We start from the raw sequence: 288358 nt of genomic DNA on the forward strand, positions 1-288358 counted from the left end.
GAAAGACTGTTTTCACATAAGCCATCCAAAATTCTCTGTGGTGCCCAGTGTCTGAGTGGGACTGACTATTGACTCAGGAGGTTTATTTTTTTTTAATTGATTTGTATTCCATATTAAAACTGTATGTAACTTCGTATATTGGTAATAGCAGCTAGTCACAAAAATCTTGCGGAGTATATTAGATTTAAGATGTTTTTCCTCCTTGACAAAACAAGTAGAATCTCCCACAATTTAATATTTAAATTCATAATTTTCCTCTAACATTTTAGATGCCAGGTGCTAGTCAGATTAAATCCATCCTTCCTTCCCATCCTGCCTAGCCGTAATGGTGGAAATTTTATTGCTTTGTAAGAGCAAAAGAAACCTTTCTAGAATGCTATCACAAAAACTGCTAATCAGAAGCCAAATGAATGAAAAACTGAAAGGAACTACATTTGCTGAATGTGCCTTTTTGCTTGGTGCACACCTACCTAATATATTACTTCCAGAGAGCAGAGAAAATGTTAGAGGGCTCTATTCTTTGTTTTCTAAATTCAGCAGGCCTCTACTGATACATTCAACCTTAGTAGCTTACCTGTAAGAAAAAGGAAAGGGAGTATGAGAATGGAGACCTAGCAAATTGAAGGAGTGAGCTAGGAGTTCTTTTTCAAGGCCAGAGAAGGATCCACAATTTCTTTTAGGTGGATTTAAAAACGAAACACACCAACAAGCAATGTTAGAGATAGTATAATTTTATTTATTTTTTATTTATTTTTTGCGGGGGGGCAAAAAGCTTAAAGTTAACCTGCCTTGAACACTAATTTAGTCAATGGTTACTCTGGAGGATTCCATTTGTCAGGTTCACAGGGTAGGTTTTATTTGTTGTTAGTTTAAAAGTACAAATGCAAAATAAAGTACAAAGTTGTTCTGATCTGCTGCAAATAATGAGCCTTCTACCTAAAGTTATACAGACTTCAGAGAAAAAAGTTCAAAATCCTAAGAGATTTCTAAGGAAATTATCTATTTCTTCATTAACATAGCCTGAGAAAAGTATGAAGGCTGAAATTAAACATTTTTCCCTGGCATGGAGATAGAGAAAATGAGATATAGCACAACAAATAAAACTTAGCACAAATTCTTCCTTAAATAGATGACTTCCTGAAGCAATCAGTGGTCTGCTTCCGTTTCTTGGGCTTCTCCGTTTTCCTAGAGATTTCCAACATTAATCTGAGGCTATTGGGATCAATGAGAACTTTGATTTTTTAATTCATCTTTTCTCTTCTTCAAATATTGAGCCTCTTCTTCATCAGCAGAGGGAGATGCTTGGTTGATGTTGACTCTGTACATGACAAGGAATTGCCTCTTGCTCATGGGGACATGGATTTTTGAGTCTGAGAGTTTTTATATATATATACACCACAGCTACTCATCCTCTACATGCTAAGCAACTAGAAATACAGTTGATTTAAACAAACCCCTTTCTGCAGTTCAGCCATGCTTTGCTTGGATACAGTGATGGTTTGATGTTCTGTACAAAACATACTTACCCCAACCTCTGATTTGTGGCTTCCTCAATTCTTTATGGAAGGTGATATTATGGTTTTACTATTTTCCTGAGCTAGAAGGGGAATGTAAATTCTTGTTGAGTATAACTGACTTTTTAAAATGAGACAAAGACAAGTCCATCCTTTCAATATTGCATGAATAATGTCCAACTTTTCACCATTCTGCTGAAAACCTGGTTTTTTTAAAAAGTGTAGGTGGAAGGCAGAAAGCAACAGAGAAGGACTTTCTCCCCACAGAAGACATAGCCAATTGAAGCTGAGATGATTGGTTTAAAGGAACTGAAGTGTAACACACAAATTGGGCAATACAGCTTGAGCTGGTGCAGAATGGAAATCACTATTTTTTATAGACAGCCAAGGGAAAAAAACATGGTGTCAAAGCTCCAACTAATGAACTCAAGCACCTGAGACTGGGCTCCTTCTCAAAAGTCTTCTTTAAGAATGCATCATATCAGCACAACTTCAATGGAAAGCCAAATCTAAACCTTTCTCACCATTCAGTATAATTAAACTAGGAAATAACCCCATCCCCAGGTGTCACAGGTCATAATTAATTTAATTGTCTGGATCTTCAGGCATTCCTTTCCCAACCTTATTTGTTGCCAGTGGAGATGACCTTGATTCTTACGAGAAAGCTCTTTGTGGTGTCTAGTAATGCATTTCAAACTCCTTTCCCCCTCCCCTCCTGTGTGGCAACTGAGGAACAGAGAGATGGCTGGGGCCAGGTTCAGTTCAAAGTTGACACATGAGTAGAGGTTATATTCATTGCTGGCTGGAGGTGAGTTGAAGTCAATTTCTTGAGTTTCTGCTCAGGAGAAATGATGGTGGCTCCTGCTCATACTGGGGAACTTTTGGATGTATGGATCTGCAATCCAGTAAGCATTCACAACATTTTCTTTAAAATCCTTCCAATGTGAATGCTTTTTTACTTTGTCGTCATCCTTTCGGTCTTCTCACATAGTTGTTAGTTAAAAACAATTATGCTGTTAAGACAGTGTTATGGCATCCTGCATTATAAATGCGGTACCATTTGGGAAAGGCAGAAAAAAACTATTTACTTTGTAGCAATTGTGCACACATCTTACACGAAACATAATGTAGTTTATTTACTTTTGGCTTGGAATGTTCTATGAACTCATTCGTTGTGTGCAAACTATAATTTATGGGGGTAGGGGGAGATGTTTATGGTTTGTCATTGTGTCTGACCTTTTAGTCCATAGTGGTTTATTTAACAAGCCATGTTTAAATGAGCTGTGGTTTAACATGTTGCAGAACCCTCCTGGCATGGAATTCTGGGTTTAAAAAGCAGTAGAAAAATAGGGACATTTGACAAAGGAAAAAGAGAGAGATTTAAGACAGCATGTAAGGCTAAAAAAGCAAGGAGAGTACAATTGGTCCTGTGACTGCTTTGAAATTATATGACTAAAGTACACTGTTTATATTAAGCTGGAAATTGCTGTTTGTTTACTCAAAGAGTCAGATGGAATAAAGGCCAGACTCAAAACTGACCTAACTGTTCAGCTGGCTAAAGGAAAAACTATAAAGAGCAATGACTTTAAATAAAAAATAGAAATATAACCCAGCATGCTCATTTGGGACTGACCAAAAGGTCATTAGAGGCAAGACAGCTATCCCATTCCAGTGATAGGAAACATCTACATTTATAATGTTGGATTTAAACTATGAGCTTGTTCAAAATAAATGACATGAAATATGGAGAGAAAAACAGTCCATTTCATAAACTCCGTCTCGTTTTTATAAAAGTGGCTGGAAAGGGTAACTTGATAGTTTTTTAATTGGTGAGGAGGATAAAATAATAAAAGCATTCCAGTGGTTTCAATAAATATCTTTCCCTAAGACTTTTGGAGCATAGGTGATTACATATCGTTCTTGTGGTTATGTTATTTTTCACTCTCTGGAAGGTCATTAGAGCATTCATTATTTTGTAAAGATATTCTATGGAGAACGTGCTATACAAAATAATATTTGAAGTTGAGGTGACTAAGGAAACACAACTGGACCTCCAGTTTATAGCTTATGAATTATAGGTTCAAGTATATTGAGAGGCAGGGAAATAACTTACAGCTTCAGCTTCAGAGATCCTCCTCTCTTGCTTGGGAGAGCAGATCCCTGCAGGTGCAAATAGCAAAACGGACCAACATTGAGTAGTTCCTGCTCCTGTCTTTAACAGGAAGCATGAATGTTTACAGATTCAATGAAGGCTAATCACTGAACTTCCTAGTCAAAGATGAAAACATTTTGGTCAAATTTTACCGTCCTTTTGGGAGACCAGAGTGGAGGGGGGAGGGGGGGAGAGAGATGCAAAAACATTTGCATTGGCCTGAAATGAAAGCACATACCTCACACGCTTGTAACTAATCCCAAAAGGAGAGAGAGGGGGGAAAAAAAGAACAACCCCAAACTTCATTTTCTTGGCTTTGAACATTTTGAAACAGGAAGCCATTTGCTGGTGGAATTCATGCTTAGCTGGTCCAAGAGCCACCCGTTCTTATTACACTGGGGCTATAAAAAAATCAAGGTAAAAAAAGCATCAGCAGTTCTTTTTCTGTCTCATTTTGATCTTTGCTCCTTTTCTGCCAATTTTGTTTCACAAATTTTGCATTTGAAAACGGATTCCCATGCTTTTATGCTCAGATTTCGTTTTATTTACTCAGCTGTAGATTCATTTCAATCGGTAGCTCTTCTTCTCACCTGGCTTGATTTCTAAACAAAATGAAGGAAGTTGCAAGATGTATTTGTGCGGTTGCTAAGCCAATAGTAATCTGGGCAAAAATGAAGTTACCCTGGAAATGATATTAAAAAATTTATAGACTTTCTCCTTTTCAGGATATTTCAGGCTGTTATGTCTCCTCTTGGAAATTCAAACGAACAAACACAAAGCAGCCGTTTCACAATCAAATCAAACTGAAGGAAAATAACAAGATAACGGCTGCCAGAAACTGTTAGGACTCCCCTTCAAAATTCAAACAAACAGAGATCTCTTTGCAGTAACGTCCTCATTCAAAATAGTCATTTTGTTTCTGGCAAAAGGCACCAGCTCAGCTGTGTCCTTTTATACCCATTAAGGCAACGTGCTAATTAACTGGCTTGCCCTTCAGATTAACGTTTCCTAGTTCTGACGTCAATCCACGATCTAACAGTCATCAGATTCAAAACTCCTAACAGGTCCGATCCTTCCAATCACAACACCAGGCTATACTTAAAACAGGGGTGGGCAGACTATGCAACTTTCCCAGTATCTTAAACCATAAAATGTCCAAATGTTGGCAGTGAATTTGGGTTTTAGAGGATGTTTTGTAAGATAGGAATAGTAGCAATTGACTCAGAGAGCCCAAACAGCCAAGCGGGCTAATTTAAGACTCTTGGTGACACTAACCTTCCCCCAACCCCAAAACTGTCTGGGGAAAAAATGGCCACATTGCTTTTGGTATCACTGCTGCATTATTGAATGTCTTCCTTCAAGCTAAAATATAAGATTCAGTGGCAAGAGTAACCTTCAAACTTCTAGATTATGATTTGGAATGCTTTATACTAAATGCTGCATCTGATTAATAATTACATTTCACATCTTAACTATAATCACTTTTGTTTTTTTATTATTATTAATTTATTAAATTGTACGCCACCCATGTTGCTGGAGGAGATTCTAGGCGGCTTACAGACATACTTAGGTTTTTGAACTGAAGCTACTAAGTGTTTTAAGTTTAAAGAGCATTGCATTTTCAAATTACATAATGAATCATTATTTTTATTAACAGATATATTTTCAGTGTTGAGTAACTGATCCCTGGCACCTGCTTGGACCCTGCAATTTTCTTGGCAAGATTTCAAAAGCGGCTTGACAATGCTTCCTTCCTAGAGCTAAAAGACAGGGACTGGCCCAAGGACACCTAACTAGCTGTGTGCTTGCCAACTTGACTCTCAGCAGATCTCAACAATTATAGCCAATTAGCACAACATCATGATCTAAATAATATCACAATATATTGCCATCAGTTAGATTTTGATAGATGCTAGTGATATCTCCTTAAGCAATTGAAAGTGGCAACAGTAATAATAATTTATTAAACTTGATTCCCAATGATTCTAAGTCAAACAAGAAATTACAAAAAAGTCAATTAAAAAATAAATGATGAAAGATGGCAAATGTGACAGGCCAGAGGGAATGAAGTATATGTGGGAGAAGGGTGTCTTGATTTAATCTAGGGAAAGATATTTTACTCATCATAGAAGTATAAACAGGACATGACAAGGTTAATGGAAACTAGTAACATTCTAATGAAGTAGAATATGCTATAGATTTTGTGTTAGTAAAGGTAATATAATCCTACAAAAACTCAATCATGTTTTATTTCAACTACTTACACATTTAAAGCTGATGCACACAGGTAAGGTCCTCACCTTACGATCATAATTAATCCCAATATTATGGTCATAAGGGTTATACCCATTTTTATGATAGTCATTAAGCAAAATGCTATGGTTGTTAAATAAATCCATTTTATCCAATGGACATTTTGGGAGTAAATGTCAGAGAAATTGGAAATAAATGTCAGAAACCAGCAAAAAACATCACAAATTGGGTCACATGAGCACTGGATGCTACAAATGGCAATAAATATAAGCTGGTTGACAAGTGTTCAAACTACTGTATAATCATGTAATCACAAGAGATGTATAGCCAATGTAATTCTGAAAATAAGTCTTAAGTAGCTCTGTGGGTTGTATTGTAACTTTGAATAATAGTTAAGCAACAGTCTTAAGTTACCAAAAAATGTTCAGATTAATTCAATATTTATAAGCTATATTTTTTCATCCAATTAATAAATTAGATGTTGGGAAACTAAATTGAATCTTCTGCACTTACCAGTTAAAACATAAGAAAACCCCTCACACACACACAATATAGTGAGTTCTTGCTACTTTACTGCCAACAATTCAATCTGTAGGAATTCATCCCACCCTCCCACACTGAAGAGGGAATAAAGATCTCTTTGGTCTGTCAAAACCTTTGCAAAACAGTTTTGAATTATGACCTTTTTCTTACAAATGATAAAAAACAGGTCACATCATGGCTAATTCAAAGGGTAAGAATTAACCACTGGGAGTAAACATTTTGAACCAGTAATTTAATGCAGGATATATGGTACAGCAGATGCTGTTTGGGGTCCGGGCTATGGACTCCTGCAATAAAATCCAAGATGTGGTAAAATGATCGCCTTATCCTGCTGCCAGAATCTGCATACACACAGAGACACAGATAGATATTTTGTTAATAGAAACAGACATTAATATACTTGGAGTGAAGAGCTTTTCTTTACAATGCCTTTGATTATCATTTTATTTTATTTTATGCTTTCCTCCAAATATTTAGGATCAGATGCATTATTGGGAGAGATCTAACTGGGGTTAGATCCCTCCCAATAATGGTTTGTTTTAAATAAGGTTTGTTTTAAATAAGAAACTCAAAGAATCCCTTCTGTTTTGATTTATATTATTGCTCTAGCAGTGAAGTTTTTCCTCTAAATTTTGCCTTTTATAGATTCATGGTTAATTCTGAAATTCAAGTCACCCTTCAGCTGTTCATATGTGTGTGTGTGTGTGTGTGCTAGTTAGTTAGTTAATTTCCCACCTTTAAATAACTCAAGGTACACCCAATAGACTTTCTCCTCCATTTTCTCCATAACAACAATCCTATGAGGTGAATTGGGATGAGAGAAACTAACTGGTTCAAAGACACTCTTTCATTTCTAAGACAGGTCTAAAACTCATAGATTCCTGACTTCTAGCCAGGTGCTAGAAATATAATAGAGACACTTAGAAAAAAGAAGCAAATTCACAGATAGGTGGGATATACCTGGCTTGGTAATGGCACCTTTACATTTTTTGCATTTTTCAGATTGAATAAAAATTAAAGATGAGTCAGCAGCATGACATGCCTACCAAAAAAAAAGACATGAGTAATTTTAAAATGCATCAATAGAAATACAGTTTCCAGATCATGAGAAGGAATACTTATATTCTACTTCAAATTGTTTATAACTTGAGGTTTGTGTCCAATTCTAAGTGTTTTATTTTTTAAAACTTCTAAATAAAGTTGAATAAGTGTGGAGAAAGGTGATTATAATAATTAAAAGACTAAAATCTCTTGTGAGGAAAAATATGGAAAGTGAGCAGGTTTAGTCTTTGGTGCAAGGTGAGGGGTGAGGAGGATAGGATAACATTTTTCAAATACCCGAAGCTGTGTCAATGAAGATTTGTTTTCTATTATCTCAGAATATAAAATGTAAAATAATAACTTTAAATTTCAAGAAAGCAGAGTCAATTTCAATATTAGGATGCTTCTTAATTGTAAGAGCTGATCAAGAATGGAACTATTATTAAAAGAGGTGATTGGTTCCCCCATCACTGGATATGTCTGAGGAGGAGATTACTTTAAAGTGGATTTCTGTGCGAAGTAAACTGAGAAGTTTGGCTTCATTAACCTAGCTGGACCTGTCCACTTCTTTGAGTTTATGATAGGAATTGAGACAAAACAGAATTCCCAATCTCACAGAAAATATATTTTCAGGTGAGTTGAACCCTTTTCCACTGATACAGCAAGATAGAGCTTATAAATATCTGCATATCCTTTTTAGGTGGATGAACAAGGTTTCAGTTCAGCTGACCAAAGTTCCTTAAAAGTCACACTTTATCCATCAGCTCAATTCTATTTTCCCTTTTAAACACATCTTGAAATCCCAGTTCTTCTGCAATGCTGTTTTTGGATCATATGAAGTCTTCTCTAAGCCATCTGGAGTATTAGGAGTGTGTGAATTGGCCAAGAGTTGATTTGAAATCAATATTTGAGTTTTGAAGGCAAACAGGTTCCATACGAATGTGCAAGATGAGATGCAAAAACAACATTCCACTCATAATTCAATCTGATAAAAGATTTGACTGTAGCTATTGTAGAGAAGCAGCTGCTTTGGCAGAGATGATGAAAATACAGTAGCAAGAATGGTAGATCCTTTAGACCAAAGCATTTCAAGCTTTTTCAGGCAGTGAAACCTGTTTAAAAAAAAATTATGAAGCTTCGATCAAGAGACTTAATTAAACTCTAGTAATAGAAAACTGGCTGTATTTGAGAAAATCCCCCCATCTCTCATGGAGCCCCTTCAAGTTCTCACATAACCCTGTGGTTCTGAAGAACCTAGTTTGAAAATTCTGCTTAAGAGAACTTTCAGATTGCAACACTGATCTGAATGTTTTAAGAGTTTCATCACACTAATTCTTTGGAATGTTGCCCTTGGAACTCCTGTAAAGGAGAAATAGCAGAGATAAAAGATATAAATAAACTGATCTGAACCAATTCAGAAAGGATCCTACTCTGAAACCAAAGTAAAACATTAAAAACTAATTAAACTAAGTTCTTACCAAAGATCAATTCAATCAGTTTAATCCATTTTTTAATGATTAATCTCCATTTGGTCTTCTAGGTTGCTAAGAAAGCCATTTCTGGGAATGATGTTTTGTGTGCTATTTATGTGCAATAGTTTTTATTTGAGAAGTTTAAGAAGTACACATTATCCCTTTTTATAATATAGAATTATACATAAAAATTATACTTGAAGCCTAAAGGCAAGCATACTGTCTTAGATCTACAGTGGAGAAAATCTACCACTAATGTATGGAAGCCAGTAGAGTGACTTTGAGCCAGTCACTCTCTCAGCCCAACTCACCTCCTAGGATTGTTGTGGTAGGAAAAAGAGGAGGAAAAAGGAGTATTGATATATTTACCATTTTGAATTATTTATAAACATAATAAAGGCAGGAAATAAATAAATAATAAAAGAGAATAAATTATTTTATTTTCAGTGGTTTCCTCTAACTTATTAAGATCATTTTAAACTCCCCCCCCCCTGTTGTTTAGCTCTCTTGTCTACTTTTGTCTCATCTGCAAATTTGATAAGCATCCCCTCCACCACTTCATCCAGATCACTAGCAAAATACTGAGAAATTCTTGTTTCAGGATATAATTGTGACACCTCTATCACCCTACCTCCAATACCTCTTCCTTCAATTTAACAAGGAAAAAATTTAGTACACCTTTCAAATCATCCAGGAGCCATGGTGGCACAGTGGTTAGAATACAGTATTGCCCGCTTACCCTGCCCATAGCCAGGAGTTTGATCCTGACCAGTTCAAGGTTGCTAAGTGCTGTGGCTATTGCTAAGAGCTCGGGTGGCACAATGGTTAGAATGCAATACTGCAGACTAATTCTGTTGACTGCCAATTGCCTGCAGTTTGGCAGTTTGATTCTCACTTGCTCAAGGTTGACTCAGTCTTCCATCCTTCTGAGGTCGGTAAAATGAGAGCCCAGATGGTTGGGGGCAAAATGCTGACTCTGTAAAACCACTTAGAGAGGACTGTAAAGCACTGTGAAGCCTAAGTGCTATTACTATTGCTAATAAATCCAGAACTAAAGGAATGGGCCATGCAGGAGGTGAAAGATACAGGTGGTAAATAGGACTCATGATAGTCGTAGTCCCATTACTAAAGAGATATCTTATTGATATCCTGGCTGAGAGGAAACAAGTCTTTGAATTAAGGTCACAAGGTAATTAAGTCATGGACAAAGCTCTCTACATGCGTTAGCCATGCACATGGGCATGCCCTTTGTTCCCTGATAAGACAGAATTTTGAGGAAAACTGACTTCTTTGGTATGATTGGCCTAAACGGAATGGAATGCGAATTTCAGGTTAAATGAACAAAATTCACGTTTTTTTTTATTCTTGCTGAGGAGAAAATGGAAAATGTGCTATAATTTGCTCAACCAAATTATTTTGTCCAAGGGTATCTCTCATATCTCTTTCACATTCACAATACGTGCAAATATGAGAAACTCCCTCATCTAATTGGAATTATGCCATGAATCCAATACCCCTGAAACTATGCAAAAGCCTGGAGCAATACCTGAATTAAATTCAGATGAAAAAATTGAAAACAAAACATATTGAGATTCTTTCGGGGGGTCGGGGGGGTGAAATGCTTCTTCTATAAGATTTTGTCCACATTTTTGGTCTCCAAGGAAATTAGCCTGTTACCTTGGAGGTTGTTTCCTTTTGAAGCACCAGAGTAGGTGAGAGGCTGTTTAACTTGGCAGCCATGAACAGTTAAACGCTAGTCTGATGAATGCAGGCCTTTCAGAGCCATTAGCCCTGGCCTGCAGGAATAAACATTCCTTTGGAAAAAAAAATTTAAAAGAGTGGAGAGGGGCCTGTTGCACAGATTTTGAAAAGTATTAGAATTTAAAGTATTCCAATATTTCTAGAATCTTAAGGCTATTATACAATATAATAGTATATGTAGTGTGTGTGTGTATATATATATATATGTATATGTAGACAGAGAGAGAGAGAGAGAGAGAACTGTCACCCTCTCTTAGCCCTAAGCTGCAGGGTAAAAAATGTCTCTATCTATCAATGTTTGCAGGACCCATGAACTTCTATGAAGAGGTTTTTGTCCTGCAGCAGAATGTGATTAAATGTCTGGTTCTACTAACTATAGATACAGTAGCAGTTGCATAAACTGTGGACAAGCGAAGAAGGACAAAAGGAAGCTGGAATCTATTCTGTTTGTTTGTTTTGTTTTGTGGAGTCCTTGGTGCTCTCTGAGCTTGGTTGTTTTCTTGCAGATGTTTCATTACCCAAACTAGGTAACCTCATCAATGCTAATCTAGCACTGGTGACATTACCTAGTTTGGGTAATAAAATGTCTCATTTCAACCCCGAGCTACAAATATTTTCCTTTATTGTTTTATTTTGTTCGTTTGTATAGAAAGGTGGATACAGAGAATATTTATTGGAAATGGTGATAAAGGAACTGTAGATGAGCATAGAGATAAACTTGAAGATAAAATGAGAAAATGGCTATGTAAACACTGGGTTTAGGGAATAGTTATTTAAGAACCTGAAAAAAAGGAGATTGCGAAAGAAACTCAAGGTTATCCCACTTCGATTCTCTTTATTATGAGAATGGGCAAAGAGAAATTCTGTTTTCAGAGTTCCAGCAGTCCAGTGAAGTCTGTTTCCTGACTGGTCTACCATGAAAGCCTGAGATGAATAATCTGAATCCAGAAAAATTTCTTATAGTGAAGGAATTAGAAAGAATAGAGTGCAGAAAAGATATAAATAAATTACACTGCCTCCATAACCTTTCTAACCCTGTTTCTAGGCTCATGGGAATTTTTTTTATGTTTCATTAGGTAAATACTATGGGCAAAATTCTCAAAATATTTATCAAAGTGCTGTTATTGTTCTTTATTCCTGTAAATGAAGTAGAGGTTGTAAAACTAGATTTTAATTGTTTTTTTTTTCTTTTCTTTAGCAAACTAGAATTTGATCCATGCTGTATCAATCATTTGGTTTCTAAATGATTCAGCCATTCCTGTAATGTCACAGTAGTTCATTTGGGTGGGTCTTGGATAAAATTACAAAACAAGAAAAGTACAAAAAGCAAAATGCCACAATTTTTGCTTTAATTTTCCAAATGGGAATACGTCCACCCTGTACATCAGAAATTTTTGGGACAAAATATTTACAAGCAAAAATGCATGTAAATTTTTCCTACTTTTACAAGCAGGAAAAGCTCTGCGAAACACAAATATGGATGGAATTTAAATTCTCTAAAACTCAAAGCTTAATAGTGTTATTGGGATGTGCTTAAATAACACTAAGCCTGAGACTTCTATGAGTAGAAGCGTATCAGTGGTATGTGCTACAGTTTAAGGCCAATCCAAAAGAACAGAGGAAAATCCATACTGAGTGAAAGTCTATCTATCTCAGCCCCTTCCAAGAACCCAGTTTTTAGCGGTGTCTAGCAGTTTTTTCTAAAAAATACAAAAACATTGCAAACTGGTCATGAAGAACCCATTTGTCTTGCTATTGTGCTTATAAATTCCCCAGAAGAATCTGTACCACTCCCTACCAGTAAAGACTTGAGAAGTTCTTTAGGCTGGAGGCACATAAAAGAAGGTCCTTTACTGTACCACATAAATTTACTGTACCGCTTCTGACTATGGAGTATCTTCAAAGGGGTCTCTCTTGTTGATTGAATTGGACAGTTTTATAGTGGAAGAGGTAGATATTCATATGTAGGACTTCAATAGTCAGCACCAACACCTTAAATTGTGGCAGATAGCCAGCAATCCTTGTCCTTACATTGGTCAACATCCTAGCAACCTCTTTTGCCACCAATTGCAGCTTTTGTATACATTTTAAGAATTATAGTGTAGTATATGTTACAATAGTCAAAATGGTTGCAATTAAGACATGGATATATATTGTCAAATCTGATCAGTGAAGGAGGGATCACAACTGGAGCACTAGCCATAAGGATATGGTAACAATTGGTTTTTGTAGAGTTAGATGGTAGCGAGCAACAATCCCAATTCTGTCACATAGAGCAGAAGGATAGCATGCTTCTATAGTACTGAAAGCTGTCAAAAGGTCCAGGAAAACTATTAGGTTCATACCTGTCCCATCTAATTGCCAACATAGGTCATTAACCAACATGATCAAGGCAGATTTAGTACCATCTCCTAGATTAAACCCCACTCATCTAGATAATCAGTTGCATCCAAATCCATTTGGAGTTGTATGAGGTTGCCATGTTCTCACTAGCCCAACTCAAAAATTGAATTTTTGAGGGAGGTCTACAGAGAGCTTTTTCAGGAAAGGTCATAAATGCTTCCTTGAACAAAGAGGGAATGCTTCCCACACTCAAGGAGGCATTGAGTCCCCTCCAACTTAACCACTGACCAATTTAATCACCCAAGAGGGTCAAAGGTCAAGTAAGTAGGTGATGGTTCTCATCTTTCCAATTACCATCCTCATCCTTATGGGGGAGCGGATCAAGGCAGAAATATAACCTTTTATATCAACTTTAATGGGATGGAGGATTCTAGTGTCTTAAACTTTTTAATTTGGAATATAGTCTAGTCCCCTTAATTGTATGTCCCCTTGTATTGATACTATACTAATCTTAGTCAAAAGGCTGAGAAGTTTACGATAATGGTAATATCTTATATCAACATGGACCAAACACTCTGGCCATTTCAAAGGCACCCAAGATGCTTTCTTATTTGATGGAATCCATGATAGAAGTAAAGCCTATAATCAAAGCTCAAGATTTCTTTTAAAGTAGATACTTCTGGAATATCTCAAACAATGGACTGAAGAACTGTAGTCTCTGATAATGTCCTATCAATGGATGCATGTCCTTAAAAATGTTAAAATGATATCTATAGTTTTGAAATTAAAGTTCATTCATCAAAACATTCTATTTAAAATTTTACAGAGTCCAGAAAGAATGTATTTGTAAGGATAAGCATCAGATTTTCTTTGATGGAAGTGTAAAGGAATCGAGGGCTCATTGACCCATATGATATGGTCATGGTTTATCTGGTACCTTTTTGGAATAATGTTCTGATGCATACAGATTTATGGGAAAATCTTTAAATGTTAAATATGTTAATGTGATGTTGAATTATATACCAAAATTTTGCAATCTGAATGCTCACCATATTAACAAATATAGTAATCAGTTACATATGTGTTTACTACAAAGTAACTCTCAAAGTAGTTCAGCCAGAAATAAGATATTTAGGAGGACATACTGTAAATAAATACTATAACAAGAGAGCTGAGATTGTAGCTGTTCAATCCCAATTGTAGTTAAAACTAGATCACGTTATTACCTCAGATGCTCAATGTTCAGTCCCAATTGTAGTTAAAACTAGATCACGTTATTACCTCAGATGCTAACAGAGAAGGAGTGTACTAAAGCACCAGGTAAGAAACTATGAGTTCTAGTCCTGCCTTAGGCATGAAAGCCAGCTGGGTGATTTTGAGTCAGTCACTCTCTCTCACCTCAACCCGCCTTACAGGTATTGTTGTGAGAAAATGGGGGGGGGGGAGTATGCTAGATAATTTGCTTCCTTGAATTATTTATAAAAATAATAAAAGTGGGGTAAACAAAAGATGTAAGATTGTCCACAACACTATATACCTTACCCATCTTTCCAGGACCAATCAGCACTTTGAGTTTGTTCATTCATAGTTTTATTCAGTGGTGGGATTCAATTTTTTTTACTATTGGTTCTGTGGGCATGGCTTAATGGGCTTGGCTTGGCTTGGTGGGCATAGAAGGGGAAGGATACTGTAAAATCTCCATTCTCTTCCCACCCCACTAACCTGCTTTTCAGCTCTGTTCTCCTGTACAGGACAACAAAAGAAGACCCAGCCAATCAGCTGGGACTCAGGAGGCAGAGAATAGATGAGGGCGGGGCCAGTCAGAGGTGATATTTGCCGGTTCTCCAAACTACTCAAAATTTGCACTACTTGTTCTCCAGAACTGGTCAGAACCTGCTGAATACCACCTCTGTTTTTATTGTTTATTTGTCTAATAACCCAGTGTTTTGTATGTAGTTATTCTGAAGTGTTTTTGACACCTTAAAAGCATCTACTATTAGAAAGCTAAGGATAAATATGTAAGCAATATTATTTGAAGTAGTTGTTTTGCATGCAAACTAAATAAAGGCTGTTGCATAAATCTGAACTTTATTTTCAAGATAAAGGCTATGGAAGCTATTAAACGGTGTTTAAACATCTCTGTAGTCATAATACTGGGGTTTTGTTTTTATTTTCCAGAAAGTATATTTGATTTTAAAGCAATATCTTCCAATAATAACATAACTGACTGGGAAACTGATTTGTGGTTACTTGTAAGTGAAATCCATGAAAAGGAACAGATATTTAAATATTCTGATAATTCTCTTACAGTAACTCAGCAATTAATAAGCTAATAGAAAATTTGAGCCTTAAGAATTTGTTTTGAGAAAATAAAGGACTGCTGACTTCTTTTCCTAGACAACAAATAAGACAAGGAAAACAAACAAAATGTCTGAAAAGAGCAGCAGGTGGCTTTTCAGTAAAAGCTATTAAAAATGGAAGTTAAACTTAATAAATTAAATTTACTTTTCTTTGCTAAGGTTTCCTACTCCATAACACTTCCTTTCAGGAGATGAATGGTTTCAACCACTATCCTCTGAAAACACCTGTGCAACTGGTTTCTTGGATTTTCTTGTTGGCACCGAACTGGATAAATTCTCTATAGTTGAATATTATACACACACTCACTCACTCACACACACACACAAACACACACTTTTCTCTCTCTCTCCCTGACTCCCTCTCTCCCTCCCCCATGCCTCTCTCTCCTTACTTCCATAGACACCTTCTCACAGCATAGTGTCTACTGTTTGTGTACTTGGAATCTATGCTGGCATCTCTACTCAGGCAATGCTTTAACAAATTAGCATTTTCTCTGAAAGTGGCTTGTATGATGTTTAAGCAAAGCTCACAGCTAAGAGCAGATGATGGTACTGAATCCTTACCTAATAATTCATTATTGTTGTTGTGGCTGCTGCTACTTCAGTTCACAGAGCAGATATGAATGAAGGTAGGGTTTTGATCTTCATTTCCTGCACAGATGTTTCTCTTTCATCTCCTCAACCAGTTCTGAGTTTGCCAGCATAAAGGTTACCATATTTTTTTAAAAAAATACAAAAAGTTCTTTTACTCCACTTTTGTTCTGACCATCTTTTCTCTGGTGAAAAGACTGTGTTATATAGATACTATTGGTTCTCTCACATCAGTTCTAATGAAATGGAATGTCTCATGATTGGCATACTATTTTTGTTGATAATATAGCCACCATTAAACCTCATCTTCCTATCCCTGGTCCTTGGGAAGGACCCGATAGTTAGATAAAAAGGCCAAAAATAGTTAAAGCATTTGGCTGACTGTGACAAACCATAATAAATTGGCAAGAAGAACACTTTGGAAAAGTGGGTCTTCACTATCACACTTTCCCCCCAGCTGAGGTGAAAAGATCCCCTTAAGAGTCATGAGCATTATTTTTTAGCAAGCAGATGGTTAAAGTAGTATGGTGCAACATAATGTAATTTAAATTCTATAGTATCCAGTGGATACCTAATGATTCATGGGCATAACCATGTGTCAGTAGCAAATGTAACAAGACATGTTGATGTTGAATGACAACACGAGCAATATGAACTTACATAATGATGTCATAAATAGTTGACACAAGCATACATGTTGCATGATTTTCAGGAAGACATAATTGCATTCATGTTATCATTGTCCATCTTGCTTGCCTCAACTACTGTATGTGTCTCCAATTGCCTTAGCCCAAAAATCAATCTAAACCAAGTGTTGGTTTTAACTACCATAACGCTCCAGAAAAATATTTTTCTTCTATAGGAAATAAATAGTCCATATTACACCAATTAGTCATGTAACAGAAATTAATAATTCAAGTCAAAAAACACCAAGGGCCTAAAAATCAGTAATTAAGTACCAGCTGGGTTTCACAAAAGGTGAAGAGGATTTCCATGTATGTTCAAGTCATCTTTTTGAATAAAAGAGGGGGGGAAATTTTAATATATGCCACATCACTCAAGTGTATCCCAGCCTTTTGATTTAAGGGAAGGAGAAAGAACTATGAAAATCTCATCACTGGATTTAGTTTCAGCAGCCAAAAGCTAAAAATAGGCATACTTTCTTATGGAAAGGTATACAAAGTTGAAGAGCAAAAACAGGCAACTTAAGATGAACTTCTCCAAGTCAGTCTGAATTTGGTGCCAAACGTACAGGGCAGCCTGATAGTTAAGAGGCCTCTTGTGCCATTTTTAGAACTTGAAAGGGGCTGATGACCAAGCACCCCATGCTGGGAAGCAACCATGGAAAAATAACCTGATCTGTAATGAACAAGCAGTCTAATAATTTTAACTGTTCTTTGAGGTTTCTTTTATGTTATTTTGCATAATGACTCTAGCAGACTCTTTCATCAGAATCCTCATTGCAATATGTAACAATGAATAGCCTGTGCAGTTATATGAAAACAGCGCACTATGATCTGAAGTCCTCCTATCTGATACAGTTTTGTGGGAAATTCAGAAAAGTCTCATCTCCATATATGGATGTTTCTGCCAGATGTTCCAAAACAAGGACATTTCTCTATTTGTTTTTTGATAGCTCCACTTTTCTAAGAGGAAAATTGCTTTACCTCTGAAAATTTGAACACATTTTATCTAATGCTGGTGCACAATCTCCTGAGTTAGTTGTTAAACTTTTGTTAATATCTCTTCTTTAATTCTTGCTGCTTCTTGCTTAGCATATCTTGAAACTGCAATGACAAAAGAAGAAAATAGAATGTTATCAGATATACTTGTGTTAATGTGCAATTATTTTACTAATCCTTTCTCCAGGACACAAATTTGCAATATCTGGATATGTTACTCGATTAAACACTGACATAATCTGGGGCACGCAAATGTGAATTGTCTAAGTTAAATTTCACCTTCTACCTTTATGACAGATGCTCCATGCTGGGGGTTAGTATTCTTCTTGTACTCTCACAACCCAGATTTAAGAAGTACTAAAGGATCCATATCAATGATTAAAAACCCCAATATGTTTCCTGACTAGCAGATTGATTGATTGATTTCAGGTACAATATCACATTATCAAACAGCAAAATAAAAATACAGTACAATGTAAACAAGATGGTTTCTTACCGATGCATGCATAGCGCGTATAGCATGTATCCATTGAGATGGTTTCATCTAGAATAACTTTATTGTCACTTTGAATGTACACTAATTGGCATAAATTAAAATGAAATTTCATTGCATACAGCTCTCAAAAGGTCACCACTTCCAGTATACACTACATAACCATGACAGAATAAACAGACAAACAAATACAAAATTATGCATATACCCACATATATTATATGACACAGAGAAACAACACAATCTACATCGATACTGCCCCAAGGCCTCAGAAAACACCATCAAGGCCTTTAAGGTCTCCAGGACACCTTTTGAAGGCAGACACATTGTTCTCAGAAAGAATTTTGTTCCAGAGAACAAGTATTATATCAGAGAAGGCATATTTCCAGAATAGTGATAGATAGCATTGTTCAATCAAAGGGATCTGGAGTACACCAATTCTGCCAACTGATATCATCCAGGCAAAAATTATGAGAGATAGGTGGTTCCACAAAAACCTGGCCTCATGCCATGCTGAAGATGTTTTTCTTTTTAAAAACATGCTTTTAAAAAAACTTGGTAAAAGAATCTGTATGAATAGATTAATCTGTGACTTTCATGAGACACATTAGAAACATGTTTGCTTACTTAATTTAGTATGGTTTTGACTATGCCATCAGCAGATTTTTGCAGATTATAATTTTTCCATTGCATTTGTATGCCAAAACACATTTTAAATTCTTTTGTATTTTGTCTAGGGGGACAAAAGAAAAATAAAGCATGCCAATGGCTCATGGTCATTCTTCAACTATTGTTATTTGTGGTTTTAAAAAAAGTGGGGGGAGGGGGGAGAGACTGTTATTATTGCAGAAAAAGAACTTCTTGCTCAAGTTTTCCATATTCAAGTTTTTGGGAATCTCCTAAATTTTTAATTAGAATTGGGGTAAAGTGATCCAACAGAAACAAGAGCTACATATAAACAAAGAAATAATGTTTAGATAAATAGGACCTTCAAAATACTGGAGGGGAAGTTTTTGTAGGTGCAGATGAGCATTCCTGAAAGCAGGAATTTGACCTGAGCAATGATTAATAAAGCAGGATTGATGTTGGTAACATAAACAGCTTTATTTAAAGAAATTAAAATAAGAACAGAGATAGACAATTATCTAGCTAACCAAATGGCAGGGAATAAGACCTCCATGCATTCCTACTCAGGAACAATGGCAAAAGAGAATAACCTGAGATTAGCAGGACACAGGGAAGAGGTGGTGTAAATCCTTACATAACTTTGTCTCTCTCTACTGCACCGCCTACTCTGATCTTGTCAAAATATAAATCTAAAATTTCATTATTCAGACGGCATTGATTCATATAATACCATGGGATTTTCTAATAGCCCCAAATAAGTGTATTATGTATAGCAAGTTCAATGTGAAAGCTCACAATTTATGGGCATATTGGAATGCATAGGAAGGTCTTTCTGGAAAAACAACAAAAACAACACAACCTTACCTATTGCCGGCAATGGAGTCACTTGATGACTGTGGCGTTCATTTAATGACTGCAGCATTTGCTTTACAATTACCACCTTCACTGGATGAACACCACACATACACAAAAAGTAACACTGGATGTAACATGACTGATGATCATAATTCCAGACCCAATTATGGTCATAAGTCAAGGGGTACCTGTATCTTCAGTCTTCCACTGAGTAAGAGAAAACATTATTTTTCCTGTCAAAAGTTGTTGCCAATTGCGCTTGATTCCAGCCAAGATTTTTCTCCTTGAATGTAACATTTAGGATGACTAGAATATGAATAATGTACTTTCCTACAGAACTTGAAAACGTACTTAAAAAGGCTCCTGGCTCTCTCCCTTTATGCAACAAACCATTGCTAGCTTGTTTTATTTTCCCCTATTCAGATTTAGAAAACTGCCTGCTCAGTAAAATAATGAGAACTTCATCTTTGTTATATTTCACCTATATCAGATTTTCAAGAAAGTTTTCCTTTTCCATCTAAATGCAGCAGACAGATGTGTTTCAAGATACAAAGGATTAAAACTCCAAAAAAAAAATATCCACAGTATTTTTTTTCCAGATGTTACAACTGTTGAATAAAACCTAAATTGTTTCCATTTTGGAAGAACAAATAACACAGCAGTTTGATTTTGTAAACTTATCTATCCCGGGCAACGTTTTTGTGATTTGGAACAGGTTGTAGAGAGAAAAGAACTGAGCAACATGAATGCCATTTCTTACATGCTATTTGATTTAATCTGTGATTGTTTGAGGTACTTGTTCACATGGAGCCTTTTCCCTATATAATATGGATATATAGGAAAAAATTAACTATTGATACTGGCTAACCCTTGTAAGAATTGAAGGGTCCTTGGTGCTCTCTGAACCTGGTTGTTTTCTGCATGTGTTTCATTACTCAAACTATGTAACACCATCAGTGCTTCTAAGAACTTCTAAAAGCAGATGTAAATACCTTAGAGCTATTTCCAAAATAGGTTGGTCCATTTCTGCTTTCAAAGTCTCTGATATCACAGGAGACTGTTCTTCTTTTGGGTCATTTAATGTTTATTTTTATTCTTTATTGACCACGTGTGATTGAACACACAAGGAATTTGTCTCAAGTGCATAAGCTCTCAGTGTACATACAAGCAACAAAGTAATATCCTTTCTCCCCTGGAGATGAACATGATTACATTACATATCTGATATTAACACAGTTGAGAAAGTCTAGAAATATTTCACAAGAAGAGTTCTCCACTCCTCTACTCGTTGCAGAATACCTTATGCCACCAGACTCGAAATTCTAGACCTAGAAAACCTAGAACCATGCCGCCTTCGGTCCGATCTAAGTATAGTATATAAAATCATACATTGCAATGTCCTACCTGTCAATGCATACTTCAGCTTTAACCATAATAATACAAGAGCACACAATAGATACAAACTCAGGGTAAATCGCATCAAACTTGATTGCAGGAAATACGACTTCAGCAACAGAGTGGTCAATGTCTGGAATACTCTACCTGACTCTGTGGTTTCTTCCCCAAATCCCAAAAATTTTAACCTTAGACTGTCTACTATTGACCTTGCCCCTTTCCTAAGAGGTCTGTAGGGAGCGTGCTTAAGTGCACCAACATGCCTACCGTCCCTGTCCTATTGTTTCTTATATGTATCTATTTCATGAATTCATAACTATGTATATACTTATACCTATTATCTTGTAAGCGATAAATAAATAAATAAATAAAATGGGTTAAAGGATATGGTGGGATTCCTACCTAAATTCCTCTATAGCTGAAAGCTAGAGAGGCCAAGGTTTGACTCTGAGTAGGGAAATGCCTGGCTCTCTGTTAGCGTATGTGTTTAAGCAAAGGATATAAAGAGTTTCAATCAGAAAGTACATGCAGTAAATATGTACAGCACCCTATTTTCTTTCAGTGTGAAGAACATTACGTGAAGTGCAGATAAATGTGAATGAAAAAATTCATAAACCGCCAGTGATTTTTAGGTGTCCTGATTCCCTGGATAAATAAGAACAAGTTGTGCTGAAGTATTATAAAGAACCTCTTCATAATCTTCTCATATATGACCCGACCTATTTAGGATATTATTGGAAGAATAATATTGTTTTAGATAAATCACTCCCATTCTTCGCTCAAGTGAACAGGAAATGCCTTCATATATCATTATATTTCAGGTACAATAAGCAATATAGTACAAGTTCATAAACAATATATTACAAATCTTTGTTTGTCTTCTAGATGGCTCATATTGCCTGCACATCTTTTCATTCCCCAAACAGTTGTTATATGGAGACATGTTTAGTGCTTTTTTTAGTCTCTAAGTTGTAAAGGCTACCTGATAACTTCTTTGAACAGAAATGCCCATTTCTTAGGAAAGAATTAAGGTAAGAATTCAGAGAAAAGAAACACAAAGACTTGTGGCTTTAGGTAGTCATGACACAACAACCCACATAAATGACCTTTGAACAATAACTTCATTGCATGACTTTATCCCAGCTATAATGTCAGCTGCCATCAGGCAAATGTTGGAAAAGTGCTGGAGAATATTACTAGTTACTTCCTTCTGTGTACTGTTGGATGAACAGTTGGTGGAAAAAACATAGATCTTTGTATTTTTACAGGTACTGTACATGATAAGTGCAGCGAGATTATTTTTATGCACAGAGATGAAAAGATTTGACAACTCCTGCAATGGAAAAATGTTTGGTGAAGGCAAGGGAACCTGCTGAGTTGGCCAAACTGACCTGTCTGATTAGAGAAAAGACAATATGTATTTTTATTGCTGACAGGAAACTCATTATGGGCTCTTTGTCTACAATATTAAAAAATGGATGATTAAATAGAATTGATTAGAAGAGAGGCGTGGTCCATAACTGTACTTTTAAATGTGGTAAAAGAAGATCAAAAGTCACTTCTTTATCTTTTTCTTTCATTTCTATTTTCTTATAGGTTTAATTTTTATTTTCTTTGTGCAATTTAGTTTTCTATTTTATTTCTTCCTTTTTTCTCCTTCCTTTATTTTAGTTTGTAGAAATTTCTATTCATTCTTTAATAAAATTGTATTTATTAATCATATTAAAAAAGAGAGAACACTAACAGTTACTATGATACACAGTAAAGCAAAGCATTACACATGGAGCTTGTTTATAACCCATCTTATTTAAATTTATGTCTGTATTTAATACAGGGGAAATATTGGCAATGATTAACATTTTACAAGACCTTTGAAAAGGTTGCTCTTACTTCAGCTGTCTCTGGACATTTTTTTCAAGGAATAAAAAGAATTATATGTATTAAAAACAAACATTTTGAAACTTTAATCTGCAAGCCAAATGATAATTTGTTTCTGCTTTCTTTTTTGTTATATAATATTATGCAATTCTGACGTGTTGAGGTTAATATAAAAACCAGCAAGACATTAGGATTAATTATTCCAGTTCTGAGAGCGATACGTAGTATTGTACAAATATATCTGTTCATTTTACTGCCATTCCTCTCTTGTAACTTTTATTTAACAGAACATATTAAAGGCTCTGATAATAACACAGTGAAAATAATAGCCACTGATACCTGCTGATATTCTTATACAACGTACAAGGAGCAGGTTTTGTTTCAGAACTGTACTATACCTCTCAAACATTCATAGTATACATCTTTTGTCTCACTTAAGATCTTCCCCCTTTAAAAAAAATCTTCACACTAAGGTAATTCAAATCATGAAGTTGAAAGGGGTTGATAGATGCAAAAATCCAAATTCAAATCCAAATTCAAATGCCCTAGATCCAGAAAGATTCCTGTACAGCTCTGCTTAAAATCTTCCCATGAAAGGGAAGCCCACTACTTTTTTTTGATAACTGGATCTAATGATGATTTCTTTTTTCTCCAGTTAGGTGATAAGGACAACATTTTCTTTCCTCCGGTTGCCTGGGACTTCACCAAGGCACTCAAAGATAATAACACAATGCCATGATTTTATATTCAAAATCTCATGTTTAATCAGACAACCACATAATTTTCTTGGGGAAAATATAGAAATGGTTTGCATTGCAGGTGCCACCTTTTAAATTTTTCAACAACACAATTTAGTTTACAGTTCCATCCATTTCTTTTTGGATGATCCTTATTCAAATATCAAACACACCAATTTGCCCTGGCTTTCCATCCTAGAGATGTTTACCTATATCTTCCAGTCCAAACTGGACCCAACATAATTTCCTGCATCTAATTTTATCAAATAGCAGACTAGAAACTGTTATGTCTTGGGAACCGGTTGGGGTTCCAACCGGGTCCGCTCTTTACGCAGGATCACCAACCGTTCCTATTGGCTGGCGCCGTTTGACAGCCAGCTATATAAAGCCGGCTGTCAAGCCAAGCCAGCCGTTGTTCGCACGCTAGTCTGCCCGTTGGCTGGCAGACGCGACAACCACCGTTCCTTTAATAAACATTGTTAACCACATGCCCTGGTCTAGCCTCTCCTTTCCTTCAAACTACAACACTGGCGACGAGGATGGGATCGGAAGGCTAGTCAGGAGCATTTTCTCAAGGAACGGAAGCCGCAGCCGTTTTGCTTACCGAGCATCGGACTCAGAAGCCTGTCATCGGGAAAGTGAAAGTGATAGAGCCGCTCAGGTTAGATCTGCCGCGGTTAGCGAAGGCCGGGTGCTGTCAGTAAGAGTCGCAAAGGTTAGAGCACCACAGATAGTGAAAGTCGGGCGCTGAAGCCGCAGCCGCCCACGCACGCAGAAAAAGGGCGCGAAAATTCTAACGGCTGTCACTGAGCTGCAGCCACTAGAGCAAGCTATGGCGCTGAGAGCCTCAGCCGCCTCGATTACAAAAAGGGCGCGAATTACTATAGCGGTCACTAACAGAAGCCACCAAGCAAAATTGCGAGCGCCTCAGCCGCCACACACACACACAAAAAAAAAAGGGGGCTCGAATTTTAAAGCGCTGTCGGTACAGCACCGCAGCCACAGCCGCCTAACGCTCGCAAAAGAGCGCGAAAATTCAAGCGCCTCAGGAAAGCCGAAGTCACAGAGTGAGACTAGGGCACTGTAGCCACAGCCGCCAACGCTCTCAGGCAGCATCAATCCAAGACCACGAGCACCCAGTGAGGCAGACCAGTCTACCAAGAGACTGAGGGGTCCAAAATGAATGTCAATTCAGTATTCCCCCCTTTCAAACCTGATGAGGAAAAGTGGGATTCGTATAAGAATCGCTTCAACCACTTTATCGATGCCATTGGACTGGGTGAAGCTTCGGAGCAGAGGAAGAAATCCTACTTCCTCAGCTACTGTGGGGCTGTAGTCTACGACACCGCCACAGCACTCCTGGCACCACGAGAAATCGGGAATGTCCCATGGGCAGAGTTGGTGGAAACGCTATCCAACCACTACTCACCAAAACCGTCTCAGATTGCTAGGCGCTTCACCTTTAGGATGAGGAAGCAAGCCGAGGGGGAATCCATAAATCAATATATGGCAGCCCTGAGGACAGCAGCTCTACAATGTGAGTTCAAGAACTATTTGGACGACATGCTGCTCGACCAACTCGTCTGTGGGGTGAGGGATCTAAAACTCCAGAGGCGATTGCTGGCTAGAAGAGACCTAAACCTCCCCCAGGCAGTTGAAGAAGCCTTAGCTGCCGAACTTGCAGCACAGTCCGCAGCTGAGATCCAGGGCACCGCTCCCAGGCCCAGCACGTCCTCCGTTCACTCTGAAGAAGCGGTAAGTGAGGATGGCCCTGCAGAATACTCCGATGTGCATCGCCTCAAACCGATGAGACAGCCGCAGGTAGGAGCGAGGCCAAGAAACAACAGTGGCCCAAAACAAACTCTTTTATGCCTGACCTGTGGAGGTTCCCATTCCCGGGCATCATGCAGGTTCAAAACGCCACCTGCCACAACTGCCACAAGAAAGGTCACCTCGCAAGAGTCTGCCAGGCAGCGCGCACCTCTCCACAAAGATTTCTTTCCTCTCCTGTTCCCCGAAGGCAAGTAGAAAACTGCCATACTTGCTACCAAGCCAACCACACACTTTACACCCCCAATAAAATTACACTTTCTGTCTTACTAGAAGGTAATCCCTGCCGCATGGAGGTAGACACGGGGTCAGCGCTCTCAATCATATCTTGGGACACGCTTAAGAAGATCCAGCCCAGACTGACGAAGAACCAGCTTCAAAAGTGCCATCTCACCTTGAGAGACTACCAAGGAAAGAACATCCCCGTCCTCGGGAAAGGCAAGTTTTTCGTGAAATTCCAAACCTTTAAAGGCCATTTGCCTTTAGTGGTTGTTAATGGTGCCCTCCCTAGTCTTTTGGGGTTGGATTGGTTCCCCTCTCTCGGCCTTAGTATAAAAGGAGTCCATGCTGTCTCAACTTCTGATGTTGACTCCTTATTTACAGACTACTCTGACGTTTTTAGTAGTGAGTTAGGCTGCTATAAGGGCACTCCCATCTCCTTCTCAGTAGACCCACAGGCAGTCCCCGTCGCTTAAAACCACGTAGAGTACCTTTCGCCATCCGCCCCAAATTGGACGCGAACTAGACAAACTACTAAAACAAGGGGTGATAGAACCCACAGATTTTCGCTAAGTGGGAGACCCCCATAGTCACCCCGCTAAAAAAGAGGTAATCTAAGAATTTGTGCTGACTACAAGACGTCAATCAACCGTTATCTACAGGTTAGCGCATATCCAGTCCCAGTCATTCAGCACCTGTTACACACATTCGAACCTGGCACCATTTTCGCCAAACTGGACATGTCACAGGCATACCAACAGTTCCCGTGGATAACCAAACAGCTGACTTACAGACCATAGTTACACACAGAGGGGCATTCAGATGTAAGCGTCTCCAGTTTGGCGTAAGTGTAGCCCCAGGTATTTTCCAATCACTGATGGAGCGAATCCTCCAAGGTCTCCCGGCGTAGTGCCATATTTCGATGACATCTTAGTCTCAGCCAGGGACAGACCCCAACTCATCCAGAGAGTCAGGGCAGTATTAGAGAAGTTCAGGCAGCATGGCCTCAAACTAAAACGGAGAAGTGTACCATCGCCACTAAACAGGTGGACTTTCTAGGATACAGGCTAGACGCCTCAGGCATCCACCCGGTGGAATCGAAAGTCAAGGCCATCCACGAGGCACCCACGCCTACCAACAAAACCGAGTTACAAGCCTTCCTGGGGTTATTGAACTTCTACGCTTCATTTCTCCCACACAAGGCGTCAGTTGCTGAGCCATTGCACAGACTCTTAGACAAAAACACACCATGGCACTGGGGACCCAAAGAAAACCAAGCATTTGTGGCAGTCAAATCTCTACTCACCTCTGAGGCTGTCTTAATACAATTTGACCAACGCCTTCCATTGGTCCTAGCCGCAGACGCATCCCCTTTTGGGATAGGAGCTGTCTTAAGTCACAGGCTCCCCAATGGCTCCGAGGCACCAATTGCCTTCTTTTCAAGAACCCTCTCAGCGACTGAGCGTAATTACAGCCAGGTTGATAAGGACGCCTTGGCTGCAGTAGCAGCAGTCAAAAAATTCCACGAATTTCTATTCGGGCACCAATTCGAACTTATTACTGATCACAAGCCGCTTTTAGGATTATTATCAGGGGAAAAGCAAACCCCACAGATATTGTCGCCCAGAATGACCAGATGGACCTTATTCCTGGCGGCTTACTCGTACAAACTGGTATATCGTCCCGGTAAAAATCTAAACCACGCTGATGCCCTCAGCCACTGCCCCTTGCCAGCCCAAGTCGAGGACCCAGCTCCTGTGCATGCCATTTTTGATGTAAACGAACTCAAGCTGCCAGTGACTGCAGACGACATCGCGTCACATTCCAAGAAGGACAGAACAATCGCCCAGGTTCTGGACTGGGTAGGGAGGGGGTGGCCAGAAACGAACTATTCAGTTGATTTCGCCCCATTTAAAACTCGCCAGCTAGAGCTCTCTAAGTTGCAGGGATGCCTGTTGTGGGGTACCAGAGTGGTCATACCAACCACCCTTCGCATACCCGTCCCTGAAGATGCTGCACGAGGGCCATCCAGGAATCGTGCGGATGAAGGCGTTGGCTCGGTTACGTCTGGTGGCCCGGGATGGACGATCAGATCGCCAAGTGGGTAAGCTCGTGTCGACCCTGTCAGGAATCTAGGGCAGCCCGCCAACCGCCACACACCACAAAAGTGGGAAAGTGCCAATGCCCCGTGGTCACGGCTTCACATCGACCTGGCCGGGCCAATGCACGGCAAGACCTTCTTGGTGGCCGTGGATGCATATTCAAAATGGATAGATGTGGCCTTACTTCCCACGACCACCACCCAGGCAGTTGTTAAAGCCCTGACTCGCCTTTTCGTAACTCACGGACTCCCTGACACACTGGTCTCCGATAATGGCCCCCAGTTCACCTCGAACGAGTTTAGCAGGTATGTCACCAATCTGGGCATCAGACACGTCTTCACGGCCCCTTTCCACCCCGCCAGCAACGGGTTGGCTGAACGGGCAGTCAGATCAGCCAAGGAGGCGTTAGCCAGGTTCGGCCAAGTGGATTGGCATTCTAAACTGTCTCATTTCCTCCTAAGCCAGCATACCACACCGTGCACAGTTACGAACAAATCCCCGGCTGAGCTGCTGATGGGGAGACGCCTGAGGACTACCTTAGATAGGCTGCACCCCCACTACTGTCCAGACACCCCTTTGGGGTCTGACAGTCTGGCCAGGAATTTTGCAGTTCAGGACCTAGTGTTTGCTAGGAACTACGCGGGGGACCCACTGTGGGTGGCCGGGAAGGTCGTGGCTGTCACAGGTCCGAGATCTTATCGGGTCCAACTTGAAGACGGTCGTGTGTGGCGAAGGCACCTGGACCAGCTGCGGAGACGACGGAGCAGCCTGACCGGCCCAGACCCGTCCCCACCAGATGAGCCGCGGGCTCCACACCAAGGTCCAGCTGAGGATCCCCAGAGTGACCAACCTTCTCCAACGGAGCAGAGGGAGCAGGCAGTAGACCGGGACTGCCAGCCGGGAGCGCCACTGTTTATCCCCAGCAAAGGCAGAGACTTTTCCCTGGCTCCAGTTCCTGCACCGAGCCCTGTTCGCCCCCCTACGTACCCTGACCAGGGGTCCGCGAACTTGTCTTCGCCCAATGACTCTCCTGAGTTACGTCGCTCTGGTCGCCAACACAGACCACCGGCGTATCTCAAAGACTATGTGTGTTCCCATCTAGGGGGAAGGGGTGTTATGTCTTGGGAACCGGTTGGGGTTCCAACCGGGTCCGCTCTTTACGCAGGATCACCAACCGTTCCTATTGGCTGGCGCCGTTTGACAGCCGGCTATATAAAGCCGGCTGTCAAGCCAAGCCAGCCGTTGTTCGCACGCTAGTCTGCCCGTTGGCTGGCAGACGCGACAACCACCGTTCCTTTAATAAACATTGTTAACCGCATGCCCTGGTCTAGCCTCTCCTTTCCTTCAAACTACAACAGAAACTATCCCCCGCTCTCTCTCACACACACACACAACTATCATTCTCATAATGTCCCAGCAGTATTCTAATGTCTTCCATGTACAAAAATTTTGTCTTGGCTTATGAAACGAATACAATGTGGATAAAGAAAACCATGGAGAAATGAATGTAATCATAGACTTATTTTCAGAGAACTGAATTATCTATTTTAATGCTGAAACCAAACCACAAACACATTTACAGTATATACAAACAAATAATGAAATCCATACATAAACATGAACATTAAGAAGAGAAAATACATCCCTGCATGACAATGTCACACCCATGGATAATACAGTATAATGTATTACCATAGCATAATGTTTACTGAATTGGACTAAATAGATGGCAGGTATCAGACGCTTCCTAACATTTTTGGACATTCCTCTAAGAGGAAACTTCTATTGTAGAAAAAATAGCTTAGAAATCATCATTTTTAAAACCCAATAATTATTTATTTATTTATTTATTTTAGTTTGGTTTGTCAAGCATGTATGAGAAAACACATATAAGTGTGAACATAGCATATAACATATAAGTATAAACAGGTATAAGTATATACATAATAAATGAGTATGAATAAATGGGAACAGTAGGACAGGGATAGTAGGGCATGCTGGTGTGCTCATGCATGCCCCCTTACAGATCTCTTAGGAATGGGGTAAACAGTTTAAGGTTAAAGTTTTGGGAGTTTGAGCAGTGGTGGGATTCAAAAATTTTTACTACTGCTTGGTGGGTGTGATGTGCCTTGGTGGGCATGGCTTGGTGGGCATGGCAGGGGAAGGATACTGTAAAATCTCCATTCCCAGCCCACTCCAGGGGAAGGATACTGTAAAATTCCTATTCTGTCCCCACCCCACCAACCTGCTTTCCAGCTCCTTTCTCCTGTGCAGTGTCCTGCACAAGAGTAAGAAGACCCTATTAGCTGGGACTTAGGAGGCAGAAAATAGATGGGGGTGGGGCCATCCAGAGGTGGTATTCCAAACTACTCAAAATTTCCGCTACTGGTTCTCCAGAACTGGTCAGAACCTGCTGAATACCACCTCTGGGTTTGAAGATGTAACAACAGAGTCAGGTAGTGAGTTCCAGGCATTGTCCACTCTGTTGCTGAAGTCGTATTTTCTGCAATCGAGTTTGGAGCAGTTTACTTTGAGTTTGTATCTATTGTTTGCCTGTGTGCTATTGTAGTTGACACTGACGTAGTCATTGACAGGTAGGATGTTGTAGTAGACAATTTTGCATACTAAGCTTAGGTCAGACCATAGGCGACCTAGTTCTAAATTGTCTAGGTCCAAAATTTCAAGCCTGGTGGCATAAGTTATTCTATTGCAAGCTGAGGAGTGGAGTACTAGTCTCTTATCCAGCTTGAGGTTATTTTAAAATTATATCTAGATTTCTGTACTGCAGTGATTAAACATTTTTTTCATTTCCTAATTAAAACTTTTTTTTAGCTTTTCATTTGTTGATGTCCTCCGATTATATCCATATCCTAAGTGCAGAATAAAAATGAAAGTAAAAAAAAAACAATCACGGGAAATTATTTCTTTGTCACTTTTCTCTTGGCAAAAATCATTTCCTGATCTATTATAACCTTGGGGAAAAAAATCAGATTCTTAACACAATCATGATAAGACTCTTATTCTTGGGTCAGATGTAAATACCAAGTCATTATTGCTTTTAGATACTTCCAGAATGTTCCTTTTCCTTATTATTCTATATTTTATATATAATTATAGGTTTTATACCACTAAAGTAATAAAATATACATTTCCATCTTATTGATCAGAATTGGAAACTTTGCAAAACTTTAAGCAGAATTTTAATTGGCATTGCTAAAAAGCATTTCATAAGAATGTGTTCCTATAAATCCAGACTGCTTAGCATTCCTGTCCATAAAACTTTCACTGACAAATTCTGGATATTTGGCATTTTTGATAATCTCTTGATTATTTTACTTTTTCATTGGGAGTTGAAGGCTTTGAAAAGTTGGTTATCTGTAGGATATTGAGTATTTAAAATTAGATGTGAGATTTCCCTTTGATAGAAGGCTTTCATTGGAAGTCCAGGCATGCCTTTCTATTCTGAAGCACTGAGAAATTAGGGTCTTAGACTTCACCAAGGGTTTCAACTTTTTTTGAGTTTTTGTTAAAAAAAAAGTATTTTGGTTTGGTTTGCTTTTTTTAAAAAAGCAGAGAAACAAGAAGTAAAGTTCTTATTGGACTTTACCACTTTTTTTAAAAAAGCATAGATATTATTCATACAGACAGCGACTTTACTGTAGTGGTTAAGGTATCAGGATAGAAACTGGGAGACTGTGAGTTCTAGTCCTACCTTATTGTTTTTTAAAATATTATAAGCTCCCTAGCATTGCTCTTATGAGATGGCAATATAAATGAAATAAAATCAAATAAATAAACTATTTTTCCTAGATTGTCAGTCCTTGAGAGCCAGTTTGGTATAGTGGTTAGGGTATTAGCCTAGAAACCAGAAGATGGTGAGTTCTAGTCATGAAAGCTTGATGGGTAACTTTGGGCCAGTCACTCTCTCAACCCAACTCACCTCACAGGATTACTGTTATGGGGAAAATAAGAGGATGAGGGAGTATTAGATATGTTCAGTGCCTTGATTTACTTATGTAAAGTAATAAAGGTGAGATAAAATCTAATAAATAATAAGTAACATTCAGTACCGTATGTACCAGCTTCAGAAAATAAAACGAAGAGCCTGACTTATCCCAAATAACAAAATGCCATAGTAAGTAATGCTACAATGGAAAAGGACCATCTGAAATATTTTGACTTGGGATTTTCATTCCATTGGTTCTCAACCTTGGTGATTTGAAGATAGATGGACTTCAACTCCCAGAATTCCCCAGCCAGTCATGCAAAATTATTTGCACTAAACACCTGATGGATGTGTGGGGCAGCGGTTCCTTCCATGCAGGGGCAAAATATTATACATATCATATATTCAGTGGTAAACATGCCCAGAGAACACCTGAAGCAGTTACCTCAAAATTTTTGATTTCTTGCTTGCCCCAAATCTTCCACCAGCAAAAAGACGCAGCCTAATATATGCTCCCTCTTGTGGTCTTATTTTTTTTTCCCCAGGTATAAACACACCATCACATATTGCTGTTTGTTATAAAAAAGGAAAGTCTCCAAAGCTTTTATAGCTCTCTCATAATTTTTTTTCTTTATAAGGCCTTCAGAAAGCTTCATCTAAAGGCAGCCATGACCTTCTAAAGTATCCGTAGGGCACAGTTTTCTACTGCAGTGTTACAAATTCATCAGAGCGTTTAAAATGCCCAAGGGGGTAGCTTTGCCAGGCCATTTTAAGTAAAGATGTGTTCAATCCATTACATTTTCCTCCCCACCATCACTCACTCTGGCTGTGAGCTCTACACCCATTGCTTCTTAGGACAAATGAATCAGCAAAACACAACTGTTCCTCGTTTTTCTGGTTTATGACATTCAGATACCCTTTCCCTGCAAGGTGATGACCAGGTGCAATTGACAAAAATAGGAAAAATGGCACCAGCAGGATGCCTTTTTCAGTGCTTAATTGTGAGATCCCTGCTAATTAATATTTGTAAACATGAGTTGTACTAGGATGGTGTAATGATTATGATCTTGGACTACTATCAGACATATCCAAGTTCATTCTGCCCTCTGCCACAGGAAGTCACTGGACACCAAGCCCATCACTCTCTCGCTACATTTTTTTGGAGAAAATATGCAGGTTGAAATTTTTAGAGATGGCAATAGCACTTAGACTGATATACCGCTTCATAGTGCTTTACTCTCCAAGAGTCACCATATTGCCCCAACAATCTGGATCCTCATTTTTTTCTACCTCGGAAGGATAGAAGGCTGAGTTAACCTTGAGCCAATGAGAACTGAACTCCTGGCAGTCAGCAGAATTAGCCGGCAATACTGCATTCTAATCACTGCACCAACACAGCTCTTATGTAAATCTAACAAATAAATAACATTAAGGATCAAATTTGAGACCTTGTAGGAGAAGCAAATGTAGCACCAAGCCACAAATCTTCCATCCTTAGTTAACATTGCAGACAAAGAAATTCTACTTTTTTGCTTGTCAGCTGGTCTAACTGGAGTGACCAAAGCAAAAATGTACCGACATTGGCAACCTATGGGAAAAATGTCAAGAGTCAAAAAAACATACATAGTCTTTAAATCATCTCAAGGAATGTGCATGAACTTTGTTCCTGCCTGTACTTTCAACATCATGTCAGATAATACAAGCTTATCAGTGCCATTCAATACACATATTATTCTGAAGAACAATAAAACCACTAAAAATAGAAGCAGGAGTTCGGTATTTTCTACATTGCTCAGATAGTAGGGATTTTTAAATGAAGTTGCAAAATGTGCATAATTCAAAAGGGGTCTTGCATATTAATCTGAAATCTCAATCAGACTGATAAATATAAGGTAACCAAACTTATTGTATTGGTGCTACTTGGCTAAGCAGCTGAACTTATCAATGGAAAGCTAACAACCCAGGTTTGAGACCTGAGCACTGTGCCACATGGGGGGGAAACTCCTGTTTCTTCTCCAGGTCCTCCCCACTTAACAGTTCAAAAACATGCGAAAGTGAGTAGATTGATAGGTATCACTTCTTTGGCATATAGCCATGCTGGCCACATGATAATGGAAAATGTCTTCAGAAATGCTGGCTCCCTTGGCCAAGAAATGGAGATAAGCACTGTGCCCTAGTTCACCGTGCCTCATTTACTACAAAATTAGATTGCCTTCAGAGTGCATTGGATTAGAATGAATAAGACAGTGACACACAACAGTGATATAGATTCCTTTTCATTTCTTGTTTGGAGTAAGCTGCTAAAACTGCTTACTATTTATTTAATTTATATGCCACCCTTCTCACTATCCAAAGCGACTCTGGGTGGCTTACATGCAGTCCTCATGGAACTCTAATTTAAGAGTTATAGTTTGAGCTTCTGAAATGTATTTAGAGATTCATGAATGATTCTAAAATTCCCAAGCAACCTGTTGTAATAATATAATGGAAATAGGACGTGTTAAGTTTGAGCAATGAGAGGCTGAACCAGAGCATGAGTGCAACAGTACTTTATTTACAAATAAAGGGCTGACCGTGCTTGCCAAGCCTGGAACTGGCTCGCAGCAATCAGCAGCCAGTTGGACCCCGCAGCCTGCTTTTATAGCTGGTTGCTGGGGAGAACTGACCAATGGGAATGGGGGAAATAACGCCCACACAAGTGAGTGGACCTGAGTGAGAACTCCTTGAGTCCTCAGGACATAACACCCCTTCCCCCAGATGCGAACACGCATAGTCCTTGAGGTAGATGGGGGTTTGTGTTGGCGCCCGGAGCGGCGCAACTCGGGAACATTGTCTGACTGTTCGGTATCAGTCTGTGACGGTTGAGCTGGCATAGTGTCGCCAACACTCTCTGGACTGGGCATCCTCGGAAACCACCGGGTTGGTTTCTGGAGTCAAACTCTCGTGGGTTGGATCCGGTTGATCAACTCTCTGGGCGCTGTTGTCCGGGTTTGGGCTGACCGGAACGACCGCTGGCGCAGACTGGTCACTGGGTGCGATGTGGCTGGGTGGCGGATGGGACGGTTCCCCTTCGACTGGAGACTCAGGATTCTTGTTTGCGAGGTTGCTGAGGCGCCTTCTGAGTTGGTCTATGTGTCTCCTCCAGACGCGACCATCCTCCAGCCTGACTCTATATGATCTCGGCCCGGTGACGGCGATGACTTCGCCCGGAATCCAAAGTGGGTCCCCAGCGAAATTCCTTGCGAATATCGGCTCCTGTAACATAAAATGTCTAACCCCGAAGTGGAAGCGAGGGGAGAGTCAGGGCAGTATTGTGGGTGCAGTCTATCTAATACAGTCCTCAGACGCCGGCCCATCAGAAGTTCCGCTGGGGACTTATTGGTGACTGCACAGGGGTTGAGTGCTGGCTCATCAGGAACCGTGAGAGTTTGTGGTGCCAGTCATCTCTGCCAAACCTAGCGAGGGCCTCTTTAGTGGTCCTGACGGCCCTTTCAGCCAACCCATTACTCGCAGGGTGAAATGGGGCTGTTAAAATGTGGCGAATGCCTAGGTTGGCTGCAAAACGGCTGAATTCTACTGATGCGAACTGTGGGCCATTATCGGAGACCAAGGAGTCGGGTAGTCCATGGGTAACGAACAGGCGCGTTAACACGTTGGTGATTGCCAGTGTGGTGGTCGTGGATAGCTGCGCCACGTCTATCCACTTGGAATAAGCGTCCACGACCACTAGGAACATCTTTCCATGCACGGGCCGGCCAGATCGATATGGATTCTAGACCAAGGGCGCTGGCGCTCTCCCATCTGGTAGGGGTGGCGATGGGGGAGCAGGACGGGATTCCTGGCAAATGCTGCAGGAACTTACCCAATTGACAATGTCCTCGTCTGAGACCCGGCCACCACACGTAGCTGCGTGCCAACGCCTTCATTCTCACAATGCCGGGTGTCCTCGTGCAACGCCTCCAGGACTCGGGTACGCAGCGAGGTCGGAATGATCACTCGAGTGCCCCACAGTAGACAACCCTGCAAACTGGACAGCTCCTGCATGCGAGTCTTAAAGGGTGCGAATTTGTTATCAACATTGCCTCCCGGCCACCCCCTCCTCACCCAGTCGAGCACCTGGGCGAGCGCTTGGTCTGCCTTGGTTTTGGCGGCGATGTCAAGGGCGGTGATGGGCAGGTCCAACTGGGTGATTTCAAAAATGGCATTGACAGGAGCTGGGTCTTCAGCCGGAGCGGGTAAGGGGCAGCGACTGAGTGCGTCAGCGTGGGATAGAGTTTTGCCCGGGCGGTGGATAAGTTTGTATGAGTAGGCCGCTAGAAAAAGTGTCCACCGTGTCATCCGAGGGGAGAGGACTTGAGGTGTCTGTTTGTCGCCGGCCAGTAGGCCCAGGAGGGGCTTATGGTCGGTGACCAGTTCAAAGAAGTGGCCAAAAGGAATTCGTGAAACTTTTTCACGGCTGCAACAGCTGCTAGGGCTTCCTTGTCTATTTGGCTGTAATTTCGCTCCGTGGCCGAGAGCGTCCTGGAGAAAAAGCGATGGGGGCCTCGGCGCCATTGGCGAAGTCGGTGACTAAGGACCGCCCCAATTCCAAAAGGGGATGCGTCTGCTGCCAGTACTAAAGGAAGGTTGGGGTCGAATTGGATGAGCACTGCCTCTGACGTAAGTAGTGATTTGACGGCGTTAAACGCCTGGTCTTCTTTGTGCCCCCAGTGCCACGGTGACTTTTGTCTAGTAATCTGTGTAGGGGCTCGCTACTGAGGCTTTATGGGGCAAAAAGGATGCATAAAAGTTTAGGAGTCCCAAGAAAGCTTGTAGCTCCGTTTTGGAGGTCGGTGTGGGAGCTTCGTGGATCGCCCTGACCTTGGACTCCAGGGGGTGAATGCCAGAGGCGTCAATTTTATAACCCAGAAAGTCCACCTGTCTAGTGGCAATGGCGCATTTTTCTTTTTTTTAACTTGAGGCCATGCTGTCTGAACCTCTCTAACACTGCTCGCACTCTCTGGAAGAGTTGGGGTCTGTCCCTGGCCGAGACCAAGATGTCGTCGAAGTAGGGTACTACACCAGGAGGCCCTGTAAAATCCGCTCCATGAGGGATTGAAAAATACCCGGGCAACACTTACGCCAAATTGGAGACGCTTGCATCGGAAGGCACCCTGTGAGTGACGATGGTCTGAAGTTCCGCTGTTTGGTTATCAACAGGGAACTGTTGATATGCTTGAGACATGTCCAATTTAGCAAAAATACTGCCCGGTTCGAATGTATGCAATAAGTGCTGAATGACGGGCACGGGATAGGCGCTAACTTGTAAATATTTATTGATTGTTGTCTTGTAGTCCGAGCAAATTCTCAGGCTACCATCTTTTTTGAGGGTGTGACAATGGGCGTCTCCCACTTGGCGAAATCTGTTGGCTCAATGACCCCTTGTTTTAGTAGTTTATCCAATTCAGCGTCTAGTTTTGGTCGAATAGCAAATGGAACTCTACGTGGTTTTAATCTGATTGGGACTGCCTGGGGGTCAACGGTGAACGAGATGGGGGTTCCATTATAACACCCCAGCTCCTCGCTGAACACATCTGCGTAGTCAGCGAATAAGGAGTCAGTGTCTGAGGTTGAGACAGTATGGACTCCTGTTAACCCTAGGCCGAGGTGGGGAAACCAATCGAGCCCCAATAAGGTGGGTAGATTGCCGTTAACTACCACTAGAGGTAGGTGGCCTTTAAAAGCTCTAAAACTGACAAAGAACTTGCCTCTGCCGATCACGGGAATGGCCTTCCCTGGTAGTCCTTCAGACCGAACTGGCATCTCTGAAGCCGGGTAGTAGATAGGCTGGGGTGGAGTCTCTTGAGGGTGTTCCACGAGATTATTGAGAGCGCTGACCCTGTGTCAACCTCCATGTGGCACGGTTTACCTTCTAGGGAAACGGAGAGAGAAATTTTACTAACAGAGTGGCAAGTACGCCTGGCAAGGCGGTGCGTGCAACAGTTTAATACTTGCCTCTGTGGTCCCGAGTGCGAGGACGGGGGTCTTTGTGCAGCGCTTTGGGGGCTTGGCAGACTCTCGCAATGTGCCCCTCTTATGGCAGTTGTTGCAAACGGCTCCTTTAAACTTGCAGGTGGCCCTTTGATGTGATCCCCACAGGCTAGGCACAGGGTGATGTGCTTGGGTGGACCGGTGTATTCTTGTTTGGCCCCTACCTGCGACCGTCTATCATTGGTGAGGCGATGGACATCGTTCTCATCGTTGTGGCCTTCCTCCACTTCCACCTCTTCGGAATGGACTGGGAACGCTGCTAGCTCGGCTGCTAGGGCCTCCTCTTACCGCTTGCGCGAGGTTGAGGTCTTTTTAGCTAGCAGTCGCCTCTGTAGGTTGAGATCCTTGACCCCACAAACCAATTGATCGAGGAGCATGTCCTCCAGGTATGTTCCAAACCCGCAGTGCAGGGCTGCTGTTCTGAGGCGGCCATATATTGGTTGATGGTCTCCTTACTTGATTGCTTCCTCATTCGGAACGTGAACCTCCTGGCGATTTGTGAAGGTCTGGGAGCGTAGTGGTTTGTGAGGATCTCAAGTAACTTCCGGACCACGGAACGTTTTTAATTCTCTCGGCGCCACGAGTGCTGCAGCGGTATCAGAACGGTGGCTCCGCAGTAGATTAGGAAATAGGATTTTTCCGATGCTCTCCCGCATCCGACAGGCCGACCGCATCGATGTAATGATTGAAACGGTTCTTATACGATTCCCACTTCTCTTCGTCTGGTTTAAACGCCGGGAATACTGGATTGGAACTCATGGTGCTGGAACGGCTGGGCTACCTGCGGGAGAAATCTCTCTGGGACTACTAACGCTCGTGAGTTACAAGTGATATCAGCTCTGGAGAGGTTTTTTTGCTACCCTCTCTTTCTCTCTCTCTGGGTTACCACGTTGGCTGCTAGCCGTTGGAGGTGTCTTGATTCGCGCCAAAAAGTGGGCGTTAGTGACTCTCTACAGCGCTGTGCTGTGATTCCTACTGGCCCGAAATTCAAATGACACCCGTTTGAATTTCGCGCCAAATGCAGAGCGGCTGCGGCTCGCAGCGCTTCACTTTCCCGTAGCGAGGCTAACAAGCGGCTACAGACGCTTCTAACTATTTGACTCAGACCGCTTTCTCTGGCTGCGGATCTGCGTTTGCTCTTTTTGATCGCTCGTTTCGCTAGCTGACCGCTCTCTCTGGCTGCGGATCAGCGTTTCCCTTGTTGCCAGCCGATCGCTCTCTCTGGGCTGTAGATCGGTGGCTAGTGACTCAGCGGTTGCAAGGTGCTTCTGGTAGCCATCCCATCCTCGTCGCCAGTGTTAAGTTTGAGCAATGAGAGGCTGAACCAGAGCATGAGTGCAACAGTACTTTATTTACAAATAAAGGGCTGACCGTGCTTGCCAAGCCTGGAACTGGCTCGCAGCAATCAGCAGCCAGTTGGACCCCGCAGCCTGCTTTTATAGCTGGCTGCTGGGGAGAACTGACCAATGGGAATGGGGGGAAATAACGCCCACACAAGTGAGTGGACCTGAGTGAGAACTCCTTGAGTCCTCAGGACATAACAGGACGCATAGGTTTTCCTAGTACTAGAAGATGTGGGGAGGGAGGGGGAGGTTCCTTAATCTTGAAAGGAAAGTTCAACACCTAGTTGACCACGAAGGTCTAACTCAGAAAGGAGGGCAGAATAATGAAGAACATATTGGGCTCTGCTATACAAGATGTAGGTGTTAGGATTCCGGCAGTTACCCCCATTTAAATCATGAGTCTCGAGCCAAACTTCCAAAAGTTAAAAAAGAATTAATTGGGAGTTAACATGCCGGCACTGTTTGAGTGTAGTCGACTCTGAGACACATAATTCATTGTCACCCTTGACCCTGGTTTCCCACCCTTCCCCTGTGTGTAATGTAATTCATATTCTCCAATGGAACACATCCATAGCCAAGAGTCATCCATCATACTCTCCAGTTAGAATTTTGCATGGCAGAAACTTCTGTCACCTAGTTACTATCTTTGAAAACATTTATGGAATGCAGCTTTGGTTTTGCAAGCTGCTGCACTGCTCCCCCACCCCTCTTCCTGTTGGCAACTCTAAAAGACCAGATAAATATTTTATGAGTTGACAATAGGATTTTTTTGGCCTCTTTCACTCAATGGATGGAGGACTTGATTGTTCTTGCCTCCTATGAGCGGATTGTATGTAGACATAGACTTTGTATGGACAAATGCAATGAAGTACAGAATTCATTTATACAAAACACAGTAGGTTAACAAAAAGAGAGCATAATAGTTATATATAAATGTATTAGAAATGTATATGTAATTGAGTATGTTCTTGAATTAAACAACTATTCTATATATATATAGAATTGTAATTATTCACAGCTGAAATAATACACAGATAGACCTCGACTGAGAACCATTCATTGTTTGAAGTTACGATGGCACTGAAAAAAGTGACTTATGATCAGTCTTGCATTTACGGCCGTTTCAGCGTCTCCCTGGTCATGTGATTGACATTTGGATGCTTGGCAACCGGCATTATTGACAAAAGTTGCAGCATCCTGGGATCACGTGACCACCATTTGTGAACTTCTCAGCCAGCTTCTGACAAGCAAAGCAAATGGGAAAACTGGATTTGCTCAATGACTACATGATTCTACTCACTTAATAGTTGTAATGATTTAATAACTGTGGCCATAAAGGTCATAAAATTGGGCACAAACCAAAGCAGAAATCCTAGTCCCAATTGTGATTGTAAATCAAAACTTTTCTGTATGTTACTTTTTTCTATTTCCTTTGTTGTGGTTCTTTTTTTCCCACTTTTTTTTTCCCATTTTCTATGGGGGGTTTTTTGTGTGTCTTTTTTTGCCAATGTTTTTATCTTTATCTTTGTGTTTTGGAGTTTTTTCCATTTCTTAACGGTCTCTATTTTAAAAGCAACTCAAAAAAAAAAAAGAAGTGGGATTTATTTAGCTGGGAAGGGAGAAAAGAAACTAAACAAGCAGATGAACAAGCAGTATAAACCATCTGTGTATAAATAGGAGTAAAATTAAAACCATGATCCAGTTTTCTAAAAAAGAAAAAAAAACACCTAATATATTTGCAGAGTTTTAGGTGACTGCAAGCCCTTGGTTGGCTGTCCGGTGACACCAGAAGATCAAAATATAGCCTGCTGTAGCTCTTATGAAAAAGAGAGAGAGAGAGAGATGGGAAAAGAGGGAGGAGGGAGAGGGAAGGGGGGAGAGAGAGGGAGAATGAGGGGAAAAGAGAGGGAGAAGGAGAAGGGGGATGGGGAGGAAGATGGAGAGAGAGAGAGAGAGAACGAAAGAGAGAGAGAGAGAAATGAGTGACAGGACAGAAACAAATGTAGAAACAATTCTGGCAATGCCTTTATACTCCAGTTTGCCTTGGGCAATTATATAAATATGAAATACACACAGATACACACACACATACACGCGTACATACAGAGTATCCGTTCTTCTTAAATGGCATCCTACCAGGCTGACAGCAAGACGAAAATTAGAGCCCCTTTCCAAAGCTCAGATGAGAGGTTCTAGGATAGCTGATGGGATCAGCTGTATTTAGAAGCTCAGAGTGAGAAACAGTTGAGTGTAGCGGTTAAGGCAGCAAGCTAGAAAATGGGAGGCTGTGTGTTCTAGTCCTACCTTAGGCACAAAGCCAGCCAGGTGACCTTGGGCCAGTCACTTTAGGCAAGGGGAAAAAAATAGACTACTTGTTTATGAAATCATCAAAAGTCAACACTTCAGACACTTGGCAACTGGCATGTATTTATGACTGATGCTATTCCCCAGGGTCATCTGATCACCTTTTGCTAATTTCTGACAAGCAAAGTCAATGGGGAAGCCAGACTCACTTAACAACTGTTACTAACTTGACAATTGCAGTAATTCACTTCACAAGAAAGGTGGCAAAAGGGTCATAAAATGGAGAAAAACTCACATAAAAGGGAGCAAAATTGACTTAATAACTGTCTTCCTTAGTAACAGAAATTTTGGGCTCAAATTGTGGTCATAATTTGAGGACTACTTGTAAAAGGAACCCCCCCCCCAAAAAAAGATCATCAAATTACACTAGTCAATTAAGTTTTAGAAGTAAACACATCTGCAGATACAAGCAAATTTCAGACCCAAATTAAGGCTGTTTTATTTATGCTTCACTTCTTCTAACTCAGAAGCAGAAGAGAAAGCTGTGCTCCATTTAGGCATTTTAAGTAAATACTTGTTTAATGTCTGATTAAACAGGCTTCCACAGAAAAGCGAGATAATATTTATTAAACATTTGGGGGAAACAATCTGGCCCGCGTTTAGAGAAGGAAACTCATGTCCGTTATATCACCTGAGGCACACTAGACGTGTCGGCAGTGCAACGTATGAGCCCCTCAAGATGACAAATGGCTCAGGCCAGCGATGTCCATATATGGCTACACACTTCCTATGAGCTGACAGCCTTGTAAAAGCATTGCGTACAGTATTTGGATCAGGTTCACATTCTTCGGGCGTGTTCCTCTAGGAGCCAGCATTTGATTTCCTCTTTGAGGGCTGGCTCAGACCTCCAGTGGCTCTCATAAGAAAATAGTCATGACTGAAGGTTGAAAGTGTGCAAAATTCTTTCTTTAAGTACACAAACACTCCGAGTCTAGCCATTTTCCTGCAGCCCTGCCAGGGGTTGGGTGTTTTTTCTTCCCCTCTTTCCCGTATGTCTGCTACTTGATCAAGCGACTTCTTTAGGGAAGAAGGTATGAGTTCAAAAAAGGAGAAGGATAAACATAAAAGAAAGAATGCCACAGATCCACACCTGTGAGGGTTTTTTTAAAAAAATAAGTCTTACCACTCATTGAAACTAATGTCGGCACACACATTCCACATATAGCTGTATAAATAAAACTGTGTTACTGTTGTAGTGAATTCCTAATTGGGTCAGAAAAAAATATATATACTGTCTGAAAAAGAACTGCTGTACCTGCACAAAAGTAGAGGAGTCCATATGAACAATCAGATATTCATGATAGCTCATCGTTCTTAAAATGATTGAATACCTTTTGTTCATAAGTCCTGGCAAAGAAAAGCTAGTGACAATAATTACCACACATTTAATTTTAGCATGACCACATCGGCCCAACATGGATTTGATGAGTCATTCCTCAAGAGTGTACAGAGCAATAAAATTACAATCCACAGGATTAAAATACTAGATACGTTGTGCAATTCATGAAACACAAAGAGAATGAAGTCCAAAATTGTTCTCAAAACCAAATTGAAATTGGCTTTCTTTCTGACGAGTAAGTAGATATACTTAGATTGAGGACTCACAGTTAGATCACTTGAGAGAGATAAGCCATCTGGAAACTTATTTATTGATTTATTTTATTTTGTCAAGCTATTATAAGATAACAGGTGTAAGTATAAACATAGTTATGAATACATGAAATGGATACATATAAGAAAAATAAAAAGAAACAATAGGATAGGGATGGTAGGCATGTTGGTGCGCTTATGCACACTCTCTTGACTAATTCATCTGCAGCACTGTGGACCATGAGTGAATTTGGGTATGTGATAGTACCAGCTAGTATTCCATGTGACTTCAGATAGACAGCTGGCCATGGATCACAGATTTGTCAAAAAAAGGAAAGTTTGCTGTATATTAAAAACATCTTTCTGTTCACTTCTTATATGGAAGTAGCAGAGGTGGTATTCAGCAGGTTCTGACCAGTTCTGGAGAACCGGTAGTGGAAATTTTGAGTAGTTCAGACAACCGGCAAATACCACCTCTCTCTGGAGCTTTTACAGTATCCTTGCCCTGCCATGCCCACCAAGTCATGCCCACAGAACCAGTAGTAAAAAAATTTGAATCTTACCACTGGGAAGTAGGAGTTGGCTTAGTCAGGAAAAACATAAAAGTATGTTGATTGTAGTGGGAATGGGGCACTTTATTTTATTTCTTTTATTTTATTTGTTTGTCAAGCATGTACAAGATAACAAATATAAGTATGAACATAAACAAGAACAAAGGAAATAAATACAGATAAATGGGGACAGAAAGACAGGGATGGTAGGCATGCTGGAGCACTTATGCACGCCCCCTTTAAGGACCTCTTAGGAATGGGGTGAGGTCCACGGTAGACAGTTTGAGGTTGAAGCTGTGAGGGGTTGAGACTGTAACCACGGAATTGGGTAGGGCGTTCTGGGCGTTGACCACTCTGTTGCTGGTAAAACAAGAACAGACAAAATGAATGTAAACTGAAGACAAAAGAAAGTGATCAATAGGAGTGAGATATTTTGGTCATTCAGAGAGAAAGAATGAGAATCAAACTGAAAAACAAATATATACAGAACAGAGAACAATAGAGTTGGAAGGGACCTTGGAGGACTTCTAGCCTAAGCCCCTGTTCAAGCAGGACACCCTATACCAAATGCCTGTCCAGTCTCTTCTTAAATACCTCCAGTGATGGAGCACACCCACAACTTACAGAGGGGCAAAGGCGTTCCATTGATTAATTGTTCTCACTGTCAGGAAATTTCTCCTTAATTCTAGGTTGGATCTCTCTTTGAAAAGATTCCATCTGTTACTTCTTGATCTGCCCTTAAAGACTACTATCATATCATCTGCCCTTGATGTGCCCTTAAAGACTACTATTATATCTCTGCGTGGGACTAGATATATGAAGAAAGAGTGAATGAGTAGAAACAAATGGAAGATTGAGAAGATTAAGAAGATTGTAATTGGATTTTGTTAATGAAATCCCCAGGAAGGAAGAGGCGAGAAGTTTAATGAACAGAGAGCCCTATATCAAGTAGAGTATGGCTCCAGTGAAATCAAGAATAAGATACGTAAATAAGATTTTATGTGTTTAGTCCTTTGACTGATTATGGACTTTAAGTTTAAAATTACTTGAGAAGAGATATTTTTAAGTTCTTTTTTTGTGTGTGGGGAAAGGAGGCTTTTGAAAGTTCTGTGTGCTAAATGTAAATGATAAATTCACTGGATCTTAAAAAGTGTCATATTTATTAGCAGAATATCACATGAGTGTCCAGTGGTTAGCATTCATATGCTAGGCTCCTCAGTTATCTTTAAGTATAGTTGTTGTGAGTTTTATGGTTTAGTGTTGTGCAAACCTAATCCATTCAATTAGTTTATAAAACTGGATAAACTTAGATGTTTGCTTTTCCCTTTCTCTTTTTCTTCTTTTGCCAATTTCTATACCTTTTTCTTTGTGTAAAAAGGCAATATAACATAATTAACCAAAAAAAAAATTCCCCTTTCTCTTCTCTTTTAAAGGTTTGCTCAGGACATATATTCAAATTTGACTGATTTTGTGATAACTAAGGATGAACAGCTGTATTTGTGATGCTCATGATGAATATGGCTTTAACTGGAAGACTTCCGAGGAAAAATGTTGGGAAACTTGAACTGGGGGTTGTAGCTGCACTCTAGCAAAATGGGCCAATTCATATGTAATACTATCCTGTATCCAGATGAAACTCCCACATAGTTCATTAAAGCATTATATAGCAAAGGGCAACCTCACAGCCTCTAGAACAGGGCTGTCAAACTTGCAGCCCACGTGCTGGTTGGCACACTGGCCACGCCCATGCCCAGTTTAGCGAAAGGGGAAAAAGTCACAATATATCACATGACTACACCATGACAATGCGATTTTGACACCTCTGCTCTAGAACTTTTGATCTCAACAATCCTTTGCCATTTTGTATGATAGCTGGACCTGATGGGAAATGGACTGATATATTGGGAGGGTAGAGGGTTGGTTATCTATCACCAGTGTACCGTATTTAACCCAACATTTCAGTTATCAAACTCAAGTGTGTCCGAACTTGGCAACTTTAAGATTTGTTGACATCAACTCCCAGAATTCCTCAGTCAGCATGAATATAAAAATATAGCAGTTATTTGATCAGCAGTTAATGATTTCATCCATCTACTTCAAGGCAAGCGGTCAAACAATTAAAATTACTTCATCATTTGTCAATGCTCATTTTGTCTTCCCCTCCAGGTTTGGCTCATGGTTACAAGCATTTTAAATTGCATTGCTTCCGGTGTCCTCAATTCAGTCACTTTCTGATTCAGTGACATGTATAATATAAACTATCCTTCCCTCTGCAACTATTTTCTACCATATTTGGGAATTTTAAAGCATCACTCTATTTACCTGGTTGCGTTTTCATTTTCTTAAGCATGTTGTACATAGTTTGGTGTGTCCATTATTGACTCAGAAGTGGCTAAATGAAGCCTTTTCTTGTAGGCATCCAAGTAAATAGAGGTTTTGGAAAGACTCATGAATTTAAAAATGTGTATTACCATAGTAGCTTTTTACTAGCTTTTTACAAAAGAGGACTTTTTCCATTAAGGAGAACTCATAGGAAAAAAAAATCATTGTGGTGTCGGAAAGAAGCTATGCTTGTATTATGTTTCAATTAAAAAAAAAAGAGGTGGCAAGTGGCAAGTTTAATTCATTGCAAACTTCTCCCAGGAAGGCCACTTTGAATGGAAATAATGGCAAACAGCACCGATATTACAGGGCAGCATCTTTTAAAAGGCCTGAATAGCAATCCTATATTCTGTACCTCGAAATTCTCTATTGAGCCATGTAATAAATAAGGTAGTCCTCAACTTACGACCACAATTGAGCCCAAAATTTGTGTTGCTAAGCAAGACAGTTGTTAAGTGAGTTTTTCCCCCTTTTACAATCTTAAATTATTAAATTAGTAACGCAGTTGTTAAGTGAATCTGGCTTCCCCATTGACTTTGCTTGTCAGAAGGTCACAAAAGGTGATCACATAAGACCCTGGGACATTGCAACCATCATAAATACAAGTCGGTTGCCAAGCATCCAAATTCTGATCACGTGACCTTGGGCATGCTGCAATGGTTGTTTGTGTGATAAGTTGTAACCTTTGAATCAGTGGTGGGATTCAAATTGTTTTACTACCGGTTCTGTGGGCGTGGTTTGATGGGCGTGACAGGGGAAGGATACCGTAAAATCTCCAGTCAGAGGTGGTTTTTTCCGGTTCTCCGAACTACTCAAAATTTCCACTACAGTTTCTCCAGAACTGGTCAGAACTTGCTGAATGCCACCTCTGCTTTGAATGGTCCCTAAATGAAGTGTTGCAAATCAAGGACTACCTGTATGCATTTGCAAGCCACCTTTCTCCACAAAAATGCCTTGTCTTTACAGTAAAAGCTCCCTGAGCTCAACCTGTCCAGCACTCTCTCACCAACAGCTTAAGAAAATCATACTTGCTAATTGGATCCAGGCCCCATTTCAAGCTGAAGGAGCCAAGAGCTAATTGGAACGCTCTAATTCTTTGGAAGAGCCTTCTGATGAAATCCACATTTCTAAGATCAGAAGGCAAAGCAGCTTTCCTGGGTATTGGATCAAATTGTAGGCCCAGCCCAAATCTGAGGTGGGGGGAAGGGGGGGTGGCAAGCCTTTGGCAGCAGATTTGAATCTCGTTAAAGGGCAACTTCATTGTTAGTTATTACTGTGTTTTTACTGCCAGGTATGGAGAAATGCAGTTGTGGGATTTTCTGCCTCATTTGCCAAAATAACTTGGCTGGCTTTCGATGGAACTATATTTCCCGAATTGTAGGCGGGGATGGCTTTGTAGGCCAATTTGATCATCAGCCAATTTTTTTTTTAAAGAGACCTGTGTTGTTATAATTCTGTCTTCTCTTCTACCAAGACCCAGGGTTTTGCAAGCAAACTGCTCTTCCCTTGGGCAACTTGGTGTCCGATTCGGAGAAGAGAAAGTAAAAACCAGGGTAGAGCGATAGGGAACATTGTTTTCGAACTCAAGAGCATGTAGAAGAGCCCTACCCTATTTAAACATAAGACAATCTCTCTGACTGGCCCCAGGCAAGTGGTGTCTGCAGACGTTCAGGCCACACCAGGACAAAGGATGTACCCAGAGGTCTGGCTTGCAACCACTCTGATGCAAAAGCATTGCCTTAAAGCAGGTGCACTTAATATTCACTTCCCAGGCCCCTCCCCAATTAGCTACTTAATTGTTCTTTTTACTGAGGGAGAAAGGAAAGTATTACCACATATATGGGAAATTAGGCAAATGAACTGCATTTCATTAGTTAGACTGAAATGAAATATAACCGAAATCAAATGTGGAAGAGTTCCACATTTGGCCCACTTGCAGCTCTCGCAATTTTTCAAGGATGTTCCAAGTTTTCCACGTAAAAACTAACTGCAAGCTTTTGCCTGAAGAAAGATTAACATTGTCCTTAAAGGCCCTGGGGACACATTTTCAACTCAGAATGATAACTAAATTAAGAGACTTATTCATTTCTGGGTGGAATTTAAAGATCAGGTCTTTACTTATAAAGTCCTATGTGCCTTGCATTGAAATACTGTTATATGTGTCCTGTGGGTGTGTGGGTGGGTGCGGGGGGGTGAGGGGGGGAGAAAGAGAGAGATGTATATACACCACCACACACACACACACACACACACACACACACACACACACACTGCATCACCCTTTAATGGTCTCCCAAATGGATGAGAAGGAGGAATCTCTGAGGAGATTCTTCAGAGTTGCAGTCCCCCATCTTATGGAATATCTCTGGTTCCCTCATGGCTGCTCTTTCGGAAGTTGATAAAACAAAAATTATTCCAGAGTGGGGGGGAATGGCGACCTCCATGCCTATGTATTGTGGCATATTTTTCTTTTATCTTGATTTTAGTTGTTTTTAATGATGTGTTATGCATTTTTTATTAAGCTACTATAAGTTTATTTCTAGGTCCAAGACAATAAAGACAATAAACAAATGAATAAACAAACTGCGAAGAGTATTTATCTCTATTTTTTTTTCAATGTATAAGCCACTATAATAGTTCAAGTGACTCTAGGCCAGGAGTGCCAAACTCGGGGTGACACGTTGTCGTCACGTGACATATCGCAACTTTTCCCCACTTCGCTAAACCACAGGCATGGCTAGCACGTAACGCATCCGGACTGCGGGCCGTGAGTTTCACACCCCTGCTCTAGGCAGTGCATAAGGCTAAAACAACAAGACAAGGAGAAAAGCAGTAATAAAAGAAACAATTCACTATAGTAACCTGTCAAGAAAGGAGTAATGGGTTCATCCCATTCCAATTCCAGTGCATTTTACATCTGTGCTTATACCTACAATCACCAGTAGCAAAGAATAGTTTGCTAGTTGATTACCCAACACCAAAACATCCCTGAGTGTCTTCCAAAAGTTAAAAACAACCTTATATAGCTATCATCTTACAACCATTTGCTTAGCAACTATTCTATTAAAAAGGTGACTTGCAACCAGTCCTTGCACTTACAATCATTTGCTGCATACCCAAAGTCATGTGATCAAAATTTGGGACACTTGGCAACTGATATGTATTTGTGAAGATTGTAGCATCCCAGGATCACATGACTGCCATTTGTGGCCTTCCCAGCCAGCTACTGACAAGCAAAGTCAGTTTGGGAAGCCAGATTTGCTTCCTAACTACATGATTCACTTACGGCAGGAGAGGAAATCACTCCGTGCTTTTGAGTTTGCAGTGATTCATTTAGCAACGATAACAAAGGTTGTAAAATTAGACACAATTCACTTAATAACCACATTGGTTGGCAACCAAAATCCTGGTCCCAATTGTAGCCATAAGTTGAGGAAAACCTGTATTGGTTACATTCGTAAAAGCAGGAATTCACTTCTAAGCTATCCACTCACTGCAACTTTCAGATGGGGGGCTATGGTTATCACTTTTTGGACTCAACTGAAACCCCAGCTGTGAGCTGCTTAAGGGAAACAGGTCGTTTTTTTCTCCCTCCCTGGACTGTTGCAAGTGTGGTAGGTTGTGGATCATGCCTGGCAAAACCCCTCTGAGGAAGGGAGACTAGTAGGTAAAAAGAGAGGCAGACAGGCAGAGAGATATAATGCCTTGTTTCAATAAATCGTATCGCCTTTTTTAAAAAGCTGTGGAACCATTGAGGGAAGGCAACACGTTTAAGGAGCAAAAAATTGGTAGGGTGTGTTGCTTACGAAGGATGAGTTCATACACAGCGGGAAAAGCAGAGTGCATCTTTAACGTGCCAAGTATTTTAGAGCATGTTCCCTCCCCCTAGTTCTCTCTCTCTCTCTCTCTCTCTCTCTCAACAGAAAGTAGTTATTAGGGAAAATATTCCAGTATGATTCAGTGGCCTAATCCTGCAAACGAAGCATTGTACAATACACAATTCTGGATGATCATATAGTAAAAAATGCCCCAAATAACCTTCTTTCCACAGAAAAGTGTTTGAGGTGGCTGATAGGAGGGAGGGAAAGTGTTAGTTATGTATCAGAAGTCTGCAAAGAAATTAGGAGGAAGCTTTTCACTGTTGTTATTTCTAGAATCTTATGCCTTGGGTCTTTTAGTCTTAATAAGAAAAAGAGAAAGAAAATAAAGAGTTCCCAGCTTTGCTCCTAGCAACCATCAGGGCTACCAACTAACCACCGCTTCTTTTCCCCTTCTCCCTCTTGAATTCTCTGTACTCACTCATGGCAGGAAAGGAATCAAGTAGCACTAGATATTGACGGTGGTGAGCACAAAAAACAAGGTTTTATCTCCATCCATTAAAGCAAATGGAGGAGTGTCATTTACTTCACCAGGAAGGAAGTATACAAGCAGCGATTCTAAACCCCGTTTATGGTCTCCCAAGCAGTATTGTTAAGAGCCTGTGGGATATGAGGAGAGAGGTCTGCAATCCAATTGGTGTAACTATTCTTTAAAGTGTTTGATGAATGTTAGAGAATGGACAAGATATAGAGCACATAAACTCATTATCCATTGTAGAGGCCTAACCAACTTTAGCTTGCAATACTTTCCAATGATTCAGTTGCCTAGTCTGTCTTTTTTTTTCTGTTTATGTGTGTGTGTGAGAGAGAGAGGGGGGGAGGGGGGAGTGTGAGTATAATAAATATTGCACAGAAATATTTTAAAAACTCCCTTCTCCTCCTTATGGGTGGTGTGTATCTTCCTCAATCTCAAGTCCTCAATCTCGAGTGTGTATATATATATATACATATGGTATTCAGCTTTGTTCGGGTATTTTCCCACATCATTATAGTTGTGCTTTTAAAGTTGTAGCAACATTTCGGCAGAACCTCATCTGCCATCATCAGGCTTCTGTATTGTGTTTGTCTGTGAGTCAGACTTTTATATATAATGTGTGTGTATGTAAATATATATATTCCAAATAGAGAGGCACATCTTTTAATATTCAGAGCTTTGGTAGTGCATTGGTTAGAAAGCAGCATTGCAGGTTAACTGCATTCCCACTGCCAGGAGTTTGATCCTACTGGCTCAAAGTTGATTCAGCCTTCCATCCTTCCGAGGTTGGTAAAATGAGGGCCCAGACTGTTAGGGACAATATGCTGACTCTGCTTAGGGAGGGCTGTAAAGCACTATGAAGTGGTATATAAATCTAAGTACTATTGTTATTGCTATATAAAAATTGTTGATGGATATGAATCTCATTCATCACTCCACTGGGAAGCTCTTTCTCCACATAAAGTTTGTAGTGAGAGCTATTAGAGAAGCAATTGCCTTCAAGTCAAACAGGACAATATACAGGATTATTAGATCCAAGATTGGATTATTAAATCATTTTACCATATAGGGGAATCTCCTTTTTTTTTTAAAAAAAAGTGTTTTTAGTATATTGACAACCATTTAAGGAGCAGGAAATCTTGTAGTTGGACTTGTATTATAATCTTGTGGAGTATAATGGAAAAAGTTGAAGGTGATGTTTTATAATATATTCATTTGTTTTACATTTTTCCATTAACCTGGAAAAGAACTCCAATTCCCACTGATCTCACAGACATCTTTTTGGGAATCCTATGAGGTTGAGGGATGTCCTCCTTTTTAAAATGCCTCTTCAGAATGGATAATTGTTCACATGAAATCTCTTGGTCTTTAACAGAGCTCCTAAGGCTTTTCAAGAAATCATTTAACTCCTTTCACTTTCTCCCTGAAATGTGTGATTTTAGTGGATTTTAATGCCTTTTGAAAGTTAGACTGATCGATGCCAGTGGTGGACAGGCTGAGTTTCTGAGGAATGCCGATTCGGTCTTTTGGGGGAGTGGGGGGTGGGGAGAGAGAATAAAGATTCCAAAGGAGACATATTTTTAACTTCTATAAATCAGGATTGCGGTGATAGGAAGAATCTAAGCTGGAAGGAAAGCTCGCTCTCTCCTCCTGCCTGCCCCCCCGCCCGCCTTCCCCAGTGAAAATACAGCGCCTTTTTTGTGCGCTGAAGTGCGCCAGCTTTTTTCAGACAGGAGGAATGCGGAGTGTCAAGGGGTCAGGATCAATCCGGTGTGACTTGACGAGGCAGGAAGGTGGAGAGGAATGCGAGGAATGTCGCTGTTTGTGTGGGACTCCATTCAGCCGATTGGCGAGTCCCGGACGCCTCAAGAGTATAAAAGCAGCGCCGCTGCCTGCTGGAGACTCAGACCCACCATCGCTCTCTTTCTAAAAGCAGAGAGGGAAAGAGAAAAGAAAGCGGCACTTTTCCTCACCCCACCTCGAGCCGATCGAAAGAAGATCTGCCCTCGCCGGCATATTTAAAACCAAAAGGGATCCTCAGCTGGACCAGGCGATCCGCTCGGCTCCCAAAGCAGCCAGCGATTCTTTCCCAGCTCCCCGTGCCGAAAAGTTGCGAGAAAAAAAGGAAGATGGGAGCCCGCCCCCTCGCCTGGGTTTTCCTCGCCGCTCTGCTTAGCTGGGTAAGTGTTATTTTCTGAGGCTGGTCGTCTTGTCTGCCTGCCTGTCTCCTTTTTCCTTACTCACCGGGCCCACCTGCTGGAGCGTTGTTTGACACCCCCCCCCGTCTCTATCTTCCTCTGTCTCTCCAGGAAGCGGCCGGCCAAGAGTGCAGCACGAAGTGCCAGTGCTCCTCCTCGCCCCCCGAGTGCCCTCCCGGAGTCAGCCTGGTCCTGGACGGCTGTGGTTGCTGCCGCGTTTGCGCCAAGCAGCTGGGCGACCTTTGCACCGAGCGGGATCCCTGCGATCCTCACAAAGGGCTCTTCTGCGATTTCGGCTCCCCGGACAACCGCAAGATCGGAGTATGCACTGGTGAGTAGTTCGTTGTTGCCTTTTGTTTCGTTCAGCTTGCCGGCGCTCTCTTCGGGACGAGCAGAGTGGGAAATGCTGGGAAAGGGGTGACTTTCCCCCCACCCCCAGGGCAGTGTTTCTCGAGCTCATCAGTTTTCAGATGAGTGGACTTCAACTCCCAGAATTTCCCTAGTTAGGGAAGCCTGCCGGTCTTAAAAGTTTGCTGAAATCGACAAACACTGTTTTGGGGCTATGCAAAGCCACGCCAATTCTGAGAGCTTTCTTTTTCCTTTTTACGGTTCTAGTATATTTCGTTTTTTTTAAAAGGGGGAATTCCGATTGGACAGTTTTCTCCCGGAGGCTTCTAGGAATGTTTAGGACTACAATTCCCAGAATTCTAGTTATGCTTTCTGAGAATCTGATATACAGTAATTGGTACAGTAATTCGTACACATCTGGTGACTTCCATCAAAACGGGGTCTCCAAACTTGGCAACTTTTAAGACTTGTGGACTTCAACTCCCAGACTTTCTCCGCTAGCAAGAAGGATTCTGGGAGTTGAAGTCCACAAGGATTCTGGGAGTTGAAGTCCACAAGTCTTATAGGACAGGGGTCTCCAACCTTGGCAACTTTAAGACTTGTGGACTTCAACTCCCAGAATTCCTCAGCCAGCTGGCTGAGGAATTCTGGGAGTTGAAGTCCACAAGTCTTAAAGTTGCCAAGGTTGGAGACCCCTGTTCTAGGGGGGGGTCTTCCAATCTTGGCAGCTTTATTAGAATAGAAAAAGTATAAAAGTTGGAATAGAACATCTTGCCCTAGTTTAGGAGGTTTGATTCAGGAGGGAAAGTTTACACTTCTAGACTTGCCTGTTATTAAAGGCAGAGGAGCTGAACATAAACAAAACTGAAAGTCAGTCCTGTTTAGCCCATCTCTTGTATAGTTCTGGATTTCCTGATATCTCCATTGCTACTGACCAGGCATTGAGTATTTATGAGTGAATCCCACTTTCTCTCTGCAGCAAAGGATGGTGCTCCATGTATATTTGGAGGTATGGTGTATCGGAGTGGCGAGTCCTTCCAGAGTAGCTGCAAATACCAGTGCACCTGCCTGGATGGAGCTGTAGGCTGTGTGCCTCTCTGCAGCATGGATGTTCGTCTGCCCAGTCCTGACTGCCCATACCCACGCAGAGTGAAGCTCCCAGGGAAATGTTGTGAGGAATGGGTGTGTGATGAGCCCAAGGACAAAGAACGCACTGCAGTTGGACCTGCTCTGGCCGGTGAGCTGACTTTCCTTCATTTTGGCTTGTGGTTACTGTACTACAATTTCACAGATAACTTTTGCCATTCTGTTTGTCATAGCCACATTGATTCCTGAAGTCCAATTTAAGCTAACTATTCCCCTATGCTTTTCAGCTTACAGACTAGAAGATACCTATGGACCTGACCCATCCCTGATGCGTGCAAATTGTTTGGTCCAGACCACTGAATGGAGTGCCTGCTCAAAAACTTGTGGAATGGGAATCTCAACCAGAGTCACCAATGACAATGCCCACTGCAGGCTGGAGAAGCAAAGCAGACTTTGCATGGTGAGACCATGCGAAGCAGATCTTGAGGAGAGCATCAAGGTAAATAATTGACCATTTCTGCTGCTTGCTTCTGTAAAAATGTTTATCAGAATGTTATCCTCCTTGTTGAAAATTAATTTATATTAGAGAATTTCCAAAATTATGAAAATTCAAGAAATAGGACTGCAAAAAAATGTTGATTTTCCTCAGAGTACTGAATTCCTCTTCTTCCTGCCTACCTGTTCCCTGTAGCATAGCCCACATTAGGTTGATCTAGAGAACTTCCTCTTGTAGGATTATATCTCTATGTGTAATTTTCCAAATTATGCTCTCTAAGCCTTGTTAATGCTGTAATTCCTTTTTTTTGTGTATCGGTATCATTAGTTAAGTGTAAATGTAAATAATCAATGAACAAAATTACTTATAGTGCAGCTCTGGATATCTACTGATCCATTTATAAAATGCAAGATGTCTTATTCCCAAGAAAAGTAAAATGGAATTGCAGTTTTAGCCCTATTTCTGTGGTTGTCTTTAAAAACTGCAACATGAAACAGGGTTTCTATGAATAGTAATAAAACTTTCAAGGGAACCAGGTGTGAACAATCCTTTAAAAGTTTACTGTGGAAAATTGGACTTATAAAGGATACAAACAAGGCAAATTTAAGTATGAGACAATATGAGTTTGAGTTTATATATGAGACATATATAAGACTGGCAAAAATATACCTATAGATTGGATGCTATATTTAACCAAACATAGAAGCAATTGATATCAATATTAAAGGTAAAGACAATGGTTTCCCCTGTCCAGTCATGTCCAACTGTACTGGGCTTCAACTATGACTGGATCAGAGGCAGACAACTAATGCCTTTCAAGAATTTCAGGCTGTGTTATCCATAATTTTTTTGGTCATTAGCCCATGCTTATTGGAATTGATGAAGTCCAAAACATCTGGAGATCCCCTGGTTGATCTCTAGTCCAGAATCTACCCCAAAAGTTAAGAAATTAAGGAAAATGTAAATGTTGGAAATGTTGCGTATGCTGGTGAACTGAATGGGAGCACTGTTTATCTGATGTATCAATATAAGGATTTTTTTTTTCCCAACAGAAAGGTAAAAAATGCATCCGCACACCAAAGATCTCTAAGCCTATCCAGTTTGAGCTGTCTGGCTGTACCAGTGTAAAGACCTACCGAGCCAAATTTTGTGGTGTCTGCACCGATGGGCGTTGTTGCACCCCCCACAGAACAGCCACTCTCCCTGTGGAATTCAAATGTCCTGATGGTGAAGTCATCAAGAAGAGCATGATGTTTATCAAGACTTGTGCCTGCCACTATAACTGTCCTGGAGACAATGATATCTTTGAATCCATCTACTACCGGAAGATGTATGGAGACATGGCATAAAGCCCCATGAGAGACTTTTTTTTTTAACTTGACCCTCGACTTGAACTGATAATTGACATCTCATTTTGTTAAACGTGATTCTATAGCACAAGTGATTTAAATGTTTGATTTTTTTTTTTAAATGACAAGATTATTCCATCTGGCCTTTAAGGTCAAATTATCTACTGACTCCAAACGTTGGTTTGAAGGAAGAATAATAATAATAACATGAATATAATGATGATAATGATGAAGAATAGTGAGAGATGACACTTAATTCGTGTCTCAGAGTATATTTGGGGAGAGGGATGAATAGAGATTAATTAAGGGACACAGGCAGCCTTGAGAAACATTTTCAAAATGTGGCGACATGTGTCCTAGTTAATTGTGCAATCAAAAGAAAAAAAGACCCCTTAGCAAAGTTATTGGCACTGGTTTTGGTGACAGTAACAGCTGGACCGGACATTTTTATCCAGCAGGTGCTAAGTAATTATATTATTTGAAAATGGCAATAAGTCTGCCTTTGAAACTCTGATTCAGAGGATTTGTTCAAAAAGAATCAGAATTTGACTGGAAAGCTTGTGGCAATAATTTGCTTGTCACAGACAACATTTTTTTCAAAATGTTGTAGTGTAATAGTGTAAATGCTGTATATGTTTATGTGTGTGTGTTTATGTGTGTTTGTATGTGTGTGTATGTGTATATATATATATATTGTACAGTTATCTAACTTAATTTAAAGCTGTGTTGCCTTTTTCGTTAATGCTTTGATACATCAGTGTTAGCCTCTCATTTTTATGATTCAAAGCTTGTCTGATCCACTGCATTCATTCAACTCATAAAATAGAGTCTGTAAGGGTAGTTTCGTTGAACTAGTAGTGGGGAAAAATTAACTAAACTGGTGCTTTGATGAAGAAGATACACCAGTGTCCTATCCAAACATTTCACCAAACTAATGACAAAGGGAGGAAAGTACATTTCTCTCTATCTGTATTCCCTGAAACAAAATGAGTGCTCTCAAATCTTTCCACCTGAGAACAGTTTGTTACTTATTGAGAAGTGTGACCAAAAGTTACATGTTTGCACCTTTTTAGAAGAAAAACAAAATAAAGTATTTTATTTTTTTATATAAACTGAATTGTACTGACTTTGATTTTGTTGAGTCTAAAAGTTTTGGGATATGGTGTATGTTTGCACACCACTTCTCAGTTGGTGCTCCACTGAATATTTCTGTAGACTGGAATGACTGAGTCATATCTGAGCAGGAGGATGTTTTGATAGAATGACTCCCCGTACAAGCTTGCAGTCAGAACACGGCATGGTCCGCTACTAAAAATAAGCATCACCTCGCCAACATGGCTGTGAAAAGGATAAGGAAACTGTAGCCTCACAGATGTTTTTTCCAATACAACACTCAGCATATTATGCAATTCATCGGTTGCAAGGGTTGTAATTCACAACTTGCAGGTCTATTTGAACTGAAAGTTAAGTTGCTTTACAAACAAAATCATTTACGAAAAAAAATCATCCTGAAGCTTGTCTGGGTGGCAAAATTCATGCACTCCATCTCCATAACATATTTCTTAATCTCCATGGATGAAATCAACTTCTTGCCTCATGATAAATGTAAAGAGTTTGTGCTCTAGAATACAAATGCATCAGATACACAAAAGTATTTCAACTTTCTCTATTTTCAGAGTAGAAAACTACCAATAAACTAGTTATCACCTTCATCTAGGATTCTTTCCAGATGTTACTTTAATTGAAGCCAATTTAAATGGCAATTTCACTTTACCCAAGTATAACCTTTTTACATTTAATAGAGCTTATTTCTAAATAACCATGAATAAACGGTACTGTTTCTCATATTTACTTTGCTAGAACTAATATTGTCATAGTCAAGGTTGATTAAATTGCAATTCTTTGCAGACAGATTTTGTGCAATATTTCCCTCAGGCTCTTAAGTGAACATGTTAACAGAAAGTGATGGCTTTTTTGCCCTACAATGGACTAAACTTTATAATTTTCAGTTTGCAGTGCCTTGAGTCCTAGCTGGTAGAATTCATGAGCATCTAGGGGTCTTAGAAGTATTAGAAGAATCAACTTTGGCTGGTGAAGAACTACCAAAGAAAGTCAGGTAGATCAAACTCTCAGTCAAGTGCATTGAAAGCCCATAGCCTTTAAAGAAAACATACTGTATGGCTTATTTTGCTGCAGCAATTCTACATGAGAAACAGAAATATCCTCTGTTCCTTCATACTACTCATATCGGGCTATGGAATTTCACTTTCTTGGAGGAAGGTGATATATTTAGCCCACCAGGATCTTTAACTGAGTTCCACTCAATTTTCTATTCCTTGATAATTAAGTTTTCCTTGAAAAGCAATGTTCAGGGACAATTCATAGACCACTGATTGTGGTGAAATCTCATTGCTTTATTGATGTGGTCCCAAGAAGCAGACTTACTATAAGGATCTGCAGCTCATTAAAGCTGCTGAAGAAATTATTTAAGAGGCCAAAGACTATATCTTTCAGACAGCCACTAGAGGATGAAATTGAGAATAGGAAGATGTGGTCTGTAAATTGCTAAATTTTCAGACCTTCAGTGCATTATTTATCCAAAGTCTGATTTGTACGTCATTGTGGTTGAAGTAAATGATATGGGTCATATTTACATGGGAAATGCCTGCAATTTTTAAGGAAGGAAATGTCTCATTTAGTCCCAGTAAAAAATAAAGAGTACATTGTCATCACCTGTTGACTACAGAGTAGGCATTGACCTTATAATTTTTCCAGTCTGGAGTGAAAATAGTTGGAAAAGGTTCATGGAAGATGGTGGGGAGAGAGCATATGGTATCAAAGAATGAATCCAATGCACGTGAAACAAATGCCATAAATCTGTGTTCTCTGCTTCTTTTTATAAAGTTCCAAGATTTTACTATCCTCTCAATAAGCTACAAGTGATTTTTTAAATAAAAAGAATCAATGTACATTGATCAAATTAATACTATTTAAAATATAAGTATAGTGCACTAAAGTAAAATAATTATAGAATTTCCCCCCTATTGTTTACATTTATTAGTGCTTAATAAACATGGTGTTGTCTGGGTATTTAATTTGTTTAACAATACAGATTATATTCTTAATCTCCACCCCTTTTTTCCACCCACTGGTAAAACAAATTCCATGTTTGATGATATTCTAGTATCTTTTTCTGTTTATTTTTCAATGTGTCTATCCATTTCTGCGCAATCTATTGAAATTTTTATAGATGTAATTTTGAAAATGATATAATGATTGCAGTGATAGTTAAAACTGAAATCTTCCATGCAACTCACATGAACTTGCAGCAATTGTCAGAGAAAAATCATGGAAATCAAGACAGTGTTATACTTTATTTGGACATGGGTTCCATTTGCTAAATCACTGAGAACATTGTGTGATTCTGCACTAAAGATATGCCATTGATAAATTGATGCAAATAAATAAATCAGCTACCACATATCAGCAACCCCAATCAGCAACATCAATACCTAGCATTTTTTCTGCAGGTGCAGGGTTCACTTTTCAGATCAATAAGCGGCATCTTGTACGATCAAAAGTAGCATCCAGGTCTAACTGGGTATTTTTCATGTCTGCATTTATTGTTTCTTGTCATTTTGGCTTCAGCCTTCCACATAGGTGTTTGGAATCACCTACCACATGTACTCACAGATAAGTCCAACCCAATTTTCAACTTACCTACAAGTATATGTGGTATATAAATAACACTTCAGTGCAAACAGGTAGCTATTTCCTTGACTTTCTTTTATTTTCTCTTCAATGCTGTGTCAGTGAGGGAAGAAAGCTAACCATTTTGTTACCATACTTCAACACAGAGTAGTTTAGAGATGCTGTTTCATATGCTATGAGATCTTGGGAACAAGTAGTTGAAACATTCAGTGAACTAATTTATTTAGTTGTTTGTATATCAAGTCATTTGTAATCTTGGTTTAGACCAATGACGGTGAACCAAAAGTGACATGCAGTATCATGGGGAACACTTAAACAAGGGAACACTTAAAGGGAACACTTAACAATACAAAGTAACTTCAAGTCAATCACACTTCTGTGAAATCAGACTGTCCACTTAGGTAGCAACACTGATTGACAATCAATTTCACATGCTGTTGTGCAAATGGAATAGGCAACAGGTGGAAAGCATAGGCAGTTAGCAAGACATTCCCAATAAAGGAGTGGTTCTGCAGGTGGTGACCACGGACCAGTTCTCAGTTCCTATGCTTTCTGGCTGATGATTTGGTCACTTTTGAATGTTGGCAGTGCTTTCACTCTAGTGGTAGCATGAGATGGAGTCTACAACCCACACAAGTGGCTTAGGTAGTGCAGCTCATCCAGGATGGCACATCAATGCGAGCTGTGGCAAGAAGGTTTGCTGTGTCTGTTAGCGTAGTGTCCAGAGCATGGAGGCACTACCAGGGAACAGGCCAGTACATCAGGAGATGTGGAGGAGGCCGTAGGAGGGCAACAACCCAGCATCAGGACTTCTACCTCCACCTTTGTGCAAGGAGGGACAAGAGGAGCATTGCCAGAGCCCTGTAAAATGACCTCCAGCAGGCCACAAATGTGCATGTGGCTGCTCAAACGGTCAGAAACAGACTCCATGAGGGTAGTATGAGGGCCCAACATCCACAGGTGTGGGTTGTGCCTACAGCCCAACACCGTGCAGGACGTTTGGCATTTGTACACCAAGATTGGCAAATTCTCCACTGGTGCCCTGTGCTCTTCACAGATGAAAGCAGGTTCACACTGAGCACATGTGACAGATGTGACAGGGTCTGGAGACACCATGGAGAACTTTCTGCTGCCAGCAACATCCTCCAGCATGACCAGTTTGGCAGTGGGTCAGTAATGGTGTGGGGTGGCATTTCTTTAGGGGGCCGCACAGCCCTCCATGTGCTCGCCAGAGGTAGCCTGACTGCCATTAGGTACCAAGATGAGATCCTCAGACCCCTTGTGAGACCATATGCTGGTGTGGTTGGCCCTGGGTTCCTCCTAATGCACGACAATGCTAGACCTCAATGCAAGACCGCTGGAGTGTGTCAGCAGTTCCTGCAAGTTGAAGGCATTGATGCTATGGACTGGCCCACTCGTTCCCCAGACCTGAATCCAATTGAGCACATCTGGGACATCATGTCTTGCTCCATCCACCAACGCCACGTTGTATCACAGACTGTCCAGGAGTTGGGGGATGCTTTAGTCCAGGTGTGGGAAGAGATTCCTCAGGAGACCATCCGCCACCTCATCAGGAGCATGCCCAAAAGTTGTAGGGAGGTCATACAGGCACATGGAGGCCACACACACTACTGAGCCTCATTTTGACTTGTTTTAAGGACATTACATCAAAGTTGGATCAGCCTGTAGTGTTTTTTTCCACTTTAACTTTGAATGTAACTCCAAATCCAGACCTCCATGGGTTGCTAAATTTGATTTCCATTGATAATTTTTGTGTGATTTTGTTGCCATCACATTCAACTATGTAATGAACAAAGTATTTAATAAGAATATTTCATTCATTCAGATCTAGGATGTCTTATTTTTGTGTTCCCTTTATTTTTTTGAGCAGTGTATATTGGTTAAGAAATGTTATTATTTTGCTTTTACGAGAGAGGTGGTTCCTGCTTGTTTCAAAGAGATGTTGCCATTCTTTTCACTTGATTCAAGACATTAGTTTGAAAGCTCTAACACTAATGTTCTGGAATGAATCTCTTTAATTATTAAAATGCACAAACAAGACCCTTCTTGGTCTGTTTGTCAGGAAAATGTTTTCCTTCTTGGCTCCTGGATTTCCTTGTTCCTTTTGGATTCATGCTTGGTTTCCTTTTTTTTTTTGAATTTTAGAAAAATTACAACATATATTTTAAAATTTTGTTTTTTGAACTATTTTTTATAATGTAATTGATCTATTAAGCCAGCTTTACTGTTGGTCTAGATATAGAAATATGGTAGAGAGAAGGAGTGAAAGAGAAATGATAGATGGGCAGCATTTATAGGAAATTGACAGAATGCAAGTAAGATATCCTTCCAACTTCCTTTTATTTAAGAATGGCTAGTACAAGACAACCCAGAGATATTACAGCTGAGATACAGTTTGATCCTGGATATTCTTAGTACATGTTCAATCACTATCTCTTACATCACACTTACTATCTACCATTCCCAGGATATCAGCCAGGCAGCTGTCCACAGTCTAAACACAATTCCAAGACTGGAAAATTGTTTTGTCCTATGTTAGTTTACAAAAAGCTGAGATCAATACAGCTACACTCCAGCTTCCTGGAATAGAAGCTGGGACACTGAAGCAACAGGTATTTTTTATTCAGTTCCAAGTTGCAAGAATTATAACCTTTTCATTCAAATCTACCATGACTGTTTAACAGCAAACTCAATATGGTGATTCATATAGGTTTTCTAGCCAGATATAAAAGGCTCCAAAGAAATACTGTTCGAGATATCTGCTTCCCTATCTTTTGTTGCAGAGTCATCTGCCTAAAACTGTGTCATGCTCAGACACTTCCACCAGTTACTTTCAGTTGAGTTACAGTACAGATGTACAGTACAGAATCTGTAATAGCAAAATAACACCTACAAAAGAAATAAGGGAAGAGAAGGGGAGGGAGGGAACAGGAGTGGGGAGGGGAGGAGAGGGGGAGGAGAGGAAGAGAAGGAGGAGGAGGAGGAAGAGGAGGAAGAAGAGGGAGGGAAGGAACAAAGGAAAGAAGGAAGGAAAGAAGAAAGAAAGGGAGAAGAGAGAGGGAGAAAAAGAGAGAGAAAAAGAAAAGGAAGAAGAAAGAAAGAAGAAAGAAAGAAAGAAAGAAAGAAAGAAGAGAAAGAAAGAAAGAAAGAAAGAAAGAAAGAAAGAAAGAAAGAAAGAAAGAAAGAAAGAAAGAAAGAAAGAAAGAAAGAAAGAAAGAAAGAAAGAAAGAAAGAAAGACTTTAATGCATGCTCTAGAAATAGCCAACCCCAGTTAAGGAATCAGCATTCCTTCCTGTCTAGATTTTTCCCTAAACACAATGTTATAAATCACTTCAGCTATTAACTATAATTCAGAAGGCATAAAAAAGGGGGGCAACCACATTTTTCTACCCCATCTAATATACAAGCTTTGCTTTCATTAGGGAAAGGCTTGGTTGTGGCTTTCTTTAAATTACCCTATGTTTTATGTTCTACATACATGGAAAAAATTACTAAGGTGGCTGTCTGGCCACTCAACCCCTCCAAAATGGGGGGGGGGGGGCCAAAGAACAAGAGGAATTTGAGAACTGAAAGAGTTTGTTTAATTCTTTAGAGCTTTTTTCCATTCTTTTTCTCCTGATCTCTGCATGTCTTCATATGCCCTTAAATGGAAGTACCCCAAATGCCACAGGCAAACAAGAGTGTTCAGCCTGACACGAACCAGGAAATGCCGAGGGTTTCTTTAAGCGATCCTCTTCTTCATTCACCCTGACACCAAAACAATCCAAGACAGGTTTGTCTGGGAAACATCTTTAGGTTTGCACAGCATTCCTTTTAACACAGGCGTGCTTTTGCAAAAGTTAAATGCTATCAATCTACATGCAAAACAGTAACGTCTTGTTTTCTCTGTGCAGCTCACTGAACCTGACACTACAGCAGGGCAAATAAATAGTTTACCCAGTGAACCAGTGCAAAAGAAACAAAGATATCTGAAACGGCTCCAGTTATATGCAAAGCAGCCATTTTGGCCTGGATCCCAGCTTCCTTTGCAGAGGTTGGCTTACTGTCACATGCTTGCTCGTTCTTTTTTTTTTTCAATTGAAGAAAAAAGGAAGGGAGAAAAGTTGGAAGTGGAGCCTTCAGGGATGATATGGGAAAAGCTCCCATTTCATCCCCTCACCATGTATGTGGGGTAAATGAAAAGAAAAGTAAAGCATAACTTCTGGGGTGCCTGGAACATCTTTATTTCCATAGAATTTAGGCCGCCATCTCTCTATCCAAAGTCAGAAGAGAGAATAGAGGACAGCCACCTGTCAGCCTTACCAGGCAAAACCAGATAGGTAACATGACCAGATAAGTTAATTCTACTTCATTGTAAAAACTAGAGTAACAGAATCTTGCAACTCTGAAAGTACAAATCTCTTATGGTCACCTTTACAGCCTAAAAAATTATAATAGGCCTTCTTCTGAGCCTCTTGCTTTCCCCAGCATGAAGCTGTGGGCTCTTCTCTCTCTTATCTGACCATTCCCTAGTCAGCATCTCTTTGCCCCATTTCTGAAGGTTATTCTTACAAACTATTATTCTCACAGGCCTAAAATGAGAAAATATACAGTAGTCACACTAAATACAGTAGTTTCTTCTTTTTCTATAAAGGACAGAGGTGTTCAAACCTCCTTTCCATCTCTAAACACTAGATGGCAGCAAAGAGAAGCAAATCACCTTTTTCATACCATCTAGTGCAAAGCTGTCAAACTTGTGGCTGGCGCCACCCCTGCTCAGTTTAGCAAAGGCGGGGGAGTCCCAATAGGTCACGTGACGCCACCATGATGACACGAGTTTCAAACCCCTGATCTACTGGTTGTCCAGAATTGTGGAGGCCTGATCTGGTAACCCTAAATAAACTCTCTCTTCTGACTTATTATAGCAAGGGCTGATTCAGGGTGCTTATTGCAGGCCTCTGATCCTAAATTTACACTGGGTCTTGGTCTAGTTATCTGGACCAAGCCTTTATGTAATGTGTTGTAGGACAGCTATCCTAATACATTTGGAACATATAAATTCCTGTGCTAGGGCTACCAGATCTGGACTGCAAAAATATTGGGAGGGAAATGCATCAAAGTCTACACAATCTTATGTGTTAGACTGGCATAATATCTTTTCTCCAGGAACATAAACAGCATATATAGACATCCCTCTGCTTCAGATTTAGCCTTATCATAGTTGTCTGAAACAGGTTGGAAGACGAGGCAATCACAGCAGGTTCTGACCAGTTCTGGAGAACTGGTAGCGGAAATTGTGAGTAGTTCAGAACACCACCTCGCCCCCATCTATTCCCTGGCCCCACCCCCATCTATTCTCTGCCTCCTGAGTGCCAGACAGAGGGGGTATTCAGCAGGTTCTGACCAGTTCTGGAGAACCGGTAGCGGAAATTTTGAGTAGTTTGGAGAACCGGCAAATATCACTTCTGATTGGATATTTTACAGTATCCTTCCCCTGCCATGCCCACCAAGCCACACCCACCAAATCATGCCCATGGAACTAGTAGTAAAAAAATTTGAATCCTACCACTGAATCATAGGCCAAAGTTGCCCAATGAGCTGCACTAGATTTGAAAGCGGGGTGTCTCTCGTTTTCTGCCACACATCCCATCTTGTAAGAGTCTTCACCAAGCAACAAACTCCTTCCCCATCATTTGTCCTTGCTGTCAGTAAACTTTAAATGCACCCAAAAAAATAGAGCCGCTTTGCATCTTTCTTGGTGAGATGGCAAGAACATACTGTAGCAACAAGCTTTCTTCCAGCTGGAGAACAAAGGATAGGAAAAACACAAAAGCTCGGACACAACATCCAGTTGCAAGGCAGAAGTACAAAGCAAATGCTGATTTGTCAGGATAGGTCAGAAGCCAGAGGCTCCTCTATTTTGTGATGTGACTACCACTAGTTTTTGCTACCCAGTACAGGGGTGACACTGGCAGCAGAAGATGGCCCATACATGATAAAACTCCTAGGCCAGGGCTCCCCAAACTTGGCAACTTTAAGACTTGTGGACTTCAAGTCCCAGAATTCTCCAGCCAGCTGCTAAGTTACCAAGTTGGGGGTGTTCTATCGCCAGAACAAAGTAGACTGGAGACCGGAGTTGAAATCAGCTCTTTATTTACAGTCAGTAAAATTCAACTAAACTCAAGCCGCGGCAGCCTCTTTTATAGCAGCTGCTCGCAGCTCGCAACCAATGGCATTATTTTAAACCTCCCGCCGTTTAGGTGGCCAATCATAATGCGTTGTTAACCACCAATCACTAGGCGGTAGTGGTTGTCCAATCGGAACGTAGTATTACAAGTATGTAAATGTCTATATACAACAGGGGGAACCCTGGCCTAGGCCAACATCTTAAACATTACATCAAATTGCATAAGTACAGCAAATCCAATTTTACACCCTACATTATAATAGAAAAAGAAAATTCCATGGACAGTGGAAGCTATGTTCTTTTCTAAAACTCAAAACTTTTGGCTGGCTCAAACTTACTTCATTCTGTCTTTTACATCTGTCTTTAATTGGTAGCTTTCAGGTCTCCAGGAAACAGTACAAAACAATCTATTAAATCTGCCTGTCTTAAATTTGAAGCAGAGAATTGTAGAATCATAAAGCTGGAAATAACTTCAGTGGTCATCTAATCTAACCCTTTCCAAAGCAGATAATTAATAACCCCCAACCGCTGTCTAAAAGCTTATAATAAAAGACTACCATGTTCAGAAGGAGAGAGATTCTTTCAAGTGCCATAGTTTTAGATGGGTGTAGAAACCTTTTTATTTTGAGAGTGGGGTCAGTTTGGATTATTAAGATGATTTTGAAAGTAATTGTTGCATTACACGGATGCATATGTTCTTCATGGCTATATATCATCCTTCCAGACAGCTGAGGAGAATGTGCCACAGTAAAGGCCTCCAAGTTTTTAGGTACCTTGAGATTAGTTAAGTATGTCATTTGGAGGCAGAACATCTGTTGGATTCAGTATCCAGTATTTGGAATCCATTAAGATACCACAAATTATGAACATTTCACTTGTAGAGACTCTCAAATGCCACTATATACCTGCAGCACTCAAATTATTTACAGCCAAGCCATTAACACAATTTCTCTATGGTGTCCAGTTAAGCCCCCTCTCCAGTTTTGCACCAGTAGAACTTGTACAATCAAAATGTCTAAGACTGGCCCTTCAGGTCCCAAAATGTGTCTCTTATGCTACCCTGACTGACCTCATGAAAGTGGAGGCTAGAGTGTGGGTGACCATACTCAATTATCGGTTTGCTCAGATTATCTCCCCCCACAGATGTGCCTCATTAATTATGAGGGATAATTTTCAGTCCATAGAGAAACAGGCAATGGCAACTAAAATATCATCCTTGAGCTTCTCTCCAGGTGTCTATGGAAATTCTCAGTCATCCAAGTCATAGTTATCCCAAAGGTGTTTTTTCAGGAGGCAACTGGACTTTCCTATTTTTCATTTTGCTTCTCATCCAAGGAGTTTATTCAGCTCTGACTAGATGGTGGGGAATGAAAAAAAATGCAGATTACAGGAACCATTTGTGCTTCAGTTTGAGATGCAGACAACACAGACTCATCCCCAACAGCCTGCGTGAACGGACACAGGGCAGAAAACATCCTGCAGCCAAGAAGGCTCCATACACATTTGATTATTCAGATGACCTTGAGGACACGGATAAACCTCCAAGTGGCCTCTATGACTCTCTAAAAGAATGCAAATGCTGTCTGCAAGGAGTATAAATCCTTCCATTCCCCACCATCCAGTCACAGCTGAAGAAGCTTCTTGGATGAGAAGCGAAACGTCTTCATAGGAAAACAAGAAAGTCCAGTCACCTCCTGAAAAAGCACTTTTGGGATTTCTCTCCAGGTCTTCCATTAAGCATGGGATGTGATCAGGCCAAAGCACTAATTAAACAATGTGCAGTAGACACCGAATATCAGTTGGATTTAGCCAGGACCCCAGCCTTTATTGCCAGTGAATCCAATTGGTATTCTGCCTCCCAAATGACATACTTAACTAATCTTGAGGTACCTAAAAGCTGGCAGGCCTTTACTGTGGCACATTGTTATGCCTTCTCCTAGCTGTCTGGAAAGATTATACAGGAAGACTCATTGTCCAGAGATACAACACCCCTGTGACTCTGGACACACAGAAACAACAAAGCATGGGTTTCTCTGCCAGTATTACAGACAAATCTGTACTAGCCTCATTTCACCATTACCACACCAAAGGATGCACAGAACAACTCTATACCTTCCTGAATAAGTGTTTAATTTTTAATGAGGGGGTCTGGTGGGCAGGAAAAAAAATGTTCATTTTTAAAATAAATATATGAAATAATGCTATTTTAGTTTGTATTGAGTTAGAATTGTAAGTATTATATTACAAAAATGGGTTAGGAGGAATCATTTGAATTATGCAACACTCATTAAATGAATAAGTGAAAACATGGTTAGGAGAGAGAGAGAGAGAGAGAGAGAGGTGGATTTTCACACCTGACACTTTACATTTTGACACCTGTGTCAGAGCAGCAACTCTTGCTCAAATCAAGTTTATCTTATTCTATTTTCTCTTTCTGGCAGTAAAATGCATTAATACATCTATTATTCAATTCTTATGACTATTTGTGCTAGCTCCCAGTGGAAAATGGTGATTATAGACATATATCAGTCACTTTCTGCTCCAGGTCAAGTATACTAGTCTTTGTTTGCTATAAGGCCCATTTGTGTAAATATCATTCTTGAGCTTCTCTCCGGGTGTCTATGTGCACCCGGTGGTAAAACTCAAATTTGTAGCTTGGTGATTCAAGGGTTCAGAGTAAATAATATTTTGGGATCAGCATCTGACAGCTCTCAGATAATGAGTACTGAGTCTGTTGAGTGATCATTATATGCTCATTTATTCTTGTAGGGGAAGATTGAAGTTAGGAAAGGGAATATAACAGAGTACCCTGAAAGTGGGCAAGATTGACCAGCTGATTGGATTCCAAGAGGAACATATCATGTGCTGCCATGTTTTTATGTCCAAATTCCAGAATAAAAGTTGAACACTCGCAGTTATGGGTGCCAAAGTCCATGTTTTAGTAGTTCATACCATGCAGTCTTGTTCAATATTGGTAATTCAAAAACTGCCTTTCTTTTTGTGTTCCTTCTTCCAGGTAGCTTATCATAAAAAATACTTTAAATGATTAGGGCAGTCTGACCCCATGTGGTGGAGTTGAAGAATGTTTGCAAACTATTATAAAACATATAAAATGAAATCTTAGTTTCAGAAAGTTAAGATCATCTTTATCATCAACCAGAACTTCAGAGATCAACATATACTAACACCACCCTCCCTGGCAGTGATTCTGTCTTGCTAAATACTTTAATTTCTCACAGAGTAAAGAATCAAAAGTGAGTCAGGCTTTAAAACAATCCTTAAGCTTTTCAGAGAAACAGTAAAGGTTTAGACTAGATAACAAAGGGTAACGCAAGGAGAGTTTTGCATGCAACCATCTGTCTGCATCTGATTATATTTTTCTTAGTTTTGTGACCAAATAGTTAATATTACTTCTGTTTTTCTTTAAATTATTAAGTGTTTGTCGTAATGGCAATGAATTCCCATCTTCCCTGGATTTTTCCTCTGAGAACCTGACAGGGTCACTCTCACTATATTGCAATTCTTGTCAAAACTATGTGCAATACTTAAACTTGATACCATCATCAGCCATTCTCCTTTTGTTTTTTTATCAATCCAATTCTATTGTCCTTTTCCTATTATTTGGAACCACGTATAAGTAGGTGTAAGAACTGAAATAGCGTGCATTCCAGCTAAACACAGTGTGGGGTGGGATAATTTCTGGCTACCATAATATTCTTAGACTCCCATGAAATGCATTTTATTCCAAAAGAATAGACTCTCAACTTGCTCATTATCTTAGATAACTACTTCAATTGTTACAGAGATTATCCCTGAAAGAAGAAGCTACTACAGTATTGTAACTGCTTGCTTGTTTTCCTCCCTTATTCTTAAAGGGACAGATAGCAGCATGAAACTCTTATTCCTTTCGGTATACCATTCATCATTGGTGAATTCAAATAAAAACATTTTCAGACTTCCAAAAAATTGGACTTAATCATTGTTATCAGTAAAAAGAAAAAGAAAAGAAGAAAACCTATCTGTTAGACAGTATTTACTTATAATTTTTCTACTCCCTCAAAAAGGCATTTTGTAATTTCAATTATATACATTTGAAGAAAGAAGGTACCATTATCTTCCTACTAGACTTAATCTTATGGGACAAAAAGGAATTCCAATAGAAGAGAATTTGAACCCCTATAACTCAGGTTTGAGCCCTTGGCACTCTTTGAACTTGGATGTTTATACTAAACTATTTATTACATTTAGTTCCTATTGACACAATATCATTCCATGAATCCCGCTAGTATAAACCTCATCCAGATATTATCTTCCACATGCTAATCCTCACTTACACAAAACGAGAGCCAGAAGTAGTGTGTTTCAATCAGAGGTGGTATTCAGCGGATTCTGACTAGTTCTGGAGAACTGGTAATGAAAATTTTGAGTAGTTTGGAGAACTGGCAAATACCACCCCTGACTGGCCCTGCCCCCATCTATTTTCTGTCTCCCAAGTCCCAGCTGATCGGCTGAGTCTTTTTTTGTTGTCCTGCACAGGAGAGCGGAGCTGAAAAGCAGGTTAGTCGGGTGGGGAGGGAATGGGATTTTACAGTAGCCTTCCCCAAGGAGTGGGGAGGGAATGGGATTTTACAATATCCTACCTCTGGAGTGGGGTGGGAATGGCAATTTTATAGTATTCTTCCCTTGCCATGCCCACCAAGCCACATCCACCAAGCCAAGCCAAGCCCCCCAAGCCAATCCCATAGAACTGATAGTAAAACATTTGAATCCCACCAGTGGCTTCAATGGTGGTAATTCCTCCACATGGTAATTCAATCTGTCATTACATTGTGGTCCTTCTATCAATTATTAAAAATGGAGCTTTTTAAGAAAGCGTTAGTTATGTGAACCAACATAATTTATTATTTCACTGTTTATGTTAGTACTATTCTGTTTTATTGTACAATGTGTGCTTGATATTTATGTGTTGATAGAAGTTGTAAAATGTGAAGTGTCCCTCAGACAGCAGTGAGATTAATCCAATCAACAAATCAATCAATTCTGCATTCACTTAGTATTCAGCCACAGAACATACACAAATCTTGCTCATGCCTGTTCAGACGTATGAATGGCTAATCAAATAAAGCAGTGGTCTCCAACTTTTCTGGCTTTGTGGAACAGGTATGGTGGTGGCAGCAAGGGCAGAGGGAAAGGGATGGTTTCACACATGTGTTCCCATTGCTTAAGCAAATGGAGCTTTGCACGCTCATGCTTACTCACTGCTTGCATAGATCAGTTCCTAACGGGCCACAGACTGGCACTGGTCTGCAGACTGGGAGTTGGGGATCTCTGAAACAGTATCTGGGAACAAGGTGGCAGTATCAAAAACATAACATGAACATGTAAGTATTGCACTAACACAATACAACTATCTTTTATGTTTTCAGGAACATGTGGTCCACAATATATGAGAGCTGTAATCCTATAACCATGCCACTGAAAGTAAATCCCATTAATCTTAAAAGAACTTCTGAAATGATATGTATGATATTCCCCCCCAAAAATAAGAATATCCATTAAATTATATTCTATTTATTAAACAGAGTGAAAAAAAGGTCAGACAATGACAATTAAAAAAAACTTCGTATATTACTTATAACTTTTGAAATATATATGCCAGTTGGGTTCACTTGTAGTTAATTTGCTCCTGCCTCTGTGTAAAACAAAAACAACAACTCAGGCAGAATAAAGTAACTTGAGAACACTTTTTATACTGTTGAAATCATTGTTGAAATCTGTTGGTTTTTACCCCATTTGATCTGTTGTGTTGATGTTACAGACAGGCTTTTACAACAGTATAGACATTTCTATCACATTGAAGAGAATAATAAGGCTGAAAGCTATTTGTCTCTGATATAGGCAGTCCATTAAATGTCCCTGAGATACAAAATGTGGCACAGTTTGTTTCTTGTTCCCATTTTGCTCCAGTATCTTCTGAAAATATTCCAGCATGTTTACGAAGCTGTGATCTTGTTCCTCTTTCTTTTTGGTACAGAAATGCAACAAAATTAGATTCTGGCTTTGTCAAAACTTGGCAAATATGTTTTCAGCTGTAAAATATCAGTCACGGGCTGCTTTTGTTCATGATAAAAACTAAGTCCTGTAAGAAGTTCCACATCTCTAACTCGTGCAACATGAAATCTCATTCTCTCTTCAACCCATAAGGATTCGGGCTTGCCAACCTATCGGAAAAAAGAAACAAGGATTTTATTTTATTTTTATTTTATTTGGTTTGTCAATTGCTTACAAGACAATAGGTATAAGAAAAACCATAGTTATGAATGCATGGATACATGTAAGAAAAATAAAAGCAACAATAGGACAGAGACGGTAATTCTAGTTCATGTTGCAGACATTCTAAGATATTTAAACATTCAATGGAAAGGTGAATCTAATAGTACTTATTTTCAACAGCTCATGAACTATTGACCATAAGGGGGCAGTAGAGCTTAGCTAGAGAATTAAGAGCCTGTTCGGTATCATTTCTTTGTCTATCCTTCTGTCTCTTTTTTTAAAAAAAATAGATAAATGATTCAGGACATGTCCACTTGCCTATATTCCCAGGAACTTATGCAAAGAGAATATGACTTTTGACTCTCTTGTTTCTAGAACATAATTAGCTGGATACTAGAATTTGCCTATTCCTATAATGTATTTCCTAATGAATTAAACTCACCTTATTGATCATTATTCATGTCATATTCCAACTCTCATGTATGCTCAAATGCACACAAAGGAGCATCAGCCTCGATCAAAGGATTTACCTTCTCCCTGTAGTAATATGACTACTTTTTATAACTATACAGTCCTAATACAGCATGCAATTTAGCCTTCTTTCCCTTAACAGCGTGAACTGAACAGTCACGGAATTATAATGTTGAAAGAGGCCAATTTAATTCATTGATCCAATCCCTGCTCAATGTAGGAGCCCAAATTAAAGCAGCAGGACAGATGGCTATCCTGCTATTGTTTGAAAACAGTCAGTGGAAGGGAGCTTGCCATTTTTCCTGGCAATTGCTTCCGCTGTTAAATACTTAATGTTATTTGGAAACAGTTCCTGATGATCAGCTAGAAATTATTTCCTTAAAGCCATTATTCTGTGTATTGCACTCTATGACATGACCTTAGATGCTTTAAACTTGTTACTATATGCGATGTTATCTAGTACCATCAGGTACCACCATCTAGTCTTTCTTCCCAGGAATAAACATACCCGGTTCTTTTAGTCTCATCTGTCGCATTGTTGATTCTTATTCCATTTATTAAAAAAATCATAATTCCAATATCTTTTTTCAAATAGAATTCTTTATTGGCCAAGTGTGATTGGACACACAAGGAATTTGTCTTGGTGCAAATGCTCTCAGTGTACATAAAAGATACGTTCGTCAAGAGTCAAGAATCATAAGGTACTTTGTAAATAGTTGGACAGTGTTAAGGTAATTATTTGTTTAGCAGAGTGATGGACGGGAAAAAAACTGTCCTTGTGTCTAGTTGTTCTGATGTGCAGTGTTCTATAGCATCGTTTTGAAGGTAGGAGTTGACACAATTTATGTCCTGGATGTGAGGGGTCTGTAAATATTTTCACAGCCCTCTTTTTGACTCATGCAGTATACAGGTCCTCGATGGAAGGCAGGTGTGTGTTAATTGTTTTTTCTGCAGTCCTACTTATCTTCTGAAGTCTGTGTCTGTCCTGTTGGGTTGCAGAACCAAACCAGACAGTTTTAGAGGTGCAGATGACAGACACAATAATACCTCTGTAGAGCTGGATCAGCAGCTCCTTGGGCAGTACAGGTAGTCCTCAACTTACGATCACAACTGAGCCCAAAATTTCTGTTGCTATGCAAGACAGTTTAAATTACAGTTGAAACTCGAACAATTAGAATATCATGCAAAAGTTCATTTATTTCAGTAATGCAACTTAAAAGGTGAAACTAATATATGAGATAGACTCATTACATGCAAAGGAAGATAGTTCAAGCTGTGATTTGTCATAATTGAGATGATTATGGCTTACAGCTCATGAGAACCCCAAATCCACAATCTCAGAAAATTAGATTACGTGCAATCAATAAAACAAGGTTTGTACATAAAACAACATCGGATCTCTGAAAAGTATAAGCATGCATATGTACTCAGTACTTGGTTTGGGCCCCTTTTGCAGCAATTACTGCCTCAATGTGGCGTGGCATGGAAGCTATCAGCCTATGGCACAGCTGAGGTGTTATGGAAGACCAGGATACTTCAATAGCGGCCTCCAGCTCTTCTGCATTGTTCGGTCTCATGTCTCTCATCTTTCTCTTAGCAATGTCCCATAGATTCTCTATGGGGTTCAGGTCAGGCGAATTTGCTGGCCAATCAAGCACAATAATCCCACGGTCATTGAACCAGGTTTTGGTGCTTTTGGCAGTGTGGGCAGGTGCCAAGTCCTACCGGAAAATGAAGTCAGCACCCCCATAAAGCTCATCTGTGGAAGGAAGCATGAAGTGCTCCAAAATCTCCTGGTAGACGGCTGCGTTGACCCTGGACTTAATGAAGCACAATGGACCAACACCAGCAGATGACATGGCTCCCCAAATCAACACTCACTGGACTTCAAGCATTTTGCTGTGTGTGCCTCTCCATTCTTCCTCCAGACTCTGGGTCCTTGGTTTGCAAATGAGATGCAAAAGTTGCCCTCATCAGAAAAGAGGATAGGTCTGGTTTTTTTTAGCCCAGGTAAGATGCTTCTGATGTTTGCTGTTCAGGAGCGGCTTGACAAGAAGTATACGACATTTGAAGCCCATGTCCAGGATCCATCTCTGTGTGGTGGCTCTTGATGCACTGACTCCAGCCTCAGTCCACTCCTTGTGAAAGTCCCCAGCACTGTTGAATGGCCTTTTCCTGACAATTCTCTCCAGGCTGCGGTCATCCCTGCTGCTTGTGCACCTTTTTCTTCCATACTTTTTCCTTCCACATAACTTTCTATTAATGTGCTTTGATACAGCACTTTGGGAACATCCAGCTTCTTTTGCAATTACCTTTTGAGGCTTTCCCTCCTTATGGAGGGTGACAATGATGGTTTTCTGCACAACTGTCAGATCAGCAGTCTTTCCCATGATTGTGCTTCCTACTGAACCTGACTGAGAGACCATTTAAAGGCTCAGGAAGCCTTTGCAGGAGTTTCGGCTTAATTAGCTGATTAGAGTGGGACACTTTGAGCCTAGAATATTGAACCTTTTCACAATATTCTAATTTTCTGAGATTGTGGATTTGGGGTTTTCATGAGCTGTAAGCCATAATCATCTCAATTATGACAAATCACGGCTTGAAGTACCTTGCTTTGCATGTAATGAGTCTACCTCATATATTAGTTTCACCTTTTAAGTTGCATTACTGAAATAAAGGAACTTTTGCACAATATTCTAGTTTTTCGAGTTTCACCTGTAAGTGGGTTTTGCCCCATTTTATGACATTTCTTGCCACCGATTGTTAACTGAATATCTGCAGTTACTAAGCTAGTAACGTGGTTGTTAAGTGAATATGGATTCCCCATTGACTTTGCTTGTCTGAAGGTTGCAAAAGGTCATCATAGGCCACAAGACTAGAGTTGGTATTCAGCAGGTTCTGACCAGTTCTGGAAAACTGGTAGTGGAAATTTTGAGTAGTTCAGAGAACCGGCAAATACCACTTCTGACTGGAGATTTTACAGTATCCTTCCCCTGCCACGCCCACCAAGCCACACCCACAGAACCGGTAGTAAAAAAAAAAATGAATCCCACCACTGCACAGGACCCTGCCTACATCCATCATGAACGCAGGTAGTCCTCAAGGTACGGACCCAGTTGAGCCCAAAATTGGTGTTGCTATTTGTGAAATCTTTGTGAAGTGAGTTTGCCCCATTTTACAACTTTCCTTGCCATGGTAGTTAAGTGAATCATTGCATTTGTTCAGTTAGTAACATGGTTGTTAAGCAAATCTGGATTCCCCATTGACTTGGCTTGTCTGAAGATCTCCAAAAGTGAATCCCATGACTCCAGGACGCTGCAACCGTCATGATCACGTGACCATGGGGATGCTGCAATGGTTGTAAGTGTGAAAAATGATCATAAGTCACTTTTTTCAGTGCCATTGTAACTTTGAACCATCACTAAATGAATTGTTATAAGTCGAGGTCTACCTGTTTTCAACTCATAAAATATTTCTATGGTCTTTTTCGAGTTGCCAACAGAAAGGGAAAGGGAGCAGTGCAGCAGCTTGCAAAACTGATTGGACTGCCATTTGTCAGAAATGGTGTTGGGTCTCCCTCTTGGGTGGGGGGGTTGGACTAGATGACCTATAAGGTCCCTTCCAACTCTGATTATCTTTTATATGTTACCTGTCATTAAACTGAAACTACATTCCACAAATGTTTTCAAAGATAGTAACTAGGTAACTAAGTTTCTGCCGCGTAAAATTCTAATTGGAGAGCATGATTGATTATTCTTGGCTATGGATGAGTCCCACTGGAGAATATGAATTAAGATACATCCAGGGGTGGAAGGAAAACCAGGGTCAAGGGTGACAGTGGATTATTTGTCCCAGAGTCGGCTACACCTAAGCAGTGCCGGCATGTTAACTCCCAATAAATCCTTTTTAAGTTTTGGAAGTTTGGCTTGAGACTCATGGGGGTAACTGCCGGAATCCTGACACCTGTATGAACTGGTTGCCAAGCAACTGAATTTTGATCGCGTGGACATGGGAATGGTACAACAGCGTAAGTGGGGGAAACGGTCATAAATCATTTCTTTCAGTGGCATTGTAATGGTCACCGAATGAACTGTGGTAAAGCGAGGACCTCCTATGTACACCTATTTAATTACTGAATAATAAAATCAATTAAGTGAGTCACTTTGGTGTAGTGATTTAGGCACTAGTCTTGTAACTGGGAGATGTGAGTTCTCGTCCCACCTTGGAGAGAAAACCAGCTGGGGGTCTTGGGGTCTTTCAGTCCTAGGAAGCAGGCAAACCACTTCCTAACAACCTGCCAACAGAACTTGTCCTTGTAGTTTCCAGAAATCAAGATGGACTCGAAGAGAACACCCCGCCCCCCCAAAAAAAAATCTGCATTGTAGACCAGGATTTGAATTATTTTTCTCCTGTGTTTCTTTTCCCTTTAATTTTATTATTTTCAACTCACTTTTCTACCCAAGATCTCTCCAAGATCCAAGATTTTGAATATTTTTTATTTGTCCTAGAGTATTAATTATCCACCCCAATTATCAATTTCACATTTGATATGTATTTACTTTACCCTTATTTCCATGATTACTACTAGCAACCTGAATATTAAACTTCAGAAAAATCATGACCAACATCTCTATATGAGATCCATTCGGGGAAAAAAACAATGATTATCTAAGGGCAAAAAGTAATTTTGGTGGTAATTTCACTATTATTTATAAGACTCCTGTGACATACTCAGATCAGCCATAATTAGGACTGTGTTAATGTTGCGTTAAAGTTTATGCCAGGGTTAGAAATGAGGCCTTTTACTTTAAAAGCTAAACATCTTTCCTATTTCAAAACTTTTCCCATATATTTCTCACATGTTCAAGTCTCTGTCCACACTCATTATGAAAACTAGAAACTTGCGCTTCAAAAAAAAAAAAAAAACCCAGCCCTTTTTGTGCATTTTTATCTTTCATATATTAAAATGTTGTACTCACTGTGCAACTTTCACTGTTCTCTTCTCTATGAGGTATAATGTAAGATATCACATCAAGGGATCCTTCACATTGCAAAGGTGTCTGGGAAGCATTTTTACAACTTGTCAAGGTAATGAAGTAATGAGTAGGAATCAGGACCGCTAAATTAGTGGAGTGCCTGAAATTTAATTTTAAAAAAGAAAAGAAAAAAAAAGCAACATTTTCTTGTTAGCTGTACTGAGCATACTCCACACACCAAAAAAATATACAACTTTTTGGTTAAACCAAAACTGTAGCTTTAAGTGATCTACTATTCCAGTAGATATAAGCCAGGGGCATCACACTTGCAGTGTCACGTTTTTGTCACGTGACGTATCGTGATTTTTTTTTTCCCCTTTTGCTAAAACGGATAGGCATGGCTACCACGTGATACGTCTAGCCCATGGGCCACAAGCTTGAAACCCCTAATATAACCCATCAGGATATATCAAGCGTAAGCTAATTTACACTTGAAGTAATGCAGCCTCTTAGAGGGAGCAGATTTCCCTTGCTAAACCAATTCCACAAGCTATGAGTGGAATTATTTCCAGGTACACTTAAAAAACTGATTATAAACCTTTAAAACTATATGTAATGAGGCCAGGCTATTGGTATGAGAATTTTTTTCCCCTTTCAATCAGTCTGGGTTTCACAATCTCCAAGTGGATTTATTTTCTCAAATCACACTATTGAAATTAGAGGTGATAGAAACATAAATCATGAGCTTCTCTATTTCCTGTTCCAAATTGCAAATATCATTTTAACGATGCTCAAATTATGTTTTCAAAATGTACTTGAAATGTATTTCTCTTTTTTTAAATCTTATAATTACTACTAAAATGGTGATGGACATTCTTTACTGAAAAGTGGAGTATACTTTTAATACAGCAATGAATAAGATACCTCCACATGATTTAAGGCATTCATCCAAATGATAGAAGCAGCATTGCACCGTTGCAACACAAGCTCTACTGGATTCATGGTTATGCGTGGATGTCATGATGTGCATGCAAAAGGGATGACAAGACACTGCTTTCATTATTTGTTTTTCCTTTGATATCCTTCCCCTCTTTCCCCACAGATGCCTCTGATAAGGGCTGCCCACAACACTGTTAGAATGTTAATGTATATTCCTTGATACCACCTTGAATCAATACTCTTTGATTATTGTGAACAGTGAAATGGTTTCACCCACCGGCTTTTAAATACCATATCAAAAAACCTTTCATACTCTTTGCAATAAAATATGTATTAAAATACTTATTTGAATGTAATTTTCTTTTTTTAAAAAAAAAAAAGCCATAGTTTAACACATGTTAAAATCCAATACAGTGGATTTTAGCATATGGAAGAAGCCATAGAAGGATTGATAGACTCAGTATAAATTGTTAATTCTCTTATGTCATCAGGACATACATTCTGTTAAGTCAGAAAAATACATTTTAAAGGAGATTTGTTCCCATAAATTAAAGCGGTTATTTCAATACATAGTCTCTCAAACACAAAAAAGCTAAAACAGATATCTGCCTACCTTTTTATTTCCTCTGGTGTATCATATATGCCGTCATAGTCATAATCAAATATAGGACCTGTGATCACATTTACACCATTCCTGGCTGCAGCATAGGATGGCAGTAGGACAGTATTAAAATATTTCCAAATCACTGAAAGAACAAGGGAGAATATCACTAAGAAAACGTCATGATCTGACGAGAACCAAGCCCCTCAGTGACACTAGTTTTTTGTTCTGTGACCATGGGCTGCCTTTATTTTACTAATTTATCAAAACAGTGTGAATTTCATAACTATTTTCAAGTATGTTGAAACTACACAGTCCTCCCCAATATTTTGAACTTGGCATACTGGAGGTTTGGAGCTTGGGATATGAGCTTCCAAGACCAAGAGATATTTATGAATAAATTTAAGTTTGATGCGCATTGTCGGGACGTCCAATATAAATCAAACAATGACATTTGCTTTGACCATCTTTTTTTATAATTCTTGAATGGACTGACACTCTTTGCAGAGGTGATCTACAATCCAGAAATTCTCCTAATCTTTAGAATTAGATATTCAGTAGAAAATATTTCTTTCACTATAAACACTTTCCATCATGGTTTTACATAAAGACTATCTTGGCTATTTTGAGTATCATCCTTGGAGCCTAGATAATCAAAGAAGCATAGTGTTCAATCTATGGCCATAGGATTATTCATATCTGGATTAGAGAAGTGAAAACAATTCTTGATAGATCTATTTACAAGTCCTTTTGAGCTCAATGAGTTTACTCCCAAGTAAATAGAGAGATTATTTTAGCCTTCCAATTTTAGAAGTGTCTTGCTTGCATGTCCAAAGAAGCTATATAAAGGAACAGAAGATTCATTTCTGTTTTGAGACGTTAAACCATGGTATGATCATTTGAAGTAGACTGCAGACATACAGAACCAAGAAAGTAGGCATTCAGGAAATTGTTATGAATCTGAAGAATTATAGTACAATGTAGAACACCACCATCATTCATTGAACATTACTACATGTATATTATTGCAGACACAATCACAAGAGTATAACTTTAGATAATTATATTTTATTAGCTTTTATTTTTCCCATAAAAAGAAGCAAAAGCCCATAATAATTAGCCTTTACCTTGAAAAGCAGAATACATTGGTGCTATGTTGCTTGAGAGAAGTCCTTCATAATAATTTTTTTTATCTTCTTTAATCAAATCTAGAAACATAAAAATATATAAGCAAGTATTTAACTGGTATATATCAACATATCAAATGACTTACAAACCTTTCTAGCTTTTGAAATAAATACATGGTACCAAACATTTAAGTCCAAATATGTTCAAGACTCAGACAGATGTGTTTGCTTATTGGTTTATTTATGTGCTATATTTATTTTAATGTATAGGCCACCCAATACCTAAACAACAATGGGTGCCTTAAGATATTGTATATTGTTACTAAATATTCTTAAGTCAGCACACCAGTACAAAGGTATTTCCAAGGGTGAGCTACATCTCCCAGAATGACCAACTAACATGGCTATTGGCCTGCTGACTGGACAATATAAATCTTGTAGTAGTCCCAACATAGTTAAGGGATATCAAATTTTGGGAAGCACTGTGTTCACCAAAGAGACCATTCCAAAATTTCCCAGGAATGTTGACAAGCACAATGAACTCAGACAGGAACAAAAGGCAATTCCTATTTAAAAATCAACATCAGCTTCAGACAAGAGGATGCCACCTAATTTGGGGATTGTGTTTATGATAAGGAAACATCCAATTCATAATTTACTTGTAAAATACAAAAAAAAACAAAACCAAAATTTAAATATTAAAATAAATGTATATATTAAGATGGCTGGATTTCCAGAAGCAAATATGGAACACTTCCAATTATTTTTTGCATACTAAGCCTTTCTGAATTAGTGGTTTCCAACTTCATTTAGCCACTGTTACACAATATACCCATGATGGTGGACCTATGGCATGCGTGCCGGAAGTAGCATACAGAGCCACTTCTGGTGGCATGTGAGAGGTCGCCTGAAGAGCCCCACTGCGCATGTGCGCACCCCCTGCCCGCCAGCTGATTGTCAGGTATCTGCCATGCATGCGCGGAGAGAGACGCATGTGTGGGAACGCGTGCACATGTGCAGAAGCATGCGGTGTGGGAGGGTCGTGTGTGCATGCACGGGGGGGCAGGAGAGTCGCACACTCATTGCATCAAGGGTGCAGGTACATGAGCGCACCTTTGGCACACAGGAAAAGGTTAGCCTTCACTGCAATATACAGTATTGTATCAAAGCTCATTCTGTGAGAAATTAAGCATTTTAATATTGATGTACCACTCACAGCTGTATATTTATTTATTTAAAATGCTGGTTCTTTTGTAGTTTGAATTTAAAAGATAAAGGTTGTTTTGTACCTTCTATCTGCCAATCATAATTCTACAACACTTTTTTCATATTTAATAATATTTTGTATAAATATCAATTACAGATTTTCTAAATTGGCTATGGCTTACATCCAAAATTTAATCCTTACATATAAAAGAGCATTTTAAGAAACAGAAACAAGAAGTTTTATTTTGGCTATTAATTAATCTCTGCCATGGCTCATCTCAAATAAACTAACTAGGATTGTACCTGGTTATTACTTTAATGGGAACCCAGCAAATCTATAAACTAAATTAACTAGCTAAACAATATTCAGAAGAAGAAATAAGAGAGGAAATGGAATTACTTGGAGGAAAAAGAAATCCATAGTTAAGCTGAGGGTGCTTTTCATAAAATGAGCAAATCTGACTGCTATTTAAAGAAATACGATGATCCGTGTAGAAGCAGCTTCTGGTGGCACTTCCAGAGGTGTTCCAGCTGTCCTAATTAACAAAATAAAACAAGAGTACTAGTGGTTATGTATATGTATTGTATATAAAGAAGACAAAATATCTCCCTGTTCTTTTTCATAAGATACAATAAACCAGCTATATTATGAAAGAGTGTTTTGTTTCAGCTCTGTTAAGTCTATACAGAATGTACCTCAGTCTAAGTTTTGATGCTTAAAAAGAGGATTTCTAAAGACCACTCTATTCACAGGATTTATCATTTTATAAATCCTTTATATCTTCCAAAATCAAGAATAGACTGATGTAGCCCTATGTTCAAATTGCTGTGCGCATAGGCCTTTACTTAGCAAAAGATTGGGTAGCAATATTTATGATTTTAGGATGCAATGAGACATGCCAACTGCATGGTCTTTAACAAATTCTATTTCTAATATACTCAGAGATTCATTGTGTGTGTGTACATTGGTATAGGCTGTGTATTTATCTGAATGCAAAGGAGAAAATGGACATCTTAACTAAGCATGTATTTTGCCAGAATTATCCAGCTTTTTCCTAACCAGGAAAAGATGCAGCTTCTTTAAAGGGTTCCTGAGATGTGCTGCCTGTGCAGTCACACATACTTCCAATTACTGAACATTGGAAATATACATTACTCAAGTATTGTTATTCAAGTATCCCTGCACTGCATGCATGCATTCATTCATACACTGAGAAATTATATTTAAAAAGTAATGGATCAATCCATCTGCCTAGCAACGTAATAGCTTTCCCAAAACGTAATAAATTTCCCCAAAATCCTGTGTATATATCCTAAATATAGTACTGTATATAAAATCATACATTGCAATGTCCTACCTGCAAATGAATACTTCAGCTTCAATCATAACAACAGAGCAGACAACAGACACAAACTCAAGGTAAACCGCACCAAACTTGACTGCAGAAAATACGACTTCAGCAACAGAGTGGTCAATGTTTGGAATACTCTACCTGACTCTGTGGTTTCTTCCCCAAACCCCAAAAACTTTAACCATAGACTGTCTACTATTGACCTCACCCCCTTCCTAAGAAGCCTCATAAGCGCACCAATCATGCTACCGTCCCTGTCCTATTGTTTCTTTTTATTTTTCTTATAAGTATCTATCTCATGTATTCAAAGCTATGTTTATTCTTATACGTGTATTTTGTAAACGATGGACAAATCAAATAAATAAAAATAAAATGAATAAACCAAATTACAAATTTCTTGTTAAGAAAACTAGCAAAGGACAGCTCAAGATAAATAATGGTCCTGACTTGGCTGGAGAATGATGCAAATTCAGAACAAAAAAATTCCACAGTACATCTGTGAAGAAGCAGCTGGGTTTTAGTTTCTGGTTATATGACTCAGAGAAAAGAATATGCTGAATGCTTATCTTGTATTTTCACTGCAGAAATACATGGAAATATGTGGCCATAGTAAAGAGAAAAAAAAAGAAAAAAATCAGAAAAATATATTTTTTGTATTTTATTTAAACCATTGCTGAAAACATGCACTATTTAAAAATGATTTATCACCATAGTCTTTGTTCCCCACTTAAATGAAACCCACATCTGGCTTGCCACATTGTTTTTTTCCTGCTACTCATGCTTTATGTCTTTTTTTCTTCAAATGAAAACGGAATTACCCACATACTTACATGCTTGTTAACAGAATAGCTACTCCACAAAGGCATCTTGATGGTCTGGCTAAATCCACTTACGTAACGATGGTTATGAAGAAGGCAAAATTTCTGCTTCTTTTGAAGTACATGGGGCCTCCCAAATGGCAAGTTGTATTTTTCTATCTTCTTTACTACAGAAGGTAAAAAGGCAAACTAGGTCTGCTATTATATAGTAACTTCCCAGTCAAAGCAGTTTTCTGCCTAAGTTATCCATTTCCAAAAGCAGTTATACTACTTACTTTCCGAAGTAGTAAGATCTACCTGTGGTTGAATCAGTGGGAAACCCTATATGTAAAGGAAAGCAAAAGATGAAGTCATTTTTAATGCAGCATCAGACAGAAGAAACAAATAAAAAAATTATATCAAAAAAAGATCTATGGCAAATTACAAAATGATTGATAAATTGACACAATGGTGATACTGAGTTGCTTTGGATAGTGAGATGGAAGGCATATAAATGATATGGAAGGTAGAGATATAGATATGAGATGAAAACACACACACACACACACGGGAGAGTATGAGTTCTAGTCCTGCCATAGCCATGAAAGCCAGTTCGGTATTCTTGCGTCAGTCACTCTCTCTCAGCCCAATCCACCTTACAAGTTTTTTGTTTTTGTGGGGCCATCTCGAGTTATTTGTAAAAATAAGATTATATAGATGATTGATAGATGATAGATAGATAGATGACAGATGATAGATAGATACATAATGATTGAGATAACGATTGAGATAGACAGATGAGAGAGAGAGACAGACAGAATCTTAAATGAATTGTATCCAAATTTGTCCTTATATACCGCCTTGAAAATGGGAAACATTTTTAATTAAATATCATCAAAAATTCTAATTGCTATCCCTGAAGATCAATTGTTGTTTATCTAAGTCCTTACCAAAGATTTACACGAGCAGCTATGGCCGTCAGTGGAGGTCCTCTGCCCCACCGAAGGGCATGGAGAAGGGCTGCTTTCTTCTTTGGGATGCTTGGGAATATAACTGGCTCTCTTCAGAAGGTGGTTGAGGCTTCCATGAGTTCCATTGTTAGGGGCTGGCGTTAAATCAAGAAGATCTAAAATGGTTGAGAAAACCGTGTTGAAGGTATGCTTTACATCACAGTTTAAACAAAAATCTTACAATAAACATGCTACGGACATAGACGGTGACTACTTATCTATGTGCTAAATGTAATAGCAGGTCATGCCAGCTATTCCATAAAACTATAAGTATAAATAAAGCATGCTATTTTTAAAAAAACCCTAAGTACAAATATATGTTATTAAAACATAATATAAAAATAAACAGGAAGAGTTCAACACATAGATCAAAACTAGAGATGGGTAGTTTTACAGAATCAAAAGAGAAGTTTTTAAAGGAAAAGGAAGAAAGTTAGATAGGGACCAAATTCTACTTCTAGCATTAATGGAAACTGACACTGGCACTGAAACGATCTTTCGGTTTTTCAGGATGATAAACATAACCAAAATAAGCACAGGTAGTCCTTGAATTACAACAGTTTGTTTAGTGACTGTTCGAAATTACAACAACACTGAAAAAAGTGACTTATGACCATTTTTCACACATAGGACCATTTCAGCATCCCTGTTGTCAGATGCTTGACAACGGATTCACATTTATGATGGTGGCAGTGTCCCAGGGTCATGTAATCCCCTTTTGCAACTTTCTGACAAGCAAAGTCAATGGGCAAACCAGGTTCACTTAACAACCATATTACTAACTTAACAAATGCAGTGATTCACTTAGTAACTGTGGCAAGAAAGGTCGTAAAATGGGTAAAACTCACTTAATAAATTTCTCACTTAGCAACATACATTTTACACTCAATTCTGGTCATAAGTCGAAGACTACCAGTAGGTAAAGGGGGAGCAAGCCAATTTATCATACCACACATTAAATTGTAGATTTCAATATTTTCAAAGGGATCAACTTCTGTTTGAAACTTGAATCCAGGTCCAAATCCAATAAAAAGTGCCTACAATAAAAACAACAGATTTATTTACTTCATTTATTCAATTTATATAGCCACTTAACTCAACCATGTGACTCTGGCTGAAATTGGAATATCCAGTTAGTCTTTAGCTGGAAAATTGCTGAATTCCCCAAAGCAGTTTATTAAAAATTTGCTTTCAGAAGAAAAGAATGATAAAATCTATCTTTAAAAGACAGCTGTCTCCCTTCTTAATAGATTTATGTAAATAGAAAATCCAGATAAAAGCAAAGTTTGATATAGTTTGATAAAGTTTGACAGCAGATTCCCACAATAGATTTCCATAATGGTCTACTAGGGCTACTTTTATTTCTTTGAACAATTAGAATATATACCAAATCATACATATTTCTGTGCAAATGTTAGTGGAATTGTAGGTTAAATGCTTCCATTTTCTGTCAGTATTTAGAATACATCTGCGCTGAGCCAATTACAGTGAGCTGCAAGCAGTTTCATTCTAAGGAATGAAGTTCATCAACTCTTTTGGAATTTTTTTTTCTTATTTTCTCCTAAAAACATCTGGGATTTTTTTCCAACTACTGTGAATATTCTACTGCAAAAATTTGCATGTTTTCTCTTTCAGTAATATAAAGCAGCAAAGTTCATCCAGCAAAGCTATTTAGCTACTTCCCCCACCCCACCCCCACCCCCCAAAAAACCAACAATATATTTTTACATTTCATCACAGCTGCTCAAAATATAGCATCAAATGCAAAATGAAGAGGCTTACCATCTGGGTACAAGCTGATTCATTCAGCAGCACAGTGACTATTTCTAACTTAAACATTATGGAAACTTGCAAATTTGGTATCAGCTACTGAATTACTTTCATCCCACAATATCTCATTGGCAGCTTACAAAAGGAGCAGGTCTTGCAATTTAAGAGAAATTAAATATTGCAGCCCTCTTTTCATTTTATTAAAGTAAGCTAAAGGTCTTGAGATTTCCACACCAAAATTAGTAAAATGTATTTTTTTATTATGAAATTTATTTGCCATTCATCTCATGTCAAACAACTCGGGGCATCTTATAGCATAAAAACGTTAAAATCAACAGATATAAAATAACGAAGCAGTTAAAAATAATGTAAGTTTTGAGCCCTTCCTGACTCTAAATCTGAACTTATACCTTTGATGGCTTCTAAATTGTCAAGCAATAAGTACTGGACTCAAAGAAGGCTAAATTTTTTTATTCATTTACTTGTATCTTGCCTTTGTTATTTTTACACATCCAACACAACTTTTTCCTCCTATTTTCCCCACAACAACAACATTGTGAGGTGGGCTGGGCTCAGAGAACTTGACTGGCCCAAAGTCACCCAGCTTTCAGGCTAATGTCAGACTAGAACTCACAATCTCCCACTTCCTAGCCTGATACCTTAATTGCTAAACTGAACCAAACTGGCTCTCTATAATATTCCCTATTATTTATACAAGGGCCTGAAGACCCTAATTCACTTTTTATACCTCAGCAAATATTACAAAGGATTTTCTGATAGTAAGAATGAAGGTTTTAAACACTGGCAGAATGGCCACCTGTCGGGCATAGTTTAGTCAATTTCTCCACAGAGCAAGGGGTTGTATTGGATGGACTATAAGACCCATTTCAACTCAACATCAATATCATTTTACCTGATGTTTTCTAAAGTATAAAGTTACTGTAAGTTCATAGGCAGCTCCCAATAAAAGATCTATTGAAAGGGGACTTAATTTTCTTTCTTGAGGGAGGAAAATGCCTTGAAAGGTTGGAACAGAGGTCTCCAAACTTGGCAACTTTAAGATTTGTGGACTTTAACTTCCAGAATTCTCCAGCTGGAGAATTCTGGGAGTTGAAGTCCATAAGTCTTAAAGTTGCCAAGTTTGAGAAGCCCTGAGTTGGAGGAAAGAAGAACAAAGAGAGTATGTGGTCTCTTGCTAAATTACGATCCCATATGAAGTTGAAAGAAATAAAAGTAGGTTTGGCCTGAGAGAAAAATATGGAAATCTGACAGTAGAATCCCTGGTTAAAGAAGCCCAAAACAGCCCAGGTTTGTTAAAAAGTTTGGAATCTTGGTCTTTACCTGCATGTTTGCAAATACATTGTCTGATCCATGAAATCCACCAGTGCAATATTTGAGCTCAGACTGTATCCTGAAAAACATAGGGATTTCTCCATAACAAATAAGCCTGACAGGATCAATTAAAATACAATCTCTTCTTGGCTTTTCTTTTCCACATTGAGTCTTCTTGACACAATGTAAGCCCATTCTCTTCTTTGGTTGCTCTTATTATAGAATGCTCTTTCTTAGGTCTGTTTGATAGTTTTCTACCCTTAGGGAGATTCATGCCAAACTCCTTCAAGAACTAGTTATTGGCCTGTGTACTTCTCTGAGTGATTATTTATTAAACCATACATACAGTAGTTCCTAGTTGGAAGATTTTGGAGCTTACATAATTGTCTGGCAGCTGCTCTGTCCCACCCTACATATATACCTTCCTTGCTACTAGTAGAACTCTTGCAACATCTCTTCAGTTCCTAAGACCAACACTGCAAATAAAGACACCTGAAGTCAAACAAGGTAGGACAGAAGATTGTCTGAAATCACAGATGATCAAATAACTTCACTTAAGATAAATACCTAGTTCTTCTTCATTGTGGTCTCTGTTGTTCACAGATAACAAGCTGAAGAAAAACCCAATTCCCATAAGATGACTAAGATGAGGACAACTGTTCCAAAAGCTGCAATTCTTAATGAGTAGAAACCAGTCTGTAATGCTTGATCAAGGTAGAAGTGTGAGACCATACGAGCCCCTGGTATAACATTAGCATGGTAATATATACCTCTTATGGAATGAAATGCAAGCTAGAAGTGAAAGATAAGGCAGCAACAGAAACAATTTACTCCCACTTAAGCGAAATAAATGGAAATGAAAACAAAAACCAAGAGCTTACCGGGCAAGCTGCCACTGCTGGTCCATATAAAAATGTACAGATTCAATCCGGTTATTATTGGCATAGTGAAATCGCTTGGGAAGCATCTGCTTCAGGTACGCCTTGAAATGCTGCTCTGGGACCAAACACTGTAATGTAGAAATCACAGTAGATGGTCATATCCAACACAATGAGAAATATCTTGCTCTTTTTTCTCCACCTTGTTAAAATCCACCTTCACAAATCTGCTTTGGATAGTACTCAGCCACGTATGGAGATTTAACAGGTAGAGAAATCAGCAATGACATTCCTCTCTTTGATTAGAGATAAATTTACATATGTTTATTAAGATTATACTTTCTTTTCTTCCAACAGATGGCCCACAAGGAGCAGGTAATACATAAATGACATTGTTAAAGCACAATTAGCTATAAGCAAACATTTATTCAAATAAAAAATGATAGCCATAATAAATAACCAATTTCTCCTTCCATATTAAGCATCCGAAATCTGCTTGTACATCTTGCCTAAAATAAACATGCTAGGTCTGTACCTTTTTGAAAATATAATTTTAACAAGATAAAAACAATACAAATATTAAAAAGGAAAAGAAAATTAGGAAGCGTCATGAAAAACTAAGGAAAAAATAAAAATAAAATATAAAGAAGCATACTTCAATTTTTTGGCAGCTTTTTATAAATGCATTTCCCTCTCTCTCTGTTTAAGGTTACATCATCTGGGCCTGTACTCTTATGGGAAAACATTTTAAGTCAAATGAAGCGTAAAAGACAAAGTTCATAGCTTGTTTTAACTTGATTTGAAGCACAAGTTATTATGATCTGAGCTCTTCAGGTACTGCTAATACTGTAACATCCTGTGCAATAGGACAGGACTCTTCGGTGATTTTTCTCTGAAACTTTCTGTAATGCCATGCAAGAAAATTGAAAACATATTGGTATTTTCCAAAATCTCATTAAATTGGACCTTCTAATTCAAAATGTCATATGAGAATGAAAAGAATTGCAGGATTTGGGGATCTTGCAAAATTTCAGCCATGTAATATTTTAAGGTATTTCTGCAAATACTACTTTGATTATTGTGCTATAGCTATAGTGGAATCCACAGGTATTTTTGTATTCAAAAATAATATTCAAAATTATAGCTTACCAATCACAATTTTTAGATTTAAAAATCACACTAAGACAAACCAAATCACATTATCACTTAAAATGATGGGTTGGAACATAGTCAAAGTGTTTAAAAAAACACTTTGTAATTCTATCCAGAATTACTTTTTATACCAAATACTGATTCTTGTTTATTTTTTTATTTTCCATCTCAGAAGAAGGAATATAATAATAGCAATATAATAATATACCAAGGGGATGCAATCCCCATATCTTGCTGATACGTCTAAAGGAGGGAATCTGAATGAATTGATTAATTCTATAAATGATGGGGGAAATGCAGCTAATGTAGTTTGCTAGCTTGGTCAACTATAGTAAATCTAATCAATAAAATAAAATAAGAATCATGATTTGGAGAAGATGTCAGTACTTACTGTAAGGTTTCTGACTAGGCCTTCATAATCAACTAGAAGAGTTAGATGAGATAATTAGTTGCCTATAAGTTAAAAGAAAAATAAAGAACATCCAATTAAGTAGTGGTAGCCGAAACACTACATCACATTTCATTTTGTTTATCAGCTAATTAAAATATTTTTCTCTGCCGCAGCCGTTAGAAATAAATCTTTACATATATCAGAGCACAATATAACACATCAGTATAGATAATGCTAAAATAGCTTTCTTAAAGTGCCCCATATTGAATTAATATATATATATTAATATTGAATTAATATTCAATATTCATACATGAGATTTCTGAATGGTCAATGTAATAAAATAAAATAAAACAAGGCAAGCTAAATATAATGTGAAGCTAAAGGACACAATGTTTTTCCTAAGTTTTTTTTAATGCTGATGGCCTCTTCCAGACTGGTTTGCCTGCACATATTGTTGCATAATGAGGCAAACTGGAAGGTGCAGGAGTGCTGCGCAAATGCAAATAGCACGGCGCTCCTGCACCTTCCAGCCATCTCCATCGCCGTTTCAACCTGCCTGTGCTGCCAGCCCCCTGCTTTGGGGAGACATTTCTCTGCAGCCCACCAACGTTTCTCATGGACCACCCATGGGCCGTGGCCCACTGGTTGGTGACCGCTGCTCTGGAAGACTAATCCTTCATTGCAAATCCCCAACCTCTATGAAGCATTGCCTACTGGTAGTAAAGAAATGTGGGAATCTGGTATTTGACACTGAATATTTAAGTTCTGCCTCTAAACTTCTTGGTTTGCTAAGGACAAAGATCAGCTATCAATACCTATTATATTGGCAAATCATAATTACAATATTTCTATTTGCTTTGATTTGTGATCTTAAGAGATGTTCAGTATTAGTTTTTATCAGAAGGTCTATGTCAAAGTTTTCAAAAATTTACATCGTAACACCTTTAGTGTCTCAGAAATTTTTTTACAGCACCATAGGCTTAAAGATCACCCAAAACTCTTCAGAAATGGATGTGACAAAAATTGTAAACATCCTATGGCATCCTATGCCCTATATGAATACTGATAGAAAGGAGTATTTAAATTTTTGCCATTGTTATTTTAAAAGATAAACATCATGACTTTTTTTCAGGTGCAAATAAAGGGTGGAATCCAGTGGTGGGATTCAATTTATTTTACTTCTGGTTCTGTAGGCGAGGCTTAGTGGGTGTGGCAGGGGAAGGATTCTGTAAAATCTCCAGTCAGAGGCGGTATTTGCCGGTTCTCTGAACTGCTCAAAATTTCCGCTACCGGTTCTTCAGAACTGGTTGGAATGCTGAATACCACCTCTGGTGGAATCCAGTGTTGTTTATCTTTTGAAAGAAAGAAACTGTCCCCCCACCCAAAATATATATGTAGCTAAATTATTTTTGAAGTTCTCCAAAACAACAGAGAATTGGCCACTCTCACTTTTGTGAGTCAGGTTATCAGGAAAAGTTCAACCAGCAAATAAAAACATTTAATTTGACCCTACAGCTTCATATGAGACCAACATTTACACACTAAAACAAACAATACAAAACAAGCAAGTAATTCAAATTGGTCTAGTAGTTACATACAAGAGAAATACTCATCTGGAGAATTTTGGGGTCTTAAGCGAGCTGCAGGACCAGGTACCACAAACAGATCTTTAACATTGCTCAAATATGCATCCAAGTAGACAGTTTTTTGGCAGTTAGCTTCCTCCATTCCTTGCCAGAAAAATATAAAGTTTTATGCTCATTTATAAATATGGACATATTTTACTATGCACTGAGAAAAAGTAGCTCTCAGGTATAATTCCTAGCAAGAAATTAACTCTAAGACTTGTTTGTTCACATAAATGAATATAAAGTATTTCTACTTTCCATATTGTTTCCAACTTCTTTATATGAAAGTCCCAATGACTGAACAAAAGTTACCTGTTTAGAACCCACTTAAACAAGTGGTCTTTATAAACAATGAACATCCCAGGCTCTAGATTAGGGGTGGGGAATTATGGCCTTTTTATGACCCAGCATTTATACATGGGGCAGGCAGGATGTCACATGGTTAGCCTTAGTCAGAAAATCTAGAACATTCATTTCCTTCCTAACTTACTGATGCTCAATCTATGGACAACATCCTCTGAAGCTGTACTTCATATATAACTAAAATAGGTCATCTGTATCTCACATTAGCACTTATATTTGCACCAAGCATTGTTGGTTTGGCACATGGCTTCAATTAAACTATGATGATAATTTCTGTAATCAATAATCCAGCTGGGTTAGAATTAAGTCAGTAGTGAATTCAAATTCAAAATTTGCTCCTAAACTAGTCTACATTTATTTAGAAGTTTTTTTAATATTGCCAAACTACTGCAAAATTATCTTTTCTTTAAAAACTATAGTTCAAAAGACATTTCAAAAATGTTTTAAGTATCCTAAAATCTATATGTTTTAACAAGACTTACCATGGTCAGAAATAAGAATAATATTAATGCAGTTGTGAAGGTTCATTTGCTTAAGCCCATCCATCAACAACCCAACCACTTTGTCTACTCTCTCTAATGCAAGAATGACCTGCAAATCAAAAGTGAAGAGAAGCAAAACAAATAAGTTAACCTACATTTATTATATATATATATATATATATATATATATATATATATATATATATATATATATATATATATATATATATATATATATATCATTCTGCTGTCAATAGAAAGCACCTGTCAGTAATATAGAGTAAGGAATTGGTTATCCATTAGTCTCCCTTGCTCTGCAACACTTATCAATTTTTAATTCTGCTTGATATAGTTTGGAGAGCTCTTTAATGGAGCAACATAGCTGACTGATATTTTCCATCAGCAGCAGAAGATCATTTAGATATCCTTCATGATGACTACTGACACAAGTAAAATTAATTGTGATATAGACCTCTGGCTAAGATGAGCAATTCCAGCAATGATCATTCTTTGACTGCATAGCTGAGCTGTGCAGGATTGCTGTTCAGTCACCCTTGTAATTGAATTAAGAGATACAAAGAGTCTTCCATAATAAAACTAAACAAACAAAGCCTTGTAGACTACTATTGCAGAAAACACTCCAAATTTCCAGAACACTTAACCAAGAGGAGTATCACAAATGCAAGAGAAGGAGCAAGAACGTCTAAAAACTAAGGTTTCCTTCCCCAAAGCACTTTTTCAAGCCATGTGACAAGAAACAGATGTTATTATTTGTCATTTATTAAATATACATCCCACTTTTGTACCTATGCAATGCCCATGGCAACTTACAGTGATTAAAAATACAAATGATAAAATATAGGAATAAAAACAATGACATTAAAACAAAAGCAACATTAAAATCAATATCATTAGAAACAATTCAGTTAGCAATTGTAAGTTTGGGGAAAGAGATATGTTTTAATTATTTTACTAACTATTAGAAAAGTGATAGCCAAACACTATCACTTTTCTAATAGTTAGTAATCACTTAAGACAGAGGTCTCCAAACTTGGCTACTTTAAGACTTGTGGACTTCAACTCCCAGAATTCTCCAGCCAGCTGGCTGGAGAATTCTGGGAGTTGAAGTCCACAAGTCATAAAGTTGTCAAGTTTGGAGACCTCTGACTTAAGAGAAAGTCATTTTTACATACTAGATAGCCATATTTCTAACAGCAAGGGACATCTTCAAAAGGGTCCACCTGGCTCCAGGCAGTATAATGTTCAACTTTTCCCCCCTCCATATTTAGGGATAGGCATTGGCTTTCCCCTATAAAAATTAACTTTTACTTAAATGTTTAATGCATAAAGTTGATCCAAGAAGTATTAAAGTGATCTCTTTTTAAAGTTCCAGGCTATCATCCAATCCAACCCAATGTACATACATATAATCCCCTTTTATCTATTTGGGTCACTTACTTTTTAAACACTTCTTAACTTTTAATCCTGTCAGTGTTAATGTCTTTAGAATGTCTGAGTCTAACTGTTTAATAGGACTGTAAATCTGAAATGTTCTTTAATAATTATGTTTAACGACCTTGTCCATGGTCTCCATTAAATGCATTCTGCATCAAGATCTTTCATAGTTGTTTTCAAGTTTTATATGTCCTCACATTGTACTCAAAGAGCTCTGCATCATTTTTATAATAAATTAATAATTAAAGCAGTGTTTTATTTTAAATGAGGGGATCAAATTGCCCCTTAATTAGATATTTTTAATGTTCTTGTCCTTAATCTACTATAGAACTTAATTTAAAAGAAATGTCATTATAACATCCAGTTACTTACTTCACTGCTGATTGGCCCATATCTGTGTCCTGAGGAATCTGGTTCTTCTAAATACAGAGTGTAAAAGTGTGGTCTATATCAAACAGCATTAAAATTTAATATTTTACATATAAATTAAAAGAAAAGAGAAAATATTTAAATTCAGTAGATTTCATTAGAAACAAGTTCATTAATAACAAATCTTGGGATGGTTTATATAAAAATGTACATTATAGTACACATATAGATAACACATATGGATAAAGCACAATGACCAGGAGGCTGGGTCCTAAATCAAGCAACCTCTCACTAAATGGCCTTTAAGCAAATCATACTGTCTCAAATTCAAGCCACAATATGAATAGTAGTAGTAATAAGAATATCAATATATTAAAATACAGTATGTATGAGTGTTACAAGGATTTAAAGTATGTACATGAAGCATTCTGAACAGCTGAAAACACTGTTCAAATGTTACCTGTACTGAAACCTCAGTTTAAAGGACTTCAATTCAACAGATTTCAGATTCAATAGATAAAATTTCCACTGCAATTATGACATTATGTTATATGACATTCTGTCCAGGAAAACAGACAAAGGAGAATAATAGACACTCCTTTCATGGAACTGAACCATTAACATGAAGTAACCACTATGTATTATATTACTCCACATTCATACTTTGTTACAGTATAAGCTTTTATGAGCCCTTTAAAACAATTTGAAACAAAGTTTACAACATCCATAAGACAAGCCAAATAGTGACAATTCAGTATAGCAGTTACTATTTGCCTTTCAGTTATTGTATACATTGCTTTGAGATAGCAATTTACTTGCCTTTCTTCTTCTGGTAATTGTAGCCATCTAAGAAATGTTATTACTCTTTCTTCAAATGGTATTGATCTAAAGAGAAAATGTCAACAAAACACAGAGACATGTGGCATTTCCCTTGGGGCAGCTGTCATTGATTTATTAAATTTGGACATAAAGATCCAGCATATTCTAAACATCCAATCGATCATTAAAGATCAGGATTGGAACATTGTAACAATTATTACTTAGGTGCTTTGAATCAGGCAAGTTTTATGAATCCCCAAATTAACCCAGACAGTTCATTTGGAGCTACCACATCTGCACTGCAAAAATGTGGGCAGTCACTAGATGGCAGTAACTCTCCGATCATCTGAATATTGTACCCAGCAGGTTTTAGCTAAGAGATTCAGAAAAGATTAAGCCATGGTTGGTTTGAAATAAGACCATCATTCAGAAAAGAATAAGAAGATATGTGCCATATCATGGTCAGTTACTTGAGGCTTTCTTTGCCTACTATTTTTGATTAGAAGAAATATTTTCATGCATATCTTTGAAAATTAATTGGATTATTATGAAAATGTTCAGAATGTTTTAAAGATCAAAATTTTCTAAAACAAGTGGGCCTTTTAAAGTGCAGGAATATCTGCTTAGCATTTTCAGAGACTTATGCTTGGAAATGCATATTTAGGACAAGCACACATATATAATTCTATACATTCTATAATTACACCAATCTTGTATGAATGCTCTGTAACTTTACAAGCAAATACAACGTTAATTCTAGTGAATCTATTAATGAGGTTAAAATAAATTCATAAACCATAAAAAGTATGTCCTTTTTTAATGGGACCTCTGGAATCAATAAAACTTGTTCCTCTATTCACAAATTCTCACCTATTGTATAATTTGTACAAGTTTGGAAAACTTCCATTGACATCAACATCTGAGCCAGGCCAGAAAAATGAAGCAGATTTTAGTCCCTGATACATTGCAGTCAGCCAAATCTGTACAAAAAGAATTTTAAAATGTTATTCGTGAATTGTTTCTGTTCCTTTTGAAGCGGTATTTGGAAAATAATTTGCTGCTTTAAAAGAATTCCAGGGATTTTTGCTTGTCAGTTTCCACCCACTCACCCAAACTTTCTATGTTGTTGTCAAAAGAAACACAATTGCCCCTAACATTATGCCAGTCTTGTCTTATTGAATCTTTCACTGATTGCTTATGTTTATAGCATTTTATTTTCCAAGGTATTCATAAGAAGATGGGAAGATGTCTATGTTTATGATAGTGCCTTTGCTAAGTCTTTCACAAGATCTGCTATTCTGTTTCTTCTAAGGAGATAAATGCTTTATTTATTTATATAATCTGCAAGAATAACTCAATATTTCAACATTCATCTGATCAAGCCTTTTCTATTCTACAATATACCATATTGGCATTGAGCACTCTTGATCTTCTGTTTAACAAAGAACTGCTTCACTTCAGCCTGTCTCCTGAAAAGCCATGATTCCCTTTTCAAAAGTAAGTGGATGGTGAAACTAATGGAGTTGACAGACATGGCAAAATTGATTAAATGCTTTGATTAAAGAAAATATTTTATCTAGATTTGTTTCTACTTGGTAATCACTCTTGGATTTTTTTTTTGATTGAACCTGAAACAAATGAGATTTTAATTTGGTTTTTGATGGTTAGATATATTTATGATGATTGAGGTATTGTTTAATATAATGCATTCTAGTTCAAAGTGTCATTAATTTATATGTGTCAGAGTGCACAGTGTGACTAGGTGAGATAACCCAGGAGCAAATACAGCACACATTTGTATTTACATGTAGTGGTTTTATCCCTACAAAAGCATATATACATACAAGTACTTTGATAGAGGCCTTGAACAATCAGCAATCAGTAATCAGCTACGCCATGGAAGCACACATGGAGAGACAGATATGCCCTCACAAGGTCTCTCTTATATTATAGCCTCTTATAGTGGTAGCAGTCAAATAACCCTGCTGACTTATTGATACCATTACCTCATCATTGCAGCATTACAACCTTACACCAGCTGGTCAACTATTAAATCATCATTATGTTTTCCTCAGTATGAAAGAAAGTTAAACATTACTTTTTTCTACAGCTTTTTGTTATTGTTGCTGTTTCTTGTACTCCCTAATTTTGTATATTTCTTCTTGTTGTTGTTACCATTTTCCACAACTCCCCCCCCCTTATTTTTTTGTATTTTATATATTTTTGGAAATTTAATGTTTTGAGAAAAAATAGTCTTTTCCTCCTTTCTTTGTTCTGTTTCAAAAGAACATGGCAAATTCATCCACTATAAATTTAAAATTGCCTCCTTCTGCTGCACAGGGCATCTGGCCAGACATCACCAATATAACTTTCAATCCACGGTAGCTTGTAGAATCCTTAATGCCCTTGCCACTTTTCTCCCTCCCATCCAATCAGTTTCCAATCCTTCCTTCCTTTCATTTTCCAGCTGTCCTATATTAATACCTCTCACAAACTATTTCTTCTCCCTTGTTTGCCTCACTAATTTGTTCCCCTTGTCTAATATTTCTCTCCTTTCCTGCTTTTCCTCTCTGTGTCACTAGCTCTTTTTCTACTTGAGAGCTGCAAAAGCTTTGAGAAAAACAACAACGTCATGAGCAAAGCCAAGCCATAAATGAGATTTGAGGATAATGACAGCAATCTGGCAATAACAGTACCAAAAACAACAGTTATACCAGCCCGTTGTAGAAATAATTGATCACATTTCTTTTAATGATCAGGAGGAAGTGGAACACGTGAAGAAAGCTTATATAATATAATATAATATAGAGCAATCATACATTTTTCATGAAGACTCTGGGAAGGAAAGAAAAAAGAAAGAAAAAATAGGCCTTTGTATTAGTAAAAAAACAACAACAAGATTCTGCCATTTATCTTGGAGTGTAGGAGGAAGTTTCCATTTGCTCTAGGTCAGGGGTCTTCAAACTTGGCAACTTCAAGATTTGTGGACTTCAACTGCCAGAATTCTGGAAGTTGAAGTCCACAAGTCTTAAAGTTGCCAAGTTTGGAGACCTCTGCTCTAGGTTATGGTGCTGGTCTAGAAACCAGGAGACTGTGAGTTCTAGTTCCCCCTTAGGCATGAAAACTGGCTGGATGACTTTGAACCAGACACCTTCCCAGGACAAGGGGGGTTGTTGTTGTGGGGAAAATATTGTGTGTGTGTGTGTGTTCTCTCCTTGAGTTATTTATAAAAATAATGAAGATGGGATATAAATACAGTAATATTTTAAGAAGTAAAATAAAATTATCATAATTTGTGCATGTATTCAGTATCCTGAGAATAAAAATACATCAAAGTACCAGGACAGGATGAACCGAACTGCAGGTGTGGCCTATTACACAAAGACAGTTGAGGAATAAAAGAAACAAGGAGTACAAGTAAAGAACAAATGAGATAAGAAGAGAAAAATCTTTCATGTTTCAAAACCTTTCATTGCAACAATCAGCACAAACAAAAGGTAAACCTGCTTTTTGTCTATCAAAACCTTACGCAAGTCAATAAAAGAAGGAAAAAAGAAAAATACCCACTACCTGAAATTCTCTCAACTTCCCTTACTAGAGATATAATTTAGGGCACCATGAGACCTCCTATTATAAACATTTCATCTATTGTATTTATAATTCTGTAGGTAAAATGTGTACAGTTCTATGTAATCAATGCAGCATGCACAGTAAAATGAATTGCAGCTTTTCCGCCTTTTATGGTCTGAATTTCTGATCTTAACAATGTAGTTTATTTGAAAATTGATCAGTGTTTTTCATACACATAAGTACCCCATGTCAAACACATTATTGCCTCCCATTTTTCAAAGAAAAAAAGACCACCTTAACCCTACATCTTCAACAACGTTTATGCCTAGTGCATTGTCTCTCCTTCACGAACCTTCAGTGTTTACCATTCTCTACACTGAACTGGAAATGTCTCCACAAAAAATCACACTTAGCCTATTGTCTTCTGACCTGCCTGATCATTTCTTTTCAAAGTTTCCATGGAATGGAAGAACCAACAGTTGAGTCTGTTATTAGTCCTGTCCCCATTTTTCAATTCTAAATCCATGTGTGGATGAAACTCACTCTACCCATTTCTGCTCATTAATCTTGCAGCTCCATTTTCTGTGATCATGTTTATGTTAATATGATTAAACATTGTAATTTAAAACAAATTGAGCTGAATCTAGACTTGACTAAATGGGGTGCTACTTTCTATGGTTAAACAAATCTAAGTCCAGTAAATGTTTCTCACATGAGAAATTTTCTGATTCCTCTCCATCTCCAAATAAATCAGTTCTTTTTTTTTTTTTTTGCTCCAGGTATCTCAAACTTTCAATAGCAGGAGCATCAGTAGAAGCAGAAATGTGACAGCTCTGCAACTTCTTTCTTCCAGCAAAAGTAAAACTTCATCAAGGGCAAGTCCCACCTGAGGTATAAATTACCAAATAGCTTGTTTTTCTTTCACCTGCTATCTTTATTATTATTATTAATATGTTATTATTTATCTGAGGAACAGGCAGATAACTTTGGTTTTATCTTTAACTTTCTCTTTCTCTCGTTTCTCATGTTTCCCGTAGTTAGTCCCACGCAGCTCATGTTGCTTCTCCATGCAACAAAATTACACAATGATTTTCTTTAGTAGAATGAACAGGCAGAAGGCTAGCAGAGCCTACGCCTGAACACCAATTAGCAGTCAGAAAACACAATGAAAACGCCTTAATTTTGTAACACATTGGCAGACTTAACCATTATCTCAACAGGGAAATTGTGAGCATCCTAGACTAAACTAAATCCAAAAATGTTATGGAATTCCTGGAAGTTTGGCATTTAGACAAATTAGCATCAACAGAGATATAGATTACACACCATTAAAAAGAACAATAAGAAGCATTAAAAAAGAAAAGAGGAGAGGAGAGGAGAGGAGAGGAGAGAGAGGAGAGGAGGAGAGGAGAGGGAGAGGGAGAGAGAGAGAAGAGAAGAGAGAGAAGAAGAGAGAGAAGAGAAGAGAAGAGAGAGAGAAGAAGAAGAGAAGAGAAGAGAAGAGAAGAAATACAAGATAATATTTAATAATTGGTGGTGGGTTGTCAGTGGATGGTCAAAGTCTGCTTATTTTTCAGACACTATAACAACATTTAGCTACATTCAAAGACGCTATATTGGACTGATCCAATTACAGCAATTGCACATAAAAGGAATTGGTGCTTCCCGGGTATTTTATCAAATGAGCTATTATGAGATGGGTCTGTGAGTCCTTACAAAAGGTACAATATTGTGGGATGTGAGGTGCATTAAGTATCTTTTGATAATTAATAACACATTGTATTCAGAATTGATACTTACTGGCTGTCCTTGATACCACTGTGGATTAGACTTCTCAGCATTTTTGAGTGTGAAAGTAGCATTTCTCTTTGGATCATACATTTTGTTATCCACTAGCCCATGGGATTCTGGATACAGACCCTGGGAGTAAGATTTGAATTAATATGCATCAACAATGATGACATAGCAACAATTATAGATCTCAAACTATACACAGTAGCAGACAGTAACACTTAGAGATCATCAAGTTTGATTCTCTCCAGCTTAGCACTACCATAATAGATTTTAAACAAAGTTTGCTAAAAGAAACTCTGCATGTCTTTGTTAATCTTCCCTCACAATTCCATAGTAATTTGGAAAGATTCTAGACACCTTTTATTTCACGTGGGGCAATTGCAAGGCCAGGGGTGGGATTCAACCGGTGTTACTACCGGTTCGGTGATTACATTTTGCTGCATGCGCATGTGATACAACTAAAGCTGTGCCACCCGGACAGCTGATAAGGGCAGGTAAGAGCCCAGGTGGTTAGGTGGGCCAAAGAGCAGCAGACACAGAACGAGTTCTGTGTCTGCTGCTCGTCAGAGTTACCGGTTCTATAGATCTGGGCAGAACCGGTAGCATCGCACCCCTGTGCAAGGCCCAAGAAAAGTTAAAACATTAAGGCTTAATAACATTTTAAAGAGAAAAGATTGGGTTTAGAGTGAAAAGAGGCACAAAGAATATGTCAGGCAAACAAAAACTGGGATGATATCTACACTGGAAACATGGAATTAAGGAGTGGGAGAAAGTTATGGAAGTTACTCCTTGGTTATTACTCCTAATATAATGAAACAGAATTTTTACAAGTCTGATATGCCTTTGAAGAGATGTGAAAATCAAGAACTTCAACATACTCTTACCGTAGCAATGCTGTAATGATTAGGAAATGTTTTTGATGGATATACTGGCCTTAGGCTGCGAGTATATGTCCCACATTTTCCTGTCAGGGACAAAAAATGCAATTCCATGTTTATAAATAATGCACTTCTTCATATCAAATATTCAGAATGATTTAGAATAATATGGCATTTCCCATATGTTTTTTGCAGCAGCAAAAATAAATGTTATTACACTGTTCCAAATGAAACGCAAAATGCCCATCATTCTCACTATCTTCACATATTTTAGATACTACTAGAAGTTTCAAATAGAGAACTTAGATTGAATTACTATATCACTAAATTACAGATGGAAAATATTTATTGTTCTTCTGTGTCAGACTTCCAAAATAAATAGGTTTCAAATATATTCAAGTGTTTTCTTTCTCTGCCATCCCCCTGTTCATATACTTCATAATTAATCTTTCGTTAGAGTATCAACATTTCCATAATTGGAAATGTAATCATTATACAATTATAACAGTTAAGAAAAGAATTGCTGAATTCAAGTAGGACTTGAGCAAACTCATTCTTGGGTCTTGGATCACTTCTGCCCAAGTCTTATTTGGAGTTTACAAAGGATATGAAGAGCTATGAAAGGGAACACCCCTTAATACTTTATTATTATTATTATTATTATTATTATTATCTCTGCTTGCTTTTGCACAGATACAGTAGGTACTCACTTAATTTACTAATAACAGGAAGAAGTTTGCCCCACGTTTGCAAATATTCAGCTCGGAATCCATCCAAAGAAAATAGTAACACTGGAGGTTTTGTAAATCTGAGTTGGAAACATTAGGACAGTTAAGGTAAGCTCATTATTCATTTATTTTCTATATGCTATAGATTAAAGGCCACTTCCTCCATTTGACCCTAAGCATGTGGCAGAAGAAAGGAAGAAAGGAAAACCACATCAAAACTTGCTATTCATCTACATCTGCTGCCTTCAGCCTGAGGCTGATGCCCTCTAAAACCTGAACCTCAGCTGCCATAACAATGGGAGAAGTGGTGGGATTCAAAAAGTGTTACTACTGGTCCTGTGAGTGTGGCTTGGTGGGCATGGCTTGGTGGGTGTGGCTTGGTGGGCGTGGCAGGGAAAGGTTACTCAAAAATCCCATTCCTTCCCCATCCCACTAACCTGCTTTCCAGCTCAGTTTTCCTGTGCAGGGCAAAAATGAAGACCCAGCCAATCAGCTGGGACTCGGGAGGCAGAGCATAGATGGGAGCGGGGCCAGTAAGAGGTGGTTTTTGCCGGTTCTCCAAACTACTCAAAATTTGCACTACTGGTTCTCTAGAAGTGGTTAGAATCTGCCAAATACCTCCTCTGAATGGGAGCCGCAGGAGATAAGAGCCACATTTTTTATAACACTAAGCTGGGAAAGCTACAGTAATACAGGCTTTGCCAATCTACACAACATTCTACCTGAGAGGGAGGAAGTAAGTAAGTTTCTTTATGAAGAGCAAATATCTTTCACCAGATCCTCCCCACAAACATGGACAGTGGGGAAAGAATACGCTGTAGCGGCAATTACGGGGATAAAAAATATAATGTGAATTAGTGCACATGCAAATAGGGCTTTATATAGATATGTATATGGAGGTAAATCAGGCAAGGACAGGTAGTCCTTGGTTAACAATGGCAACTGGGACTGGAATTTCCATCACTAAATAACATGGTCACAATGTACAACATCACATGACTGCACCATTTAGTGGCAGCAATTCTGGCCCTTCCGGTTGCCATTATTAAGTGGGCCACATGACATTAAGTGTGACATCATCACATGGTCACCAATTGCAACATCCTGCTGGTTTTCCCACTGTCTTTGCTTGTGAGAAGCTGGCAATGAAAGTAGCAAAGAGCAATCATGTGATCACAGGATGTGCTGCGATGTCACAATTGTGAGCTGGTTGCCAAGTGCCTGGATTGCAATCATGCGAGTGTCATGACACTGTGTCAGCCAGACCTTTTGAAGACCACTTGTTAAGTTCAAACAATTGCTGAACGAGTGGTCATTAAATGATGACCACCAGTGAATAGAAATAAATATTAACAGTCATATATTTTTTTAAAAATGAATTTTTTTTAAAGATTTAGTTTTGGGATAAACTATTTTTTCATCGAGGTTCTTGCAAGAGACATTTTGATACCACGCCCTCTCTCCTGATTTTTAGAAAGTTGCAAAATCCACCTTAAATTTTCTTACCCTTCTGGACACTGGTTTTCACTGATGTCTTCGCATTTCTCTTCAAGCCAACTTGTCTTTCCTTTTTTTTAAAAAAAAAAAAAAAGTTCACATTATTTTGTTTTTCAAAAGAGTAAAACTGATTCGATAGTTTATTAATTGGGTAGTTAGGAAAATATTACATTTATTTTATTTTTTAACCTCCTATTAATTTTACATATATCATGAGATTTCCAAATCTTGTTTTTTAATCGCAAGCCAAATGGAGCTCTAAAGTTATTCTTGGATCTCTTTAATATCACTATGGTTACCGTTGACATCTACAATAAAAAAGGTCATTTGGTGTAGACATTTGTACTTGTTTGTTTTTAAGGAAAAAACTATAATATTTAAAATGGTCATCTCAAATTGATGGTCTCCGTTGCTTGTTAATGCAGAAACGCTTAACAGGTGCAGGCTTTCGAATGTACTCCACCCACTGACCCTCTAATAGAAAAATGCTGCCAAGCCACTATCTTTTCCTTAGCCCAGTTCCGATCTGAGACAGAACATAAGAAAACTAACTGGAGAATGAGATACAAGAGAGCAAACACGAGAGGTAAAAGGACTCAGCTCCCATTTCCTAAATTCCACATCTGATGTCCCATGCAAATGCTTCTCCTTCCTCTTCCTCTGCTAGGAAAGAATGGGAGCATGGCTGACTATACTGAAGCTTGCCATGTTCTTAGAAAAGAAGGTCAAAATATATGGTACAAATGGTTGTATAAAAAGGAAGTAAAGATGTCTCGTGAAACTGATTAAACAAACAACAAGGGAAAATGGAAATAAGGATAAATGTATATATAGCTATGTATATATGTAAAGTAATATAATTAAATAAGTATTGTATTATAATTGTAATGATAACATAACAAAAAGGATTTAAGAAATAAGTTATAGATTCACTTGTAACAAATGACTTTAATTGACACTAATAGAAATGTACACTACTATGAAAATGTTGCAAAAATGTGAGAACATGTTTCTCTTTTTTAAAAATATATCTCTTTTTTGAAACTTTCAATAAACATTATCTTTTAAAAAAGAAAAGAAGGTCAAGACTGTGAAAATTATTTAAATCAGGGGTGTCAAACTCAATTTCATTGAGGGCCACATCAGGGTTGTGTTTGACCTCAGGGTGCCAGGGTAGGCATGGCCAGGGTGGGCGTGGCCATCTCAACATCACTCATGTTGGGGGCACCTGTGAAGGCCCGAATGCTCTGCCAGCAAAAATGGACTCCCAATGGCCAATTTTTGCTGGCAGAGGCACCACAGGCCGGTCCTTTGCTGTTTCTAGGATGGCTCCATGGACCAGATCTCAGCACCCTATGGGCTGGATCTGGCCCCCAGGCCTTGAGTTTGACAACCCTGATTTAAACAATTCCCTTGATTTAAAGGAGCTTTGGACTGAAGATTTAGGTTAATTTCTGGACTTAGAATGAATGTCAAATGACAAATTGATATTCCACAGAGAACGTACACATCCTTGAGAAGCACTCACATCTTCTTAAGGCAAGCTGTTCCACTGGTTAATTATTCTCATTGTGAGGAAGTTTGTCCTTAATTCCAGGTTGCTTCTCTCCTTGATTAGTTTTCATCCATTGTTTCTTGCCTTGCTCTCTGGTGCTTTGGATAATAAGTTGACCCCCTCCTCTTTGTGGCAGCCTTTGGAATACTGGACTGCTGCTATCATGTCCCCCCTCTAGTCACTAGGCAAGCCAAACCCAAATTCTGCAACTGTCCGAGGACAAACTTACTATGTATGAACTATCAGAGCAGATGCCTATTATATATGGAGTCAACGGCTAAACATTATCCTTTAGCTTAAAAACCAAATGCTTGCTATACCACATAAAATGAGAACCCAGTTAGCTCCCACTGAAGTCACCCAGTCTTTTGTCACACTGTAACCAAATTATCCCAATAATTTCAATAGATTCTTAATTTAAATAGACTCTGGCCTGTGCTTTCTTTTAAAAAAATGTTTAAAGCAGTCTTTTAAATCATACTTCTTGACCTAGAAACTAATACAAAATCCTTGAAAAAGTAAAAAAATAAAATAAACAGTAAGTAGGATAAACAGTCCAGTGCACTGCTGCTATTGGAAGAAAGAAGTAAACAGGGAGTTTTACCTTGGCAAACAGAGTAATAATTGACACAACAATTATTATTTTTCACACAATCATCCGAGCAAGAACAATGATATTCTGGCCGGTTCTTCTCACCACATCTAAATTTGGTACAGGTCCATATCTGAACTGTAACAGAGAGACACTCTTTGAAATTAAACATGTCTGGGCTGGCTACAAGGCTACAAACAAAAAAGGAAACTTTTCTTTTTGTACTTTCTGAGCTCAAGGAAATATAGAGCAAGGATCTCATGTGTAAAGCCACCAGTCTGAGAGAAGACCTAATGCCGTCATTAAGTTATCCAACCAATTCAAATTCCTAACATTCCTACCTAATTATTTCTCCTTCTCCCCGATCCATGCACTCTCTCAATATTTTAAACATTGAGTAGAGACCTGGAATTCATGGGTTCTAAACATCTAAAACAGACCTTCGAATCATTTTGGACTGATCTGCGCTTTTGGAATCTGGAGAGCATATCACTGTCACTGTCACAAAATAGTTTGCATGAGGTCCTCTCTTCAGAAAATAATGGCCATAGTGGGTATGGGCAGCATTTAAATATTGAATTTACCAAAAGAGAAATTGGTAAGAAAAATCCATTTATCCCCCTATAGCCCTCATCTTCATTCTGATTTCTACCGGGAATATAAAAATCAGGCAAAATATGATAAAATATTTTAGTTCACTTAGGTTTTCCATCAGTTCTGACTGAATTTATTCAACTGAAACATATAGAAATATACACAGTTGAAACAGATAGAAATAATGATTGAAATCCAGAACTGGTTGAAATACTGAGCTGGAATGAAATGAAATGTAATAAAAAAAAACTAAAAAAAAAAACCACTTACTAGGTTCTGTACAAGCTTCCTGAAAATCTAAACAGCAGTTTCCAAGTTCAACACATTCCTTGTCACAGCGGCAGGTTCCAAATGTTCTTTCATAGCAACGACCCTTGCAGGTTTTCACTGAAAGTTTTAATATATACTCAAAGTTACAGATTGAACACAACGTTCTATTTCAGGGTGGTTTAGCATCCACATGCATGAAAGTATGGATATCCCTTTTAGTAACTCCCGTTTTGTTTATCCCTTAACCAAAAAAATAGGCCTTCTCAGTCTAAAAAAGAATAAAAATGCTATTGAATCTGTCTTTGAATATAGATCTGGAAGCAGCATTGGAAGCATGCACATTGTCTAAATTTCAACATCAATAAATGGAGACCATATAGACCAGGGATGTCAAACTTAAGGCCTGAGGGATGGATCCAGCCCATGGGGTGCTTAGATCTGGCCCATGGAGCAGCCCTGGAAACAGTGAAGGACCGTCCCACGGAGCCTCTGCCAGTGAAAATGGAGCTCACGAGGGCCTGGGTGGTCCTCCCAAGCTCAGTTGTCAGTGGCAGAGGATTGCAGGAGGCTGTTGCAGTCAAAAACAAGAGCTCGGGAGCCCATTTTCACTGGCAGAGCACTCAGACCACCACAGGTACCCCCGACACAAGTGACGTTGAACTGGCCATGCCCCCCTGGCCCTCCCAAGGTCAAGCACAACCCTGATGTGTCCCTCAATGAAATCGAGTTTGACACCCCTCATATAGACCTAATAGATCTAAACTTGCCTATTCTCCCCAAAAGGATTAATTGAAGTCTTGTCTTGATTGGTTTGAGTACAGCTTCATTTACTCATTCCTTCTGAATTGTGGGTGGAGGAGGTTTAAACTAAAATAAGTTTTGCAAGATTAAAATACAGGAGAGGAAAACTTTGGAAAACTTTGATGCTGGTTTAGCAATAGCTCTTCCTTGACTCCATTCAAGACTATATACCTAGTCATATGTGCAAAATAATCCCATCCATGTGACTTGGGTGTTGTGGGATTTATTTCAAGGAAGTATACATAAACATGTAATTGAAGGTTGTGATCCTAACATATTTGCCAATGACTTGCATAAGATCTTAACCTCATTTGATTAATTAACTAAGGCTCTCGTTAATTAAATGGTAGTTTAGATGAAAATATTACTAACAGCATTCATAATTTGTATTGTACTGAGTTCCTAATGGAAAAGTTTTGACAGCTAGGCACATTCGTGTTAAACCAGAGGAAGCCCAGTGAAAAATTCAAGGCCCTAAATTACTTTGCACATTCCTGAATTATCCTTATAAATTCTTGTTTTTATGTAGGTGTTTCAAGAAGTACCATAGTATGTACCTTATTCTGGATCTGGTTCAGCTGACAAGCCATTACTCAGTATGTACAGAGGACCAGTGTGCAACGCTATGAATGTAATCTTTCGGGATATGGAGATATTTTTAAAACTCATAAATTTATTCTTTCTATTAGCATTTTTACTACTTACCATCTCTTGTACAGCTAGGTTTCAGTCCAAATATACATCCTAAGATAATTGTAAGTACAATGACGCATAATACCTAGAACAGAAAAGAAAGTTTTCTCAAAAAAGAAAATCTACTACACTAATTATATTCATTAGAACTCAATAAAGCAATGGGTTGATTGGCTGGTAAAAAGATAGCCCATTTTTAAAGAGTAAAGTCACTGCAACACATAAGTTTACCAAATGTTTATTGCTACAGCTCTGGAAAGATGACATTGTAGTGCCCATGCAGTATAGTATGGCGTTCTTTAAGATTGTCTATCAAACAAGAATTTGCATAGTAATACATTTCACAGTTATTTGTTTGTTTTTGCTTTAAAGTTCTTTAAAAGTATTCTTTCCTCTTTGTTTTACTTTCAATAATTCATAAAGAAATTCTAAAGAAAATAATAACCATTATTTTGGTTATTGGTTATAACAATCATATTCTAATAACCATTTTTTCTCATCCCGCTCAGTGGTGGGATTCAAATTTTTTTACTAACAGTTCTGTGGCTTGGTGGGCATGGCAGGGGAAGGATACTGTAAAATCTCCAGTCAGAGGTGGTATTTGCCGGTTCTCTGAACTACTCAAAATTTCTGCTACCGGTTCTCCAGAACTGGTCAGAACCTGCTGAATACGACCTCTGATCCTGCTATTTTCAAAACTCTTTTTCAACTACAGCTTGATTGTTTCCAAAGGGAATTAAGAAAAAAGACAGTTTGGTTGAACTAAATGTTTTTTAAAAGGCTGCACATTATAAATTGTGAGGTGTTTCTTGTGTGGTTCAGCTGTTCTATTCATGAGTAAGCCACAAGACTTCCATCATGTAGTCATTTCCTGAAATCAGCTGTCCTGGCTTCAGGTGGATGATCTCTCAGTCTCTTTTATTTGGAAAAGTTTCTCCAGACAAAAATGTTCATTGGCTTCTGTTCACTATTGCGGCATTGTTTCTACTTCTTTGGGAACATCTAGTCTGCTATGGAATTTCACTGGAAGCCCAACTATATTGGACTTAAAGGAAGGCCAATGATGGATTTCTCCAGTGTATTTAGATCAGTGTTTCTTAACCTTCACCATTTTAAGATGTGTGGACTTCAATTCCCAGAATTCTTCAGTCATCATGCTGGCTATGGAATTCTAGGAGTTGAAGTCCACACATAATGGCAAGGTTCAGAAACACTAATTTAGAGGATTGTGTGATGCATAAGGCTGGCCTAGAAAATACTAGCGAATTATACTTCCAAATGGCAGAGGTCAGACAAACATTTGCACTTTGAAATCCTGTTTCTAAGCTTTCCTTTCCAAATAAAGGAATGATCAAGTCGTTAGAATGATGTCATGCTTGTCCTATAAATAAGACATCTTTTTTTTCTTCAAGTACACTTTATTAAATATATCAGTTTAATATAGTTTTTGAATCTGTTTTTTCTTCATGTTTTATGTTGAGGAAGACAGATTATCCGGTATTACCTTACAGTAATTTCTAGTATTCCTAAAAGCTATCATTCAAAGCTAAAAGAAGAAACAGATTTTCTGTCATTGGGTACAAAGAGGTTATTCTGAAGGGCGCCAAATATTGAAGGGGAATACTACTTTATTTGAATAATAAAGAGGTGATTTTTTTTCCTATGAAAGAAGAATTATAAGTAATAAAATCTTATGGTAGAAGAATGATAAGAAATAAAATCTTCCAAAAAGCATAAGCAGAAAATAAAAATACTGGGTCCTTTCCGGCTTCCCCATGTGGATAGTGCCATATTACAGATGGGTATATATTGTTTTGCCCCAGTGAAAACTCGAGAGGGAATCATTGTGGTTAGAAAAGAAACAAATGAACCTTTTCTGCAGTCAGGAAGTCTTGTGGAAAAGACCTTGTTCCTGTGGAACTGCACTGATTTATGTTCAACAGCAAACCACACACGGGCAAGTTCACAGCACCACAAACCTCAGAACATTTCAAAAATATTCTCATGTTTACAGCAAGTTGATCAGTAAAGGGCAAATGTTAAATGATATGGCTAAATGTCAAAGAGGAGGTAAAATCTAATTAATAGACAAGGTTAAGGCAAATAGATTTCAAAAAACAACTTTTCTGGGCTATGCAATTTAATACGGGACTTATGACCACAGATGAACCCCAAGATTTCTGTTGCTAAACAAGGCGGTTGTTACTCCCATTTTATGACCTTTTTTGTCACGGTTGTCAAGAAAACTATTGCAGTTGTTAAGTAAATCACATGATTATTAAGCGAATTTGGCTTTGCACACGGATGTTGATGGTTGGAAGCCAGCTGAGAAGGTTACAAATGTTGATCACATGACCCAAGGACACTGCAACTACAATAAATACATTTGCCAGTTGCTAAGTGGCTGAATTTTGATCACATGTGTGAAAAATGGTCATAAGTCACTTTTTTCAGTGCTATTGTAACTTTGAATGGTCATTAAACAAATGGTTATAAACCCAAGGACTACAAGAATTTCTAAAATAAGCAGCACGAGGAGCTGCTTACAAAAATCCAGTTCTACAGAAGCTTACATTAAAGCACCAGTAATGTTTCTTGCAAACAGTATTTGAATTTTTGATAGGGATATAGTATTGCAGATGTATTTAAAGATGAAAAAGGAGAATTAAATGGAAATAATTGGCCCCTTGTTTCCATATATCTCCATAAGTCCAAAGAACAGCATCCTATTGACAAAAACTGTTTATATTTCTGTTTGAGACTGCATATACAACTATAAATTAAACAGTCTTCAATGGAAGAAATCCTGGATGCACCTGAATGCACAAAAACCTCTTGTCATTTATTTATTTACTCAATTTACTTCCAAGATTTCATTGACACTTCAGAGTAAATTATTTTCCACAAAGACTTTTGAGTTATGATTGTACCCTACAATAAGCAAATATGAATTTAGTTATATTTGAAAAGTACAAAAATCCCTAATGCAGATTTTATTTATAAATAAATACCTTTGGATAAGGAGGTAAGGATTTCTGGAAAGGAAACTCTCAAAAACTCAATCTGCAGATCTCAAATAGCTTGAAATTAAGTTTCACTGAAAACAGTGGAATTTTATTCCAGGTAAACATGGTGTAAATCAATTATGCCACAATTCTGAGTGAAGTTCTCTTTTAGGCCAAAGTGTCTGTCTATATTTGTTTCCCTGCCAGGAAGAAAACTGAGGCTGTGATTCAAGCAGCAGGTGTTTAAGAGCAAGGACTGGAGTGGAACATTCTGCTCTTAATTGTAGTGGAAGTTGACAGTTCATCATCAGTACCAGAGAAACAATCATTTGCAAGTCCCACTGGGTTTTATAGAGAGAATGGTGAGAGGCCCCATCCAGTCCTTTGCTTTGCCCAGCAAACTATCTTGCCACATTCCTGTGGTTGAAAAAGCCTTAATGGAAAAAGTATTCAAAAGAAAACAGTAACCCAAACCTTCACAAAAACTAGATTTAGCCAGGAAATGCTGGAGCCACATTAAAGAAGTGTTACAAAATACAGATTTACTTAATTAATTTATAGGCTATCCATCTTATATACATGACTCCCCGGTAGCTAATCATTAAAATAGAGTACAAACAATGAAAAAGCAAAAGAAATAGCATTCTTCTAAAAACAGCAGCCGAGAACATTCATCAAGCCCAATGCAAAACAGGCTCCCCCCTACTGAGAAGGCCTCAGCCTTGATGGGAAAGCCCAGTTTTTACTGCCTTGCTGTGTCAGTTGACATTAAACCATTAGACTCAGCTAGGGCAACTGAAATTTTGTATCATAGATAAATTTACAAATAAAAAAATACATATAAAGGATAATTATGCCTTTGAGTTATTCAAATCCCATAGTTTTCTTGGAAACAACACAGAAATGATATCTCTCATTTCTATCAGTGAAGTTTAACTGTGCTGCTTCCTACTGAGGCAGTAAAGACCACAGAAGGAATCAAATTGACAATCAAATTGCTGGTTTAAAAAAAATCCCCTTCTCCCTCCCTCCCTTTCTCTCTCACTCTCTCGTTTTAGATGAAAACAATTATAAAATAAATAAATAAAATATCTTTCTCAGACTAATCTTTCTTCACTGCTACTCTTAGTGGAAGTGGTTTCTACAACTTGTCTTGTAATCTATCTGCTATCACAGCCTTTTTGGCTCCATTCCTTTTGTCTTCCTCCAAGCTAATATGGAACAAAATCAGTGAAGGAAAAAGAAGTCAAGCAGAACATTACAGTCAAAATGGAAAAAATATCAGAGGTTTTTTTTTCAACAGCTCCCATGAGATCTAGATTAGTATAATGTTTCAGAAATCACTCAGACTATCAATAAAATTAGTGAATATTTATATCCTAATCTGGTTTTTAGAACTTGAATTCTTGTAGCTATTTGTTGATGCATAAGAACCTTCCCACCATCTGAATTCATTCAAGGCTGTTTTGGTCTTGAACTACATAACATTATGCTTTTCTTCTGAAGCTTTATGTCTTCCCTGAATTATTACTCATTTCTAAAGAATGTCATATAAACAGGATTCAGAATATAGATCAACAAGCTTGGTTCAGATGACACAGTACATAAATCTATCGTTTGTAAGCCATACTTATCTCTAGGATGAATCAGTATTGATAACCATATCAATGGAACACACGTCTTCTTCCTCCTCTACTACCATCCAAATATCTTAGAAGGTTGCTTAGTTAAAACTTGAGGCATGCAAGTGCAGGAGAAAATATTTTGGTTTCATGAACCAAAATAACTGGACAGATGTGGCCTAAAGTAAGCCTAACACTGCACTGGGTTTCACGTATGATTGTGATCACTGAAATATTCCTGAATGACTGATGATTTCCACTAACATCCCTAACATTCCCTACTGTCAGGAAAAATATGAAGTTATATGTTTCAATAATTGTCTATTCAGGTAATCCTTGACTTACAAATATTCATTTGATGACCATTTGAAGTTATAGAAGCATTTTTAAAAAGTCACATGGCTGGTTGTCACACTCACAAGCTTCCCCATGATCACATGATCAAAATTCAGTTGCTTGGCAACTAGCATGTATTTATGATGATGTCCTGGAGTCATGTGGTAACTTTTTGCAATCCTTTGACAAGCAAAGCCAATGGCAAGCCAGATTCACATAACAACTGTGTTACTAACAACTGCAGTGATTCTTTATTTTTAAAAAAATAACTATGGCAAGAAAGATCATAGAAGCAAAAGTCACTTAACTGTCTTCTTGGCAATGGAAATTTTGGGCTCAATTGTAACCATAAATAAAGGACTACCTATACTGAACAAGAATGGAGTTTGCAGAAATATATTCAGATGATGTGTGGAATGCATACTGTATATGTAGGACCAGATGAAGATTACTGAGCTCAGTAGAAAAGTGTATACAACTTAAGTAAATGAACTTAATTAGAGAGTTTCATAAGGCTGAAAATTTGTACCAGATCGCTTGTAAGAGCCAATCTTCTAAAGGGAAGACTCTGTGCCAGCAATAAGAGCTCTGGATTTCTTGTAAAGCAACATCTGTCCTGAGGCAAATTTAAGTTGCTCCCAGTGGTCATGATGTCAGTGTTTGAAGGATAGGCTGCCATTAGAGAATGAACTCAAGAAAAAAAAGGTCATGCAATTGCAAAAGTGAAAAGTGTGGGGGCAGGGAAAAGAGCTGGAGACTTTACATCTGATTTTGTTACGATTCAAGACCATAGACAAATCTAGGCATTCTAAGCCTAACCCAAATATAAATTCACCTGTGTTCTAAGTTTGGGTATATCTTCATGGCATGGAAGGCAGAGAAAAATTAACAAATGTATATGTATGATCTAGAATGATTGGTGAGATTCTTAAGAAGCAGAGTATTCTGCTAAAGTTACAAAAGTGTTCTTTTTTATCAAATTGTTTATATGCTTGCTGCTCTATCATATGCTTTACAAGGCATTTAATTGAATAAATCAAGTTGCCTATATCTAAGACTTCACCTTCCTAAGCAGATTTTAAAATAGTGTGGTAATTAACTGTGGCTTTACTCCGCCTGCTTCCTGGCGACGGCAGGGTCTGGACTCAGAGCCCTGGGCCTCTCATGGTAGATAAATAAACACACGGCACACAGTGTTTACTCAGGATGAAAGACCCTTTAATAATGGTGGGTACTCCTTTTATAGGCTACATGCATACGTCATAGCAGGGCAAAGAACTTTCTACATAATTATGCTAATGCACACCTATGCCATAGCTGATATCTTATGCTCCTACTTCTTAGCTCCTCCCTAGGTACTTTTATCTCCATAACTTTCGTTTCTCCCATATTACTCTCATTTCTCCGTTTCTCTGGCTAGTACTTTTTCCACACGGCACCTTATCACATGGCTACATTCCATTGTCCATCCATCACTCTTACAAGGTTGCCACGTTTACCGTACCAGTCTGTAACAGTACATTTACAACAATTAACCTATTCTAATTTTATGTTTCTTTCCTTTGCACAGCCATATTCAGGCCCTTTACAAAGATCACAATACCTCATAACATTTTATGGCATACTGCACAAACAAGAAATATAAATAGCCCTGGATTTAGCCAGATTGCTGGCCAATTCAGTCATTGAATCAAGTACCATAACTGTTCATTACTACACAGAAGGAAACCAGTTGAGAAAAAGAAATGTTACCGTGAACTGGCTGCAAACCTTGAGGCCTACTAGAAATGGCTCAGACAGGATTAAATCACAACACAGTACTTGTGGAACAGACACAGGCAAACCAGCAACAACTCTAATGACATATTGAGTCCTTCACGGATGGGAGATAGGAAGCAAAGAGCTTCTTTTAATTCTTTCTATTATTTTTAATTTCCACATGGATATTGTACTCGCTGACAGGTATCAGTCCTATTCCGTAGGCTTACTTTTGTGGTGTAATTATGGGTGTGCTTTTAATTGCACCAAGCTTAGAACTGAAAAAGCATACAGAACATTTGAGCTGTGAAGAACACTACTTGAAAGAAATCAAAATCTCTGCTTGATACCAGTAAGTTTCCTTTCCACAGCAATCTTCTGAAGACCCCCCAGGTAGATACATTTGGGAAGATTAGCCCTTTATTAGTCAGCAACAGAAGTATTATAGCTTTATCTTGCCACCAATTTCTTAGTTTGACAAGATCTTAATCACAAAGGAAAACCTCCCTGGTTTCAATTTAACAGTTTTAGACAAGTTCAGTTCAGTTCAGTTATTCAGTTTTAAACAATGCCTGGGGTCAAAGCTTGAGCCTTGTTTTCAAATTAAGAGATGAAGGAAAACTAAAATGGTTTACCACCCCATTTACCTCATGCTGGGATGATGATGCTTTCCCCAATTTTTTTTAAAGCAGAAAGTTAATCTTAAAAAAATATCCTCTGGAACAATATTGGCTGTTTTTTTACTCAAAAAATGTCAAATGAATAGGTGAGATGGACTTTTCTCCAAGATCCCACACCTTACATATGTTCCAAAGAAGACAGATATGTAGCATAACAAAAAGAAAAGTGTTCAACCCATAATATGAGGGTGGATCCGAAAAGTCCTGCAGAAGGAATGCAGATTTAAAGTATGACAGCGGAGAACAAGTATATCTGCAGAATGAGCTCATATTGATTTTCTTAATTCAATTGTTTATACATTCTCTTTATTTCATCCCAAAGGTAGATGGTGATACATCCACAATACAGCTCACCTTCAGACCAAAGAAGTTAAAGTAAAGGACACATAGACAGAATCTGTCCTACTGCATTACTTAATCTGAAGCAGCTATTCTTCTACTACTGAAGTCAATAAAACCAGCAATAGGATAATCCCAATTAAATGTGAATTAGGAAGATGGAAAATCCCATTTCTTAAGTACTAAGTACAAGTATGGAAAAGCAATGAAAGTGTAATCAGCACTGGAAAATACGAGCCTGTTAAATCCAACATCTAGCATGCATTGTTGTTTGTTTTATGTATTTTAGAAACTGCACTTCTCCCTTATAGGGTAACTCTGGGTGGTGTACAAATAAAATGTTAAAAACTGAGCATAAAATTTTAAAATAGAAGCAAACATAGTAAAATTCAACCATAAAAGGTAAATTAAAAGGCAGGGAAGGCGCCTTCAGGGCAGTAACAAGACCCACAAGAGCCATGTGTTCCTCATTGAACCCCAAACTAGAACTGGTAGATTCAAGTCTTCAGATATTTTTGAAAGGTCAAGAGAGTGGGGGCCCACCGCACCTTTGGAGAAAGAATATTCCAAAGGGCATAGCCTATATATAGCGTAGGCTATTCCAAAGCCTACATATAGTGTAGGCTTCTTCAAGTGATGCCCCGCCCCAATGGCCATTCTCATTGGGAATTGCGGCTCCAGAGGGCTCCAGAAGAGACTGCTCCATTCAAGATTCTCTTGCTTGTCTCAACAAGGGATGTGTTTAAAATAGTTCATGCAATACTACCACTTGGACATTATTCAGGATATGATTAAGGGTGGTATTTAATACTTTGCACCTGAGAGAGCAAATCATTGAGTTTAAACCCTACCCTAACTAGACCCCTTATTATTTTTGTCACCCATGTACAGTAGTTCTTCTGGAGAAGCTGATACTGAAGGAATTGCACTCTGCACATCAATGTTTCTTAACCCTTTTTATCTCCCTTCATTTGAAAATTATAGTGGAGACACCAAACAGTTTATGTTCGTATGGGTTATATTTATCAATATTTACCAAATGAACAATTAAAAAGGATGCATTCACTGCACTACTGCTTCTCACAATTGTTTGATGGGATTTTAATACTGTATTATTTTTCAGCATATGTTGGCAAATGATTTTTTTTAACCCATAGAACCCTGAGAGAAGTTTCAGGGACTTCCAGGTCAACGCTGTAGTCCTCACTCCTAGGTCACTGCACCTTAAGAATCAACTGCTGTACATGTTTAGAAGCCTATTTCTATATATTATTTACGGTTACAAACGTTTTAAGAAGAAATCAAGGTATTGAAACCTCATCTGATAAAATCAACCGTTCTGTCAATCAAAATTGCGGTATTTGTCCCCAGAGGTAGAAAATGACTTGCCCAGAAAAACTTCGTAGTCTCTAAAGTCAGCGAGATCTATCATCTTTCCAGAGATCGGCTTTCCCTAACCTGGCATCCTTCCAGATTTGTTACACTAAGTTACCTGGGAAAGGTTTTATTATAAACGGGAAGGGATCAAAGCGCACAGCAATAGGAATTAATTGATTTACACAAACCAAACTATTGTGATTATCCCGGAGTCCCAACAGCGGTCCAGGGAATCAGGAAGGGATTTGGGGGCCCCAATCCTACTCAAAGATTTTGACCTTCTCCGCGCGCAAAATGTTTATCCGTGTGCGCTTTTCTGTTGCCAACCAATTGCGCAGAAAATAAATATATATATATATAAAAAAAAATCCGGAAGCTAGGTCGGCCGATTCCGCATCCTTTTCAACCCCCCCATCTTTCCTTGTCTGACCTCAGAGAAGCCCGCAGCCAGCTCATCCTGAAGTGGATCACTTGAAACCCGGCTAGACGCCCCCCTCGGAGTCCAAACGCTTTCCTCCTTTCGGGTCTTCCGAAAGCGCGCCGCCTCCTTACCAGGGAGAGGACTTTGTAAGAGGGGTCCTTGTTTTTCCCTTTGAGCGCCGCCGCCGTTGCCGTTTTCTCCGGCTCCTCCGACACCTCCAGAGCCGGCAGCATGGGCACCGCGGCTGAACTCGGCGGCTCTGCCCCGTCGGGAAGGAAACTTTTCCCTGGGCCATTAGCAGCTCCTTCGCTCGCCATCGCCCCCGCCGCGCCTGAACTCGATTGGACTGGATCTCCGCCTGGTGCAGCCTCGGTTAATGAGCCGCTGTGATCCCACCTCTTCTGCCTCGGACTTTTAAAGACTCCGGATGCTTTTGGTTTCCCGTCTTGGTTCGGGGGCCCCCGCCCACCAGCCCACTCCACCGCATCCGCGCTCTCGGGGGATTTAGTGGGTTCCCATTTGCTTTGGCAGGCGTCTTCCCCAAGGGGTGGGGGGAGATTGCGTGGTGGTGGGAAGAGACAAGCTGTTCCTTTGCAAGAAACCGAATAGATGCGGCATCATTAGCATGGCTAGCATTATTACTAGAATTATTGTAGCATAGTTAGAAGGAGGAATCGCCCGACTGGAATGGCCAAGAGGCTTGGCCAGAAGGTGATTGGGGTTGTTTACGCGCGGGGTTGAAGGTCCAGCGTTTCTCCTGCAATATTTTGTGTGTGTGTGTGGAGAGGAGAAAAGGGGAGGGAAAGTCGGGAGAGCAGCCGCCTTCTTTACACAAATTTTCCAGAAGGCAAAGCCATGGGGCTTCATGTCTAGGCTGAAAAAAAAAATCTATGTACTGGAGGCTCAGGATGCTTAGTAGAAATGGCTTGCTGTCTTGGATAGAGTAGAGTAGAGTAGAGTAGAGTAGAGTAGAGTAGAGTAGAGTAGAGTAGAGTAAAATAGAATAGAATAGAATAGAATTCTTTATTGGCCAAGTGTGATTGGACACACAAGGAATTTGTCTTGGTGTAAATGCTCTCAGTATACATAAAAGAAAAGATACATTCATCAAGAGTCAAGAATCCTAAGGTACAACCCTTAATAATAGACATAGGGTACAATAAGCAATCAAATCATACTAGGAATCAGTCAATATAAATCGTTAGGATACGAGCGGCAAAGTTACAGTCATACAGTCACAAGTGGGAGAGGATGGGTGATAAGAAGATGAGAAGATTAATAGTAATAGTAGTGCAGACTTTATCAATAGTTGGACCGTGTTGAGGGAATTATTCGTTTAGCAAAGTGATGGCGTTTCGGGGAAAAACCGTCCTTGTGTCTAGTTGTTCTGGTGTGCAGTGCTCTATAGTGTCATTTTGAGGGTAGGAGTTGAAACAGTTTATGTCCAGGATGTGAGGGGTCTGTAAATATTTTCACAGCCCTCTTTTTGACACTTGCAGTATACAGGTCCTTGTTTGAAGGCAGGTTGGTAGTAATTGTTTTCTCTGCAGTCCTAATTATCCTCTGAAGTCTGTGTCTGTCCTGTTGGATTGCAGAACCAAACCAGACAGTTGGCAGCTCAAACATTAAATTCAAGCACCCACGTGCTTCACCTTTCCTGCTGTAATCTTTTGCCCGGTTGAAGTCCAAAATCCTCTGAAATCAGCTGCATGGATAAGGTCAGGCTGTTCTTTAATTATAGGCCCACATTGCTCAAGATGGTTTGTGGGTGTAGATTTTCCTCATCTAATTTTGTTTACTTATTTGTAGACACAGAGCTGGAATCTTGTTCTGTTACTTCATTGCATTTTGCGTATTCTCTCTCTCCCTTTTTCTATGTACAGTTGCCTAGCAATTGAACTCCTTTGAGCTTGTATCTCAATCCCTTCCTGTTGAATTGTAATCATTTTACATTTAGCAAGCTGAATTGTTACATTTATTAATTAGATGTAGTACTCTACTGCAATCCAAAATACTCTTTGATTCACATGCACCAGCCCTATAAGCACAGCCATGTTAAAGGAAGATAAAGGAAGATAAACACAAAACCAAGTGATCACACAACAATCAATAAGTCTGATAGCATCAGCTCATCTCCTGGAAAGCTCTCTGAAATAACTCAATTTTAATAGCCTGCAGAAAACCATTAGACCAATAAACTTAATAGTAGAGTGGGAGCAAATCAAATTTTGTGGGAGGTTCTGCTGTGAAAAAAAAAGAAATAAATGCTTAATATTTGCATGACAGAACATTAACATATACCTAGGCCAAAGACCAAGCTGATAGTAACAATATTTTTTTAAAAAAAAATCCTAGATAAAAAGCAATGGGAAATCAGTTCCATATTGTTTCTAGAAAGATTGTGACTACTTTACTTGTCAATATCAAGTCCTTCCAGAAGTAGACATATTTATATTTAAGCTGAGGTCTGAAATATCTCCACTGTAATGCAAGCTTTATTTTGTTTATAACCCATAGGCAGAAAATGGATATACATTTGGTTTCTTCCATAGGCACAAACATTGTTTCAGGTACTTTTACATTTAAAAGTATTAAATTGCACTGAAATATTTAATTCTATATGTGTTAGCATTAGATGCACATTTCTGTGTTTTGCTATGCTTTAGTAAATGATATGGAACAGGCCAGCGTGGAGCACATTTAACAAATCAAGATTTTTCTACAGTATAGAAAAAAAAAATATCTCCCTGCACCCAAGTATTATTTGTTACCCCTCAGAGAGTTGGAAGGACTGTTGAAAGTGAATGATCTTGTTACATTGGTATACCATTGTTTTGAATCTCTCTGCAGGAGAAACATTCTTTTCCCTACAGGAGAGATGTAAGTACAGTTTTCAAGAGAGCTGGTAGCTTTTTTTAAAATGTATTTTTAGCTAACATCCTGTTTCACTCTTCCTCTATTTTTAAGTCACCTACAGTGTTATTTTCAGAAATGCTTTTTAGTTTAATTTTCTTCGGAATCTGGATAAAAGTACTAAAAACAATGAAAGGAGAATTTTTTTGTCTATGGCTGAAACTCTGCGCAGTTTTGCAGATATTTCTAATGCCAGACGTTTGGATTGTAGCTAATATGATTCTTTTTTTTAGCTTTGGTATGTTACAAAATGACATTCCTGGATGTCCTGGATGAATTATAGAGAATGTAAAGCTTCTTGAGTCGATACCAGAGTCGATACTGTCTAAAAATGTTCAGCATTCCAAACATACATTAAAGATAACAAAAAAAATTTTTTTTATAAATTGTTAATACTAGTTTACTGATCCTAATGATATTGGCTTTGATGTTTTTACAGACATAGAATGGGATTGCTCATGTTTACTTATCTGGAAGTAAGGTCTTTCAAACACTTTTAAACTTCTTACTCCATACGTTTATAGCACTGGGCAGTTACTGAAAATTTTGTTTATCACAAGCTAGCTTGTAATGGGAGTACAGATTTATGTGTTTCTCTCTCTCTCTCTCTGTGTGTGTGTGTGTGTGTGTGTGTGTGATGAGAGAGAGACACACACACAAAGAGAGACAGATAGACAGACCCAACTGGAGATGATAAATAACATTAGGGAAAGAAGTTTGAAGTTTCTTAGTGGGCAGCACAATTATAAAAATGGATACAACAGCATCATGTATGAGATTTTGTAGAGATTTTTGGATTGTTTTTAAGAAAACACAGATTTTTTTTTTAGTTGCAAAGTGTTTTACTTTTGAGCTTGTTTCAGGTTTACAGGACAATGTTCATGTGCCAATTGTCAATTTTCAGCCATCTACCAGTGAAATTTAGCAACATGGAGTTTGGGGGTAATAGAATGATGTTGCTGGTGAAGTCTCAGTTGGAATGTTGCAGGTATTTTGGTCACCAAAATCCAAAGAAAGAAAAATGGAAACTTAAGGTGAGGGCGGATTTTTTAAGGCATGTGAAGAATGCCTTAATGGAGGCTTCATGTTAACAGTTTCTTTTGCCACTGAGTTCCTTGCACTTGTAATATAACTTTAATATTCTTATACTTTATAGGGAGAGGAACTGCAGGGGAAAAAAAGTTGATTAGAAAAAAAGAGGAAAGAAAGGAAAACCTTAAGGAGGTACCCTAAATCTGTCTTTGGTTTTGTTTATTTTTGAAGCAAGCATCTTTCCTGGATGGAACTCTTCTGCATAATTATGTGCAGTGTAATATTTGCAACTTAAAGCAGAGTTCCTCAGTCTAGTAGTCTCCAGATAATGAGAGGATTCAAGATTATGGGATTTGTAGTCCAACACATTTGTTGAGTGCTAAGTAGGGAAGACAGAACAGAGAATAATTCACAAAGAAATGGGGTTTTCCCCCCCAAGGACATTTGAGTCCATGTGTTGTTGAACTTTTAAAGCATTAAGTAAACTTTTTTTTAGTGTATGTGCACTGTGGATTTATTGTCCAAAAGAGGGCTTGATGGTTGAACTCTTGTTGTTTATGCAGACAATAACATGCCTATTTCAACTCTACAAAAGGTTTTTGAAGACAAGCATACTCATAAAAGGAAGCTGAGGAAATTAAATATGACTATTTACTTTAGGCTATCCCAGTCCTCCAGCTCATTTTAGTTATAATACTCTCCAGGAGGAGAATGATAAAACATGTTGTCTGGTTTACAGGCTATTATGGATCAATTGCAATATTATAAAGATAAATATGGAGAATGTAGCAACCTACATTCCAGCTACATGACAGAGACAAAAACAAACCTCTGCACTGCCTGTGTTTTTAACTTTTAACTTTTTAAAATTATTGTTAATTTCATTGCTTTTCATCTTTTTAGAGGTATGCTTTTATGTCACTATAAAGCTTTCGAGAGTCACTTTATATAGTGAACATGTGGCATATAAATTTAATAAATAAATAAACAAATCTGGCAAGTTCAGGATAAAATGGCTGCCCAAGGCAGAACTAACTGCAAAAGGGGAGAAATGTGCCCGTCATTTCAGCCAATCAGAACTGAAATTGCTGCTAGTATTGAACAAAGTGCTGGAAAATGTTCACTCCGAAGGATTTACGAAAGCTCAGTTGGAGCTGGAAAACTTGGGTGGGAGTGCATTTGCAATGGGCCTGGATATTCTTTCTGTTGAACTCAGGAAGTGTTGGGAAGCCCATGCTAGGCAATGGGCCAAGCATAAAGCACAGGTCTGCTCAAAGACAAAGAAACTTTTTTGCTCTAGTTTGGTATAAACCAGGAGAGAGCCAAGAATGAAACAATCACCAAATCCAACCAGCATCATGAGATCAAAAAGGAGGGGAAATAATACTGTGTTGGTGAAAAGTGAAAATGTAGCGTATGGTTTTCCAACTATTCGGCTTGTCTGGGTCACATTGAGTGAAGAGGGATTGTCTTGGGCTGCATATAAAATATATAATATAGTTCATGTATATAAATCATATAATAATGTTAAAAGTTTAAAATCTTGTGGGGCCACATTACTAGCTGTCCAGGGCTGCATGTGGTCTGTGGGCCATGGGTTGAACATGCTTGGTATGATGTCCTCAGTTAAAATGTATTTGGTATATACTTCTTCTTTCAATATTTAATTGATTTTAGTGATAAACTTATTAGGGAAGTAACTTAAATTAAGGAATAATATAAATTTAAAAAGAAGCTTTCTTTTCAAGATCACCGAGGATACCATCCAAAAGAACTAAGATTTCCTAAGATACAGTTATTTTAATTGAAACCTCTATAAACAGTTGGAAATAATATCATGAGAAGTATTAATTTTTCCACTATATTATAGGGAACTTTTTTTTTACAGTGACTGGGTTGGGAAGGTTATGAATAATAGGGCCTTCAAAAGGCATTAGAAGCTAGTAAAAGTCATGAAATTAGTTCTTATCCTTCTAGGTTTGTAAGGTTATCTTTTGAAAGTTTTTGTCTGTTTTCAGATGTAGGTGACTCTCACTTGAATTGAAGTCTAAGTTTCTGTTTATCAAGTACACAGTATGTTTCTTGGGAAATATTTCAAAAATTCATTCTTTCAACTAGATTCTTCAATTATTGGCAATTGTTGATCTTTGTAGCACTGTGGTATATCTTCTTTGAGCCAGAGAATCTCTATTTTGCTGGGGAAATTAAAAAAACCTCCTTCATTTTACTGTTAATGTCTTTCCTTTAGGCCTCATGTCCTTGCCCCCAAATTCCTGGAAGGCTATTTGATAGCCTTATCAGACTATACCAGACTAGCAGATGATAGCCTTATCAAGGAACTTACTTATACCAGACTAGCAGATGATTCAGGGTTAAGTTCCCCATTTCTACTGCTGATAAATTAGCTAGAAAGTTGTGCTTACTTAATTACCAGCCTTATCAGCCATAGGAACAGAATGATATAATATTTTAATATTGAACCCATCTTCTGGGAAGGCCATCCTCTGCCAGGAGTGTGAATAGTTCGTTTCTTGTTGTCTATTGCCCGCTAATAATCATGTTCCTTTGTTTTCCAAAAGTGTATAAAAGCCAATTTATGTATTGGGGCTATCAATTTGTGATGTAGTCTGGAGAGCACACCTCTTCGTGCTGAACAGGTTGCAATTTCCCAAGTTGGTTGGGAACTTGGTTCCCAAGTTGTATGATAATTGTCTGCTTATCAATATTGGGTCACCTTACAGTTTGATCAACCTCTTGGCAATGTCTTATGTTTTTGCTTTAACTCAAATGACAGAGAACCAATTTCTGCTATCACGAGCCACTGGAAAACATATTTTTGACACAGAGCAGGATATAAAGTACTAATTGTCCCAGATGTCTTTCAAAGAAGGGGGATAAAATGCATTTTCCGACATAAGAGATCCATCCTGTAATGGCAAGAGGCTGCAGCACAAGATGATTGCATGGTGATGGGATTTCCAGGCAAAGAATAAAGATTTCAGGATCTACGGAAGGAATCTCAGGCTTGGCGTGGAGTTTTTGAATTGGTTTTGAATCGGTTACTTGATCTGAGCATGTGTTAAGAAAAAGAAATATAGCACATCACTTTCAGATTTGTTCTAAAATGGTCCAAAATTTGTTCTGTAACACAAAAAAAGCTTTGTAGTTGCTGCTACCCAGTTTTGGCAATTGCTAGCTCATGTCAAGCGATGCTTTCTATATTCCAAATGCCTGAATATATCCTACTGTGGCAGTATAAAGCAAGGAAGTTGTGGGTGCTCCAACATTGGAGATTTTTTAGGATGAGATTGGACAATTGGACTTGTCTGAAATGGTATAGGTTTTCCTGCTTGAGCAGGAGATTGTGTCAGTGTTCCAGCAAACCTCCATTCAATCAGTAACTCCAAGACAACCATATCTCAAAAGTATCTTTATTAGAATAGCAACTGGCACATCTGTGGAATCCCGAATCTAAAAGTTTTCGGACTTCCCACAATTTCCCAAACTACAAATCCATCCCCCCTTGGCCGTCATCACATCACATGGCCCAATCACGATCCGTCCAAAAGTAAGATCCTTATTTCATCCTGCGCCATACTCAATGACCTTGAACTAACAAAAGAGTTTTATTTTGTCTACTTAGAGCTACTCAATTGAAACCACCCTCCTCCCACTTTCTCAGGCTATGTGACAGCATGGAATATGGCTTCCAAAGCTGACAGGTTGGACTAGAAAACCTCCAAGGTCCTTTCCAACTCTTTTATTCTGAGTACTTCATTGAATTAAAAAGAACCTTAAATAGCCAGATTCATATACAGTATCAATACTGTTGATAGATTTCAGATGGCTTCTAAAATCTGGTTGAGTTTGAAACTCTTAGAAAAGGTAACTATCTCACAAGATTTCACTATGGGCACACATACATTCACACTCACCCATGCATTTACACATAAGCACATAGGCCTGGAGTCAGTTTGGTGTAGAGATTAATGCACAAGGCTAGAAACCAGGAGACTGAGTTCAAGTCCCATCCTAGGCACAAGGCTAGCGGGATGACCTGGGCCAATTACTCTCTTACAGCCTCTAAAAAGAAGGCATTTTTGAAAAACCTTGCCAAGAAAATTGCAGAGATTAGTTCAAGTAGTCACCAGTAGTCTAAAAAACAATTTGAAAGTATCAAACAAAAAACGTAGGCCTGACACCTGAAAAAAGTTGAGCGCGTTTTTGTGACTGATTGTTACTGACATGCTTCCCTGAAAACTGATAAAAAGCTTTTAAATACGTCCCATGATTCTGGAATACAATTTCTCATTTGCTTAAAAATAGAACTTTGCGCTTGTCCCCTATTCTAGAGAAATTTTATTTGTGAAAGTCTCTTGTTAATTTACCACACTGAAGTACAAACTTTGGGAAGTCAAGGAGGAGGGATTGATGCTCGCAGTCAGAGAAGCAGGTCATGTACAAACTTTCCACCCAAGCTATCTGAAATCCAGACATGTGTAAAGGCACTCATTTTGACTAGACTTGTTGAATTTAGTGGCAAACACATTTTTCCTGTGATCATCAGAGAGTGTAAACAGAATCAGATGTCATGGTTTTAAGAAAACATAAGCAGTATAAAAAGTGCTTACATCAATTATCTAACTAAGTATTCTCAAAGTTAGTACTGAAATTCATGCTGACAGGGAATTCTGAAAGTCATAGACTCAGTGCATCTGTTGTGTTTTAAATGGGGAAGATTGGTTTGTATTAATTAAGAAAGGCCTTATTGCAGAAAACAATGTGGATTCATTCTACATTTGATCCTTGGATAACAACATTGATTGTAAAACAGGGATCCAGTTATCTTGCTTTGATGTTCAAATAAAAAAGACATTGGATGTTACTTCACCATTTTTAATAACTAAATGTTGACCTGTAACATTGTGCAATGTATATGCCCATCTCCAGACACACAATAAGGACCTTTGACCCTATAAAAGCTTTTTGCTTACTAATCTTTACAAGTTTTGGAGAAAGTCCTTTCATAGCATTGGAATGAGAGATGTTTGTTTCAAATTCATTCATTGGCTATGGTTAACCTTTCATTGTGTATTAACTATTGCATTCTATGAAGCTATGTAGAAAAACTGATTACTGACTGCACAGTGAAGACAATTTTTCTTCACATACTGAACTGAAAAGTTCAAGCATGGGTGTTTTGTTTGTTTTTTTGCATCATATTCAAATATTTGCAGATAAATTCTATTCAGACATATTCAAAAAAAATCTATGCCAAATCAGATTCATTAGTTCAGCATAACTGGGCTACTATGCAAAGCATAGCAGCCTCAATTTTACAGTTAGATGGCTTAATTGGGAAATAACCAGATCTTGCATGAAGATTATCTGGCAACAAAACCAAGAACCCAATTCAGATGCTGAACTTTATGCCAATCTAGCAATAAAAATATTGCCAAAATGAAACCAGACTGTTTTGTACAAGCAAACAGAAAAGCCTGTTAGCTGTGAACTCCCATATTTCTGTAAGATACTACAAATTTGTTTGTTTAATTTATATGCTGCCCATCTCACTATCAAGTGACTCTTTGTATGCAGGAGGGAACATAAACTGTGCAATGTGGACTTCTGAATTATCAAGCTCATTATTCATGTGAGTATAAAATATAATAACATGACATTCTGACTGTGCCAATATGAGAGGTGCTGTGAAATAAATTTCATTAATAAGCTCAGCAATTTTTTTGATACTTTCAGAAATAGCAAATATGTTTTTTATACATAAACAAATTATTATAAGAAAGCTTTTTAAAACTTAAATTTGAAATTAGTTTTATGGTCAAATAGCAGGCACAAATCAATGAAGCCAGAGGCTAAGCATCTAAGACTAATTGTTGTTGAAAAAAAAGATGTAATCCTCTTATTTTCTATGGGAGAAGCCACCTAATTAATTAAAAACTAATAGTTCTGTGAACCTGCACCTCATTTTGATCAGGGAAAGCAAAGTGAGGTTCATCACAAATTGAGTGGAAAACACTCAATTTCTATGTATCAGAAATTAACCATTTCCTAATATTTCAGCTACAGAAAATTCCCCTGTTTCTTTCCCTCCTTCAGGAGATAAGTGTGGTAGAAGAAAGTGACTTGCTTACTTAATCACTTTTCTCCAGTCCAAGCATCCTTCATACTGTGGATTTCAAGTCTAGAACTGGTGGTGTACAAAGCATCTCAAATGCAAATGAAAAGTGAAACAAACAATCCATTTCAAATGTAGAACAATTTATTTGAAAATAGACTGGTTCAATAATTTAAGCAGTATTTCAAACTCAGGGATACTTCTGGATGAAGCTGAATCACTTCTCCTGCTGGGACAGTGGATCTCAATCTTCCTAATGCTGCGACCCTTTAATGCAGTTCCTCATATTGTGGTGACCACCAACCATAAGATTATGGCTCGGTTCCTAAGACCATAGAAAATATGTGTTTTCCGATGGTCTTAGGCGACCCCTGTGAAAGGGTCGTTCGACCCCCCCCCAAAGGGGTTGCGACCCACAGGTTGAGAACCACTGCTCTGGAAGAATTGTCCAGAAGAGCATTCTATTTGAAATCATTTTAGGATTTCCAAGCATTTATTTAATTTTGTTTTCAATATGCATGTGGATACAACAAGGAGAGAAAAAACAAATACTTACACAATAGTGGTTTTTTTATTATTATTAATAGCACTGATGCTAAGAACCATTTCTCTGGAATAGCCCTAGATTTACATTCAGTTAACTGAGTTTACAAATATAGGCAGGAATGTTTTCAATCGAAGGGTTTCTGAGAGAGGTTGTTTGAGCTCTGAATAAAAATCCAGACCAGTAAGGAGCTCCACATCACGAACACGTGCTGTATGAGCCTGCATTCTTTCTTCAACCCACAGATTGTCTGGTGATTTATCCTGATAAAGCAAGCAAAAATAACATTCGAGGTCTGTTTTAGCAGACAGTAAAGCAGCTTACCAGTCTTCTAAGTTCGAAATGAAAAACGTTATAATTTTGTCACAGAAATCAACCGTATTCATGGAATAGCATGTCTAGGGTTAGAGGGTATTCACAGAGCTAATAGATAATTATTAGATTTTTATGGCCTACACTGTTTGATATTTAGATGAGCATACAATCCCATTCTAGTATAACTGGTAGAAACACAAAGTGCCTCCCTGCTTGTTGTCTTCAGTAAAAATGACAGTGAAAATGACAAAGGTTCATTGTAGTTGATTATTGTTTCATCAGATTGCACTCTTCCCCCTTTTGTCCAATTCCAGAATTAAAGCTTGAGAAAATATGCTATGAACATTGATCAAAATTTCTGGCAATAATGTTCATTTCATTGGAAAACAGAAGAGGGCACAATGAAGAATAGAGCTTTATCATATACTAGTAGCTGGGCAAAACTAAAGGCAAATAAAGTAAAGGAATATTGCAAGATAGATCAGATCCAAAAATCTATTTTCTAAGTTAGTTGTAGCTACAGAAAAAGTTACTTCTAAATGTTGTAGCTGAAGGACCAGCTATTCCAATAGCACTTGTGAAAAATAATTATTTAATAGCATTTGAATGCAAGCTGAATATGAGCATACAATACGATGTTGCTGCAAAGAAAACAAATGCAATTTTAGCCTACATCATCAGAAGTATGATGTTCAAATTACAGGAAGTCACCATTTGACACAGTTCTTCTTTGGCAAAATCCACATTATCCACTGTATCCTATTTTGGACAGTACACTTTAAGAAGTGTCCCGAAACCTGGTCCCTTTAAGACTTGTTGACTTCAACTCCCAGAATTCCTAGTTGACGAATTTTGGGAGTTGATGTCCATGATTCTTAAAATTGTCAAGTTTAGAGACCCCTGATTTAGACAAACTAGATCAGATTCAGAGAAGAGCAACAAAGATGACTGGGGGGTTGAAATTAAACCGTATTAAGAAAAATTGCAAGTGCTGAATATTAAGCACTGAGAAAAAATGTCAGAAAGGGAGAAAGGCAGTCATCTTCAAACATCTAAAAGGATGTCACATAGAAGAATATCAAGCTTTGTTCTCTCTCATTCCAGAGGACAAAGAATAATAATCTTAATTATTCCCTATAGAAGTTATAGAAAAGCAGATTCTGACTGGGTGCTACAGAATCCAGAAAACTTCAAGACAGGACAGCAAAAGCAGTTTGGTAGTACAACCAATTGCCTAAAGATGAGATAACCTTTTCTTCCTTGGAGGAAAGCTTCTGTCTGGAATGCTTTAATTCTATTCCTTCCCTGAAAAGGGGTTGGATTCAGTAATCTAAATGCCCCCTTCCCATTGTATGATCTATGCTTTTTTTATTTAAGTGGGAAAATAAAATGGACCAAAATGGTATTTCTCAGTTCTCGAATTTAGAAGGTCTAAAGCTATTTATATACATTTGCAATTGTAATTTAAAGTACAGTATATGCATTTTCCACTTAGTTTACTCATTTCCATGTAATATTCTAGCGTACATTCCTGTATTGCAGACAAGAGTCTGGGCTAAGCAGTTTGTTTTGATTAAGACCATCTGCTGCATTTGTAATAGAAGTGCAGTATAAACCTTGGACTACAGATTTGTATTTTAGCTTCTTAGCCACTGTTTCATAACAGATCCTAATCCAGGGGTGGGCAAACTTTTTGGCTCGGGGGCCTCATTGACTTTTAAAATTTGACAGACGGGCCACCACCTGGTGTCGAAATGCCCGTCATTACAAGTCAAAATCAAATGAATGCAATCATTCGATCATTCACATCAAACCTTAATTCTGTGCCAATCTTCGGCGGGCCGGATTAAAAAGACCAACAGGCCGGATGTGGCCCGTGGGCCGTAGTTTGCCCATCCCTGTCCTAATCCTTATTCCTGTAGGTATACAGGAGGAGGAGGAGGAAGAGGAGGAGGAGGAGGAAGGGGAGGAGGCAGAATCAGACATTAAAAATAATTTTTCAATTCAACAGTATTTAGTTCAAAAAACTGTTGAACTTAATGATTATTAAGACAATGGTCTAATAACCCAGTACATTAGAAGAATCTAGTAGGCTAGGTCCCATTATGGAATTTTTTTAAAAAAATCCTAAATTCGTAGGAGTTTGTAAGGCAAAATGTTTGGAAATCAGTGTTGCCACACTTACAGCACAGCTCTCTGAGTTGTCAGGACGATGAGGGAGAATAAAAGACAAAACTTTCAAAGAGCCTGGTGGACAATTTAGTGGAGTTTTGGTTGAATTCTCACAGCTAGTCAGCACAACAAAGTAATGGGTTGGTATGGGAATCTTCGTATTGTTTACATACCTGCAAGAGAATAACAATGCCATAGTTGTTAAATGAACCAATGATCTGCTCTGGGTATGGTTTTGTTGAAAACTAGAAGCAAATGCTAATTTTGGGCAAAGTTATAAAAGCAGTGACATGATTGTGGGATGCTGCAAATGGCCATAAATGCAGCCTGAGGTGTAGTCATGTGACTTGCAGGGGCTTCCTGATTGTCAGAACTTCAAATTAGATCATAAGGACCCTCCAAGATAGTTCAGTCAGTACCTTAAACATCACTAATTGGCCATTCATAAGTCAAGGACTACCTTTAGACACACAGAAATATACCATATTCGTGAGATTAAAGATAACCATTTAAATATTACTGCCTTAACAACAGTAAACTTGATTCTGTAAAACTGCCCGGATGAAATAATCTGTGGAATGATGTGTAATGTTATGTTCACTGGCAAAACTGCTAAAGCCAATTACATTTATTGCATATGAAATTATTCTAAGCAAATAAGGAAATTTAAGATATTGGTTTACTTTTAAGCCTTTTAAATTTACTTACTGTTTGATTGTGTCATAAGAATCAAAGTGCCCATCATAATTATAATCAAAAATAGGCCCATTGATGACATTTAGTCCATTTCTCTCTGTAGCATATTTTGGAAGTAGGGTACTATGGAAGTAATTCCACAATCCTGTAATTAGGAGCACAGCAAGATAGAATCAAATGTAAGGATGCCCATTTTCCATTGCAAGTTGATAGAGAAGCAATGGGAACATATGTCCTCAGCATTCACTGAAAACTTGCACTTTTTAAGCCATTTATAAAATAAAATAAATAAAAATAAAACAATAAAATAAAATTTCGGTGTTTGATTTGATCAATCCTAGCCCTAACCCTAGCCTTAGCATTTCTGAAATTGATATCTGGAATGGAAATGCTGTACAAAACATCTTTTGCTTGCTTCTATGGATCTTTGCAGCATCTGCTATCTTAGGAAGCTCTCTCAGTCTATTCAATATAGGGCTGAACTGGCCCTACTATTTTCCCTGGTGAAACAATTATTAGCAAAGTATACCAATGTGCAATTCTTTAAAGGAGATTCTACAAAAACCACTATCTGTTGTCTTCTTCTTCTTCTTCTTCTTCTTCTTCTTCTTCTTCTTCTTCTTCTTCTTCTTCTTCTTCTTCTTCTTCTTCTTCTTCTTCTTCTTCTTCTTCTTCTTCTTCTTCTTCTTCTTCTTCTTCTTCTTCTTCTATACAGATACAGATAATGAGAGTTGGAAGGGACCTTGTAGGTCATCTAGTCCAACCCCCCCGCCCAAGCGGGAGAGCCTACACCATTTCTGACAAATGGCAGTCCAATCTCTTCTTGAAAGTCTCAAGTGATGGTGCTCCCACAACTTCCGAGGGCAAGCTGTTCCATTGGTTGATTGTTCTCACTGTCAGAAAGTTTTTCCTTGTTTCCAGGTTAAATCTCTCCTTGTTCAGTTTCCATCCATTATTCCTTGTCTGGTCTACGGGAGCTTTAGAAAATAGCTTGACCCCTTCCTCCCTGTGGCAACTCCTCAAATATTGGAAGACCACTATCATGTCTCCCCTGGTCCTTCTCTTTACCAGGCAACCAAGCCTAGTTCCTGCAACCGTTCGTTGTATGTTTTAGCCTCCAGTCCCCTAATCACCCTGGTTGCTCTTCTCTGTACTTCTTCTAAAGTCTCAACATCTTTTTTATAACGAAGTGACCAAAATTGGATGCAGTACTCTAGGTATGGTCTTACTAAGGCTTTATAGAGTGGTATTAGTACTTCCCTTGATCTTGACTGTATCCCGCTGTTAATACAACTTAGGATTGCATTCTTCTTTCTTCTTCTTCTTCTTCTTCTTCTTCTTCTTCTTCTTCTTCTTCTTCTTCTTCTTCTTCTTCTTCTTCTTCTTCTTCTTCTTCTTCTTCTTCTTCTTCTTCTTCTCCTTCTCCTTCTCCTCCTCCTCCTCCTCCTCCTCCTCCTCTTCCTTCTGCTTCTTCTGCTTTTCCTTCTCCTCTCCCTTTCCTCCTCCTTTCCTATTAAAATGTAAACTGTCTACTGTAATTCTGGAGTTGGGGTATCTACATTGAAATGATAATAAAACCATCATTACCAATTTTTATATTGTTCCATCAAGGGATATGGAAATGTGCTGTCTTCCAACAACAAAAAAAAGATTAACTCAAGGGAGCTATTACAGGTGAGAAACATGATATGAAAAGGCATTAATTCTTTCTTAAACAAGCAATATCATGCCAAAAATTTCCAAACTCACGTGTAAATTCTTTGTACATAGGAGCAATGTTGCTAGTAATTAGAGCATCATACTGCCCAGGGCCAGATGAACTGAAGTCTGTGTGAAAAAAAAGTATGAATTAATGACATGCATAGTGTGTGTGTGGGCGGGGGGTGTCAAAAGAACGTACAGCTTTCTTTCAGCTGAATATTATATTAATTTCAATGTTGAGGAATTTACTTCTGTACCATTTAAATGCTTTCTGCACTCCATTCAAACAAGAAGTCACAACACAATAGAACAAGGATCTTCAAACTTACAGCTTTAAGACTTGTGGACTTCAACTCCCAGAATTCCTCCTCCAGTCATGTTAGCTCAGGAATTCTGGGAATTGAAGTCCACAAGTCTTAAACTTGCCATGTTTGAAGACCCTTGCAATAGAAAGACATTGACTGCAACAAAAATTGCAGAGACATTTTTTTATGTTTCAGAGTCCCAGCCTGACAAATAGTACTAAGAGATTCTGTTCTCTGCTTTTTTTCTTTCTTCTAAATTCATCTGCTTGTTCTAGTTTTTAGCCATTTATGTTTAATATATGTTACCTATTTTCCTTCTTAAACACAGCTCTCTTGATTTTCAAAACATTAATATTCAATGCATATTATTAATTGCATTATGGTCTCTATCCAAAATTTGCTGCAAATAATTCAGGTTCTCTTGCCATCAACTGCACACAAATATGTGTACACTTTTATAACCTCCCCAAAACTTCTCTCTAACGTCATCACAAGCATTCTGTATAATTTATCCACAAATAAACAATTGAACACATCATATGTCCTTGTGTTACTTCCTGCCCAACTCTGAATTATTTTCTAAGCATTCCATTTGTTCATTCATTCAATTTATATGGCCATGCAGTATTTCTTTCATGTACTATTCTTATCATTCTAAGCATCCACATTTCAACTCCACGTACATGCGTACATTCTGTAATTCAATTCAACTAAATCAAGAAAGGAAAAAATTCTCACATTAATTATGAACTACTGAAGAGCAGAAATCTGATCTGTACATTCCCTGCTTCATCTAAAATGCACGGCACTTTCTTATTTTTGCTTATTGTCCCTTTTAATGAATTTGGCCAACATCTTCCCAAGAAAACTTAACAAAGTAATCTCCCCTGTAAAGTTTTCATGCATTTTAACCAACTTTGCCTTTGGAGAAAGGGACAATAGTAATGGTATTCTGATCTCCCAATCATCAGGCACTACAGCAACACTCAAAAACACAACATTCTAAATAAAAGTGCTACTTGAAAATCCCCTTCTGTTTTGTTTAGTGACAGTTTTTTTTAAACTTCATTTAATTCAGATTGTGACAGAATGGAATGTAGGAAGAATGGCACAGAGGTAATTGTTTTAAAAGCCCAATATTCAGATCTACTCCATTTTTCTGCAATGCTGTGTTTGGCAGACATCCTTCCTACTAGTTGGTAACAAGCTGAAGAAGAAAGACAGCAAAACCTGGAGGAATCAGTAAATTGTTTTTTTAGCAAGTGCTGTATATACGTCATTGGGACAGTATTATTGCATGGTGACTCAGAACAGACACAACATGGGCTGAATAGGGATTGGCAATAGTATAGTTTCCTGTTCACTTAAGAATGGGTGGAGAAAGGAAGCGGGCAGTGTGTGTTCTGTTGTGAGGTTTGAGTACTTGTCAAAAGAAGTGAAAATGTGTGTAAAAGAGTTTGTTTTGCCCACTTCTATGGAAGTGAGTATTGGGTACAGTATGTATGCAGGGGTAGGATTCTACCAGTTCGCACCTATTCGCTAGAACTGGTTGTTAACATTCTAAGCAGTTCAGAGAACCAGTTGTTAGAAGAAATTACTGGCCTAATCCTGTAAGGAAGGCAGGAAGGAAACATTCTGGTGTTGCTTACAGAAACTGCCTCTCCGTTAACCCTTATTACATTCTTGGCAGGACTAGACTTCCTGTCTCAAGAACCTCTCTGGAGTTTTCTTTCCTTCCTTTGCTGGTACTTTGCTTGTGTGGAGTGACCATTCAAAGTTACAATGGCACTGAAAAAAGTGACTTATGACCGTTTTTCACACTTACAACTGTTGCAGCATCCCCACAGTCATGAGAGGCCAGACGAGGAGATGTGTGCCTCCATGTGAGTGATATTGAGTTGGCCACACCCAGCTAATAAGATGACCACCAAGCCATGCCCACCACCTAAGCCACGCCCACAAAACCAGTTGTTAAAAATTTGAATCCCACCCCTGTATGTATGCCAGATCAGGTCATTAAACAGCATAAAAGTAAGTTGAATGCAATGAAGATCAATTACTTGAGCAGTGTATTTGGTTCAACAGGAAGAGAGAAAATGAATGTGGGCTGAATATAAAACAGAATACAAAAGAAATGCCTTGAGATGGTCATTGAGTGAATGTGAAAGAAGAAAGAAATGAAGAGATTGTAAGGGGGGAGGAGGGGGAGGAGGAGGAGGAGGAGGAGGAGGAGGAGGAGGAGGAGGAAAATATATAGGCACTGCAAAAATTAGGATGGTTGTAAGGCTAGAAAGGTATGGAAAGGTATAGTGAATGGTAAGCTAGATTTGGCTACAATTATTTAGCTTTTTCTTATTTTATGACTTATATCTGTTAAATTTTTATCTTTTGCACCTTTGCTGCAGTTTGCGAGACAGAAAGGAAATAGCATAATGGATATCTATATATACACATATGTATAAAAATAATGGGAAAATAGTGAAAAAAGATGGAAATCTTAGTGGCATCTTAGAGTTTTCCATGAAGAAAGCCTGGACTGGTTATTCATATCCAAGTAGATTTGTCTTAGTCTCTCAACATATTCACAGCAAATCTGGGAGGCCTGGAGTATGTGCTTCAGATTACAAAAGTAGGCACCATCCATGATGCCACATAATACATTTCTTGGAACTCTTGCCAGAAATTCCCTCCACGCGTTGAGAATTCACTAGATTGGAAGCGGCCAACCCACTTCTAAGATGAAAGATATGACCTTCAGTTGATTATGAGTATATGGTAAATATTCTGATGGAAAATCTAATTCGCTGCTGGAGTTAGGGCTTTGGGGAATAAATTAAGACCCAGTCAAGAGAATGAAAAGTGGCTTCGTATGTATTAAAACCGATTCTGAAAAATGGATAAGCATAAGGGTGAGCATAAGAGTATGAAGTTCAGAATCTAAAATGCATAACTGCAGGACAGGGCAAAGGGAATTGAAAAGATAAGGTGCTACTCTCCTAATTTATTTATTTTTATTTATTAAATTTGTTTTGACATCCATCTTGCTGCAAGGGGACTCTGGGCAGCTTACAAAACACCTCTCTCTCTCTCTCTCTCTCTCATCTCTCTCTCTCTCTATCTCTCTATCTCTATCTCTATCTCTTTATCTATCTATCAATAAAATCAATCTATATTGATTTTGTAAGCTTTCAAGTTCCCCAACTTACAACCATTCATTTAGTGATCATTTGAAGATACAGTGGCACCCAACAAGTGATTTATGACTGGTTTTTCACACTTACGTGACTGAGTTGTTGCAGCAACCCCATGGTCACATGAGCAAAATGTAGGCACTCGGCAACTGGCATGTGTTTGTGACATTTGTATGGTCCCGGGGGTCGTGTGATCACCATTTATAACCTTCCCAGCCAGCCACCAACAAGCAAAGTCAATGGGGGGAGCATGGTTCACTAACAATTGCAGTGATTCGTTTAACGGCTGTGGGGGGAAAGGTCATAAAATGGAGCAAAACTCACTTAGGAACTGCCCTGCTTAGCAAGAGAAACTTTGGGCTCAGTTATGGTCATACATCAAGGACTACCTGTTTGCACTTTTTGCTGCTGTTTATATTTCTAGTTTATTTTATAAGCCGATCTTTCTCGCAGCCTTACTCCCTTTCAATGCAAACCTGTGGAATCAAATATTTAGAACTGCAGCTCCCATGGCCCTGCAGTCTTGTGCCTGCAAAATGCAGTGGTTCTACTTAGGTTCTTCCTACAGGCAAGAGACACCACCAGAATGTTTTCGTTTTTATTGTCTCCCAACCCTCCTGAATGCCAGGCTTAGTGCTGTGTCTGTGTTTAAACGCTCAGCCACATCCAGATAATTAAAACATTCTGCTTCTTTCTATATAAAGAACAGTTCTACTAACCGGGAGGATAGAGGAAGCCGGGGGTGATAGTCAGGTCTGGCTGGTAGTTGGAGCAAGTTTGACTCTGAGCTGCGGGGATTCGAACATCTAGCCGCAGACAGTCTGAAGCACTGGGAGGGACAGACGTTGGCTTAACCAGCTGGAAGAGAAGAAGGCAAAAAAAAAGCATTACACCCACAGCTGGTGGCTAACCTTAGGTTTTGAGACTTCCTAGCTTGGTTTCCTTTGATTTTTTTCCCCCATGAATCATGGCGGTGCTATAAATAGAAATGGCCTTCCTGACCTTTGCTCTCAGATATATCCAATCAGTTTATTTCTTATTCTTCAGCATTCCCTAGTACACAGGTGGAAAAGGGGGGAGAAAATTACTCACAGCTCTCTCCTGAACCCAACAACACCCAAGGGATTGCATTTGAGATCACTAATACCTCAGCCAAGCCATATTTCCTTAACTCTGTGGTTTTCTCAGAAGCAAAACACTATACTAATCAAAATCAAATTGTGAGTCATTGGAGAGAGAATACTCATGCTTGGAAAGAGATACATGCACTGTATTGCCAGTGGTGAATCATGATGAATATGCACAAGAAGTGCAGGTGAACAGAGAGTATGTGCCAAAGCAAGACACCATCTGCTCGGGAGTGGGAGAAAGTTTATGACGCAGCTAGTAAAGGTAAAGTTCCCCTCACACACACATGCTAGTTGTTTCCGGCTCTAGGGGGGCATCTCCATTACAAAGAGCCAGCACTGTCCGAAGTCATCTCCATGGTCATGTGGCCGGCATGATTAAATGCTGAAGGCTCACCTCCCAACTGAGGTGGTTCCTATTTTTCTACTTAAATTTTTACATGCTTTAGAACTGCTAGATTGGCAGAAGCTGGGACAAGTAACAGGAGCTCACTCCATTACGTGGCGCTATGGATTCGAACCGCCAACCTGCTGACCTTTCTGATTGACAAGCTCAGCGTCTTAGCCACTGAGCCACCGCATCCCATATGACGCAGCTAAATGAATGCAACGATCACACTGCTGGTTTTCACTGGGCTGTATTAGCCACTCATCCAAAGACAACCTTGATCTCTGCCTACAAAAGCACCACCATACACAGCTATACAGGTAGCCCTCAACCTATGACCACAATTGAGCCCAACATGTCTGTTGCTAAGTGAGACATTTGTTAAGTGAGTTTTGCCTCATTTTACAAACTTTCTCGCTGCAGTTGTTATGTGAATCACTGCAGTTGTTAAGGTAGTCACGTGTTTGTTAAGCAAATCTGGCTTCCCTGTTGAGTTTACTGTGATCACATGACACACATACACAAAAACACACATAGACACTGCAGCCATCATAAACCTGAGTTAGTTGCCAAACATCTGAATTTTGATCACGTGACCCTGGGGATGTTGCAATGGTTGTAAGTGTGAAAAATAGTCATAATTCACTTTTTTCAGTGCCATTATAATGCTGAACGGTCACTAAATGAACAGTGGCAAGTTGAGGACTACCTGTATTTATACACAGCAGCTACCCAGAAATCGTTTACTGTATTCTCATCCATACCCAAGTAGTCATAGCTGTTGGGATTCTGGCAGTTACTCCAATTAAATCATGAACCTCGAGCCACACTCCCAAAACTTCTAATAAATCCCAAAAGGATTTATTAGAAGTTAACATGCCAGCATTTGCCTGGGCGTAGCCGACTCTGAGATACGTAATTCACTGTCACGCTTGATCCTGCTTTTCTCCCCACCCCTCTGGTGTATTAACCAATGAAAGACGTCCATAGCCAAGAGTCATCAATCATGCTCTCCAATTAGATTTTTGCGCGACAGAAGCTTCAGTCATCTAATCAGTCTCTGAAGAAAATATGAATGGAATGTATTTTCAATTCCACACTGCTGCCTGCTCTTTGAAACTCCCCCCCTTCTTTCTCTTGACAACTATCAAATGTGTATACAAAGTGTTTTATGAGTTGACAATAGCAACGTCTCATTTCTAGTATTTTGCTCCATTGGCTGGGACTCTACAATGTGCCTGGCTCATGTATATTTTAGCATATGCGATGTGTAATGGTGCATTGTATAAACCAAACAAATCATGAGTTATCCAAAAAAATATGGTTAGGCAACACATGGCATGGTAACATGCAGACATAGGCATTGTCATTCTCATTGTTGGATACATTTTAATATTCTTGCTGTTTACTATTGCATCTGAACACATATAAATACAGTTTGTCTATTCAGTTTAGTCTGGGTTTTGTCCTGATATCACTTTATCTTTTTTAAAAAAAAATACCGTAAAACAATTGAAAATATTTTAATTAATTGTATTACATGTAAATAGTGCCTCGGATATTGATATACGATAAATTAATTGTATGAAGAAAAAGCAATTTTGCTTCAACCGGCAGCCAAGAAGTTCTCAGGAGTAAATGAAAGAATATAGAATAAGCCCCAAGCTACAATATTTTACTGTACAGGTGTTCTTGATGCAAAGTCCTCAGGATTCAAAGGAATTTTTTTTCAATAAACACAAGCAACAGCTTCAGTGATATGGGAATGTTGCTATTTTGTGGCTCTCTTTTCTCTTGACCTTGCTCTCTCTGCACAAGCAGCAGCCAATTATGGGCTGAAGAGGTTTGCAAAGGCGGTCCTGGCATGCACACAAACAAACAAACAAACACACACACACACACACACACACCCCTCATCTTTTCTAAGATTTGGCTCAACCTGGACAGAAGGTTGGGCTTAGAGGAAAAGGACATTTACTGTCTCTGGTAAAAAGAACCTGCTTCGAAAGGGAACTAGTAATCTATGCACCAAGAGGCATAATTTATTTGTATTTTGTGGGACTTTAAGTACAGTATTTGGAAACAGCTACTCTGACCTCCTGGTCATCTTTCAGCCACTTTTTCTAAAAGTATCACAGGATGTAAATAATAAGTCATAAAATGGAAACAGTCAGCAAACTCCTTGAACCAGAGAGAGAGAGAAATCCTGTTGATCTGGCTGCCTTCTTCGTTTTTATACACAATTTTATTGCCGTTTTAGAAGTTTTTCCTCATTTTATAAGGCTAGTGACATTTATTTCTACACATGATTTAGCCATCCTGCAGTGGAAAGACTGAATATGAGATTTTCTTTTGTTTTGTCCCCTTCTGATTCAAAACAGACAATTCAGGAGAGCAAATGGCAGCAAATGAACTGAAATCAACAAATGAAGATGCACCAAAGATACATTCCTGTTTTTGTTTTATTTTGCTAATGGCAAAGATTAATATAAAATTGCTTCAGAATGGAGAAAAGGGGGTGAATTTATTTCTGGAATGCTGCAAGTGAATCAAAGAGAGGGGAAAGGTTGAGGATTTTTCTTCCCCAAAATCACTTCACTGTCTCACAAAGTGAACTTTCATTTTTCTCTTTAAAAAAAAGTGCATGGGATTCATTCTAAAATCTTTGTGTAAAATCCACTTAGTCCTTTAATGTGATGAATGTTAGGATAACTTAGAAATTTTGCTAAACATGGAATTACCAGCATAAATATTATTTTTAACTTTGAGTGGGAAAAGTTTGTCTTTCTGAGTGTGTGCCTGTGTATGTCTGTTAGAGGGTGGAAATGAAGAAGAAAATATTTGTGTGTTTCTGTGTGGGAGAGGTTTATGGTTTGGTACAACCAAATCCTTCCCCTCCTAAAAATGAATGTTTTTCTCCCAGAGACAAAAATGTTTGTGTTTAAATCACTATCAGGAAACCTGGGGAGCGTCCCTGCTGAAAAGCCTCTGGCTTATAACGTGCTGAAGGCTGACTTTTATCTTTTCTGAGACCAGTTCAGATTATTACTGGCACTATTTAATCATATGCCATATCAGGACATTAGGCATTTTTTAACCCTTGTGAATGAGAGAGAGGCAGAGACAGATTTTGGTACTTTTTTAAGACATACAAAACAGCCAGGTGATTTTGGTACCAGTCACACTCTCTTAACCTAGATTGGGAAATTGAAAATACCCAGCTACCGATCCACACTGGACAGCATTATAAATTGTATTTTATAACATTCATTGAAAAGGCTTATATGCTACAGTGGATTTGATTTAGGTTTATAATAATAATGATTATATTATATACTAGCTGGATGCCTGTGCTTCGTTACGAAACTATGTGATTGGGCTTAGTTTTTGGAAGGAAAATAAGGGGGGGAAATTCTGCCTCTGCCTACCAGCATCCATCGGTCTTCATCTGGTTAGCGTCTTGTCAGTGTGTGAGAGAGTTGAGGGCTGTTCGGAAACTCAAACAGTATTTGCTATGTGAGCAGGAAAGAGACAGCAAGGTGCCTGGGCGTGGCTTAGCTCAAGCTTTTTCTGTTCTAAAGCTGCTTGGTGCTGTGAAACTAAAACTGAAACTGAAACTCCTCTCCTCTGCTTGTGTTTTGCATTTGGAACAGATTTCTTTTCAGGTGGGGAGGGGGAGTGGAACTCCTTAGCATCAGAGCCTGTTAATAATAATATACAAAATACTAATGCTCTGATGGTCATTTTGAAAAATCCTTTCTTAGACTTCTAAAAGCCAAGAGGAACAAATTTCAAATTCGTAGGCTTTACAGTTCTGGAGATTTTGTGATGATTTTGTGATGATGCTTGAGTGGTATTTTGCTTTTATATATATAGATTAATTAAAAGGTGCCATCAGTTTTGAGACTCAGAAAAGCTACATATATCTCTTCGATCAAAGCATCAAAAAATAATAAGTAAAACAAATTAAACAAAACAAAAGAATGCAAATATATTAACTTTTAACACTGTCTATATGTGGACCTATACACTGTATATATAATATATATCAACACCAGATTAATTCATAATCTCCAGGAAAATGAAACCTTGATCCAACCTTAGCATGAAAGATCCAACCTTAGCATGGAATATATATTACATGTCAATAAGGCCATTATTTTCTGAAGCGGAAGAAGCAATCTCTTGATTCAGACCAAGGATTCAGGATTCAGATTAGCCTCTTTTAATATCTGGGAATAATATTAATTTCAGATCCAGCTATCTGACGGGCACCAGGTTGGGGAAGATAATCTAAAGCATTTCCTCCAGCTACCTGGAGAAGGTATAGTAGCTCAGAGATGGCAAAAGCTGTGCATACAGATTAAATAATTGTATCTCCAATCCGGGCTAGAAAAATCTCTCCTCCAACTCAACTTGGGGATCTCATTGCTAGTTGATGTAGGCAGTGGGGAGGCTAGCCAGTCACATTCAACTTAGCATTTTCTGTGAATTCAGTCCCTGTGATTAATGCCAAGCCCACAGAGAAAAGATTTCCCCAGTTCCATCAAGAAGTGCTTAGAATTTCAAGGCATTTATCTTCCCAATCTTGCCCACTCAGTTTGGGTGAAATGCCTACACTGAGAAACTTCCGTTCTCCACCCCTTATCCCAACACAATCCAAAACAACTGGGGAAAAAACTCATCTCTGCAAACTTCACCCATGCTCATCTGTCTTAATGACATTCACAGATGGATTTTCTTACAAGGTTTGGTACACTGCACAGACAACATAGAAGTGGTACAACATAGAAGAGGGCAGAAAAACATAATGACAGAGAAAGCATGCCCCTCTGCCTTGAATGCCAAAATAATTACACACAGATGAGAAACCTGTTTTTCTTTTCTTTTCTTTATCATAACTCCATTGCTTTTGACTGCCAAACCAGTGAATGTTTTTTTTAAAAAAAGAATGGCTAACTACAGCAGTAGAATTGCTGCAGCAAAAATAGCAAGCTATACTCCTGAATGTCTGCCCTACTCATACTGTTTTCTTTTAACTCCAAAGTACTTTAAGAGAATATGCAAATGAGCAATCTTTAAACATCAGTATGCCATTTTGGGACTATTTGCAGTATCATTTGGTGAATGAATGCTGTATTTGTATATGTTGTATTTTTCCATTCAGTAATATACTGCGGGCTATGATTACCTTGGCAGCCTAGGCTGTGGAACGAGGTGCTCAAGATGAAGCTTTGAAAACGAGTGGAAGACAGAAAAAATACAGTTTTAGATTAGTTAAAGGCTCAGTAAACTCAAGATCCCATTGAGAAGGCCCAGAAAGAAAACTATTGAGCAGTTCAAGAGAAAATAAAATTTGACAAGTTATGTGCAACCTGTTGGAAACTGGTAGAGAGAAATTGGTTTGTGGTGAAAAGAATCAGACCTCAAAGCTGGGAAATTTCTGTTTGAAAGAAGAATGTTGGAAAAAGACCTGAAGGTTTGATCCTCTGTGGCAGGAAGATAGCAGGACCCTGTCACATTTTTTTTAGTTTAATTTAATGTAAATGTAGCAGATTTAATACCATGTTTCTCCTAAAATAAGGCTGGGTCTTTTTTTTTTTTTTTTTTGAGCCCCGAAAAAATGGCTAGGATGTCTTTTTGGGGGTGACTTAATTTCTTCCCCCACGCACACCTCCACCTAGAGTGCCCCATGCACAGTCACCTCTCCATGAGGCTGCCACTGGAAGTTCCCCAAAGGTAGAGTCACCAGCCGCTTCTATCTCTCACACACACACACACATACCACCCCTACTAGCCCTTGTCCCTGCACCGGGTCAGCCAAGCCCTTCTGGCGAGGGAAGGTCTCAGCATCTGTGGGGTTCCCACTGCCGCCCTCCCCACCCCAGGCCAGACCTTTTCTGGGTACCCTGCCAAACTCCCAGGTCAGCCAACCTCCCTTTACCTGCTGCCGCCGCTGGTTTGGGGAACGGGGGGCCGCCAGGGAGGGAAGAGGAGGCAGCAGAGCTCAGCTACCCTTAGAAGGGAGATCGGGTGGGCTCCTGCCTTTGGGGAGCTTCCACTGGCTGATAGAAACAGCTTCGTGGCGAGGTGAGTGCGCGTGGGTGCTTGCCCCGAGGCCGCTTCTACCGGCCGATAGAAGCGGCTGGTGACTCTACCTTTGGGGAACTTCCAGTGGCAGCCTCATGGAGAGGTGACTGTGCATGGGGCACTCTAGGTGGAGGTGTGCGTGGGGGAAGAAATTAAGTCACCCCCGAAAAGACGTCCTAGCCGTTTTTTCGGGGCTCAAAAAAAAATAAGACCCGGCCTTATTTTATGAGAAACACGGTACATTTTCAATACCAGATATGCTACAAATTCTGCATTTGAAACTGTGTTCACATAAAGAAATATAAATTATTAGTACCACTAGAGTAAAAATGTAATTTAATGGGGAAAAAGACTGTTTATAAAACTTTGTAACTGTGGACTGTATATTCTCAGGCAAATTGCTGCAGGAACCTGGATAAACAGAATTTACTGCCAAAAGGAAGCATTGCAGCAATCAGTAAAGAAGATGCTATTGTATAAAAACCTAAAATATAACCTAAAAAACATAAAACCTCTCCAAACTTGGCTTGTATCATTCCACCACTTTGACATTCTCCCTTTTCAGCATAAGCCATCATTCATTTCTGGCACCCTGCTCTGGGATAGAAAAATCTAAAGTTTGTTAGAAAATGGAATGGAATAGCATAGCATAGCATAGCATAGCATAGCATAGCATAGCATAGCATAGCATAGCATAGCATAGCATAGCATAGCATAGAATAACAGAGTTGGAAGGGACTGTGGAGGTCTTCTAGTCCAACTACCTGCTTAGGCAGGAAACCCTACACCACTTCAGACAAAGGGTTATCCAATCTCTTGTTAAAAACTTCCAGTGTTGGAGCATTTACAACTTCTGGAGGCAAGTTATTCCAATAATTAATTGTTCTGTCAGGAAATTTCTCTTTAGTTCTAAGTATTTTCTCTCCTTTATTAGTTTCTACCTTATCCTGCCCTCAGGTGGTTTGGAGAATAGCTTGACTCCCTCTTCTTTGTGGCACCCCGATATATTGGAACACTGCTGTCATGTCACCCCTAGTCCTTTTTTTCATCAAACTAGACATACCTAGTTCCAGCAACAGTTCTCTATATGTTTTAGCCTCTAGTCCCCTCATCATCTTTGTTGCTCTTCTCTGCACTCTTTCTAGAGTCTCAAAATCTTTTTTACATGTGGCAACCAAAACTGGATGCAGTATTCCAAGTGTGGTCTGTTGAACTGACTGTATGCAGTTAATATATAACTAGACAACTGTATTGAATTAAATATATAATTAGTCAAGAAGATTACTTATAAACCTGATACAGTCCATTGATTTTTCTTCCAGAAATAAACTTGCCCATGTTCTACAGCAAGATGAAGAATGACCTGAACTTGATGTGATTTATGTATCTCTGTCTCCATCACTATCTGTATCTATACCTCTGCATCTATCTCTACTACTCCCCAAATTCTCTTTTTATATATTATCCTTTTTCTGCCTAGACTTTTTTTTTTTTTACAAAAGGCAAATAAATTCAAAAACTTACTGATTTGCTGATAGTATATGAATTCCATAATGGCATCAAGATGTCTTGACTATATGCACTTATATATTTAGTCTGGTGAAGGAGGCAGTACTTGCTGTGCTGTAGAACGTGGGGTCTTCCATAAGGCAAATTATCAGCTTCAGACTGCATTTCTAGAATAAAAACCATAATTATGGAGTTTCACATTAACTGAATACAATTCTTTCCAAAATCATTATGAATTGCTCATTCAATATATTTTTTTTTTTAGTTTTCAGTATATTGGAAAGAACAAAACAATTGGGAATAACTGGAAAGCTGGCCTATTTAAAACCTCACTTTGGGGTTTTTCCTGGCCTATGTAATACCAGAATGTTGGCGACTTGTTGAGCCAAACATGTTGAGCCAAACTCTACATCTCCCACATCCCATTCAACACTGGCAGCATTTAAAGGAAAATAGTTGAACCACTGCCAACAAAACTTAACCAAGCTGTTACTTCGGAAGCAAAGCTCCCATTAGCAGCAGTGAAAGAATTTAAGTGGGGAAACCAAAAGGAGAAAATACCATTTGAAGTGATGGATATCTTGGATACAGTGCTAATACAGTACACGTAAAACTACCTGAGTTTATTGCTTTATTTTACTGGTGGATCGTCAGAGCTATACCTAGCGATATGTCCCTTACGAGTATAAAAATCATAGAAATAATTATCATGATTATGATGCCCATGAAACAGGAAGAATGGAGTGATCTTGTTTGGTACAGCTTGTTACCCATTTCTGCAGAACACTCTGGCCTTCAGCCATGCAAAGTCCACCAATTTCACTGATAACTGCATGTCTCTAGGAGAAACTATCACTCTATGAATGTGTCATGGTTCAGAGCAAATGAACCCAACTGAATTTCAAGCTCCATTCAGGCTTGAAAGATCTTTTATTGAGCACATCATATCTGCTCTTAGAAAGTTGAAGGTAATTCCTACAGATCAGAATAATAAAAAGAATAGGAACTTCCCAACTCCTCCTCCCCCCCAGGTGTCTTGGGTAAGATTAACCAGTCAGTCCAGCAGTAGCTCCCCCCTCGGTCTCAGCAGATGTTTGCCATGACCTTGGTTCACACGCTTTGGTCTGGCGGATGTTTTGTCTTGTGGACTCAAGCACCACATTCCTTTCTAACTTCCCCCCAAAGAGTTGGCAACTAAGAAAAAAAGTGAAAGTAATATATGGCTTCAGCCAAAGTCGTTTTGAAGTTGACAGCATGTGCTTATTATGTGTGTGCGTCTGCAGCTCTTTCCCTCCACTTTTTATCTTCCTTTTCTCGATCTCAGTGTTTCCTCAAGTGTGGTCCAAGGACACCTGGAGTCCCCCAAGGTCCTCTCAGAGGTCTGAGAAGTTAAAATTATTTGCAAAATATTGAAGATAGTTACAAAAATTTGATACAGTGGCATTCTTATCCTTATTATTTTCTATTTGTTAAAAAATATGATTTTTTAACATTTGTGTTCATACCTAATGGGTTTAATATTGTTATTTTTAGCGTGATTCAATAAATAAATGTTTTACAAATGCATCAAGTTTAATTTTTCACAAAGTAAATATCCAGAAATATAACCCATACACACAAATAGGAGTTCCTCCCTCCTCGGTGAGGGAGATGGGCAATTAAAAAGTCTGATAAATTAATCAATTAGTTACAAGAAGAAAAAGTTCAGTAAACACTGCTCTACCTTATTCTCTTTTTAAAAAAAAGGAATAAAAAGGGATTCCTCTCCTCAAATGGTGGAGGTTTAAATGGGTTTAAATACCAACCCACTTAAAAAAAAAAACAGTACACAAGAAAGCCTTGAAGTACAACCACAACTGGTGGGAGGAGTTAAAGGAATTGCACCTAATTTTACAAACTTTTATGACTTTTTTTTCTCCATGGTTGTTAATAAAATCATTGCAGTTGTTAAGCAAATCTGGTTCCCACCATTGATTTTGCTTGTCAGAACCCAGCTCAGAAAGTCACAAATAGCAACCATATAATCCTGAAACCCTGCAACTGTCATAAATACATGCCAGTTGCCAAACACCTAAATTCTAATCACATGACTAGCGGGATGCAGTGATGGCTGTAAAAGTAAGGGATGGTTGTAAATCACTTTTTTTCAATACTGTTGTGACTTCAAGTAGTCATTAATCAAATCATTATATATCAAGACTACTTGTAGTTTACATTCCCTGTGTATTGTAGAATTTACATTAACTTGGGTCTTGAATAACCTGGGGATTGTACTGTATATAGCAGTATTTTTGAAGCTTGGGAATTTTGTGGACTGCTGGGTGGCTGAGGAATTCTGAGAATTGAAGTCCTCATGTTTTAAAGTTGCCAAGTCTAAGAAACACTGGCCTATTTTCTATATTCTATTAACATAACTTTGGCTTCACTAGTAATATACTTTTATGCCCATCTAATTCACTGGTAATAATAATTCACTGCTGATACAGTTTTACAGATGAATTATTGAATCTATCATCTGCACCTCTATAACTGTCTGGTTTGGTTCTGCAACCCAACAAGATAGACACAGACTTCAGAGAGTAATTATGACTGCAGAAAAAACAATTACTACCAGCCTGCCTTCCATCAAGGACTTGTATACTGCACGAGTCAAAAAGAGGGCTGTGAAAATATTTACAGACCCCTCACATCCTGGACATAAACTGTTTCAACTCCTTCCCTTAAAACAACGCTATAGAGCACTGCACACTAGAACAACTAGACATAAGAACAGTTTTTCCCCGAACGCCATCAGCTAAACAAATAATTTCCTCAACACTGTTCAACTATTTACAAAGTCTGCACTACTATTACTATTAATTTTCTCATCACTCCTTATCACCCATCCCCTCCTACTTGTGAATGTATGACTGTAACTTTCTCGCTTATATCCATACAATTTATATTGACTGTTTCCTAGTATGTTCCTTGCCTAACCTATGGTCACAAGCCACAGTCATCCCCATCTTCAAAAAGGGAGACCCTTGCCTAGTTGAAAATTACAGACCAATCTCCTTATGCTGCGTCACCTGTAAAGTCATGGAATCAATTATTAACCAATCCATCATCCTCCACTTAGAGACAAACAACCTACTCTCCAATAAACAATTTGGTTTCAGAAAAAAGCTATCCTGTAATCTGCAACTCTTACACTGCAAAAACATATGGACTACACAACTTGATCAGGGCAAAACAATAGATGCAATCTACATAGACTTCTGTAAAGCCTTTGATTCAGTGGTACATGACAAACTACTACTAAAAATAAAATCCTATGGTATCTCTGGACAACTGCATAACTGGATAGAAGCATTCCTGTCAAACAGACAACAAATGGTCAAAATTGGGAGTGTCCTATCAAATTCTGTACCTGTCAATAGTGGTGTCCCCCAAGGCAGTGTTCTAGGACCAACTCTCTTCATACTCTACATAAATGACCTCTGTGATCATATTAAGAGCAACTGTGTTCTTTTCGCTGATGATGTAAAGCTGTTCAATACCACAGACAATACTGCTACCCTTCAAAAAGATCTTGACTATGTATCAGAATGGTCAAACAAATGGCAACTTCAAATCTCAACAAATAAATGCTCTGTCTTACATATTGGCAAAAAAATCCGAAAATAAAATACAAGCTGAATAGTCAAGATCTTGTTGATGATCCAAGCTCTGTAAAGGACCTTGGAATACTCACCTCTAATGATCTAAGTGCTAGTGCCCACTGCAACTACATAGCCAAAAGGCATTAAGAGTTGTTAACCTAATCTTACGTAGCTTTTTTCTCTGGTAATATCACACTACTAACTAGAGCATACAAAACATTTGCTAGACCAATACTCGAATACAGCTCATCAGTCTGGAACCCACATTACGTATCTGATATTAGCACAATTGAGAAAGTCCAGAAATATTTCACAAGAAGAGTTCTCCACTCCTCTACTCGTTGTAGAATACCTTATGCCACCAGACTTGAAATTCTAGAACTAGAAAACCTTGAATTACGCCGTCTTCGGTCTGATTTAAGCATGGTATATAAAATCATACATTGCAATGTCCTACCTGTCAATGAATACTTCAGCTTCAACCATAACAACACAAGAACACACAACAGATACAAACTCAAGGTTAACCGCACCAAGCTTGACTGCAGGAAATACGACTTTAGCAACAGAGTGGTCAATGTCTGGAATACTCTACCCGACTCTGTAGTTTCTTCCCCAAACCCCAAAAACTTTAACCTTAGACTGTCTACTATTGACCTCACCCCTTTCCTAAGAGGTCTGTAGGGGGCGTGCATAAGCGCACCAACGTGCCTACCGTCCCTGTCCTATTGTTTCTTTTATTTTTCTTTTATTTTTCTTATATGTACTCATTTCATGTATTCATAATTATGTATACACTTTTACTTATCTCGTAAACAATTGACAAATAAATAAATAAAATAAATAAAATAAATAAAATGATTTGATTGATTATTGTACCCTGTGACTATCATTAAGTGTTGTACCTTATGATTCTTGACAAATGTATCTTTTCTTTTATGTACACCGAGAGCATTTGCATCAAAACAAATTCCTTGTGTGTCCAATCACACTTGGCCAAAAAAGAATTATATATGGTTTATGACCATAATGGAGTGTGTATAAGATACATATCTGATCCTGAACATTCCAGTCTCCTAGAATTCTGATAGGAATCGGTTGATCTTCAGAGCTTGTAATCTGTGTTTGTGTGCATGTGTCTGTGTTAAATTTATATAGCCTTATTTGTTAAATTGAATAATTAAATTTATATCACTTTATTTGTTAAATTGAATGATTACATTTATGTAACTTTATTTGAATGGATTGAAATTGAATTGAAATTGAAATTGAAATTGAATTGAAATTGAAATTGAAATTGAAATTGAAATTGAAATTGAAATTGAACTGAAACTGAATTGAAATTGAATTGAAATTGAATTGAAATTGAATTAAAATTGAATTTAACAAAATAATTAATTAATAATTAAATTTTAATATTTAGATATTTGTTAAATTGATGTAACAAATTTATATATTTGTTAAATGTATATATTTGAATAAAATCTCTTCTAACTAGATTCCCAGATGGAAACCTTTCACTAATTAGAAGTGAGTTTGTACCAGACTTACTTGCTTGGTCAGTGAGGTTTAACCTTTGATTCACTGCTTCTAAATCTGTTATCTGCAAAGATACAAACACAGCAAAAGTCAAAAGAAGGGTTGAGCATAGATACACAGGTTAGATTACAAACATACTGAACGAAAAGCACCCACAAACTTACTGAGCTACAATTACATCCTGAAACATCTGGACTGGGAACGAGGCCAAAATGGCATAAAAGAGGAGAAGATTGTTCTTTTGCTGGAGAAGGATTGTGGAAAGGGTTTTTTAGGAGGTGATTCAAGCTTCCATGTGTTCCATTGTTTGGAGCAGGTTTAAGCTTCAGGAGATCTGTGAAAGAAAGAAAAATGCAATTTTTCCAGTGGGCATCAAAGACTTCAAGGTTCTCATGTTTGGAATTCGGACTGGGAGAAAAGAATTACAGAAATGTGAGATCTGGAATCTCAAATGGAGAAGTGTCACGTGAGTGTTGGACTGTGGTACTCACGACAATTCTGGAATTATATGGCTATGTTTGAAGATTGTTACAGTTCCCACAAACTGAACAAAGAAAGTTGAAAGGCCTCTAAAGTAGATGTATTCTTAATAATTTGCAAGATGCTATGACTCATGTATTATACTTTTGTGATAAAACTACTTTTGGAAAAGAGGAGGCATCCCTATGATAGTTATAGTTACAGAGAGACCACTCTTTTTAAAAAAAAATCCTGTAAAGATCTACCTAAGAATAATATTCTCAAGAGTGCTTAAATGACCTGTTGATACTCTCAACTGAGAATGGAGCATGCCAAAAATGGAACATGTCCCAAAGTTACACATTCCATCTGCAGATGAAAAAGCAAGAAAATCTTTTGAGTAACCCTTTAATATTGCTTCTCTAGTTTCCCACCAACACATAGTCAAGAGTTAAGTTGATGGGCTCCAATGGATCACAGGGAGTGCATTGGCTTTGGGCTACTACTGCTTTTTTTCCATTTTAAAAGTTTGGTTTGATTTAATTCCTGGATGTATTATGACTACTCCATTCTGCATGCGCTCTGATCTCAATCTACCTAGTCTGAGGGGCTTAGCTTGCTTTCTTTACTACAGGCCATTCTATTTTGGGTATTTCTCTTCCAGGAACTGAAGTTGAACTCTGCATATAAAGTAAGTGTATTGTTACATTTTATGTATTTAATGTCAAAGAGAGAAAGAGACTGATGGGGAGGATTCATAAAGACAAAGAAAAGGTAGCAGTAAGACACCGGATTGTAGATCTGGTTCAGTGGTGGGATTCAAAAATTTTTACTACCGGTTCTGTGGGCGTGGCTTGTTTGGTGGGCTGGTGGTCATGTGACTGGGTGGGCATGGCCAACTCAGCAAGGTGGTGCGGCACCTTGCTGCGAGTGACGTCAAGTTGGCCACACCCACTCAGTCACATGACCGATGCTGCAGAGACAGGGTGATTTCCTACATACCTTCCCCCTCTCATCCACCCTTGGGCTGACAAAAAAAAGCCCAACTAAAGATCACGACTGCCTGCCGAGTCTGCCTGCTGAATGGGTTTTGTTTTATGGTGGTTTTGTTTTTGTTTTATACATACATATATACAGACAGACAGACAAATAGACATTAATTTATATATATACGTATATATAAATTATATATACGTATATATATATATAAATTATATTACTTATGGTAGTATGTTTTCTGTAATCTACGTTTCTTCTTTCAGTTAATTGGGCTGACAAAAAAAGCCCAACTAAAGATCACGACTGCCTGCCGAGTCTGCCTGCTGAATGGGTTTTGTTTTATGGTGGTTTTGTTTTTGTTTTATACATACATATATACAGACAGACAGACAAATAGACATTAATTTATATATATACGTATATATAAATTATATATACGTATATATATATATAAATTATATTACTTATGGTAGTATGTTTTCTGTAATCTACGTTTCTTCTTTCAGTTAATTAATTCCATTTTGAATTTTTTTAAAAAATTATATAAGGTCTAGTTGAAACTCACCACACATTAAGTTATAAACTTCAATGTTTTCAAAAGATGTCACCTCATTTTTTTCCTTAAAGCTTGGCCCGTGTGCTACAAAGATAGCCTGAACAATAACAGAAAGTAGATTTACTAAATAGCTGCCAGTTTTTATTTTTCATAAATAAAGTCAATGTTAATGTAGCTTTTTAAAAATTCAAGATATAAATACTGTTAATTTCAGATAGTTGACTTGTTAATTAAAAGCTTTCAACTAGTTAAAAACTCAATTAATTCCTACTCCTTTACTATAGAGGACACTCAACATAATTCACAATTTGCTTGTGCATCTACTTACCATGATCTGTACTGTAAACCTTGCAATAGATACACTGAGTCTTAGCATTAAGTCTTTGCTTGGGACATGAGAAATGATTCAGCTCTTTTTCGGCTGAATGTTTCAACAGTGTTAATGGGATTACATTCAATAGAAATTCTATCTTAAATGCAAGCAAATTACCTCTCTTCAACATGTGACAAAAGCAAGCAAGTTCAGAGAACCCACTGCTGATATCTACCTCCATTACTGTCTAGATATTTTCTTATCTTACCCTCAACTTGGATATACATGTTGGATGTTATGGCTGTAAACCACCACATTCAAGATGACAAGCAGTAGATGTGGAAAATGAAATTCTCAAGAATATGTGGACCTTCATGAGAACTGTAATCATATCTGATCCAGTTGATCATGGTGTCATTCACACACTTTAATTTCCCCTTAATCATTTACTTCTTCAATCACCCTGAATAACTGTTTCTGAGAACCGGGCAATACTTTTGAACAAAACCAATGTGACATAGAAAACAAAAACAAAAGAGAAGCAATTGACAGATCTCTTACCTCCATACTTTTAAATTCATTGTCGTAGCCATGCGTACCACCAGAACAATATTTATATTTTTTATTCCTAAATACACATAGGCATAGAATGAAAATATAGCAGTCAATTAGAAATATTAAGTTTTCCAATTTAGAGTTGTATCAAAAGAAGGCTTTTTTTTTCAATCAATGCAATGAAAATGTTTTCTTCAGCAATGGTTGGCTGTTATCATTGCTTCAAAGAAGTTGTTACTATTTATGAACTATCTCTTCAGTAATGCCCCATGAATTGGATTTATCTGATCTCAGTAAATAAAATTGTCTCTAGAGCACTGTGGTATCATACATTTACTGCAATATGCCTGGTTGGTTAGATACCTTTCAAGCAAAAACTAGTGGTATTAATGCATCAGCTGATGGAGAAACAAATAGGATAATTTTTCTAGAATAGTTGACTTCATATCATGCTTCTTTATACTTACACCTCTGTACTACCCAGACACACATATTTGGGTATGTAACATACATACATGCCATTCCTTGAGAAAAGAATTAGCCCTATACCAGCATGCATCTAAGAGACATATTTAACAGATAAAAGGATAGTGATGAGTCAAAAAGCTCTTAACTCTCATCTGTAATGTGTATTTTAATCTAAGTTAAAATATCTTAGATGTGAATCTTTTCCTCTGTGGTACTGAGGAGATTTGCCCTCATATTTTGACTAACTGCATTTCCCTGAATAGCTTACTCATTGAATAATTTCTATTTACACACCCTTAATATCTTTCTTGGATTGCAATCTGGAAAATAAAGGAACATCCAGATAGAACTTTACTGTCCTGCCCTCCCCTAATTCCAGACACAGTTGATCATTTATTAACTTGTCATTTTAAGGCTGAGTAATGAGCAGATTTTCAACTTGGTAATTTTATTCTTGAAAGGCTTTAAAAAGAATTTCTATGTGGTTCCAAAATGCAGCTTGTGTGAGCTATCTGCCTTGACGGGTCAATGACAAGATGTGGCATATACCACCACTGCCCAAATATGTTAAGGAAATCTGCGCGCAAAAAGACTCAGTCTTAATCACTTTCTTTCCCAGTTTAAACATAATTAGGATGGCTTTAGAGAGGGATCCCAAAGGTGCTTTCTTTTTTTTTCCACGAAAAACTTTCTGGATGACTTAGAATCTCCACTGATATTTAGAGAGGGATGTTTCTCTAGTGTGAATAGTATGAGAGAAGAAGGAATATCTCCCCCCACCCTCTTCTCCTAGGTCACATATTCTTTGCAGTAATTCTGATTACCGATGGAAAATTAAGTCACAGTGATTTTGTGATCGATTGTGTGCCTGAATGTGGTCCTACCCATAAATTCCAACATGGAGTCTTAATCTGGTCTTCCAATTCCAAAACGTTTTCTACCTCTTTTCTTGGAGACATTCTATAAGCAAGCAATATAGCATAGATGCAGGTGGAGGTGTGCCTTTTTAAAAAAAAATCTAAATCACTTTTGGGTGTAGATGCAGGCAGTGGTGCTATCAATAAACAGTGGTACTGTACTAAAGGGCAGTATGTGAAAGAGGTGTACCAATCTCAGCAGGCCTTGTTGAAACAAACAAAACAGGCCTTGGAAGTAAACAAAATAAGGGGCCTGAAATACAGGTAATCCTTGGCATACAAATTTGCTTAGTGACCATAGTTACTACATAGTTACTACTTAGTTACAAATTACAATGGCACTGATAATTTACAAGTTATAACCAGGGGTGGGATCCGACAGCGTTAACTACCAGTTCGGTGATTTACGAGGTTCGGTGATTTATGATGTGCTTCCCTGCACGCTGTGCACACCGGCCTGTAAATCGTCATCAGCATGCTGCGTGCAGAGACGCAGCCTTTCAAAAAGCCCTTTTTTCCTGCTTTTTAAACAGCAGCTGTGCCTTGCACAGCAGCTGAAGTTGAAAAAATCAGGAAATAAAGGTCAGGTAAGAGCCCAGGTGGGTGGGTGGGCAAAAACAGCAGCAGACATAGAACCTGTTCTATGTCTGCTGATCTTCAGAGCTACCGGTTCTACAGAGGTAGACAGAACCAGTAGAAACCCACCCCTGGTTATAACATAAGTTATAACTTATAACCATTTTTCACACTTACAACCATTGCAGCATCCCAGGGTCACATGATTTACATTCAGATTCTTGACAACTGGCTCAATATAGGATGGTTGCATGCCCTGGGGTTATGTGATCTTCTTTTGCAACAAGTGGGATTCATTTTTTTTTACTACCAGTTCTGTGGGTGTGGTTAGGTGGGCGTGGTTAGGTGGGGGTGACCATGTGACTGGGTGAGCATGGCCCTTTTTTTGTAGCACCCCCCCTCCAGTTTTTGGGCATTCTGGGCTTCAGGCAAGCCTCCTGGGGAGGGGGGCATTTTTGCTCCCAGAAAGCTTTCCTGCGGCCCAGGAAGGAAAAAAATGGAGCCAGGTGGGAGTGTGCAGCACCCCTCCCCATGCTCCATTTTGGGCCCTTCTGGGCTTCAGGAAGGGGCCCTAGGGGGCGTTTTTGCTCCCAGGAAGCTTCCCTGGTGCTCAGGAAGCCAAAAAAATGGAGCACGCAGGGCAGGGGAGATTGTCCCCCCCCCTCCATTTTTTGCCTTCCTGGGCCTCAGGGAAACCTCCTGGGCAAAGCAGTAAGACAGCAAGGGGAATCCCGGCACAGCTGATCGTAGGAACGGCTGATTATCGGGAGAGGAAAAAAGAAATACCTCAAGAAGTGACTGGCAGGGAAAAACACAGTCAGCAATGTCGGGCATGCATGCGATGTTGCGCGCATGCCCAATAAGGACTGACTGGGCAGGGAGGGGTGGGGCAACTGGGTCAGGGGCGTGGTCAGCCAGAAGTTACTACCGATTCGGCGACCCATGCCAAATTCTTTCTACCAATTTTCCCGAACTAGTGCAAACTGTATACCAGCACTGTTTTGCAACCTTCTGACAAGCAAAGTCAATTCAGATTCACTTAACAACCGTGTTACTAATATAACAAGTGCAATGATTCACTTAACAAATGTGGCAAGAAAAGTTGTAAAATGGGGTAAAACTCCTTAGCACATTTCTCACGTAGCAACATACATTTGGTGGTCCATTGTGGTCACAAGTTGAGGACTACCTGTAATGACCAGCATTTCTAAATTCTAAATGCAACAGTACCAGAGGAACCAATGCCAGGGAGAAAATGGTGTTGGATTATTCAGATGGAAGCATTATATGAAAACCAGGGCTGCTCTAAAGTTGAACTTGATAAACCGTAAGTTGACTTAAAATTGTGCTTCAATGAAGGAAAACAGGGACAATCTATGACAATTATATGCTATAGAAATTAGTCAAGCTTCATGATGACATTTCCTTTGGGAATGCAATTGCCAAACTGCAGGCATCCCAATAGGGAATTCTCTAATCAAGAGAATCAAGGCTAAATCAAGGCTTTATCTTTATCTTTTTATATAATAATAGTAATAATAATAGTAATAATAATAGTAATAGTAATAATAATAATAATAACAATAATAATGATAATAATGATAATAATGATAATAATAATAATAAATTAAAATATATGTTTATATATTTATAAAAACATGTAGGCTATCATTATTGTAATAGAAAGTGACATATAAAGAAGAATGTGGACTTTTTATGGGATTCCTGCAACAGACCCAAAAAATAAAGCCAAATGTCCTTAAAAAAATGTCAAGCCAGCACAGGGATTACAAAAACAAAATAGAATACAGACAAAGGAACAGAGAGATTAGCCTTCCATGTTTTGATTTGCAAAGGAAAACAAGATCTATTCTGTTTAGGGTCAGTGACTGTTTTATTTTTCAGGTGCTATTGAATGCCCTATTTTAAATTTTGCCTCACTTTAAATTATTTTGTAATTTGTTCCTAAGGCAATTATGACAGCCATTTGGATATATTAAAGACTTATCAAGATTTCAATATTAAATAGTGTTACACCATGAATTGCTTTATCTGATTTCTTTTGGAAGTTTTTTTTTCCACCAAGAGACAAATCCTGTTTGGAACATCTGGTTTCCTGTCCAGCAACAAACTCCAGAAATAAATCACAACTATGGTGTAACATTAAGAGGTTGCCAATGTAGCAGCCTTTCTCAATAATCATGCTGGATATGGGAATAACAGGCACTTTGCTTCAAAAGTCTGAAATATACAAGGTTGATATACAGGGAAAATATACTTTTCTGAGATACATCTCTTGCATTATGAAACTTTGCTACATGTTATTTATGTAGCAATCACATAGTTGTATGATTTCATTTCTTTTTCTTTTTTATCTGATAAGTAATGAAAAGAATCTACTATCTCAGTTTTTTGGAAGATAACAGGATGTTATACCATAATTCTTTTTAATTGGCTGGAACTACTCCAGAATTACTCAACAAGAAAAGTATATGCATTTCCTTATCATTTTTTCAGGAAATGTACTTTTATTATAACTACTCATATGCCAGTTTACAGAGAAATTAAAATAACAACAACAACCCTGTAAAATAATAAACTGAAAAATAACAAAGTAAAATTAATTAGCACAATTTAAAAAAAAACCTAGGCTGAATGTAAAGGGTGTCTCCTAATACCAAACTGACCAAAGCCAGGACTTCAAGCAAGAAGAAAATGCCATATGCAAACTGTGTAAACTCAAAGGATCCTTAGGAATACAGTCTTATAAAAGTTGCTGATTTACAACTTTCAGCATTGCTGAGAATTAGCCTTTGCTGTCAGGGCCACAGAGCATTGTTTTCCATCTCTACTTTATCTAATTTCCACTTGCCTACTCCTGGCCATCTGATGCACTCAGGAAGTACAAAGTTCAAACGCTTGAGACTGTAACTTCACCTATAATCCTTCTTCCTATAGTGACAGCAAGCTATAGAAAGACCAAGGTGTTGGTTTAAAAATTAATTATTATTCTGATCCTAAAATTTACTATTAACACAGACAAGGCCCTGGTGCAGAGGTGGTATTCAACAGATTCTGACCAGTTCTGGAGAACCAGTAGCGGAAATTTTGAGTAGTTCGGAGAACCATCAAATACCACCTCTGATTGGCGCTGCCCCATCTATTCTCTGCCTCCCGAGTCCCAGCTGATTGGCTCGGTCTCCTTTTGTTGCCCTGCGTAGGAGAATGGAGCTGGAAAGCAGGTTAGTGGGGTGGGGAGGGAATGGGGATTTTACAGTATCCTTCCCTTGCCATGCCCACCGAGCCACGCCCACAGAACCAGTAGTAAAAAAATTTTGAATCACCAGTGCCCTGGTGGGATTACGCTCTCAAACATTTGGATTTTGCAGCATACAGCAGAAGACTGGGATAAGGAAATCACTGAGAAGTCAGTCATTTTTCTATCTAGGTAGTCCTCAACTTATAATAGTTTGCATAGTGACCGTTCAAAATTACAACGGCACTAAAATAATTGAATTACAACCGTTTTTCACACTTGCAACCATTGCAGCATCCCTATGGTAAAAATGACCAAAATCTAGATGTTTGGCAACTGATTCATATTTATGACAGTTACAGTATCCAAGGTCATGTGATTCCCTTTTGCGACCTTCTGACCAGCAAAGTTAATAGGGAAGCCAGATTCACTTAACAACCATGTTACTAAGTTAACAACTCCCTTAACAATTGCTTCAAAAAAGATCGTAAAATGGGGCAAAACTCACTTAACAACTCTCTCGCTTAGCAACAGAAATGTTGGGCTCAGTGGTGCGTTTCAAATATGTTTACCACCGGTTTGGTGGGCATGGCTTGGTGGGCACGCTTTGCGCACAAGCACACTCTTTGCACACACACATGCACCAAACACGCACTTTGTGCAGGTGCAGAGGCTTTCTGACTCACCTCTTGCAAGCCTGCACTCTGCCTCTTGCTTCAGCAGCTGCCGCGTGGCAATATGCTGGCCGCGCAAAGCAGTTGCACTTCAAAAGCAGGACATAAAGGTTAGTATGGGAGCCCAGGGGGAAAGGTGGAGAGATGGGCCCAACAGCAGAGCATCGGAAAGGTTTGGTCTCCACTGCTCATCAGTGCTACCAGCTCAGCAGAACCAGGCCAAACCAGTAGAATACCACCACTGGCTGGGCTCTATTGTGGTCATAAGTTGAGGACTACTTATATTCTGTTTCTTCTTGTGGAAAGGAAACTTCACGAGGACAGTGGTGTCACCCAAGCAGGAAAAGCCCAAAGGGAACATCAAGCCAGCCATAAAACAAACTTGCATAGGAAAAGGAATCAAATAAAAGGTATTAAAGAAGCCCCTTAGACAAAAGTCCAAATAATTAAGAAAACTAGGGAAACAAGAAAAGAAAACCCTTCCAAATCAGCAAAACAAACAAAAGACACAAAATATATTGCAAAAGAAACAGACAGGAGATTGCCACAAAACAAATATAAGAAAACATTAGGACGAAACTGATAATCCAATCAAACCACCCCGCGGAGTTTACCCTCCAGTGGAAATGAAGAGAACCCCTGACAGGATTTAAAACATTAAGAAATACAAACACAAGCACTCACACACAAAAGGAGAAAAAAAGTATAAAAATCAGGGTTTATTATACAAAGCTAGCTAGCCCCAGGAATGCAGACTTCTTGCTATCTCTCGCCTTCCTGAAAAATAAAAAGAACCAGCTTTCAAGCAGTTGTCTGTATCCTTGCACCAGAGCTCTCCCAGCAGGAAAATCGAATCCTCAGAAGAAAGGCATTTTCCAGCCTTCCAACATTCTCACAAGAGGAACCAGCCTTGCAATCATTTTCTAACTCAGAAGATAAGCCTTCTGTGGACACGTTATCATTTTAACCTAACAAAAGTCTGACAGAAATCTTTCATAATTCAGATCTACAGAGCACTTTGTGGCCAGGTGAACCTGCTCATAGTACAGGTTATGATTTCTAAATAAATCTTCATTTGGCTTTAGAATATTGCTGAGACAAGATCCTTCTATTATTCTAAGAGAGAAGTAGTACAATCACCTGCAGAAAGCGTTTTTCTCTCTTCATTTGTCTATCTTTATCTGTCACGCCTGATTTTTCCATATAAATTTCATGCAGTCACTGAGGACAACGTATTAATCCTCACAGCATTTGGAATAAAGTAGATAATAAAAATAAAACTTCTACATTTATAAGTAAATGTACATATTAAAAATAACATTTTGTTGCCTTCCTACAGTACATCTAAAACTGGCCCCATTTTATCATTTAATAAAAAGTTAAGCCATGCCTATATGTTGGTCTTTATACGGTACCTCACGGCCAACCACTGTCGATCAACCATCAGATTAACTTTGTCAATGCGAACGTTGTTAGCAAAGTGTAGTCTCTTTGGAAGGTCTTTGGCCAAGTAAGCTTTAAAGTGCTGTTTTGGCTTTCGGCACTGAAAAGGTAAAAGTGAAATGCTAAGTTTTGCAGCATCACAGAATTAAAAAATAAAATATGAAAAAAAAAACATGTTTTCAATGCAACTATCGCTATGTTGCCCATCTTACTTTCTCTGCAAAAGGACCTTTTGTAAATTCTTCAAAAGAATCTCTATAAACAAGAATTGGATTGATAAAGGAATGCTAGATTACTTTTTGTTATGTGTAACAGTGAATCCAATAGGTGGATGAAATGCTCCACAAGCCCAGTTAATTACTTCAATATATAGGGCTCTGTGTGTGTGTTGCATGTGTTTTGTGTGTGTGTGTGTGCGTGTGTGTGTTTATTGCCTGTCAATCTATCAGTAATTCTCAAGTTAAAACCCTAAGGAAATCTGGTCATTAAAGTCGTAATTATTGACAGTTGCAACATGAGTCATAAAACATGACTAACCCAATTTTGCAACCTTTCTTGTGGTGGTTGTTAAGTTATGTTAAGTTATGTTATGTTTGAAGCATTGCAAATGGCAATTTCACCCTAACCTGATTACCAAGTGCCCAAAGTGTAGCCCTATGACCATGGGGTGCTGGCTCACAAACTCAGGAAAACAGGTTAAGAATATGTAAATTTCAACCTGTTCCAGAACGTAATGATTCATTGATCATTCAAAACCTTTTCATCCTCTAAAAAACACAGATCTTAAGGGTCCTCTAAAAAACACAGATCTTAAGGGTTTTTTTTTTTTACCTAATGTAGACTGAATTTAGCAATTTTAGCTTTACATCTATCACAGATGACAATTATATGAAACAATAGTATCAGAAGGATACTAGGAAAATAGTGTATTTTACTTTACCTTCCATATGATTGTTGCCTTTTAAAGCAAGAGTAAGATACATTCACACCCAAATGTTAGGCATCACTGGTCAAAATATGTTTTAGTCAAACCCCAAGTGAACAGAACCTGACACACCAACTATATGACATGGGCTTAAACATGGCAAGCTTTCTGAAAATTTAAAAGCATGCTACATGCAATTTTTTTCAGGTTCAAGACAAGAAAACAAAGGGATCAGATAGATTCAGAAGTCAGAGCAACCTTTCATCTTTGGTGAAAATGCTACATAATGGTATATAAAATGCACAATGACTAAGTGGCTAAATTCAATAACTGCAATATCTAAACTGTCCCTAGAGATATGAGAACCGAACACAGCCACGTCTATTATGAAGTGATGAAAGATTCTGAATCTTTCATCCAACCTTCATTAGTTCATAATCTTCATTCAGTTCTAGGCATAGCCTCTCTCAAAGAAAACAGTAACAATGTGCTAAAGAAATTATATTTCAGCAGTGATGCCGTCACAAAATTCTTGTTATTATTATTTTATTATTATTATTTTCTTAGGAAGAAGAAGAATAAAAACATACTCACTGTAAGATTTTTAACAATTGCTTCAGAATCAACTGTTTGGGAGAAAAGAAATGTTATGCAGTATGTATAATGTATTACTTTCAAACATTAAACTATCAATTTGTCTTCTTCAAATATGGTGCATCAAACCCACGGTAGTTGCATTTTTAAGGTATTAAGCCTTTCTGAAATATTCATCCAATGGTATTTGCAACTGTTGGCTTTAGCTTCCATCTGAAAACCACATTTACATTATTCAGCAATTTGCCACCAAATTTTAGTGTTGAAATTTCTGGAGGTTACAGCAATTGAAAAAAAGAGATTCACACACCATAAGCTCTTGTGGGTGGCAGGTGACATTGCTCTAAGTAGGGAAGATGCCCTAGAATCAAATGTTCTACTAAGCCTCTCATTTAAATTCTACAGTTTTATGAAATTTGTGGTCTAAACTTACATGTATAAAAGTCTTTTGGAACATTTTTTGATCGAATACGAGGTGCTGCACCTTCGTACATAAAAAAATCAACTGTATTAAAATAATCTGCCATGTATTCCAGCCGGTTACAAGATATTGCCTCCATGCCTAAAGAAAGGAGAGGAAAATGGTAGATAATTGAACAAACATTGAATTCCTACGGTTGACAAAGCTCTTTATTAAAAGAGTGAAGCATAAAGCAATGTTACCATGATCAGCCAGAAGGATAAGATTGACACAATTATGCAGATTCCTTTGTTTTAGGCCTTCCATCAACATTCCCAGGGTCCGATCAGCCATTTGTAAAGACTCAATTATCTATGCCAAAAAGAAAAGGGGTAACGGGCATCTTATCATACATGTTAAATCAAAGATTGCAATCAGGTCTAGCACAATAAACAATACAATAATAAAGAGAAATCATTTTTGAGTTACAGGTTGTATTATTGGTTCCTAATTTTTAATTGGATTACATTTATAAAAAGCAATAAACATTTGTATGCATTATATTCGTCAGAGTAAAATATAAGTCCATCCCCCCACCTCCAGCCAGCACAATATTTATACAGTTGTTCTACATTGTCCAGTAATTATTTTATTGTTTATTTTATGAGAATAAATATTAAACAAGTAATATGGCAAAAATAAAAATTGAGATATATCACATGACTTGCAAATTGGTCTATACTTTGTCTGCTTGTTTCCTAATTATTTTTGCTTGTTTCCTGAGTTGTTGGGAGTGTGCATTGTAGTATGTCAGTTCCCAGAGGCTCAGACTATGAGAGGACTATCTATAAAACCTAAATTGCAAACCCAATTGAGCCCAAAATTTCTGTTGCTAAGTGAGACAGTTGTTAAGTGAATTTTACCCCATTTTACGACCTTTCTTGCTACAGTTGTTATGTGAATCACTGCCGTTGTTAAGTTACTAAAAAAGTGTTAAGTGAATCTGGCTTTTCCAGATTCTGACACTTTGTTTGTCAGAAGGTCACAAAAGATGACCATAGCTTCAGAGCTGCGGTGGCGCAGTGGTTAGAGTGCAGTACTGCAGGCTACTCCTGTTGACTGCCAGCTACCTTCAATTTGGCAGTTCAAATCTCACCAGGCTCAACGTTGACTCAGCTTTCCATTCTTCTGAGGTTGGTAAAATGAGGACCCAAAATTGTTGGGGGCAATAGACTGACTCTGTAAACCGCTTAGAGAGGACTGTAAAGCACTGTAAAGCAGTATATAAGTTAAATCCTATTGCTATATGACCCAGGGATGCTGACACGGTCATAACATATGATTCAGTTGCCAAGGGTCTGAATTTTGATCACCTGACTATGGGGATGCTACAATGGTTGCAAGGGTGAAAAATGGTCATAAGTCACTTTAAGTGCTGTTGTAACTTTGAGCAGTCACTAAATGAACTATTTTAAGTCAAGGACTACCTGTACAATGCAATAAAAAATACTGTTTGGTGTTTAACGTGGAACAGCTCAGCTTTTACAATATATCATTCTACCAGTGGGTTTTTTTACATCTACCAAAGAAAAAGAAAAGAACATGTGTCATTGCTATACGTTATATCTATATATGCCAACTAAAGTTTAACTTAAGCCACACTCCTTTAAATTCAGAATGAAAGAGACAGAGACAGAGAGAGGGAGAGGGAGGGAGGGAGAGTGAGAGAAGATGCTTACTTGTCCACTAACAGGTCCAAATTTATGTCCAGTTGTGTCCGGTTCCTCAATATACAATGTGGAGAAATCTGGCCTGCAGATTAAAAAGAAATAATGGTCATTATTTTTAGGAAATTTCACCTCATCCAAAGATACATTGTTAATTAACATGTTGCCCGGATAGTTTGAAATTCAATGGTGGCTGCTATCTTCTCCTAGAGCCGTGATGGCAAACCTATGACACACATGCCGGAAGTGGCACACACAGCCAACTCTCCGGGCACTCCAGCCATTGCCCGTTGCTCTTCCAGCTGGTCTTCGCACATGCGGGAGCACCAGAAACCAGAAGAGCAGCTCCCCAGCGTGCGTGCCAGAAACTAGAAGACCAAGTAGCCAGCGCGCATGTACACACCGGAAACCAAAAGCTCAGCTTCGCAAATCGCACATGCGCACTGAAGAACTGCTCTTCCAGTTTTGGGAGCGCTCCCCTCCCCGTGCGTTTGTGTTCCCATTTCAGCACTCAGTGCCAAAAAGGTTCGCCAACACTGTCCTAGAACTAAAAGTTCAGAGTCAGGTTGAACACCGAACTAGCTAGGAGAACAAAAAATAAGAGAGGAAATTATTAAAAACAAAGGACAACATGGAACAAACATCCCCAGAACCACGACGCTGCTTGGATTGTTTTCTCTCAGTTCTGGAAATGGAAGAAAGGGCCAAAATCTGAATAACCACAAGATGGCAGGAGGTTAGAGGTTTTGGTACCTCTTTGTGCCATCCAGTGATTAGCAGATTTTTGCAGTTCAGTTAAAGTCGCCTCAGAGAAGTTGCAAGAAGATGGCAACATTTAGTCATTGAAGATTTAAAAGGGGGTGGGGAGGAGCAGATGACAGTAAGAAAAACCATGCTTCTTAGTTGACAGCAGATAATTAGCTGCCTCGCTTAGCATTTTATAAGAAAGAGAATGTTGTTTCATAAGCTTTCATGGCTATTACCTCTTAGCTTTGGGGAGATCTAGCCACTGTAGCACCTCCATAACTCTTGCTTCAAATGGAGTTGATCTATAAGGAATAAAAATATTATTTTTATTGGCGGCAAGGAGGACTTTGTTTTGGTGGACATGTCAACAACATGTTTTTATGCCAATAGCAAGGAAGACAATCAGCTCTCTCCAACCTTCCCATTATGAAACATTGGTTAATTTTTTGTGTGTCAGATGTCATTCTGTACAAATGCTTTTATAAAGCAAAACCCAGGCTGCTAATTGCAAACGCAAAGCCGCAACCGGGTAGACTTTATGTTGCAATGTGAACATAAATCAAAAGTAAACACCGTAGGAAAAAAAAATACTTAAGAGTAAACACTGCTGTAAAAGTAATGTATACAAAAAAGACCCAAGCAAAACACAGTCCCTTCCAATTCCCTGCAATAAACAAGGCATGAAATATTCTTTCCATGCGGCCGTCCTGTCTTCTTGTTTGGGATAGAGTCGGTAGAGTATGGCAGGAAGGATATGAAAAATGGTTTCAAAATGTCAAAGCAAAGCAGAGTAATTTTGAGTCCATTCTGTGGCCTGAAATCTGAATTTCTCACCAAAATAACATCACCACTTAGTATATCCAGTACTCCCCATCAGGCAATATTGATAAAACAACTACATTGGAATTATAAGCCTGTCAGTATTAAGATGGACAGCCCATTGAATAAAGTAGAACGGAAGCTGCATTTTTCCTAGCAGATTTAAGCTGAAGGCTGACCCTTCAATTAAGCAGAGCAAGAAGATGCCTCAACCAGCAGGAGGCAGCAAAGTGTCAGAGGTCAGAGATGCCGCTTCCCCATCAGTTTTCCCCATCAATTATGGGACGCCCTTCAAGCCAACAGAACATTTTTATGCTAATGCCAGGAATGAAAAAAGTGCCAACCATCTTTTAGGCAATTGTTGCACATGACAGAAGAATGAAAAGTGTTCCTCTCCCATTCTTCAAACCCAGCCTGATATATGTTCCCTTTATGTATTTATAATACAAAGCTTTCTTAATGCAGACATTATTTAATGTGTGGGAATGGAAAGGACCATGCAGATCTTTGAAGAGATATTTTCCTTCAATGGCTGCATGAACGAAGCACCCATTCATATCAACCACAGCCATGTCTGTGTAATCATTAGTAGCTGAGCTTCATTCAAGGATGTCATTCTTGGTAAAGGCTTACTGAATAATGATTTGGAAACGGCAGAATGAGTGAAGCATCAATTCAGTACCAGTTTCCCATTACTGCAATACATTTTCACGTACTTCAGGTGTCCTATTGATTAAAAAAGTATATCCCCATAAAGAAATATGTAGCTGATAGAACCAATTTTTTTTTCATCTTTAACTCACTTGTTATACACTTTGTATATAGTTGGGAAAGATCCATTTATTTTTACTTCAGATCCAGGCCAAAAGTAGGTGGCTGCTTTCAAACCTTGAGAGGTTGCTGTATGCCAAATCTGCAAGAAGTGTGCACAGAATCAGTACCTTAAAAATGAGCAAACTGTAAAACCTCACGTCTAAAAATCTCTACAGGCAGCCCCCAGATTAAGAATGTCCAGTTTAAAGACAACCTCTAGATACTAGTAGGGCTGTCTGTTAAAAAATGACAGAGAGTTCACCTGTTACAATAGTTAAAATGCCAGACAGCTAGCAGCAGCATGACCTGACTCAAAATAGCGGATGGCATTCTCCTTTCTTGAACCAATGAAGTTGATAAAAATGTGCCATGCTTTCATGAGTGTCACAAAGTAGAGTGTGCTTTTTTTAATACAGCATTCGGCCTTTTTTCAGCAGTTCATGAAAGTATTGTGCAGCTTCAGAGGATCAACTGCTAAAGGAAGGAGAATTCTGTCCATCGTTTTGAGTTAGATCATTTTTGCCTTCACTGAAGTTACTGATCTTTGTGATGGCTGCAGCATCTCGACAGTCTTGTATCCAAAATTTGGACAGTGAGAAATTGAATTCCACTGAGGTTTTCTTGCTTTGGATTCTCTTTGTTGGAAGTCATTTTTTCCCATAACCTAGTTTTAAAATATGAAACTTATACATTTAAACTTTACATAGAACTTTGGTTACAACTTTGATGTTGTTGTTGATCCCTGATATGCAGAAGTACAGGTATGGTAATCTTTTCCCATTTAAATGCAAATTCTGTTTAAAATCACTCTTAATCCAAGACTCACTATACTCACTTATCAGCAATTTTTAGAAATGAAATGTACTTTACTATGGGCCAATCAAAACTGAAATCTATAAAGCCAGGTTGATTTTTTTACACGGGGACCTTCCCCATTTCTGTTTCCCTACTAAGGAATTATAACATCTTCAGAGCATTACCTTGCTGCCTTGAAATTATATGTGAAGTCTATTTGCATTACTGTTATTTCAATACAACAATAGAATTTGCTATTGGGAAATAAAATATATCTACACCAAGGAACAAAACTAAAGGTACATACAGGTTGTCCACCCCACCAGGCAGGATTTCTCATGTTCTTTCCAGAAAGTGAGAAGTTCTGATTTAAATTCACATCATACATATTATTGTCAATAATGCCATGGGTTTCTGCATACAAGCCCTGAGGAAAAAAGATACATATTACTGCAGATAAATGTGCTGTTTAACATTTCCTCTAGGATTTGTGCTATTGGACTGCACTGCTGAAGTGGAATAGGGTTTCCTGCTTGAGAAATTACTAATTTAAAATTTAATAACTATAAATTGCAAATTACCTACAGAAAAAAATAATAATTTTCTGCATATAATGTAAAACCGTATTTTCAAGCATGCCTCTGAGTCTCACTAGAATTCTGGAGCATACTTAGAAAACCCTAATGATTGATGGCCAACACTTAGATTAAATGTAGACCTACTTAGATAGAGCAAATAAGAAGAAAAGTAATTTAAAAACGAAGAGGTCTGTAGGGAGCGTGCATAAGCACACCAATGTGCCTACTGTCCCTGTCCTATTGTTTCTTTTGATTTTTCTTACATGTATCCATTTCATGTATTCATAACTATGTTTATACTTATACCTGTTATCTTATAATCGCTTGACAAAATAAAATAAATAAAAAATAAATAATTGCTAATGATACAAAGAATCTTGAGGGCTAGAAGTGGTTGTGGGAAAACAGTATCACATGTTTGTATTTCAACAAATTGATGTTTTGTGAATGACTATGAGCCATAGCAGTAGACATTTTTTTGAAAGTGACCATAATATTATCTCAAAATTTAAAATGAGGGCCTCTCCCAATCTGATCCTCTCTGGATATGTTCAACTACAGAAAAGATTAGAAGAGGTATCTCTTTCCAGACTATACAAATGCACTTCAAGAGTTTCCCACTCAAGTTTCCCATAAAAATAATGTGAAAGTCACCCAGACCAATATTTCACAGATGAAATTTAGAGAAATGAGGAAAAAATAGCTTTTCATTTCAACTGGTTCTTCTTTGCTGCTGCAGTTAGTTAGTTAGCTAGTTAGCTAGTTAGCTAGTTAGTTAGTTAGTTAGTTTTTGCATTTATATTGTTTGATTTCTTATTATCGAAGGACAGAGGTCAATTCATATACTAGCAATAGCAAATAAAATATATATGGTAAATGCCCAAGCAAATACTTACTGTAACAATAGTGTAGTGGTTTACAAAGGTTTTGGTTGGATAAGCAGCTCTCATGTATTTGGCATGAGTCCCACAAGTTTCTACAATCAAATAGGATATATACAATGAGAACTACCCATGTTTATATCAAGGGATTTTTTTTTTCACATCTCCCTCTCCCCACCCTTACTTTAGTCAAAACGGTTCCGTCCAATTGGAAAAGGACAAGAAATTTTAGCACAAGCTTATGTGGGCTTTTCCTAGAGGTATCCCTCCCCTGCCACAGAATATCAATAAGGCAGAAACAGTCCTTAAACAAAGAATGTTAGATGTGGGCATGAGGATAAAATAAGTCAACTTCCATTCAGTGTAATGATTGGTAATCAATTCAACTGCTCTAGGAAGGGAAGGAATGATTGGCTGGAATATCTTATGCAGGACACTCCATTTGTTGCATCTTTCAAGTTGCAGAAAGTTATCATTCATTATAAATCTTCATAAAATAGTTTATTACTTACTAAGCTTATTGATATTGGGCATTAAACTATCCCAGGTTTCCAAATATTCAGCCCTAAAGCCATCCATTGAAAAAAGAATAAGTGGGGACTGATCAAACCTAAAAGAAACCACAACATACATAATTTACTATGTGTTAGCAGCCTTATAGCAATTACATGCTAAACAAAACATTATTTACAAAAATATTGTATATCTTTCAGCCTGGGGTATTTGTGTGAAGTGTTAAAGTGTGCAAGGTGAGGGTCATCAGGATTCATTAGCATAATGACAGACACCCTATTCCTTTAGGATATTTGTCATCCTGTAAATTTTCACAGAGAGAGAGAGAGAGAGAGAAAGAGAGAGAAAGAGACAGAGACCTTAGGATTTCCTTGATTTCAGGAGTACAGTATTTTGATGTAGGATGTAAAAGAATTTACAGTAATCATGAATTTCACTGGAAGCCAATATGAACACTCCACTACAACTCAAATAAACCTAGATCAAGCTGTGTTCTGTCTTGTTTCTTTTAATTCCCTGGCAGGAAAGTGTGCCTGAAAAAAAGATATAACGCTGAAAGCTAGACAGTACAACAGAACTTTATAAAAGCAAACAAAAAGAAAGAAAAAAACCTGAGGAAAGGTTATAGTGTAAACACATGGAATAAAAATATTCAGTTTGTAATGGTTTTAGAATTAGCTACGTTGCTCTTTTAACACGCTAAATCAAAAATAGAAATCAGATTTATAGCTTTGCAGAAGCCTAGTGATCAAGGTTCAGCTTCCTATGCATTCTGACAACTTGGTAGAGTCCAAAGTTTACAAAAAAAAAATATGCTGACTATTTTTAATTGAATTAAAAATTTGAACTGTTACCAATGATGAGTCGTAGTAAAACTCATGCATACATAATAATGAAGAGAACTTGGGATTAGTAGAACAAATAAAAGTAAAAATTTGCTGCAAAATATATTTTTAAACTCAGTCTTCCTGAACTTGAATTAAACTGTGTCTGTACTGTAAGAGTTAAAGTTCAACATTTCTAGAGAAATGTTGCTTGAGAATCAATAATAAAAGTATTTACCCTTCACTATATAATCTATTTCCTTATTATGTCACAAGTGATTTATCCATTTAGGAACTGTCAACATAGTTTAGAAAGTGTGGTCACTGCCCTGCAACCACAGGTATAAGGAAAATAATGCATTTATATAACCATATGTTCAGTTTAAACCTCCTCAATCTTACAGATGTTCAAATATGTCTTCATGACAGTCTATTGGTTTACCATTAAAGACAAACTTTACTGGAAGAGGCATATGTATTAAAGTTCAGTAACAGTTTCTTGGAGCTGAAAGAGCTGATTACATCTCAGTTTAAGATTCAAACTAAATACCACATGCAAATGAATATGATACTGAAAGATTTAAAATAGATAATAGAAGAATGGCTCAAGGTGCTGGCTTTTTTTCTGTAATTCCCTCTCCTAAAGGTCCTTGTCCTTCCAGAAGAATCAAAACTAATCTTTGCAATGCTGTTTAAAAAGACCCTATGCTAAACTTTTCAGGAATGTTAAGCCAAAACACAGTGGGAAGATGCAACCATTCTTGCTTTTGGTTTTGTAGTTTTTTACTAGCCTTGTTAATATTTTAGTATTTTTATTGTTATGGTTTTACAGATACAGATAATCAGAGTTGGAAGGGACCTTGTAGGTCATCTAGTCCAACCCCCCCGCCCAAGCGGGAGAGCCTACACCATTTCTGACAAATGGCAGTCCAATCTCTTCTTGAAAGTCTCAAGTGATGGTGCTTTCACAACTTCCGAGGGCAAGTTCCATTGCTTGATTGTTCTCACTGTCAGAAAGTTTTTCCTTTTTCCAGGTTAAATCTCTCCTTGTTCAGTTTCCATCCATTATTCTTTGTCTGGTCTATGGGAGCTTTAGAAAATAGCTTGACCCCTTCCTCCCTGTGGCAACTCCTCAAATATTGGAAGACCACTATCATGTCTCCCCTGGTCCTTCTCTTTACCAGGCAACCAAGCCCAGTTCCTGCAACCGTTCGTTGTATGTTTTAGCCTCCAGTCCCCTAATCATCCTGGTTGCTCTTCTCTGTACTTCTTCTAAAATCTCAACATCTTTTTTATAATGAAGTGACCAAAATTGGATGCAGTATTCTAGGTGTGATCTTACTAAGGCTTTATAGAGTGGTATTAGTACTTCCCTTGATCTTGACTGTATCCCTCTTGACTGTATCCCTTGTTAATACAACTTAGGATTGCATTAGCTTTTTTGGCAGCGGCTGCACACTGCTGGCTCATATTTAGTTGGTTGTCCACTGAGACTCCAAGATCCCTCTCACAGTTACTGCTATTGAGCCTGGTTTCACCCAGTCTATATGTGTACTTTTGGTTTTTCTTGACTAAGTGTAAGACTTTACTTTTCTCTACATTGAATTTCATTTTGTTAGATATGGCCCAGTGTTCTAGTCTGTCAAGATCCATGTGGATCTTGAGCCTATCTTCTTGGGTGTTAGCTATTCCTGCCACCTTAGTATCATCTGCAAATCTGGTAAGTTCCCCTTCTATTCTCTCATCTAAGTCATTAATGAAGGTATTGAAGAGTACTGGGCCTAAGACGGAACCTTGTGGCACCCCACTGCTTACTTCCCTCCATGTGGACTTAGACCCATTAAGGACTACTCGTTGAGTACGGTTTGCCAGCCAGTTGCAAATCCATCTAGTGGTGGTGCTATCTATTCCACTTTTTTCTAGCTTACTAAGAAGTAGATTGTGGTCTACTTTATCGAATGCCTTGCTGAAATCTAAATATATTATGTCCACAGTATTTTGCTGGTCTACTAATTTAGACACTGTGTTGAAGAATGAAATAAGATTGGTGTAAGCCAATGTTTTAATTGTAAGCCACCCTGAATCACTTTGTAGAGTGAGATGGGCTGTATATAAATGTAATAAGTAAATAATAAATAAATAAAACTTAATTAAATAAATAAATACAATCCTTACAACTAGAATCATATATAATATTTGAGAAGGAGCACATGGGATCTATGCTCAGAGTGAAGGTAGCAGGCTGATTAATTTCTCTTATAGTATTATAAACATGATATAATGGGCAATCTAACAGTGCTTTCTCATCTCTTCATATTATGGACAATGCTGCAACTGGGAGTGGAACTTACAATTGGGTTTTTATTTAAAAGGTGTTTTTGCCAAGTATGTCAATACCAATACAAGGGTAACAGTACAGTGCTGAGCTAGGATCAAGAAGTTCCCAACTGAATTTCTGAAACCATTATGCTGACCTTCAAGCTATAGTGTAAATAGTCCTAAATTTCCCTTAGACCAGGGGTCTTCAAACTTGACAGCTTTAAGACTTGTGGACTTCAACTCCAGGAATTCCTCCTCCAGTCATGTTAGCTCAGGAATTCTGGGGGCTTAAGTCCACAAGTCTTAAACTTCCCAAGTTTGAAAACCCTTGCTTTAGACAATGTTGGGAGAATCCAGCCAGACAGGGAGAAGGATTCAAGAAAGTCACTAGCCTTAAGTCCTTGTGTAGCTTGCAAGAGGCACAATCCTGACACATCCTCCTCCCTCAATTAAATTCCATGAAACTTTATCTGGTCGTTCCCAAAGGAAAGCAACCAGTCTGAGGAGATTTTTTTAATGTAGGTAGAATACAATAAATGTGCTGATTTTGAACCTTTCACCAGTGGATCTGGCTACTTATGCCTGATATGTAGGCAATGTATAAATGTTCTGAAGATAGCTGTTTCAGTTTTGATATGATGCATTAACATCAGTCTCATGTATTGTTCTAAAAGAGAAAAGTCAAGGGGCAATTTACCCGAACACAATGCAAAGGGAAACACTGAAGGTGTGATCAGTTGATCCAGTTTTGATGTGACAAGGGTATAACAAGGATTATTTTAAAGGAAGGAAAGCCAAGAGACATAATTTCCCAGAACACATACAAAGGGAAGCATTGAAGGTTGGATCAACTCAAAGCAAACTGGGGAAAATGAAAGCAAACAGCACAGAACAAGACAGTACAGTACAGCACAGAACAAGACAGAACAGAGGCTACAGAGCACTCAAATTTCAGGCTACCTTCTCATGGCCTCCTACCTCATATCAGCTTCCCTGCAGATATTTGTGCACTCAGTGCAAATCATGGCAAGAGGAAAGTCAATGTGTATATGGTTTGACCTCTGTCTGCTTCCCTATGAGTCAGGAGCTGCACAATAGGAATGCTCACTCAAGTGGAAGCCAAGACAGGCATAGTTTTTATGACAATAAGTGGGCAGCGGAAAGGTGAGGGTGAGAGTATCATTTAGACAGATTATTCATTACATGTTAAATGTTCCATTTTAATAAAGTCTGCATAACAATGGCATTTTAAATATTTTTAATATTTTAACAATCCTTGTGACATGAAGATTGTTCATATTACTTTCCTCATTCTCAAGACATTGGTTTCAATTAAACATATAATAACATATTGCTCAATACACAGATAGAACATTAATTTTCTTGCAGGGTTTCCATTACATTTTGTTATGCTTTCTCCAAAGCAAGTAGTGTTGAAGGTGGTGTAGCATAGATAACAGCATGGAATATTGATTAAAGATTAGGATCTAGAACAGTGATTCTCAACCGTAGCAACTTTGAGATGGGTGGATTTCAATTGCAGGCTGAGGGATTCTGGGAGTTGAAATGATATCTCTTGAAGTTGCTGAGGATGATAAACACTGATCTTGAAGATCCAGGTACAAGTCCGTCATCAACTTAGTAGTTTTCTGGGTGAGTTTGGGTCAATCATTCTCAGCCCAATCTATGTCACAAGCAGTGGTGGGATTCAGCCAGTTCGTACCGCTGGGAGAACCAGTTGTTAACTTTCTGAGCAGTTTGGTGTATTGGTTGTTGGAAGAAATCATTAGGGCAGAGAACCAGTTGTTAAATTATTTGAATCCCACCACTGGTCACAAGATAATTGCAGTGGGAAAAAGCAGGAAGTAGATTTATATACAATATGCTAGTCAAGTTCTTGAACAAAAACAAGGATATGAATAAGAAATAAATACTTACATGAACAAAACAAATCTATGATGACTTATAATACATGGGAATTAAGATGATTAAACAGTTGTTCATTGTACTGGAACACACAAAGAAATTCCAGTAAAAGGTTACCAAATGAGAGGACATGTCATAACAGAAATGATGTATTTGTATAAAAGAAAAAAAAAATGGAGAAAAGTGGAAAAGTGCATAAAGGACAAGAAGAAATGAAATCAGTTTATTATAGTTGAACTCAGCTGAATTGAGTTTTTGATTGTAAGCTACCCAGAGTCATTAAGGTGAGATGGGCGATGCAGAAATGTGTTGAATAAATAAATAATTAAAAAACAGGGCTGGTACCTATAAAACTTATAACAAGTGAATGACAGTGTAGAGATCCTACTTCCACCCCACCAAAAATAACAGTGGTAATAAAGCAAGTCAATGACTCAGTCAAAAGTTTTGACTGCCATAGATGTCATTGATGGGTGCAGCCTCCTTGTTCTGATAATGGCTTGTGTATATAAATTTACAGAAGTAATTGTCAACTATTGCTTGGTAGCTGTAAACCTAAGCTAATTGTTTGGCAGGGGGAGGCAAGAACACAACTTATCTAATTCAGTGGTCGCCAACCAGTGGGCTGGGGACTATTGGTGGTCCGCAAGAAAATTTTGGTGGTCCGCAGAGATATGTCCCCCACAGAGCACTCCCCCAAAGCAATTAATTCAGGCTGCATGGGAACACAAGGCTGCACCACCCACATGGCCCGCCCACCCGCTGTCCCCCATCCTTTGGCCAAGCACAAACCTTACCTTGAGTAGAGCTGGAACTGGAAGGTAAGACCAATGGCAGGGGAGGGAAATCTGCCCCATGATGGCTTGCTGACATTGGTGGGAAAGTCGGTCCCATATTCCAGAGCGTGCAGTAGTCATAGGACTGGCTTTTTGGTCATCCCAGAGCAGCTGCTCCTCCACCTGGGTGCACTGGCCTGTCTTGGACTGCAGGAGCTGCTCTGGGATGACCAAAGGGCCAGTCTTGTGACTACTGCAGCTCTGGAATATGGGACCGACTTTCCCACCAATATCAGCAAGCCGCCGTCAGTCAAAATTCATATTAATGGTCTGCGGGATTTAAAATTATGAGTTTGGTGGTCCCTGAGGTTCAAAAGGTTGGCCACCCCTGAACTAATTGATCAGTGCATGAAACTTATTGGAGGGCAGAAACATCTTGGCAATCAAAAAAAAAAAAAAGAACAAGATTTCCAAATGCTTTGAATGAAATGTCATTTTCATTATTTATGTATCTGAAGTACCATGGTCTGCCTGAAACAATGTTTTTCAATAAAAGAAGCAGAATTTTTATACTTGCTTATGAAGCAAAGCAACCCTGTTTTCTTAATCTGCTTGTTAAACCTGCATACTGACTTACCCTTCTGGACAGTGAGAAGCACTAGAAGAAGCACACTGATCTTTCAGCCACGATGTTTCTCCTGAAAAACACACATGAGAAGATGGATCTTAATTGCTGGCATTTAGATTCAAAAGAGAGACAAAGAGGCTGTTATCTTGTTTTATCTTTAGGAAAGTTAAATGAATGAATACAAATAAGTTAAGTCCAGAGATGCACAATATATTCTATTAGTTGTATGATTAGGAAATTAACCAAATAAATTTGTGAGGAACAAAGGAAGGTATGACTATGCCCGACTAAACTTTGCTGTAACCCAAATGGTTGTAATACAGTTGAGATAAAGTAAAGAGATTAAATCTGACAGGGGATTGCCAGAAGGAAGTTAACTTGGGTGTTAAAAATCTGGTTACACTGATCTGTAGTTTTAAAAAAAACCAAGGAAATTGGATCCTTAAAGTAAATGGGGTTAATTATTAAGGGAAACAAAATGGAAGTTCCTGGTAGATAGCTTGGAGTCATTAAGAAAATCAGAACTCTTGCCTCACGCAAGAGAAAGAAATTGGGTTCCCAAACTAAAAGATGTAAAGAAGAGAAACAAATGTGGTGCTATGGATAGACATATATATATATATATATATATATATATATATATATATGTGTGTGTGTGTGTGTGTATGTGTATATGTATATGTATATGTATATGTATATGTATATGTATATGTATGTATACATAGATGTATGCATATAGACTAAGAAATCAATGTGAAATAGTTCTAAAATTACTCAGGAAGAGCTAAAATATCAGAATCTTGGAAATCTGAATGTGTTTCCCTCTCCCTTTCTTTCTTTCTCTCTCTCAATGTTTAAGTTAGAAAGGGGCATGATGGGGACGATTACTCAAATTACTTTCTTGGAATGGGCTCAAGCCTCACTTGTCTGATCATTGCCTTGATAGCAATTCTTTCTTCTGATCTTCAAGACCATTTCCTAGGCCTTCAACATACAGGGAAGACATGAGGAGAACAGACCAAGTTTAGTTTGGACAGCAACGGCTAGAAAAAAAAGGAGGATATAGGATATAGAAGGAATGCAAGACAAAGCTTCAAGTTAAGGAGAGAGGAAAAAACTATTCATGAATAAGCAAAAGATAAAAGTGACAACATAATTTTTCCCCCTCCACCACCTTGCCCAACTGTTCCACCCCTTGCAATTGACAAAAGAGATAAAGGCAGCTTTAGTGGAATAAAGGCTTCGGGAGTTTTGGTTGGCAACAAACCAACAGAAAAAGTCCTAAGCATGTGGTATAAATTGAGAAGGCAATGATCGCTCATGCTTTAGTCACCTAAGAGGTGGGTTAGTACAATGTACTTTAGATGGGGCTGGTCTTGAAGATCATTGCACTGTTGTAAGCAATTAAGGAGATTCCATCTCTATTATGTAAGGTACATAGGTTACCAATAAGCTTCCAGGTGGAGATCAAAGGTGTAGGTTATCACTTATCAAATCCTTCGCAGGCCTGTCAAACTGGTGGCCTGCAGGCTGGATGCGTCATGCGCAGGCCATGCCCACCCCGGCTCCACAAAGGCAAAAATGTCTTGATACGTCACGATTATGTCACGTGACATCGAGTTAACACCCATAAGGCCCAGCTATTTAGGGACTGCCTCTCTCCCATTATTTCTGCCTATCCCAGAAGATCTGGGAGAACATGTCATTTGCATCCCATCTATTAAGCAACGCCATCAGTTAGGATCCCAGAAGTATGTCTTTTCTATCTGTAGTATAGGAATAGCACCCTCCCAGAAGTTCATACTTCCTGAATCATGCAAGAATCAGTTTCTCAAACTTGGCAGAATAAGATGTGTGGACTTCTTCAACTCCTGGAATTCTCCAGCCAGCACTGCTTTAACTGATATCTGGCAACATGTTTCTTCCCTCAGTCACTGGGATATGTTAGAGCACGAGTATCAAACTTGCGGCGTCACATTTCCATCACATGATGTTTTGTGACTTTTTTCACTTCACAAAGCTGGGGTAAGCATGGCCTGCATATGATGCATCCAACCCACGGGCCACCAGTTTGACACGCAAGTGTTAGAGTGTCCTCATCACATGTGAATGTCTGTTTCAGTTCATGTATATCTGTTTCCAGTTATGTGCAATGTGATCCTTATCTTTTAAATCTGTACAACACCCAAGTTCATTATTGAGTTGGGTAGCCTTACGAATCTAAATTATACATACATAAATACAAAACCACTAGGATAGTCATCTTTAAAACATTAAAGACTTATTTAAAAAGGAGTACTTTTGTTAGATTTGTATTTTGTGTCAGATCCCATTTGTATTATTATCAAAGAACAGTTCCCAAATATAGCCTTATAATGTTCATTTAATTCCCTCATAATTTTTTTCCTGAAAATGTTCATGAAAATGATTCTGCATGGTTTTTCCCCCACTTAATTTCATAAAACTTATCAAAATGCTTTGTCAAAAATTCAGCCTCACTTTTGCAGATGCTTTTGTAGTCTGTACAGCAATCTTTTTTCGTCAAGCAGTCTTCAGAACAGGAGCATAATACATTGGCCATTCGCTTCTCACCACAACGTAATTTATTGCAAGACCAACTCTGAGCTAAAAAAATGGAAATCATCATTACATATATACATACACCTCTATACAGAAAACCTAGATGAAAGTGCAAGAAAAGCAATCTTGAAAATAGAATTCAATGACAAACATATTTCTGGAAATATGTTCCTAAAGGTAGACCCATGTGCATTAAGGCACATATATCCAGGTCTTATATATATATATATATATGCAGGTTTTGGCGTGTTTGGGTCTTTTCCCATGTAAGATTGAGAGTATCTTGGTGACATTTCAACAAGGTCCCATTTGCCATCTTCAGGCTGGTGCTTTTGGCTTCGTGCTTATGCAAGCAAAGCGTGATTGGAGCTGCCATCTCTCTATAAATACTAGTGGGGAGGTGTGGTGTGCTGGCTCTGTTGGAAGTGGGCTGGTTGGCTGTGTTGTTATTTCTTGATTGGTTGATGGAGTTAATATTTGCAGATTGGTTGGCTTTTTCGTAAGAACCTGTGTGGCTGAGCTACTGGCTGTGTGTCTATCAGCCTCCTGTGTTGTAATGACCTGGGTAATGGGCTGTGTGATGAGCTTCTAAATTCTATTGTTGTGACATCCTGGGTCTTGTGCTGTAATCTCCTGGGTCATTGGCTGTGTTGAAACATCCTGAGGTTTTGTGGTGTAACCTCCTGAGTTCTGTGATGTGATATCCTGAGTGGATGGCTGTGATGTAACATTCTGGGTTTTGGTTTGGCTCCGAGTTTGAGGTCTGGCTATATGTTCATGGCATGTGTCAGTTTACTTAGTTTGGGGGTCAGGGTGTGTGGCAGCTGGTGATGCAGCCATGGTCTGGTTTCTGAACCATCAATGGGATATTTTGTACCTTCATTCTCTGGAAAATAACACATTCTGTAGGACTTCATGCCATGGTTTGAGACGGTTTGGAGACTGGTGATCTGATTCTATTGAACAGTCATCAACCTCCTGTTGACTTGATATCACCAAAGCATGTATAAAATCAATGCCTGTTCCCTATAGAAAGGAACATTTAGTTTCTGCTTCATTGATTAAGGCTGATTTGGGGCAATAGAATGGTCTATTTGCTTTGAAAAAATCATCATTCTGTCTATGATGAAATTAGCTGATTGGAAAGTTGCACATACTTGGTAGCACACAAGTATCCTGATAATCCCAGCAGCAAGCTTCGCGTTCTGTACACTTGTTATCACAACTACAGTACGATAGCTCTTCACTGAATGTCTCATTACATCTGTTTCTGCAGCTTTCTGGATGAATAATCAAAGATAAATTTAAAAAGAGATAGACAATTATTTCCATATCGTCTGAAAATAAACGTACAGGTTAATCACCCAAACATCATACACTCCCTCCCTCCCTGAGTGTGTGTGTGCGTACGCGCACACGCCTGTGTGTAGAGAGAGAGAGAGACAACACTTTCATGTCAGACAGTGTCTACTGAGTGGACTCCAACAGAAGCTTCATACACCGCATAGGACACTTCTTTATCTATATGGAAGTTTTATGCAATGAATTATATAAATTCCAACTCTGCCAGTAATGCCAGAACATAAAATAGGTAAATTAGCCACTTCTCTACCATTTATCTTTAATGTTCTTTAATGTCCAAGGTTATTTTGAGTCACCAGAGTACTTAGGAATTAATTTTCATATCTCACTTAAAGTTAATCTCCTCATGCCTCCTCAATAAGCACAGTAATACAATTAATCAGAAACAGGCAGAGTGATATCCGTGCAGACTTAGCTAATAAACAGCTAAATTAATATTAATTGCTGTGACGTCAGTTACCTTTTGAAGACCTAATTGTATCTGTGTCTTCACCCTACTCCATACTAGCATGAAACCAGGCATGATGATATAAATATGGAATTCACTTGATTTAAAAATCTACTGGGACTGAAGGCTTAAACTAGTTTGACCTTCATTTTTGGAGACTTCTGCATCCTGTTTTTAATGCAACATGCACAATCAATATTGTTAAGTATTACCTAATATGGCCATAGAGTTGGTTAACAGATTCCACTCATTGGCCCAGTCACTGGCGGGAGAAATAAAGCCCCATCAGTGGCTGAAACCTTAGACAGCACCAGCTACAAAAGCCGGCGCCAGCCACAGCTGAGCAGTTTTTTCTTAATTCACGAAATAAAAACTGTTACCAGTTCCTGCCATGTCCTGCCTCTTATTACCGTGGACCCACCTAACAAATATAGGGCAGACCACAGCCATATCTCACCAGTGAACAAAGTAAAAAATCTCTAACTCCTTTTCAATTTACTCAAGGGACCTCAACATGAGATGCTGTGATTCATTCTAGATGCATGGTCACACATTCTGAGTATTTAGTCCCTAGAATTCTATCTTGAGGGGTTTTTTTTTAATAAAAAAAAACCCTCAAGATACCCTTCCTCCTTTATGCATGCTGGGAATATTAATCCTACCCTATCATTTTAGATAAGGCTAAATCAAATGTGACAGATTTCATCCTTCTGCCTGTCCATCTATCTTTTCTCACTTAAATTTCATCAGGAACATTGTAGCACCAGGAGATGAGATGGAAACAGAGCAGTCCACCAATCATGCTAAGAAGCAAACTCAGGTTTTTAGCTGAATAGTTGTTTCCCATCTGTTCTTGATCAAGCATTTTGTGTACCTTATCATTCATCTGAAGCAATTTCCTCTAACAACTTGTATAGTACTTCTTAAAAAGAGCTCCTAATGTACTGAAACTTAACATTTTAGATTATTCCAATCTGCAGTGCTCATTACTTTATGTTACTATAATTAAAGGGCTATCTAGTACTCAAGTCCAGTTTAGAGGTCATGAACAACAACAAAAAAACCAGTAAGAGCTTTGGAGTTGCTAATTACCAAGAAAACTGAGTAGGCAACCTGTTGCCAGGTTCTGCTGAGTTGTGCTGAATTGCAGTTATTATTTCTAAGCATTATTAGACAACGGTGTCTGAGTGATCTAGGCTCAGATGCCAAGCAGAGTTTTGCATAGTTAATACAGAAGACTACCAGGAAATCCAGACCTGTCGGTCATAAGCTAGACTAGGAAGTTGGGGAGTGGGAACCATTGGAAAAATACACTTGTCTCCATAAAAGTGATCAGGACCCCAAAGCATTTTGATTTGTTCATATTTTTTAATCAGTCTATGTCTCTAGGTTTTAATTAGCATATAGAAAAATATATGTGAATGTTTGTTTCCACACAAAAATCAATACACCACGGTTGGCATTACTTAATTCAGGGGTCCCCAAACTTGGCAACTTTAAGACTTGTGGACTTCAACTCCCAGAATTCTGAATTCTGGGAGCTGAAGTCCACAAGTCTTAAAGTTGCCAAGTTTGGAGACCTCTGACTTGACTAATCTTAGCTGATGTCTAAATTCCCCCCAAGTTTTTTTTTCTAATATAATTGATTGGAAGGGAGCAAGAAAATTTTACAGATATCCCACAATTATCTCTTATCTTACTGATGCAGAGAGTTTTCAGCCTTTTACTCATGGTCTCTGTTTGAATGTGTAAAAAAGCTGCTGTCTTAGTTGGTGAATAAAGACTATCCGTGTGGCCAGGATGTGAATCTCTTTCAAGCTTTCAGTTCAGAAAGGTGAAACTTTATTGTGAAAATTGAGATGGGTGACCAACACAAATCTCATAGGCCTGGGAAATAAAATTAAATAGAATCGAATCCTAGAAATCAGGCACAATTGATTTCAATAGTGTTATCAAGAAGAACAGATAGGCATATGAATGCTGTCACCACAAGTTAAGCTTGAATCCAAGGAATCTTTACATGAAAAAGGCTAGGTACAGCTTAAATACAGGTATATCAACTCAATGACATGGCCTTTTCTTAACCGTTTTGGTTCACTTGAAGTAAACATACCTTGTGGTTGCTTAGATTGTTTCAGTCCAAGCCCTAAACCTAGTCCAAGGGCTACAGCCACCAAAGAAATGAAAAGAACCTATTAACAACAGGATGAATACATTAAAAATACAGCATGTTTATATTTACATTGTCCACAAGAAAATCAGCAAAAAGAAACAATACATGTTCAACATCAAGGTCCTTAGACTTAAAAGGATATATTTTTCAAAGCAAGGGCCTGCTTACCTCACAAAATTCAGTGAGTTTTGAGTGACCCTTCTTGTTAGTGTATCAGTGATTTATCAAAAAAGATGTTGGGTTTTTTTTTTAAAATCCCATGATACAAAGAAAAGGGAGGGTTAAGTTACCACCAGTGCAATTCAAATAAGTACAAACTAATCCAAGATTTTGCTTTTATCTTATTTTATAATGGGAGTTTAACTAAGCTTTAAACTGGATTCAGGCTTAATAGGGAATTTTGATTTGTTTAAAAAGTGTGCAGATAATTTCACTTTCTTTGTAACTACCAAAGAAAATGGTAGTCACTAAGTTAACCTAGTGAGACCAAAGTGTTATATGACTCCAAAGCACTGAATTACATTGGAACAATTTCTATTTTTCTCACAAATAGGAAAATCAGGTGAGGTGAGCCTAATATCTTTAAAATAGCCTACAATTATGATAGTCAGAGATGGTCCCAAGATCTAGCCAATCTTGTTTGACCTCCAAAAGCTGAGCATAATCAGAGTTTAGCACAGTACCTGGGTATCCAGTAGCCTATGGAATAGTCCAGAACTATAAGTTGGAAGTCAAAATTCTTCCCAGAATAAGGGAACAGCAAACTACTTTCCTAATACCAACAAAATTATTTCCTTGTGTGCATATAGCTACCAGAAGTCAAGTTCAACTGAAGGAAGACTTTATCTTTCTTAAGTCCAGTACGTCTTTTCTATAACTTTACAGCAAAATATCTTAAATATATTTTCAAGCTAGACTGTATCTTAAAAGAAAAATATCTTAAAAGAATACAAAGCAGGAACTAAAAAATGATTGCCCATGCATTTTACAATGGAATATAATTTTTCAGATGTCTGAACTAAATCAGTTAGCACACCTAAACATTTTTAAAAACATTTCTACTTGTTGAATGATGCATGGGACTTTTTCAACTAACAGGCAAACATTATGTTTCTTTCTTATTTTTAAGCAAATTTTATTTCAGTTTTCCACATTTTGAAAATGTCTCTTTTTAGTGAACAGCATAATTCCAGGTTTCCACATTTACAAATATGATCATAATTACATATTCATGTATATCTTAACAATGCTTTTACATATTTTCTATTTATTATATTATTCAGGATGCTTTCTTCTTATTTGAATCATAAGTAATTCTCATATCTTCATAATTATTATACTTTAATACTTTTATCTGTCATATTTGCAATTTCATCGCATATTCTTATTTCACCCTTTCATAAATTCTAATTTCATACAAACATTTAAGCAAAACAATAATTGCCACCCTAAATTACTAATTTAAGCGTGCCACCCCTATAGTTTACATATTCATTAATTACCTCCCCTTTAAATTACCTAACTTTTATTACCTAAAAATTGATAGTAATAATCCCTTAAGACTCCATGGTTTACATACCTTTTAAATCAGATTCTGCATGGTTTTTCCCCCTCTTAATTTCATAAAACTTATTTACAATTTCAAAAAAGAACAAGTTAATCTATTTAATTAATCCTAAATTTAATTAATTTATTATTAAATTAATTAAAATATTAATTAATTAATATTAATTCCAATTCAGCCCTCCTCATTTCAGTTATTTCAATCTATTTAATAAGCATATTCCATTAGTTATTCCATTCATCTTTATACATATAAGAGAAAGAGCATACATTCTAGTACCAATAAATATCAGTTTCATTTTCCATCCTAATAATCTATATATCCTTATTTTCTACACTATTTATAACTTTAAATATCTTATGCTACCCCTTGCATAATCCCCCAATTCTTAATCAGCCATTGTCTCTGTGTCTTCTAAATAAACAATTTATTTTCATTTTTTTACAGTTCCCATATTTCTTTGTTTCCTGCTCCTGTTTATCACTTCTTTTCCCTTTCATTCTCCCCTTTATCCTCTCACTCCAGTTTTTATCCCCCTCCCTGTTTATAATTTCCTTCCACCCTTTGATTTTCTGTTGTTTCTTTTTGCCTTTTTTACTTTTACAGATATTCCCCTTTTTAATTACCTTCTTGCATCTCATTTTTATTTTCTACTCTTTACACTCTTCTTTTTAAGGTTTTTTTGTTCCAGATGATAGTTGAAAATGGCCTCTTCTGTAATAAACTCCTCCTCCTCCTCTGGCATTTGTTATTCGTGTTCTCAGATCACATTTTCCGAAAATTTTTAAAGCAAAACCAAATGATCCACCTCTTTCTTGTAATGTTTCTTTCATGTCTCTAAGTTCCATTTTTAATTCCAGAAGAGATACTGCCATTTTACACATTTCTGTCTGTTAATTTAATACAAGTAATATCTATGAAGTTGATTTCCAAAAATCAGCTTTTGTTTTATTCCTCTTGGGCTTTTTAATTCACAAATAGTCCAACACCAAGTCCATGCCAAAATTAGCAGTTAATTCCAAGGCAGATTCTTCTTAGTTCTTTCTTTGTTTCAATGTTTTAACTTTCCAAAATTCTTGTTTTATTGTATCAATATTCCTTAAAGTTCTTTAAGAAACAGTATCCTTTAAAAAAAAAACAAGTTAGATTTTTGCCACAAGATGGAACTCTTTGTTATATCGAATCTTCACACACACACACACACACACACACACACACACACACACACACACCCTTTTTTAAAGTTCTTCTATTCAGGGCTTTTCAAATCACAATCTTCCATTCAAATCAAATCTCCAATTAGTATTTTAATTTTTTTCTTTGACACTCTCAAGTCCAGCCTTATTAGCGCCTATTTAGTGTCAAAAATATATTTGTCCAAATTAACTAAATGTCTTCTTCTTCTTCTACTTCTTCCGGCTTCTACCTTTCACAGTTCAAAACCCCACAGCTGTCAAAAGCATTTTTCTCCTTTTTTCCCCCTTGTATGTCCTCTGCTTTAATTCCTTTCTTAAAAATTCTTAAGAATTAATCCTGGGGTATCTTTCATTTAATTGTAGCATGCCAATTCTCCCGGTTCTCACGCTGTCTGCCTCTTCCTCTCTCCTGCACAATCTTACTCCAGCTGATTCTTCCCCTTGAGGGTGGCCATTTTACGCCACCACTGCAGTTGTCTTCAGGGGGAGTGTTTGCCAAGCCAAGGAGAGGAAATATGGCTCCCCTTGACCTGGCTGGTGGTCTCCCCTTCCTCCGCCACCCCTACAAGAAAGCTTCTGCCCCAAATCCGGACGATCGGGGCTCTCTGACGAAAGAGCATGGACTGAAGCCGTGGACGATCGTGGTGTCTGGCCTGTCTTCGGGGAAGTTTAACTGGAAGCTCCAAACATTATCTTTCTATTTAGGTGAATAGAGTTATATACTACCAGAACCAGGAAATTCTATATGTGACCTTTCTCCAATGGTATATTCACAATAAATATTTCTGCTGTAGCTACTTAAGGTTAAACAAATAGTATTTCCTCTCTCTAGGCAAGTTAAAAATAATTATTATTTGCTGTATAAAAGGAGAGGTGTAGCTATGAGTGACAAGTCATCATAGTTTCAGGTAGAACCATGCAGTAGATCATAATGCCATTCAAAATCTGTCAAAGAACAATGGATAAGATATACAAAAAGAACAATAAACTCCCAGTCTATGAACTGCATCAGAGAAATGAATGTCTATTCTGAAATGCCAAAAATGACAGCTAATTCTTATATAGGGAGGGTGAATTTGGGAGTAATTGAGTATCCACTTATGCTCAGTGTTTACATTACAAAATATCAGAAGCATAAGAGACTTCCTTTCCTATAATAAGGAAGCCAGTCTTGGATAAATTTTCCCCAGAAATACCTCACTTTCCAGATATACTAAATTACAACTCGCATCATTTCAGCAGGGACCATGCTGGCTAAGAATGTAGGGAGATGTAAACAAAGACACCTGGAGAACCATAAGTCCAGGTAAAACTGCATCAATTCATCTGTATTTTAATTCGGTTTTTCTTTTTGGTTTGAATACAATTGTACAATCTGTACAATAATATGTTACAACTAGCCAATCCATGACCCATTAAATCATCCTTCTTTTCACATATGTTTCTCCTGTCCTCACGACCCTTAGTAGACCCCTGGTGGACTCCTCCTCTTCACATAACTGCCTGCCATATTGCTGGGAAAAGGGAGAACAAAGGGAGACATATACCATGAGGACAACTGTACCCCTGGTCACCACTCTGGTGTGTCCCCAATAGGACCGTAAGCAGAGTTGTGGTTACCCTTGGTGATCGTTTCATCTTATGACCGAGGTGCTGCTCCCAATTGTGCTCAGTAAACAAAGAATACTGTAATTCTCTACTTTTTCTCAGAGGAACAATCAGGAATATTTGAAAGATCACTGCTAAAATGTTGGATGGGGTGATGGTGGGGCTTCTACTTTATTATTAAAAGTCATGTCAGAAAGAGATCAGCTATTCTCTTGGCTAATTCTGATGAATATTAAACTGAGATGCATACATGTGTATGATCGACATACCAGATAATCCCCTGCATATGTGAACTCTGATTGATCATGCTTGAACTGTATTACATTGCCATTCCTAGCATCTTTACTTGAAAGTAAATCACTTAAACATTAACTTTCTTTTGAGGAAGCACATTTCAAATTAGGGTACAGTTATGATATGTTCCAATGAAATTCCTCTAAAATCAACTCAACTTTCTAAATAAAGTATTTAGAATTGCGGTAAAAACCCAATAGTTATGAGAGCAGATTATTTTCTTTAGGCATCACTAGACTCTCCAAATATTGGTAATTGTTCCTGGTTCATAACCCAAGCATGTAAATGTTTTTTCAGATAATGCTTTGTAAATACACAGAAAAAGAGAGACGGAGAAAGGGAGGGAGAGAGAGAACTTCTTTCACAATTATTGAGTAACCTGCTATCTAGAATAACAGAAGCAAGAACAGATTGGCCCAGCATGCTTCACTGCACTCTGAGCCGTAGAGGACAGAGGTGAGCAGAAAACAGAGCTACCTTTCTCTGTTACAAAAGAAAGAATGAAATCTTGTAGTAGCATAAAAGCCAAATCAAGACTACATCATAAGACTACAGTATTGCTGTATAATAAGAATAATATTGTCAATTGAAGTGGGGTGAGGAGCATATATACAGATTTAATGCAAGGAGGAAATTGTCAACATTGGTCAAATATACTTTTTCACTGCCATGTATAGTCATCATCTTCATAAACACTGAGGCCACTTCTATTTTCACTCAAAACCAGGCCGTAAAAACGTTCTTACCAACTATATGAAGTGTAATAAATCTATTTTTTTTAAAAAATAGAAAATATCCAAAATAATGTCTTTAGCAATATTGTATTTGTCAATTAGGTCTTTGGGGAAAATATGGTGTGACATATTCATCAAACTACACAATGCAAGCCCCAAACTTCACTATTAGGAAAATATGTTTCCTAATTAATCCCAACAGTAATTGAGAAGCCATAGAAAATTTCCAATGATGAATAGACCCTATAAATAAATAGCATGAATTTTCCCAAAATATTTGGAATAATTTTCGGTGGCTGTAATTTTTCAATGGACAAGTCCTTCAGAACTTTACCAGATCTTTGGTCCCAATTTCCTATCCTGGTATCTATGCCTTACCTTCTGCATAATCATCTCTCGATTGTTTCCTGCTGCTCCCAAAAGGATTCCTTAGAAATTCTTGACAAAGCAACAGAAGGGGACAACAATGAACACTATTTTTTTCTTTTTTACCACCAAAGAGGGAGGTATTAACCCAGTCACAAAGGACTGCCGGAAGTGGCAATAGTGATGACTGTGGTTTTTTTTTTTTCACTATGTACAACTGTACCTTGCCCAAATGCCCATTTCAGCTGAGATCCTACGTATGCACTTCACAGGGAATAAATCCTAATTAATGTACCAAGCTTAGCTTCTAAGTGGAAATGCACTTTTCCTTGTCATTTTCATGCCTAAACGCAGGTGCATATTATCAAATATTTTCCTCCTGCACCAGAATAGTATACTTGTATTTTAACAAATGACAGAGAAATGATCACAAGATAAAAATTTATTTATTTATTTTAATTTATTGATGATTGAATTGAATTTATTTTGCTGCCTATCTGAATCTTGTGACTTTGGGCAGCTGAGAGTGCAAAACATAAAAGGAAGCAATTATAAAGCAACATTATAGCACAATAAATCCAAGGCCACTAAAAATTATATTCAATCAACCAATACACATCAGGCTTTACTAATAACCTAGTATCTGTACCTGACAGAAAAGTCAAATCTTCAAGAAATTCCCAAAGGCTATTAAAACCAAGAGTATGGTGTCCCCTAAAGCTTTTAAACACTTAATATTTGAAATCAAATTTACTTCAGCTACATTGTGATTGAATTGAACAAATACATTTATATTCCTGTAAATTTATGATGGTGAAATACTATTCCATCCTCCATTTTCCTTACAACTGTATGGAATAGGTTGAGCTAAGAAATATTCTGGTTCGAAGTTCCCCAGAGGATGGTATAGTTTAGGGTTTAACAATAAACCGAGATTCATTTTTCTTGTTTTGCTCTTCACAAAAATAATTCCACAGGGCAATCAAAAACAAGCTTCATTTCCAAATGGCTGTAGATAATAAAACAATGGTCATCAGAAAGTGGAATAATTCACTTGATCGCCTTGTCTAGGAAGAGAACATTAATCAATAATCTATACCTTAGATAAGCAACAGGTAACAATATCACTCTCATTAGTTTGGATATGAGCTTTTCTTCACCAATTTCTTCTTCAATCTTCTATCCATGCTATTGAGATTGCCTCTGTCAATCACCTGAGTAATCTCTCAAATGCAGAAGATGAGTAGTATATCTTTTGGGATATGCTCCAGAAATCCATCAGGATTCATGAGTACTGTAGGGTGGCCTTATTTCCAAAAGTAAAATAATTTCAAAATGTAAAAATAACTGTTTTATTCATTTTTATTATTAGACATACATCTTACTTTTGCTTTCACAACTTTAAAAAATAGCTGATAATACTTTAGACATATTTCCTGACTTTACTTTGTACAACTCAAGGCAATGTATATAATGTTTCGGTCTCCTGTTTTCCCTCTAACAATAATCCTATGATTATTGGGTTGAGGGAAAATGACTTGCCTAAAAGTTATTCATTCATATCTAAGACAGGCCTAGAACTCTTGGTCTTCCAGTCCAACATTTTAACCCCCACACCAAACTGGTTCTTCTAGTGCAAGACCCTACCCAGGGCAGGGGTCAGACCATCCCTGACAAACAATTGTCCAGTCGTTGCTTGAAAATCTCTAGAATTTATAGCTCCCACTAATATAGAAGGCAAGACTTTCCATTGCTTGTCAGAAAATTCGTCCTTATTTCAAGACTGAAGCTCCCTCTGTACAGCTTCCAAGAAACAAAAATAGCAATCACCTTTATGCCATTTCCTCTGTCCCTATTCTAGATCAATACTAAGGCATAGTTTAATAAGACAAATTTTCTTCCATCTATTGGTTCTTGTCTTACCCTCAAGGCCCATGGGGCAGAGGTGGTATTCAGCAGGTTCTGACCAGTTCTGGAGAACCAGAAGCAGAAATTCTGAGTACCAGCAAATACCACCTCTGACTGGAGATTTTGCAGTATCCTTCCCCTGCCACACCCACCAAGCTATGCCAGTAGTAAACAAAATTTGAATCCCACCACTGCCATGGGGAATAAATGCAGATTCCCCTCCCGGGAACTCTTCCCTTCAAAGTTTTTAGCAACTCTTTGAAGACTACTAGCATTGTCTCTCCTTGGCCTTTTCTTTTTAGGCTAAGTATATCCTATTTCTTTAGGCTTTATTCTCTAGGCCCCTCACTATTATTGTTACACGTTTTAAAATTCATCAGAGTCCTTTTCATCAGCACTTTAGAAACCTACAGTTTTGTTGGAACCAGACAATTCTGTCTTAGAGAAATCATTACTAAAGAAACAACAGCTTTGCATCCTATGTAAAATTGACTGACATGTTTGACAGGTAAAAAGATATAAAATATAGGTACCAGTAGTACTCCACTTTACAAACAATTCGTTTAGTGACAGTTTCAACAGGACTGAAAAAAGTAATTTATGACCATTTTTCACACTTATGATCATTGCAGTAACCCCATGGTCACGTGATCAGAATCCAGGTGTTGGGCAACTGTTTCATATTTATGATGGTTGCAATGTCCCAGGATCATATAATTATTTTTGGGACTTTTTGACAAGCAACGTCAATCTTGGAAGTGAGATTCACCTAATAACCCTGTTACTAGCTTAACAACTGCAGAGATTCACTTAACAACGATGCAAGAAAGCTTGTAAAATTGGGCAAAGCTCACTTAAACAACTGTCTCACTTAGCAACAGAATTTTTGGACTACGTTGTGGTGGTAAGTCAAGGACTATTGGCATTTAGATTGGAAAACCATGTGATTCCTCTAGCAGAATGAGTTACAGAAAGTCTCATAGTAATGTTTTGTCTTCTCTTTCTGAATCATAAATTTACGGAAAATGGCCACCACTCACTCTTAGAGTTTCTTTGGAATTTTCCCAACAGATAACATTGTTATTTTTTATCAGTCTTTAGTAAGCACTACTATGCCTCAAGAACTTTGATAGGTTTGTGTCAAAGTTCAGAGCAAGAAGACAGCTCTCACAAAACAAAAATAAACACAAATCTACTACTTCAGAAATATCTCACTTTTCAGGATATAAGACACTTCATTTTGGTACACCTACTTGGTGAAAGAAGCCAAAACCCAGAACAAGAATCCTGAGAAACACAGAGCATATTGTCCTAGATGTCTATTATGAAAGGAGTTCATAGTTCAGTCCGGTTCCAAGGCATCTCCAGTTTAACCGGATAAAGTCGGGTTTTTTTCTCTTATCCTTTGTCTCAAGATCTGAATTACTCTTAGCTTCTGTAGATCAGTTCTCCAGCCTGAATTCAGGTGTATGGAATTTGGGATACACTAGATCAGGGACCACTGGTGCTATGTGAGAAAATTTTGGTGGTCCACAGAGAAATGTCACCCCCAAAGCACCCCCCAAAGCAATTAATCCAGGCTGTGCGGGAACACAAGGCTGCGCTGCCCACATGGCCCACGGGAACACAAGGCTTGCCTTGCAAACAACACGAGGTAGTGAAGGGAGGGGGAAAGGGCAAATGGGGGGGAACTTGCCCCACTCGCCCCACATGCCTCGCCTGGCCACCGGGCTGCTTTTTTCCGCTTCTTTCTTCTTCTGCTTTTGGCTGCACTCAAGGAAAGCAGCAAACGTTTTTCTTTTTCTCCCCCAAACTCCACCAGAAATGAGTCTTTGGGACCCTGCAAGGCATCCTACTCCACGAGGCTGTGCCAACATGACAAGTCTCACAAAGACTCGTTTCTGGCAGAATTTAGGGGAGAGAAAGAAATACTTCTGCTGCTTCTGCTGCTTTCCTTGCATGAAGCCAAAAGTCTCTCTCTCTCTCTCTCCCTGCCCCCGGAGAACAGAGCTAGAGACAGTATCCTGCGATCCCAAATAAAGAATGATCAATTGGTAGGAAAACGGGATGGGGAATTTTCCTGCAGAGTTTTGGGGGGATTTTCCCAGAATCTCTGGTCCGGCTGGGATTTAAAAATATGAGTTTGGTGATCCCTGAGGTCCAAAAGGTTGGTGACTCCTGCATTAGATTATAAATTAAATTTATAATAATTCTTTTTTTTTTTTGTCTATCCCTTCAAGTAAATGTTGATCCCTGGCAAGTACATGGAAAAGTAATCTGTGGGCAATTCCCACCCACCCCCAATGGTCCAAAATCACCCAGCTAGCTTTATGCCCGTGATGGGAGTAGCATTCACGTTCTTTCACTTTGTAATGGGAAAATGCCTTTAACTACAACAGTAAACTGGCTCTCTATAACAATTCATAGTAGTACAGCAGTATAATACAAAATAGTTGTAAACATCCACTTTTGTTTTAAACAAAGGGAGAGAGACAGACAGACAGGGGGAGAGGGAGATATTTAAACATTATAAAGAGGAAATAGCAATATCTCCCAACTTTGCGAACTCTGAATATTTCAAGTATTAACCCTTGAAGCAGACCATCCACTGAAAACATGAACAATTAAAAGTGTCTCTATTCATACTAATGTGACCAAAAAAAGCGGCAGATCCAGGATATTTCCAGGCAAACAATGGAAAATTAGAAGCACGATTATGCTGTTAATCACAAAACTGAAACAGAGAGGATATAACAAATGCAACATTCAAATATAAGTAAAAAGTAATACTTACAACACAGAGTATCTTATATTTCCTAAGAGTGCTTTTTTTAATAACTGTCTCTGTATGGAAATCTAACAGCTCCAAAGTGCTCTTCTCTCCCATATCTGTCTGATCTGCTGGAAGAGTTTCCATTTTTCTAGTTACTCTTTGCTCTGTCCTGCTCTTTCAGTATTGCCTGAGCTGAAGAGAAATTGAGAGAGTATTATCACTTTACTGGTAGCATATAAACAAGAGCAGCGTTTAGTCATTTAGAGGGAGGACACCTAATCTACTTTTAACCAATACATGTAAAGGGCAGAAGGCATTTTCAGCAATTTTCTGTTTCAAAATTGAAAGTGAGGAAGAAAAAATTGGAAGGTTTCCTTATAGGGGGAAAACTGGGATTCAGCCAACACCCCAAAATAAACACTCAAATAAATCAAGTATATTCACTACTTTATCATTGTTAAAAAGAATTATTTATTTATGAATCACACTTAGGAACTGCTTGTCTCCTTCACAGAGGGACTCTGGCAGTGTACAAATAAAATCATTAAAAAACCCACACACTTTTTCATGTATGTTGTTTACATATTTTTCTGGATCCAGAAAATCAAATTTTGGGAGACAGAGAGGGGTGAATATTTCATACTTTTTCATTTAAGGAATTCACATGCTCCTTTTTTGCCCACGACACAAGAATCCCACCACTGCAACAGAGGTAGGAGAAGCAGTGAGCACTTCTTCAGTCCAGTGCTATTTTGCTTGGTCCCGTGCTGTTGCGTGCGAAGTATGACTTCTGGAATTCTTTAGTCTTTTTTTTTTTTAATCAACAGCAGCCAATGGACATTCTGTTTTTTCTTCCTGTGTAACAAAGCCACATACTAGTATTGTCCTCTTTTGTAGCATGTGCATATGTGAGCAATGGAAAACACGAGTCTATTACATACTTTAAGAGTTCGTGCCAAGGCTGGGAATTGTCAATATCTGTAAACGCAAACAGCGGATGAAAAATTGCATTACTGAATTATTGTAAATACACTTAATCATTCTTGCAAACGTTCTGGGCAAAACACAATTCCAAAGAAATGAGCTGACTAATATAAAATGGCTAAAATAAAAGTTCTATGACTTTGATTCCTCATGCTTGACATTAAATCTTAAGTTGTGGAGAAAATAAATCTAACTGAAAGTTGCACCCTTTCTACTCCTTGGCTTTTGGACATTGTCTCAGTCAAACGAACCTCCTTTCTTAGTTTAATCCTATCAGATCCAAACTGAGATACATCATGTGACAATAAACTTTGCTCAACTTTGGAATGAATATTTTTCTTCAAGAAAAGCAACCACAATGGAGCCCATTTATGTTGCTAAGCAAGACATTTGTTAAGTGAATTTTGCCCCACTTTACGACCATTGCAGTTGTTACGTTAGTAACATGATTCTTAAGAGAATCTGGCTTCCCTATTGATTTTGCTTGTCAGAACGTCACAAAAGGTGATCACGTGACCCCGGAGATACTGCAACCGTCATAAATGTGAGTCGGTTGTCAAGCATCTGATCCTGTGGCCATAGAGATGCTGCAATGGTTGTAAGTGTGAGAAACCTGTCTGTACCAACAATATCTCATTGATACTTAAAGTTTAGGAGTATGCAGCAATGGAAAATGAACAGTATTGGTTGGTATAGTATTCCAAAACAGAAGTTTAACCAAATTCAGTCAAGTAAAGTTACTCTGTACACAATACATCACACAATAAGGCAAATATAAACTGACAGCATGGTTTCTAAGTGGGTCTACCAAGTTTATACCGGTAGTCCTCGACTTACAACAGTTCATTTAGTGACTGTTCAAAATTACAACACTGAAAAAGTGACTTATGACTGTTTTTCACACTTATGACTGAGGCAGCATCCCCATGGTCATGGGATCAAAACTCAGATGCTTGGCAACTGGTTCATATTTATGATTGTTGCAATGTCCTAGCCTCATGCATTCAGCTTTTCTTATCTTCTGACAAGCCAAAGTCAATGGAGAAGCTTGTTACTAACTTAACAATTTCAGTGATGCACTTAACAAATGTGGCAAGAAAGATCGTAAAATGGGGCCAAGCAAATGTTTCACTTAGCAACATAAATTTTGGGGTCAACTGTGGTTGTAAGTCAAGGACTACCTGTAAATATAAGAGCATAGTGGCGCAGTGGTTAGAATGCAGTATTGCAGGTAAATTCTGCTGACTGCCAGGAGTTTGATCCTGACAGGTTCAAGGTTGACTCAGCTTTCATTCTTCCAAGGTCAGTAAAATGAGGACTCAAATTGTTGTGGGCAATATACTTAAGATTACTTAAAGAGAACTGTAAAGCACTATGACACGGCATATAAGTCTAAGTGCTCTCACAAATTAGTTGGCATTTAAACAACAGGGAAGTTAGAAACTAATACCTATGTACCTTTCTAATAAGTTTCTTTTTTTTCTTTTTGTAATATTTGTAAAAAATAGCAGATACCTTAGTATTAAACATTAAGTTCAAAGACAATGACCTTTTTATTTTATAAAATAACTCGATGCATTGTGCAATTGACGGTCCATGCTGTGTTGATGTTATCCATGTGTTATGTCTGACTTTAGGCGATTCTAAGGGCCAGATGTCTCTCCACATCTTCCAATCTTGCACTACTTCTTTGAGTTTTTTTAATGCCTTTTCTCCTCCTTTAACCTACCTAAACCATACATAGTATATATAATTTTAAAATTTCACAATATTTATTTAATCAAAGATGATCTAATCATCCAATTCCAGGATCAAAATTTCATTTATTTTCAAATAAAACATCCAAGAATAAACTTCCAACAACAAAAAGTACATAAAATAATCTTTAAAAATAATAATAATCAATATTCAAACTAACAGTACAAATATCCTCTCATCTTAAATGTAAGCCGTTTAAAAAAAACCTATAAAGGCAAATGAAACATGTGTAACAATATTTCTCTTATCCAAACAGATCTAATCATCAAATCCCAAAATTAAAAGTTTATTTTTTTTCTTTCTGCAGCAAAAAAAAAACAAAAACCCAAGAGTGTCCTTTAGATAACAATAAGCTTTTTCAAATTGTTTTCTTGTGCAAAGCGAAGCAAGGTGATATAATGGGTGGCTATGTCCGTTTGCAAGCCTATAGTCGGTCTCAAGGTTTGGATTCGGCCATCAAATTAAGTTCTCGGGGAATACTACTCCTTGTTATTAAAGAAAATCGGAGCAGAGAAACAATGACCGGAATCGCTCCTGGTGTGCATTGTGCAATCGGGGTGCAAACGGATGGGCTTAGGAAATCGAGGAGCTCGCCAATTCCACCGCGCGAAGATGCTTTTTCATCCGAGTTTGGCGCGCTTCATGGAACTTTAAAGCAGGGGTCTCCAACCTTGGCAACTTTACGACTTGTGGACTTCAACTCCCAGAATTCCTCAGCATGCGCTGGCTGAGGAATTCTGGGAGTTGAAGTCCACAAGTCGTAAAGTTACCAAGGTTGGAGACCCCTGCTTTAAAGCAAGCAAATGAAAACTCTCGGTCCTTAACCCTCAAATCCGTTGCAGTGAGTAAAGGCTACAGCATCCCCCTCGCAACCATTACCACCAGCGGCAGTAGTAGTATTCCTCCCCCCACCCGCTCCAGCTACCCGCGACCCGGATGCGAAAGGAAGCACCTTCCGTAACACTTCCGGAAAGAGAAGCAACAGCGGGGAGAGGCGATCCTGTTGCTTCTCTTCCCCCCCGCGGCCGGATCGTGGCGGACTGAAGCCTTGGGATCGCATCATGGCGGTCCCGATGGAGGCTCAGTTGCAGAGTATCTTCGAGGAAGTGGTGGTGAGTCTCGCCGCCCGCCATGGCAGTCATCGTGATCATCATCACCATCAATGTTCCATCATCAAAGGATGGTCGCCGCCTGATGGGGAATGCTGCGGGGTTGTAGGGTTGGGAAGGGGGAGTGTGGATGCCGTATTTCGATGGCTATTTAAACCTTCGATGCAACTTTGCAAAAGGGCGGATGATGGAGAAATCAAAAGGGGAAGATGAGGTGGGGAAGGAGAAGGAGGGAGTAGGAGCAGGAAGAAGAGGAAGAAGAAGAAAGAAGAGAGGAAGAAGAAAAAAAGGAGGAGAGGAAGAAGGAGTTAGTTTATTGTCATTGCATCTCGTACAATGAAATCAAACACCATCTTTAGTGCACATCATGACCATGACCATGACCATGAAAATAAACACACACATCCGGAGGAGGAGGAAGAGAAGAGGAAGAAGGAGAAGAAAAAGAAGACAACTGGTCCTTATGCTTCTTGTTTCCATAGGGTTGGGAGAAGATGGACCTTTGATTGGTCACTCTGTTAGGGTATCTAAGGCAAGGTCCTGCCGCATCTAACCCCAAACATCCCCAACTCCCCGTAGATAAGGTGCCTCTGGGGAAAATGAAGAATTGCCTCTGAAACTTCTCATTTCTTCTCCACTAAGAAGGCAAAGCACCTGTCTTAGGGCTTCCGTGTAACCTTCAGTTATTCTGGATAGTCTTATTCACCTTGGATTAGCTAGGCTGCTATTAAACCTGTCCCAGTTATTGTTGGCAAAGTGAAGACTATACTGCCTTTGGCTTGGCTGGACCTTCCGGTTCTAAAAATATGAGAGATGGAAAACCCTTTTGCTTTGTGCAGTGCGCCACCTCTGTCTTCTGCCATTCCTCACTCATATATAATGGTTCCCAATGTTGGGATTTCTTCCTCACAAGGGAATTGCTTCATCCCTGCCCCCTCCAGTTCCATATCATTCTTTTTTGAGATGTGGAGCAAGTGCTTATAGATACTTGGTTAGTGGTGGGATTATTTTTGCTTTCTTAATGGCCTCCCAATATGGACTTTGTATTTTCTATACATTGTATAGATGTATCTATCCATTGTATGTGTCAGGGCTGCCTCTGTCCATTTCCTAGAAAAGAAAAATCCTTGGCTCCATAGACTCAGAAAAGTACTTTTGCCAGGAATGAACCGAAAGCAACAAGTCTCAGTCAAGATCAAGGCAAAGCACTTGAAACAACAAATTAACAGAAATTGTAGAGCCCAATCTCCTTGTACCTAGGCAACCAGAGGGCTGCTGTATACCAAAGCAAGAAGAAATGACCTTGGTGAGATAAGCAAAGCCCAGAAAGATTCTCCACTGACCCCTTCCCCTAATCCATGATAGCAAGCAGCAGCCTAGCTGACAGTATGTGTCTAGAATACATATGTAGGATAATATTCTATTGACAGATGCTGGCACAGAACAATAGCCAGCCTTTGTTTCTGTTTGGCCTCTATTTCCCTTCAGCAATTTTTCTTTATCTCATGTAATAAAATACATTGACTTTTATCAATATTTTTATCAACTTTGCCTCCCTACCCAAAATATTGTCTTTTCTCTAACTACAAGCTTAGACCACTGGTTAACACTTGAAGTAGAATTATTCGTTTATGGGCTCTGTGCTTACTTTTTTCCACTTGTTTACATACATAAAGGATTTTTTTTTTAAATTTTAGTAGATAAGTTTTTACTTGAGAATGTTTCTTCCTCTACCCATTCTGGATATTTTGATTTGAACACAGAGTATAGGTGACACAGGATAAAAGATAAATCGTTCTTAGAATGATACAATGTTTTAAATTCTTTTGTAGAAAACAGAAGTCATAGAGGAAGCTTTTCCTGGGTAAGTGTAATATAAACATTTTCTAGTATAATTGTAGAGATTCTGTTGTAGTAACTAGTGATGAAATACTTTATAAATAACTTGGCTTTACTTGTATTAGCATGTTTATGGATACCCCAGAAGACGAGCGAACTAAATTAATCAGCTGTTTGAGTGCCTTTCGACAGTTCTGGAGCAATCTTTCCCAGGTGAGTATTTCCTGCTTCTTTAATGACATCTAATTTCAATTTCTCCAGTTATTTCATTCATTGACAGTTTTAATAAACCTAATATTTTCTTATTGATATATTGGCTATCTGTAATATCTATAAATTCCCTGACAAGAGTTTCTAATTAGAGGTAGATCATGCTGAGCAGCTTATGGATAGGATATTGCCATCTTTTTCTAAGAAAGCAGTCTTTCTGTTTCCAGCTTCTAATGATATATAGGCCTTTGGGTTTGTAAGACCTTAAATTATTTCAGCTGAAAAGTTTTATCAAAAGAAGGATGATACAATCCCAAACTCTCAGTTGTCAATTCTTGCATTGAGATTGTACAGCTTGTGGAAAGCTTTTATGGATGTAAATCTTTTTATGTTTTTTAATAAATTGTGAAATCATTGAATGTATATAATTGTTTTTATCTTACAGGAATCTCATGAACAGTGCGTTCAGTGGATTGTAAGGTTCATACATAGCCAACATAGTCCTAAAAGAATTTCTTTTCTCTATGATTGTTTAGCAATGGCTGTGGAGACTGGTTTACTGCCACCCAGGTATGTTTCTTTCAGATACAACTGCAATAGAGAATTTATTACAGGAGATCAATTGCTCAAAGATAATACTAATAATAAATCAGATCTGCTTAGAAAAGATACCACTCATTGTGTTTTTTTCTTTAATTTTCCTAGAATGGTTTGTGAGTCTCTGCTGAATTCTGACAATCTAGAATGGGAAAGGACACAGCTTTGGTCTCTGACATTTAAACTTGTTCAAAAAATAATTGGGGGTGTAGACTACAAGGTAATAATTATACATATATTCTATTTTTATAATACAGCCTTAATAGCTTCTTTGTATTTTTATCTAGCCGTATACTTAAATCTATATATTTGTTTTTAAGATTCATAAGGTTGCCCAACTCAAACAGTATGACTCTGGGCAGCATACAACATAAAAACAAGCAATACACCATCTCCAGCCTATTTGATATTAAATATGTACAATATATAATATATAAAATTAAATGACTGTCAGAAAGGTAGGAGATAGAGCTATAGTTTAAAGTCACTCTAACATAGATTATAATGACTTATGAAGTATAACAATGTGTAATGAAGTCAGTTGTAGAATTGAATTACCTGCTCTAGTGATTCTGTTTTACCGATGTTACAATCTCAGTTATTATCAAATTGGTCAACAGTACAAGTATTTCTAGTCATAAAGGTTTACACTTTTTGAATGGGTTGGCACATCCATTGTCTTTTTCATCCATTTCTTTACTCATTGTCATATGATTATATAAGACGAAACAAACAAAATGTTAAAAAGTTAAGATACATTTGTGTAGTTACTTATCAAGCACAGTACGTATTTTTTGGAGTATAAGATCCTCCGAAATATATAGATGCACCTAGTTTTTGGGGAGGAAAACAAGAAAAAAAAATCTGTCTCTGCCTCCCAGCAATTTGCCTCCTTGCAGCAAACAGCAAATAACAGCCAGTTGCAGTTTCAGCACAGCCTGATTAGCACCAGCAGCTGATTGTGGTTGGATCGGCCTCTGTCGATCAGCTGATTCAGGCTGCAGGGATTGCCATAGCCTATTGCCGCCTCCGTGCACCCCATTTTCTGCCTCTGCATCCTGTTTTTATCCTCCATGCGCCCCAATTTCCACCCATTCTGGGTGGCAGAGATCAGAATGGGCAGAAAATGGAGCATGTGGAGGCCGAAAACAGGGCACTTGGAGGCTGAAAATGGGACGCACGAAGGTGGCAATGGGCAATGGCAATCCCTGCAGCCTGAAACATCTGATCATGCCGACAATCAGCTGCTTGTGCTAATTAGGCTGTACTGACACTGAAACTGAAACTGGCTGATTGCTGCAAAGAGACAAAATGCTGGTAGGCGGTGGCCAAAGGGTGCAGGCTTTTTCTACTTTTGTAGGTGGAAAAAGTATATTAAAGAAACCAAAATATCTTTACAATCCCCAAGGCATGTCACAATTTTTGAGCACCTCTAATGTTTGGCAATTGAAGGTTAAAAAATTTGACATGCCCTAAAGAGGCATGCTCATCTGATTTGTAGGACCAAGATATAAGAGAAGGATTTTTATAGTCTTGGGCTGGGATCACGACACAGCCATTAGAGATGAATGGAGATATCAAATACAGGAAGTACGGTAATGTATCATCTTCCTTGATTCTACTCCATCAAGATCGCTGCTCATTAATTTGTTTCTGCATATAGTTCTCCTAAATTACATCAGAGAAGCAACATATACCTTCTAACTAGAAAGAGCTTGAAAAAAAATCTAACTCACTTGAAGAATCTATGCCGATGATTTGTGTGTGTGGTTTTTTTTTAGAGAAGTGGCAGATTAGGAAGCTATTAGAGTTTGAATGAAAAGCTTACAAATTGTTCTCTAGATACATTAGAATGACAGACATAACAAGTTTTGTACAATTTGCTAAAAGTCTAATTCATTTATTAAAAATTAAAAAGTGAATTTTGCATTTTGGCATAATTTTCCTTTATAATTTGATCTGTATGTTATAGGGTGTACGAGACCTTTTGAAGGGTATCCTGGAGAAAATCCTAACTATTCCTAACACTGTGAGCTCTGCTGTTGTGCAGCAACTATTAGCAGCAAGAGAGGTAAGCATATTAAATGGAGAAAACTAGATCTGAGTTGCTTGCTGTTTTCTGCTGGTACAGTTTAACAATTAGGTAAATGTTTAAAAAAGAGATAGAACCAAGAAAGTTTTTGAGACTTTTCTGCTAATTAAATTCTCTTGTAATTTGCAGACTATATTTGCTTAGAGGTAGTAATAGCACTCTTCAATTGATATTGCTTCCTTGCGGTACTCAGTATACGCAGTTATTTATTTAAAGTGAGCTAATTACAAATGTTAAAAATGTGTGGATTGTATTGTATTTACATGTAGTTTGCTTCTCTGTTTTCATGTTACATTCTAAAACAAAACAAAAGACTATTCATTATTCTCAGTCTTGGAAATGTTTAATGTTTTCATTGCATTTGTACAGTATTTTTATTCAGAAACATACACAATTTAAATAAACCCAATTTTAATTTAAATAATTGAAATCTGCCCAGCATATTTTGAGCATTTTTTAAACCTGAACATATATTTATTTGATTGCAGCAGGAAAATTTTATCTCACAGCAAATAGTTCCATAATTGATGTGGGATCATTGAGAAACAAGAGCATGATTATAGGAGTTCACAAAATCTTCAGAAATATGGCAAAGGAAGTAAATACTAAATATCTAACTTTTTTTAAAAAAAATGAGCAACAATAACATGGAATTATTTCTGAAAGAAGATATGGGAAACTGATTATAGCTCTGAAGGATTTCACATTGCACTGTTTCAGAAGTTGGTTTTTTTAATACGTATATAAAACTCTTTTCTGTCATTTGTTGTTTTTTTCCCTTAGGTTGTTGCATATATTTTGGAAAGGAATGCATGCTTATTACCTGCTTACTTTGCCGTCACAGAAATCCGAAAGTTGTATCCTGAAGGAAAACTTCCTCACTGGGTAAGATTTGACATGTAAACATTTTTAAAAATCCAATTTTGGACCTTAAGAAGTAAAATACAGTATATTGGGCAGTTTAACAAATTAGATAGATAGATTAGATAAACAGACAGACACAGACACACAATCGGACAGACAATTCTAGTCCTGCCTTGGGCATGAAGCCAGCTGGGTGATTTAGGTGCAGAGTCTGTCTTAACCCTAGGAAGCAGGCAATGGTAAACTACTCTATAACCTTGCCAAGAATACTGCACAGGCTTGTCCAGTTAGTCACCAGCAGTCAGTACTGATTTGAAGGCACAAAAAAAAGATTAAAAGAACCCTAAAAACAGGCATCCTGTAAATTATAATTCGTACCTTTGGTATCATTTGCAACTGTTATATATCATTTGCAGAATGCTGCTGTTATGAAAACCATGTAAATTGTTAGACATTACTTCATTTGTACAACAAGGTACATGAGTGCACACAAAGTTCATAGCACTGCAGTTTTCGTGGTATTTTCAAGTTGTGACTTCTGGGTTTTGAATTAATCTGTAAGTTGTAACTTGCATTTAAATCATCTTTTCCTATTTGGTATGTTTTTTTAGTTGTTAGGTAACCTTGTATCGGATTTTGTGGATTCCTTCAGGCCTACAGCAAGGATAAATTCCATCTGTGGTAAGCATTTATTGTATATGTAAAAATTGTACTTGTGGAAACAGAAGGATTATCTCTCTCTAGCCTATGAAGTTTGAAGGCATTATTACCCATAGTTACCATTGGTTCCTAAGCTCTAATGTATCACTTGGTATCAAACAATACAGGCTGCAGATTCGGTCATCAGGCTAAACATGTCATGATAAATTTGCAAGGACTAATTTATTGCATTTCTATCCTCTTTTTCTTTTGAGAGCTCAAAGTAATTCTTATAGCAATAGCACTTAGACTTATATACTGCTTCACAGTGCTCTACAGCCCTCTCTAAGCGGTTTACAGAATCAGCATATTGTCCCCAACAATCTGGGTCCTCATTTTACCCAACTCGGAAGGATGGAAGGCTGAGTCAACCTTGAGTCAGTGGGATTCGAACTTCTGGCAGCTGGCAGTCAGCAGAAGTAGCCCGCAATATGCATTTTACCATTGTGCCATCATGCCTCAAGGTTTCCTTGAATGCTGTCCCCAGAACAACTGTCCTAGTCAACCTGGTCCCTACTACCCACTAGTGGGCGTTCCAGTGGGCGGTAGGGGTTTTGTCTCCTACTTTATAAATCACCATTACTGTGGAACAGGTGGGTGGTTAGAGAAAACTTTACTACTAACAGAGATACAAAAGTGGGCAGTAGGTATAAAAAGGTTGACTACCCCTGAGCTACACTAATAAAGAATGACTGGCCCCTGGTATATTCAAGCTGATGCTCATGAGCCACGATGGCACAGTGGTTAAGAGAGCAGTACTGCAGAGTACAGTACTTCTGCTGACTGCCAGCTGATTGCAATTTGGCAGTTCAAATCTCACCAGGCTCAAGGTTGTCTCAGCCTTCCATTCTTCCAAGATGGGTAAAATGAGGACCCAGATTGTTGGGCGCAATATACTGACTCTGTAAACCGCTTAGAGCTGTAAAGCACTGTAAAGCGGTATGTACTGTAAGTATAAGTGCTATGACCTATAAATTCCTTAATGACTTAGGTCCTATAGGATCCTTATCTGTAGGATTCTTTTCATTGTTATTTCTGACAAGCCAGTAAGATCAAGATGAACTTACATCAGCTGTGAAGATTATCATGTAGTGGAACCTAGGAAATGTGCTTTCTTAGTGGCTGTCCTACGGAACAGCGTTCTTCCTGAGAGCTGCATGGCCCACACCTTATTGGACTTCCACAAATCTGTAAAAATTTGGCTCCCATTAGGAGACTCTGGGTAGGGAATGTTGATTTACTCCATAACGCATCTTTTTTTATTTCATCTTTGGGAGTATATGTTAATTACCTTTCTCTGATGCTTAACAATTGCTGTGATTGGTCTTGTCCTATGTTTTGTTTTTATCATAACTATTATGTCAGCTGCCTCCGTTTGTATTGTTAATTGAATCAGTGTACAAATTAGGGAGGGATGGAGGAAGGGAGGAATAAAGAAAACCTTTGCAAGGGTTCAATGGCTAGTCCAGCTCTCATGGCCAGACTAATACAGAAAGCATTTCTAAAGATTCGATCTTTGGATTGTATACTTTTGTGTATAAAACAAGAATCCTGAATAATAGCAATTGTATACAATAATAAGACTGTACAGGAAACAAAGCATGGCTGTGGTGGCACAGTGGCTGGAATTGCAGGCTAACTCTGTATTCCCACTGTCAGGAGTTCAGTCCTGACTGGCTCAAAGTTGACTCAGACTTCCATCCTTTTGAGGTCAGTAAAATGAGAACCCAGATTGTTGGGTGCAATATGCTGACTCTGTAAACTGTTAGAGAGTGCAGTAAAGCACTGTAAAGCGTATGTAAGTCTAAATGCTATTGCTATTACATGGTGAATTTCTACAAAAGACTCAAAGAAAGGTGGATAAAGATAAAACCTGGCAATCACTTACAATTAGAACACTAAAAAACCTCCCAAGAACCCAAAGTCTTGATTTTGGCTGCTCAAGAGCAAGCTATTCAAGCTAATCAAGGCCAGAATTGAAAAAAAAAATGATTCAAAGTGCAGATTGTGCAATGAAGCAGAGGAAACAGTAAATCGTATGTGCAGCTCATATAAGACGGTACAAACGGATTATAAGCAATGACTTGGGATAGTTGCAAAATGACTCACTGGAATATCTACAAAAATTATCATGTGCCAGTAATGAAAAACTGAAAAACATAAAAGTTGAAAAAAATAGTTGAAAATGAGCAGGTTAAAATACTGTGGGATTTTTGAATACAAGCTATTTAAAAGTCTTGGCATAGTGACTTTCAACTGTGGCTGAAAACAAATTATCATGTAGCAATTACCAGGGGGTAGTAGAATAGTTGACAAAGAATTGGAGAAACTCACAAAATATCAAGATCTGAAAATTGAAATTGAAAGATTATGGCATAAACTGGCCATCATAGTCCCACTGGTTATTAGCACATTGGGTCCAGTACCAAAAATCTTGAATGGCACTTAAAAACCCTCGTGACTGGGAGCTGCACGGAGTTTAATGGGCAAATACATAAATGTCTTATATAATCTTCATACTGATAATATGTCCAATTGTCCATTACTAGAGACCACAGTGCTTCGATCTGCACATATACTATGCTAATATATTGCAACATAGGTTCTGGGCATGTGTATGAAAGTCAATACCAGCTAAGGGAATTGACAGATGTGATTTCATGTTATTGTATCTAATTACAGTATAGAATAACTAAAAAGTTGAAATTTGCTGTTCATATAGCTCAGGATAACTTGTTTATCTAAAGTAAGGGTCTTCAAATTTGGCAAGTTTAAGACTTGTGGATTTCAACTCCCAGAATTCCTGAGCTAACATGACTGTAGGAGGAATTCTGGGAGTTGAAGTCCACAAGACTTAAAGCTGTCAAGTTTGAAGACCCCTGGTCTAAAATATCTGAAAATGGGACATGCTGATATTTAATTTAAAATACTGTACTTATAAAGTGTAACCTCTAGCCCAGGAGTCTGCAACCTTAAACACTTAAAGAGTCATTTGGACCCATTTCCCACAGAAAAGAAAACACTGAGAGCCACAAAACCTGGGTGGGCGTGGCCAACTGAACATTACTCCCACCCAGTAATATGAAACACACACCCGTCACCCACCTACCCAGGTTTTGTGGCTCCTGATGTTTTTTTTTTTCTAATAAAGTTTTATTTGGGTTTTCACACATACAAAATACAAGTAAAACATCTTTTTTGAAAATAGCATGGTCCCGGGTTGAACTTCTTTATACAGACACAAAACTCCTTTTTGTATTCTATTCTATATCTTATACTATTTTACATTTTCTATATAGTTTTTCCCCTCTTAATTTTCTCAATTTTATTTTGATTATCTCATCTCAATTCAAATCATTATATTTATACTTTTGTCTGTTCTGTTTCAATTTCATATTATCTTTTCTCATTAAACAAATTTTCTCCTGTAGAAAGTATGTTGAAGTATGACACTTTTATATCTTTTAATTACATCCATTCAACTCTTATTTAAACTTCAATGTATACCTTAAGTTTATGACCTTCAATATAATACATAATACATAACTTCCAATCAAATTCTGCTTGGTACATTCTTATAATGCACACTATATTCTCAAAAAAAAAAGAAAAGAAAGATTGTAAATATATGTAATTATAAACCCTCATTCCATTCCAGTTCAATTCTATCATTAATAATTATTAAAATCTTAACATCTTTAACACTTCTTTTCTATTAAATATCATACTTCCTTAAAAGTACATATAATCTCCATAATTAATTTTCCCCTTATTTCTCTTCACATATGTTTTATAAATCATTAAATATACCTTTTGTTACATTTATTTATTGACAAGCATTCCACTGAATTACGATAGCTATTTTATCAGACATTTTAATCATACATTGTTTCATATTGTCTAAAATTATTTCTGCTTCTAATATAACCTTACTATCTTATATACCTTTGCAGAATCCCCTTTTCCATTAAGTTTTCACCCATTATCTCTAAATAGGCCCTGTTTCTCTATATTTTGCTTCTGTCCTTTATAACTTCTTTTCCTTTCTTTCTTCCCTCTCATCTTCTCCCTCCACTTTTTACCCCCTTGTCTCTCTAGTTCTAATTCTCTCTTCTGCATTTCCCTTTTCTGTTGCTTTCTGATTTTATACTTATTTTTCACTCTATTTTGGCGGGGAGTTCTTTTTCCCAATCTTAAACTTTCCATTCTCTTTCCCCCCTTTCCTCCCTGCCCCATCTAAGATTACTTGTTCATTAAAGATGGCTTCTTCTTTGTTGCAATCTTGTTCTGCAGGCATTTCTTGTTGTTTCTCATAATTCCAAATCTCCATTTCTAAAAATTGAAATAAGAAGCCAAAAGAACCTCTCCCTTCTTGTGCATCTTCTTTGTACTTTTTAAGTTCCATTTTCAGTTCTTCTAAAAGTGGAGCCATTTTAAACAGTTTTAAACAACCACCCGATTGATTTTAGTCATTCAAAACAATAACCAAGAATCCAGAAATCATCAAAGTAATCCAGATAGTCCCGAGTTATATCTTCTTATTTCTTTTTCGACTTTCTCTTCCTGGGGTTTTTGTTGCGATATTTCAGTTAGAATGTATCTTTTGGAAGTCTTGTTGAGATTTTGCTGTAAGTTCTTTTTTAATTCCAGGCAGTCTCCTCCCTTCGAGATCCTACCCTTTTATTCTTTTTCTCTCCTTTCCTGTTTTCAAAAGCTTTTAATTATCCAGAAATCTTTATTATCCCTTTGACTTTTTATTTTCAGCATTAAATGCCTATTGATGTCAAAGTGGATTTTTTTCCAATTTCTTGCTTAAGTCTCTTAGCTGTCAGTATAGGAAAAGGAGAAAACCAAATCTTTTCCCTTTTCTCTCTCCTTCACAGCTTAAAAACCTTCTTAGGGAAAATTGTTATTGTTTTTTAACAGTTTCAATCCAGGATACCTTATTTGTTGCTTTTGCTGTTTGACCTGGTCAACCAAAACTTTCTCTTCTTATCTTCCTCCTGCACATTCTTTTCCAGTCGAGTACTTCTTTGTGGTGGCCATTTCTGACCACCACTGCAACTGCTTTCGGGAAAGGGAGTAATGGCCAGCTGGGGAGGAGAGATGCGGCTCTCCTCAACCCTGCTGGCAGTCTCTCCCCTCTTCACCACCTCTATCGGGTGGCTTAGCCCCGAAACCAGCCGGCTCAGGGCGCTCCAGCGGCGAGCACGGATCAAAGCCTCTCAGAGACGAGGTTTCAGTCTGTTGCTGAAGAAGCTCAAACCGGAAGTCCTTGTTTTCTGTGAGAAATGGGTTTCTCTTCCTCTCTCTTTCTCTCTCTCTCTCTTTCTCTCTCCCTCCCTCTGTCTCTCTCTGCCCCTCCCTCCCTCCCCTCTCATTTCTGTTTGTTTTTTGTGTTTTACCTTCTCAGGCCAGGCAAAGAGTGATTAGGAGGGGAGGGTGAGGGGTGGGGCCAACCAGCGATGGGATCACCCAACAGGGAGCCACAACAGAGGACTCAAAGAGCCACATGCGGGTCCAGAGGCGTGAGTTGCTGGCACCCGGTCTAACCATTTGTAGAAAGTTTTGCATATTTATAAAAAACAACAACTAAGTAACAATAACCCAATTATGATAATCATTACATTTAGGGAATGATATACTTTGTAATTTTCTCTCTTTGGTATCCAGGACGATGTAGTCTTCTTCCTGTAGTGAACAACTCTGGTGCTATTTGCAATTCATGGAAGTTGGACCCGACAACACTTCGGTTTCCACTGAAAGGCCTTTTGCCCTATGATAAGGTGACCTTTGCATGCGACCTTTATGAATGTTTTGAAATATAATAGAATAAAGCATATTAATCCTATTTAAAAAAATTAGTGAAAATTGAGATTTATTAATTGAATGCTTGTTAAAGAAACATTAAATAGGTGTGTATGTGGAGTGTTGTGTTTTTTTGAACTCTTGGAAGATATCCCAAACATTACACTAATCCTGGAAAAAGCTTTCTTTCTTTCTTTCTTTCTTTCTTTCTTTCTTTCTTTCTTTCTTTCTTTCTTTCTTTCTTTCTTTCTTTCTTTCTTTCTTTCTTTCTTCCTTCCTTCCTTCCTTCCTTCCTTCCTTCCTTCCTTCCTCCTTCCTCCCTTTCTCCCCTTCCCCTTCTCCTTCTCTTTCTCCTTCTGTTTCTTTTTCTCTTTCTCTCTTACCTACATACCTATCAGAAAAGTAGAATAAAATATGTTACGAGCTTTAAAGTAAGCCCTGGAAAGATTTTGACAGAATCTCTGATGTCTCAGAGATTCCTTTAAATTTTTTCAAACCACAGCAAACTATTTTTAAAAAGATTCTTCTCAAAATCCAAAAATTCAGGACCAGACTTGAGCATAATATAAATTATGCATATTCTACATGCAGTACCTCTTCCAATATTATTTTTGAATGATCTGAACTAGGGCCCACCAAATTTTAGGCACCTTATAATAAGTAAGAAAACAATTATTCCAAGTCACAGAAATATAAAATACAAAATATCTGCAAGAAACAAGAGTGCAGCAACAATATTTAAAAGAAAAAACTCTGCTAAAAGGTTATTAATGAGGAAATGATGCATTTCCATCAGATTCCAAAGCTAATAGAAGAAAATCCAAATAAAATGCAAACTTCATTCTGTTTCCTTAATAAGCAGGTATAGCTGCATCCAATTACATCTGCAACTTGAGTCCTGCTTTTATGCCAAATAAAGCTCGAGATAAATTTACACCTTCCTTTTAACTATGATTCTTTGCTCTTAATTTTCCAACATGAAAAGCTTGGAAAATAAAGCCATAAATATGATGAAACCATTGTGAATAGGAACTTTTTGTCCACTAGGGTTAGCTTCAGTGAAAATGGGGAGGGTTTTTTTTCCAGGTTTTTAGAGCAGCTGAGTAAATGAGTCCCTGCAGCTGTTTCAGAAACTGTCCCCAGTAATATGTACACTCCCCCAAAAAAAAATGGTCTAGTGCAGGGTGTCCAACCTTGGCAACTTTAAGACTTGTGGACTTCAACTTCCAGAAGCTTTGCTGGCTGAGGAATTCTGGGAGTTGAAGTCCACAAGTCTTAAAGTTGCCAAGGTTGGACACCCCTGGTCTAGTGGAACTGCCATTGAAGCAGAATGGTTCTATGCCTGGAGGCAACTGGGAACATCTTCCAAAGCGGCCATATGAGCCCTGCAGACCTCATAACCATTTTAATGACTCGGAAAGAGGTACAGTACTTTATTGAGGGTGAATGCATTGTAAAGCTCCTCATTTATAGATGCTTAGCACAAATCTAATTTCCCTCTCTATAGATAGATGATTCTGCCAGATGCTGCCTAATATTTGTAACAAATCACTCTTGTCCTCTAAACAAATGAAGCCTGAAATAAGAATCTGGCAGAAAAAACATTTGAGATAAAAAAAAGATAATTGAACATATATCTAAGTTAACGCTTTGTTTTGGCATTTGGCAGTCTTTTTAGGTCTGGCCACTGTCACATGCTTCATGGTAGGATAGTCTGGATGGTTTTGTTTTTTTTAAAAAAGAATCTAAAGCAGGGCTGTCAAACTCGCGCCCCACAGGCCGTATGCATCACACTCTGGCCACGCCCATGCCCGGTTTAGCGAAGGGGGTTGTGATGTGTCACGCGACGATACTGTGACGACACACGTTTGATACCCCTGATCTAAATTAAGATTTCTAAAGTAAGATTTCTATCCATGCCACCCAGCAATCTCAATTTGCTTTGCAGAAAGTTTTGTGACTTCTTAATGTGTGAATACCTAAGTAATATAGCAAGACCGAATGCCCTTATCAGCCAAATGTGTCTGTTTTACTGGAAGGATGTGCAGAAGGATGTCTGGAAGTATCGTTGTGTGTGTATGTTAGTGCTCCTGGGTGTTAACGTTGCCAAATGCTGCTTTGTGTAGACAGTGCATTTGATTTCAGTTTTCAACTTTTTTTATTTTGTGCCAATAGGTTGGGATTTGTTTGCTTTTATTCTTGTTTTCAAGGATCTGTTTGAGCCTCAGACTGCCTTGTTGCGTTATGTGCTGGAGCAGCCCTATTCCCGAGATATGGTCTGCAATATGCTAGGCCTAAACAAGCAGGTACTGTATTGTGCTGTGATGGCTTTTCCTTTGCATAGAACCTGCACTTTTCTTTTCTCTTTTTCTTTGCTGTAGCTAACTAAGCAAAACAGTTGAGGATCGGGTCCTATTTTTTACCCCCTTTCAATAGTATTGCCTCAGGTGAATTGGGCATGATTATTTCTGTTTACTTACATATTGCTTTTTAAAAAAACTTCTAAATTGAAAGATAGTTTTTTGGTCTTTTGGTTTTTTGTTTTTTTTTAAAGGATATTTTTTGGCATTGCTTTTTTTCCCTATAAGGCCAGCCTCAAATATACCCTGGACAGATTTCGTTCTACAGCAGACATCTTCTCGTTTAATATTGATGGACTGGTTGATTGATTGACTGAAAGATGGTGATGATAGATGCATTGCTTAGATGAAGAGTCGGTAGAATTTGTCTATTGAATGCCTTGGCATGTTTTCATTACCTTTGCTGGTAATGAATAGTCTACTGTTAATTGATATATTTTATTTAAATTTTTGTGCTTCTTTTTTTTTTCTCCCTTTTTCTTTTTGCCTGACCATGTGGGTGGGCTTGGTCTGATTTGGGGTAACTTGAGGCTGGCCTCATAGTCACTGTTTTGTCTTTTCTTTTTTTCTTCCTTTATTTTTGTTCTGTCCTGTCTTGTCCTGCCCATCCTCCAATGCTCTAGACCTTGAACATTGCTCAGGTATGTTCACAACCTTACTGTTGTATTGTGACTAACGATACGCTGGCTGCTTTTTAGCCACTGATTCCAGTTCGAGAATACGCATCTGGCCAGGGCTTGAAATTGGTGGGATTTTCACATGCAATGATAACAACCGCTTCCTCTTCAAATCAAACCGGAGGTTATAAGGTTACCAAAGGATATTCATAGCCAGTTCAGTACCTGGACAAGATTTATCCATTACTGTCCAAGCCGTCCCATCGTTATTTTTGTTCGGACTGTAAAATGTCTAAAAAAAACCCCAAAGTTGCTACAAAGAGATCAAAAGAAAATTCATTTTGTTCAAATTAACCACTATGTAAGATTTGTTGGTAAAAAAATCAACTTGACTAGGAAAGGTCATTCTCAGCCTCTCTAACAAATGTGTTCCCCAAGAAGCTCCAAATGGGCTGAATTAGGTGGAAGAAAAAAAAGGAGGAGGAAAATTTTGAAAAATTAGCAACTTTTACTTGCTGTATATGCTTGCCTGTTCGTACACTCAAATATTGGCAATTTTAGTCTGTTTCTAATCTAACCTTATTTTAAGTAAAGTTTGATGACAGTGTGTGCAATACCATAGTGAAGGTTGTGTCAGTGTTTTCATTTTGGGGAAAAAAAACCTTTTATTTCATGGATTGTACTTGACCATAACATTTGCTTGAAAATAATACATGTACAGTAAGTAAATAAATCCCCATTTCCACAGATTTTGAAGCATTTCCACATGTTACTTTGCACAGCATTCCACATTATAGCTGAACATAAAATACGTTGGCCATAATGAAGAATCTGAGTTGTAGAGTACTGATTGTGGCAGATTGAGCTGTTGGAAGACAACAATCTCTTTACCATAATGGCACAAAGAAAGTCCTACTTCCGTATATAATGTTCTTTCCTTTATCATGGCTACATAACTGCCAAAGTCAGTGAACTCCCTGTGCACTTCAAAATTACATTGCACTTTAAATCCCTTGTGTGTTTAGAGGTTTCATCGTTTGACAACACATCAAATTTTGTAGTATGCACATGTGTTCATTTTTCAATTCACTATGGACAAGGGGACATGCAATGTTGCTTGATGGCTAAACCCATAGATTTTAAGAGTCCGGGCATTCTTTATGCAAACGAAGAGAGATGTCTGTCAATCTATTGTTCTTTTCTGAAGATATCCCTCTTCATTAAAAAAAAGTATCACAAAATGCTTTACAAAAATTGATATAGCAACACAGTTACACATTTCTCCCCCTCTGCATTACCTGAATAGGAAACTGACGTTGGGTCTTTTGATATTTATAAATGCTATTATTCTATATGCTTTTTAGGAGATTTGCATCCCATACATAACAGACAAACTTGTTACATAAAATAATAATTGATCTACAGGAGTTCCCAGAATAGAGTTCATCATACTACTTTTAACATGTGTACCTATTTTGTTTGATGTCTATGGAGCTTTTCAATAATCCAGATCATGGTTGTCCCAAAGGTGCTTTTCAAAAGGCAACTGAACTTTCTTGGTGTTTTGTTTTTCTTGAAGATGTTTCACTTCTCATCCAAGTAACTTCTTGGGTGAGAAGTGAAATGTCTTCAAAGAAAAACATCCCAAGAAAATGGAGTTGCTTTTCGAAAAGCATTTTTGGAACTAACTTTGTTAGCTTTTCTTAAGCTATTGTATCTTGCATTTTAAGCATTTTAAGAGCTTCCTATAGGAAGGATTTTTTGATATGATAAAAAACAAACATTACCATAAAGATCCTAAGTTTTCTATATATGGAGTTAAAGCGTTACTCTTTCCCTTCCCACCTCATTCAAACCAGATGAAGTGTTTAACGAGACACAACTTTCTTCCTTGAAAGGGAAGCAGGCTCTGTGGGGAAAAACATTGAGCTCCCAATGTATTAAACAAGATACTGTCTGTAATTCTTTTCTGCTATATTTATAGACTCCTACCTATTGCCTTCCTGAAGTCTTCTTTCAACTTTACAGTAAACAAATGCTTTTGAGTTAAGAATGACAATTTTGTGAGTTAAACACTTCAAAATTCCATGATATTAGTTTTAGAAATGAAATGAAATGAAAGTTCTTGCCTCATGCGAGGTGAGTTATGAAACACTGAGACTTGTCATTTAATCTCAATTTTCTGAGAGCAAACAGTTATCGTCAAGCAACAAAATCCGGAATTAATGGTTCTTTTTTTGATGGAAATGCTGACAAACTCTGAGTTGTAGGTGTGCTGCCATATTAACAACAGTCTGTGAATTTCTTGTTCATTTGTCAGTGGAAAGCATGGAAGGATCGTGTGTGACATTTTTTGATGGGAATTCAGAGATGATGCTGAAAATCCCATCAGCTGCCTAATATTCAAACTGTGCAAACCATGGTTGGGGACAACCTGCTGGGACATGGGGGTATATTGAGATCTCTTTGGTACTTTAGACTTAGAAATGCACCAGAATTGCATTCATCTGATATTGCACATTGATAACAGATCATTAAGTTAAAATACACAAAAATAGGAGCCTGCCTGCTCATACTACTCCATGTGCTAAGGGTGGTTTTCCCCTGCAGATAAAGATCCAGTGATACAAAGTTAAATGTGGTATGGCCCACCCATGTAATCTGTCTTCCTTGATTTACTTGGAAACAGGTAAAATGTGCAGTGTAAACATTATTACAAAAGAATTGTTGGTTATTTGTTTCATATAATAATCCCAAGGTAAAGTATATTTTTTCTGGCATTCTATTTCTGGCATGCATTCCAATAATATTTCCACCCTTATATTTTATATTTTGTATATTTCCAAGGATAATCCCTTTGAGATTAGAAAATCTCAAAGGTTTTCTCCAATATTAGTTTCTGTAATTAGATCACCAAAGTGGCTCTCTTCCTTATTTAGTTGATCTGAATAGGACAATTATGTTCATAACGCCTCTCTTAAGAAGATGGGATATTGACTCTTAAAGAACACGCTATTTGAAAACTTTCCTCTATTTTTTGGTTCTTTTTTTATTTTGTTTTTTGAAGTTGAAAAGAAATAATTTGCTTCAAAGTTGATTCTGTATAATTCTAGTCCAAACAATAGCCCAGATCTTATTCCATTTCAATTATATTATTGTGATCATCATCATTTCTATACTGTCCTTTTTCCCAGGATATCCAGAGCAATATTTTAAAAACCCAATGCAAATATTACTCTAAATAGAGCAAATATTAGCTTAAATAAATTAAAATAAGACAAATTAGAGCAAAGCCTATATAGTTGCTTGTGAAATTTCTCAGATATTTTAGCATTCAGGATCTAGACTCATGAATGGAAGAGAACCTTGGATAGTTCATTTTTCAAAACAAAATTCCTTTCTTTTTGCAGTCATGATTTACAGATAAAAAGGTTACATCATCAGTCCTACTAACATCCCTTATTAGGGTTAGTTTAAGATTTATCTTTTCAGTCCCTATTTCCTCAAGCAAAAGTTTTACCATGTTTAGATTTGTTTTTTTACAAAATCTTTTTAAGGTAGTAAATTGTTTAGTTGATCATAAGATTTGGTGTTTGTTGCAGTTCGCTCTCTGGCTTCAGCCCAAAGCTTATGCACTAAGTATTGAATTGGCCTTTCGAATTGAATTGAACATTTCATATTAGATGCAGATTTGTAGTTTACAAGTGGAATTTGTAGTTCAAAGTGAAATATGAAAACTATTCAGATCTAAACCTATAAATGGTGCTGGAAAGGTGCAATAGGAATCTGGGAACTTGGGTCAATCAATCAAATTATCACCCTTGTTTAAGAGAAAGAGATTTTGAAAAAAATTGGCAGTGGGCTTGCACCTATAGAAGTAATAGCTGGATTAAGGAATGTTTTGGCTATGCTGACCTGTCTTTCTGCTAATCTGCACATTAAAAATTAGATCTGCTAATGGTCTCAGCATAGGTCTATAAGTATTTTCTACAGGGTAGTCCCAAGGGTCTGTATTGCATAGTTGTTCTGTATCTACCACTACTGAAATTTGTTGTACAGGTAAAATGTGTAAGAACACAATATCTCTCACTCTTCTCTGAGGGGCACAGGCATATAGTATTGTTTTCAAAAGACCATTTCTTTGTGGTCAGTTCAAATTAAAACTGGCAATTTCATTTCTATTGATTTTTTCCCCCCAATGGTTACTAAAACTATTTTTTTAGAAAACACCTAAAATCAATAGAAATTGGGCTTAAACTATTCTTTATTGAGTTTCATATATCAAACCTTGTTATTCTTTTAAGAATGTTAACTTGCTATCATTACAGAAGTTTTTTAATTGATATTGATATTAAGTAAAATGATTTTTACAAATCAGCTGAAGAGGTGTATGATCTCTCTGTCCACAGGGTTGTACAGTTCAGTGTGTTTTTAGAGCTAATATATCCACTAAGGTCCCTCCACATAGTGATGCTTGTCTCCACTGAGCCAGTTTTCACATAAAATGTGAAGCATAATGAAAAAAATGGTTTATGCAGCTTTCAAAAGAAAGAGACTCAAACTACAGGAATGAGAATACATATTCTGTACCTTGTACATGAGAATGGGGCTCCTGAATTCTAACGTTTACAAATAGCTTAATTGTCAAGTAGTTTAATACAGTTACACTTTTTCAGAACTATATACTAAAAAAATGCTGGCTCTTCCAGTGACAGTTGAAATCAGAAAGTTGAGGTATCATTTGTCCAATTTGCTACCTAAGAAAGGGAAACTTCTCTTAAAAGAGTTGAGCTATTTTATTATAGTGGCTGGTTTCTGCACAAGAGAGTCGTGTTAATACTGTAACCATAGAAGCTCCAGTATGTTTTTATGTAAGCCTTCATAACTTCTGAATGGATTGGCACACTTGTTTATGAATTAATTTAGAGAAGAACTAGCATCACCCATCATTATATAACATAGAACCCGGCACTTCAGCATGTAGCATCACATAGGTTACCTGGATTTGGAAACTAAAAGTTGGGTCTGGTATAATACTAGGATGAGAGACCTGGGAAATAGCAGGGCTGTATGGTGGACTTAGAATTTGACAAACTTCTAGGAGAAGGAAAGAGCAGGCCACTCCCATATGATTGCCAAGAAAATAGCATGAATATGTCCTGAAAATCAAACTGGTCCACTTCATAGTTTGACACCTTTAGTACTGATAAGTATTATTGACTTTTGGAAGAAAACCTGAGGTTGAAGTTAAAAAACATGAAATTGAGCAGTATCTCAGCGATCTTGCCTGTAACTTCTGTCAGGGTGAGAATCAGATGTTGTCCTCTTAACAGTTTGACTTCGATCTTCCCTTGTGTCAAAGCACTGAGAGTATAATTTATAAGAGCAAAACTCAGCAAAAGCTAAGACCCAAGCAGTTTTTTTTTTCATTAAGCCTCTTTTTTTCTATAGAAAAACTGAGAACAACTGATATATCTGCAGCTTTATGGGCTCCATTTCCTGGTCAAGTTAAGAGTATGGTGGAAGCCAAGAACTGGCTTTTCTATTTTTTTTTCCAAACTAAAAAAAAAACACATAAATATTAATGATATATCCTGCCTTGATAATTACCACCACAATGTTGTATTTCTCCATATCAAATTATAGTGAATTTCAAGCCCTGAACACAGTAGTTTTGCATGCTGAATCATTGAATAGTTTGTAGTATTGTCTGTTGCATTCTGCTCTGCTTCATAATTAGCTGCATTTGGGAAAAAAAGTATTCTCAACTGGTGTTGATATTGCCCTTTGTAAAATTGTAATGTGGTTGAGTTGTGATGATGGCATTGTGATTTTGAAAGAGAGTCAGAAGCAACTAATGCTTTCTGTTTTATTAGAATCCTTCTGTTTTTAAGCATGTTTCAAGAAAGCTCAGCAAGAATTGTAACTTGGGGCAGTTTTGAGCTGGCAACGAGCATGTGGAAGAGAGAGTGCTGTTCTCTGATTTTGTCCAAAATTTTGCCATTCTCGCATTGTATTGTTAATTGGAAAGCATAAATCCCTTTTTCATGGCAAAAAGTGACCCCACCTCTGATTTAGGCTAGAATAAGTATTTCTTTTCAAGGTTTTCCTTTCTTTCTTTTTTTTTAAATTCAGAAGTGTACTGTAGGTTGTCTGTTAGTCAAAGGAAAATTCATGAAGAGGAGGGCTAAAATGTTTTGACATAAATCATATTTGGATACTGTGGCAAATTTTTTCAAAAAAGAAAACAACCCCCAAATCCCCCTTTTTTGCCTCTAGAAAGGGACGCAGCATTTTCACGATTAGATTCCAAACAGCTCCGTATCTTTTCTGTATTGTCTCTTTAAAATAATATATTTTTCTTCATGCTAAAGCTGTTTTATGTTACAGGTCCTTAAACCAATATTCTTTGAGGGTTTTTTTTAAATATCTCAGAAATGGTTCTAATTAGTTTTATAGCAGTATCAGAGGGAACATGAATCCACACAATTACGTCTAAAAATTACAGTCTCACTGTATCTTATAAAGTTCCAGTCTGGAGTATCCAAGTACAAAGTTTGATCTAATTTGCCATGTGTCATTTAGACATATTTCAGTGGAATGCTTCTTACATAATCCTTTCGTCTTTTCCCAAACCCATTAAGGTTGTCTGGAAACAACATGAAGAGTTAGAAATCAGAGTTGAATGAGTGCAGTGAGTACATTTACATGCCAAGCCATATGGTGTTTTATGAAGAGGAAATGAGCAGTGAAAAGCCTGAGGCTCATTCTCTCCTTTTTATGTCCTCTATACAGCTGGGAAAAGTTTAGAACTTCCTCAACGGTTTTCTGGTACCCTCCGGTAAAACATCTAGTACTGTTGTAAACTAGAGAAGGGGTCCCCAAACTTGGCAAGTTTAAGACTTATGGACTTCAACTCCCAGGATTCCTGAGCTAACATGACTGGAGGAAGAATTCTGGGAGTTGAAGTCCACAAGTCTTAAAGCTGTCAAGTTTGAAGACCCCTGAACTAGAGCATTGGCTGCTTTCAGCAACCATTTTCTCAAAACACTTTTGGGTGGTTTAAAACTAATTATGCAAACCACAGTTATTTAGGCAACATGACAGGCTCCAGTTAAATAAAAGCAGAGACTTCCAGATTATTTATGGCATTACTGGAGGAGTGCAAAGTGCAAGTTTGAGATTACTAAAGCTTATTCCTGACCTTTCATTTATCTCCTGTGTCTGGCTTAGCAGGATCCATGAATGCAATCAAACTGTTCATGGGTAACATCAAACCACATACATACTAATATGTAGGTATAAGCACCTAGACTTTTTTCCTTCTAACCCATTCTATTTAAATTATTGAGTTGTGACAAATTAAGTCTGAATAAGAAAGAGGATATATGTTTGGTATCCCTCCCAGCTTTTGTAAATTAACTTCAAATCATGCTTAATTGGTTATACATAAAGTAAAAATTGCACAGGGTGAAAAAGAAGGAATAGAAAAGCATAATTTGTATTGTAAATGGAAGTTTGCTTTTACTTACATTATTTGAGTTTTTCCATTATTAGGAATAGGCAAGTCAAAACAAATAAATTGTAGCATTGTTCCAAAGTATCATATTCCTAGGTTTGTTAATGAAAAATGCATCATGGAACTGTATTCTCAAAAACAATATCTTCAGTCAATTCCATAGAGAAGCGGCTTGGTAAATTGGCATTAAAAAACAAGAGTATGATTTAAAGTGACCTGTAACATCAGACAGTTTTAATGCATTGGCTTACCTTGTAAATGTTTTATGTCATGCTTCCCAATTTACTAAAGTAACGCGTGAAAACGAGAAATGCTAGTTTTTGGAATGTTGTATCTGATTTCTACTTTGCAGCACAAACAGCGATGCCCTGTGTTGGAGGACCAGTTGGTCGATTTGGTGGTATATGCCATGGAGCGCTCAGAGACGGAGGAGAAATTTGATGATGGTGGAACCAGCCAGTTGCTATGGCAGCATCTCTCCAGTCAGCTTATCTTCTTTGTACTTTTTCAGTTCGCAAGCTTCCCTCACATGGTCCTGTCTCTGCATCAGAAGGTAGGTTTTTCAGTAGCGAGATCAAATGGATGACTATTTTTCAAGCTTTTAAAAACTCTCTCACATGCACACATTATTGTAGTTCATTGATCCTTCAGTTTTGGCACCTATTAGTTTGGTAAGTGGGTACCTAGAGATGTGACATTACATGCAAGCATTAGCAAAATGGTATCCCAACAATGGTTGTTTTAACAGTAAAAATTAACATCAGTTATTCATAGCAGGACAGAGCTGGTCAGTAATGAAAAAATGCACAGGAAGTGTTTGGTACATCACCTAGTAACAGAAACCATCTGTGTTATTCAGACTGAACGATGTGGAACACAAAAACTGCTTCACTTTCCTCTTATGACATGAAATTGTCTTTTAGAAAGTTACCCTTCCTGTTTTGATAGACAAGCACCAGGGCTATTGAAAGCCTGTGAGAAAAAGCTGCACAAAGCACAGAAAACATATGCAAAACATATTTCAAGCCACTTTATTTTTCAGGCCTGTTTCAGAAACCGTTCTTGACTGTCTCTGCATATGTGTGCACTTTGCACAGCCCTAGAGATCCTTCTTTGATAGATGCCTCTCTCTCTCTCTCTCTCTCTCTCTCTCTCTCTCTCTCTCTCTCAATATATCTGATTTTTGAAATTAGCTAGGATTTTTACAGGAAACAGATACCTTCGAGAATTTTTGAGCTGCCTAGAATCAAAACAGTTGGTGTTACCTCAGTGTTGGCAAATAATTTGTGGGGAAAAGCATCTTTGCATGTATCATTTTTAGAAACTTGTGAGAGCTTACTTAGGAGTGTGTTTTTGATCTTAATGGGGTTTGTTTGTTTGTCTTATAGTTGGCAGGACGAGGCCTGATCAAAGGCCGAGACCATTTGATGTGGGTATTATTACAGTTTATCTCAGGAAGCATTCAGAAAAATGCATTAGGTGACTTTCTTCCTGTTATGAAGCTCTTTGACCTCCTCTATCCTGAGAAGGAAGTGAGTCGCCATTTAAAATATTTTTACTATTATTACTTATGGTTCACTTTTAACTGTATATCCAAGGGATAAAACCAATCCTTTTGCCACAGGGGATTATTTGGCAAAGGGGAGCCTGAAACTTCCTGGATATTGGGTATTGTTGGTCTAAAACCTCATCCTTTGAGGTTTTTATCTTATACTTTATTATAGATAACATCCATATAACATCGTGATCATTTGATTTGAGATTTGGATGACACTGTCCTCTGTAGGCAGAAGGTACAACTCTGTATCTTCCTGTACAGCTTTCTGTATCTGTATTTAAAAGTTGTGTTGGATATGGTGTCATTGTATTGAAAATTCAAGCTTATACTCTGAGAAAGTTTATAAATCCAGGCTTAGTGCTAAATAATTTGGTTTCTTTATTGGCTTTTCCCAGCTATGCATCCTATGTAATCCCACTAATTACTGTGATATTTCTTTCATATAATACACTTTTTATAATGCTAAAAAGTGTATATGTATATAATTATATATAATATTGACATGACAAACACTTTTAAAGATATCATATGTAATGGGCATTATATGAGACTGTTTTTGAAAATGATTTACAACTTCAGATATAATAGCCAGGTTCATACCTGAAAATGCCCATTATGGCAGCTGTTAGATTGTTGCTCCAAGCAGGGAATGACAGAACAGAATACTTTTCACTGGTTAATTAAATTCACAAGAAATAAAGTGTTCATGTTTCTGGATGTGCTTCTTGTTTGACTACCTAGTAAAGCTAACAACATAGTTCAGTGGTCTGTTCCAAAGAGAAAAATCTAGATTGGAAAAAGGCTCTCAAAGATAAAGGAGGAAATCTGACACTTGGCAAAATTATGCAATCCTGATTGCATGGTCAAGTTGGGGGGGGGGGGGAGAGAAAGCACAAAGGTGAGTATTATATTGAATTGGTTTGATATTTTAAGAAATAGTTACCTCAACAGGTACACAAGTTTCTGAAAATGTAGATACTCTGTTTCTAAATTTTGATTCACCATATCTATTTGCTGAATAATAATGGAATATAATTTAACATCATTCATCTTTTTCCCTCAGTGCATTCCAGTGCCTGATATCAACAAACCGCAGTCAACCCATGCTTTTGCAATGACCTGTATCTGGATACATCTGAACAGAAAGGCTCATAGTGACAATTCTAAACTACAGATTCCAATTCCTCATTCTCTCAAGCTCCATCACGAGTAATTATGTTTAGTAAATAATGATCATCCTTTTCAATAATGATTATCCTGGAAATCTCTGAAAGGAGGATGAGCAATGATTCCCACCCAAAAGAAGTATATATTTTAACTTTTACATTAAATACATACCAAATCCTGTAACTGCAGAGCATCAGAAAATGCATGCTTAAAATCAGGAAACAAAAAAACCCGAATTTAAAAAAGACAACACAAGATAGCATTTGAAACCAGCATTGCAGTAAAATTTCAGGATGACATAATAGTCTTGATATTTAAAAGTCCAATAAAATGGAACGATTCCTACTAAACAAAAGAAAGAAGGAAATAACCACCCTTGAGGTACAGTTTCAAGGAAATTCAAGAATGAACCTTATCTAAGTTCCCAGAAGCTGTTCTGTGGGTTTTTTTTTATTATGAATGAATCATTTTAAGGGAGACTTTTCTGTCCTATTTTGTCCAGTTTTGTCAGGGTTTTAGTTTCATTTTTTATCTTTTTAAAAAAAGGTAAAATCGATATATTCAGCCTGGCAAAAGTTTGCTATGCCCATTTTACTTATTTTCAAGGTAGAGAGATTGGGAAATTGCCGCTAAATTTTGGCATCTCCATTTAGACATGCTCTAATGGGCCTACCTGGGATTTTTGAGTTACTTCCCTATTTGCCTGAAGATCAACTATGTAGAATTAGGCCATGTGGTAAGAGATGACTTGAGTTGGTGTTGCGCTAATTTATAATTCACTCCAAGTAGTGTCTGTCTTAGTCTGCAGAAAAAGTTGATGTCCCCATGATTCTTAACATACCATTAATTACATATATATATATATATTTTTGATGGCTAGTGTGTATCAGATCTTTTGTACAGGTTTCTCCTATTCATTTAAGTATCTTTCGGTGTCCAGGTTCTTGCAACAGAGTCTGAGGAATAAAAGTCTTCACATGAACGACTACAAGATCGCCTTGCTATGCAATGCTTATTCCACTAATTCAGAATGCTTTACATTACCCATGGGTGTTCTGGTGGAAACTATTTATGGGAATGGCAACATGAGAATACCTCTCCCAGGAACCAACTGCATGGCCTCAGGCTCAATCACACCACTGCCAATGAACCTCTTGGACTCCCTCACAGTCCATGCCAAAATGAGGTAAAATATAATCAATAACAACAGTAGGTGCATTTGCCTGACACGTCAAAACCACTCTGGGTGTTTATTTTTTCAAATATTAAATTGAAATACCTTATAGAGGCCATAAGCTCTCCATGATTTCAACTGGAGCGGGTAATTAGCATGAATGTTTGGGCTCTCCTTAACCCTGGCCTTGCCAGCTGCTTCATGATTCTGATGGCTTCTTTGTGGTTAAGCATCTAGGCCTTAACTATAGTTTGAAACCCAACAAATAACTATGATTTTAAATTCTGTTAGTGCCAATCAAAATTGGTGGATTCTCTGTATTGTAACATTCTGAATTACAAAGGGGTTGCCAATCATAGCTGAGCTGTCATTGGAATGCTAAGAAAATGATGTATACCTTCAGTGTTGTGTTACGCAAACATGACTGCTTTTCCTGAATCCCATAGTCCTTCCTTATTTTTAGAATTTGTTATTGGACATAATACCTTCTTCTTCTTTTTTTCCAGCCTTATTCATAGCATAGCCACCAGAGTAATAAAACTGGCCCATGCAAAGTCTAGCTTGGCGTTAGCTCCAGCTCTTGTGGAAACATACAGTCGTTTGTTGGTTTACATGGAAATAGAATCCTTGGGCATCAAAGGTTTTATCAGTAAGAAAACTTCATTAATTAATATTCTTTTGGACTGCTGATTTTAATGATATAAATTCCAAACCGAATTGCTTAGAATAAGCAATTGCAATGATCTGTAGAATGTCCTTGAGAGACAGGAGGAAGAGGAGCCACAACAGTCAGATAAGAGACGGCTTAGTCTACAGGAGGAATGGGGGCATGGTAAACATATCAGAAAGGACCCTCCCTAGTTTCTTGGACTAAAAAAGGCAAGGGGGTGAGGGAGAGATGTATTTTCAGATTGCAAGATTGATGTCAATCCTTCAAGCTAGTCCAGACAAGAAGATGAATTTAACATTATCTTAATTGTAAGGTTACAATAACAGGATCCTGCAAGAATTGTTTCGCCTAATTGCTTCTTTGCACATTATAGTATCAACGAAATTATTCCTTTGTTGTTGTTGTTACTTGCGAAGTCGTGTCTGACCCATCGCGACCCATGGACAATGTTCCTCCAGGCTTTCCTGTCCTCTACAAACCCCTGGAGTCCATTTAAGCTAATACCAACTGCTTCAGTGACTCCATCCAATCTCTGCTGCCCCTTTCTTCTTTTGCCCTCAGTCGTTCCCAGCATTTAGCTCTTCTCCAGTAAGAAGAGTGTCAAAATAGTATCAAAGAAATCATTCCTTAACCTCACGCAATAATCTAAAGAATATGGGGTATTATGTCTGATGGGAGACTCAGTCTCTCAGGAGAAAAGTTTGGCTGTTCTTATATTAGTTGATATCAATTAATTTGTAACTTTCCAGAACTTGATTGATTACAGCCTCCACAATCTAACCACTGTGATAGTCTTATTTGTATAGTAATAATATGCCTGTAGAAATGGGCCTCCTACCTTTCTGCTCCTCTGTTTAAGATTTTTCTGTATAGTGGTAGTATTTTACTGGAAAGAATATTGTGTTGAGAGTTGTTTGTAAATGTAAGAATCTGGGCGGATTTATGCTTCCAAGAAAACTGGCTCTCTTAATTTTTTACTAGGAAATAATTGGCAGGATTTATTTTTTTTCTCAGGTCAACTGCTGCCTACAGTTTTTAAGTCTCATGCTTGGGGAATCTTGCATACCCTGTTGGAGATGTTCAGCTATCGCATGCACCACATCCAGCCTCATTACAGAGTCCAGCTACTTAGTAATCTTCATTCTCTAGCTGCCTTTCCACAGACCAATCAAAACCAGCTTCATTTGTGGTAACAGTATTTTCAGCAAATCATCATTTTTGCTTTAGAGACAGTAAGCTTTTCAGGAAGTCATAGAAGAATAAAATGGAACAAAATCCATGCATTTAAATTATGACCGTCCTGCTAATTTGTACAAAGTGGAAGGGTTTTTTTTGGGGTGGGGGGGTGTTGATAGTAGTCCATATAGACTTGGATATTAGTATGCCTGCTGCCCACTGCCTGTGAAATGGAGTTACCTTCCCTTTTCTTCAGATTTAGGAAACATAATGGATTCAGTGAGGAAGGTAGTTGTATTGCACTGGAAGTCATCTTGGGTAATGGTCAACACTTGGTTAGAGTTAAATGATGGTGAGCAGTACTCAAGAGGAATTGAGCTTAGTTCCCTTGTGGCTATGTAGGGATTCGAGGCTGATTTCCTTTTCCCTCTGCTCCTAGATTCTGCCATTCTTTCTATTATAGCTTTACAAAGCAGAACAAACTTGAGAGTGACGGAGTTTGAATTTCTTTTCCACCTTCAGTTTTGGGATTTGTGTAAGATTGAGTACCTTAAAAGGGTGTGGGGAGTTGAACAAACCAAGCTCATTTAAACAACACCAACCCATATTAATGATCGATTCAAAAGGCTATGCATCACGTTATAGGAAAAGATTCAAGATCTCATTTTGAGTTTTAGCAATTAATGACTTTAAGCATTCTTCTGGATTCAGTGTAGTACATACATTGAAATAATAACTGAGTTACCTGTGAACAGTACAATTGTGGTTTAATGAAGCCACCACTTTACTATTTTTAGTTGCAACTCCTGGTCAAGAACTTAAACCTCAGTTGCAATTCTGGTTCCTGATTTTAACATCTGTTCCAATTTCATCTGGTGATTTAATTGAATAATAGGCTTAAGATCCAAGAAAGGAAGTGAGGAGACAGGCAAACATTTTGTTTTCTTCTTCTGGACTGTGATTTAGTAAGCACTTATTTTGAGAAATAAACTCAGTCATTCAGATTCACAGATACATTCTGGATTTCCTTCATTAAGATAGCCCTTGGGTTTTGGGGCGGAGGTTATTATAAGGGGTGGCCTTTGTTTTTGGGATGAGATAGAATCAACTTTCCATTTCATCTTCAAAGTAGCACTGTCTTGTGGGTGGTTGCTTTATTTTTTGATAAATTGTGCCTTTTCATTTTATCTGACCCCTGCAGATTCTAGTTTTAAAAATGTATCCATGAATTAAATTTGGATCGTTTCAAGCAATATGTATCTGAAATTAATTAGTTTGTAATTTTAGTTAGACATTAAAATATTTACTGTTGAAGAGTACATTTTACTTGCAGCATTTCTGTCATGCTAAACTACTTGGAATATACATGTATATCCTGAAAATACTAGATGATAATTAAAAAAAAACAAGGTTACAATTCCAAATAATACTGGATTGATTACATCTCCTGTTTATTTCTTTGATGTAATGGCCTTCAAGAATCCATGCCTTCCACCAATCTATAACTTGACCACATGGGAGGTCTTTATGGCTTGTGCAATTTTAGAATTCAATTCATTGAAATTAGGTGTTTTCTACTTCAATTTTCTGTAATTAGCATAACATATCCTGAAGAGTGTATTCTTTTTTATAGTGTGGAAAGCACAGCCCTGCGGCTGATTACTGCCTTAGGCAGCTCTGAAGTCCAGCCACAATTTACTCGATTCCTTAATGAGCCCAAAACTGTGCTTTCAGCCGAATCGGAGGAACTTAACAGAGCGCTCATTTTGACTCTAGCAAGAGCAACGCACGTCACAGGTAACAATCCCAGATTGTCATGGATTTTACTTAGAAAATAGAAATGGTTAGAACTGTGCTATTGTTTTAAAAGTATCTTAAATGTTATCATTTTTATTTGCATCTTCAAAATAGTTCTGTTTAGCACTTCTAATTTTTTGTGCCAACTCCTCTTTCTCCGCCTGACCCATCTTATGTTTAATTATATCCATTTTGAATTTAATATCTTTTTTCTGTGGCATATTCTGCAATTCTTTTTCCAGTTTTTTATAATCATCCTCTAAAGCTTTAATAGTTTGCCTCTTCCTAATATTCTTTTTCTTTGTATAGTCCATTATTAATCCTCTCGCATATGCCTTCATTGTATCCCAAACATTCTGCATTGAAGTATCTTCTTTTTTTATTTTCAATGAAAAAGAAGGCCAATTCTTTGTCCAAATGTTATCATTTTTGATTTACTTGTACTGTTAGACTTCTCAAATTGTACATGCAGATGTTTTACTTTGATGTAACATGTAGATTCTAGTGTAGGATAATAATTCGGTTTAGAACTTGTATGAAGTCCATTCCCTTTGCAGTGACTTCAGGAATAAGTTGGCTTGATCAGTGCAGTTCTGACCACAATGACCATGTGATAGCATTAGAACTTGGACTATTCACAGATTGAGTAATCATTTAAGAAAGCTTAGCAGAAATGAAAAACTGTGACTAAAAGCAACTGAAACAGAATTACTATAGGATGATAGTATTTGTTAATCCCATTGTGTTTGCTTTCATTTTTTGAATATTCAGTTACGTTTATCTTTCTGTTTTAGATTTCTTCACAGGTTCAGATTCCATTCAGGGGACTTGGTGCAAAGATATCCTGCAAACCATCATGAGCTTTACTCCCCATAACTGGGCAACCCATACTTTGAGTTGTTTCCCAGCTCCTCTGCAGGTAATAGTTTAGCTTAAATTGGTCTATCTCAATCTTGGTAAGCTTTAAGACGTGTGGACCTCAACTCTCAGATTCCCCAGCCGATTTCTTAGAGTTAGAAGCTCATATATTTTAAGTCTGCAAAGGTTGAGAAGCATTGGGTTCAATAATCTACATCATTAAAGATGGTAATAATATTCTTGTGTAAAATTTGCTTTGAGCTAAATATTGTTTCCATCTATTGTGATTGTTTTTCTGTTTCTTCCTCTATTTCTGCATTAACCTCATCTTTTTAGAAATCTGTACAAAAACCCCTGCCTTTGTTACAAAATGCACCTTTATAAACATGCTCTCTTGTCATTAACTTTGAATTCCATTACAAGGTTTTATAAGGTTCAATTTCTTAATGATAAGAGACAATCATATAATCTTACAAGTTTCAATCTTATAATTGCACTGAACTGAAATATCAATATCATCTTCAGGCGCTCCAGTTCAGACGACTGCTTAAAAAAAGATATATCATGATGGGTTTTGTATATTTCTGTTGTAGAGTTCTTCTTAGTTTTAAATGTTTTTAACTTATTAAGAGTTTTAAAGGACATACACACACATGCACACACAAACACAAAAACACATTAACGATTGATTATATTCCACAAGTCAGCATTGACTCTTAGCAATTATCTAAGAGGATGTCAGCTTTATGTTTATCTTTGTCCAACAAGATGAAAGTTAGAATTAAAGTGTCCAAAATGGAATTTGGTAAAATTGTGCCATAGATAGGGAAGAGAATTGGTCATAATTAAGCCCCCTAGTGGGAAAATTAAATTATCCTACTGGAGTGACATGAAGTTTGTTTTAGTGACTACTAACTTGTTTTACTTCAGGCATTCTTCAAACAGAACAATGTGCCTCAAGAGAGCCGGTTTAATCTTAAAAAAAATGTGGAAGAGGAATATCGAAAGTGGAAATCCATGTCAATTGAAAATGATATCATCACCCATTTTTCTATGCAAGGCTCCCCTCCTCTCTTCCTTTGTCTCCTCTGGAAGATGCTCTTAGAAACCGATCATATTAACCAGATTGGTTATCGGTATGTTTAAAAAGATTTGATTATTGTTTATACCATGGCACTACAAAGCAAAATGGAATAATATTTGGGATGCTGTAAACCTACAGGCCATTTTGTGCATAGTGGCCATTCATTTGAAATAACACCCATTTTGTTTTCTAAAGTTTGCAAAATACTAGATTGCACAGGAACAAGTTTGAGGCGTGCTTTTCTTGTAATGCATTACAGGTAGGTCTTGGCTTACAACCGTTCAGTTAGTGATCTCTCAAAGTTACAGTGGCACTGAAAAAAAGTGACTTATTAACATTTTTCATACTTACAACCGTTGCAGCATTTCTGTGATCAAAATTTGGCCACTTGGCAATTGGCATGTATGTATATATGTATGTACTGGTATGTATAGAATAAAATACAAACATATGAAAGCAAGTAATAGTACACAGCTCTGAGGAAAAGGGGAAAGAAAAGTGAGGAGAGGAGGAAGAAAAGAAAAAGAATTTGGCAGCACATATACCAAAATTGGAATGATGCATAGCATGACCCCTGGGTAACTGGCATATATTTATGACGGTTGCAGTGTGCCTGGGTCACGTGAACACCTTTTGCAACCTTCTGACAAGCAACGTCAATGGAGAAGCCAGATTCACATAACAACCGTGTTACTAACTTAACAACTGAAGTGATTCACTTAACAGTTGTGTCAACAAAGGTTTTTAATTGAGGCAAATTTCAACAACTGTCTTGCTTGGCAACAGAAATTTTGAGCTCCAATGTGGTTGTACGTCAAGGATTATCTGCAATCAAATGTATTACATAGCTTGTGAGTCATATGATAAAAGTCACTTTTATATCCGGTAACTTTCACTGCAGAGCAACACAAATGGGCTTCTGCCAGCAGCCTTGAAAAAAAATCCATTTAAATGTTAAAGAATCTAGATTCTCCTCTCCATTGTACAATATTTCATCAAATCTGGTTTATTCATGCAGTTTCAATATGTAGAACAGGCCTGTCAAACTGGTACCCATGGGCAGGCCATGTCCATCCCAACTCCGCAAAGGCAAAAAACATTGTGATACGTCATGATATGGCCCGCGAAGCAATTCGGTTTGACACCCCTGATGTAGAACCTTCCAAGAGCGGAACTTTGAAAGTTGCTTGCTTGATAACATAGTCTTTTTTTGGTGGGGGAGCAGGGGAAGGGAGGAGAAGGAAATTGGTTTTGTGATGACTCGGGATGTGGCACAAAAGCAACAAAAGTCCCAAAAGTAGGTAAAGTCCCTCCAACTTGGCCCCCAATGTCCAGTTATCATCAGCTGGAGAAAAAACTCTCCCAAGAACAGCTTTTAAAGGGAAGAAATTCAGTCCGAACCCAAAGTACATGTAGATTATAAATAAAAACCAACACACCACGCTGCAGCAATTAACGAGACAGGGCAGGATAAGGAATTTTAGACTTCAAAAGATAACGACACACACACATTTGGGAGGACTCCGGAACCCTAATAAGACTTGACAAACAAAGATAATTCACGCTTTGCTTCCAGCAAGGTACTGTGTGCAAATGCCCTTTTAAAATCCTGTTTTCCCAGCTGCAGCTAATGAAGGGAATCAGGCCCTTTTCTCCCCTGTAGCTCACGTTGCTCCCTTCTCCGTTCCTCCCTGCATGCCCTAGGATGAAGAGGAAGTGGCCGTGGGTCTTCCTCTGAAGGCCCAGCCGGACTGTGCCCTTCCCCAGGTTCTTCCATAGCCTCCAGAGCCACATTCCCACTCCCTGTCAGCTGCTCGACCCCCCCTCGGAATCAGATTCCAACAGGGGCATGACAGATTTTCATATTATTTGATTAACACCGCTGTACTTCTCTGTCCTATTTTAGAGTATTAGAAAGAATTGGAGCCAGAGCCCTGGTTGCTCATGTTAGGACATTTGCAGATTTCTTGGTCTATGAATTTTCTACCTCAGCTGGAGGCCAGCAGCTCAACAAATGTATTGAAATTCTGAATGACATGGTGTGGAAGTACAACATTGTGACATTGGATCGGTTGATATTGTGTTTGGTAAGGAATGCTGAGGCAGAAGTTGCCATTATTTGTTCAGAGATTAATTGGATATCACGATCACAATATTGTCTCGATTTGCTTTCAAAGACTTTGCAAAATTTCTTGAATCCAAAAAACTCTGTTAAAATATAACTGATTGAAAATGGGAAAGAGGATCCTAATGTTAATCATGGAACAGTAGATATTCAAAGATAAGCTGATGAGAACCAGTTAGGGCTAAGCAATACAGCGTTGCTGTACAAGCAGGCAATTAATTTTGGTAACAGTTATAGAGGCTTCTGTAAGTGTTGGTTTCTTCACCTCACTTCCTCAACTAGATCTGAAGGGTGTTGGTAACATATTTTTATACATGATTTTGGAAGGATTGAAATTAGTTCAAGTGTTAATGTCAGTGGATTATCATCTCTTGTAGAAAGGCTGTTTGATTCTTTGCATGGTATTGAAAAAGTAATTTTAGAATTCCTTTCAACCACAATAAAGTGCATTCTTAAGAAACCCTAGTTTTCTTCTTTTCAGCTCAAAAAATGTGGGAGGTTTCATATTTAACTGGATTTCGAATTTTTTTTTTTTACTTGAGCTATACTCCAGAGAAACTAGAAATATTCCTGTAGGTATTTTGTAGCTCTGTCTTATAGTTCAACTTTGATTCATTTTTAAATTGTTATCATTATTTAAGGCAATGCGCAGCCATGAAGGCAATGAAGCCCAGGTGTGCTATTTCATTATCCAGTTGCTCCTATTGAAACCCAATGACTTCCGAAACAGAGTGAGTGATTTTGTGAAGGAGAACTCCCCTGAGCATTGGCTACAGAATGACTGGCATACGAAGCATATGAGCTATCACAAGGTACTTCTGGTTTTCTTCTTAATTGCCCTAAATAGCAGTGCTTCTGCAACAAACAAATACTCAACTTTGGCAGAAGATCATCTTGTTAGTGAATCACTAACAGAGGTGGTATTCAGCAGGTTCTGACCAGTTCTGGAGAACCGGTAGCGGAAATTTTGAGTAGTTTGGAGAACCGACAAATTCCATCTTTGACTGGAGATTTTGCAGTATCCTTCCCCTGCCGCGCCCACAGAACCAGTAGTAAAAAAATTGGAATCCCACCACTGTTAGTGATGCAACACATTTGAAGTGATAACTAGGATTGATGTAACCTTTTTTTTTTTTTTTGGGGGGCTACTGATCATAGCTAGTTGGGGAATTCTCAGAATTGAAATCCACAGGTATTAAAATTGCCAAGGTTGGACACCTGTGATCAAGATGTTTTGAAAACTCAACTTGTGCCAGTTATTTTCCCATTAAAATATGGATGTAAAATATAAGAGGAAAATCTTATTCAAATGTGGGAGGGAAATAGAACGTCAGTAATGAAAGCTTATTAAATCAAGGCAAAATTAAACAAATGTAATTTTTTTCCCCCTCAGAAATACCCTGAAAAGCTGTACTTTGAAGGGTTAGCAGAGCAAGTCAATCCCCCTGTTCAAATCCAGCAACAGTATTTACCAATTTATTTTGGGAATGTTTGCCTCCGCTTCCTGCCAGTGTTTGACATTGTGATTCACAGATTTCTAGAACTTCTACCAGTATCCAAATCCTTGGAGACTCTTCTAGATCACTTAGGAGGCTTGTACAAATTTCATGGTGAGTTCTAATGGAAGCTGTTTCATTGCTGTAATATTACTGGATTGATAATAATAATAAATGTTCATTTATCAATCGATAATAAATGTTCCCTGTAATTAAAATTTCTATTTATTTCATGATGTAGCCTAGTCTTATATCAACTGTGGTGATTATGCTTGTCTTAAAAATGTGGTAGAGAAGTAATTGCATTGTCATACTTGCTGCTGGAAAACTATTTCTAGAAAAAAATGGACACTGCAGACAGACAAGAATAGTTGGGTCTGGCTATATTAAGCGGTGGCAGTATAGCAGGTCTCAGAAGTAGGCCCTCATTAAAAATACTCAGGCATGAGAGCACATGGGTTAAGTAAATGGATTCAGGGAGAGCTATCCTTTCTATTCAAGAAAAAGAGAATCACTTGATTTCAGTTGAACACGGTACAAACATCAAATCTCTTGAAGGTGCAGGAAACAGGTAATTATCTTTCAATAATATGTTTAAGGAGATAAATGTGTCACTGCATTGTGAACATACTTTAGTCGTAACAGCATGAACATATCTGTCCCCTCTCTTCCCTCTTTCTGATAACATTTAAAAATATATTAATTTGCCATGATTTAAAATATTCAGATTATGGGATCCAACAGCTTGAATTTTAGATCCACACAAATTGGATTAGGTTGACAAAATTTATTATGCGAAATATAAATGCTCAATGAATTTGTTATCCTTTAAGTTACAAGAATTTTATCAAAGACTGAGCAAAAGACGCATAGAAAACAAATTAAATTGTCAATTTTGTTAAGTCCTAACATTTCATTTGGTGCATTTCTAATTGTATATATACATAGGTCAGAAGAAAGCAAACATATAATCTTTGTGATTATTACAAAGTGACTATATGGAGCCTTGGATTGATTCTGATTGGCATTGTTTAAGAAGTGTTTAAATTGTTTTACCAAATGGTCTATCTAAACAAGTCTTTTCATCTCAATACTCTTGTTTATCAGAATTTTATGATCAAGTGATTTGTCACCATAGTTTTTAGTTCTACTAGAGAATCAAAATCCTTCCATCATCTCCAAACAATTCGCATGCTGTTTTGATTTGTGGGACTTCAGTCTTCTAAGAATCTGTAAATCACAAGAAAGAATTTTTGTAGCCAATAGAGGAGAATCAGGGTTGCTCAGGGTTGACGTGAGGGGTCCTTGGTGCTCTCAGAGAGTGCTTGTTTTCTTGCAGATGTTTCATTACCTTAACCAGGTAACATCATCCGAGCTAGTCTAGCATCAGTGCTAGAATTTTGTAAGTAGCTCCACAAAACTTTTTCTGTGTTACTTTCATTGCTATTTTTTGTTCGTTGGGTGAAGAATAAATTTAGCTTTCAGCTTGTCTTTGCCTCAGGATGGGAGAATGTCTAGGCTGTACATGTACAAAGATGATAATAAAGGAATGTATATGAAGCCCAAACAATTGCTAAATAAGATTCCCATGCCTGGGAATGGCACTTCAATGTCCTTATTTCTATAACTGGCAGACTATACAAAATTATGCAAATCTGAAAAAAGGGCAAAAAAATAAGAGCATGTGAAGAATATCAGTGTATATAATTTGAACAAAGCACAGATCGCATTCTTGGTATATACATACAGTTTATGATAGTCCCGATTGTAAAAAGTGCAAACACAAATGTTGAGGATTATTTATTTGTTTATTTTTGGCAGATCGGCCAGTGACCTACCTCTACAACACCCTTCACTATTATGAGGGACATCTCCGAGAGCGAACCAACCTCAAACGGAAGCTTGTCCATGCCATCATTGGTTCCCTAAAAGACAACCGGCCCTTAGGGTGGTGTTTAAGTGATACTTATCTTAAATGCGCTATGAATCCACGAGAGGATAACCCATGGGTCCCCGACGATATGTATTACTGCAAGCTAATTGGGAGGCTGGTGGATAATATCCTTTCTAAAATAATGAATGTATATAAAATACCAGAATATAGACTGTTGGTTATTCTCATTAAACTAGCTGTGCTGTTATTTCTGTAGCATTCAGTTATTAATAGTTCTCTGTCAATAGCATTTAGATTATCACTGCAAAATGAGAACAATATACATTACGTGCAATTTCAATTTTTTGCCCTATAAGTGTTTACTAGGAAATCACTCCCACTAAAGATAAGGAAAAATGGCTTCCTCAGCAAATTGGCTTATTTTAGTAGGTAAGCTAAATTTAAAAAACAAAAAGAGCCAATGCATCCATTGTCTTTTAACTACTTGAGTTTTAAATTTTGGAGCTGGGGAAATTTATTAAGAATGTAACAACATATTATGTTCTCTAAAAGGAAATACTAACATAATGCTTATGTATGCTAGTCAGTGACTGAAAGGTGATTTGCAAATGTGAATGAACATGCCCTCTTCACACATTAGAGCATCCTTTAGAAAGCTTGTGGTTGCTTGGAAAGTTCTCCTCAATTGTGTGTATATGTGTGTGTGCACAGCCTTTTTACTTTGCTGGCTGAAGAGTTTTCTCGACATGCCATAGCTTTCATACTTCAAGGACTTTGTAGAGCCCTTCCTGTTGCGTATTGGCACTGCCCTGTGACAGAGAGCTGAATGAGACTTGCAGGAGCCAATATAAGACTTCAGCTGAGCTGATTGGTCCATCCTTCCTCCCCACCAGGTGATGATCCCGCCAGCTGTTGGGTTTATGACTTCATGTTTCAATGCTTGTTTCCTATAAAATACAGTAGTTTATTAGCTTAACTGCAATTACCGATGGCTGGTAAATCCTCCAGTCCATTCCCAAACTGTGATTGGCGGTTCAATGAATTTCCTAATCCAGCTGCCCATGCCCTCCATGTGACCTGTGTCGAACTCATGGCCTTGGCTGTTCCAGGGAAGGATGTAGGCAATGACCTTCTGAATGTTGTCTTGAAAAGGTATGTAAAAGTAGGTTTTTTTAAAAAGAAATATAGAGCAGTATTATAGAGCTAAAACATAAATTGTTATCAGTTTGATCTGATCAAAAGAGGAGAAATTATTGAAATTTATTTAGTTGATTTGGTTTTAAAAAGCACAGAGGGTTACAACTATTTGTTTAGTGATCATTCAAAGCTACAACAGCATTGAAAAAAGTGGCTTATGACTTGTAATGACCCGGGGCGTGGCACAAAGGCAACACAGTCACATAAGCAAGAAGTGTCCCTTTAGTAACTCCAACTTTGCCCCCAATGTCCAGGTTACCTTCAGCTGGAGAAAAACCTCTCCCGAGAACAGTCTTTAAGTAGAGGAAATTCAGTCCGAAAACAAAATTCATACAAATAAAAATCCACACAATACACACGCTGCAGTAATTAACTTGACACAGCAGGAGAATTGCAGACTCTAAAGGCCAGCAAAACACACCCAGTTGGGAAGACACCAGGAACCCAGATAAGCCTCGATGATACCAGATAATTCACGATTTGCTCTCAACAGCTAATGAAGGGAATCAGAGCCCTTTCCTCCCTCGTAAGCCACGCAACTCACGTTGCTCCATTCTCCAGTCCTCCCTGAGTGCCCTAGGATGAAGAGGGGATGGGCCTGGGTCTTTCTCCGAATTCCCTCTCCCGTGCTCTACCTCTTCCCTGCTCTGCCCAGTTGATCTTTGCCCTTCCCCAGTTTCTTCCACAGCCAATGGAGCCACACTCCCACTTCCTGTCAGCTGCTCGGCCTCCCCCTCGGAATCAGATTCCAACAGGGGCATGACATGGCAATTTTTCACACTTACAACCATTGCAGCATCCCCCGTACTCATGCAATCAAAATCTGGATGCTTGGCAACTAGGTTGTATTGATGACAGTTGCAGTGTCCTGGGGCCATCTGATCCTTCTTTTATGAACTTCTGACAAGCAAAGTCAATGGGGAAGCCAGATTCACTTTACAACCATGTTACTAAACAACACCAGTGTGGCAAGAAAGGTCGTAAATGGGGCAAAAATCTGTCTCGTTTAGCAACAGAAATTTTGGGCTCAATCGTGGATGTAAGTCAAGGATTACCTGCATACATAGCTTTACTGTCCCTGTGCCAGAATCCAAGAGTACCAAAAGAGTGATTTTTTCCTCTTGTTTTCCTAACAGTCAGCCTCTGGTGCCTAGAGAAAATATCACCGCCTGGATGAATGCAATTGGGTTGGTTATCACTGCCTTGCCTGTAAGTTACTTGGGGGTTTAAAATTCCAATTAAAAGAAGAGAAAGGCAACCTAAGGTTAGGTGCAAAAATTCCAGTTCCTATACGTGATAAATAATTACGAATTGGACCATGTTGGGTTTTTTTTACATGGGGTTTTTGTTGCTTACTTTTAATTGAAAGTTGTACAGCCTTTTGAATGCAAAGAATTAAAGTCATCTTCTAGAGATTAGAAACGTAGCCTTTTCAAGGATATACTTTTTGTGTAAAGGTAGACAATGGCCTTGTTGTCTTTTGAGAGAAAGAAATTCTTCCTCCCCACTTTTGAATCACGAATATATAATGACCGCATATTTGGGTCCTCACAGCAGGTACAAAGTAAGGATAGGATGAAGAAAAGGCATGCATTTCTGTCATTTATTATGAGGTATGTGTGGTCACATGCACACTCATTTTATTGGCAGTTGTTAAGTATTAGATTGTATTTGAAGTACTCAGAATGCTTTCCTTCTTGTAAAAGACAGTAGTCCAAGAAGATGTAATGTAACTCTACCTGGCTGTACTATTCTACATCAGCAGTTGATACACAAAGGATTCCACCCCTTTCTCCTGGTTTCATTGCATTACTAGAAAACTGTAATATTGAGCTAGAAGGGACTGACAGCAAGATCCCACATAGTATATGGAATGATGTCTCCCATGTCATGAATAGAAATAGAAATAGAATAGAATAGAATAGAATAGAATAGAATAGAATAGAATAGAATAGAATAGAATAGAATAGAATAGAATAGAATACTGTCCAAGTGTGATTGGATACACAAGGAATTTGTCTTGGTGTAAATACTCTCAGTATATATAAAAAAAAGATACATTCGTTAAGAATCAAGAATCATAACGTATAACACTTAATGATAGTCATAGGGTACAATCAACAACCAAATCATACTAGGAAACAGTCAATTTAAATCGTAAGGATACAAGTGACAAAGTTACAGTCCTACAATCACAACTGGGAGGGGATGGGTGATAAGGAGTGTTGAGAAGATTAACAGTAATAGTTGTGCAGACTTTGTAATAGTTGAACAGTATTGAGAGAATTATTTGTTTAGCAGAGTGATCGCTTTCGGGAAAAATATGATAGCTTGAAACTACATCTTGTGCTTGAGGTTTCTGTTTGAGGTTATACACATGCTAGCTGAAAGCTCTCTAATCTGTGCTGTGGGGCTGGTTTTGTTTTCGAAGGAGCCCTACTGGATTGTCCTCCATGAACGGATTGTGAGTGTTATCAACAGCCCTAGTTTGACTTCAGAGACTGAATGGGTGGGGTATCCATTCCAGCTGTTTGACTTCACGGCTTGTCACCAGTCTTACTCCGAGATGTGCTGTAGCTACACATTAGCATTGGCACATGCTGTCTGGCACCATTCGAGCATAGGCCAGCTTTCCCTCATTCCAAAGTAGGTATTAATGGCCGAAATCTGCAATTGTTGAGTATCATCTTTGGTAGTTTGTATGTGCTTCAGATAGATCCCATCTTCATATCAAGCTCCTATTAAATACCAATTATAGTCACATTTAATTATTTGCATCCTATTGCTATCAGTAATAATTGAGTCTTGACAGAATTTAGGAGTTTTCAAAAATATATAATCTTAATTATTTTCAGTTACTTTCATTTTTGAGGATTTAATTTATTATACCTTATGAAATATTACAGGTTTCTCACTGAAGTGTTGATTCCAATAGTTAAGACTGAATTCCAGCTCCTTTATGTCTATCATCTTGTTGGCCCATTTCTACAGCGGTTCCAGCAAGAGAGGACAAGATGTATGCTAGAGGTAGGTTCACACACACACACATACACACACACACACACACACACACACCTGCAGTGTTTAGATTTTGCAAAATAATGGGCCAGAAATTTTGGAGCAAGATTACAAGATTGTTTTTATAAACTTCCAAGTAGAATTGACTTAGTGAAGAAATATTTGTATTCTTTTACTGACATTTCTGCAGAGCTGTTTTTTTCTGCGATGAACTTTCTGTGGTAAACTTCTGCTGTATCTTCTTCTTTAGTAAAATTAAACACTACTTTCTTAGCGTATTTCTACTATGAAATTAAGATCAGTCCATATTATTTAAGTAAACTTAGGATATCCTAAGGGTCTCCTTTCTTTTTGCTATCGTGTTGCTGATTTAATGACTTCTTATTGCAAGAAGGCTACTAATTTCTCCCAGGAATTGTCAGAGAAGCCAAAAGGCAGTTTGCATCAAAAATAAAATAAAAGCAAAAACAAAAATAGGACCTTCGATTTCAGCATTCATTATCTCATTTCTTCAAACATAATAAAAAAAGTTTTAAAAATAAATTCTCAAGGACATTCTGAGTGTCAAAAAACTCATTACACTTCAGCATAGATAGCTAAACATAGCTGATTTCAAGCTCTCTCTGAAAACAGGGAGGAATTTTTGTGTAGGTTTTTACCTTAGCATTCTGAGAATGCACAAAATGCTTGCTCAGTTATTTTTTACCATGTTCACATTTTCACCTAAGTACTCTTTATAGACTTGCTATAAAGAGATTTTATTTTCAGGACCAAAAATGTACATGTTGTTTTTGCTGCAGGTACTTTTTTTTATCATCCAACCATTTTGATAATAACTTTCTAATGCAGAATACTGATCTTTTATGGAATTATTATACTAGTACAATTGATAACTTACTTCTGATAAACCACTATCCAGTTTAGTAGCCTATGCCATCTTTTCTTTTAAAGCTCCATGGGTTTATAGTAATATGTTTTGACAGCTAATATTATGATTGTGTGACAAAATATGGCCTGTAATCTTAATCCACAAATATTATCTAACAGTAGTTATGCAATACACTTTACCCAAAACATTTAGTTATGTATTAACTCTTATGAAAATCCATCTTATAACTGATTTTTGACATATTATTAATAATATTTTTGCATATAGAGGTCATTATGTTTTTCCTCTTCATTTATTTCTTTATTATTATTTTTTCCTTTTTCTCCCTTGGGATATAAATACTAAATGTTTTATTGTCAATTTCTTAATAATTTTATAGAAAGTAATGAAAAACTTGGAAAATATAATCATAATATTTATAGTATTATAATATTTAACTTTATAGTATGAATGTTGGAATTTAAAAATAAAATTGAACTGACCCAACATTGGGGCGGTGGGGGAGGGAAATTACGTGTTTTCAGTACTTTTTGTGTTTGTATCTGGAAATAGATTGGAGTAGCCTTTTATGAAATGCTTCTGGAAGTGGATCAATGCAACATGCACCTCAGCTACATGGATCCCATCTGTGATTTTCTATATCATGTGAAGTATATGTTTACTGGAGACAGTGTGAAGGACCAAGTAAGTGAGTTTCTGACAAGAAAAATAATACTTTGGAGTAGAATTGAAGTTTTATTTGCTTTCCCATCTGAGGTCAACAAATGAAAATTCCACAGGAGAAGGCCTGCTCTGTGAATAAGAAGAAACCAACTGAAGATTTTTTCACCTCTTCAGATTTTATACAGAAAAATATATTAGACACTTTGAATCAAGTGTGAAGCTTTTAACACTTTTAATGTAATTTTCTTTGTTAGGTTTTTGTTTTTTTAATATCCTGCCCTTTTAATGTCAATAGGCCACTTTAATTAGAATTAGTATTAATGAATTTTGGAAGACTCCCTGCTACCATCTTTATTATATTGCCATTTAAACTGTTTCAGACTAGAAATCAATTTAAATTGAAAATGAGATAGGACTACTAGCTGTTTGAGAACTGAGGTCAGAAATAAATGTCTTAGGGAATAAATGCACAATGGTGGTTTTGGAAGTGGGGTGGATGTTTGCATTTTATAATTCGTTAGACGTTCTTAACCTTTGTTTCTCTGTCCCCGTTTTAAAAATAGAATTGTAGGCCTTGGATTTTGTATTTGGCTATTATTGCCATCCTGATGCCTTAGAGATCTAATAACTTCCTAAAACCCTGAGCCTTCAAGGACAAGCAGGATAAAAACCAAGCTAATGCTAATAACTGCATAATTTGTAGTGACATTTCTTTCACCTTTTTTTCTTTATATTAAAGGTTGAGAAAATCATTTGCAATTTAAGGCCAGCTTTGAAACTTCGTCTGCGTTTCATACACATCAGCAAGATGGAGGCAGCTTCTGTTCCTCAGCAGTCGATCAGCAACATTTCTCCAGCACCTCAGCCCAGTCAGGTCCCAGTAAATGTTGCTTTGCCAGTGTCACAATAGAATAAAGGATGGAGCTTTGTGGACTTTTACTTTTACCCAGGATGAAACACCACTCAGTAATGCCTGCAGAATAATTTCCATTATATTCTTCCTGGTCATATGTTTGCTGCTTTTTTCCTGCTCAGAAGAACTCTAAGCAAAGGGCACTCTTAAGGATTATGGAAAGAACAAATTGCTTCAATAACAGTTCTACCCATTTTTGTTTGTTTTTCTTAACGTTTAATTATTTTTATCATCAGTAAATCACCATTTAATTATTTCTAATCATATTTTTTTTAAAATTGGACATTGATTTGACAGCCACTTTTGGAAAAAGTCATGCCAGCCAAAAACAAAGGCTACAATTCTCAATGTAATTTGATAGGTAATGTAATCATTCAAAAATGAAGAATTATGAAACAGGAGTTTGTGATTGTTGACTATGCATTCACCAGCAATGCTACAGAAAGTAAGATAATAAAAATATTAATTCAAACTGTAAGTAATATATTCAGTTCATTCAGCAGGCTACTGACTTATGAATTGTAATTATGTATAAAATCTGTATATTTCTGCAAGTTGTGGGTACTTACTTAAACTTCCAGTGTTTGTATTTAGTATATTTCATTTTGGCTTTGTATTTATATTTTTTGGTTGAATTTTCTATTTTACTGAGGTCCTAATATAGGGGTGCATTTTATAGGGGATGTTATGATTTGACAGCTATTATTTGTACAATATTACTAATGTTGGATAGAATTTGAAAAAAAGGATATAATAAATAATTTTTACAACCGATTAAGTATGTTGATTAGAATTATTTAATATCAGTACTGCTTACCTGTTTCCCAAATGCTGCAGAATTGCATTTCCTAAACTAGTAACTAGAAGACACAAATTCAGAAGGTCATATATATTTTTCTAAAATCTCATCTTCCAATGGAACATAAGGGAAGGATATTTTTGTCCACAGCACATTGTGGAGACATTTACCTAAATGTATGTAATGGGAAAATCCCTCTAAGTTTATATTGTATTTTAGGCTACATTTTAAAGTAAATGCTTAGCAGTTGACCTCAAACACCATCTGTAGTACAGCAAAGAATAACAAGTTTAATTATCCACTTATTTAGCTGTATTATAAATGAACTGATTTAGTCCCCGTATCAGGGGACACAGCAACAGCCAATGTAGAATCTCCCATGTGAAGCTCCAAAACATGTCTATTGCTACAGCTGAGCTGGTTGTGGCGTTCAATTCCTTTAGTGCTTTGCCACAAGCCAGCAATGCTCTCCGTTACATATCCAGAGCTTATAGTAACCTTGTGAAAATGAAGACCAATTTCATTCTGATTCTAACAGGGCTATTTAAACAGCATTTATAACTGGTGAGAGTATATATTTAATTTGGATTTCTGCACTGAGATTGTATTGGAATTGGTGGCCAAAATAGCTCCTTCCAACTTGTGATTCTGAGACATGAAATCTTGGGGTCACAAGGAATGTGGCTTCAATACTAATGGATGGGCTAAATTAGCATTCCATTTTATTCGGTTCAAGAAAAGTTTCTGAACTTCTCAGTTACCTTCATTTATTCTTGTGTGTTGTTCCTTTGGACTGACACTAAGACTTTCCTATATACTTACAAAAATGAATATATAAGTACATATGTACTTTACATAAAATAATGCATATGTCACATTCAAAAACAGTTATTTTACTTGCCGTACAAAGTCCGTCTGCAATATAGTGGCCCTTTCTCAAAGTCATTCTTCCAGGAACGTGGGGGCCCATAGCTGGAATCTGCTGAGGGTACCAGGCATCAACATCAAAGTGGAATTGAATTGTTCTCTCCTTTCTGAAAATGGAAACAGGACTTTTGTTTTAAAGCTGTGGCTTCTTTGAAGAACTTTAAAATACCAAAATGACAATGTTCTTCTTTACACGACCTAACACTATAAGTTTTGTGAGTGATATTTTTTTTGTGTATTTCTGCTTGTAACCTGTCTCTGTTCCCCTCGTTTAAAAACTTAGCATGCACTTACTTGGCCCATCAATATGCAAACATTTCTGCCATCACTTTCCCAATTCCAAGTTTATCTACCTCTGACACAAAACACCATTTGATTCCAAGAAGTCACAAGATTAGTAAAAAAAAATGAAATACAGGATGACTTTTTTTACCTGCATCTCCAACTAATATTGTTACTAGTCTTCGTGTTCCAGAGAGCCTTCGGAGCCCAGGGAGGCCGTTTTCGCCCTCCCAGAGGCTCGAGAAAAGTCACCGGAGCCCAGGGAGGGCAAAAACACCCCCACCACCGTGGTGCAGGAGGCCAACTAGGCCACGCCCACCCAGCAACCGGGCAGAGAACCTGTGGTAATATATTTTATTCTGCAAGTCCTTGTATAGCTTTGCATAGATCTAGGGACTAAAAAATGCCCCTGGTGGGGGGGCATTTCCGCCTGCTATGGGTGTTTTTGTCCTGTTATGACCTGCAAAGCTTAGGGGACCAAATATGTCGGTGAAAGGTCATAGTATATGGCTGAGCCATTCCCATGGGAATTTCCGCAGATGTATATTCTCATCCTGTTTATTCTCATCCTATATATCCTGTGGAAATAACATCCTGTTGAGGTCACTTGTTTTCTGTATATGCATTTTGTTCTCAATAAAAGCTGGTACCTGGGTCTACTCAGGGCTGGCATTTGCTCAGACGTTTTCCCTGCGTCTCATTTCAAATGTCAGACCACCACAGAACCCTTTGCTAAAATTTTTGAAGCCCACCCCTGGGTGATACCTAGTTTGGATAACAAAACGTCCGCAAGAAAACAAGCTCAGAGAGCACCAAGGACCCACAACTCCTATGTTGCTGTTATAGGTTGTTACAACAGTATCCTGTGATCTCACATGGCCTATGGAAGAGGGATTTCTTTTGCTGGCAAACTAGAACTATGTAGAACTAACCTCTTCAAAAGTTAAGGAAAAAAAATGACGTAGCAATTTTCCAGGATATGATATTTTCCTGTATGTGGGCAGAACTAGAAACTCCTCTGGCTTTACGTCTATGGAGATTTTTCAACAGATCATGATTATCCCAAAGATGCTTTTTTCAAGAGGCAACTGAACTTTGTTTTCTTTTCTTTTTCTCCTCTGGCTTTAGTTTCTATAGGAAGCAAAATCACTCTTCCCTCATTCTGGCCTCTACCTTGGTCTAGCGTGGAGGCCTTGCTGCAAACTGAGCCAACCTTTCTCATACTCGGACCATCCTGACTGATTTTTCCACAGCTTTCACTTTATTATGCTTTCCTTGGCTTTCACCCACCTTCCTGAGAGCTCCCAGCCAGTTTTTAAACACTATGGAAACAGCCCATTGTCTATACTGCTGGCATTTCATTTTAAGCTCCAGGAATCTGTGGCATTCCTTGGAAAGTTAGCCGAGGGATCCTTGATGGAAAGATCATTTCGTGAAACCTCAAAGGACCCAATGGCTCTTTACATGTCGTTTTACATAGTATGAGGCTCTTTACATCTGGGTCACGCTGTCTAAATTTAAAGCTGCACCTTAGAGCTCAGGGAGAAATGTTTGCATTTGTTCACATTTCATTAATTCATAAGTAGGTATCAGGGCATGCCATTAAAGCCAAGTTAAAATCTTAGCCCATTTCCTAAAAATCTGTCCAGTTTAACCCAATAAAAGATCCTGAGTGTAATGTTAAACTCATGGTTCTACACATCCCTTATTCCCATGTAGACATCTTTGGCTGACAAACATATCTTCATCCAAGAGAATCCAGGAACACCAGGCATCTAACTAAATTCTTTTTCGAAAAAGTTGAATTAAATTACCATACTGCTCAATTGTACCTCAGCTGAAACCCGACATACAGGTAGTCCTCAACTTATAAGCATAGTTGGAACTGGAATGCAGTCATTAATTGAGTCACATTTGATTTTACATCTTTTTTTGCCATGGCCATTAAGCAAATCACTGGGGCCATTAAATGAATCACGTGGTTGTTGAGTCCAACTCCCCCCATTGATTTTGCTTGTCAGAAGCCAGCCAAGAAAGTCACAATTGGTGATCATCAGAGGTAGCATTCAGCAGGTTCTGACCAGTTCTAGAGAACCAGCAGCAGAAATTTTGAGCAGTTGGGAGAACCAGCAAATACCACCTCTGACTGGCCCCGCCCCCATCTAGTCTCTTCCTCCCGAGTCCCAGCTGATCGGCTGGGTCTATTTTTGTTGCCCTGCACAGGAGAAGGAACCTGGAAAGCAGGTTAGTGGGGTGGGGAGGGAATGAGATTTTGCAATAACCTTCCCCTGTTACGCCATCAAGCCACGCCCACAGAACTGGTAGCAAAAAAATTTGAATCTCACCACTGGTGATCATGTGACACTGCAACCATTGTAAATAAATGCTGGTTGCCAAGTGTCCAAACTGTGATCATGTGACCGCACAATATTGTATCAGGTGCAAGGGACCAATTTAAGTCACTTTTTTTCAGTGCCATTGTAACTGAACAGGCATTAAAGAAATATTCCTAAACTGAGGCCTATCTGTATTAATAATTCTTTTTTATTGAAAAGAGCCCACCGACAGCAACCCCAGCCCCAGATGCAATTATGACTAAGAAAAAAATTATCTCACCCTCATGATTCATACTTACCCATTTCTTCAACATCATCCGCTTCTCCAATTTTCTTTTTTGAAGAGTTATTTAGAGAACCTGAGAGGATTATTTTTATCTTTGATTCTAAAGCACAACCCATCCAGAGCTTGTTTTGTGTTTCTCCATTGTGCACATGGAGAAAATCTATTTAGCAGCCAAAAATTGATTTTTAAAAAAATCAATTCCCTTTCTTCCCAAGACAGACATTTACTTGCAAATTACATATTCTGTCAGATGTATGAGCCAGGAACAAGACAATTCAAAGGTAAGAACAGAACAGGACTTCCACAGAATCAATTATGTTGAAGTCACATGAATCCGCATGGTAACACCAGGGATGCTTAAAAGCTCAATAACAACGTATGTGTGAAAAGCACCTTAGTTGCTTGGAATGCATGATTGTCATAGGATTTGAGTGCAGTGCATATCCCAAAGGTGCTTTTTCAAGAGGCAACTGGACTTTCTGGTTTTTCTTTGATGATGTTTCTTCAGCTTCTCTTGAAACATCTTCAAAGAAAAAACAGAAAGTCCAGTTGCCTCTTGAAAAAGCACCTTTGGGATAACCCTGACCTGGATGACTGATAATCTCCATAAATTTGCATATGTTTATCACTTATATTCCCTGTTGACACTATAAGGACTTTGAACCACTCTTTTCACCGTTCGTTTTACATATGAAGTATGCAAAAAGGGGTGGAGTTTTATTTGCTTGATTGCAGGGATCAACTTGACCATTATGGTCCTGCCTGAGGACCCCATGAAGCACAGTGGCACAAAATCAGACTATTGGGTGCAGAATTAATTTTCTTGGAAAAATGTGATGCTTACAGATGTTAATAGGATATTTGTTTATTTATTTACTCATTTATTCATTTAATTTAGAATGGAATGGAATGGAATGGAATGGAATAGAATAGAATAGAATAGAATAGAATAGAATAGAATAGAATAGAATAGAATAGAATAGAATAGAATAGAATAGAATAGAATTCTTTATTGGCCAAGTGTGATTGAGCACACTAGGAATTTGCCTTGGTGCAAATGCTCTTAGTATACATAAAAGAAAAGATACATTCGTCAAGAATCATAAGGTACAACCCTTAATAATAGTCATAGGGTACAATAATTTCTATAGTTAATTATCTCAACCAGTGAGTCTGGGCAGCTTACAGTTCTAAAAAATACTACAAAAATAAACATTAAGAAACATTTAAAACAATAAAACATTCAAAATAAATATATATAGCAGCTGACATAATTAACCAATTTATTGCAACGCCAAGAATTCGGGGCCCTTAACATGCTCAGAACCCCAGGCTCGGGTACACAGCCAAGTTTTTAAAGCTTTACAAAAAGCCAGCAATGTTGATGTTGACATGGGCATCTGACCAAATTAAGCAGATACCAAGATGAATTGCAGCATACCCAAAGATTGTCCCAATTGTCAGCCTGTAGAAAAAAAAATAAACAATTATGTGTTATAGTGAAAATATATAACAAAAAAATGCTTTTTATAGCAAAATAGTAAACTCAATTTCTGGTGAACTCAATTTCTGAGACCTTCCTGGGGTTTTGGTTTTCCATAAACAAATACCTGTGGTCTCAAATAAATAAATAAAATAAGACACAATAAAGAAATATGACAACAATCTCCAGGTACACCAAAGGATACAACTTCTGAAGAACCAGCTCAATTGGAAGAACAAGACCACTCCATCAACACGTATGCCCTGCCATTCACTAGATACCCTGCCAGTATATTGAGCTGGTATATTGAGGTTGCCAACGTGAAGACTCTGAAGCTCTTCAAAAATGTAGAGATTACACTAGTTAGAAAAAGGGCGAGCAAAATACTATGATGTCTGGAAACAGCTGAACTAAAAGACATCACTGATCATAACAGCACAAGAACAAGCACTAAGCACCAAAACCATAGAAACTGGGATCTACCACATACTAGAGAAGGCCTAAGGTGCAGACAATGCAGAAGGCTGTGTAGACCTAGTGACAAGTTGTAAGATACAGGCAGGAAAGCAATACCCTGAATGGTACAACCAAGTAGCTGGCTTTGTGTACAAGAACATTTGCACAGTATATGGGTTAGATCCTCCCCTCCAGATGGGAGATACGAAGAAGACTGCAGTTAATAACAGTGCTGAGATCCTATGGGACTTCTAGATCCAGATGGATAGGCCAGTCAACCATGTATTATGCTAGTGGGCAAGGACCAGAAGAAAGCAACGTGACAGATGCAATGATGCCAAGCGACAACAACTTCGGGAAGATGGAATACAAGAAGCTGGAGAAGTAGTAGAGCCTGAAAGAGGAAGTAGAGAAGATGTCAAAAGCAAAGTGATGGTAGAAGCACTCCAGGCTGTGACTCTTAAGCTGGAAAAGTGGTCCATCGATCCCAGGAACCACTTCAGAGCTTCCTGAAGTGCTAAGGGACAGCTAAGGGAGTGAAGTGCTGAGGGACAACTAAGATACCACACAGAAGCCTCAAACTTCTAGGCTTCTGGTAGAGGAAGACACAGATCAAAGCAGTAGAAACAGAATTTTATATATTTAATACATACATTATTATAATAAATATATGCTTTATTAATTTTTTCAAAGGAAAGATAAAAACTAACAACTAATGAGAACTAATATCTGGAATAAAAAGAAGAAGAAACAGAAGAAAAAGGCAAGGAAGTGCAGGGAAAAAGGTAAAGGGGTTTCTGAAGTTCTTTACATAAGTTATAGATATAAATTAACTCCTTAGTTTATGATTACAGCATGACTTACATTTTCTTCTATAATCTATTTTTTCCTAATCATCAAAATCATATATCATAATTTCACTTTTTTCAGTTCATGCAAAATCCCTAAAACTAGTGAGATTTTTCCCATTTCTCTTCACATCTCCAACAAGACCAGCTAGTATCTTGTTCTGTTTTCCAACCGAGCTTGAATTCTTCATTTTGTTAAATGGGTTACGACTGGGAAAGACATCAAAGCGCAGATTTCCATAATCTTTAATACTGCATTCTGGAGAAAAGTCAGTGAGAAATGTGCACAGCACAGTTCCTGCCATGAAGAATTACTTGCAGACAAATACCAATAAATAATGTTTTACGTGCCAAGCATGTTGAATAGAAATGAACAATAAACACAACTTCAATATAATATTTGGCTAATGTATGTATGTATGTATGTATGTATGTATGTATGTATGTATATATATATACATACATCGGCTTTGTTCGGGTATTTTCCCCGAACAAAGCACAACTACTATGACGTGGGAAAATACCCGAACAAAGCCGAATGCCATACATGTAAGTACCCGCGAAAACTTAAGAATATATATATATTTTCCCACGTCATAGTAGTTGTGCTTTATATATATATATAAATAATATATATTCCTAGTATGATTTGATTGCTTATTGTATCCTATGACTATCACTAAGTGATGTACCTTATGATTCTTGACAAATGTATCTTTTCTTTTATGTATTCCGAGAGTATTTGCACCAAGACAAATTCCTTCTGTGTCCAACCACACTTGCCCAATATAGAATTCTATTCTATTCTTTTCTATACACTCCGTCAAATAATAAAACCTAGGAGATCATCGGATCTCGAGATGCAGAACAAATCCCAGAATTCTCAGCAACAGAGATCAAGAAATCCACTCTCTGTAAGTCCATTCAGCCCAGCTGTGTGCCCTCTCATTGTCCCCCAAGATCCTACAGCAAATCTTTCTCAGTGAACTTTTATTTTTTTAACCCCAAAATTACAGCTGAGAACTATGCAATTAATGCAAGTTTAAGGAACCAAAAGAAACCAAAAGTCTCGGCCCTTAGCAAAAGTGAGGGGGTAGTCCTGATATGTCACATGACGATGCCGTGATGATATGAGTTTGACACCCCTGCTTTAGTTCTATGATGAGCATGCATAAAAAAGAACTAAAAAGATCAATCTACTTCATCTGGTGGTATCACCAATCCATGACACGTGACAGTTCTTGCAGTAAAAGCAAGTACACCCTTTCTGCTTTATAATGTAATGTTCTAAAAGGTTCCTCAGCAGTTAAAGCAATTGTCGATGCAGTTGTAAGTGTGAGAACCTAAAGGTGAAACTCAAAAAATTAGAATATCATGCAAAAGTTCATTTATTTCAGTAATGCAACTTAAAAGGTGAACCTAATATATGAGATAGACTTATTACATGCAAAGCAAGATAGTTCAAGCTGTGATGTTTCATAATTGAGGTGATTATGGCTTACAGCTCATGAAAACCCCAAATGCACAATCTCAGAAAATTAGAATATTGTGAAAAGGTTCAATATTCTAGGCTCAAAGTGCCCCACTCTAATCAGCTAATTAAGCCAAAACTCCTGCAAAGGGTTCCTGAGCCTTTAAATGGTCTCTCAGTCTGGTTCAGTAGGAAGCACAATCATGGGAAAGACTGCTGACCTGACAGTTGTGCAGAAAACCATCATTGACACCCTCCATGAGGAGGGAAAGCCTCAAAAGGTAATTGCAAAAGAAGTTGGATGTGCTGTATCAGAGCACATTAATAGAAAGTTAAGTGGAAGGGAAAAGTGTGGAAGAAAAAGGTGCACAAACAGCAGGGATGACCGCAGCCTGGAGAGGATTGTCAGGAAAAGGCCATTCAAAAGTGTTGGGGACTTTCACAAGGCGTGGACTGAGGCTGGAGTCAGTGCATCAAGTGCCACCACACACAGATGGATCCTGGACATGGGCTTCAAATGTTGTATTCCTCTTGTCAATCTGCTTCTGAACAACAAACAACACCAGAAGCCTCTTACCTGGGCTAAAGAAAAACAGAACTGGTCTGTTGCTCAGTAGTCCAAAGTCCTCTTTTCTGATGACAGCAACTTTTGCATCTCATTTGGAAAGCAAGGACCCAGAATCTGGAGGAAGAATGGAGAGGCACACACTGCAAGATGCTTGAAGCCCAGTATGAAGTTTCCACAGTCTATGCTGATTTGGGGAGCCATGCCATCTGCTGGTGTTGGTCCACTGTGCTTCATTAAGTCCAGGGTCAACGCAGCCATCTACCAGGAGATTTTGGAGCACTTCATGCTTCTTTCCCCAGACGAGCTTTATGGGGATGCTGACTTCATTTTCCAACAGGACTTGGTGCCTGCCCACACTGCCAAAAGCACCAAAACCTGCTTCGATGACCGTTGGATTACTGTGCTTGATTGGCCAGCAAAGTCGCCTTACCTGAACCCCATAGAGAATCTATGGGGCATTGCCAAGAGAAAGATGAGACAAGAGACCGAACAATGCAGAAGAGCTGAAGGCTGCTATTGAAGCATCCTGGTCTTCCACAACACCTCAGCGGTGCCACAGGCTGAGAGCTTCCATGCCACGCCTCATTGAGGCAGTAATTGCTGCAAAAGGGGCCTAAACCAAGTACTGAGTATATATGCATGCTTATACTTTTCAGAGGTCCGATATTGTTCTATGTACAATCCTTGTTTTATTGATTGCATGTAATATTCTAATTTTCTGAGATTGTGGATTTGGGGTTTTCATGAGCTGTAAGCCATAATCATCACAATTATGACAAATCACGGCTTGAACTATCTTGCTTTGCATGTAATGAGTCTATCTCATATATCAGGTTCACCTTTTAAGTTGCATTATTGAAATAAATAACCTTTTGCACGATATTCTAATTTTTCGAGTTTCACCTGTATAGTAAAGTTACTTTTTCAGCATTGTTTTAACATTGATTGATCGCTCAACAAGGCCTTTTTTTAAGTGAAGTATTCCTGTAGCAAAACAATTTATTGACCAAAAGGAGATTTTGGCAGATGTTTCCTCAGGCATCCCACTGAAAGTTCTGGGGAAAAGATTGCTTAAAGTCTTTTGAAAGAAAGTTCACCAAGAACATGAACTTTTAAGTGAAAAAGCATGGAAGGTCCTACTATTTTTCCTTCAGCATAGATGGGAGAAAATGGATTTCAACACTTACTGCAACCAAGGCCAAATGCCAGGGTAGCCTGAATGTTTTCCTGACTTTAAGGTTTTTGATGCAACATATCTCCATGACCAAATACACATATATCCTTTTCAAATTTGTAATCAGAGCATTCATGGTGGGGGGGGGGAGGGAAGAAAAATCACGTGTACAATTAATTATTTAAATTTCTTCCCCACCACTGTTGACCTTTTAAAAAAGAAACAGTCATAAATATTCTTCAATAAAAAAAAAAATAAAGATTTGAAAGGTTTCAGATTTAATTACATTTAAATTCTCCCTTGAATTGTAAAACTCAAGGTAGTGTACATCATGTTTCCCCTTCTAATTTTCCCTTCAACAATAACCCTGTAAGGGGTTTGGACTGAGAGAAACACCATCCTGGATGATTAAGATAACAGAAAAGAACATTTACACGGCAACATGTGCCACGAGTCAAATTTGTATAATTTCAAAACCTAATTTTTAGAAAAATTAGGTACATTGCAAAGATAAGTTCTTGGATTGCAAAGCCAACGGAGCCATTTGTCCTGCTATAATGGGAGAAATCTCTTCTGCCTTGCTGGAAGTCATCATGATATTTGGCTGCCCAAGCTTCAAAACAAAAAGCCTAACTGGGCATTCATACAAAAAGCTTGTTTGCATGCCAGCTGCTGCTGATGACTCAAACACTGATTTCTGAGTGATAACAATTGGCAGCAACCAAGCAAGGAAACATAAAGGCTTCTTTTCAATGGCTCCATGGTATGGGCACCCTTGAAGCAAGTAATCTCATGAGAAATTGGGGGAAGGGGAGAAGAGATCACATTAAATTTAAGGTTAAAAAGTGAATGTTAAGTTGCCATAACCCTCATTCTTGCATTTAACTGAGAGCTCTTTCTTACATCCTTGGCTACAAGACTCCCACTCGGCGTAACTGCATACGAGTGGCTTGTGTTTCTTCAGCAAGTCATGGTTCAGTACTGGAACCATGTCTGTTTTCCAGACAAAAGATACTGTGCCTAACCAGAGCCAGTTTGGTCTAGTGGTTAAGGTGCTGGCTTAGAAACCAGGAGACTATGGGTTCTAGTCCTGCCTTAGGCATGAAAGTTTGCTGGGTGACTTTGGATCAGTCATTCTCTCTCAGCTCAATCTACCTCACAGAATTGTTGTTGTGTGGAAAATGGGAATAATAAATATGTTTTCTGCCTTAACTTATTTATAAGAATAATAAAGGTGGAGCACAAATAAATAAATACTATGACATGCAGTCTCCAGATTTCCAGAAGAACAAGAGGGGGCAGCAAAGAGAGGCAGAAAACTTACTCTATACTGCCATCTAAGTGATAATCTAGATTTTGCAACCCATACATGGTAGTCCTAGCCTGAGTGAATGTCAAGACCAAAATGTCCTTCCTTAGTCTTCTATGTTCAAGATAAAACTCTGGCCACTTAAAAATTAGTAAAAACACTCTGAGGAGACAACTTGGGCCATTCCTAGTAATCATTAGCCACTGCAGATAATGACTACAGATTTAAAAGGAACAACTGTAGAAGGATAATAATTCCACATCCTATGTTTATTTATTATATTTATATCCTGGGTTAGAGTAAGAGAGCGTGACTGCCCTTGGCTCAGATGTCACCTAGCATGTTCCATGCCTGGAGGAGAAGAAGGACCTGAGTCTCCTGATTTCTCTTCCAGTACTTTAACCACTACTCCACAGGACCCATACATTTATTTAGTTTCTGCTGATTCCTCTTACAACCTAACCTTAACCCAATTTGTCTTGCAAAAGCTCAACATCATCTAACAGGGCTCATATACATGATTTGTTCCATCCTCTATTTGTTGTTATAGGAACACATTACAAGTTGTTTAATTTTTATTAAACAGAGACAATAAAAAAACCCAGGCCAACAATGTGTGGCGCTTTGAAACTATGAAACTTCCACTGGAATTTATAATAGCTTCCAGTTGATTGAAATTAACACAACAAACCAACCTATTTTGAGACACTAAAGGAGCATATTCCTGAATGTCAACTCTGTTCTTGACAGTCAGGCATTCTGTTGATACAAGAAAAACTCTTTTCTAACAGATGAAATAAGAGACCTTGTAGTCAGTGGCCTAACAACTCATTGCATCCATTGGCTCAACTTTTAGACAAGACTTATTATTCTCAATGTCAGCATTCTTTGAATAGTGTTTCGGTTGCATGGAAATGGATATCTGGACATAGTAAGTAAATTCTTGCAGCCCTAATATTCTCTAATAAAGATTATTCTTCAGCACTGAAAGGACACAGATATTGCCCCAATTATTGAACACACACACACACATTCACACACCCATATCCATATCCATACATGCATATGTGCAGGGGTGGGATCCGACGGGGTTAACTACCAGTTTGGTGATTTATGAGGTTTGGTGATTTATGATGTGCTTTCCTGCACGCTGTGTGCGTGCCTGTAAATCATCAGCCTGGTACCTGGACAGCTGAGCAGCACTGCATGCCGAGAAACAGCCTTTGAAACAGCCCTCTTTTCCTGCTTTTTTAACTGCAGCTGTGCCTTGCACGGCAGCTGAAGTTGAAAAATTAGGAAATAAAGGTCAAGTAAGAGCCTGGGCAGGCGGGTGGGCAAAAACATCAGCAGACATAGAACCAGTTCTATGTCTGCTGCTCTTCAGAGCTACTGGTTCTACATAGGTGGACAGAACCGGTAGAAACCCACCCCTGTATATGTGTCTCTGTGAATATATGCCCCGCACATTTTTCCATTTTGTTTTATTTCTTTGTTTTTTTATCACTTTGTTGTTGGTATTGTTTGTATTCAATTAACCCAAGTGTCATACATTTGAATAACCACAGGATGTCAGCAAAAAGTTAGAATTTTCTGCATCTCTTGATAGCCATCTAATGATCACTTGGGTTTTGACAGCCCAAATCTAGTAGCCTTATTTAAGGTGAGAATCAGAACTCCAAACCAAGCTAAGCAATGATGTTTTTTAAATGAGCATATCATCAGATTCTAGGTTGCTGATTATGGCTCAGTTAATCCACTCAGGTAAACATAAAAATTAAAAAACAGCAGCACCTGTACTAATTGCCAATTTTTTTAATATGTTGTTGAAAACAATTACTGAGTTTCTTGCTAATAAATCCCTGAAGTTTATTTGTAGTTCTATCTTCATATGCAACTACAGACTGATTTTTTTTTTGTTTGCTTGTTTGGTGGCCAAATACAAATCCAGTGGTGGCTTGGACCAAGAATGGATTCATCAATAATGTGATAGTTCCATGAGTGAGGAATACGTCTATGTTTAATTCAACACTAGAACCACATTGCCTGAGATTGTTTCCTAGCTCCCATTCAACTGGTTAAGAAACCGACTAGGAGGAGACTTCCGGTTTTGAGCTTCTTCGGCAACAGACAGAAATCTGTGATCATGCGCGGTTTCGGTCTGGGCTCACCACTGGAGCACCCCGAGCCGGCTGGTTTTGGGGCTAAGCCACCCCGTAGAGGTGGTGAAGAAGGGGGAGACTGCCAGCAGGGTTGAGGAGAGCTGCATCTCTCCTCCTCAGCTGGCCACTACTCCCTTTCCCGAAGGCAGTTGTAGCAGTGGTCAGAAATGGCCATCTCAAAGAAGAACTCGACCGGAAAAGAATGTGCAAGAAGAAGATAAGAAGTGAAAGTTTTGGCTGACCAGGTCAAATTGCAAAAGCAACAACTAAGGTACCCTGGAATTTAAACTAAAAAAAAAATAACATCGTTCCCAAAGAAGAGTCTGAAGCAGCAAAGGAAAGTGAAAAGGGAAAGCTTTGGGTTTTTTTTTTTCTTCTCTCCCTTTCCCTATACTGACAACTAAGAGACTTAAATAAGAAATCGGAAAAAATCCGCTTTGACATCAACAGGCAATTAAGCTGAAAATAAAACAAAATGTCAAAGGGATAACAAAGATTTCTGGACACTAAATTTTTTTTCATAAGCAGGAAAGGAGAGAAAAAGAATAAAAGGCAGGATCTGGAAAGAGGAAGGAGCCTGCCTGGAATTGAAAGGAATCTACAGTAAAACTTCAACAAGACTTCTAAAAGATACATTTTAATTGAAACTTTGTAACTAAACAGTAGAACCCCAGGAAGAGAAAGTGAAAAAAAAAAAAAGAAACAGCCTGCGTGTATTTGGATTACTTGGTGATCTTTGGTTTCTTGGTTATTGCATTTGAATGACTAAAATTAATTGGGTGGTTGTTTAAAATTTTATATAATGACACTATTTTGGGGTAAATTGAAAATGGAACTTTAAAAGTACAAAGAAGATGCACGAGAAGGGAGGGGTTCTTTTGGATTCATTTTTCAATTCTTAGAAATGGAGATTTGGAACTATGAGAAACAACAAGAAACGTCTGCAAAACAAGAAGACTGGGACAAAGAAGAAGCCATCTTTAATGAACAAGTAATTCTATGTGGGGAAGACAAAGGAAAGGGGGAAAGAGAATGGAGAATTTAAGTCTTAAAAAAACAACCAAAGAAAAGAAAAATAATTCAAAAAATAAGTATAATACTGGAAAGCAACAGAAATGGGGAATACAGAAGAGAAAAATAGAGGTAGAGAGACAAGGGGGTAAAAAGGGGAGAGAGAAGAAGAGAGGGAAGAAGGAAAGGAAAAGAAGTTACAAAGGATCGAAACAAGATATAGAGAAACAGGGCCTATTTAGAGATAATGGGTGAAAATTTAACTGAAAAAGGGATTCTGTAAAGGTACGTAGGATTGTATTGTTATATTACCAATAGAAATAACTTTAGAAAATTGGAAACAATGAATGATTAAAATGAGGGATAAAATAGTGTAATTTAGTGAAATGTTTGTTAATAAAATTAAAGAAATAAAATAAATGAGAAAATTGAATTAGGAAGGGATGGGAACATTTTAATTAGTTAATGCTTTATAAAATATAAGTGAAGAGGTGGGGGAAATTAATCATCGTAAGCTTATAATTGGTCCCATAGAAATATGATATTCAATTGAAAAGTAATGTTAAAGAAGTTAAGATTTTAATGAATATTAACATTAATGATAAAATTGAATTGGAATGGAATGTGTTGTTTTAATTACATATATTTATAATCTTTTTTTTTAAAGAATATAGTATGTATTTTAAGAATGTACCAAGCAGAATCTGAATGGAAGTTATGTATTATATTGAATGTTAAAACTTTAAGGTATATATTGAAGCCTAAATAAAAGTTAAATGGATAAACTTAAAATATATAAAGGTGTCTGTTATGACTCCCCTTCAAAATTCCAACGAACAAAACAGAAAGCAGCCGTTTCAAATTAAATCAAACAGAAAGAAGTCTTACAAGATAACGGCTGACAGGAATCTCAATCCACAGCATAAATCTTTACTCTGTCCAGCAAACCAGTCCTGGCAATAAATCTCTAGTCTCAGAGCTTCTTGCTGTAGCGTCCTCACTCAAATAAGTCACTTTGTTCCTGGCAAATTGTACCAGCCCAGCTGTGTCCTTTTATACTCATTGAGGCAACGTGCTAATTTACTGACTCGCTCTCCTCATTCGCTCCAGCTGATTTTGCCTTCTCAACCGTCTTCTGTTCCTTACATTTAACCACAAATTTTCCAAGTTCTCATCTCCACTAGAAGACTCTCTCAAAACTTTCCTGTCAGCCATTCCCGGCTGTTGATCAGATAAGGAACCAGAGGAGGTCAAAGGTCCTGACAATTCTAATACATCAGGTCTGTCTTCCTTTGTCACGTCCATCTCCTCATCCTGGTTACCAGTCCAATCACTGAGCCAAGCCGGCTCATATTTTTCTGCCATGTCCTCCTCACTTGAACTCATATCAGTCACAGGAGCTGAATCCAAGCCCGGAGCCACAACAGGTGTCATACTCCAATCAGCAACTACAGGAGAAACTTTGTTTAATGAGAAAAGATAATATAAAATTGAAACAGGACAGACAAAAAATACAAATATAATGATTTGAATCGAGATGAGATAATTAAAATAAAATTGAGAAAATTAAAAGAGGGGAGAAGCTATGTGGAAAATGTAAAACAGTAATAAGATATGGAATAGAACATAAAAATGAGCATGAAATTGAATTCGTGTCTGTACGAAGAAATGCAACCTGGGATTACGCTACTTTCAAAAAAGATGTTTTATTTGTATTTTGTTTTTGTGAAAACGCAAATAAAATTTACAAAAAAAAAAGAAAGAAAGAAAGAAAGAAAGAAAGAAAGAAAGAAAGAAAGAAAGAAAGAAAGAAAGAAAGAAAGAAAAAAAGAAAGAAAGAAAGAAAGAGACTAGGAGCAAGCAATCCAGCTTCTAAACCCCTCTTAGCCAGGGAAGCTCACTATGTAGCTTTGGATCCAACCCTCTTTCTCTCAAACCAATCTATCTAGGTTGTAATTATGAGACTGAAAAAAAAGAAAATCATGTAGATTACTTTTTACACCTTAATAAAAGGCAGAAACAACATCTAATAAAAATAGAATCTCAAAAAATTATCTACTAAAGAAACACTCAAAACAGAGATCTGAAGCTACACAACAATATGCTTTCCAGGTCCAACATTATAATAGTAGAAACATTTCTCAAATATTTGTTTTCCATTGTAACATGATCAGTCAAATTCACAGTAATTATACCCCTAACCTGGTGAATCCAGAAATACTAGACTACAATTCTCATCATCCGCAACTAACTGGACATGTTAGCTTATGATAACAATGATTTTTCCAGAGCACTTGTAAATAGCCAAGGATAGGCAAAAAGCTGGCCCACGGTATGGTAGCTCAGTGTAATTCAAGGAGTACCCCCAGCACTGATAGATTATGGAAACAAAGTTCTCGACTGGCAGGTAAATCAAAGCTCTCCAGTATAATTAAATCATGACTACTTATTAACATTCAAATGATGATTTTTTTTCTTAGCAGTGTATTGATAATGTAGGCTCTCAGCCAGGGGTGGGATTCAAATTTTTTAACAATCGGTTCTGTGGGTGTGGCTTAGTTGGTGGGTGTGGCTTGGTGGTCATGTGACTGGCTGGGCATGGCCAACTCAATATCACTCATATCAAGGCACGCATCTCCTCACCTGGCCTCTCATGACTGTGGGGATGCTGCAACAGTCGTAAGTGTGAAAAACGGTCATAAGTCACTTTTTTCAGTGCCATTGTAACTTTGAATGGTCACTCCACACAAACAAAGTACCAGCAAAGGAGGGAAAAAAAAACTCCAGAGATGTTCCTGAGACAGGAAGTCTAGTCCTGCCAAGAATGTAATAAGGGTCAATGGTGAGACAGTTTCTGTAAGCAACACCAGAATGTTTCCTTCCTGCCTTCCTTACAGGATTAGGCCAGTAGTTTCTTCTAACAACTGGTTCTCCGAACTGCTTAGAATGTTAACAACCGGTTCTAGCGAATAGGTGCGAATTGGTACAATCCCACCCCTGCTCTCAGCCTATTAATATTCATGAGAATGCAAACTTTAAGATGCTGTCTGGCTATGATAAAATAAAATTGCTCTAGACTATGAGAATTTTTTCCTGCAGATGCCTTTAGGGTATGAATAAGAGCAGAGATAGAACAGGTCCCCATACATAAGTCTAACTTATTATCTGATTGTCACAGGCAAATCACACTTAAATTCTGAGCGGAAAAAAAAAAAGGTGTCAAATGCTGAGAGGAAAGAATTAAACTTCTAAGCCATGACATTTACTTCTTTTTAAAGGTGGCATTTGTTCCTAATGTTGGAATTCCAACATTAGTATGCAATGCTGTGAAAGGCAGCAAAAAGAAAGGTCAGGAACCCAGAAGGGTGTTGCTACTCACACTTTGTAACTATTCCTCAGAGCAACAATTCAGATTTTGTCCACAAAATAAAAATGGCAGAGAAATGTAAAAATGCATGCATAATTCTTTGAGGCAGAAAACAAGCACTGAATTGTTTTCATATTTATTTTATGAGAGATTTATTCTGCTATCTGTGACTACTAGAATTTCTGTAAAAAGGATAAAGTGTCCCTGCGGCTTTAACTCTGCTAGTTGTGACCAACTTTAGGGAGTTGCTCATCTCTGTTTCTTAAGCCTAAGAGTCAGGATTGTCTGGAGACATCATGATGCATCACAGAGCATACGGCAAAACATGGAACACTATTACTTTCCCACATGCTTATATACCAGAGGTGTCAAACTCACTTTCATTGAGGGCCTCATCAGGGCTGTGATTGACCTTGTAGGGCCGGCCAGGTGTGGCCCACTGAGTGGGTGTGGCTGACTGGGGAGATGTGGCCAACTGGGTGGGCATGACCAGCTTGACACCACTCCCCAAACTTCCGGCATGTTTTCTATTTGCATTGGGTAGACCAGGCCAAAGCCACACTGCCTGATCTTTCCTCTTCACACTGGGTAGACTGGGCTGAAGGCAGGGGTGGGATTCTCCCAGTTTGCACCTATTTGCTAGAACCAGTTGTTAACATTCTAAGCAGTTCGAGAACCAGTTGTTAGAAGAAATTACTGGCCTAATCCTGTAAGGAAGGCAGGAAGGAAACATTCTGGTGTTGCTTACAGAAACTGCCTCTCTGTTAACCCTTATTACTTTCTTGGCAGGACTAGACTTCCTGTCTCAGGAACTTCTCTGGAGTTTTTTTCCCCTCCTTTGCTGGCACTTTGCTTGTGTGAAGTGACCATTCAAAGTTACAATGGCACTGAAAAAAGTGACTTATGACCATTTTTCACACTTATGACTGCTGCAGCATCCCCACAGTCATGAGAGGCCAGGTGAGGAGATGTATGCCTCGATGTGAGTAATATTGAATTGGCCACACTCAGCCAATAACATGACCAACAAGCCATGTCCACCCAGTCACATGACCACCAAGCCACGCCCACCAACTAAGCCACGCCCACAGAACCGGTTGTTAAAATTTTTGAATCCCACCCATGGGGAGGAGGGAAGGGGCTGAGGGGGGGAACTTGCCCCATGCGCTCCATGTACCTTGCCTGACCACCAGCTGCTTCTGTCCATTTCTATCTTCTGCTTTTGGCTACATGCAAGGAAAGCAGCAAGTCTTTTTTTCTCTCCCCCAAACTCTGCCAGAAATGAGTCTTTGGGACCCTGCAAGGCATCCTGCTCCAAGAGGCTGCGCTGGTGCAACAAATCTCAGAAAGACTCATTTCTGGCAGAGTTTGGGGGAGAGAAAGAAAGACTTATGCTGCTTTCCTTGCATGAAGCTAAAAGTCTCTCTCTCTCCCTGAGAATGGATTTGGAGAAAGTATCCTGCGATCCCTAATAAAGAATGATCGATCAGTAGGAAAACAGAGTGGGGAATTTTCCTGCAGAATTTTTTTTGGATCTTCCCAGGGTCTCTGGTCCGCGGGATTTAAAATTATGAGTTTGGTGGTCCCTGAGGTCCAAAAGGTTGGCGAACCCTGCCTTAGGAGACACTTTTTGAACACTTCTTTTTGAAGATGTAGCTACTTCTAGTTTATATAGGAGGAGAGAATATATTAGATACAGTACATCAACTTTTTGTATGGATTTTCCAAAGACATATTTTGTCAGATTCGGCAGATTTCTGAAGCGTGAATGACAGATTCCAGTCACCTTCACACATTGCTGCCTATTGCTGCTTGGGATGGAATGTGTCTTGTGAATTGCTTTGATTTTTTTTTTCTCCACCTGAAATCCCCACTGGGCTAAATGTTACAACTTCAGAGCTGTTTGCATACACACAGATAGCAACTGGCTGAACTGGATTCCAAAGCAGCTGTTCAAGATTAGAAGACTGGGCTTTTTGAATGTTTGGAAGAATGTTTTCTTCGTCTTCCATATATTCCAAAGCAATGCTTTCAAAATAATTTGCAAGGTGGTTTATTGTTGTTTAAAATATTTTAAAGACAACTTAAAATGAGGTGGCAGCACGTGTGATTTGAATTTTGTTGTAACTCTTTACTTCCAACATATTTTCAAATGTATAAGTCAATGTGGAGAACAACCCCAGTCACCTGGAAAATTTAATTCAGTGTGAATTAATGATGAATGTAATCTGGATTAAGAATCAATGGATTGGCTTTTAGTAAATCCCTTTAGTGGGGTTTATCAGTATAGTTAGTCACAAATCATGATTAATATACTACACTGTTTAGGTTCATACAACTTACTAAACTGCAAACAAACATTTTGAGTTAATGTTTGGTATGAGACAGCTCACACATTTATTCCTCATATTCTGTATGGGTTTGGTAACTGAACAATTTTAATTCTGCAACATAAAACTACTTATTAAAAACTCTGATTACAGGCAAAGTTTATCCAAACCATATCAATTGCAAGCTGACTATGATTTTAATTTTCACATTATTTACTTAGCCTGAATCTACAGCATACAAGAAGTAAATCCTGATGAATTCATTAAATCTATTATTTTACCCATGTTTTGTAATCAAGACAGTCTGCCAGGTGAAGGGAAAATTAACTTTTGTAGTCCTCAGTCAAGTGATCAGAGGTCTGACACATCCCTTTCTTGCTCAATAGCCTCACTGCAATTCATTATTATTACTCAGGTGACTGAGGAAGGTTGCGAATCCAGAGGTCTCATCACACATAGACGGGTGTTTGAACAACTAGCCTTGTGGTGCAACCAGAACAATCTTGAACTAAATACACTCAAAACCATAGAAATGGTGGTAGATTTTTAAGAGAAACCCTCCTATACAACCATCTCTTACAATACTAGACAACACAGTATCAACAGGAGAGACCTTCAAGTTTCTAGATTCTATTATATCTCAAGACTTAAAATGGAACCTAATATCAATAACATCATCAAAAAAGCACAACAAAGAATGTTCTTTCTACACCAACTCAGAAAGCTCAAACTGCCAAGGAGCTGCTGATACAGTTCTACATAGGAATTATTGTGTCTGTCATCTGCACCTCTATAACTGTCTGGTTTGGCTCTGCAACCAAACAAGACAGACACAGACTTCAATGGATAATTAAAACTGTAGAAAAAACAATTGCTACCAACCTGCCTTCCATTGAGGACCTGTATACTGCACGAGTCAAAAAGAGGGCTGTGAAAATATCTACAGACCCCTCACATCCTGGACATAAATTGTTTCAACTTCTACCCTCAAAATGACTGATTGATTATTAGTAACCTATGACTATCACTAAGTGTTGTATCTTACAATTCTTGATGAATGTATTTTATTTTTTCTTTGTGTACACTGATAGCATATGCACAAATTCTTCGTGTGTCCAGTATCACTTGTCCAATAAAGAATTCTATTCTATTCTATACAGTCACTATTGCAAACACTTCTATCCAAAGAAGAGTTCAACGGTGGTTCTTCAGTGAAAGATGGTAGATAATTTCCCTGTTGAGATTAGGAGAGCATCTTGATGCCAGCAACACCCAGCTTTGCCTATTTATCTGCTGCAAATGTTTATTAACACAAAATTGCTGAGGCATTCAGGTAATTCAGGCATGTATTAACTGCATAATTTCTCACTGAGTGTTCAATGAGTTGCAAAGCACTAGGCAAGAAATGAAGCAGTGAAATATCTGCATCTTTGTTCATGACCAAATAATTTATGAATTCTTTGAATTCATAACTGAATTCAAGTGAATTTATGAGGTAGCCCATAGAAAGAGATTCTATTGGGCATCTGTTTGCAGTAAAATATCCTATGGCTAGAATCTGTATGGCATAAGCCAGGAATCCCCAAGCCAGGGGCTGCAGGCTGCTATCTGGTCCACAGACCATTGGGAACCAAGTCACACAAGTGGTGGGCAAGCACACAAACCTTCACTTCACTTGTGCATGCGCAGGATTAGGTTGAGCATGCAAACCCCTCCCCACCCCACCATCACCATCACACATCGCCACCAGTCCATGCAGCCAAAAAGACTGGGGACCACTGGTATAAGCTACTCCTTAATGTTGAGGTTAGATTCCAAATTAAACCATGCAGCATTATTTTTTTTATTATCCTTATACTTTCTCCTCTGCAAAAACAGTAGATGGCTGAACTAGTACCAGAACTCAAGGAAGAGATCAAGGTTTATAACTGATCTGGGCAGACAATTTATTCTTCAAAATACAGTTGATGACAAACTCGTATCAAGCTTTGTCGCAGCCCCACAGCTGCTCTTTTAGCAGGTGATTTCTCTGTGTGTTTTACAAACAAGAGATCAATTGATTCACAGAGTTTTACTTTCTCGTGTGACAGCTCAAAAGCTCTGCATGTGGAAAACATAAAAAAGAAAAATGTTGGCTTTCCAACCTGAATGCAAGCATTTAAGCATTAATTAAAAATCAAAAGCCACAAAGAGATTCATAAAGTGGCTGTTAGCCTGGAGCTTCTGTAATTATCATGAAGCCAACTTAAAGCTATACTGTAAGAAAAGAATTACATGTGTTGAGTTTGCTCCGTCACTGTATTCATACATTGTTTTGTGATAACTTTTCAAAAAGAAAGGTAAAGCATAAAAAAATAAAATCAGATAAAGGTTTATGTACCAGGCATGTAAAGAAAAGAGATTCATAGTGTTATTGAACTTTTCTTTATCAAACCTTCAATAAAACCATCAGCACTACAAACTCTACCATTTCAAAGAAACAGGGAGGAACAATTTCACAAAATATTTTTCCTAATGTGAAAAGTACCACATTTGTCAAATTTATTTTTTTAAATCTGTTAGCAAGCAGCTGCAAAATTATTTGGGAAGGAGTGAGGTCAAAGAAATGAAAATATATTAACGGATCTTTGGTCCTCTCTGAAGTTTGATTGTTTTCTTGCAGACATTTCAATATCCAACTGGGTAACATCATCAGTGCTAGAAGGGAATGGGATGTATTCTCATTTTATATACTAGTGGTTTGCCCTGTCATTGTGGGTGGGTGTGTTCTTGGTAGTTCCTTAATTGGGGTATTGTTTATTGCCTGACTGTCAAGTAGTAAATAATACACCAAAAATCAAGAGTGCCAACCCTGACCTACAAATATTATCATGTATTGGTAAATGCATTTGCATTACCACAATGAAGAGTTTGATGTTAATACCATTAGTTAGTGGTGGCGCATTGGTTAGAATGCCGTATTGCAGCCTAATTTTGCCAACTGCCAGCAGTTTGATTCTCACCAGCTCAAGACTGACTCAGCCTTCCATCCTTCCAAGGTCAGTAAAATGAGAACCCACATTGTTAGGGGCAATATTCTGACTCTGAAAACTGCTTAGAGAAGGTTGTAAAGCACTATGAAGCAGTATATAAGTCTAAGCGCTATTGCTATTGCTCTTCCAAATCAACAACATTCAAAGTAGAAGACAAAAACACAACCTGTATTGTATTGTACAAAGGCTACCCTAAAAGTAGCCTGGCCCGGCCAGGTGGTAACCTGTCATCTACCTTAGCTGATTATCTATCTTCAAAAACCTCAGCAGAGCAGAACCTGTTAAGAAATTGTAAGAAGTTAGCACCCACATCTCTCCTAGAAAATTGAAATATCCTAGGAAATATTAAAAAGGCAGAATATTTCCCCTAAAGAGTTGAAACTCAGAAGCAGAAACTCACCTCACAAGTAGAAACTCACCTCCACCTTTGTTAATGGGTGGGCCATTAAGGCCTGGCCGAAATACTTTACATAAGGAACATCTCCAGGTAAAGCTATAGCAATTGCCCAAAGCCCTTTTCATTGCATCATCATCCAGCAAGACTCAACCAAGCCTGGAACTCAGGACAGCCTAGAGCTGATATACCACAAAAATGGTGTACTAAAGTAATTCGTTTAGTAAATGCATTTGCATTCTTTTTTGTGCAGAGATTTCAAGGCAAAAGGAGACAAAGTTATTTTTTAAAAAAACCTACAAAAAATGCAATTATAAACTCGGTGAGAAAATAAAAGCAAAAGCTATTATGAACTATAAAAAAACTATCATGGTCATAAAACAGAGGCCTGGAGTGTTTGAGAAGCAGTATAATCCCTTTCCCCCAACTTGAACCAAAATGGATTCACTCGTGCATAGGGAACCATCAACAAAGGGGAATTGTAGCTGCATTTTCCAATCTGCCACAAGGCTCTGTTTCTGTGCTTCCAAATCTTGCTCCAGTTATAGTTTTTCCATTTCTCCTCCCTGCTTTGCAAAGCTTACCAGCTTGGCCCTGTTCCATGGCTGTCAGTGCAAATGCTTCTGCCTGCTAGAGGCAGTTTAATCAGAAGGGAAGACTTGCTTCACCACCTCACAGATGAGCAAGAAGATTGTAAGCTCTGAAGAGGCATCAGAGCAATAGAAACACCATCTGGCGAACAATATGAGGTAGAAGAGAGTAACTTGTGATTCATTCCCTCACAAGCTCCATGGCATGTTGTTGTAGGTGCCAAACAGCCATGGGCACAGCACTGGAAACCTCAGATGGGAACAAAGCTTGCAGAATTCAGTTTCCATTTCAGAACACTGGCTTTGAGTAAATTGACTTGGTTTATAAATTGACGGTTGGATTGCTAGGAAAAGAGAAGCCAGGTTCATTTTCTAGCAGTGTCACACTGACACACTTATTCTTAATGAGGCCATTTTAGCATCAGAGAAACACAAAGAAGAAGTCAACCTTACTATCAACCACCAATTTTATCCTAAAGATAAAATTAAGCACTGCAATTTCTGTAGGCACGTGATAAAAGTAACCAAGGAATTATTTCAAGGAATAAAGGATGCTTTCTATCTTTAACCTAGCTAAAAGATTGATGAATTCACAATTGCAAAAAGGTTGCAAGCAAAAGGCGAAAAATACAAAGCACCCAGTTAATTAAAAGTGAACACCTTCAAACAGCAGATAAGGTTCTTTCTGGGATTTTATAAACAGAGGGGTGTGGTGCCATGTCACTGTCACCATTAACACATTCCATTTGAACACATATAGTTCAGTGAGTCTCAAGAGTGAATCTACTAGGCTTCGATCTTTGCTCGCTGCTGGAGTGCCCCGAGCCGGCTGGTTTCGGGGCTAAGCCACCCCGTAGAGGTGGTGAAGAGAGGGGAGATTGCAAGCAGGGTTGAGGAGAGCCGCATCTCTCCTCCCCAGCTGGCCATTACTCCCTTTCCCAAAGGCGGTTGCAGTGGTGGTCAGAAATGGCCACTACAAAGAAAAACTCAACTGGAAAAGAAAGTGCAGGAGGAAGATAAGAAGAGAAAGTTTTGGTTGATCAGGTCAAACAGCAAAAGCAACAAATAAGGTACCCCGGAATTGAAACTGTTAAAAAACAATAACATGGTTCCCTAAGAAGATTTTTAAGCTGTGAAGGAGAGAGAAAGGGGAAAAGATTTGGTTTTCTCCTTTTCCTATACTGACAGCTAAGAGACTTAAGCAAGAAATTGGAAAAAAATCCACTTTGACATCAATAGGCATTTAATGCTGAAAATAAAAAGTCAAAGGGATAATAAAGATTTCTGGATAATTAAAAGCTTTTGAAAACAGGAAAGGAGAGAGGAAGAATAAAAGGGCAGGATCTGGAAGGGAGGAGACTGCCTGGAATTAAAAAAGAACTTACAGCAAAATCTCAACAAGACTTCCAAAAGATACATTCTAACTGAAATATCACAACAAAAACCCCAGGTAGAGAAAGTCGAAAAAGAAATAAGAAGATATAACTTGGTAGTATCTGGATTATTTGATGATCTCTGGATTCTTGGTTAATGTTTTGAATGACTAAAATCAATCGGGTGGTTGTTTAAAACTTTTTAAAATGGCTCCACTTTTAGAAGAACTGAAAATGGAACTTAAAAAGTACAAAGAAGATGCACGAGAAGGGAGACGTTCTTTTGGCTTCGTATTTCAGTTTTTAGAAATGGAGATTTGGAATTATGAGTAACAACAAGAAATGCTTGCAGAACAAGAAGATTGCGACAAAGAAGAAGCCATCTTTAATGAACAAGTAATCTTAGATGGGGGGAAAAAAGGAAAGGGGAGAAAGAGAATGGAAAGTTTAAGATTGGGAAAAACAACTCCCCCCTCAAAAAAATAGAGTGAAAAATAAGTATAAAATCAGAAAGCAACAGAAGAGGGAAATGCAGAAGAGAGAATTAGAACTAGGGTAAAAAGTGGAGGGAGAAGATGAGAGGGAAGAAAGAAAGGAAAAGAAGTTATAAAAGACAGAAACAAAATATAGAGAAACAGGGTCTATTTAGAGATAATGGGTGAAAAATTAATGGAAAAAGGGATTCTGCAAAGGTACATAAGGTAGTATTGTTATATTAGAAGCAGAAATAATTTTAGAAAATATGAAACAATGTATGACTAAAATGTCTGATAAAATAGCTATCATAATTCAGTGGAATGCTTGTCAATAAATAAATGTAACAAAAGGTATATTTAATGATTTATAAAACATATGTGAAGAGAAATAAGGGAAAAATTAATTATGGAGATTATATGTGTTTTTAAGGAAGTATGATATTTAATTGAAAAGAAGTGTTAAAGATGTTATGGTTTTAATAATTATTAATGATAGAACTGAACTGGAATGGAATGAGGGTTTATAATTACATATATTTACAATCTTTCTTTTTTTAAAAGAATATAGTGTCTATTATAAGAATGTGCCAAGCAGAATTCTTATAAGCAGAATGTATTATGTATTATATTGAAGGTCATAAACTTAAGGTATGTATTGAAGTTTAAATAAGAGTTGAATGGATGTAATTAAAAAATATAAAGGTGTCATTCTCCAATTAGTAACTATAGGAAAAAATTTGTTTAATGAAAAAAGATAGTATGAAATTGAAACAGAACAGACAAAAGTATAAACATAATGATTTGAATTGAGATGAGATAATCAAAATAAAATTGAGAAAATTAAAAGAGGGGAAAAACTATACAGAAAATGTAAAATAGTATAAGATATGGAATAGAATACAAAAAGGAGCATGAAATTGAGTTTTGTGTCTGTATAAAGAAGTTCAACCCGGGACCATGCTATTTTCAAAAAAGATGTTTTACTTGTATTTTGTGTGTGAAAACCCAAATAAAACTTTATTTTTTTAAAAAAAGAGTGAATCTAGCATACTGGAGGATTTTAATATAGATTTGAAACATAGGTAACACATCCTACCTACTGCATTTAAATGATGGAAGAAAACCAGAGAAGGTTTATGGAGGTTGTTTTTTTAATCACTTAAATTTAAAAGAAAATAATGCCTTGAAATATGCAGTGGAGAACAGATTAATCCTAGTTAGTTTTGTATGTATAAAATGAGTATGTCTATGAGCGCAAGTCTGCTGGTTCTTTAAGTAATGCTGAATAATATTCTAGACTTGGAAATATGAGAATGAATAGTCTATTATTCCCACACAAAGAGAAGCAGAGATGGTTAAAGTACCCAAATAAGAGATTATGTTTAATTTTGTCTCTATTTTGAAATTGCTTCCAGATTTCGTGTTTGCAATGAGGAAAAAAAATGAAATGTTGATTCTGTTTTTGTAAACTAGACAGGCTTATTATAGAAATGGTTTGTACATACTGTTGTGTGAAATCAAAGAGTTGTGATTGTAATTTTGTTACCTTCTACTGTGCTAAAGAGAGTTGGAAGTTAGTGCCTTTTTCTTTCTTTTTTCCTCCTATACACCCTCTTTTTCCCTTCCTCTCTTCTTACTTTTCCATGTTTTTCTTATTTGTATTTATACTTCAATAAACTAATAAAAAAGTTAAACCCTAAGAGAACAGATTAACCCTGTGAGAATTAAATTATTTCCCCTTTAAAGCCATTGTGTTCAAACAAAAGAAATCCCTCTGTGTATCAATGAGAAGAAATGACATGATAAATGTCCGTATAGTTGCTAGGGGTTAGTCTTTCTCAGTAGCAACTAAGCCATATTCCCCAAGTATTTTCTACCTATTCTGTATCCAGAAGCCATGTGTTATTGCAATCAGCTAATGAGCCTATGCAGTATAATTTTAATTACTTATTTTGGTCTGCACACACAAACACATGTCCCAAAATAATTGCATTGCTCTCTCTGACAACACAGCCCATTTTGAAGCATAAACCCTGCTTATCTGGAGTATGTTTAAAATTAAGGTGCTTACGAAAAGATTAAAAATAAAACTAATTAAGTGTTCAAAAGCTTTGACATATGATTTTAAATTACTCTTGGGAATCATATATCTCTCCATGTTATCATGGTGAAGAAAGAGATGGATGTCTTATTAAACAAGAGAGTCATATTTCTGAAAAGATTAAGTGATGCAATGGGCCATCAAAATACTCCAAATGGAGATATCCTTAATATATATTTTTTAATCCTCAACTGATGTTAGCTTATCTTTTCTTCCACTTTAGAAAATATTCTAGCACTAAAAAGCTTTTGTAATTAGCTAGTTCATGTACACTGAGAGCTTATGCACAGAGACAAATTGCATGTGTCCAATCACACTTGGCCAATTAAGAATATTCTATTCTATTCTGTTCTGTTCCGTTCCGTTCCGTTCCATTCTACTCTGTTCTGTTCTAGTCTAATCTAGTCTACTCCTACTCCATTCCATTCCATTCAAGTTGAATTTAATTTCTTATTTTGATAAAGATACTTTCTAGACTACTCTTCATCCAATGGAGCCTAGGGACAGATACAGAATAATTAAAATGCAATGTATAAAAGTGATATGCTACCATCCATCAGTTTTTAGAATTCCCTTTTCTGAAGATTTCCTTTGTATGTATAAATATTGCATTTAATTCATGGCTTGGGATCAAGGAAAAGGAAAAGGAAAAAGATAACCAGAAGATAAAACAGATAGTTTAACTGAGTCCTAATAGTCAAGAGATATATACTGTAAAAAAAAAGTTTCATTCTGTTAATTATAATTTTAAATAAATGTTCCTTTATGGAAGAATAGCCTAAATGTAATTGCTCTGAATTGCTAAATACATGCACACATGCATACAGAAAAAATTCTGGAAGACCCAAGAGAAATTTCCCTAATTTTCTTGGAGTGATAGATGCCTTCTATTCACTAAGACCTAATAGCTGGATCTGTAATCCAAAGAGATAGACAGGATTACTAGGTTTGAACTGATATGAATTTTCTAAAAGCCTGCAGTAAAAAGTCTTATCTCTAACAGTGAGGTCCTATCCAAAGAAGGACAGGAAAAAGAGAGCTCGAATGTTTTTATTATTCTGCAATTTAGATTCAAGCCACCTCAGTATTCCAGCTATTTTTACACTGTTCTACAGGATTTTTATGAAAGAATAGAATAGAATAGAATAGAATAGAATAGAATAGAATAGAATAGAATAGAATAGAATAGAATAGAATAGAATTCTTTATTGGCCAAGTGTGATTGGACACACAAGGAATTTGTCTTGGTGTAAATGCTCTCAGTATACATAAAAGAAAAGATACATTCGTCAAGAGTCGAAAATCATAAGGTACGACACTTAATGATAGTCATAGGGTACAATCAGCAATCAAGTCATACTAGGAAATAGTCAATATAAATCGTAAGGATACAAGTGACAAAGTTACAATCCTACAATCACAAGTGGGAGGGGATGGGTTATAAGGAGTGATGAGAAGATTAATAGTAATAGTAGTGCAGACTTTGTAATAGTTGAACAGTGTTGAGGGAATTATTTGTTTAGCAGAGTGATGGCTTTCGGGAAAAAACTGTTCTTGTGTCTAGTTGTTCTATGCAGTGCTCTATAGCATCATTTTGAAGGAAGTTGAAACAGTTTATGTCCGGGATGTGACAGGTCTGTATTTTCACAGCCCTCTTTTTGACTTGTGCATTATTTTCCCACGTCATTATAGTTGTGTTGAACAGACGAACACAATACAGAAGCCTAATGATGGCAGATGAGATTCTGCTGAAACGTCGCTACAACTTTAAAAGCACAACTACAATGACGTGGGAAAATACCCGAACAAAGCTGAATGCCATATATATATATATGAGAGAGAGAGAGAGAGAGAGAGAGAGAGAGAGAGAGGTCAGCAGTTTGGTGGTTTAAATCCCTAGTACAGCGTAACGGAGTGAACTCCTGTTATTTGTCCCAACTTCTGCCAACCTAGCAGTTCGAAAGCATGTAAAAAATCCAAGTATAAAAATAGGGACCACCTCGATGGAAAGGTAACAGCATTCCATGCGCCTTTGGCATTTAGTCATGCCAGCCATGGAGATGTCTTTGGACAGTGCTGGCACTTCAGATTTGTAATGGAGATGAGCACCGCCCCCTAGAGCCAGAAACAACTAGCACATATGTGCAAGGGGAACCTTTACCTTTTAGGGTTTGTGAGCCATTACAGACTGATGCGGGCTCTCGTTTTTCTCTCCAGTCTCCTCCATTATCATTGGGCTGGGCTAGGCTGGGCAGGTGATCTCTCAGAAATGGGCAAAACTCTTGGACTGTCTGGCAAGCAGTCTTGTGAGTGCTTTAGCACTAGGAGTTTTACCAGTTTCACACAAGACTGAAAAAAGCCAAACAATGAAGCCATCTAGCCAATTTTATCCCCTTTGCTTCTCAAACAACATAGGATAATTTAGAACTTGGCATTTATTGCTGCTAAAAAAAAGCAAAGACAGGGGAAAGGGATCTTTTTAAAAAGCACTATTTGTGACTCATTGCTTTTTATGATTTTTTTTTCTTTTTAACTTCATTTGATTTACAGGCAGATGTTGGAAGACAGTCAGAGAGACAACAGGGCCCCACAGATCCTGCTACAAACTACCTTGGTCTAATCGCTCACATCAGCTACGGGCCTGAAAAAGAGGGAGAGCAGTAGAACCATCCCTGAACTGTAAGGCATCTTTATACAAAACATTTTCTGCCACCACAAGCACTGGTGTATTAACCATTAAGCAGACTAAGCACGTGCTTAGGGCACCAGGCCCAAAGGGGGCACCACAAAGTTGAGAAGGAAAAAACAATGAAATTTGTAAAAAAAAGATTTGTATGTGCAAAAGGAGGGGAGCACCAAGATTTGTCAATGCTTACGGCACCAGTGAGCCTTAGTCTGCCACTGACCACAAGGTCAGGTCACGTCCTGTAGCAGCTTTGGCTTCCTGGCCCTTTGTTCTCCCTTTCATTCTGCAGAAGGTAAAGGTAACATACAAGCCAGACGTACTTCTTTGCCCCAACCTGGCACCCTGCATTGCAACACTACCATTCTCAGTGTTTAGCATCCCCATATCATGGCACCTTTGTGCTGTGCATAACTGGTACACCTGGTGACAGTGGCCCTGGAGGGCACCAAAGTTAGAGGAGCCAACCAATCATTTATCAGTTGCTACATCCACAAAATCAATGCAGGACTATTCGACTTTGAATCAGAACTGACACAAAGGAGGCATGATGAGATGAAGAGAGGAAGAGAGGAGAGGAGAGGAGAGGAGAGGAGAGGAGCTGTATTATCATTTTTGCTATGAGCACACTGGTCCACATTAAAATTGAAATTGTTTTGCCTGCTTTCAAAAGAAACTATATATCTATCAATACACGTACATAACACATATATACTCATTATATTATATATACACACATGCATATAAATATTAATCACTATTCATTTTGAATACTTAGTGGAAAGAAGAAACTTGACAGTTCCTCTTCCTATGGAACAAAGCCGTGATAGAGATCAGCAATAAGGGCAACACATTTAAATCTGGCATTTTCTGCCAGCTCAAGGATGGATGGATGACACTTTAACATATTAATGTATTTAATGGGAAGAGCCCAGTGCTATTAACTGCTATGAATCCTGTTCTATATTCCACCACATCATTTGACTGAAATCAGCTATAAACTAATAGCACGTGGACAAGTGTATAGAACAGGAGTAGGGAACTATGGCCCTTTTATGACTTTTGGACTTCAACTCCCAGAATTCTTGAACAAGTCATGCTGGCTCAGGAATTCTGGGAGTTGAAGTTCACTAGTTCCCCACATCTCATATGAATGAATGCTTGTATATGCTTACATATATATGCAAGTAGGTGCTTAACTTGCCCAATCCATTGCTTGACTTGGCATACGAGTCTTAGGCCCCAATGACAGCCTTTCTCTCCTTGAGAACAACATCAATCTCCCTCAAACCTATTGTTGTAAAGCTGCTTTGTACCAGCTAGCTGCAGCTACCTGTTTTCACTGGCTGGATTAAAACTTGGCCCTTTCCTCACCCTCCTGCTGTTTCTTGGCACAAAGCAGCATATCTCAGCGCCTATCTTGCCAGGTTGCTGTGAGGTACATTCTCTGCTACAGTAGGTTGGACTGACATTCATTTTCAGCAGTCAAAGCAACACGCAGGGCAGTCTCAAGCTTACAACCGCACCATGCCGGGTAACAGATGATTCCCAGCAGCAAAAGTAGCATGTCATTTTTTTGTGTGATGCAAATTGAGCTACAAACACTCCAGCTGGATCTGCCTGTGCTTCCCCCTCACTTTGATGCCTATTGAAGGTTACTTACAACTGCAGAGCTGAAGTTCAGTTGCCACTGTGGAGAAATTAATTAGGAAAGGGGTGATGGGAAATGCAACTCACAACCAACTGCCTCTAAGGCAAAGTCTGAAAACAGAGCCGCCTGCCGGAACGGGAAGAATGCTGGAGGAAGGTGGAGGTGGGTGGTCTCCCTCAGCCTGAGGCTCAGAGTGCCACGTAGGACCAAGGATAAGTGAGTGAAGCATTCCCCACAGAGGAATCTTCTGAAAGCAGACATTCCCCCCCCCACCCGCTCTGTTTAGAAGGAAAATCATTCACTTTCCTCAGCTGTCCTCAGTAACAAGGTTGATGACTGTTTTTTTTTAAAGGCTCTCTGTTTTTGTCAATTTGAATAAAAGCCCAGCTGTTGAACAATGATGGTTACTCATCAGGAACAATTTTGCCAGCCATACTAACCAGATGATATAACTCTTAAGTGCTAGCCACAGCTTGGGCGGGGGGGGGGAGCTTCTATTCTTTTCTGTGAGTATGCAGACCCAGTTGTAGAAGACTCCCAAAAACACCACCAACAGCAAAGAAAACAAATGGATCATTGAACAAATCAAACCAGAGTTTTCACTCAAGGCACAAATCACTAGGCTTATATTATACCACATCAGACGCATTTTGTGAATGCTTTGCTGTCTGGAGAAGTCTCTAATTCTGGGAAAAGTGAAAGGAAAGGGAAGAAGAGGATGACCAACAAAGAGATGGATGGACTTGATTATAGCAGCAATGCATGTACTTTTAGAAGACTGAAATAGATTGCCATGGAGAAAAAGCACCATGTGATCACCTTTTGTGACCTTCTGACAAGCAAAGCCAATGGGAAAGCCATTAGTAACCATGTTACTAACTTAACAACTTCAGTGATTCACTCAACAATGGTGGCAAGAAAAGTCGTACAATGGGGCAAAACTCACTTTTAACAAATGTCTCATTTAGCAACATAAATTTTGGGCTCAATTGCAGTCGTAAGTCAAAGACTCCCTGTATTTAGCTTTCTTTCTGCTTTTTATTTTTTATTAAATTTGTGTGGTTCTCTGAGCAGTTCATGACAATCAAAACAAGGAAATTATAGTATAATTAAACCAATTAAAAGGAAGAAAAAAGATAGAAAGAACAACAGACCAGATGGAATGAACTGAAGAACCTCCCCTTCCCTCACTAAAAACCTGGTGAAGACCCAGGTCTTCCTGGCTCTTTTGTGGGGTGGGGGCAGCCAGCTCTTAGAAGAACCTAATTTTAGAGAGCAGTCATTGCTACAGAAAAACAAAGCTTGCATTTCTGGGGACTATTGTTTAATTGAACGAACCAGAAGTGTGCCAACTTTTCAAGATCAAATTGGCTTGGCAGATACTGTGAGAGGTAGGCAGTCCCACAAGTAACATAAAAAAAAAATTAGTAACCAAATGCAATAACATTTGGTACCAGCAGTTCAAAAGAGATAAGAGAATAATTAAGGAGAATGATGAAGATAGGGGAAGGAAGGATTATTCCAAATATAATCTTCAATCTAGCAATGATGGGTCAACAGATTTAAGTCCTAGAAGATAAAACAGAGACTAAAGTCTACTCTTTTTGACACTTTATTTGTTTCCCTTCTTTCAGCACCATTTTTTCTCCATTTCACTGTTTCTAATACCCTCTTCTGTCTTTTCCAGGAGAGAGAGAGAGAGAGAGAGAGAGAGAGAGAGAGAGAGAAGCTTTATTAATGATCTTGACTGAGCACTTGGAGATGGATTTTGACGTGAAGACAAAGGCCTCATTAAATTAAGCAGACAGTCGGGTAAGGCACTTCAACAGCAGGAGGCCTGTTTGGTCTAAAAAGAGTGCATGACAAAAATAAAGCTGTAATTTACAGCACATGCATGCGTGGAGACAACTGAGCTTTTCCATCCTACGCACTCATGCATATAAAGTCTCAACAAAATCCCCTCATAATCAGAGAATGGAAATGATGCGCTTCAAGAAGCTGCAATGAAAAAAAAAATGGAGAGGAAGAAAGAGAGAGTTCAGAGATCTGATGGTCATTTTTCACCTGCTGTTCAGTATAATAGGGGGACAAGATAATGAAGATGAAACCTGAAAATAATAATGGGGCTGGGAAAAATTAATGTAGGAAACATTATATGCGAAAGATTACAGCAAATTTAGTTCAATTAACTGAAAATTGACTGTGCCTCTAGCTGATTTCTGAGGTGGAGCATTTTATCCCGCTTCAATATATTGTGATACAGACTCGTCTGTCTGTCTGTCTATCTATCCTTTCTCTCTCTCTCTCTCTCTCTCTCTCTCTCTCTCTGTGTGTGTGTGTGTGTGTCTGTCTGTGTGTGTACTCATAACCATATTTTGCAGTTTGATATTCTCTGCAGTATCTTGCTTTGCTGACTTTACTGATAGTAAATATTAATTCCATTCTTAAATAAATCTGAGGCATTTAGGCATTCTACAGACAGATAGTAAAATGAAGGAGATCCCCTCCTTACATTTTGTCCCTTCACATTACCCCTTCCATCAGGTTGTATTTTCAGACCCAGCGTGAAATCAGGAAAGCTTCTTTAAAACTTGAAAGCCTGCCAACCATTGCCATGTCATTTATTTCTGTAATGAGATTTTACCATAACTAATTAGCAGAAAGGGATTGGTAAGAATGTTTTGAACAGCCCATAGCCAAGTATTAACTGAAAAGCAGAGGTCTTCTGATAAAAGCTTCAATGAAATGCCCATAAAAATAAATGCTGGTTTGTTTTTCCTCCACCCCCACCTCCGTCATTCTCATGACCATTTACGTGTGTGTATATATACACAAAGTAGAGTCAGTTGTATTGTCAGTTGTATTGTCTCATGAAAACCAGGAATGTTAATTAAAATACAATACATGTGGTTGATAGAGTTGGCTCCTTTGTCTGGAGAATGCTATTTCCTTCATCATGATGCAAATTTTGAACCTTTATCATGCCTTCAAGTTAGATGACGCTGTGATTTAAATACACTTGGTGCAAAACTTGATGTGGTCTTGAGGAGCATCCAAGATTCTTTATGATGTTCTAGTCATTTTCTTTCAAATATAGGTTCTCCTTTTACCCTGGTAGTAGCAAGTAATTCACTGGGGAAATGAATAATGCATTTTGATCTGACCCAGAAACTGGTTTGGCTTTTTTCTCTCTAAAGTTTTTAGTTCTACTGAAGTTGGACCAGTGGTGGGATTCAATTTTTTTTACTACCGGTTCTGTGGGCTTGGCTTGGTGGGCGTGGCAGGGGAAGGATACTGCAAAATTTCCAGTCAGAGGTGGTATTTGCTGGTTCTCCAAACTACTCAAAATTTCTGCTACCGGTTCTCCAGAACTGATCAGAACCTGATGAATACCACCTCTGAGTTGGACCCATCAAATGAGAAGTCTCAAATGGAAATGTTGGCTTCCAAAACATGGATGAGGGATTTGACCTTGTTGATATCTCAGTGTCGGTTCTGCTTTTCGTATTCTCAGCCATACATTACTTTCAGCCTGTTTCTGCATCTGTTTGCTAATTCAGCAGGTTAAAAAAAAAACAGCTGACACACGGTCTTTTTCTTAAGAGACACCATTTTCTATACACATTCCTAGACTTACCAGTCATGGTAAGCTAATAAAATGCACTTATGTGTGCAGTTTTCTTTAGCGATACAAGCATTTTTGTCAGCAATGTCATTTTGTGAAGTGCATTTAGCACGCTTTCATGTGGTACCATTATCACTCAATTTCTATCACCCACCCACCTTGATCCTTCACCAATCTGTTTGAAGTTGACCTCCATCCTCCTCCTTCCTTTCTTTGTATGTCCAGGAAGATGAAGATATGTAAATAGTGAAAAAGTAAGATGTCATTATATGCATGCCGTACCTTAACTACTCGCATCAGAGACTGGTGCATGCAAATGTAATGGCTTCATTTATATTATGCCATCACCACACATGTCGTGTTACAGGGATGTCACCAGAGTTGACACAGAAAGAGAAGATGATAACAGTTAACAGATAATCAGAGTTGGAAGGGACCTTGTAGGTCATCTAGTCCAACCCCCTCGCCCAAACAGAAGACCCTACACCATTTCTGACAAATGGCAGTCCAATCTCTTCTTGGAGGTTTCAAGTGATGGCACTCCCACAACTTCTGAGGGCAAAGTGTTCCATTGGTTGATTGTTCTCACTATCAGAAAGTTTCTCCTTATTTCCGGGTTAAATCTCTCCTTGTTCAGTTTCCATCCATTATTCCTTGTCTGGCCTACAGGCGCTTTAGAAAATAGCTTGACCCCTTCCTCTCTGTGGCAGCCCCTCAAATATTGAAACACTGCTATCATGTCTCCTCTGGTCCTTCTCTTCACTACAGTAGCCAAGCCCAGTTCCTGCAACCGTTTTTCATATGCCTTAGTCTCCAGTCCCCTAATCATCCTGGTTGCTCCTCTTGTTCACATGACCATGATTTGGGCACTTGGTAACTGGCTCACGATTACAGTGGTTGCAGCATTCCATGGTAACATAATCACCATTTGTGAACATTTGCCTATCTCAGATTCTTAGGAAGGACTTAACAGATGAATAATAAGACCAAATCTATTTTAAACATCTGTCTGACTGTGTAGCAAATCATAATAATTCTATAAAAAGAAGCCCACCATTGAGATCACTGCTGAACAACCCTTAGAACAAACAAGGGAAGGAACCATATTTAATTCAAAGGCAGGGTGCAGCTATTCTGCTTTTTCTCTTTGTTTAGATTTATCTCTCTTTTGTTTTTATAGTTAATAGTTCTTCATTTCATAATCTGGGTTTGGACTGAAGAGATTTTGAAAATTGTCATTGATAGGAATTGAAAATATTGGCAACCTTAATGGCTCACAGCAGGATTAAAGAAATGTTTCTTTCAAAGTAACTAACATATGGGGGGTGGGGGGAAATGTCTTCATTAATGTGAAGGGCATCAGTATCTTTTATTGATTGTGGAATTCAAGAAAGAGGTCATAATATGAATGCAAACACCTATACTCTCACATTGACTAGCTGCATTTGAAATCATTATATATGAATAATACTCTTTGCAACATGTTACATTTCATAAAAAAAATACAAGAGAACAATAACAATAGTTTAGACTTTTTGAAATACACAAAAGTATGACAAAATATGGTATAGTACAGCAAGATCTTGAATTTGAATGAAATGTCTATAGCTTTTTATCATGATTTTTTAATCTAGAATTTATCTTTGCCAACATGAGAGGATTTGGGGGCCTATTGAGGGGTTCGGATGCCCCATCTTTGCAGCGTCAAATTGGTTATTTCAGGAAATAGTATAAATATCAGTAAAGGGCATCATCTAAAATACAGCGTCAGAACTGTAACAAGAACATACTATAAGAGATTTTGATGTTGATTCTGTCTCTTGCATGACAAGAATTACTGGAAAGAGAATAATTGAGAACTCTTTCTGCTAGATTATTATTGTTTATTTGGGACAAAAATCCTTTTGAATTTTTTAAATTGTCTTCAGTTGAAGCTTATGGAAATGCAAGGTTAAATCCCTGGAAACTCCCCCCAAACTGAAATGCACCAGCAAAATAAAAGAAGATGCAAATTTATACAGTTCATACACAGAGAGCAATGCAAATCTAGACATCCTCAATTTATATCAGGGATAGGATACTGAGGACTCTTTTGAGCTCCCAGCCTAATTTCAAATCCCCTATGAAAAGGATAATTCAAATTCGAAAGAATTAAGACCAGACTACTCTCTGCAGTTGCTCCCCACAGCCTCTTGCCTGGGAGGGGGAGTGAAAAGGGGATGAGGAAGAGAACAAAAGGAGAGGGGGTGGGTAGACAATGGGCATAGGAAGCTGTCTGTCACATCTCTCCCTCCCCCAGCCAGCCTGTGGATGAGAACTAGAATGCTGATCTGATCCTCAAAGAAATCCAGTTTGACGCCCCTGGTCACTCTCCAAGAATTGAACAATGTAAAAAAAATCAAGGCATGTTCGCAGTTACTGTAAACCATTCCTACTACTTCTGCCATGATACAGGAAGAAAACATTCACATATCCCACAGGAGGCTTATCCTGTACTCACAGTTATCACAAACAAGATTCAATAGCTTCAATTCAGCAGGCTACCTTCATCTATTGTACCTGGGTTTTCTTTTGCCAATACACAACAGCAGAACAAGAAAAACAAGAACAAAAACACCTCCAGTCTTGGGGAAGGAAGGCTAGGCGATCCCAAAGCAATCTCATATGTTACTGAGGGGGTAAAAGCATAATCACCAGCTTTACTTGTGTTGTTTTGTGTTTGCTTAAGAATAAAGCAATCAGACTAGAGGTGGTATTCAGCAGGTTCTGACCAGTTCTGGAGAACATGTAGCCGAAATTTTGAGTAGTTCAGAGAACCGGCAAATTCCACCTCTGACTGGAGATTTTACAGTATCCTTCCCCTGCCACGCCCACCAAGCCACACCCACAGAACCGGTAGTAAAAATATTGAATCCTACCACTGAATCAGACAGTAGCAGATTTTTGCAGATACTGAACATGGAGCCTGCTATCCTGCTACTGTAGGGCCAACAACATGCATAGCAGAGTTGCTGCAGTTTCTTTCTACCTCCCAGGTGAGTTTACTTGGCTGAGATCCATTTTACATCTGCTGCCATGTTAGATTCCCAAACAGGAAATGCCAAAGAAGGCAGAAACAGGGAAGGCAGCCAATAACCTGATCCCCATGAAAGCAGGATAGGGGGGAAAAACACGGAGAAAAAGAGGAAATGAGTTCTTTCTCATTTGCAAAATACTGCGGAATATTGTTGAGAGGAGGATCAGAATAAAGCATATGCTTAATTAGTGAAGGGACTTCAGTGTCTTTAGGCCACTTAATTATGATAATTTTCAAAAGCATGAATCAAGTTTATGATAAGTGGATCCTGGCCTCAAGTTAGAAAAAGACAGAAAATTCATTGGTAAAGGGGCAGCGCTCCAGGTAGTTTTCTTCTATTTTAATCTAATCTCTCACTTTCTAGGCTTCAAAAAGGTATAGTAATAAAGCCTGGAATGAAAGATAAGAGTGCTTCCTATAACATAAAGATTGAGTTGATTTCATGGGCAATATAATTAAAATAAACAGTACAGCTGTTTTTATCATGCCACAGAGAGGAGGGAATCAAACTATTTTCCAAAGCACCTGAAGGTCAGACAGGATGGATGAAAACTGAACAAGGAGAGGTTCAACCTGCAAATAAGGAGAAATTGCCTGACAGTGAGAACAATCAACCAAATGGAAAGCTTGCCTTCGGAAGTTTTGGGAGCTTCATCTCTGGAGGCTTTCAAGAAGAGACTGTACTGCCACCTATCAGAAATGGTGTAGGGTCTGCTGGGTGAAGGGTTGGACCAGGGTGGGATGCAAATATTGTTACTATCAGTTCTGTGGGTATGGCTAAATAGGAGTGACTGGCTTTTTTTTTTCAGCAGCCCCCCTCTGTTTTTTTGTGTCCTGGGCTTCAGGGAAGTCTCCCATGAGGCTGTCTTTGCTCCCAGGAGGCTTCCCTGAGGCTCAGGAGGCAAAAAAAACAGAGCATGGGGGAAGGGCGCAGCACATCCACACACCCACGTGCCTCTTTCTGCCTCCTGGGCCTCAGGGAAGCCGCCTGGGTGAAGCAGTAAGACAGTGAGGGGGATCCCGGCAAAGCTGATCATCAGAACAGCTGATTGTCGGGAGGAAAAAATACAGTAAGGAGTGACTGGGCGGGGTGGGAGGGGGGGATTGGAGTCAGCAATGTTGTTATGCATACATGATAAGGGCTGACTGGACAGGGAGGGGAGGGGCAGGTGGAGAAGGGCGGGGCCAGTCAGGGGCATGATTTGCCAGTTCTCCGAACTGCACAGAGTTGTAACAACTGGTTCTACCAAACCGGTCTGAACTGGTAGAATACCACCCCCTGGATTGGACTAGATCAGCGGTCGCCAACTGGTGGGCCATGGCCCACTGGTGGGCCGCGAGAAAATTTTAGTGGGCTGCAGAGAAATCTCACCCCCAGAGCACCCGCATAAAGCAATTAATCCAGGCTGCACAGAAACACAAGGCTGAGCCACCCACATGGCCTGCGGGAACCCTCCCCATACACTCACTCACTGGCAAATTTGCCTGCTAAATTGGTATTTTTCCTTTTTCTGACCACCAACTCTTCTGCTGTGCCGGGAGATTTAGAATAGCTAGAAAGCAGGAAGTGGTTGGATTTCTTGCTTTCTAGCTAATCTTTAGATCTTTGGTTCTGCTTTTAAGCACAGCCGAACCTCCCTTAGGACTGAAGGTTCTATTATTCAGTGCAGACTCACAGCAAGCAAATTTTATGTGATAGACTCAGGTAGCCGACGGCAGATAGATAGATCACTGAATGATTCTGTGAGCAACTCAATCTGCCTGCTGTCCTTGCCTTATTTTGGGTAAAAGTTGCTCTTTTTTTAAAATAAAAAAATCAATATTTACATACATGGTGTGCTGTGAGTTAATTTTGTGAGTTTGCTTGCAGGCAAATTTTATGTGACAGACTCAGGTAGCTGATGCCAGAAAGATAGATCTCTGAATGAATCTGTGATTCTGTGAGCAACTCAATCTGCCTGACTGCTTTGCCTGATTTTGGGTAAAAGTTGCTCTTTTTTAATAAAAAAATTCAATATTTACATAAATATTTATAATATTTACATACAAGCCATGTCCAGCCAGTCACATGACCACCAAGCCACACCCACAAATTAGGCCACGCCCACAGAACCAGTTAGTGGTCCCTGGGATTTAAAATTATGAGTTTGGTGGTCCCTGAGGTCCAAAAGGTTGGCGACCCCTGGACTAGATGACCTAAAAGGTCCCTTCCAACTCTGTTAATCTGTAATCTGCTTTGGGATTTACATATAGAATAAGTGGAGTGTTAATCTTTCCTAGGAGCAAGCTACTACATCTCCATGCAATGAAAATAACTGTGCTAATAGTACTAATAATGAGTAAGATACACAGAGAAAAATATAGCAGAAGGATGGAAAGCTAATATACATTGTAATTGTGGTTTAGGAATCAATATACAAGAAATGAGAAATTTACCCAGTAAGTAGTAATATTAATCACAGCCATCCAAATCTATATTAGAACCAAAGCCCTGGAATTCAAAGTCTGCACAGTGCATTAGCAATTCCCATGTTGCTGTCTATTCAAGAGACAGCCAAGATTTCTGCTCTTCTTTTTCTGATAAAATTGGAAGATTACATTATCAGTCATCAAAGAAAGGGATAAATTATTTACTGCTTTTTAAAATGAAATTGGAGTTTTGTAAATAAAATTTCTGATGTAACCTATATATTATAAATTTGTACAGCCAGGACAGATCTAAAACCCAGACTTTAATTGCTAGACTTTCATTTTCAGAGGGTGAGTTGTTAAATCTCTGGTTCCAAAGAAAGACAGATTAGCAAATTTATGAGCCTGTGAAAATCTTACAATAGATGTGGTAGTCTTTAAGATTTTTAAGCGTTGTTCAGATTTTAAATTAAGTGGTGTTTTGAAAATAGCACATCTCTCTTACAGATTGGGTGATAAGTATTTAAAACCACCAGTTTGTTTGTACATAACAGGAATGAAATCATTTGAACATCCTGAACCAGAAATGGAATTAAAAGTAGATTTAGCTGTTCTGAAACCAGATTGAAAGGATGAAATGAACTGACTTTAAAAATAGCTTTAAAGAGGATATAGCATACTTTATATCAATCTTTTTTTCAAATTTAATACATTGGATCATAACAAACTGGGACATTTTGCATAATTAATATATAGCATATTGATTTTGGATAGAAAATATCCCAGAACATAGAGAACAGGAGCATCTTATTGGGGGATGAAAAAAGGGGAAGATTACTGTTTTTATTATATTGCTATCATTTTTTTCTAGAATAATAGTCAAAGACCTCCAGGGTTCATATAATTTCAAAAAAGTGTTCTAACAACATCTTCCTGCAATGGCAGAAAGTTAAAGATTTATTTCTTGATAAATTTCCCACAATGTTTCTTCATACCTAATGTAGCATCATGCCACTAGTTTCTCAAAGCTAAACTACACAATGGAAGGGCACATTGGAGGCCTGCTGCCCCAGGTGCTGAATCTAACCTATGGTCTTCTATGGTCCAGGTTCACAAATCCAACTTCATAATTGTATGTAACACATTAGTAGCTAAAAAACACAAAAACAAATGTCTCTTCTGTCCACATGGGCAGGTGTTTGTCACCTTAGTTTTTCTTTAGATGGAGCTTTCAGTAGCAGCAGCAGATGGCTTACAAAGCTTTTTGACTTTAATTTTGTTTCCAGCTACCTTAGTCAAGCTAGATTCCAGAATATGATAGGATAGATAGGATAGGTTAGGACAGAACAGGATAGAATAGCTTGATTGGCCAAGTGTGACTGGAGACATAAGGAATTTGTCTCCGGTACATAAGCTCTCAGTGTACATACATACAAACAACAAAATAATATAATCATAAAATACCAACAGAAGTAGTAAAAAAAGATGAGAAGGATAATAGCATCTTGGTGGTATCTATCATGACTTGAGGAATCAAAGACAAATCAAAGGTGGCCAATATCACCTATGTTAAAGAGTTGCACATTATTTATTGTTAGTTCATTTTTTTGCAAGCCATTAAAATGTTCTAAATAAATATGGAGACTGCTCTATTTGCCTTTCTTGCTTGTTTTTATTGTATCATTCCTCTATCAATGATCCTTGGCATAAAATGGTCCCTTCATATCCACCCTAAGTAGTTGATGAAAATAGTAGGTAGACTTTTACATCTTCCAGTCAGAACCCTTGAAGACATTTCTCTGACATCACCTGTGATGCCTTGTTGAAGAAGAGAAAATGGGGATATTTCCTAAAGCATTTGGTTTTATTGTTTTATCAGGTGGTAGCCCTTGTTTTAACATCTCTGGGCTTGGAAATTAAGTAGAGTCAGTATTTGGATAGAAAACCACCAAGGAACAAGTCTACACAGTGGAAAGTTGGTGGAACTTTCTGGAAGAAATCATTGTCAAACCATTTTTATATGATTGACAAGAAAACTGCAACAATCTGTCTGTATAGTCACCAAGAATTATACTCAGTACTGAGGGTGCCATTATCTTTTTATCTATATGGACATAGAGTTTTAAAGAGTATGATTGGACACCCAAGGATATTGGACATATGGATCATTTTCCAGGGCCCATTATTTATTTATGGAGACACAAGAATTAGTTATCTTGGCAAAAACTTTGAACTAACCAGGAGCTGTTGGCGAGTACTGTGAGGTAACTGAGGTAAGGAATATCTACTTTTTAAAATATGTTTTCATTCAGTATGTTGATAACCTCTTTCTAGATATTAGACAGTTGGCACTTGATCATTAATTTCAATAAGGATACAGCTTTCCATCTTTTTTCAAGCTATGTTCTGGATGCATCTCAGAGTTCCTACTAACAAGCTGTTTCATCAGCTGCTACTGTAAAAGTTAATGTTCAGATTTTGCACCTGTTCTAAACAGGCAATTCTCATGATGAAATACAGAGTAGGTTCCCACAAAGAACTATATTAATATTTTTTTCAAAAACAATTTGGAGAAATGAATAAATAGTGAGATGGCTAAGGTGTGGGGGTTGAAGTGAGATCATAAAGGATATTCCAATGGGCAGTAAAGATTATGAATGGGCAGTAAAATAGCTAAGGCAATTCAACGGCTGAATTCATGTGTACATGTTACACATGTTACTTTGCATGTTGTGTGCATATTTTCATTTTGATTTATAAACAGTTGATGATGGTTTAGCATTCCATGTAACTCCAGTGTTGTAGCTTGTTCAAGAAACCTTTTAACCAAGTCAATATAAACAAATGGGACAAAATAGGGCAATTTTTTCATCCAAAAGATAAGTGATGGGGTCTGAGTTGTTAATAACAAAGAAGTAGAACAAACATATGGTTGTGGTAGAAAATACAGTATTAAGATGGTTAATCTGTACTTGAAGAGACAACTTCCTTGTTTAGGTACCTTATAACGAGCTGGAAAATTGTATTGTCATTATGCAAATCCAGAGTGCAACTACACACTTTGAATATGAGAATAGGCCTAGCTGTTGCACCTTAAATAATGGAAAATAAGTAGGAGAAGGAAGCTAATTGTTCAGAGGTTTGAAGTAACTTTCTGAGGCATGGTTTGATGAGGCATGGTTTGACTTTCAAATTTTAAAATGTTAAAACAAAGTAAACTTGGCTGCTGAATTTTTTCCACGCTTTATCAGCAGTTTCCATGAGAGGCTCCTGCATTTTCTTCTGTGGAACAAAGTGTTTCTCTTCAATGAGAAGCACTGGGTTCTGCTCTTGGTCACATGACCAGGAGGAAGGTGACTTAGAATAGAATGGACGAGATGGTAAATTCCAGAAGATTCTCAAACCCTTACATAATTTGTTTCCAAAGTTCTACTGGGTTAGAGAGAATAAGAAGATAGTAAAAATTGTAAGGAGCACATGGTGGAAATTGGTAAGATTATGCATAATATGTAGATGAAAACACAGAAATTATATATATATATGTTCTGTCTCGCCTTTCCTCTTTCCCAAAATATGAAAGAGTACAAACTCACACCAACACAGGCAGGCAAGCTGACTCGGACTTCACAGAGTTAATTCTTTGGAACTGATAATATTCTTGGCATTCCCACATGTCCTGCCTGCCAAGTCCAAACTGATAAAGTTTTACTCACAGAAAATCACAAAGCAGTCCACAAAAATAGTCATTCACGAAAAAAATCTGAAGTAAGATTAAACTTTGCCTGGTACAAAGTTTCAGGAGAAAACACACCCACTTTTATCCCCTGTGGGGTGTGGCTCAATGACTCAGCTCACTCTCTGACCCTCCCACGCCTCCTACGTTGCTGGTCACGTTTCTCCCTAGGACGCTGCTTAGGATCGAGCCAACACTCTTCCTCTTTACTCCCTGTCAGGGGCTGCTCCGATATGCCTTCCTCCTGATTAATCTCAGGCTGTTCCTCTTGGTTGTCTGATGGAACCTGAGGCATTATCAGGGAGGAAGGTCCTGGGGAGGAAGGCATTCCCAGTTTCTCCTCCTCATCTTCCAGGTCCTCTTCCTCTGACAGCATAGGCTCAGGAATCGGGGCCACAACATATATATATCTCATTATATAGCTGATGTGAAAAGAGAAAAAAATCCAGAAGAAATTCAGGACAGACACTCCTGTGCTAATGTAAAGTGTGCTTTGGCTGGTAGATGAGATGTATAAAGACATTAGAGAGTAGCACGAAATGAAGATATTAATGGCTAAGTATCACCATAATTACAACGTACTTCAGAATCTGAAGTTGTGTATGTTTTAAAAGTACTGAAATGGAGCTCATACAAGGTATATGTTATGACCCAGGACGTGGTACAAAGGCAACACAGTCAGATGCTCCACAAAAGTCCCTTTATTATCTCCAATTTTGCCCTCAATGTTCAGGCTACCTTCTGGCTGGAGAAAAACTCTCCCAGGATCAGCCTTTGACTGCAGAAAATTAAGTCCAAACA

At 38.1% G+C, this 288358-nt stretch overlaps 4 protein-coding genes and 1 long non-coding RNA gene across 9 annotated transcripts; 2 read left to right on the top strand and 3 right to left on the bottom strand.

Annotated features, from left to right (window-relative positions):
• The first annotated feature begins 52119 nt into the window (after window positions 1-52119).
• CCN2 (cellular communication network factor 2) lies at window positions 52120-56996 on the top strand. Its single transcript, XM_026705506.2, has 5 exons — window positions 52120-52587; window positions 52717-52936; window positions 53933-54190; window positions 54327-54538; window positions 55588-56996. The coding sequence occupies exons 1-5, from the start codon at window positions 52537-52539 to the stop codon at window positions 55882-55884; spliced, it is 1038 nt and encodes a 345-aa protein (XP_026561291.2). The 5' UTR covers window positions 52120-52536; the 3' UTR covers window positions 55885-56996.
• Window positions 56997-71338: 14342 nt separating this feature from the next.
• ENPP1 (ectonucleotide pyrophosphatase/phosphodiesterase 1) lies at window positions 71339-118404 on the bottom strand. The gene is made up of 25 exons (XM_026705505.2): window positions 117819-118404; window positions 108162-108234; window positions 106656-106772; window positions 105804-105929; window positions 103654-103714; window positions 102130-102227; window positions 101426-101505; window positions 100548-100667; window positions 96048-96157; window positions 95178-95243; window positions 94362-94434; window positions 92535-92643; window positions 91660-91791; window positions 90059-90090; window positions 88519-88646; window positions 87647-87716; window positions 85485-85572; window positions 84476-84651; window positions 83822-83867; window positions 83559-83713; window positions 81777-81912; window positions 80171-80251; window positions 79056-79188; window positions 77507-77663; window positions 71339-72004 (listed from the first exon to the last, which is right to left on the bottom strand). Exons 1-25 carry the CDS (start codon window positions 118002-118004, stop codon window positions 71831-71833), a joined length of 2727 nt encoding a protein of 908 aa, XP_026561290.1. The 5' UTR covers window positions 118005-118404; the 3' UTR covers window positions 71339-71830.
• A 9916-nt stretch (window positions 118405-128320) lies between these two features.
• Window positions 128321-194247, bottom strand: ENPP3 (ectonucleotide pyrophosphatase/phosphodiesterase 3). 4 transcript variants are annotated; one of them, XM_087940889.1, is made up of 26 exons: window positions 194056-194247; window positions 193495-193665; window positions 182971-183049; window positions 180205-180327; window positions 178967-179092; window positions 176477-176537; window positions 169994-170091; window positions 169497-169576; window positions 168330-168449; window positions 167218-167327; window positions 165832-165897; window positions 164861-164933; window positions 163385-163493; window positions 163155-163283; window positions 162722-162753; window positions 161175-161302; window positions 153875-153941; window positions 153010-153097; window positions 151151-151320; window positions 150999-151050; window positions 145822-145973; window positions 137412-137550; window positions 133245-133322; window positions 131508-131640; window positions 130813-130972; window positions 128321-128575 (listed from the first exon to the last, which is right to left on the bottom strand). In XM_087940889.1, exons 2-26 carry the CDS (start codon window positions 193615-193617, stop codon window positions 128402-128404), a joined length of 2670 nt encoding a protein of 889 aa, XP_087797015.1. In that variant the 5' UTR covers window positions 193618-193665; window positions 194056-194247; the 3' UTR covers window positions 128321-128401. The 4 variants fall into 4 exon arrangements, with proteins under 4 accessions (XP_087797015.1, XP_087797018.1, XP_026561286.1 ...); XM_087940892.1 differs by having other exon boundaries at window positions 194117-194226; XM_026705501.2 differs by lacking the exon at window positions 194056-194247 and having other exon boundaries at window positions 193495-193683.
• Window positions 194248-197165: 2918 nt separating this feature from the next.
• MED23 (mediator complex subunit 23) lies at window positions 197166-242382 on the top strand. 2 transcript variants are annotated; one of them, XM_026705497.2, is made up of 30 exons: window positions 197166-197327; window positions 199157-199188; window positions 199289-199376; window positions 199819-199943; window positions 200079-200190; window positions 201943-202041; window positions 202846-202947; window positions 203538-203607; window positions 209299-209411; window positions 211644-211739; window positions 212417-212434; window positions 220282-220482; window positions 221318-221461; window positions 222551-222696; window positions 223595-223840; window positions 224335-224477; window positions 225513-225687; window positions 227308-227471; window positions 228266-228390; window positions 229260-229465; window positions 231320-231500; window positions 232180-232350; window positions 232932-233148; window positions 234856-235092; window positions 235915-236080; window positions 237262-237334; window positions 238557-238771; window positions 239032-239152; window positions 240585-240716; window positions 241435-242382. In XM_026705497.2, exons 1-30 carry the CDS (start codon window positions 197277-197279, stop codon window positions 241603-241605), a joined length of 4140 nt encoding a protein of 1379 aa, XP_026561282.1. In that variant the 5' UTR covers window positions 197166-197276; the 3' UTR covers window positions 241606-242382. The 2 variants fall into 2 exon arrangements, with proteins under 2 accessions (XP_026561282.1, XP_026561283.1); XM_026705498.2 differs by lacking the exon at window positions 212417-212434.
• LOC148127722 (uncharacterized) lies at window positions 238689-243354 on the bottom strand. The gene is made up of 2 exons (XR_015745091.1): window positions 243309-243354; window positions 238689-238863 (listed from the first exon to the last, which is right to left on the bottom strand). It is a non-coding gene; the product is annotated as an uncharacterized LOC148127722 (long non-coding RNA).
• Between the last annotated feature and the right edge of the window lie 45004 nt (window positions 243355-288358).

This window comes from Pseudonaja textilis, chromosome 1, assembly GCF_049901715.1.
Source record: "Pseudonaja textilis isolate UNSWEBS1 chromosome 1, rPseTex1.2, whole genome shotgun sequence".
NCBI lineage: Eukaryota > Metazoa > Chordata > Lepidosauria > Squamata > Elapidae > Pseudonaja > Pseudonaja textilis.

Excerpts from the sequence above, each read along its gene's own strand:
- MED23 (XM_026705497.2), top strand. The coding sequence starts at position 197,277 with ATGGCGGTCCCGATGGAGGCTCAGTTGCAGAGTATCTTCGAGGAAGTG. Across the intron at positions 197,328-199,156 it reads GTATCTTCGAGGAAGTGGTG|AAAACAGAAGTCATAGAGGA; the intron begins GTGAGTCTCGCC and ends ATTCTTTTGTAG. Across the intron at positions 199,944-200,078 it reads ACTGGTTTACTGCCACCCAG|AATGGTTTGTGAGTCTCTGC; the intron begins GTATGTTTCTTT and ends TAATTTTCCTAG.
- ENPP1 (XM_026705505.2), bottom strand. The coding sequence starts at position 118,004 with ATGGCGAGCGAAGGAGCTGCTAATGGCCCAGGGAAAAGTTTCCTTCCC. Across the intron at positions 100,668-101,425 it reads ATCATTACAGCATTGCTACG|GGTCTGTATCCAGAATCCCA; the intron begins GTAAGAGTATGT and ends TCTTACTCCCAG. Across the intron at positions 87,717-88,518 it reads CAGCAGTGGCAGCTTGCCCG|GATACAGTCTGAGCTCAAAT; the intron begins GTAAGCTCTTGG and ends TATGTTTTTCAG.
- CCN2 (XM_026705506.2), top strand. The coding sequence starts at position 52,537 with ATGGGAGCCCGCCCCCTCGCCTGGGTTTTCCTCGCCGCTCTGCTTAGC. Across the intron at positions 52,937-53,932 it reads CAAGATCGGAGTATGCACTG|CAAAGGATGGTGCTCCATGT; the intron begins GTGAGTAGTTCG and ends TTCTCTCTGCAG. Across the intron at positions 54,191-54,326 it reads AGTTGGACCTGCTCTGGCCG|CTTACAGACTAGAAGATACC; the intron begins GTGAGCTGACTT and ends TATGCTTTTCAG.
- ENPP3 (XM_087940889.1), bottom strand. The coding sequence starts at position 193,617 with ATGGAAACTCTTCCAGCAGATCAGACAGATATGGGAGAGAAGAGCACT. Across the intron at positions 161,303-162,721 it reads CAATTGTTAAAAATCTTACA|TGCCGAAAGCCAAAACAGCA; the intron begins GTGAGTATGTTT and ends TTACCTTTTCAG. Across the intron at positions 128,576-130,812 it reads ACAACTCAGAGAGCTGTGCT|GATAAATCACCAGACAATCT; the intron begins GTAAGTGTGGCA and ends TTGCTTTATCAG.